The 266,046-nt window shown below is 43.5% G+C and overlaps 5 protein-coding genes, 1 non-coding gene and 2 pseudogenes across 13 annotated transcripts in view; 4 read left to right on the forward strand and 4 right to left on the reverse strand.

The window, feature by feature from the left end:
* The first annotated feature begins 28,431 nt into the window (after positions 1 to 28,431).
* Positions 28,432 to 28,516, forward strand: TRNAR-UCU (transfer RNA arginine (anticodon UCU)). Its single transcript is given in 2 exon segments — positions 28,432 to 28,468; positions 28,481 to 28,516. It is a non-coding gene; the product is annotated as a tRNA-Arg (tRNA).
* Positions 28,517 to 37,202: 8,686 nt separating this feature from the next.
* DNTTIP2 (deoxynucleotidyltransferase terminal interacting protein 2) lies at positions 37,203 to 48,343 on the reverse strand. Its single transcript, XM_066624355.1, has 7 exons — positions 48,235 to 48,343; positions 45,692 to 47,448; positions 44,247 to 44,382; positions 42,776 to 42,871; positions 41,257 to 41,421; positions 39,299 to 39,408; positions 37,203 to 37,816 (listed from the first exon to the last, which is right to left on the reverse strand). Exons 1-7 carry the CDS (start codon positions 48,307 to 48,309, stop codon positions 37,723 to 37,725), a joined length of 2,433 nt encoding a protein of 810 aa, XP_066480452.1. The 5' UTR covers positions 48,310 to 48,343; the 3' UTR covers positions 37,203 to 37,722.
* A 2,523-nt stretch (positions 48,344 to 50,866) lies between these two features.
* Positions 50,867 to 68,682, reverse strand: GCLM (glutamate-cysteine ligase modifier subunit). The gene is made up of 7 exons (XM_066624873.1): positions 68,204 to 68,682; positions 61,387 to 61,452; positions 59,290 to 59,374; positions 58,439 to 58,495; positions 57,121 to 57,323; positions 53,265 to 53,379; positions 50,867 to 53,016 (listed from the first exon to the last, which is right to left on the reverse strand). The coding sequence occupies exons 1-7, from the start codon at positions 68,327 to 68,329 to the stop codon at positions 52,844 to 52,846; spliced, it is 825 nt and encodes a 274-aa protein (XP_066480970.1). The 5' UTR covers positions 68,330 to 68,682; the 3' UTR covers positions 50,867 to 52,843.
* A 7,732-nt stretch (positions 68,683 to 76,414) lies between these two features.
* On the forward strand, positions 76,415 to 114,847 carry LOC136647764 (very-long-chain enoyl-CoA reductase-like). Of its 7 annotated transcripts, XR_010794301.1 has the most exons (14): positions 76,415 to 76,690; positions 89,459 to 89,509; positions 89,753 to 89,804; positions 90,989 to 91,033; positions 92,797 to 92,900; positions 94,495 to 94,610; positions 94,728 to 94,833; positions 101,453 to 101,525; positions 101,622 to 101,665; positions 105,275 to 105,338; positions 106,322 to 106,410; positions 111,573 to 111,706; positions 113,330 to 113,375; positions 113,461 to 113,495. XR_010794301.1 is itself a non-coding variant. In XM_066623522.1 (13 exons), exons 1-13 carry the CDS (start codon positions 76,664 to 76,666, stop codon positions 113,586 to 113,588), a joined length of 945 nt encoding a protein of 314 aa, XP_066479619.1. In that variant the 5' UTR covers positions 76,415 to 76,663; the 3' UTR covers positions 113,589 to 114,847. The 7 variants fall into 7 exon arrangements, 6 of the variants coding, with proteins under 6 accessions (XP_066479619.1, XP_066479620.1, XP_066479622.1 ...); XM_066623522.1 differs by lacking the exon at positions 111,573 to 111,706 and having other exon boundaries at positions 113,461 to 114,847; XM_066623523.1 differs by lacking the exon at positions 111,573 to 111,706 and having other exon boundaries at positions 105,275 to 105,329; positions 113,461 to 114,847.
* Positions 114,848 to 116,589: 1,742 nt separating this feature from the next.
* Positions 116,590 to 243,307, reverse strand: ABCA4 (ATP binding cassette subfamily A member 4). Its single transcript, XM_066624558.1, has 50 exons — positions 243,242 to 243,307; positions 234,915 to 235,008; positions 229,754 to 229,895; positions 227,144 to 227,280; positions 225,118 to 225,245; positions 216,173 to 216,370; positions 209,791 to 209,880; positions 206,797 to 207,037; positions 203,587 to 203,726; positions 202,106 to 202,222; positions 201,375 to 201,572; positions 192,567 to 192,772; positions 191,767 to 191,943; positions 185,186 to 185,408; positions 183,433 to 183,654; positions 181,370 to 181,574; positions 174,543 to 174,645; positions 168,929 to 168,942; positions 167,449 to 167,649; positions 163,629 to 163,806; positions 161,215 to 161,346; positions 160,100 to 160,239; positions 159,421 to 159,558; positions 157,133 to 157,326; positions 156,821 to 156,911; positions 155,374 to 155,579; positions 154,063 to 154,111; positions 153,156 to 153,385; positions 151,723 to 151,847; positions 149,923 to 150,021; positions 147,222 to 147,411; positions 139,600 to 139,694; positions 138,305 to 138,337; positions 136,724 to 136,829; positions 136,524 to 136,598; positions 134,969 to 135,138; positions 132,288 to 132,465; positions 131,211 to 131,326; positions 129,088 to 129,235; positions 127,788 to 127,911; positions 126,635 to 126,764; positions 126,363 to 126,483; positions 125,685 to 125,747; positions 125,484 to 125,590; positions 123,178 to 123,319; positions 121,616 to 121,750; positions 120,749 to 120,852; positions 119,137 to 119,229; positions 117,609 to 117,858; positions 116,590 to 116,712 (listed from the first exon to the last, which is right to left on the reverse strand). Exons 1-50 carry the CDS (start codon positions 243,305 to 243,307, stop codon positions 116,590 to 116,592), a joined length of 6,987 nt encoding a protein of 2,328 aa, XP_066480655.1.
* LOC136647451 (7-alpha-hydroxycholest-4-en-3-one 12-alpha-hydroxylase-like) lies at positions 140,150 to 141,706 on the forward strand (annotated as a pseudogene).
* Positions 217,275 to 217,391, forward strand: LOC136649932 (5S ribosomal RNA; annotated as a pseudogene).
* Positions 243,308 to 258,606: 15,299 nt separating the features above from the next.
* Positions 258,607 to 266,046, reverse strand: part of ARHGAP29 (Rho GTPase activating protein 29) — a 68,855-nt gene continuing 61,415 nt past the window's right edge. For both annotated transcript variants that reach the window (XM_066623648.1, XM_066623649.1), the window contains exons 20-24: positions 265,825 to 266,046; positions 265,201 to 265,504; positions 264,972 to 265,080; positions 264,650 to 264,760; positions 258,607 to 260,476 (exon numbers count right to left, since the gene is read on the reverse strand). The exon at positions 265,825 to 266,046 is cut by the window's right edge and continues 11 nt beyond it. In XM_066623648.1, the coding sequence (XP_066479745.1) occupies positions 259,605 to 260,476; positions 264,650 to 264,760; positions 264,972 to 265,080; positions 265,201 to 265,504; positions 265,825 to 266,046 (1,618 nt within the window). In that variant the 3' untranslated portion in view covers positions 258,607 to 259,604. The remainder of the gene's footprint in view (positions 260,477 to 264,649; positions 264,761 to 264,971; positions 265,081 to 265,200; positions 265,505 to 265,824) is intronic.

A 266,046-nucleotide genomic window follows, 5' to 3' on the forward strand; every position in this document is an offset into this window, starting at 1 on the left:
TACAAGTGGGCTCTCTGCAGTATAAAATATCTGCATAATGTTTATAAATCCTGGACTTAATGCAATAATCAGAGAGGACAGATTCATGAATGATCAAATACTTCTCTCTCATCTTTACATACCATCAATTCATTCCACAGCATCAGCCATCTCAAGTTACCGTGGAATAAATTATTTGAACACCCAGGAATGTGATTCAAAGGCCACTGGAGCATAAAAGGACAACATCCCATTGCCTTCAGGGAGCATTGGACTGGATGGTGGATGACTAAAGGATAGCAAGCATGCTTTTCTTTCATTTCAAATTATATAACTGAATACCCACAGCTACGATATGATCTAGCAACATCAGTGCAGTACAGCTTCTCTTAAGTTTGCAGCAGAATATTTGAATTCACATACAACAAATATTTTCAGACTTTCAAGAAGCCCTTTCAAAGCCACTTGTCTGTCAAGGAATCTTATGCATTGCAGAAGATTGCAGAAAATGATCCAGGGTGTCTGCTAGGTTCACAAAGGGCATTAGCCAGGCATATTGAGCCTCACTGTAGTCCTGCATGATAGTCCACTCTAGAACACCCAACATTTCCAGGGGTGATCAGGAATTGCAGGCAAACAGACCTTCGGGAAAGTGATCTCCCTTGCTGATCTTCCCATTGTGATAGTACTACAATATGTTTCTGAGGTACTCCAGCATTCCCCAGAACACTGTACAGGCACCCCCCCTTATCTACGGGTGCTAAGTGACAGTGTCATGTTGTTTTTAGCCCTCCACCCCACTTCCTATTAGCCCTTCCTATTTTCTGTTAGTGTTTGCAGCAGAACAGAGCACAGAGAGACAGTGGCAGGAGGGCTGCAATCAGACAATGAGAAGTTATTTGCCTGATGGGGGGAATTGGTGAACCGTGGATAAGGGGAACCATACATATGGGAAGTACAGATCCTGGGGGATGCCTGTATTAAAAATGACTGACCTAAAAGAATAAAAATGCCTGAGAAAATGCCCATCTAATAACAACATACCTGCAGTAAAATGGAATGTATTTTAGTTAACCCTTGCATTCAAGTTTGGCCACCTGTGGGCAGGCAAAATAAAAGAATGATCAATGTAGGGCTGTAAAGAGCCCTTGGAATGATCATGTCAATCCCTAGTGCTGCATTTTACTTGCTATTTTTAAACCATCTGTAGCAAACCATTTCTTGTGACAATATAGGCTCCTATGTGCTTTACTTCTTGCATGTGATAAAATGACTTCTATAATCTGATGTGAAAGATAAATGTATCAGGGCAGGTTTCCTGATGTATCAAGTAGAATTTGATGTGTAGGAATTTATAGCAGGAATTTACTACAGGCAAGTAGCAACTGTTACCCTGCACATGCCTGATCTTGTCTGATCTCGGAAGCTAAGCAGGGTCAGGCCTGGTTAGTACTTGGATGGGAGACTGCCTGGGAATACTGGGTGCTGTAGGCTTATACTACAGTCTTTCGAGATTGAAGGTTGCCCACCACCACCACCACCACCATTAAATCTTTTGATTGGGATTTGTTTGAGGATTAATGATTAATGTTTAAGAGTTGAGGGTACAATCCAATGTTAGCAGCCCAATCCTATAGTGGCCTTATACTGACAGAATTCACAGCGTATGGCCTTGCTTGCAGGTGCACGAGCTGCTCCAGCAGTCAGCAGCTTGCTCATGACTGTGCGGGCGCAGGGAAACCCCATGCCAGTGGCAGCGGGTTGTCAGACCTAAACCCATGGAATAGGTAGTGGGGGCAGTTTGGAGAAGGACTGTGGGCATTTCAGGGCAAGAACTGGGCCAGACAAGGAGCTGAAAGGGGGAGGATCTTGGCGGCGGCAGCACACATTGAGATCCTATATCCCTTTTGCCTGCCTGGCATGCCCCATGACTCTTGTCAGACTTATGCCAGATAAACAGTTTGCGCGGGTCTGAGAAGAGCCATCGGAGGCCTGGCAGCCTACAGGGAGGTAATTAAAAAGGATTTTTACTTACCTCTTCCAGGCGTATGGTCTCCTCCACCACCACGGCATGCAGTACGTACTCCGTCAGTGGCCCTTGTGTGATATGGGCTGGCAGGGGTTAGGACTAGGCAGTAAATTAAGTATCATGAAACCCACGCAAATCAATTGCTGAATTCTGTGTTTGACTGTAGCTTTAATGGTCTTTAGTGGCTGAAGCCTTATTAGATGCAGGACCACCTTTAACCCTGGACCCCAACATGAAGCCCACTTTTAATAATATGACTTTTTCTCCTTGTCTTTCTCTTTCCCCATTTGCCTTTAAAATATTTTTTTAAAGACAGAAGTGATTCACCTTTGTTTGGCATGCAACCCAGTTGTTGTTCAGGACCCAGTCCTGGGAGATCAGTGTTATAAAACCTACTGTCTGCCTGGATCCTCTGCTATAATTGTTGTCATGGTCCTCTATTGCCTTAGAAAACATTGGTATAGATTTTATCAGGGCTTTGAGTCAAATGCCTTGAGATTTCTGTGAGGCAATTCTGAAGTAAACACAACTTCTTGGGGGAAGAAGATGCCAAAACGAAGTGCACATTGTGAAATAACCATGAAATTTTATTTAGGAGTATTTCATTTTACATGCTGCTTCAAAATAGGTTTTAACATTCTGTTGTTAACAAAATATTTGTGCAACCCAGAACTTACTTTCTGAACGAGTAGATTTTAATAGATGAAATGTCCCGTTTGAGTGCCCAAATTCCAAATGAAATATGAAAATAAACATGCCGGGGATCTATGTAGCCCTGAATTTATAATACAACACAAAAGAGGTAGGCATGATTTCAGATAAGAAATCCAGAAACCTAGTAACTAATCTCTTGAATCTCTGCAAGGCCTTAGATGGGACAGAGTAATGGCTCTGTTCACAGGGCCTACACTTTATAAACTGGTGACAAGTGAAGGATTTTTATACTGGAGTGTTCTTGCTGCTGCTAGTTTCCTTTGAGCTATGAAAAGATCTCACAAGCTATTCATGATCTCATGCTTCCTGGAATTTTCCTGAAGACATGGGAAAGTACAGAGCAACTGTTGTAATTTTATGGCAAGGAGAAAGAGATGGAACAAAAGAAATGCCCATCTCTGGATGAAGCAGCTTTGCAAAGAAAGACACATTGCTTAGAAGCCCACTTTGCCCACTTTCCACATTGCATTTCTGAGGTGCACACCTAAGTTGCCTTAAACTGACACCTAAAATGGTAAAGTGTGAATGTGTTAAATGTGTTGGCAAGTACTTGTATTATTCAGGTATAGTTGTCAGGAAAATTTGATTTAGTGAGCATATACTCAGTGGCAAAGCCATGTTTGCCTCTGTTAATATGTGAGGGGAAAATTGGCTTATAATATGTTGTGGGGTCAAATAACTTACATACTCATGTTGTTCAATTCCCAAAAAGTCTGTTCCCACACAGGCAGGAACCAAGCAGATGCACCAAAGTTTTGAACAGTAGCCTTTATTCCAAATGCAACATATGCTAGAAGACCACAACTGATGGAGAGATTAGAGCAGTGTACCATGGGAAATTCAGGAGGGACAAGGAACAAGCTTCTTAAAGACATTATCACAAATTGAAATTCTCCTGTCCTTCCAAGGTTGGAGTCTGCTGATCCTATCATCTTCACCAGACCTATCCTAAATAATTACTGTTAATTTCTTTAAATTAATTAAAAGGTGAAGCCATTCTGATTAATTAGCTGCTAAATAAGCTTCAAATCATGTCTTTGCTAGATTGGTCTCTCATCGCTGGTTACTTAAAAGAGATTAGACATATTTAAGAAAGCAGCACTAATCTGATGAGAACCACTTAATGCCTTCAGGTCTCAACTATTTCAAAATTGGCATACATTTTTATTTCTTTTTAAAACTTATTTGTATGGTCTTCTTGCAGAGGTCTGATTCTCAAATGGTTTTTAAGCCTGGCTTTCTCCGATATCTATAATTTTGTGTTCATGTTCACAAGGAACCATTTAGCCCTGAAGGCCTGTTCTGCGGCATCCAATTTTTGGACAAATTTTGTTCAGACTCCTAAGGTCTGCTTCAATGGTTTCTGAAACCACATAGGTTTCTGAAGCCTCCAACATTTCACAAAGACAGGGGCATGCTAGGACCCTATTCTCATGCCAAAGATCACTCTGTGACCCTGAATCGTGCTATGTATTCCTCAAATGCTGAACTCCAGGTTTGGTGCCAATAGGTTGTACCCCAAACCACTCATACAAAAGGAAAGTACCTGAATGTTGATGATTTCTGGAGGTACGCAGAGTTTCAAAACGTTCTTTAAAAAGAAGAAAACACCTCTGAGGGGGCAAAAACAAAAACACCTCAAACCAATTTTGCCTGGATGATATAGGTGATAATAAGCCAGCAATAAGATTCCTAGAGAGGTAAAATAGTTTAGCACAATTAGTTCCTGTCCAGAGTTATGCGAGGTCCATCATGAGAAGGATGCTTATGTTCATAGTCAATAGTGCAATTTATTTGAACTCCTGGGAGGGGAGGGAAAGATGGAGATTGGAAAAAAAGAGCCAGAGGCATAATAAGGGTGGAGCCTGAGAGACACCTGCCCCAGGCACTACACCAAGAGGGGGTGCATAACTGCCCCTCAGGCTCTGCCCTAGTTACGGAGGAGGCACTGGTGGCTTTCCGCTCCCTGTTCCTTCAAGGGTTATTTCTACAGGAGAAGGAATGGGGGCGTGAAGTGATCGCCCCCTCCTCCAGGGAGAACCCAGAATGCTCAAGGCAGTCACTTCCGGGTTCCCCAAAAGGAGGAGGTCCTGGCAGCTTTTGGCTCCCTATTCCTTCTCCTTCAAAGAAGAGCCTCCACAGGAGACAAAAGGGGGGCATGAGCTGTTTTGTCAAATTCCCTGTCCAAGCTTCACCTAGATAACCTATGCCCACTTTAAGCTAATTAGCTCCCGTGTTGAACAATGGCCCTAGTTTTGCACTGCAGGCCCTCACCACTAGAGTAGCTTGCCTGTTCAGCCTACAGAGGTCCTCCTTCTTCCCCTCTCCTGTCGGCAACACCTTGGTCCTCAGCCAGTCTCGGGTGTGGCAGCCACATACCAGTCTCCAGCAATCCTCAGAAGTCCATTAGTCAGTCAACAGGTCCAGTAGTTCCTCAGTCCATTCATCGGTTCCACTCACTCCTTCTCCAAGCTTTCCTCCTTCTACTACCCACACCCCTTTTCCTTCCTGCAGGTGCTGCTTTTAATCCCAAGGGACTTTTTGCCTCCAAGTGGCTGTAGCTGTGCAGCACACTCCCTGTAATCTAAGGCCCTGATGTTGACTTCCTACTTGCATACCAGAGCAAGGGGCCACCACACCCTATCTCCTTGAGGGAATCTTGCGCATTTCCATTACAGAAGCCACCAGCACCCCCTCCTTCAAGGAGAACCCAGAATGTGAAAGATAGTCACTTCCTGGTTCTCTCCAGAGGAGGAGGTGCTGGCAGCTTTAGGCCCCCTGTTCCTTCTTCAAAGAGGAGCCACCACAGGAGAAAGAATGGGAGTGTGAAGCCACCAGCATGCCCTGCTCCAGGGAAAACATGGAAGTGAAGTCACGATGTCATGCAACATCATGATGTCACTGCTCTGTGCGCCAGGGCAGTGAGTTACACCTCTGAGCAGAGCCAAGCCAAGAAGATTGGATATACAGTGGGTGCTGCAGCTGTATGGTGTATTTGGGGCATAATGACTCTGAAGAAAGCTTCACAGAGTCCAGTGGGACTTACTATCAGGAAGATATGGAGAAAAGGCTTAGAAAAGGGTGGGCAAAGAGAGAGAAATGAATGGCTCAAACCAAAGCCCTGCAGCTTTCTCCAGAGAATATTTAGAGTAAACCCCGTGAAGTCCAGTGGGACTAACAACAGAATGCAGTGCACATCTACTCAGAGGTAAGTCCCACTGAGTTCAGTGGAACTTACTCCTGAATAATTGCATATAGGATTGTAGTCTTAGGCCAAAATCCTGTGCACATTTCCTGAGGGTAAACCACATTGAACACAGTGGGAGTTACTTCTAAATAAACACATATAGGATGACAGTTTCAAAACAATGTGGAAAGAAACAAAACACAAAAAAATGAGGGGGGGGGGAGGAGAGAACAGACACCCACTACTACCCAGCAGCCTCTTACTTTGATCCAGAGTATATTTACTCGGAAAAGATGGAGGCAAACAATAAAGAATTTTGGAGATGCATAGAGAAAACAAAACGGGAATGCAAACAGACAAAGAGGTAGCAAGGGTAATGACAGGGAAAACATTATAAACGAGAGAGAGAGAAAAATACAGAAGGAAAAGGATGACTGGAAAAAGAGAGAGAGAGAAAAGAGGCTAAAGCAGTGTTTCTCAAACTTGTGGGTCGGGACACACTAGGTGGGTCACGAGCCAATTTCAGGTGGGTCCCCATTCATGTCAATATTTTATTTATAATATATTAAGACTTGATACTACTACGGTACGTGACCGCATTTGGGAAAATGTTACAGATCTGTACTTTTAACAAGCTACTGTGTATGTTCTTTGAATAATGATAGTAAATGGGACTTACTCTTGGGTAAGTGTGGGTAGGATTGCAGCCTAGGATTGTTCCAAATTCTCCTGCTTGATGATGTCACTTCTGCTTATAACATCACTTCCAGTGGGTCCTGACAGATTCTCATTCTAAAAAATGGGTCCCTGTGCTAACTGTGTGAGAACCACTGGGCTAAAGAATAGAAGAGAAAAAGCAGGGGGCAGACTGAAGAGAGAACAACAGATATAGAAAGGCAGGGCACACAGCAGCTTTGTTCTATATGTTCCATTAATAAAATCAAACAATTCGTTTTAGGAGTGACATTTTGAAGTGGGCCTTGTTATTACATATTGTTGAAGGCTTTGTTCAGTTTGCTCTATGCTGGATTGTTCCAATACTCGGTAATATTGGATTCAAATGTCAGCCGGGGTATGTTTGTTGGGTTAAAGTTACACTAGACACATGTAATTATCTTGCAATATGTTATTAACACTTCAAAATATAGACTTCTGCAGTTGCAGTGTTTAACATGGCAAACATTTCCTTGATGGTGGCTCACAGCCCAATTCTTACTGCCTGTTGTGCTGGCACAAGCCTCCCTGCACTGGCTCAGAGTGCTGCAAACATGCCGGCAGCGCTGACACAATGTGCTGGCCAACACAGGTAGGATTGTGCTGGGGGGCATAGAGGGCGGGAGAGGGTGGCAGGAGGGCATTGCAGAGGCAGGAAGGGCATTTTTGAGCAGGGGAGGGCAGAACGGGGGAGGATCAGGCCTGGGTGGGGAGTGGGATCAGCGGTGTAGCACATATCATATCTTCAACCCCCTTCTTGCTGGCTTGGCATTACACTACACTTCTTGGATTTGCACCAGCTAAATAGCAGATTCGATAGTCCCGTGGGGGTGGCTGGGGCATTACTTGGGGTAAGTGAAAAAATATCACCTTAAGCCAAGGTAAACTCCAGCTGCTTCTTAACCTGCATATGCCACACAGCCTTGCTGTACCAGTGCAGGTTTGGATTGCAGTGTTCATGTGCATGCATTGACAAATATACCATATGTGCTAGAGGGAAGATTCATCTACCAACCCTGTCCAGAGATTCAACTTCTAGAAGCCCTGGAGAAGGACACTACTAGCAGTTCACTTTCACAAAAATTTAGCTGGGCACTCTCAGAAGCAAAAAGAGGGACAAAATAAGAATGGTGACTTATCAGAGAGTCATCTTATCTTCAGAGTACCAGAAGGTCCGCCTTCTCCTGTATAGACTAGCTCGTCCCTAAGATTGTCAGAGGGGGTCATCTTTGTGTGCCCCCCTTTGAATGAAAAAAGGGGGCAGTGGTGAGAGGAAGAGCCTTCTTGGTGATGGCCCCCTAAATGCGGGAGAAGAGTGCAGAAGAGTTCAAACCACACGTAAATACAAACAATAGGCAATATATTAATGAACAACACACACATACAGAGCAAATCAAGAGCCATGGGTTTATGACTGACATGTGGTTTGGTTTTGCTCTTTGGTTTTGTTCTGCTGCTGTTGTTCTAATTGCTGTATTATTGTACACTGTTTGTGCATTTTCTGTAGAAAGTGCTCCAAACCTGTTAAAAATAAAAGAAATACAGTTGGTGCAGTGCCAAAAGGGTGGGGGGAACTTGATTGACTTGAACCCTGAACAAGTGCTTCTATAGTATCGGCTTCCAATATGGAGATAATTAGAACAAGTGTGTATTTTTCCACTCTAATAAAAATAGAGTTACACAGCTTATTGGTCATCTGCGAAATACGGGAGGAACAGAAAGGTGAATTTGAAACCTTGTGGCTCTCCCAAGACAATTAGTCTCTTCCATTATTATTCTAGATCAGAAGAGCTGGGAAACAGTTTGTCATTTTTGAAGTCTACTTACTACAGTTTTTCCATATTTCAAACTCTGCCTTCAAAAATCCCCCACAGCTTTCCTATTGTGTGGCTTATTTCCCAGAAATACTGGCATGGCAGGTTGACTAGGGGTGACAAGCAGCCACTTTCCTACTTCTCATTGAACTGCTTGCAGCAGGCTCTGTGGATCCAATGATTCAGCATTTAATGATCTAGGTTGCATTTTAACATTCAGTATAGCCTCCAAATTTAACATCTACCAACTGTATGAAAGCTGTCTTTAGTGCCTATCAGCTTCATGAAAATGATATGCAATGTGTGTTATCAAAATGCCACACAACCATGCAAATTAGTAGCAGCTTTCTAGTTCTTGGTGTTTCTCTAATGTGGCCTCTAATGCTCAACGCATTGCCCCAGAATTAAGGACAAAAAGTAGAATATTAAAAAAAGGACACTTGCTGAATACTGCCCACCTGGCTTCCCTTGAATCTGTGTTACACTTCAGCACCCCCTTGTGGCATCTAGCACAACTGCCATTCTTAGTGCTTGGCAAAGAAAGGTTAGTGCTCTAAGGAAGCTGCTAACCCAAGGATGATGACCTTTTAAAGGGCAGAATGGTGTTTCCAGGACACCCACATCAACAGATATTAAAGTAATGGAAATAAGAAGTGGAAATAATAAAGACTCTTCTTAGCAGGGGAAAGGACACAGCTCAGTGAAAGAGCACATGATACTTTGGATGCAAGAAGATCTTGAGTTCAGTCCCTACCATCTCCTCCAGCTAAAGGATGTCTAATAGGAAGTTCTAAGGCACAGCCTCTGTTGCCTGATACCTTGGAGAGCCTTTTATCCAGTCAGATCAGTGAGATATAATTTACACATCTATGTTTCAGAATTATCTATGTATTATACCTGTTTCCTTTGGTGACACAAATTTACCAACAGCCCAGTCAGATCCTTTTACCTGCCTAGCATGCAGTGGTGGTGGTGGTGTGATCAGGAGACATGGGAGGGGTAAGGGAAAATATTTTTCCTTACCCCTCCACAAGTCCCTCAACTGCCGGTGGTTCTCCTCGGACCTGCAGCCGCTCTTAGCTGGTGCGAGTCCGAGGAGACAAAGGGGGCATGTTGGCTGGCTCCAGAGGGGATAGCATTCAGCACAAGTTGCTTGCACAGGGTGCCACCCCCTCCTGGCTCCAACACACCCCAACCCACCCACACTCCGCCCCATGCCATCTGTCCCATGCCATCCACCCCCTGACTTACCAACATTGAAGGTGCTCCTCTTCACTGCCGCCACATGTGGGGTCCTCCCTGCCATCTTCATCTGTGGCCTGGAAGTGTGCAGTTCTGCATGCTTTTGGAGTGTTTTAAAGTACCATAAAGTATCAACTGCCACCAAAATGCTATTTCCAGTGGTGGGATGGCCCCCTAGGACTGGGCCATAAGACTGCTCCAATTTTGCAAAGCAAAAAGGTAACGATTCCTAACTTCTGAAATAATTTTAGTTTCATATCTGTATTTTTGTTAGCAGAAACAAAACTCATGTCAGATTTGATCTAAGCCAGTGATTCCCAAACTAGTGGGTGCGACCCACCAGAGGAACAAGAAGCAGGCCATTCCCCCTTAAGGGGAGTGGCCCAGCTCCAATGGCAGCGACAGTGGAGCAGAGATTGCAGCGCTGCTACTGTCAAGGGGCTTATTTCTTACCTTGGGGTCAAAGCTGGCCTCTTGCAAAGTTCTGGAGATTTACACCCCCCTCCGAGGCTTCTGTAAACAGTCCTTATCACTGATCAGCAGCTACTTCCCTTTTTGCACGAAATTGGAAGTAGCTGCTGATCAGAGAGAAGGATTGTTTACAGAAGGCTGGAGGACATCGGAGGGGGCTGCAAGCCTCCAGGAACTTGCAGGAAGCCAGCTCTGACCCGAAGGGAAGAAATAAGCCCCTTGGCAGCGACAGTGCTGCAATCGCTGCGGCTCCCTTGCTGCCCCCCTCTCTGCCCACATAAATACTTACCTGGTTCCCAACTCCTATGCAGGATTTTGGGAACCACTGACCTAAGTCACGCTGCTGTCAAAACAAATTTTAACAGCACTTGCAAAATACAGAAGTTCCTGTTAATGGTTTCTACTCTAATCATATCAGACTGTAGACATTTTCATGTACGGTTGATCCTGTTCCACATTCTGCTTATTATGAAAACATTTATATGTACATATCCTTGAAACTGAATTACCCTTTTTTCAAGACACACTTTGAAAAGTTCTTTCAGCTAACTGGAGATCAGACCTAGATGTCAATAGAACAGATCGTACTATACAGTTTGAATTTTCATTATTACTTCTGTTTTCTTCATTAAGATGGAAGAAGAGAAAAATATGCCCCATTCCAAGAAACATCAAGGATTTGGTTTACAGCTTTTAAGACATAATTTTTACACACAATGTAAAATGTCCCTGGTGTCTTTGCCAATACACTGTTATAAATCAAATAGAGCGTAGTATATCAGGCTGTTTGGACACACTGTACAAGATATTCTTGAAGGGGAAAACCCAAATAGGTTTATCAAACATACATAAGACATAATCCAGGTGTAACTAAGCATGTTTAATAGCCTGTCCTACATATATTTACTCAAAAATAGCTCACGCTGCTGGGAATTTCCCACTTCCTGTTTTCAGTCTTTGTGACTTAAGCTAACACAGCTGAATGGTTGAGCATCATGATCAAAATTCTGTCTGCTTCTTTCTCAGTATTGCCAGATTCATAGCCCAATTTTATGTGGCGAACAGGGCATGCGCTGTATCCTGTGGAGGACTTTCAGGCCTTGAAGGTCTTCTTTGGGTAAGGCAACATTTGGTCCCTTGCCTAGGGGTAGTGATATCTTGCTACCCGAGGGCCCAATCCTATCCAACTTTCCAGCACTGGTGTAGCCATAATGCAGCCCCAAAGTAAGGGAACAAATGTTCCCATACCTTGAGGAGGCCTCTGTGACTGCCTCCCCACCACAGGATGCAGTGCATGGCCCATTGGCACGGCTACACTGGCACTGGAAAATTGGATAGGATTGGGCCCTGAATGGGTCTATGTGGACTTGCACCACCTATAGCTAGTGCAGGTCTGAGTGGACCCAGGATCAAGGTCAGGAAGTGGGTAGGCTATTAGCAGTGCTGCTACCGCCAGTACCAGCATGCCACTGATACTCTTCCCAGCCTCAGTCTCTGCTCCTCCCTGCCCTGGTCTTCACCTCATTCCTCCATCTCCCCTCTTCCCTCCTGCTCCCTGTGCTGACTTACTGGCACTAGTGGACATGGATGGTCCACTGGTGCACAGACCTGGCTGCTCACCACTTGTGGTAGTAGTGGCCAAGCCATGCGAAATGGCATCAAGCCTTGCAACAGTCATAAAGTGCCTTACGCTGCCAGAATGCTAGTTCCAAAAGTGCAAGGTCCTAATAAGATTGCGCCATTTGTCCACTAAAAATCAGAGCCATAGGGTAGCAGCCAGAGTTGCTGGCTCTGGAAGAATCCTTACATAAGAACATAAGAACAGCCCCAGTGGATCAGGCCATAGGCCCATCTAGTCCAGCTTCCTGTATCTCACAGCGGCCCACCAAATGCCCCAGGAAGCACACCAGGTAGTTCTGGAGGAGAACTAACTCTGGATACTACCCATGGAACTGAACCGCTTTATCCAGTGCATATTTACTTCGAAAGAAGTCTGTTTGAGCACATTTACACCCTAGTAAGCGGGCATTGGATTCAAGCCTTGGGCTCCAAAAAATGGTGGAAGGTTGAAAGTGTAGGCCTGAACTTTCCACTGATGTTAGAATTTTTAAAAAGTGTATTTTATCCAGCAGCCTCATGATTCTTCTTTAAGCAAAAACACACTGTTTGAATTTTCCCAATAATAACTACAAGGAAATAAAGATGTACTGCTTGGTTGGTGTAATCTATTCTCTTTCTGAACTGGAGGGTCCTTCATGACACTTCAAAGTCACTAATGGAACGCCAGGGAGGCAAAACCCCACAAATAATATCTTGACAAACATAAAGGTGTATATGTGTATGTGTGGGGAATTATACAGTATATTCCATATGATCAGCCATAGACCATACAGCAAATAATACTTTTGTAAAGCAAAATCAGTATCTTATGTTGAATGTCAGTAGTTGATGACACTGGATATTCACAAGTGAGTGTTGACAGATTCTCAGTTAAATCTTGTGAATGACTGAAAATAACTATATATTCATCAATGGATCTTTGAACTTTTGGACATTCACAAAATCTATCCAGATTGTCAACATTGACCAAACTTGGGGGATTTGCTTTAATGCCCATATTGCAATAAGTACTGCCTTTCACAACATTCTTTTGGTTATTTCATCAACACCCATTGCCTGCTAACATTTTTGAAATTATATCAAATATCCCAATGAAACAATGTGAGACATTATTTCAGTGTAATGTAAGAATATGCCATGCTGTTAGAAAGAGTATAAAAACAAAAATGGCACATTCATTTGACAGAAAGAAGGCATTGTCTGTGTGCCATCTGCACAGCAAAGCCTTTGAAGTTCTGTTTTTGAGCTTTCTTGTCCTGTTTGTGCTGCAGGGTGGCAAGTTGTAGTAAATTATGTGATGGGCCATTCTAGGCAGGAGAATATGATAGCAGGTCTGCATGGCCCAGAGTTCATCATTCACAAGTGCATTGGTTCCAATTTTGAAAACAAGAAGAAGAAGTTGGACTGTCTTTGTTGTAAAACTGACTTTTAAAAGAACATTTTCTGTGACTGATTTTTGGAAGATGTGTTTAAGTTTTCACATTAAAAATCAGGTTTTGCTTCTGGGAAAATTATTTAGGAAATACTTTTGGGGAATATAAATGTTGGTTACTATCACAACCATCACTACTCTAACTGGCTTCATTAAAAGAAGAAACACTCAGTTTTTCAACAGGTGCAGAGAGAACCCTGGGCAGTGTGATGTGCTGTTTCCCTATGACTTCAATTCTTTGGGGGACACATGAATAAACAGAATCATATGGGATGCATGGATTGCACATGGGAGGTTCCCACAGCAGCACCACATCTCCCTGGATTTCTGCCCTTCCCATGAGATTCCATTATGCAAATATTACTTAAGAGCTGTGGGATCAGGCCTTTTGGAAGCAGCAACCACACAGCACCAGGAATGTATAAATTGAGCAGGGCCTTTGTTTCCACCCATCATAGACCCTCTGCGTTTTGTGCTGTGACTGCAGTGGCCTGATGATCGTTGCAAATTAAATTACCTCTTCCATCTTTTCTGATTGCTGCTTGCTGGTTGTGCTACTTCTTTTAAGGGACCAATTAATTATAATTAAGCAGCCATCAACAAACACTTGTTTCATTTATTTATATTAAAACACCTAATTCCCATCCCCTTGATACCTCTGTATTTTCTTAGGTATATTCACATTGCTCTGACATCTGTTTCCCTGGCCTTTCAGCACTCTGTTTACATTACCATCCAGGCAGTCCTGATAACAAAAGTCTATTTTGTTAGGACTGTTTTTTCATGGCACTCAGTGTGCAAAGAGATGTATTGTTTTGTCAGGTGGGAAATAAACTTAATCGCAATTACCTACACAAAAACCAGGCACATTTTGCATATTTTATCTTTGCATTTCGTTGTATATGAGCCAACAGCCTGCTTGATGGGTACAGGGAAGGATTCAACCACAGGCACAGGGAAGGATTGATCACAGTTGACCCACTGAAAGTCCATACAAAAATGTATGGATGAGTGCAGGAGTGGCGGCTTGCATCAGCAGCTGATTGTGGGGGTGCAAGAGGGAGGTGGATTTGGGGTGCCCTTCACCCTGAGCCTGCCAGTTTCACCATCTCACTCCAGTCTGCCATTTATGTTAACTTGTACTGATCTGTTTTTGCCTGCTAAAAGTGTGTAGAAAGTGGATCACCTGTCTCCTTACCTTGCGCCAGGCATTGTTCTTCAAACACAGAAGTGCAGGATTTCTGTTTTGATTTATAGGGACCATGTGAATGAAGGAGCTCCTTCATTTGCACAGCCCCTTTAAATCAAACCAGAAATCCTACACTTCTGCAATTGAAGGAACTGTGTGATGAGTGCAATAAGCAGCAGCTTTTTTAAAACTGTGCAGAGGCAACGGATCTGACATAGCTTTGGACAATGGTCTGGGTTGTGCCACCACTGAACTGAATGGAAATGCTGTTTATATACAAGTAATGGCTTCTGAATGTATGGGAAGATAACAATTTGGCTGGTCCCCTGAAAAATTTGGAATAGATGTAGGTTGTGCCAGTAGCAGGTTAAGTTCTGTAGTGGGAATCAAACTGAAAAGGCATCACTGCCTTTGATTCCTTTCCACCACCTGTATTGGCCACTGTGAGCCCAATGCTCTTGTTTAAGACATTTATCTAATTTTCCAATTTAAAAAAAACCCTAATAACTAGCGTCTCCCATAATTTCATACTCCCATCTCATTATTTGTGAGAGGAATGAACACAGATAACCTCATGAAGGATTGCAACTTCAGGATGAAAGATATGCAGAGAAACCAAAAAGAATATTCTAGTTTTCTGCTTTGCCCCTTTTTGTCCTTTCCTCCATCTCTCTCTCAGCATCTGTGAAAGGCTTTGAGCTCTTGGGAAACAAGCTATATAAATACCGTGTATCGTTGCCATGATTATGCTGAACTGGATGAGTCCTTTGACTGATGAGGGCTCATGTTTGTGAATATTATGGAGCCATGACTTGTAAGTGGCGCTTCTGAGAGAGACGGAGGTTGGAAAAGCGAGGCTGAGAATGCGTTTCATGGGAGGTGGGTGGGTTGGAAGAAAGCCCAAGGACAGAGTGGGTGAGCCACACAAAGGAAGCACTGAGTTCCAGGTTGGCAAACGAAGACAGTGAGGAGGAATACATTATATTTGGATAATGGATAAGGGGATGGACAGAGTGGATAGAGAGATGCTCTTTACACTCTCACATAACACCAGAACCAGGGGACATCCATGAAAATTGAGTGTTGGGAGAGTTAGAACAGACAAAAGAAAATATTTCTTTACTCAGCGTGTGGTTGGTCTGTGGAACTCCTTACCACAGGATGTGGTGATGGCGTCTGGCCTGGATGCCTTTAAAAGGGGGTTGGACAAGTTTCTGGAGGAAAAATCCATTAAGGGTTACAAGCCATGATGTGTACGTGCAACCTCCTGATTTTAGAAATGGGCTATGTCAGAATGCCAGATGCAAGGGAGGGCACCAGGATGCAGGTCTCTTGTTATCTGGTGTGCTCCCTGGGGCATTTGGTGGGCCGCTGTGAGATACAGGAAGCTGGACTAGATGGGCCTATGGCCTGATCCAGTGGGGCTGTTCTTATATGACCAGCTCACCTCAGAAAGCACCATAGACAGATGCTACAGATTTATGTTCCTTTTTCTCCCAGTAGGCCTTGGGTCTGACTTCTCTATTGTCAGCTGCATGTGCTGTGTTAATTTATGCTGTGCTTTGTTTATTTTTGGCTATTTGTTTTTGTTGGATTGTTTTTAAATTCCGGTTGTGAATCAGTTTGGAAGTTCAGATTTTGATATGGAAAGTCTGCATATACAGTTATCTAATAAAGAATAATTAAATAATTTGCCATTATTTGTTGGGATTTAAACATTCCTGCTTATGGGCAAAAGAGCCATACATGGGCAGACTCGTCAAGCTCCCTCTAGTTGTAGCCTTTGAGTTCCCAAAAAGCTTAAGGCCCCCTCCAAACTACTGAAGGTTGAGGACCAGCTGGAAAAAATTTTTGGAAGAAGGCAACTGGGAAAAAATTGGTTCAAGCTTTGCTCAGGACCATTTACATGATTAATCATTAATGATTAATCATTAACACCTAGGACTAGATGTCCTAGATGTTCAAACATTCTCAAGGGCTCCTGTTAGGGAAATTCACAGAGATAGTTGAATGAGCACTGGAAAAATAAATAGGAAGAAATGCCTGAGAATGAAGCAATCACACATTTATCCTGATGTACAGTTTCTTAAAACAGAACCTAATTGTAAAAAATTGAAAAACAAAAAACCTTCAAAAAATTAATATGCAATAGTGGCCAGTCAGATTATACGAGGAGGCCCCAGTATATCACAATATCCTATTGGAGGTGTGGCAACCAGAACTGTACACAGCATTCCAAATGTGACTGTACCATAGATTTGTTTACAGGCAGTATAATACTGTATCAGCAGCTTTTTCGTAATCGTTTCCTAATCACCTGAACATAGAATTTGCTTTCTTCAGAGCTGCCCCCAGGTCGACATTTTCACTGAGGTATCCACCAAGATACCTTTCTTGGTTCATCACCAACAGCTCAGACCCTGTCAGTGTATGTGTGGAGTTGGGATTTTTCACCCCAATGTGCAGCACTACACTTCTTGATACTGAATTGCACTTGCCACTTGATTGCCCATTCTTCCAGTTTGGAGAGAGTCTTTTGGCGCACCTCACGCTCTGCTTGGTTTTAATGACATCAAATGTCATCTTGCTGTTTACCCCCCACTCCAGATCATTAATGAACAAGGTAAAACATACTGATCCCATAGGAGATTTGGGACCCCACTTCTTACTTCCGTACCCTGAGAGAATTGCCCATATACAGGTCCAGCCTTGTTACACACGGATTTTTTATACATGGATTTGACTCAACGTGAATGGCCACCGCAAATGAGAAGAATGTGCTAATCCCTGGAGAAGGGGAAAAATGCATCCCTTTAAGATCAGTTTAAAAAACTCAGTCCTTTAACAATAGCCTCCTTAATGAGAGAGAGAGGGCAGCTGGCTGACAATCCATCAATCCCTCTCTCTCCAGACGACCCCTCCCTTCCCTCTGAGCACCCGAAAGAAACATGATCACTTTGCATTGATGAAGGGAGGGGCTGAGTGAAGCGCCTTTCTAAGCGCTTGGAGGAGGACTGTTTGATGGATTGTCTTCTTAATGACTCTTATCTTGCATCACAAACGTCAGCAAGGCTGTTTTTAAATCACCGGAACAAATAAACGTTGTTTTTTAAATTGATTTGCTATAGTGCGAACCCATGTGAATAATGATGTTCAAACTGTATTCCTATTTTCTGCTTCCTGACCTAGCAGTTACCATTCCATAAAATGATCTGTTCTCTTATTCCATTTATGCAAAAGCCTTTGGTGAGGGACTATGTCAATAGTTTTTTAACAGTCCTAGTACACAGTGTCAGGTGGCTAGCCTGTGTCCCCATGCCTGTTGACACTCATAAGGCACAATCCTAACCCCTTATGTCAGTGCTTTCCAGAATTGACATAAGGGCAATGCAGCTCTGAGGCCTTAAGGGAACAAACATTTCCTTACTTTGAAGAGGCCACCAAGAGTGACATCCAACTGCAGGATGCAGCACATGTCCCATTGGCACCACTATGTCGGTGATGGAAAGCACTGACATAAGGGGTTAGCATTGTGCCCTAAAAGAACTCTAAAAGCTTAGTGAGGCAGAACTTACCTTTGCAGAAACCATGCTGATTTCCTCTCAGCAAAGCTCATTCTTCGATTTGCTTAATGATTTTACTTTAATTATGTTTTCCATCTGTTTATCTTTAACACATGCTAAGCTGACCAGTTTGGAAACCCTTGGATGCCGCTGGATCCCATTTTAACTATTATCACACTGGTTACCTTCCAGTCATCTTCACACAGAGCCTGATTAAGAGGACTAAATATGTCTGTTAAAAGATCAGCTCTTTCACATTTAAATTCCTGAAGAACACTTGAGTGGATGCTATCCAGACCTTGTGATTTGTTAATGTTTAATTTGTCAATACGCTGCTGAGGTGCTGGGAGAGCCCAAATATCATGCAGACTACCCTTTCAGCTGTCTTTCCCGGTATCCAAATTTAGCTTGCATGGTTGCTATATGGTTGCTGAGTCAGTTACATTTTTTTTTTTATGTTATCCTATAAAGCACCATACACATCACTGGCATTAATATACATAGATGTGCACACACACATATATATACACAAAAGAGAAAGTGTCATGTGAACGCCTCACATATTAGCCAAAAACATTCACTTTGTTGATGTGGACCTGTCTTGCCAAGTTCACACACTCTTCTGGAATAAATATTCCAGTCTGCCTTATGCTGCACTCTGTAAAGATGTAACTGAGTGGAGAAAGTAGCCCAGATTGTTTGATCACAGATTGTTCCTTTCTTCCTTGCCTCACATCGCTGATCCAAGTGAGTTCCTTTTGCTCGCTGCACTGCACCACTATCTCCATCACAGTCCTTGTTTAGTATGTGCAAACCGTTCACAGTGCACATGGATGAAAGAGGAAAAGGGAGAAGACTGCATTAGGAAGCCTTTGGGAAAAAAGGTAAGAGTTTCCCTGCTCTGTTTTCAGCAGCAGCCTCCATTGTTGCTATTTTGGGAGCTCTGTTTTCATCCATTCGTGATCAAAGTTTTTTATGTAATAGGTGGGTGAACTTTCATCCAGCACATTTTATGTGTGTGCATTTTTGAAGGACATAGGAAATTATTTTTGCCTTTCCCCACAAATCCTTCAAATCCATTCCCCCTCCCAGTTCTCAATTGTATATCTTCACAGTTTGCTTCCATGCATAATTTTTGGACATCATCATCAAAATAGCAGGTTAAAGAAGATGTGGGAACAATAAAGCAGAGAAAAATTGCAATTTATAGTGAAGATTTACCAGACAAAACAACCTGAACACTGAGAACTAACTCTGAGATATGGGCATATCTACAAGGTGGTTTTTGGGACTGGATGTGCTTATATCCAATTCCTGCTTTCCATGCGTGCCCAAGGGCTCCTGCTGGTCTTTTGTCCCACCTCCACAAAGTTCAGAAGGATGATGGTACAGTGTGCATGAGATGCACAGCAGACTCCCCACTGTGGTACAAGTAGATCCCCAGGGATACCAGATCCCAACCCCTGTTCCCAGGGAGATCGGAGCGGCTTCAAGCCACTCTTCTTGGACTTGTGCCACCTCAAGAGATGGCGCAAGTCCAAGGAGACCCATAGGGGAAAGAGCGCCTCTCCCAGAGGTAAGGGGAAAAGTTTCCCCTTGCCTCTGGCTGAGCCGCTTTTGGCCCCTATCCTGCTCTGGATATAGTGCAAGCCTCCTGGCTTGCCTGTTCCAGCGCAGAATAGGATTGTACCCTAAGTAAGTAAGTAAATAAAGACCCTTGGATCTGGGCATCGATTACATTTCTTTCAGTTACATTCAGTATACTGTATAGTATAAAAGCATGCATATTCAGAAGTACCACTGAGTTCAGTGGATTTATATATTTAGAGTAAAAACATAATATCCCATCTTTCTTGCTAAGCAACTCAATTTAGAACAAACTTTCTCATTGAAGCAAATTACCATGTGTGCTTAGGGTTGCCAACACTGACTGAAACAATTCATTGAGATATTTTCCCCCAACATTACATAAATGTGAAAAAATAAAAAACTGATGCTGGGTGCCAATTGAAAACTTTTGCGTATGTGTGATTTGATGAAAGTTGTAAAATGTGTTGCATCTTCAACTTCCCTTCTGTGGAAACATGTTCAAACTATTGTCCTCTGGGGTGTGTCTAAGAATTAAAAAAGCATACAGTAATCACCTGGATGACAGAAAGCCTAACTACAATGGGAGTGAACTACTGATGACAACTGTGTTTAGAATAAAAATTATTGTGTACAGGAACATAAAAATTGCTTTGCTGGAGCAGACCAGGAGTCCATCTTGCTCAGCATTTTGTTTATAACAGCGGTTATTAACCAGGCACCTTTGGAAATTCTCAAGCAGGACATGATGGAGATAGACATTTCCCTATTTGTCACCGCAAAGAAACAAGGAGGGAGTGTGGGATATGAACATGGGAAGATGTGAGAAACGTCCCATGGATGTGGGAAGATAAAAAAAAAAAAGTTTTAAGAACATAAGAACAGCCCCACTGGATCAGGCCATAGCCCCATCACGTCCAGCTTCCTGTATCTCACAGCGGCCCACCAAATGCCCCAGTTTTGGGGAAACCGACTTGGTTTACTGGTCTTGAAGGAATGGAATAGATCTCAGCTGGGCCTTCATTGATCTTTCATGGGTGCCTGGTGTTACCAAAAGGGCTGTTTTGTTAAGGGTAATTATTACACTACCCTTATTGGAACCTCATGATCACAGGCTGGATAACAAGATGGCGTAATGCAGAGAAATTCCCTTTTGCTTAAAGAGGAGACTGAGAGAAAGATAATTTAAATAAAAGATTATAGTTTTATTACAAAAACACAAAAGTAAACACAATGCACATGGAGAAATGATAAGTGTATGTTTCTTGGTCCTAGTACATGAATCTAGTGTACATAGCTTTCATGGTGGTTGCATGTAAAGAGTATTTGGTGCATCCGAGGAAATTAGAAAAAGGAAAGGTTGTGGGGAAGGTTTTTAGGGGTCCCTGATCTGCCAATCCCAGCTGCTAACTAAAGATGGGGAGAGAAGGGGAGAAAAAGGGGGGGGAGAAGGGAAAGAGTTTCAGGCGCAACACAGTCTCTGACACAACACAGATGCGTTGGTCCTTGGAGGGAGAGCCGGAGAGAGAGCATGTGGGAGGAAGCCCTCTCTTAAAAGGGGGTTTGCTGACTGTCTGAGCTGGATTGTAGCTTGCTTACTACCACACAGCCGGGTACTTGGGAGTAAGTAAAACATTGAAAGGATCAGTTATCAGCAAAATCAATGGGGTCTATGGCTGGCTTCCTAGAAACAATACAATGAATAAGAAGGCAGTTCAAGTTCGCATAAACAGTGATTGGGTTAAAAAAATATAATGAATACAGTAATGTAGGAGACACTTAAGCAATGATTTAAGATGCCAGACTTCCTCCCATAATGTGTGACCATAGGGAGGTGGATTTAAGATGCCAGACTTCTTCCCATAATGTGTGACCATGGGGAAGTGGTTGTTGTGTAACCATGAGCTTGTGACTTGACCTGATTGTTGAATGTATGAGTTTAACCTGCATGATATTTTAGTCCATAGTACATAACCAGATAGAGAGAAAATCACAACTAAAAGGCAAAAAGGGGATTTTCACACACTGGCTAAGTCCATCTTCTGAACCATTGATTTTCAACCCATGTGCTGCAGCACATTGGTGTGCCATGATTGGTCTGCAAGTGCGCTGTGGGAGTTTGGGTGAGGGTCATTTATTAGTAAGGCCATTGGGGGATATGAGCCCCTCTGCCAGCAGTACAATTTGCCTTGTCAATTAAAAACAAAAACAAAAACTGATGGTGTGTTTTGACAATTTCAGAGCCTTGTCAGTGTGTGTGTGAGATGAAAAATGTTAAAAATCACTGTTCTGGACAGACTGAGCAATAAAACCCAAACTGAAGTTTCTCCAGACTGTGACTCCATCACAATTATCTGAGCAGACTTTTAAACATTTCAGGAGAAAGCTGGGATGGCCTAGTCATGAGGCCAGCTGAACCCCTTGCTTCAGGTGGCAGGCTGCAGGAGGTTGCAAGCTGGTGGGGGGCACCCCGTGCATGCCAGCCACCTACCCTTGTCCACCTGCCAGCTGTACCCAGCTAGCCCATCCCTCTGCTTGAGCACTTTCCTTGGAGTGCAAGAGGGTGAGTCTTTACTTCCTTGTCCTCTGCAACTAATGTGATCTTTTCCTGAACACTCTCAGGATAGCGCTCAGGGAAAAAGCTGAAGACTCTGTTTTTCTTCCCCAGCCATTTCTTGTAAAGTGTTTGGGGGAGAGAAGACTGGGAGCAGAGAGGTTCTGCTCCAAAGAGCCTCCTAACTGATCATTTTACAAAAAAGGCAGCTAAGGAAGATGAAGGCGATGAAGTGCATTGCACACTGGTGGGAGCATGAGGGATATGCCAGCAGGGGTGGTGGATTGGCATGAAGCGCATACTGGCAGGGATGGTAGGTCAGCGTTGCTTCAGGCACTGGATTGACTTAGGTTGTCCCCAGGAAAAATTCTACTAATGGGGTAGAAGTTTTGATCTTCTGTGACACTTCTGTGGCTGATTTTTGAAATAACTCAAAACCATAGTTTATGTAAACTATGATTTTGCATTATCCATAAACCCAAGCCTGCACACAAATAATTATTTTGGGGAGGGGGGGGGGTCAGCAAAATAGAATCTGAAACCACAGTTTTAAGTTGGTATTATGTCTGAATTCATAGACCTTTGAGAAACCAGTTCAGGGCATTGCTCTGCTTTCAAGAGGCTGCTGCACCATGGCAACCGCAGTGAATGTACAAAGCTGAATCTTGAGCAGATGGGAAACAAAAACAGCAAGCAGCTCTAACTGTGGCTTGCTTGTTGTGAGACTGGAAACTGAAACCAGGACCAGTGCTGTTTTCTGAGGCTTGGGGCAGGGCAGGGAGCTGGCCCCTTCTCGGTGTATGGGTCCAGGACCCCCATGGAGCTCAGTCCTGGGAGACACTCCCCTTCCCCTACTAACCTCACTTAGCACTGAGATGACAGCAACGGTTAGCTTTTCCTCCCCTCCCACCACCCAATAGCTTTCTCCCAAAGAAAAAGTCTATTGGCTGTTAAGGTGGGTAGCCAGCAAGCTACTGCATGAATCACATACATAAGGAAACGCTGAGCTGCACAGCAAATCTGTTCTCTATGGCTGTGTTCTTTTTTTCAGCTTCTAGCGCTAGAGGCATTAGAGAGCTGTGAGGTTTTTTTCGCTTCCAGCATGCCAGAGTCACGTTCTTTTTTCAGATTCTAGCATGCTAGCCACACTAGAATTTTGAAAAGCAAGTTCAAAGCTAGAAAAGATGACTGCCTCCATGGAGAAGGCTCTTCCACCTATTTTCTATTAAAAAGAATGCAGGAACGTCAGAAACATGCGGCCTCCACAGTGTATGGTAACAACATGGCAATCTCCATACAGTTGATTTCAATGACGGTGCACCATTTTGTTGTTTTTTAATGAGCCACGCTGGAAGTATGCTAGCAGCGTGCTAGAAATATCACTTCCACCTATTCCCCAGCTAAAAAAGAACACAGCCTACATGTGAATTGCACATAGAAATAAGAAAACAGACACCACACAACTTATTTTTTTCTCATATATATTCAACTTTTACAGCAGCTCCAGGACTGGTTCCATGGGTCCATCTGGTTCTATGAGTTCTTGGACCTGTGCCCAATAAGACTTCACCAGTGGTGCTGGCCCTGGATCAAACTATGGTCAAACTCTGATTCTTAACCATGGTTTTACATTACATCTAAACCCTCTTCCTGTGTGACCTTGTATGTGGGCTATAATAACACTATTATAAATTAACATTTTTCACTTTAAAAATGACCTTCTGCCCCTTACGTTTGTGAATAAAATCTTGAACATACAGTTTCAAGAATATGCCTGTGTTTGGGTGCAACTAGATGGAATATATTAGATCTGTGATTAGGATCTCCTGTAGGATTTTTTTTTAAATTAACAACAGATGTTGGGGCCCTCAAATCATTACCAACCACCTTGAATGTCCTATACCAGGGGTGTCAAACATAAGGCCTGGGGCCGGATCTGGCCTGCAGAAGCTTTTTATCTGGCCCTCAGGCTCTCAACTGCTGAGCAATGCTGAGCAATGCTGAGGTCTCACTGCTAAAAAGTGTGGCCCACATGATAATTGGGCTCCCCATATCTTGAAATATGATCAAGATTTGTGTATTTTCTCTTCTGTCAATTGCAGCTAATGAGTTTCTACATAAGAACAATGTGCTTATTTCTGGTTTTGACCTGTTTAATGACATCACTCCCTGCCAAATGACATAATCACTTCTGGCCCTCAGCTGGCATCATGAATTATATTCGGCCCGCTGTATGAAATGAGTTTGACACCCCTGTCCTATACAGTTTAAAAAAGAAACCAAAATTCCCATCTTTTGAGAGTTAGCTAGATTATGTAGCAGCTAGTAGTAAAGGTTGAAGTGCCCATTCAGTGGTGGCCACACATATTGTACTATGGTTTGGTTTCTTATCCTGTCAGCACTTATCTGAGACTGAATTCTTAAAAATAACTCAAAGGGAGCCTTGCTTATATCTCTGAAAGACATGAGGAACAGAAAGAGAGCATTCTTAAAAGGGCTAAAAATGATGTGTTCTCAGGCTGGAAACTGGAACAGAAATCAGTACGAAATTCTTGCATTTCCTAATAGGTCAGTCATGGGGGGGGCGGAAATAGGGAAAACCTCAAAGAAAGCACAGCACCAATAGTGCTTTTTCAGACACAGAAAGGACATAAAGTGAACATATCCAAAGGCTACCAAAACTGAAGTAAAGGAAGACCATCATGTTGGGATGCCCTTGTTGATTTGTTTGACTATGAGCAACAGAAACTAAAGCTACAATCCTATGTATGCTTTCCTTGGATTAATCCCCAATTGAACACAGTGGGACTTACTTCCAAATAAACATGCATATGATTGCAGTTGCATTAGAAAATGCAAAAACAACAACAACAACAACAACAAAAAACAACCCAAAACATTGGACCTGTGGTCTGATTTTATGTCAAATTACAGGTGGACAAACAATGACACGGCATCAATTGTGTTGCATCAGAGCAGGAGAGGAAACTACCAATCCACCTGCTGAGGAAGTTATGGGAAGGTCATGAAAAGGGGAAAAAAATTGCCTTTGGGATGTACTTGGCTACCAGAGCAGCTCAAACAATCAGGATTTTGTTTGTATGCAGACTTTTTTCTTTGTTTGTTTCTCTAGCCTTATTTATTTGGCCTCCAGCAGTGCCATCTACTGGCCAGGCAATAATAAACAGTATATTAATCTTGGAAATACTACTGTACAGTAAAATAATTCACATTTTAAAAAAAATGTAAATCACAGAATTATCCCACCTTAATATCTGACTGTTGATACTGTACATGATCAAGCCTCAGAGGTGGATGCCGGTATTATTTATATTTCAAAAGATTTCTAGGCCTCTGGGACTGGTTCTAGGACATTACTCAGTTTTCAAGGCTATATGGAAACCCCACTCCTTGGCTAGGAAGCTTTTCCTGAAGTCTCAGCCTGGATGCCACATACGTTACACAGTGGAGAGTGAAGAGGCACTTTGCATACACTCAGAGGCATTTTGCTTTTTAAGTGCAAACTGCCCAAAGCAATGCATGATAATCTCTGGAGTGGCATGCTTGGTCCCATCCTTGTAAGGTTTTTGATGGGCTTTATTCCACACCTTTATTCCAGACAGCTTCTGTCTGCTGGTAGTTTTACTCTGCTGTAATGCTGCTTTTGTATTTCTATTTTTACTGTTTTATTAGTTTATGTAATTGTTTTTAAATTAAATTTTCTATTGTTTTTATGTGTTTTCTGTTGGGAATCACCTTGAGTATGACTTTCATAATGGAAAGGTGGAATATAAATTCAACAAACAAACAAACAAACATGAAACTCTTGCAAAGGCTTCACTAGTAGATTTGGAGGATTAAAACACTCCTGTTAAAAGACAGCACTGAAAATGGTGACTGGATTACAAATGCCTAGTTAGAGAATATGTTGCATTTTTCTTCAGGAGAAAGACCTTTCCATTTTGTATTCTCATACATCCCTGAAGAACAGAACAAACATTAGCTGGGAAGCCAATGAAGCTCTATGAGATTTACAGGCTAACTTCTCATAGCATGGGAGATGCATTCCCCAAAAGTTGAGCATTGTGCAAACCAGTGCTATCAGAGGCATGTAAATTAGTGATGATTGATCCCATGAGACCCAGAACGCTCTGCTCCAATTGGCTACAATGGCTGTCAATCACAGCCAAGACACAAAGGCTGCTGTAATGAATCAGGCTAATCAGTATTCTTGGAGATATCACTATACAATACTTCAAAAAAGCGTCAAAAGGGCCATTAGTTTTAATGCGCTATTTGGCACATTAAATTTTTTGCAGTCACATGAACATTTCAACTTGCAGTGAAACTATGGCGGGGAGCCTGATCAGGGTTGGCCCCACCAATGAGACAGAGTAATTAGGCTATCTTTGGTGGTAGGCTAGGGGGTCTCCCCCCCCCCCCAATTAACTATAGCTGCTGGCTCTCTGAATGGTGAGAGCACTCTAGCTCAGGTGCCTTTCTTGGCCCACCATGACCACTTGCTGGCTGTTTAGGCCACTTGGAGAAACTAAGCAGCTCCATGGTGGTGTTTGGCAGTCAGGTGGAGAAGGCAGTGGGATGTGCAGGAGGTACCCTTCCAGTCCGCTGCTCCCCCTAGCCAGCCAGCCACCCAAAGGAGGTCACTTCTCCCTGTCTCATTAGTAGGCTGGCCTTCAATGGAACCACAACAGAGGGAAAAATGAGGCCTGAGGACAGATAAGTTGCTTTGGGAGCCCTCCAGGAAGAAAGGCAGGTTACAAATCAAATGAATGAATGAATGAATGAATGAATGAATGAGAAGTAGGGACAAAGTAGTATACTGTAAATCTTGTGGATTTATTATAATTGCATAATTCTCATTAAATAAGAACCTTGTCCACTATTTGTCTGAGAATTATTCATTTTTGCATTGAAAAGCTCAGTATAACCAAAAAGGCTGCATGTCTTAGACCAAACAAAAGGAGTAGAAAAGGAGTTCAAACAGAAGATAGCATGTTTCTTGTTGTTTTTTTCCACCAGCACATATTTCTATAACAAATAAAGATAAATGGACCAAAGAACTGAGAATGTTCACTTTCAAATTAACAACATGCCTGTCATAAAAAGAAGAATTTTGTAATAGGCAGTAGGTTTGAAATTGTTTAAGCCATTTCTACCCAATGTTGCATATATGCAACAACAGGGACCAAATGTGTTCACCTGTGGGCTGGGCAAAAATGGGTTAACTACAAAAAGCCAAAATATTTTAAATAGAACACAATTTAAAGCCATTATAGCAGTGTTTCACTAACTGTGGTCGGGACTCATGAGGTGGGTCACGAGCCAATTTCAAGTGGGTCTCCATTCATGTCAATATTTTATTTTTAATCTATTTGACTGCAGGCTTCCATGGTATGTGACTGCATTTGAGGAAATGCTACAGCTCTGTACTTACAACAAGCTACCCTGTATATGCTTTTAACGATGATAGTCAAAGGGGCTTACTCCCGAGTACGTGTGGGTAGAATTGCAGTCTAGGATTGTTAAAAATTTTGCTGCTTGATGATGTCACTTCAGGTCATGACATCACCTCCAGTGACAGATTCTTATTCCAAAAAGCAGGTTGTGGTGCTAAAAGCTTGAGAACCATTGGTTTAAGCCATTTCTGCCCAACGTTGCATATACGCAACAACAGGGACCAAATGTGTATGCCTGTGCAAAAATGGGGTTAATTACCAAAAGAAGCCAAAGTATTTTAAAGAGAACACAATTTAAAGCCATTATACTGTATTTAGCTGTTTAAAATTTCACACATATCAAATTGGACCATCCTAGAAACATTAATAACATAGCAAATGTATATCAGTCGTGATTGTAATATACTTACATGTAATATACTGTAAGACAGATACATATATATTACAGTATACAATTACATATATACAATATATATGTAATAGACATACATGTAATATACTTGATGTACATTACAACCACTATATTACACACACACACACACAGTTTTGAAAGCTGTTTCTAAGCACAGGTCATCTTTTTATGACCACCACATAGCTGCACAGCCCCATCTCTGCTTTTGTTAGTGCCCCATTCATTTTATTGGTGCTTCCACCTCCTATAGAAGCGAGCTCCAGGGGCCTTTAAAGATGGATCTGCAAAGACAAATGGGAACCATTCCTGGGGGCTTCCCCCCCCAAATCAAAGCTCAGGACAGTGACCCCCCAGGAAGCCCAGCCCACCAGCCCTCTCCCCCCCGGAAGGGCAGGCAAAAGAGCTGCGTATCGATTCTATGGCCGATGTAGCAGACATCCAACAGGTGGCTCCGTGGCGCAATGGATAGCGCATTGGACTTCTAGAGGGCGAAGGGATTCAAAGGTTCCGGGTTCGAGTCCCGGCGGAGTCGCGCTCAGATTTTTGCCCCCCCTCCTTTTATTCCTCCCCGCGCTCCTCCTACTCCGGCGTAAATGCTGCGGTGGTCCCTGAAGGCCGCAGAGCCCCGCAGGCTGGCCAAGGCGGCGCGACCGGCCTCTCAGAGCGGGGCTGCCCCGGCCAGGTGAGGACTGCGAAGCGGCCCTCCCGGCGACGCCCTCCTCCCCGCCAGGAGCCGCCCCCTCCGCTCTCCTCGCCCACCGCCGCCACACGTCACCGCACGGCTCCTCCGTCCCGTTCACGCCGCAGCCGCCCACGCGACGACACCCGCAGCGCCTGCCTCAGACACGACGTGACCAGGGCCACGCGGGCGCAGCGCTCGCCAGGCAGCGGTCCCGGAGGCGCGCGCCCCGGAGGCGTCCAGGCGCGGACCCCGCCCAGGCTGCAAGCCTCCAGCGCCCTGGCTCGAAGCACACAGCCCACCCTTAGGCACGTCTACTCAGAAGTAACCCCACTGTAGTCAGTGGGCCTTACTCCCAGGAAGGGGTGGCTAGGATCGCAGCCTGAGAGCCCAATCCCATGCACGTCTACTCAGAAGTAAGTCCCGTTATAGTCAGTGGGGCTTACTCCCAGGAAGGGGTGGCTAGGATCGCAGCCTGAGAGCCCAATCCCATGCACGTCTACTCAGAAGTAAGTCCCGTTATAGTCAGTGGGGCTTACTCCCAGGAAGGGGTGGCTAGGATCGCAGCCTGAGAGCCCAATCCCATGCACGTCTACTCAGAAGTAAGTCCCGTTATAGTCAGTGGGGCTTACTCCCAGGAAAGGGTGGCTAGGATCGCAGCATCAGTCCGCAGTAAACCAGCCTGCTCCCCAAAAAATTGTGGGAAGGGGAGCGAACCCGTGAACTACGCACGTCAGAGCAGCCAGCCCGCCAGCCAGCAGTCCCGTGTTCTCGAGAACACCCGCCCGCCAACAACAGCCGGCACCCGGGGGTGAGGGAGGAAGAAGCGCTCCTTCTCGGAGGTGTTGCAGTGGGCAGTGGAGGCAAACATCCCTTCGCCCACCTTGGAGCTCCCAGGGTGGAAGAAGAGCACAGGCTACTCCCGGTCTTGCTCGCTGGATTTGGAGCTGCCAAATCGTCCTGACGTAGAGGCGGAACGAAAAGGGTCCGCGCAAGGGCAGGTTCTTTGTGGCTCCTTTTTGGAACGAGGCTTCCATTCCCGTCCGGCTGGGTATTAGGGAGGCTCAGCCCCAAAGGAAAGCTCTGCCTCACCTTAACCAACCGGAGATTCACACAACCTTTGGCTTCACGTGAAAAGCGCTCTCCCCTTCTCGCAAGCTTGTTGGCTGCGCGAGGACACTGGTGTTGATCTGCTACAGGCATCGCATGAACATTCCGAACATTCCATAGAATGTTCACACAAGTATCAGAACATGTGAACGTTCTAAAGCAGTGGTTCTCCCTCCTTTAGCACCAGGACCCACTTTTTAGAATGAGGACCTGTCAGGACCCACCAGAAGTGATGTCATGACTGGAAGTGACATCACCCAGCAGGAACATTTTTAACAATCCTACACACACCCAGGAGTAAGTCCTATTTGCTATCATTGTTAAAAGCATCTTCATAGTAGCCTGTTAAAAGTACACATCTGTGACATTTCCCCAAATGCAGTCACATACCATGGGAGCATCAAGTCTGAGATATTAAAAATAGAAATGAACAGGGACTCACCTGAAATTGGTTCACAACCCACCTAGTGGGTCCTGACCCACAATTTGAGAAACAGTGTTCGGTAGGCATCTACGGCAGTGTTTTTCAATAATTGTCCGTCGTCCCCCCTATATCACTTTGCATGGTTCACATATTGGAAGTACCGCCAGAAGTAACTGGTGGTGATGTTATTGCCAGTTACATCTGGGTTAGGAGACTAGGGACCAAATCCTATCCAACTTTCCAGCCCTGGTGTAGCCGAGCCAATGGGGTGTGCATTGCATCCTGTGGTGGGCAGGTAGTTATGGAGGCCTCCACAAGATAAGGGAATGTTTGTTTCCTTGCCTCAGGGCTGCATCGCAGCTGCACTGGCTCTGGCAAGTTGGATAGGATTGGGTCCTAGGGCTGCAATCCCAACCACACGTTCCTGAGGGTAAACCCCATTGAACAAAATAGGACTTACTTCTGAATTGACCTAGTTAGGATTGTGCCCTAGCTGTGACATGACAAATATCATCAGTAAGAGGCTTAGGGTGGATGAGAAGGATTTTTTGAGCAAGCATAAACCACACTTTAGACCTCTGCCTGCCAAGCCAAGACTCCTACCACCAGTATCTGGGGGTCCTCTGCATACCACTAGACACCAAGTATCATTCAGTGGTACCTGCCCCTGTACAATGGAATGAGAAACACTGATCTATAGAATGTGTGGTCAAGTTTGAAAGAAGCTTTTTTTCTTCTGACCTTACATACTTTACATACTTTACTTATTCCTGGGTAAATTTGTGTCAGAAAAAGACTGGGTCAATTTGTGTTCTGGTCACGATAAGGAAACCGGATTTCTTGACATGCTAAATGACTGTGGCTTAGAGCAGCTAGTCATGGAGCCCACCAGAGGGCAGGTGACTCTGGATTTAATATTGTGCGGTATGCAGGACCTGGTTAGAGATGTAAATGTTACTGAGCCATTGGGGAACAGTGATCATGCTGTGATCCGTTTTGACATGCACGTTGGGGGAAGAATACCAGGCAAATCTCTTGACTTCCGATGGGCGGACTTCCCTCAAATGAGGAGGCTGGTTAGAAGGAGGTTGAAAGGGAGGGTAAAAAGAGTCCAATCTCTCCAGAGTGCATGGAGGCTGCTTAAAACAACAGTAATAGAGGCCCAGCAGAGGTGTATACTGCAAAGAAAGAAGGGTTCCACTAAATCCAGGAGGGTGCCCGCATGGCTATCCAGCCAAGTTAGAGAGGCTGTGAAGGGCAAGGAAGCTTCCTTCTGTAAATGGAAGTCTTGCCCTAATGAGGAGAATAAAAAGGAACATAAACTTTGGCAAAAGAAATGTAAGAAGGTGATAGGGGAGGCCAAGCGAGACTATGAGGAACGCATGGCCAGCAACATTAAGGGGAATAATAAAAGCTTCTTCAAATATGTTAGAAGCAGGAAACCCGCCAGAGAAGCGGTTGGCCCTCTGGATGGTGAGGGAGGGAAAGGGGAGATAAAAGGAGACTTAGAGATGGCAGAGAAATTAAATGAATTCTTTGCATCTGTCTTCACGGCAGAAGACCTCGGGCAGATACCGCTGCCCGAACGGCCCCTCCTAACCGAGGAGTTAAGTCAGATAGAGGTTAAAAGAGAAGATGTTTCAGACCTCATTGATAAAGATCCATAAGTCACCGGGCCCTGATGGCATCCACCCAAGAGTTATTAAGGAATTGAAGAATGAAGTTGCAGATCTCTTGACTAAGGTATGCAACTTGTCCCTCAAAACGGCCACGGTGCCAGAAGATTGGAGGATAGCAAATGTCACGCCTATCTTTAAAAAGGGAAAGAGGGGGGACCCGGGAAACTATAGGCCGGTCAGCCTAACATCCATACCGGGCAAGATGGTGGAATGCCTCATCAAAGATAGGATCTCAAAACACATAGACGAACAGGCCTTGCTGAGGGAGAGTCAGCATGGCTTCTGTAAGGGTACGTCTTGCCTCACAAACCTTATAGAATTCTTTGAAAAGGTCAACAGGCATGTGGATGTGGGAGAACCCGTGGACATTATCTATCTGGACTTTCAGAAGGCGTTTGACACGGTCCCTCACCAAAGGCTATTGAAAAAACTCCACAGTCAGGGAATTAGAGGAAGGTCCTCTCATGGATTGAGAACTGGTTGGAGGCCAGGAAGCAGAGAGTGGGTGTCAATGGGCAACTTTCACAATGGAGAGAGGTGAAAAGCGGTGTGCCCCAGGGATCTGTCCTGGGACCGGTGCTTTTCAACCTCTTCATAAATGACCTGGAGACAGGGTTGAGCAGTGAGGAGGCTAAGTTTGCAGACGACACCAAACTTTTCCGAGTGGTGAAGACCAGAAGTGATTGTGAAGAGCTCCAGAAAGATATCTCCAGACTGGCAAAATGGGCGGCAAAATGGCAGATGCGCTTCAATGTTAGTAAGTGTAAAGTCATGCACATTGGGGCAAAAAATCAAAACTTTAGATATAGGCTGATGGGTTCTGAGCTGTCTGTGACAGATCAGGAGAGAGATCTTGGGATGGTGGTGGACAGCTCAATGAAAGTGTCGACCCAATGTGCGGCGGCAGTGAAGAAGGCCAATTCTATGCTTGGGATTGTTAGGAAGGGTATTGAGAACAAAACAGCTAATATTATAATGCCGTTGTACAAATCTATGGTAAGGCCACACCTGGAGTATTGTGTCAAGTTCTGGTCGCCACATCTCAAAAAAGACATAGTGGAAATGGAAAAGGTGCAAGAGAGAGCAACTAAGATGATTACGGAGCTGGGGCATTTCCTTATGAGGAAAGGCTACAGCATTTGGGCCTCTTCAGCCTAGAAAAGAGACGCCTGAGGGGGGACATGATTGAGACATACAAAATTATGCAGGGGATGGACAGAGTGGATAGGGAGATGCTCTTTACACTCTCACATAATACCAGAACCAGGGGACATCCACTAAAATTGAGTGTCGGGCGGGTTAGGACAGACAAAAGAAAACATTTCTTTACTCAGCGTGTGGTTGGTCTGTGGAACTCCTTGCCACAGGATGTGGTGCTGGCGTCTAGCCTAGACGCCTTTAAAAGGGGATTGGACAAGTTTCTGGAGGAAAAATCCATTACGGGGTACAAGCCATGATGTGTATGCGCAACCTCCTGATTTTAGAAATGGGTTATGTCAGAATGCCAGATGCAAGGGAGGGCACCAGGATGAGGTCTTTTGTTATCTGGTGTGCTCCCTGGGGCATTTGGTGGGCTGCTGTGAGATACAGGAAGCTGGACTAGATGGGCCTATGGCCTGATCCAGTGGGGCTGTTCTTATGTTCTTACCTAGAGATTCTATAAAATGCCTACCAGAGCTTTCACACCAGCACCTTTACAGCCCAATCCTAACCAATTTTCCAGCACCGATGCAGCCTCAATGCAAAAGTCTGCTAACTATGACGTCTCTATGACTACTCCCTCACTACAGAATGCAGTGCATGCCCTTTTGGAACACCTGCATCAGTGCTGGAAAATTGGTTAGGAAGGGCTTATGTTAAAAGATTGACCATGTCACTTCAGTTTGAGAGGAGATGGGATCATACATGTTTCCATGTGCTTTCCTTAACAACCTTTCTTAACACATAAACCTGATGACATTGGAAAATTTTAAGCTCCCTGTAAGGAGAAAACTAGTAGAACTGAGCTAGAACCTTTCTTCCTGATGTGCTAGTCTTCTGTTCACAGGGAGTTTTTACATAAGGAATGTTCTAAGTAATATGTGCTGACCGGTACAGCCTAATTTTGTATCATTTTCATCTCTTCCTGTTGCATATGTAAGACCAGTCTCAAAGAAAACATTAACAGGAAAATTTTAAATTTGTCATGTAATTAACAGTAGCATCTAGCACAGTGGTTCCCAACCTTTGGGAGTAGGTGTACGACTGAGGCAAAAATTGAATTGCCATGGCCCACAGGCAACCAGGGCCTCCAAGTGGAATTTTATCTGGGGGCACAATGTTTCTGTTGAGCCCCTTCCCAAAGGGGGAGGGGGTGAAAGAGTTTGGGAGGGGAGTGGGCAGAAGAGGGGTGGGGAGGGAGCAAAACAGAGCAAGAGAAGGGTGCAACAGCAAGAAGTCTTTGCAGTCCTGGTCTACTGCGCTTCCCAACATGGAGCCCACGTCTACCTACCCACAGTGTCAGCATCTAGATACAGTAATACAGAAAACAAAATGCACTCCCGAGTCTCTAAATTTTTTTAAATATAAAAAAATCATTTCAGAAAATCAATTATAATTAAGCTTACATTAGAATGGAAAGTGTCCTATGTGTACCAAAATGTATTTCTGCAGCCGCTGTAGTACCAACGAGGTACTGTAGCAGGCCAAATTCCTCCCAGATTTGACAATGTTCAGGAGTGTCATGTATGCATTGCTTGTATTGCCAGTACATATGGCTTGCGGCAGCTGCAGTCACCATGCATACAGCATCCTATATGGGCAGTCCATTGAAAAATATAAGATCACAGGACATTTCTGGGGGCCCCCCCCCATTGGCTTCTGTGCACCCTTTTTGACCCTGGGTCCAGGAACAAATTACTCCCTGTGCCCTCTCTCATGGGCCCTACATGTAACCCCCACTCCTTCACACAAAAAATACAATTAAGTCTGTAATAATTAGAGATTAGATAAACTATTCATAGTGAAGATTTGTGGGTTGCTGATTTTGTTGCTGGCTGCAGGCAGTTCATTCTCTGTCCTCTCTGTTGGGCCATAGGGGAACACACTAGAACTGATCAAAGGCAATTTTTTTCCTGAAACTTCGCGGACCACATGCCAGGATCTCACAGACCACCTGTGGTCCTGGAGCACAGGTTAGAAACCAGTCATCTAGCAGGTAGTGATCTTTAACCAGTGAGCTAGACCAGGGGTGCCCAAACCCCGGCCCGGGGGCCACTTGTGGCCCTCGGGGACTCACAATCCGGCCCGCGGGGAGTCCTCAGTCTCCAATGACCATCTGGCCCTCCGGAGACTTGCTGGAGCCCATGCTGGCCTGAAGCAACTGCTCTCAGTGTGAAGATGACCGTTTGACCTCTTGCATGACCTGTGGGATGAGGGCTCCCTCCAGTACTTGCTGTTTCATGTCTGTGATGCAGCAATGGCAATGGCAGTGAAGGAAAGGCCAGCCTTGCTTTGTGCAAGGACTTTTATAGGCCCTGAGCTATTGCAAGACCTTCATTCATTTATACAAGTTCCATCTCTAATATATTAATTCATGTAAATTTATTCTAATTTGAAATGTAAATTAATTCGGCCCCCAACACAGTGTCAGAGAGATGACGTGGCCCTCTTGCCAAAAAGTTTGGACACCCCTGAGCTAGACATATGCATAACTGAGTACAGAATTACAGCCTTAGATTTTGATTCACTAGAACAAAACAGAATTTTCTCAAAACAAGCCCCAGGAAATGCATCCTGGCTGTTCCACTCTACTACACACAGCTTGAGTTTTTTTTCTGTTTGCTGTGCTGAGCTTGCCACCTACAGAACAGCACTTCAAGTTTTCCTTCTTTTTTGATTCTTTATGGTTCTTTTCTTGAACTATTCCTGTTAAAGCTGAAAAGTCATATAAACTGAAAGTCAGCTTCATTAATTACATTTCCATCACTAACCATTCTTGGAATGAAGTGAACTGCCTTTTAAAAATTAACAATGCTCTTAAGAATTTATTTTAATTTTTACAGAGGCATGTAAAGTATAAAAAATAGAGAATTTGTGCTAACAAAGGAGATTCCTCTGGTACTTTTATGTAAAGTCACATTTCACTATAGTGCAACATCTTTAAAAAGTCTCACAAAGATTTGAGATTTCAATTTATTATCTTTTCATTACATTTTTGCCACTCCTATTTACTCATTTCAATAAAATGAGAGGAATGGATAAAGAACAGAAACTGCTTTAATGTCAGTGTTTTCAGAACAATGTTTAAGCAGCTTAACTTGTATATACACATTTTCAGAGAATGCTTGTTCAATTTAGGCTATGATTGACAGGTGCATTTAGTTTGTCCTACATTTCCTTTTCAGAATTCATGTCTCCCAGCCTCTAAACTACTCTTTAAACTCCCTGCTGTTCAGCTAACCATTTTCAGATAAGCTTCAGGAGCGTTTGACAGAGGAATGTCACTCTTGTACTCATACCATCTCCTCCCCACACTGATTTCCATCTGAACAGTTCTTGTGCCTCATCTTCCAAACTACTTCTAAATAAGTTTGCTTGAACATACAGCTGCAACAATTATGACACGTAGGTAGAAACAAAAAGACCAGAAAAAAAATCACACAAGGGGTCTAGTAACAGTAGGAGAGAGCAACTTGCAAACCTTTAAAACAATCAACAGACTTCCCCTACTGATGGAGGCCACCATTTACACACCCATTCTTATTGTGTAATTCTAGTTCATACGCTGTCACCTCTCCACCACCACGTTACTTGCTTTTATGCCAGAAGCCTGAGTTGATGGGTGGTAGCAGTCGCACATCCTGCTGAGCTTTGCAGAAACTTCTTCTACCTGCTTGAAAATTCAGCTCAGCATGGAAGACTGGGAGAAGGGATCAGTGTGATAGAGCAAGCTGCAATGCATTTGGTCCTGGTGATTTGTGAATGTTCTTAAATCATTGTCCTAATGCAGACATTCTAAATATCCAGGGAAACTCAGTATGTTGTCTAGTTCTAGTATATTTTGCAATGATAATTAGTATAAGTAACACTGAGCAATTTTTTTGTACCAAAATGAGTTGGTATGAATCTACTGTCAAGACATTTCCAAAAACATATGAAATAAAAATCTTAGAACAATCTACTGAAAAGATGCAATTTAGGAAAGATGGAATTTGGGCCCTTTGGGCAGGAATTGTATCTTATAACAGTTTTCAAACTGTTGAACAGCTATGTTATATATGTTTCTGCAGCCATTTTAAAAATATGCAGTGTAATCTTAAAAGAGGACATCTCAAGCATCTAGAAATACATTTACATTCAGGTGTGCAGGATTTATTTTCCTTCACTACATTTTAAATTAATATTTATCCAGAACATACATACCCATATCTGTGGTTTCTCAGGATTTCCATAGCAAAATTAAGTTTCTAAAAGTCACTTATGAATTGTGTACATTATGCTCATCAGCTTTGTGAACTCCTTGTCCTTTTCAATGGGTAAGTATACAAAGGTACAATGTATTTCTAAAGGTTCCAATTTATAAGATCTTTAAATTACATTTTTTAAAATAACCATTTAAATTCCAGATAATTCATACATGTTCAGAACTCTGATTCCATACAGCATCACTTTTCTCCTCTGAAGCTTACATTTCATTTTTAATTGCATACTCAGTACTTTGTGTGCAAAACTTTAATTTCCAAAATACTGCTGGAAAACCAAGGCCTGCCTTGTCCTGATGCAACAAATCATAGCCCATCATTTGCACAATTCAACACACACAATTTCACTACTAAAAAGAGTTCAATGTTATCCATTAGAAAATTTTATTTGCGAAATTTCTTCTTCTTCAGATTTTTCTTGCCTGCTGCAAGGGCTGCCTTTTCAGCCATAATGTCTTGGTACTTCCTTTTATTATATCTATAAGGAAAAAATAATTTCATAAGATATAAGTACAGTAGAAGCAGAATCCAGAAAAAATTGCATGTTCAAAATAATAACTTTTTACAAATTAAGCCTTATTATGATTTTTATATTATTTCTTTCAAAAATTTATAATTGTTTTTCTATTAAAAATATGCAAACCAATATACAGTAAAGTGATAAAATAAAAATGAGTTATAGAATAAAAGCAACAGCAAATTTAAACAACAATAAAAACAATTCAGTGGAAAAGCTGTAGAAGAATACAAATGTCTTTGCCTGGTGCCTAACAGTCAGTAACATATAGATTGAACATACAGCTATTAAATAGAATCAATGACCATTAGCTAAATCAAACTGTACAAACTGGTGGTAGAGTATCCTGGAGTACCAGAAGCAGGAGACAATAATAAAAAGAGACCTGTGGCTTTCATGCCCTTATTGTGAGCCTCCTGAAGGCCTACAGCTGCCCACTCTTTGACACAGGCTGCTAGAGTAAGGTAGATCCTTGATCTAATCCAGCAAGGTCATTGTTATTGAACCCTCAATTTAATGAACTTCAAATCAACAGACTTCAGAAATGACAATTTCTGAGGTCCCAGAGATCTGTTGGCAGATCTGTTGGCAGTGCCAAAGGAGCTCTGTAAGGTAGTTAAGGTACAGAAAGTGCTAGGAACAGGTTTGTCTATCTTCCAGGGTTGGTGCTAGAGCTGCCGCTCTCCATTTTGCACTTGAAGGATGCTCTAGAAACTGAGAAATTTTCATTTCTAGCCACTCTAGGAATGGAAAGCTCCTCAGAAAGTCAGTTCCACTTCTTGAGCAACTCCCCATTCCTAGAGCTACTGTCTACTTTAAAAAGTCAACTTGAGATGAAAATCTATTCCTTAAAATGACAAGATTTTTCAACTAACAATTCCAAAACTACATGCTTTATGCCATATACCCCATAATACCACACATATTTAAAGAGTAAGGTTTAAACACCTTTTCTAAGTGAGATGCTGGTTTTGTGTTAATGTAGGGAGCATTAATGACATCTATGATATAGGTGCCACTTGTTAAAATTGCTAATTTTTACTATATTTATCTATCACAATTCAAATACATTTCTTAGCACTTTTAAAATAAATAGTAAACAAAAGACAAATAATCCAAAGCAACACTGAGCAAGTAAAATCAAAGGCACCACCATGCAGCCCCCAACTAGGCCCCCCCCCCAAGAAATCTCAATACTGTCTCCTTTACTTACACCACAGAACTAGAGAAATTGGGCTATACCTAATGGGAATGCTATAAACTGCTAACTCCTGCTACATTCAAATCAAATCATGAAATATAATTTTTACTAGACCTCTGATTTTTCAGAATTGCCTCCTTTTCCTGTATTAGTGAACATGTTTCTTGGTAACATTTTGCCATATTCTTTTGTGCTACCATATTACCTGTACAAAATTTTCCTGTAAAATTAACTGTAAATACCTTCTAAACTCAGAATCTGCTAGCAGTTCTTCAACTATGTTTTTCTTCCTTTCTTTCTTGGGAATTCGAGCATGGTAGAAGTCTACTGGAGAATCCACAATAGTTCCAACCTGAGAAAAGAAAATTCAAGATAAGTCTTATGGCTGCAATTATTTGAAAGATCATTGCTATAAAAAGGATAGGCTACTGTACAGGATGAACAACAACAAGTGAAGCCTACAATATACCATGATGTCAAACATGATTCCAAAAAGCATGAAACACAGAAGGACTTTTACAATATTTTAATATTAAAAAAACAAAACTGCATTGTAAAGTTGGTTTATTTGTCTGGCATACCATTAAACATGCTTATGAAACAAGTTCAAACAATGTTACACTGAACTCAGTGAAACAGGTGAAGCTTCCAAGATGCTTAACTGTCCTCTGGACTGTAGCCACTGGCACAGTACAGGAGAAAGGTATACATCAGGGGTGCTCATTAAGTAGATTGCGATCTACCAGTAGATCGCGAGGCAAAATGAGTAGATCGCGGAGCCCTGTCTCTCCAAACTGTTAATATGTCAGTTTTGTCTAGTAACTAGACGAAAATGACATATTTAGCTGACACTAAACTGACACTGAAACTGACACTTTAGCTGTTCTTCAGGCATGCAGCAACAAAACTGACAAAACTGACTAGACTCTATTCAGTTTCATCAGTTTCGTGGCACTGCATGCCGGAAGAGCAGGAGCTAAAGTGGGCGGCAGCGGGAGGGGGAGCTGGGCTGCACTGGACTGAGGCGCTTCCTGGGGCTCCGCAGCGGAAGGGGGAGGGGCAGGAGTTCGAGATGGAGTTGCTCTGATGGCGGTTGCCGCGGGAGGCCCTGAGTGACCCTCCCCTTCCCTTCCAGTCAGGTCCGGCCCGGCCCAGCCCAGCCATGCCCAGCCCAGCCGCCCCTGTAGGAGCCCAGAGGTAAGTGCTGCGGCCGCTACCGCTCTCGGTCGGGGCTGACAGGTGAGACGACTCCCCTGGCCCCCCCGCCGCAGCAGGAGGAGGGCTGGTGGGAGCAGTGTCTCCCCTGTCTGCCGCCTGCACATGCAGCCCCTCTCCATGGAAATGGGGAAGCCCCCCGCCCCTTCCGAGGAGGACGTGCAACGCCTCCCTCACCCTGCTGGTCTCGGGGCGCAGTCACAAAGAGTTTGGGGGGTGGGGAGTGGGGAGCTCCTCCCCCCCGTAGTGCAGCAAGGCTGGGCATGTGCCTCTTGGGGGAACCTGTGGCTGCCCCCAGTATGTGGGGTGGGGATAGAGGAGAGGCCTCCCGTGTGCTTCCTGAAGCATCTGGTGGGCTACTGTGGGGCACAGGAAGCTGGACTTGGTGGGCCTCCTCTGACCTGGTCCAGCAGAGGCTCCATACATCAAAGGGGGTGTCTGTCAGATGCTTCCTTCCCCCCTGGTAGATCTCCGGGCCTTGCTGGGTTTCAAAGTAGCTCTCAAGCCAAAAACGTGTGAGCACCCCGGTATACATTGATCTCCCCCCCCCAATGCAGTAAATGAACATAGGAATCAAGCCTTAGGGGTAAACAGTTTTACCCCTTAGGGGTAAACTTACTGAGTTGAAGTAAACAGTTTTACTTCAACTCAGTAAGTAGAAGCATTGCTGGACAAATGGGATGTAGTTGTAAATAACACCGACCTACAAAACTGAGGGTCAGAAAAGTTTTTACCAAACTTTATGGTGGGTTGATAGGAATTTGGGGTGCCGATTCCAAACACGGCGTCAGTTTTGCCCTATCATGTCTAGTTTTGAAGATATAGTATAGCCTCATTAGTGAATGGTTCATCAGCTTCCTCATAGATCTATTTTTGGAATCGGCACCCCAAATGTACCCAGAAATTGGTGTAATGTTTAAGGAAGCAAAATGTGTTTTGGCCTGTGTAATTAAATATCTTCTTTTTTACCTTCTTGCTTTCTTACCTGGAAATATTTGGGAAGACCTTTTCTATCATTCTTTTTATAAAATCTTTTCGGATCCATAGCTGCCCGCATCTTCAGAGCCTGCAGGTCATTTTTCAATTCTTCAGTCATTTCTGGGGCTTTCATACCAAACCAGCCATCTCCTGTTGTTTTCTCTCGTTCTACCTGTGTTGGAAACATCCAGGAACATTTCAATTACATTTAAATAGATATCAAAATACTTTACCAATTAATTGTATAAACCAATATATTTTGTTTCAGGAGTGGTTGCTTTGCAAGGCCTTGATGTGATGTTATTCTGAAAGTCAAAACAAGGCAAAAATCAGATTGCAGAGACTACAGACACAAGAAAAAGCTTCTGATTTTCTCATACAGTTCTTTGGAAATTCTGTTAACTTCATGCACGCCTTCTTTAGCAAAGGGCAGTGAAACAAAATCTGTAGCCTGGAAAGAAATGAGACTCTGAATCCAGCTTTTATCAAAATTTCAATTTTTACTATTTAGAGCCAAACTAACAAACAAACAAACCTAACAAGCTCATTCACAGTATTACTGTTAACTATTTATACCACAGAGCAGTCCTACAAATGGGTTGAACACATTTATATTTCTAATAATAAATATGAAGTAACCCACATTTACAAACTACTATCACATGCCCAATCAATTACTATTCTTTATGTATCCTAGCCCAATGCTTCACCTCCACACAAGGTACATTTTCACAATTCTTCCAGATCTCTTCAAACATCTTCCCCTTCATGGGCTCACCCTCCTACGCTTTACCTGTCTCTCACCCTGTATGCCACTAGTATTTGCATGCAGCGAAGACAGCTGAACACCATGAGGGTTTCTTCCTATGAACACCATCCTGGAATATTTCAGGGTGATGTTCAAACTCTCCCTGTGTTTGGCATTTATCATCACACAAATGCTGCTCACGGGAAAGTTTGCATATGTATGAGTGAGAGAGCGTTAGTGAGACCACATGCACCACTGGCAAGCTCTAGAGAAAGCCCTCATGTATTAGTCTCCATAAGGAGACAAATAACTGAACAAGGCTTCTCTGTCTTCAGCATCCCTGACAGCGTTATCCACATTCTCTAGCATTCCATTCTATTTCCTGACCTTAGAGGGTAATCGTTGCCAAAAATATGCATTTATTTGGTATGTAGTAATCATATACAACCACATGGGCTTTAGTTACGGAACACATCATTGTCCCAATTGTAGGCATTTTCTCCACAAACTCAAAGGGTTGAAGAGTACTTTCTAAAAATAAAATCTAATATCAACCATCAATGTATTTCACTTATATTTTATCCCATTTTTCTTCAACAATTTCAGGAGAGCACATACAGCATCATCCCCCATTAACCTCACAATTACCATGTGAAGCATACTGAGCTAATAAGAGTGCTGTAAGTAGAGATTAAGTATATATCTAGACAATTTATAAAATAGCCCTATGCTTACAGCATTGAACATTATCAGTATTGTTGAGTAATGCTTCACTTACCCTGCGTTGTTTCTTTAATTGGTACGCTGACTCTTTTAGGGGTGGAATACATTCCTTTTTTTCAAAATCTGGAGTTATTATACTCTTCTGCAAGAGCTGCAAAAATATATCTCATTAGACTGATATAATTATTACCAGGCCTGATCCAAAGGTCACACCTGAAACACAAAAAATTCACCACTGCTCCCCCTTGCCACCTCCTCATCCACTTCCACTCTCTTATCTCCAAAGAGGGTGGTGGCAGTGGTAGCTGCTGCCTCCAGTAAGGAAAAAAAACATATACACAAGGCAGCAATTTGCTTCTTTATGCCGTTCCTTGCACAGTCCCTTTAAATAAAAACATGAGGTTTTCCTATTTCAAATTTAAAGGAACCATTTGAGGGAAAAGCAAGGTAAGGGGGTAGGGACCTGGATGGCTACTTCTTGATCTGTGGGGGAATCTGATAGCGGATACTGAAATCTGCAGATAAGCAAATTGGCAGATCAGTCCAATATGATCTCCAGATGCAACTGTTGCATCTGAAAGTGTCTGGAGGCCTGGAGAGGTTGTGCATGGAGTCTCTGGGCCTTAGCCTCTGGGACACAATCAGAGAAGAATGTCTAGGAGCTCAGGTCTGGCTCTCCACTGTGGGTTTGGAACCTACAGTGAATTAAAACCATGTGTTCAAAACACAGGGATAAACAGGGCAGACCTGTAGATGTACATTTAATTAACATTTAATCAGCAAATATTCTATCACAATTCAGTCATAATGGAATATCTGTATAGCTGTAACAACAACCAATATAAAATTTGCTTATCAGAAGCACTGCTGTTGCATTTATCCGTTTCACTCTTAAAGCTTCCAAGGTTGGTTCCAGTTACATCCTTAAAGCAGACTCTACTTTCAAGAATTACTGACTTAACCAGTACTGAGCAAGAACCAACTGAGGATGATTGTGACACACCAGAATGCTGAAGGCTGTGCAACAATTTTCTGGAGGAGTTCATCACAAATGCAAATGGCTTCCAACATGTGTGTAGCTAAGTAGATTTGCAAACTTCAGTCACTCAACCTAATGATGAGCCAGATTACTGCTTATTTCACTCTGAAGTTCATTCATTATATGGTCACCCACATTCTGATATGCCAAAAAAGCAGTAGGAATTGTGCCTAAAGAAAGGGACATGAAGGGTGCAGTTAACGGCACAATGACCAATCACTTTTCAGTTCTGAATATGTAGTTAAATAACAAAAAAAACCAGGCAACAGCAACAGTGTTGCTCTCTGAGTTTTGTACATCAACTATCTTGGTTAGGAAGGAATAGTATGTATATACAGTGTATTTTGGCTTAAATTTAGCTTTCGATCTTAGAAATAATTTTGCTTTTTAAATAGTTCATATATTTATAGTAGATACATAACATACAGTACAATACTGGTATCTGCAACTTCCCATTTTTTCTGCTTTCAATTGAATGGTACATTACCTCATCTTTCTTCTTCTCCTTTAGTGGCACAATTCCATGTGAACCAGACTTCAGTTTTCCTGCATCAAAATCAATATATAAGCCACCAAGTTGTTTAACGTTTAGTCCAGGATCAATGCTGCTTGAAAACGATACACTAGAAGGGAAAGTATTAATTACAAAAGGTAATACAAGCTATATTTGTAATTGAGCAAAAGTCAAGGGCTAGCAGCATTGCTCGCTTGCTCTCTCTCTCTCTCATTCACTCACTCACACCTTTCCATAGGAAAGAAGATGCAAAAGATTCTGTTACTTCTTTCTACACAGTGCTAACCTTCATCTCATCCATTTCAACTGCATACTGCAAGACTGAGGCAAAGGTCTGTTAGAAAACAGCTGAAGTGAATTAGAATTACAGGTCATGTCTTGTTATCTGCTGGGGTTCCGTTCTAAAACCTCTAGTGGATAAAAAAGTGGAAAAATAGATTTAAAGACCCACTTCCATGTTTCTTGCCCCTCTAGTGCTCCTAATAAGATTGTGTCTTGATGTTCACAGGGGTTTGATTCTGGGATTCCCTGCTGATACCATAAAATGTGTCAAATAAAAGAAATTTTTAAAAAATTAAAAAGTGTGTCCCTTTACAATTGTGGTAAATTGACCGCTTGCCTTTGCCTTGCTCAGCTGAAGAATGGAATGATCGCTTACAAAAGGGGTCTCCAAACTTTTTGGCCAGAGGGCCACATCAAATATCTGGCGTGGTGTGGAGGGCAGGAAAAAAAAATTAAAAATAAAATTTAAATAAATTAGAGATGGAACTTAGATGAGTGAATACATGAATGAATGGGCTCATTCATTCAATCTCTCTGGCCCTCAGAACACCTTCCAGACACAATCAGAGCACAGTTCTGGTAATGTTCAGTTAAGTGGGCAACAGGCTTTCAGGGGACAAGAGGTTGGCCACGGGCCGGAAAGAGGCTTGCTGCGGGCCGCATCTGGCCCCTGGGCCGGGGTTTGGAGACCCCTGGCTTACATGACTGTTCCTTTACAACAGTAAGAAAAGCAGTTTTTTAAACTGTGATTTTAAAGAGATGCATTTTCCCCTTCTCCAGGGATCAGCACATTCCTTCTCATTTGCAGTGGCCATTCGTGTTGAGTCAAATCCGTGTATAACAAGGTTGGACCTGTACTATGCATAAGCAGAAGCTCAGATTGAGCCTTCAGTTGCCTACACCCAAAATAGGTTTTCAGAGTCTTGCACAGTTCCTTGTCCCTATGACTAGTGACTGGTTATCCATATTCCTCCTTTGATCTATTCTACCAGGCCTTGCAAAAAATAACAATTCCACCTCCCCCCCAAAAAACCCCTGGTATGTGTAAGAAGAATGACTCAATGGCTAATCCAGAAACATCTCCTCTCTCAGCAAGAGCATATAAACCATAACTAAGTGATCTTAAGACAACTTACATTTTATTATTTGACACCAGTAAATCTTCATCTTCATCCATAAACTCCTCCTCACTGTCTTCCAGCTCTGAGGACTCTTTGCTTTTCTCACTCTCTTTTTCATCCACTAAGTCCTTCTCTAAATAGTATGCTTTGCTGGACTGCAAACCAGGGGTTTTGTCAATTACAAACAATTCTTCCTGGTGTGATTTGTCCAAGGCCAATGCATTTTTATTACTTGTACCCGGAGAACTAGTGATCACTTCCACATCATTAATTTCTCCTAAATCGCTGCTTTCAGACTCATCGCTGTCATCACTGATAAAAAGTGAAGCAATTAAACATTTTTCATTCCCTACTTTCTTTGTTGCATGTGAAGAGGTTTCAGCAACTGGTTCCTCTTGGCTCCCATCACTGTCCTCGCTTGCAATAGAAATCCTACAGTCATCATCACTGCTGTCAATAGTTTGTATCGGGATGCTATCGTTTTGTGGGCTACCTGCAGGGACCTCGTCTACATCTATTACCTCTTCTGTGTGATGGAAACAGCTCTGTGTAGCCCTTCTGGTACCTGTTTTTGGAGGTTCTGTATTGTTTTTTCTTTTATTAGGGGTTGTCTGTCTTGGAGACATATCAGATTGTTCAAGGCTTCTGTGGTTTTGTGGAAATATGTCTGTATTCTTCACAGGGGATGGTTTTTCAGTTACTTTTTGGGTTTTTTCTAAACTTTGATCATACATGTTCTCTGTACTCTCCTCTACTTCATACACATCATCTGATATTTGTTTTGTAATGGATATGCTTGCTCTTTTACTCTTTCCTACCTTTACCACTGTGTTATCCACAGATTCATGAGCTTTATCCTTTGGCCACTCTTTTTTAGGGGATTTTTGGATATATTCCCTCTCTATGTTTTTAGGGCTGCTTGACAGAATCTGTTTTGGATCACTGCTCATAACAGATTCAGAATGGCACTTTATTTTACAAGGGCTAGGATGTTCATTGTTTTGAGCAGAGAAGAAAGAGACCTTTTCTGTTTCTAAATCAGATTTTGTGGGTTGTTCTGAATCAGAGATCACTATTGGTAGGGATTTAATTACACACTCAGGCAATTTTTCATCACCCACCACAACTTCGCTTTTTCTCTCAGACTGCAAAGTTGTTGCTCCTTGTGACTTCACCCCCATGCTCCTTGTTATTCGCTTAACCCGAGCAGATGGTTCTGTGGAAACACTTGAACACCATGATGCTGCATCAGACACTTCTTCAGCTTGGGTTTCACATACTGGCAATATACTAGCCTTGGTTTGTTGGCTTCTAGTCTTCCGTGGAGTATTAAGGGGCCGCACTCCTGAAATTGTGGAAGAACATGATTCTGCTTCAGAGACTTCATCATCTTCTTGACATTTGCTTCCCTCGTTTGGAATAGTTTTCTTGCTTTGTCTGTTTTTAGCTGCAGACTCTGGTTGACAAGGAATCATAATTTTCCGTCTTCTTGTTATTCTGATAAACATAGGTGTCTGAAGACCAGACACAGAGGAACAATTTGATTCAGCTTCAGAAATATCTCCATCTGCCTGCAGTTCTGCAACTGAGTCTGCTAAACTTAAAGTTTTACTCCTAATTAAAGTTTTCTGTGTTTCCAATACAAAACCTGATTTTGTTTCTGACTCCTTCATTTTCTCAGATTGAGAGTCAGGAATGACTTCTGAGTGGGAATTAATTTTTCTTCTGCTCCTGGTTGTCCTCACAGAAGAGCTGCCTTTTGCTGAGGTCAGCTGCAAGGACAAAAAAGATGTCACAGTGAACATAAGAAGAGCCCTGCTGGATCAGACTAAAGGCCCATCGACCTGCCTCCTGTATCTCACAGTGGCCCACCAGGTGCCCCAGGGAGCACACAAGACAACCAGAGGCCTGCATCCTGGTGCCCTCCCTTGCAGCTGACATTCTGAGGTAACCTACTTCTAAAACCAGAAGGTTGCACATTACACATCAGGGTTTGTAACCTGTGATGAGCTTTTCCTCCAGAAATCTGTCTACTCCCCTTTCAAAGGCATCCAAGCCAGATACCATCACTATATCCTGTGGCAAGGAGTTCCACAGATGAATTACAAGACAACATGAGACCTGCATCCTGCTGCCTTGTATCCCCTGCATCTAGCCTCCTTCTAAAGGCAGGTGGTTACACATGCCCATCAGGGATGGACTTTTCCTCCAGGAATCCGCCCAGCCCCCTTTGAAAGGCATCCAGAGCAGCTGCCACCACCACATCCTGTGGCAGGGAGTTCAGCAGGCAACTTTCCATGACAGGGCGGAGTACTGCGCGTGCTCCCTCTTCACTTCCCGCCCCCCAACGGGCCTCCACAGAGAGCAGCTCCGAGGGCGAACCCTGCAGACACAGGCGCCCCCCCCCCGTCCTCGCACCTCCGCAGGTGTCCAGATCGAACGCCAGGGCGGTGATGCTGCGCGCGCTCCCGAGGGAGGGAAACCGCGCGCGACACAGGGGGGAGGCTCGTGCATGTCGAAGCCCAGCCCGCGGGTTCGCGCCCTCCTGCCGCCCTCACCTCAGCCCCGGCAGCGGGCACGTGGCTCTCCGCCTCCGACTCGCTCCGCCGCGCGGGCCGCCTGGTGGCCACCATCTCGCCGGCCTCGGGGAGGGCGGCGCCGGAAGTGAGGTTGGTCCGTCGCTCGCCCGCTTTCCGGTCGCGGCGGTGCGCGTGGGAAACATTCCGGGTGGAAACGTCCCGCCGCCTCTGCGGTTCCCACCGGCTGGGAGGCGCCGCACAAGTCACGTGGTCGCACAATAGGCACAGGGCGGTGGCGGAGCTAGAGGGGGGGCAAAGCGCTAGATCTTGTGGGGAGTCCCCTACAGAGTGCAAGGAGCTCCTCCCCCTGCCACCGCCTCAAATGGCTCCGAAGGGGAGGCGCCCCACAACCCCTAGTGCTTTGCCGCCCTCCAGCTACGCCCCTGCCCTCAGCAGACCTAGTGCTTTGCCCCCCCTAGCTACACCACTGGCTGAGGGGGGGGTTGTCTGAAGGCTGCAGTCATTTCCCTTTCCCCGTCTACTTACATAATGGTTCCTAAATATGTTGGGAGTGAAGGTTGACTTCTTCATGCTTAATCTTTTGTCAGCCCTGAAGCCTCCTCCTGATGATTTCTCCTCTCCCCCCCAATAGAAAAAATAATTTTTTCTATTAGAATCTCCCTGCTTGGTTCCTGGAGATTCCTCAAAACCCTATGATGCTTCACTGCCTTCTCTCACAACCGGTGCAGAGTTTTGTTCCCATTCACTGCGCAATTTCCAAACGTTTTTATCTCAAGGCACACTGCCTAGGCACTAAAATGGTCAAGGCGCACCATCTGTTTTTTGACAATTGACAAGGCACACTGTGCTGTTAGTGGGGGGCTCACACCCCCCCAACAGCCGTTTGAATAAATGACCCTCCCCAAAACTCCCATGGTACACCTGCAGACCATTTGTGGCACACCACTGTGGCCCCCAGCCCTGTGGTTGTTAATTGCTAGTTTACTGTATAAATTACCATGTGAAATAGAGCAAGAGAGATCACAGCAACTTCTTCCACCACTTAAATGGTGTTATGTGTAAAACTTGGGCTCAGTCTGAGGAGGACCAGAGGGAAAACTGCTGCAGGAGAGGAGGCTGCAGTACCAGCAGAGGGAGGGTAGAGGCTGCTGTGTGCAGAGGCCTATAAAAGGGGCTGCACAAGCAAGGAGTGGATAGACCACCAGGGGGAAAAGCTGCTGTGAGGAGCCTTGGAGAGCAAGCTCTGCAGAGGAAGAAAGATCACCAGGCGAGCTGGGAGAGAAGGAGCTGCAGAGCAGAGCTGAAACCTGAGAGCTAAGGCGACCAAGCCAAATCAGGAACTGAGGAGAGAGAGCTGCAGCAAGGAGCCCCTGGGAGAGCCACTGAGAGCCAGGGAGCAACCAGCCAGCCTTTGCCACAAGTCCTGCTGCCTCCTGCCTGCCTAGTGCCTGCCTCAGGTCCTCACTCAATCAGGGAATTTGGAACGAGGGTGTTGTCATTTTGGTTCAGGTTCCATTCCTCACAATAAAAGCCTTGAACTTACGTTGGTTTCAGTGGTCTCTTTTGATCCTGCATAACAGTGGTATTTCACTAATTCGCCTTCTTCACATGAGCAGATTAGTTAGGTGACTTTGCACTTATTAACCAGTTGAGGTAATGTCCTCACCAGCTCTCAAGCAGATGCACACCACCCCCTGGTGCTACTACTCATTCTAGAAAAACTTTGTTGCCAAAATAGCTGGGCAGCACTTCAGCAGGCTGCAAGTTTGTGCTCACCTGACTAAGAGCCAAATCCTATCCAACCTTCAAGCACTGATGCAGCTGTGCCAATAAGGTGTGTGCTGCATTCTGCAGTGGTGGGGTAGTCACAGAGGCCTCCTCAACATAAAAGAACATTTGTTCCCTTACCTTGGGGCTGCATTAGTGCTGGAAAGCTGGATAGGATTGGGCCCTTAATCCTTCTTGCTGTATACAAAACTATTTTAGGGAAAAATCTAGCCTTCTCATTGAAATAAATTCTTCACCTATCCTTTTTTAAAAGATGAAAGTACATAGATGTGAGCCCCCCTTCTGCAGTCTGAAGGTACATAGTCCACAGAGACATCAGAAAAAGACCACACACACAATCTGAACTTTTAAAATTGAAAAATGGCTATTGACTCTTGTTATCTGAACAGATTAGGGCTGCTTTGGATCAAAAACTGTGTATGTCTTGCACAGGAAGTTACAGTGAAAAACTGAGTTTTAGACCAGAAGTGCAAAGAGATTTTTAATTCCCTGCAGGTTTACTAACTCACTGAGAATTACATCACATAATCTTTTGTCTACAAGAAATTGTAGACATGATTGAAATGATTAACAGGTGTGCTTAGATGTTCAACTGTATGAAGACATTAGGGCTGGAAGATTCCTCTCATCCTAAATTTTAAAAAATTTGTTTTCATAGTATGAGTGTGTGTCAAAACAGTACCTCATACATAAATGTTTATGTGAAACACTTCAGTCATAACTACTCACTGAAGAGTAACCATTGTTCAGAGGGAAAACAGACTAAAAGTGCTATTATTCTCCCTCCCCCACAAAAAAATCTGCAACAGAACCTGTGCCATTATTTTGAAGTGTGCATGGATGGAAAATGATTACCACCAGATTTCTGTAAAGCAAGCTCTTTTTTTAATCAACAGTAACAATTTCAAACTTGTAAAAAGCACATTCAGAACAGAAGTTTAAATAAGACCATCAATTCATTCTGAAGCTGACTACATACGACTGCAGCACACAAAAAACTCAGCCCATTTTGTATCCTGACCCCAATTTTGCATAAACAGAACGTTTTCCTGTACATTCAATATACATATACTATTTTTATCAATATCTTCAGAGTTATTTTAAGCAGCAAAATTTACTCAAGAATCCCTGTCAAAGAACTCATATTAAAAGTAAATTCCATTCGTTCTTACTTGGGTTCATGACTTCACATATTACTTGCCAGGAATGATCCACCAATTTCCATGGGACTTCATTCCAAGCAACATTTGAGAACTAGGGTGGCTGCCACATGCTTAAAATATTTTATGACCCAGACGCCACCACATGCTAAATAAACCCTATTGTTCAAAATCTTTATAAACAGAAATTTGAGAAATGTCCCGACTGGAATGGATTGAAGTAGGAGATGTGGTATTACTGATATACAAACGCAATTATTCACTCTGGCTGCCTATGACAAAGTTGTCTTTTGATTAGAACGTAAAAATGTTAAGTTTCACCCCTTATGAAACTTTTTTGGTACATTAATAATTACACAGACCAATTTTTTTAACCTCATGCAAATGACTAAAATGTTCATAAAATGTTTTTGTATAGAAGTGTCACTGAGATTTTTGGGAAATGCTTCAAGTGAAAAACGAGGAGACTGCTTAAGGTATAGCAGTTTTCTTAGGCTAAGCCTTCCAATAGTAATAAATGCACCAAATTAGTTCCAAACAAGATACAAACTTAAAAAATGTAATTTTCTAGCGAGAGCTCTGATAGCACCATTATCTTTCAGTAATCTCAGAGTACAACAAATAGACTGCAATGATAATTGTGCAATGCAGAGGTTTACACAACACATTTCAATCATTTTTTATAGTTCTCAAAATTTCCATGGTGAAAAATGGAAAAGAAAAGTAAAACAAAAATTGAGTTAAATTGAATTCTGTTTTAACTAGTGGTCTCCAGCTCACAGTTCCAACAGAAACTTGTCAAAAGAAATGTGGCACAGAATCAAGTTAATGAACAATACAAGGATTAGCAAAGGCCTCTTGTACCACTGACGTACCTAGTGAGGGGTTCAAGGCAAGCAAATACCCCAGGGTGCCACACCTGCAGAAGTGGTGCTGCCTTCCTCCCCTCTCACTGCTGTCCTTCAGAGGGTCTTTAAAGTGCACTTCTGCTTTTTGCTGGAAAACTGGAAGTGACTGTTAGGCCTTCTGGAGGCCTCAGAAGGCCTTCTGAGGGCCCCCTGGTTGGGGTCATTTAACTTGGAGAGAGAGGCATTCTGCAGTCCCGGCCCAGGGGGGCACAGGGGACACTATCACCACTGTCTTGTTCTATGATGGGGGACGCAATGAGGACTCAAGTATACATTCATGAATATATTACACAATTTGCTTGCCTACACTTAGTATTGTCCCATGAATATAACCAGAGTTGCGATTTCTGCAAGTATTAATAAATCTATTCCACTATCATAGCAGCAATTAGAAAAGGTTTAACAAGTTACATATCTCCTCGCAAATAAAAATATTTCAATCAAAATATAACTAGTCAATTTTTTAGTTTATATTAGTCATTAAAATATCCCAAATATTTTATTTATATATAATCTCTAAATTAGCAAACAGTTTTAATGAATAACAATATTTCACATGTGAGCAAGCTGGTCTCAGCATAAAATACAGGAGAGAAAAGGAAATGGAAAGACCAACTATGCTGTCAGATTGTTATACCACTATATAATCTGGGCTTCACTAACCACCTGATAATAAAACTTTTGGTTTTTACAAATTCCAGTTTGAACCTGGATACAATAACTTGTAGAGAGATCAGGTGTCTCAGAAGCAGGTTATTGTCAAAATCAATTTTAAGACGATGCGATTCTTTTGGCTTGCAGGATGTAGCCTTTGGATTTGATAATTCCTCTGCTCTTAACTATGACTGAATACCGTAGAAGCCACAGCGGAGTCCATTCATGTGCTTGGCAATCTGGAATACTTTCCTGAAGAGCATCTTGGAAACTTGATTCATAAAGCAGTTCTAAAGTTAAAATAGGGACATCAGACAAGGACCGTTACAGTATTTTCCAACAATGGCAGAATACCAATAATTCTTTATCCAAGTGATTGGATCATTCTTCTGAAATATATTCTCAAAATTATAGTAGGTTATCCAAAACAGCGAAATCACCCTGGATAAGAGTGCTAGTTATGAATTTCAAATGCCTTAATGCCCCACATACTGAAACTGGGTCTAGTTCAACAAGGCAATTTGTTAGATGACCTCACCTTTCGGATCATTATGAGTTAAGAGCTGGATATCAAATTCTTTTGCAAATGCAGTCAAATCTGGTGGCATCACACAACAAGAAGCGAGATTCACCTGGTTACTGCTTGGTTTCACCTATTAAGAAAAAGCTTTTGTTCAGAGGTAAGACAGCAGTATAATGTTTGCCTTTCATGTACAAATGTTATGTTTGGAGGTCCTCCTCTAGGTGCATCCACCACAGAAAATGAAGCATGAAGCAACCACAAAGAGGATTTTCTCAGTCACTCTGACCCCCTTTTGAAGCATTCTCACCAGGGAGGCTTGCTTGGTACTCAGTTTTATATCCTTTTAGCACTAAAGCTTTTGCATTTCCTCAAGCTTTTAAGGCATGGCTATTCCGACGGGCGGACTTCCCTCAAATGAGGAGGCTGGTTAGAAGGAGGTTGAAAGGGAGGGTAAAAAGAGTCCAGTCTCTCCAGAGTGCATGGAGGCTGCTTAAAACAACAGTAATAGAGGCCCAGCAGAGGTGTATACCGCAAAGAAAGAAGGGTTCCACTAAATCCAGGAGAGTGCCCGCATGGCTAACCAGCCAAGTTAGAGAGGCTGTGAAGGGCAAGGAAGCTTCCTTCCGTAAATGGAAGTCTTGCCCTAATGAAGAGAATAAAAAGGAACATAAACTGTGGCAAAAGAAATGTAAGAAGGTGATAGGGGAGGCCAAGCGAGACTATGAGGAACGCATGGCCGGCAACATTAAGGGGAATAATAAAAGCTTCTTCAAATATGTTAGAAGCAGGAAACCCGCCAGAGAAGCGGTTGGCCCTCTGGATGGTGAGGGAGGGAAAGGGGAGATAAAAGGAGACTTAGAGATGGCAGAGAAATTAAATGAGTTCTTTGCATCTGTCTTCACGGCAAAAGACCTTGGGCAGATACCGCTGCCCGAACGGCCCCTCCTAACCGAGGAGTTAAGTCAGATAGAGGTTAAAAGAGAAGATGTTTCAGACCTCATTGATAAATTAAAGATCAATAAGTCACCGGGCCCTGATGGCATACACCCAAGGGTTATTAAGGAATTGAAGAATGAAGTTGCAGATCTCTTGACTAAGGTATGCAACTTGTCCCTCAAAACGGCCACGGTACCAGAAGATTGGAGGATAGCAAATGTCACGCCTATTTTTAAAAAGGGAAAGAGGGGGGACCTGGGAAACTATAGGCCGGTCAGCCTAACATCTATACCGGGTAAGATGGTGGAATGCCTCATCAAAGATAGGATGTCAAAACACATAGACGAACAGGCCTTGCTGAGGGAGAGTCAGCATGGCTTCTGTAAGGGTACGTCTTGCCTCACAAACCTTATAGAATTCTTTGAAAAGGTCAACAGGCATGTGGATGCGGGAGAACCCGTGGACATTATATATCTGGACTTTCAGAAGGCGTTTGACACGGTCCCTCACCAAAGGCTACTGAAAAAACTCCACAGTCAGGGAATTAGAGGACAGGTCCTCTCGTGGATTGAGAACTGGTTGGAGGCCAGGAAGCAGAGAGTGGGTGTCAATGGGCAATTTTCACAATGGAGAGAGGTGAAAAGCGGTGTGCCCCAAGGATCTGTCCTGGGACCGGTGCTTTTCAACCTCTTCATAAATGACCTGGAGACAGGGTTGAGCAGTGAAGTGGCTAAGTTTGCAGACGACACCAAACTTTTCCGAGTGGTAAAGACCAGAAGTGATTGTGAGGAGCTCCAGAAGGATCTCTCCAAACTGGCAGAATGGGCAGCAAAATGGCAGATGCGCTTCAATGTCAGTAAGTGTAAAGTCATGCACATTGGGGCAAAAAATCAAAACTTTAGATATAGGCTGATGGGTTCTGAGCTGTCTGTGACAGATCAGGAGAGAGATCTTGGGGTGGTGGTGGACAGGTCGATGAAAGTGTCGACCCAATGTGCGGCAGCAGTGAAGAAGGCCAATTCTATGCTTGGGATCATTAGGAAGGGTATTGAGAACAAAACGGTTAGTATTATAATGCCGTTGTACAAATCTATGGTAAGGCCACACCTGGAGTATTGTGTCCAGTTCTGGTCGCTGCATCTCAAAAAAGACATAGTGGAAATGGAAAAGGTGCAAAAGAGAGCGACTAAGATGATTACGGGGCTGGGGCACCTTCCTTATGAGGAAAGGCTACAGCGTTTGGGCCTCTTCAGCCTAGAAAAGAGACGCTTGAGGGGGGACATGATTGAGACATACAAAATTATGCAGGGGATGGACAGAGTGGATAGGGAGATGCTCTTTACACTCTCACATAATACCAGAACCAGGGGACATCCATTAAAATTGAGTGTTGGGCGGGTTAGGACAGACAAAAGAAAATATTTCTTTACTCAGCACGTGGTCGGTCTGTGGAACTCCTTGCCACAGGATGTGGTGCTGGCGTCTAGCCTAGACGCCTTTAAAAGGGGATTGGATGAGTTTCTGGAGGAAAAATCCATTATGGGGTACAAGCCATGATGTGTATGCGCAACCTCCTGATTTTAGGAATGGGTTAAGTCAGAATGCCAGATGTAGGGGAGAGCACCAGGATGAGGTCTCTTGTTATCTGGTGTGCTCCCTGGGGCATTTGGTGGGCCGCTGTGAGATACAGGAAGCTGGACTAGATGGGCCTATGGCCTGATCCAGTGGGGCTGTTCTTATGTTCTTAAGCTTGACAACCTTTTAGAGTGCTGGTTTTATGTTGTTACAGCGCCTGTCATTTTTCTTGTATTGTTTTTGCTTTATTCAGGGCACAATCCTCGCCCACTTTCCAGCACTGACATAAGCATAATGCAACTTTGAGGTTGGAAACAAACATTGCCCTACCTTGAGCAGGCCTCCGTGACTGCCCCCCAACTGCAGGATACAGCACATGCCCCACTGGCACAGCTATGCCAGTGCTGGAAAGCTGGTTAGGACTGTGCCCTGATAGTTATAACTGTTAGAAGCTACCCTGGAAATATTTGTATATATGGGATATATATTTGTAAAATAATAAATAAATGATTGTACATTCTCTAAAAAGATTTGGAAAGTTCCTCCACAATTTAAAAAAATCTATAATTTTCTTCATGTATCAAACACAGAGGTGAAGTTTGCTAACTTGCTCAAAGTAAGCGGCAGCTGCCACAATTATTCCATCCATAGTGGAAAGATCACTGAAGTATTACTTCAGTCCCTCTGCTTGGCCACAATGGATTAAATCACCCAACCAGCCGTACATGTTCAATGATTTTGCGCTTGTGATGCACACACATCCTGGTCATCCCTCTCACTTCCTGGAGTGTCCAGGGCTTGTCCCTTCATTGTGTGGGGGTGGTACATCTGCAAAAAAATAGGCTTAAAATAGAGGCTTTAAAAATAAAACATCTTAAAAATAGGCTTATCAGTACATGGAGATGGACAGGGTGGATGAACTGTGCCCCCACACACTGAGATGAATTCCCCCCAGACCAGAGGTGCTAGGGCATGTACATACTGGGAGAATGCATACCTTTTAGCATGTAGGCCTTGTTGGGTGATGTAAATATTTTCCAAGCCAGCCTAATACCATGTTTCCTTTTCTAGGCAGGGTTTCTTATTTCTAATACAAAGGTGGAAGGGTCACACTACATCACTGGAAATTTAGCATCAATTATATCAAGAACAGAGCGAAAGAAAACATATTGTATTTCATGATGACTTTCAGCCCTTTTAGTCTGTTAAGAGAGATTACACATAGCTCTCTGGCTTTCCCAGCCTATCAATTCTGTGTTGATAATTAAGCCTGATTTGATAAGCTATGCAGCTAAATATAGCAGCAACAAAAAAAGAAAAGTTGTTTCAGGTTCTCTCTTTTGAACAGCTTGGCTCTTACCTGAGCCCACAAGAACAGCTGCTCCAACAGTGTTTTATCTAGATCAGAAGTTCCTATGGCAACAATCTTTTTGTTTTGAACTAGGTTTTCAAGCTCTGCCCAGTAAGGTTGCAAGTACTCTAAGGAAACATTAATTCCATCTTCAGTTGGAGGCGGAGCAATGATCACTGAATCCAGTTGGTCAACACCAAGGGCAGAACAAGCTGAAAACAGACAAAAAGAGGTTCATGCCTGAGCAGGACAAAAATTGCAAAGGTGGTAAGAACACACAACAATTCACTTGAATTCATGAGCTCTTCCATTTGCTTGCAGTGCAATCCTATGCTACTCAGAAGTAAGTTTCATTGTGTTCAATGGGGCTTCTCCTCAAGAAGTGCATATGGCAGTGGTTCTCAAAATGGTGGGCTGCAACCTACCAGGTGGTGTAAAAGTTCCCCTCTCCCTTTAAGGAGCAGGGGAAGGGGGGAGGCAGCGACACGATCCCCAGGATCGTTTCACTAAGAGAGGGTGAGCAGGGTGCTTTTACTCACACAGGGCTGTAAGAGCCTGCCTTCCGCAGGGCTCCCTGAGGGTTGGAACATTCAAAAAAAACAAGAGCAAAGCACTTCTAGTTTCCAGGAGGTGCTTTGCGAAACTTACTCACCCTGCAAACACTTACTTAGGGAGTAAATTTCCCTAAAAGTTTGAGAAACACTGGCATATGGGATTGCAACCTTGCAAAATGTTGACATCTGCGAATCCATACAGTCAACTTTTAACTTTTCTAAACAATTCTTTATGGGAATGTATCTGTACTTCACCATACAAAAGGTACAGTGGATGGAGACAGTAAATGTCAGAAAGACACAAAGTACTAGCTGAGTTCTTAATAAATTCAATTCTTTCAATCACAGCTGTGGTTACAAATGCCACCTGGTATATTCCGTTTGGCAGGATATCCACAAATCCATTTTTATTTTCAAGGCGTAAGATTGCTTTATTCTGCTCCTAAGACAACTTCCAACATTACTATATAGGGAAACAAAAAAACCCTCATTTTTTCCCCTGTGTAGTGTGCTTGTAAACTCTACTGTTTCACAGCAAAGCAAGTTACAAAGTCTGATTTCCTTCAGTTGCTAACAAGCTTGCATTTGTTTCTGCAGGATACAAGTGCTACAGGTTTCACCATCTGCCAACTTCAGTTCAAAGACAGTAATAAAAAGGTATGAAGGTTGTTAGATTTTGACAAATTCACCTTCAGTGAAAACATCACTGCTTTAGAGTAAGAGCCTTTAGGGAAAAACTGCAAGAGTCACCCAAATTTCAGCCTTGAACTTACTCATGCTGACTGCCTCGCGGATTGATGAAGAGTTTGATCCCGCAATAAACAGTTTTGCTGAAAATGAAAAACCAGAGTTAAAGATAGCACTTTACTGAAGCAAGTGGACTGTTCAATGCAGCATGGTGAATAAGTGAGCCTCTCATGAAGCATCAGATGCTTCAGATACTGGACCTGGACAAATGACCAAACGGGGTGTGCAACCTAATTTTTTTTACAACTTATGGGCACTGACTAAATTTTACCTGTGAGTTTGTATATGGGGATGGGGGGGTCACCCGAGTACCTTGAACTTCCTTTTCCTGGTCCACTGTTGCTTGCCCACAATATTTGTTTTTATTTTACTTCCAGCACTATAACAGTGGTGTCTGTTATTTTCAGAATATACGCTTGCATTGTCTTAAGGCTACGAGATTATCACACATATGACTGAACAATGCATGTAACCAAAGCAGTACCAAACATCTTGCTTCAGGCAGCGCCCTCTTTACGAAGACAAGCCAAACAAAGGCTACAGTCCTAGACATACTTACCTGAAAGTAAGCCTCACTGAAAACAGTGGGCTTACTTCCACGTAAATACACATATGATTGGATTGTCAGCCAACCAGTTGACTAATTAATAAAAATGATTGTCCATTTAGTGAAATTTAATTTTTGTAGGAGGCACAATGCAACCTTTTAGCTGTACCGTTTTGCACAAGTCCTAAATTCTGCTGGACATTTTCTCTTATGCTTTTTCTCACCCAATTCAACACTTTTGACAGAACCACTGTATATTCAAGATGCTTGCTCCTTAGGGCAGAGCCTGCTCTCAGATCTCTCTTATGCCTAGCGTACAACTGAATTTACCTGAGACTTTCAATTCTTCCCTTTCTTCAGAATTGATCTTTTCTATTGCTTGAGCAAGAGTACACTCCAAGATTTCTGGCATCTCCTGCAAACACACGACAGTAAAGGCCAGCATTTCATTTCTTTTCACACATTACAAGCAGCAGAAGAGACATCAGCATAGCCTTTTACCTCTGAAAAGGCACGTTTTCAAATGTTGAAAAAGCAAAATTGTCAAATGTGATATAATTGCCAAATGCAGGAGGGAGCAGCCTATTCAAACGATTAATGCAGCAATTGTTTGATTTTTGAAAACACAGAAAACAAGACATGGGGGCACAACCTAAACAGAACTGCAGGAAAAACTCAGGCTGAAACAGGCACAACACAAAAAGGGGCTGCAATATGCTCTTTGGCTACATAGACAACTGGCTTTTAAAAGTGGACTATTAGGCAAACATATCCGTGAGCTCATCAGTCTTGCCCTCCCTCCTTCACCCAATGTTGCCACTTCCTCTTCATTCTCTACTTAGGGAACTAAACAAAATGCCCTAAAGCCATGCGCTTGAGACCAAAGTCCTGCCACACACTGCCATCTCATTGGTTCATTTTCCCCAGTGAGAGGCAATGCTATTGTGCTAGAGAAGGGGGCAAGGGAAGAGCTGTGAGCTTCTGGTTTTTGGCTTGCTGATACTCATCTGACAGTTCTGTTTTGAAAGTGGACTTGCTACACTGTGAGCATGCAGTAAGAAGACACCTCTGTTTTCTGCCAATCCTATCCCCTTAAGGCAGACCTCTTCCTGTTCTGCAGGAGGGAGCAGGGAAGTTACCATGCATGAGCTTCCTTCCAAATGCACTAGCATTAGGTTACAGTACATTACGCTTGTTTTCAAAGTACAATCTACACATTTATATAATCCATATACTGCAACTAACAAAACAAATGTCTTAAATATTGTGATGGCTGAATTTCATTTCACATATTGGGCCATGCAAACCAGGCAACTTTTTGGCTACAAATTTGTGGTCCAATTTGATGGTATGTGGCTGTAGATAACAACCCAGGAACAGGATTACAGTTTGGACAAGTCTAGCTGCGTTTACTCTCAAGTGAGACACTCCCATCTTTTTTAGAGTCTCAACATGAAGATCAATGCCTTGTACAAACATGGAGTCCTTTTCTTGTCTCACTGTTGGCAAGGGGGAACAGAAAAGCCCTATGCCATGAGCTCCACTTGTGATTCATAGGCTCCAAGTCTTCATTTGTAAGAACCTATGTTTCTAGATGTGAACATGCACGTACGTGAACATGCCCGTACCTTGACCTTGCAATTGTGGCCAGCCCCTTTTCAAGCTAGGACACCCACACCATGGCAGATTTTGGCTGCCATGTGTACAAGCCCACATCACACCACAGGTTCCTACAAATAACACTGCTGTCCACTTACGAGCCCTGATGCCTGGGACGCATGCAGGAGTTATTACCACATGTATGAACCTGCCCCAATGCTGGCAGCATCCAACCCTGCCGACATACATTTAACAGCAGGTGTGACAAGAGACTTGTAAACTCCCAAGACAAACAAGCATAACCAAACATCACATCACCACTGTGTGCTCTTGTGTCAGTAAGATTCTCTGTTATGTACTAGAGCAGCCATTTTCAACCAATGCACCATGACACACCAGTGTGCCATGATTGGTGTGCTGTAGGAGTTTGGGGAGGGTCATTTATTAGTAGGGCCATTGGGGGATGTGAGCCCCTCAACAACAGCATGGTGTGCCTTTTCAACTGTCAAAAAACTGATGTGCCTTGAAAATTTTAGTACCTTGTCAGTATGCCATGAGACAAAAAAAAAGTTAAAAATCACTGCATTAGAGGATCTTAATTTCCTCCAAACAGCCAGCATGGCAAATCAAACTTAAAGACAGAGTATTATGTTGAAGCGAACGTGATCAAAATTCCTATAATTTATGCAAGTTAAATTCCCAGAAGCAACACAAGACTTTCCCATGAATGCTTTCTTTTCTCAACCACAGCCAGGTTATGCAAGAGACAAATGTGTCATTTCATTAAATGAGTCTGTAAGGAAATATGCAAGAGAAGGGACCTCTTACCTGCATTACATCAGGGCTGATCTTTGAACTCCATTCATTTAAAGTTTTCTGAATGCAGTCCCGAAGCTACAAAGCAACATTTTCATTACTGATTTAACACCACTTTACTTGGTATCTGCTACACAATAAAATTCAAGAGATCAGTACAGCACAGTCTTACTTCCCCTTGTTCACCTACCCCTCATTCTTCCCTACCCCCTTCATCACTCTCATCTATATAAAAGTACAAAACAGCATACAGGTGCAGCCTATTTATCCATGGATTTTTTATCTGCAGATTTGTCTCAACGGGAATGGGGGGGTACTGAAAGTCACACACACCTTTGCCTCCTTTGCCCTTTGATGGCACAGGCAGTGAGGTGGAGCTCTCTGTCTCACTCACACACACACAGGGGCAGGTGTGGTAGCAAGAGAGGGGATTGCTTTAAAAAACCCAGGAACTGTTTTCCCAATTCCCACCCCCCCCCCAGATGGTGCAGGCAATCACCTACCCAAGCAGGCCTTCCCACCAAGCAAAGCATGAGATTTAGCCTACAATCCTCTCCACACTTTCCTGGGAGTAAGCCCCATTGACTGGAATGGGGCTTACTTCTGAGTAGAAATGCATAGGGCTGGAAACTTAAAAGCCAGCATTCTAACTGTGAAAGAAGCCAGGCAGCCAGCAACAGGAGCGCTGAGTACAGAGGGGAGGGGATTGAGAACAACTGCCTTAGTTTCCTTCCATCCAGAAGTGTCCAGCTGCAGCCTATTTGTGTAACTCTATGGAATTTAGCACAACGCTGTTTTTGTTAATTGCACCGAGTCACGGAATGGAACTAACGTGGGTAAATAGGCTCCATCTGTACTTTCCCTTGAACAATGATACAGTATAATTTAAAAAAAGCAAGCCCACAACACAAGTTTTTCCATAGCCTGCTTACACAAGCTTTCTCTGCTTATAAGAAAAGTGAGTATCTCACATGACAATACCCTGGGCATCAAAATGGGACTAAAACAAAAGGGACTCTCCAGGTATGTGACAATTCATGGAAGGAGGGAAACACAGCAATTAAATAAAATCATCCAAGTTGTTAATTATTAGCCAGAAGGCACAAAGTAATTGGATTCCAACAACTAGCAATGGTTTGCTGTGCTCAGAGCAAGGAGAAGGAGGACAGCTGAGGAGAAAGGAAGATACACTGTGAAATGTAAGCAAAGCACTCATTTGCTGTCTTATCACACGGCCACCTGTACCAATGGTAGGAATTATTTTCATTTTAGATGTTTCTCTCATTTAGAACATAGAAAGTTGCCCACCTATCACAGGGCCAGTGACTTGGCTTAATGCGTCTCACATTTCCTCTTCTGTCTCAACAATTTTTATCAGGTGACATACATTGCAGAAAGTTAGTGGGGAGCCATGGGCAGAGTGTTGGGCATGGATGGAAAAAGCTCAGGTCCAAACCCCACTCACCGACAAATGTTACATATTGGGTGGCCTTGGGCAGGATACTCTTAACCTAGCCTTCTTCACAGGGTTGTTGTGAGAACAAAGGTGGAAGAAAGGTGCTATACAGTGTAATAAAACTCAGTCACTTTTCAGGGTTCCCAAAAATGCTGCTGTCATTGGAGGCAAGTGAGAACTGATAAAGTCCCAGTGTTGCCATAACAGAATCCTAAAATATAAACACATTCAGGAAGCTTAAAACACTGGAAGTTGGAAGAGAATGACACATTCTTTGGACCTGTTTCTCCAATTCTTTTGGCTCCTTAACCCAGTCTAATGTGATCTACTAGATCTATTATATTCATGCCCATCTCAGAATCTATATGGTTCATCACTATGTTTGAAATTTACAAAGTATACACTTGGAATCTCTTAATACTTAAGGCACTACTAATCTGTGTTTAGTTATCATAAGTATGGATTCTTACTTAAAAACACGAAGCAGTGCTTTGCTGTGTTGATCTAAAACTATTTCACCTAGTTTTGCATTCTGTCTGCACAAATTCCAGCAAATAGCAGGCCATAAGAGGTCTGCTAGAAACTTGCTAGTTGCCCCATAGCAGACCACTATCTTTGTGCTGATCACTTGCTTTTTACATATCCAATAATTCTTCCTTCATGTTCAGTACAGATGGAACCTTGGTATCCACTGGTTTGACTTACCACTGAAACCAAGGTCCACCTTTAAATGCCTTGCAACAAGGGAAAAAAAGCACCAAAATCCAATTTCCTACCTTTGTGCTGTTAAATAATAATTTCATTCCACTAGATTCCATTATTCACCTCATCTAGTGGTCGAATGCGGTATAGTGTCTATACCAATGCATTCTGGGGTGACAACAGAGGAGCAAGAAACCTGCAAGTGGGTCTTTAAAGCTATTTTTCCACTTATTTGGTATCCACTGATTTTTTTTTAATCCACTGGGTTTCTGGAACAGTGGATACCTAAATCAGTGGATACTGAGATTGAACCCCAGTGGATAGCAAGGCAAAATCTATAACAAATTATGTGTCTCTGCGTAGGTTCTCTGTGTTACTGTGGAAAATGAGGATGTAACCTATTTCACTGTTCCTGTTTCACACCACTGCAATCTAAAAATGGGGCAGGTTGAGGTAACTGATAAGATCAATGAACTTTTCTCTTAAAAAAATGTAGAATAGTTTGGGGTTCAGGCCTAAGCAGATGGCAACAACTACTCTAAAAATAAAATGCTCCCTTGCACATTATAGGACAAGACTAGCAGTGGCAAGCAAACTGCCTTCCAGGGGAACGTGTCCACCATTTCTGATTTTCACATTGAGAAACCCCAGACTGAAAAACACCAGGTTACAAACAGTGCAGTGGTTGCATGGATTGTTTTCTTTAAGAATCAGAAAGCAAGAACTGATGCCTCTGGCAAGATATAGGGTGGAGCTGGATGAGCATGTTTTAGTCATGTCATGAGAATGACAATCACTTCTTTCAAAGAAACAACATACAGGCAGTGCAATTAGACAGTTCTTCCTTTATCCTTAACACCTCATTTATTTCATTACAAGTCTGGGTTGGCATTTAAGAACATACAAGTACAAAACAGTCAAATAATGGCTGTAAGGTTGTGAGCAGCATTCTATGCATGCACCATATATCTTAGAAATTCTGGACCAGTTCTGATCTCAGGGCCTCCACTGAGGCAACCACCCAGTGGCAGGGGAGATGGGAAGGGTCAAGGAAGAGAGATGCTGTTGGGGCACTGAAGTCACTAGGGACAGCAAAGGCTTTCTTTTTCATGCCCTTTTTTGAAAAAAAAGTTATTTTGTATGACTAGTCATTTCATGTCAGCCTGTTTTTATGCATTTGCCAGTGCTTGGTTTGGAATGATACATTTGTAAACACCACACAAATGGACAGACAGACTTTCTATCTGTGTGATAGCTTAAAGGGAGAGGAAGAAAAGGGAGATTCATATGTTGATGGCTGGATAAATATTTTTCTTTTTTATGCTCTGTACTGAAAAGTAAAAACATGTCCAAAATTATAGACTCACAAGACAAAATCCCCCCAACATGTCTATTGTAAGGGCACACCCACCTTTCTTTTGAATCAAACTGTTCCTTTCCTTGCTTTTCAAGCAGGCTACTGGATAGCTGCCAAACATAATTTTGTTACTACCCTTGAATGGTATGGAGCCTATAGCTCTCAGAACAAGGGTTTACAATCCCCATAATCTATGTCCTAAAGCTAGGTAGTTGGCTATATACTTTACAAGTCAAAGCTCGTCTCTACAATAATAGTAAAGAGAAGTAAGCGGATTATACAATAGGTTAGCAACATAGTTTTCTAAGAACCACTGTTTTCAAACAACCTGGATTGAACTTCTGCTACATACCCATGGTGACTTTTGACAAGAAAAAACGTCCCTTATGGTTTGTGCATGGGACAATCTTATTATTTGCTTACATCACAGAATTAGTGATACACCTACAAATGCTCTCCGCAAACACCAAGATCTATGGCAGGAATAGTTATTTCTGCCAGGAAAAAGTGTAAAATTGGAAACATCTTAATTCAGGATGAAGAAAGATGAGAACTTTAGCTGCTGCAGGGCATTAAAATATTTTGCCTTGTGGCACACAGCAAGAATCCACCTATTCATTTTCTGGTAATAAGTCACCTGAGATGCACAAGAACATTTGCCTAGCACAAATCTGCTCAAGGAGGATTTAACAGGTTTTGTAAGTCATAAGAAAATTATGAGAATGAAATGCACTTTAGGCAGTTAAAATAAGAACATAAGAACAGCCCCACTGGATCAGGCCACAGGCCCATCTAGTCCAGCTTCCTGTATCTCACAGCAGCCCATCAAATGCCCCAAGGAGCACACCAGATAACAAGAGACCTGCATCCTGGTGCCCTCCCTTGCATCTGGCATTCTGACGTAACCCATTTCTAAAATCAGGAGGTTGCGCACACACATTATGGCTTGTACCCCGTAATGGATTTTTTCTCCAGAAACTTGTCCAATCCCCTTTTAAAGGCGACCAGGCCAGTCGCCATCACCACATCCTGTGGCAAAGAGTTCCACAGACCAACCACACGCTGAATAAAGAAATATTTTCTTTTGTCTGTTCTAACTCTCCCAACACTCAATTTCCGTGGATGTCCCCTGGTTAGAGCACCATAACAGCACTAATTGCCCCTCTGGGCCTTACTGGCAGGCAATCTGATCATATACTGCGATTATAAAAACTAGATTCCATTCTGCAATTACAACCAGGGTGAGGCAAGCAAGTTTTGTAGATACATGCCACAATGTGGTTCAAAGTACTCAGATTTCAGTGCTAAACTGGAATTATATTTAGCTAGGGGGCCGATGAGATAGGTTTTTAAAGGGAATCTTTCATGCTGCAAATATTACTCTGAGCAGTCAAGCAAAACTTGACATCTATGTTTGCCTGTCTGTCCAAATCTTAGGGCCCAATTCTATCCAACTTTCCAGCACCAATGCAGCCAGGCCAACGGGACACACACTGCATTCTGCAATGGAAAGGCAGTCACAGAGGTCACATAACATTTATTCCCTTACCAAGGGGCTGCATTGTAGCTGCAATGGAGCTGGAAAGATGGATAGGACTGAGCCTTTCATATGTCACGCAAACTTTCAAAACTGCTCTCCTAAACTCTATAGTTGCTAATAAGTTGTAAATGCACTTGCAGCTTAACAATTAATGTTGAACAAGCTGTCCTAATACTAACCATTATAAATTAGATATTTGAAATTAAAAACCAAAGTTGTGCATTTGCACAGAATTTGCATAGATCATAAGATAAAACTAATGGAAACAAAGAATGCTCCTGCAAAAAAAACCAGCATTATAGGTAACATTCAGCAATTCACCTCTCAAATTCACATTAAGGCTTTTTAAAAAACAAAAAACAAAAAAACAACAACTAACAACTCCCCTTCCCCCAAATTGGAGGAAAATTTATGCTGACTCCTATAAAGAAGAGTAATGGTTTACAATATTTTTAAAAAGTTCTGGCAGATAATCCTAATTCACTATGGTGTTTGGAGGAGTATAACACAGTAAAGCAAAACAAAATTGCACATTAAGTTTTCTATATTGAGAGTGAAACATGGGGAAACTACTACACATCCATTGAAAGAACTCTTTCATAACATTGAAGCTACTAAAAGGAAATCTCAGAGGAGGTTAGAGAGCCTTGGTCCTAAATCACATGCTCTCCAGCCAAAGAGTGAATATGGAAATCAAGACCGGTAAAGTTTCCTTTCACTTCTACCCCATTTCAAGGGGAAATATTACTACCTGCTCTTGATTTTTGATCTCTTCTCAATGCTGCAAGAAAGTTTTTAGAACAACATTTTGAATTAGAAATATCCTGTTTCTTTTCAACTAACAGATGCCACTTTTTTTTTAATGACTATAAGCCAGTGGTTCCCAAACTGTGAGCATGGCTTCCTGGGAAGCTGCAGAAACCAGCCGGGGAGCCACAGAATCCTTGTGAGAAACCTGCCACCCCATACATTGTATAGGACTGTAGCCCTAACCAGGAGCCACTGCCAATGGTCCAGTAGGTCAAGGGAGCCGTTAGCCCCAAAAGTTTGGGAACCACTGCAGTATGCTATGGAAAAGCAGTTTGTGGATCTTTAAAATAAAATCTATAAACGAAACACCGCAAACTCAAGAGCACTGTGTGTTGTCAATGCAACTGGCATTAGAAGGTTAAGAGAACAAGCCTTCCCCAGTAATTATATTATGGGATAGATCACAGGTTTCTTCCCTACCATCCAGTCAGCTTCGAGAAGGGGGTGACAATTAAAGCACTGGCTTTGACATTGAGAGCCCAATCCTATGCATATCTACTCAGAAGCAAGTCCCATTATAGCCAATGAAGCTTACTCACAGGTAAGTGTGGACAGGATTGTAACCTTAGCGTCCACCCCACCCCAGGCTTTCTCCAGGCACCTCTGAGACCACCAAAAAAATGTCACTTGGTACCAAGTATTTTTCTCACATGTCCCAACAGAGACTGCACCATACTCAGGGTGACCAGATCCAGTGGAGGGCAGAGTGGCTATACCTTTAACCAATGTATAAAAATGTATAACCAATGTACAAAAAAAAAAAAAAAAAAAATATAGAAGAGGGCATTTGGGCAGGTGCAACTCAACATGGAAGGGTTTAAAAAACAGAACATACCCAAATTCCCTCTTCTATACATTGGTTAAAGGTATAGGCACTCTGTCCTCCAGTGGATCTGGTCACCCTGGGAAGGCTGGGTGGACCCCCACCAACCCACCCAGGCTCTGGTGCCTCCTCCAGGCTCACCTCCTCGCTGGGGGTGGCCGGGCACTTCTTCCGCAGGCGGCCCCAGTTGAGCAGGTTGCCCGTCTGCAGGTTGAGCGTGCCCGCTTGGCGCAGCAGCTGCCCGGCGCTGCCTTTCTCGGTCCCCATCCTGCCGCCGTCCGGGTCTCGGTCCTCCTCCGGCTGGGCAGTAGCTGCTGCTGTAGAGGAGGAAGCCCTCGTGCTGGCGAAGGCGGCTGCCTGCTTCGAATGGAGCGGAAGGATGGAGGCGGCTGGCTGGCTGCTCCGGCGGGGAGGATGACTAAGCAGAAAAAGTGCTTCGTCACGGCGCTCGGTCACATGCCGCGGGAGACAATAGGCTGCGGGGGAAGCGATGCCAGGAGGGGAGCTGGGGCCAGAGGCAGGCAGGCAGGCACAGCACGGTGGCTCGCTGACGGTGCAGAGACTGGGACCCCCTCACTCGTACGGATCTCACCGACCGCTCTGCTCCCTGACGCACAGAATTACAGCCCTACAACAGAGAGCAAGGTCTTCCTAGCAGTACGCATGCTCGTGCTGTGACAACACTCACCCGAGCTGTGGGGAAGGCAAAGCTTTTGAACAGCGCTCTCTGCCGGGGGCTTCCCACCTGGCCGATCCCTTCCAGCCCAATCTTGGAAGTAAGCCCCATTGACTCTAATGGAACTTACGTCTGAGTAGACATGGATAGGATTGGGCAGTTCCTCTCCCTCTCTTTCGCAGCCTGCTCAGGCTGCTCTTGGCATCTGGTGGAATAGGCTCTGCGAAAACCCACGCTTTTGTACAAGAAAAGACATGTTTACTACTACTAGTAGTGCTACTATTAGTAGTAGTTACTAGTAATAGTAGTAGTAAACTCTCTGGGAGTTACCCTAATACGGTGACTTTCAACCTTTCAACACTGGCAATGCACTAAGGGCCCAATCCTATCCAACTTTCCATCACCGGTGCAACCATAATGCAGCCCTGAGGCAAGGGAATAAATGTCCCCATACCTTGAGGAGGCCTTGTGAATGCTTCCCCATCAGAGGATGCAGTGCATACCCCATTGGTACAGCAGCACCAGCACTGGAAAATTGGATAGGATTGGGCCCCATTGGTTTTTTGACCATTGACAAAAAAAGACCATTGACAGGCCCCATTGTTCTGTCGATGGGAGGCTCACATCCCCCAGTGGCCCTAATAATAAATACCCTCTCCCAAATTCCCATGGCACACACGTTCACAGCACACCAGTGTGCAACTGTACAGTGGCTGAAAATGACTACCCTAATATAACAGTTTAGGATTCAGGCCAAAGATATAATGCTGTGCACAGTTTCTTGGGAGTAAGTTGCATCAAGCCCAGCGGGATGTATTCCCACAAATAAACAAGCAATAGGGTCAGGCAGCATATGAATTAAGTCTTGGAGGTGCTGTATTTTTCAGGGTGTTGTTTTGTTAACTGCAACAGACTCCCCATGGCTAGAGTTACCAGATATTGTACAAAACGGGACAGAGTATACCTTTAAAGTCATTGCTGCCCAACGTTGCATTATATCCCAACAGGGGTAAAATGTGTACACTTATGGGCTGGGCACTTGTGGGCTGGACAGGTGCAGCTCAACATGGAAGGTTTAAAAAGCTGCAGCTATCAAAATTCTGCCTTCTCTACAGTGGTTAAAGGTATAGGCACTCTGTCCCCTTTTATATCTTTTATTCCCTTTAATATCTGGTGTCCCTACCCACAGCTGCCTATTTGATAAGGCCGGTGCAGCTTGTGACCCAGTAAACCAAATGTGGCCCACAAAGGCCTTCAAATAAGTTCCTATTTTTACTGCTTTCTAGGACTGCAAAAACAGGAATAACGAGGAATTTGTGGATCCAAGTTGGGCTGGCCTGTCCTAAGCCCATATATTGAAATTGGGATTAATCTGAGGGTTTGTTTGACCTGAAATTTCATGATTTTACAGAGCAATCCTAAGAATTTTGACTCAAATATTTCTCAGTTAGGTCAGTAGAGCTTACTCCCTGGTAAATACATTAACAATAGCAGCCTCAATCTTATTCACATAGTTCCAAGGAGTCAAATCTGACTTTTAAACTTGCAGCATATGACAAGAGGCCTGCTAGTACTCAGTGATCAATAAAGGAAAAGAATAACAAGCTGCTCCCATGAATCCAACACATCCATCCACAAAAGAGCTGCACACTGCATTCAGGGCCTAATGGCGCCCTGGTCTGGCCTATTTACAACCTCTACTGGTGATGTGATTCAATCATTCAGTCACCACCAAAGAAGAATGCAGTAATATTACTTGCCCTGCATTTCTGCCCAGCCCACAGGTGGACGCATTTGATCCCTGTTGCATATATGCAATGTTGGGCAGAAATGGCTTAGGGCCAAATCCCATCCAACTTTCTAGCACTGATGCAGCCATGACAATGGGTCATGTACCGCATTCTGTGGTGGAGGGGCAAACATGGAGGCTCCTTCAAGGTAAGGGAACATTTGTTCCCCTACCTCAGGGCTGCATTGCAACTGTATCAGTACTGGAAAGTTGGATAGGATTGGCCCTTTAATCTCAGTTTTATTTGTGCTGAGGGGTGTTTGTTGAACCTCTGCATGAGTCACTGTTTTTGACTTGCCTCCTTCCAGCCTCATACCAAGATCCAGGTCTACAGAGCTTGTGTCCTGAGTACACTTCTGTACTGCAGCGAGTCATGGACTCTTCGCTCACAACAGGAGAGGAAACTGAACGCTTTCCACATGCGCGGCCTCCAACGCATTCTCGGCATCACCTGGCAGGACAAAGTTCCAAACAACACAGTCCTGGAACGTGCTGGAATCCCTAGCATGTATGCACTGCTGAAACAGAGACGCCTGTGTTGGCTCGGTCATGTCGTGAGAATGGATGATGGCCGGATCCCAAAGGATCTCCTCTATGGAGAACTCGTGCAAGGAAAGCGCCCTACAGGTAGACCACATCTGCGATACAAGGACATCTGCAAGAGGGATCTGAAGGCCTTTGGAGTGGACCTCAACAAGTAGGAAAACCTGGCCTCTGAGCAGCCCGCTTGGGGGCAGGCTGTGCAGCATGGCCTTTCCCAGTTTGAAGAGACACTTGGCCAACAGTCTGAGGCAAAGAGGCAAAGAAGGAAGGCCCATAGCCAGGGAGACAGACCAGGGACAGACTACACTTGCTCCCATTGTGGAAGGGATTGTCACTCCCGAATTGGCCTTTTCAGCCACACTAGATGCTGTTCCAGAACCACCTTTCAGAGCGCGATACCATAGTCTTTCGAGACTGAAGGTTGACAACGACAACTGGAAGGACAGCAACCAGTTAGAGAAGATTTTGATATTGAGACTGCATGGCAGGAGAGTGGACAATTTCCACCCCAGACCTGGTTAGTCCAGTGTCTGATCCAGCACAATGTCCCTATGGTTTTGATCTTCCAAGGAGGAACTGGACAGCGCTCGCTCAACCGGATTTGCACTAACAATGGCAGGTGTCAATATTGGAAACACAAATGGGGACAGGTTGATAATTCTAATTGTGACAGTGGGAATGTTCCACAAACTTTACATCATATTGCAATGGAATGCCCCCTTAGAAGATATCCTGGTTCCCTGCAGGAATTTCATAAGGGTAATTTATGAAGGGTAAGTATCCTTGAGGGTACTGCTGTCCAATGGGTAGATAATTTAGAAATTTAACCATAGGCCTAGTCATTTAGTAACTGCTCATATACAACATATAATGTAATTTTATTCATTGCGTGGGTTTTAATAATTTATTGCTTGTGTTTATATTTTATATATTTTGTGTATTGTGAATTTTAAATAATGATGCTGCATCTTGCCATACGATTAAACAAACAAATAAATAAAACTGGAAGGACACAAGCCCAGAACATTGACTCATGCAGAAACACCAGTTGAGCTCCTCTAAGGAGCTATTATTATTTTTGTCATGCTGTGACAGTAAGTTATTTGTAGGGCATAAGAGTAAAGTGAATCCTCAATTTTAATTCAGAAAAAAAATATGCCTCAGGTATAAGTTTGGGCAAGGTTGTTTTAACCTGTTCATGTTTTAACCTGTTCAAAAGCCTACAAGCAGAAATAAACCATGGAGCATCCAGACGTGGCACACAAATATCTATCCTGCCCTTATAGGAGACTTCTGTATAATTCTGAAATTTACCGTATGACTGCACTATAAAGATAACTAGTCCTAAGCAAAGGCTAATGCTTCCTTTCTAGCTTTCTGCTTCTGCGGGACGGTCCCAGGGCCATTTGAAGCAGATGCCTCAGCCAGTAGACTTGCAAGAGGTTTCTGCTTTCATCCACCTTCTCACCAGTGGTGTACCTAGGGAGGCCATGAGTGCAAGTATTCCCTGGTGGCATGGCTGGGGGGCTGGGGACAGTGCACCCCTGCTGTGCCACTTGGTTCCACACAGCTCCCCCCACCAGTCACATTTGGAGATCTTCTGAGGGCCAGAGAGGGCAAGCATGGCCTTTCTGTCCCTCAAAAGGCTTTAGAAAGATACTTCCAGTTTTTCTAGAATAAACAGGGAACTCAGAAAGTCTTATCAGGGCCAAAGAGACCACGCCTGGCCTCTCTGGCCCTCAGAAGGACTTTGGATGCAACGGGGTGGCATTTTCCTTGGTGGGGGGGGGCATTTTGCAGTCCTGGCCCTGGGGCAGCATAGGGGCCAAGACCACCACTGCTGCTCGTCTCCACTGATCTACCTCCTCTCACTTCCAGGACTGGAAAAGGATGAGGGGGACAAAATAGAAGTATGGAGAAGAGGAGAGCAGTGGGCTAGAGTGTCAGGGGAGCAGAGCCTAGCAGATTACTGGCTAAGAGGGGCATCATTTGGCACACTGCCTCAGATGGCAGGAGATCTTGGGCGAGCTCTGAACAGAAACTACAAGTGTAAGCTTCAAGTTCAAGTTCAGAACTTGGAAGAAAGATATAAGTATAATTGAAAAGTGAAAGATGGTTTTAATTTTAATTTTCCTCAACAGCCAGCCCTTTCAAAAATTACATTTTCATAGATATTAAATCATAGTATATTAATAACTATAAGAAAGAAAGAATAACATAAAAATGAAAGAGAAAATTATATAACATCTTGTATCGAATCCAAAACACTGATTTACAAATCAAATCTAATTCGTCTATATCCCAGGCTTGAAACGGCTAATCCCGTTTTGTGTATATCTTTTGCAAAAAATGCTTTCTTGTACTTGGAATTTGCTGCGGTAAGCTTATATTTATCACTGTCTATTGGCCTCCAACAATGGTTAACAAAACCTTGGCAGCATCCCAGAGCATTGTAGCTGGAAGGAAGGATGTTAAAAACAGAGCTTAACATATGTACAGCCTAATCTTATCCATGGGAAATGATGGTACAACATGATCCGCCAGCGCTATGAGATCTGCAAACGGAAGACAGCTTCCGCTAACGGACGCAAACCAAACGCTGGTACAATGGACCTGCAATGGCTCAGACTGGCTGCCAACATAACTCCATCAGTAGGTGTGATGTGGGTAGAGCAGAACAGGTTCAGCAGTGGCAAATCCTATCCCTACACCACAAGCTAGACACCCTTCTTTCTGTAGAAAATTGCTACACCAGCCACAGACCAGGCGTAGATTAGCAGAGTCCTATAGGGGTTCATAAACATTACAAGCACCAAAAAAGCACAAGCGTCTATAAAGCTGAGGAGCCACCAAAGGTGCCAGCCGAGATGCCGCTCCAGATGCTATGAGAGATACCAGTTGAGAAGCCCACCCAGGCAGCTGCAGGTGACTGTCCCCCCTGCTGCCACGTACATGTGGGCCACATCCAACTCAGTAGCTACCTGCTGATGTAGCTGGTCTGTGGGCTCAGATCGAGCAGATGTGGATTGAAGGTGGGCAGCTGTGGGAGCAGGCCACTGAGGCAGGGCATGCAGGCCGGGCCCAGCACGTATGGCTCTGGACAGAGTCGCACAACTACAGGATGACAGGCTGGTGGCCGTGGCAGTGGCCCACCCACGAGGATGCCTTGCATCAGGATTAGTTCCTGGCGGATGTCACTGTCATGCTCTGGGAGCAGAACCACCTAATTCAGGAGAGCAATGGGTTTATACATTTATTTTAAACTATTCAACCCACTCTCAAGAATTTGGGATAAAATGAGCAGTATCTTTAAAAGCAGCACAATGCATTTCAAACTAGAAATGTGGCAGAATGACACACTAATGTGAACATTTAAAGTTGATTATTTTTGTTTTATAATTCTAGGTGGCATGTAGCTCTGGATTGTGTAGGCAGAGACAAGTGTTTCCCACAAGTATCTGAAGAACAGCATCTACCACTAAACCACTGAACGACATCCTCTCTTTTTCCAGCTTTGCCTTCAGCCACCCAGCCACCTACCCACCTTTGCTAAACTTGTTTCAGTACTTCCTCATTCTTTATCGCTTAATCAGTCACCCTTTCATAATTCCCATAATTATGGGACTCGACTCAACAGTTGAGTTTCCACTGAAAAGTGGTTATGTTTGAGTGGATACTGGCTGACGTGAAAGTTGTGTCTGAACTGGTTCACACATACAAGTTGGTCTCTTTTATAACTGTAGCAGCAGCAGCAAATAATGGTTTGCATGTGTGAATGAGCCACCTTGCAACAAGCCCAAATGAGAACACAACAGTTTTGGTCACAGCCTGTTCATAATCATAGCTCAATACTGCAATCGCTTTGTTTGGGTTCAGATTTCATACACCCACGTTATGCCCAAAAGAGTTGTTCATGTATTCAGCTGTGAATCCTGACTGAATTTGGACATTGACCCAGCTGATGACTTACCCATCTAGCAGAAAAGCAGGCACATTTCCCTTCCACTATAGCACACAGATGTCAGCTATGATGCAAACGCTCCGTAGAGATGGTCCATCGTTTGGGTGCCCAACTTGCCAGATCTCCCTCCCTTGCAGCAAATGAATGTGTGAATCAGATAGCCCTGTGCTCAGGCATCAGCGCAGGGCTACTGTGTCATTCATGAGCAGTGTAGGAGCAGTGTGTCATTCATGAGCCACTGTGTCATTATCTGAGCAGTGTAAGGCAGTGATGCAGGTCTGTTCCACCTGCAAAGACTGCAAAGACTGCAAAGAAATGCAAAGACTGTTACCATCTGCATAGATGTCTAAGCTGAGTCCAAGTGCTGAATACTCCAGGCAAGCATAGAAGGTGGAGGGTTGAACAGCAAAGGCTTGTATGCAAATCCCTTCTTTGACATGAAGCTCACTGTCTAATGCTGAGCAGCTTAGCCTACCTCACTGGGTTGTTGTGTGGAGAATATAACATGACAGAAGAGCTCATGTATGCTGTCCTCAGTGCTTTGGGTGGAAGGAAGGATAAAAAATGTAATAAATAATAATGTGATGTAAATGCGTGTGTGAACTGGTCTTGTTTGGTAGATTGGCCCATCCATGAGGCCAACTAAGGTGATCAGGCATCTGACTGGCAGGGGGCATCTCCCTCTGTCTGTCCACTTGTCCTCCATCTACTTCCTCCATTGGAAAAGAAGGAGGAGGACAAGAGGAAGTGTGAAAGGGAAGAGAGTGGTGGACTGGAGTGTCTCCAACCTATGCTGTAGCTCACCACTCTCTTTTCTTCCCACGCTTCTGCTCCACCTCTCCTCTTGGGAACTGGGAGGAGCAGAGCCTGGCCAGGGTGACCAGCCATCCTCTTTTTCCAGGACATGTCCTCTTTTTCAGCCTCATGTCCGGGAAAAGAACTTCAGTGCCCTCCTTTGTGAGTGGCCCCCTGCAGGCAACGCATAGCCTCCTTGTAATTAATAAATTATATGCAATGTAGTTCTAGATTTAATAATAAGTAACAGAGTGTTTAAATTAACCACCAGAACTCAATACACAGGAGTGTTTGTGTTTTCTCAGGTCCTGCATTTTTCTGCGATGTCCTACATTTGGGGGTGCCTGGTCCTCCTTTGCGCTTCTGACATGTGGTCGCCCTGAGTCTGGCGCATCGTCGCCCTTAAGGGGGGCGCCAGAGGTCTGTGTGCCGACACATCCACCGGCGTGCGGACCACCCGTCCCCCAGCAGCGATGCCGCTGAGCACGCATGTGTGAAACGCACAAGGCGTGCAGGCAGGCAGCAGGCGCTTGTCCAGCAGCAGCGCCTCCCGCCCGGCACGGAGCGCTGCGGGGGTGCAGGTGAACTCAGCGCATCCGGGAGGGATGGCTGGGGAAGGGGCTGGCCGAGAGCTGCGGCCCTCCCCGGCCCGTCCGCGCCCCGCTGTTTCCCAGCAGAGTTTCTCCTGGGGGTTGGGATCTCCTGATTGGCCGGAAGGCCGGCCGGGGCCCCCAGTGAAAGTGCAGCCGCGGCGCGGGAGGCAGGAGAAGGAGGCGCCGCCGGTCCCTTCTCCGCACAGGCTGCTGGAGCCGAGCGCGCAGCGCGCCTGCCTGCAGGATGGGCAGCAGGATCACTTTCTTCGAGGTGGGTCTCCCGGAGGGGGCAGGGCTGGGCTGGGGATCGATGGCATCCAGGCTTCCGGAGCTGGCTGGAAGCGGGCACCTCTCCCCGCCTGCCACCGGCAGGGATCCCTCTGCTGCCCACTCCGCCACTCATCTGCATTGGAGCAGCCGGATCACGAGCGTGTTCCTTAGGAAGTCGGGCTCCCTGTGACCATTAGGTCGCACTTCCTGGCAAGAGCGCTTCGGCTGCTAGCCTCGCAACTCGTCCCGAGAGATGGGCTCGGAGGTGGCGGGGTGGAGCCCTGGCACCTTGCCAGCAGGTTTCCCTTCTCTGCTGGAACAGGAAGCGGCCTGAGGCTTGGGGAAGGTTTGCTGCCTTGCTGTGCTGGAGCTCCTGACTTCTTCTGCAGCCTCCAAACTAGTGGAGAAAGTGAGAAATTCACACCCGCCCTGGTCTCCTAGTTGCAGCTTGACATTCCTGGGGCTGTGGCTGGCTTTAAGCCTATGGGCAGGCACACCACTACTGCCATGTACATACAAGATGATATTTTTGGGTGTGCTGCAACAAACAGAGACATTTTGACCGTATGCAGTGCCTTGCAGAAGGCTTGATCGGTTTGTAACAGATGATCAGGTGGAGGAGGAGACAATACGGCCCATCTGGCAGTCAGGCAAATTGGCCCACATGTGTCCAAAGTGTGACCATCCAAATGCAGCAGCATGAGGTCAGTAGGGCCTCCAGCTCATTTCATGTCTGAATCCTGCCCTGGAGTGGCAACTTGCTCCCCACTGGTCACTAGAGATGTGAGATGGAGACTGATTTTCACTTTCGAAAAGTTAAGTTTCTCAAGAACAACTGAGGGCGGCATGCATCCCTTTATATACCACCCTAATTCTGAATGTCCTGACTGACAAGTGAAACCCCCCCCCACACACACACACATGTGAGAGAGAGAGAGAGAGAGAGAGAGAGAGAGAGAGAGAGATTATTTTAATTGACTTCTTCCACTGAGCTGTCCTTGTCTGTCTGCACCCCTTCTTACAAAAAGTATTCAATCTCTTCTCTTCCTGTGTGTTTGTGTCAGCTGCTTGCCTAAGTTGGAATGTGTGTGAATATTCCACAGCTGTCATCACAGCCTCAGGAGGGCTTACACTTAACAGCCACATTTTACATCAGATTTTGTACAGGGGGTGTGTGTGTGTGTGGAACAAGTGACTTTACTTTTTTGCAAATTGGCAAAACAACTGTGTTTGAGCAAACTTTCTAACTTCCTCATGAGTATGGTGGGCAGCGCAATCCTAACTTGTGCTGGAACAGGCAGGTCAGCAGGCCTGCACTGTATCCAGCACAAGTTTGGGGCCAAAAGCAGCGCATCTCGAGGCAAGGGGAATCACTTCCCTGTACCCTGTGTCGTGATGCAGCGGCCCCAATGGATCTACTTGGATCTTAGCCACCGCCGGAGGGGAACGGGTCAGGATCTGGCATAACTGCTGGGTCCTGACCCTACTCCCTGCCCGCCTGCCCTCCCCCGGGAATGCCTGCTGCCCACCCTCCCCTCCACCCAAGCTCAGCCAGCACAACTCACCTGTCCTCTGGGGCCCACGGTGGTGTGGGAAGGCTGGTGCACATTCGTGTGTAGGTCGGTGCACATTCGTGTGTTGGCCTAACTTCCTTCAAAAAAGTGCTTTACGCCATGCCAACTCCCCCTTAGGATTGCTCCCTAAGTGTCCTAAAAGATGTTCATTCTGGGAGTTGCAGCATAGTTGAGTAGCTGTGTGTCTGGGGATTGAAAAAAAGATATAGATCAGGGTGACCAAACCGTGGCTTGTGAGCCACGCGTGGCTCTTTGACATACAGTGTTCAGCTCGCAGAGATATGTTGGCTAAGCTCCTTCTTGCATCACAACTAATATAAAAGGTAAAACATTTATTTTCAACCTTTGTACACTGGATACAGTCCACTGGGTCAAAACGTTTAATGTTCATGGTGAATAAATATATTTAAGAATTTAAATGCTTATTAAATATTGTGCCTCTCAAACGCCTCTCTTTAAGCTTTCAAACATCTAGACTTTATTATATGTGGATCTTACTTTAAGCAAGTTTGGCCACACAGATTATCACACTCCATTCAAGGACTTGCAGAGCATAGATAGTGATATATAAAAAGAGGCACCTACATCCTAACAGATATTGGAGAAGACTTGTCTCTTCAGTTTTGAATCGTTTTAGTCCCTGAGACAACTGAAAGACTAATGGCCCAGTCTTGTTCAGATGCAGTGCCAACATTGCATCCACACTGGTGCAATGTCTGTCATATTCTAATCCCATCCAACAGCGCACTGAATCCAGTGCAACAAAGGCCAAGCCTGTCCTGGCAAAGCAACACTATTCCAGCCCTTCCGAGTAACACCCCCAGCATCCATGAAACGAAGGGTTCAAGTTCCCTCATCCCACCCAGTCTCTTTACTGGACTTTCTGGCCAAGTGGCATTGAGACTTGTCTTAGATGAACTTTTAAAAATATATTAAATCATTAGCTAGCAAATGTAACACTATGAGGAGTTGTGGGAGAAAAGAAATCTTATCAGGATGTATTTTAAGGACGAGTAGAATTTCTGGGTGCTTTGTATTAACTGCTTAGAGATGGCTAGTAAGAGCCCAAGCCTGTCCAGAGCTTACAGTGGTAGTTTGGGGTGGGAAGTGGGCTGGGCAGGGAGTGCAAAGCAGGGATCTTGGCAACAGCAAGATCCCCCTTTCTCTGCCCTGAACTGCCCATAGTCTCCTTGGATTTATGACAGCAAAATAGCTGTCATAAAGTCCAAGGCTCACTGGGGAAAAAATTTCTTACCTCTCCAGTCTGTCTGATTGCTCCTCCATAGTATGCAGTGTGTTATGTGCTCCATTAGCTGTGTGTTATGGTCTGGCAGGGGATAGGATTGGGCCCTAAATGAAACAGTGTCCCCTGGGTGAACAACTTGTTAGACACCTACAACCCAATCCTAACCAACCTTTCAGCACTGATACAGCTGCAGTGCAGCTCTGAGGTAAGGGAACAAGCATTCCCTTACCTTGAGGAGGCCTCTGTGACTGCCCCACCACCATAGAATACAGCACATGCCCCATTGGTAAAGCTACATTGGCACTGGAAAGTTAGTTAGGATTGGGCTGTAATTAGAATCCCATTTGAAATGCTTGTCATTATGGAATCATTTCAGTTATGGAATCATTTCAGTTCATGAAGAGTTACAAAATTTCTTTTTGGAGGCATTTATTAGGGAAAGTTGAGTTGTTAGGTTATTCAGCAAGAATCTGTGGGCTTTGGGGGCTGTTTTGAATTTTCTCCACAGAAGAAATGCATTATTTAGTGAGAATTATAGTTTCTCTCAGCTGAGTAATGCAGACAAGTTCTGTGGTGCATGGCAATTAATCTTAAACTCATCAATAAGGAATCCAAATCAAGAGAAGAACATAGATTGTTGTCGAAGCTGTTACAAGGAGTGGTGCTGAATTTGAGCCGTCTACTGTGTTGTCTGAATCAGAATCTTGAATTCTGCGCATTGGGCCTAAGCAGACCTGCGCAAGCCATATGGCTGGTCTGCATGCACCCATGTCAGCAGATTGGGCCTGGGAAGGGAGGATAGGATGTGGCATGCGCCATTGCTGCAGATCCTGCCCCCTCCTGGGCCCAATCAACCAGCTCCTGTCACTGCCCTCTTCTGCCCCGTTCCAACCCTCCCTACTCTCCCCCCTGCCACAGTGTGGCCCAGTGATGGACTCACCTGCTCCAGTGACCATCTGCTGTGCTAGCACATATGCAATGGAGGTCTCGGCCTTTGCAGTAGTACACCCAGCCTCCATGTCGTCGCAAAGGGCTTATGATGCAAAGCACCATGGCAAAAGCACTGTGCTGGCATGCCAGTTAGGCTGGACCGGGCCTTTAATGACATAGCATCATGTTGGGGGGGGGGGAATTGAGGCATAACTTATGTTGGCAACCCAATTCTCCAGTCACATATTGTGGATTGCCAGACTGATGCTTGATGACTCTCCTGTTTCGGAGGCACAGTCAAACAGTAAAAAGTAGGATTGTTGTGCCCTTGATGGGCTCTTGTACAGAGCTGGAGGGCTGTGTTTAGCAGCTTACTAGGTCACAAGATGTGTCAGGCCGCGTTACAGAATTTAAAGGCAAGTTGTTGGAAGGCCTGTATTAAACAAGTTGAAGTTCACAGGTTGATGTCATTCCTCTTGCACCTCTTCTGGAAACCACCACTCTTCTGGAAGCAGCCGGTCTGTGCTTCTGAGCCTGCAGACTGAAAAATAGGTCACTCTAGTGCACATTATTTCCAAATGAACAAGATTTGTTTTCATGTAAATAAAGTGAGCTCTTATGTTTTGAATAATGTATTTCTTTTTCCCCCAGCTGATGTTAAGAGGGGTTGGTTTTTTGTTTTATGCTTTTTTGCTGAGTGACTTGGAAAACCATTTGCTGTCATTAGTAGGTTGTTACAGTTGGTAGAGGAATAGCAGTTTTAAGAAACGACAAATCTGCTGAGCCATGGACCTTCTGGAACAAATAATATCCTTCAATTCTTACAGAGGGGAGAAGAAGAGTAGCTTTGTCAGATGCACATTTGAAATTCTTGCAGTTTCTGCAAAGTGCAGGATGCTATCTTTGAGTTATGCCTCTGGGGCAAGATGATTGCTTTTAAACCCCCCTCCTTGGCAAAACTGTGCTAATTAAAAAAATAACCTTGGCAACTCTGTGTCCTTGTGTTAATGGGATGTTAACTCCCAGTGTAACCCCTTATGCTAGGAGGAGAAGGGAATTTTGGGAAACTTTGGGGATATGGCAGGGCAGAAGTGGATGATATTTGCTCATTCAGGGATCAGTCCTCTCTCAGCAATGACATGTCTGCAAAAGAGATGGTGTAAGAACCCAGTGACAGGACGACTGTGTCGTGGACAACTTCACGTGGCCCTGGACTCCCTTGCCTTTGGCAAGGCACCTGGAAAAGACAGCATCCCTGCTGAAGTCCTAAAATGCTGCAAAGAGATCATCGTCACTGAGCTGCATGAAATCCTCTGTCTCTGCTGGAGAGAAGGTGGAGTACCTCAAGAACTCGTGCAAGGAAAGCGCCCTACAGGTAGACCACAGCTGCGATACAAGGACATCTGCAAGAGGGATCTGAAGGCCTTAGGGATGGACCTCAACAAGTGGGAAACCCTGGCCTCTGAGCGGCCCGCTTGGAGGCAGGCTGTGCAGCATGGCCTTTCCCAGTTTGAAGAGACACTTGGCCAACAGTCTGAGGCTAAGAGGCAAAGAAGGAAGGCCCATAGCCAGGGAAACAGACCAGGGACAGACTGCACTTGCTCCCGGTGTGGAAGGGATTGTCACTCCCGGATTGGCCTTTTCAGCCACACTAGACGCTGTGCCAGAACCACCTTTCAGAGCGCGATACCATAGTCTTTCGAGACTGAAGGTTGCCAATACTTTGTTTATCACCTGCCTTCTATTTTTATAATTTGATGCAGTTCATTTTCCAAAAGACTTATGTTGCCCAGCTGACTGTGCAGGAAAATCTGCTAACTGTCCAAGTCTCAAACAAGCTGCATAAGCTCCTACAGGTATACCAGCCATGACACTGGTCAAAATATTGCCTTTTTGCTTTCTAGTGTAGCTTTTGTACCTTCCTTGCTGCGCAACAGTTAGAAACTCAAAAAGTGACCAGTTCTTATCACAGTACCTCCATGCTGGGTGAAGTCTAGCTAAATTCTGCTTGTCATTCAGCTGGCATAAAAAGCCCTGTTGGACAAAAGAGATGGCCACCAGGGTTGATGTCTGAGGTTGGCCAGGAGGGGCACTGGCCAAGGCTCATCATATTGTCCAGCTGTTCAGGCTGAGACTTGAAGCCACCATACCAGATGCAGTGGCAGTGTTCAGGGAGAGGGTGTGGGTGCCAGGGAGGGGGACAGAGTATTGGCTTTTCCCCAGGGCCCCTGGCAAACAAGGGCCAGCACCATGGCAGTTCTAGCTGTAAATAGCATAAAAACCTCTGTCTGGTTCACCAGCAAATAAAAATACTGGTGATGGTGAATTATGAAGTGATCGCAGCAACCAAGTCAATGGTCTTGAACATAAACCCCTCCAAGATAGGGGATGGTGTACAATTGGTTATTTCTAACAGTGACATCCAGTCATAGGATATCCTTGGTGGACTCATGTCAAAAGAACTTAACTCTCTTCCTAATGATTCTGAGCCAGCACAGAAAAACATTGTTGGGCATCAGGGATTTGAGACCATCTCTGTGCCTATAAGCCTTCGGCTGTTTTGGGTCCTTGCAGGGAGGAGGGAACACATGGAGGGCAGTTCGTCTGGGTCTCCTGAAACCTGGAGTCTGCCTTGTCAGCCATCCTTGGGTGTAGCGGTTCCTGCCTAACCTTTTTTGGTGTGATGTTGCCTGAGAAAATGATGTTAAAAACACATATGGCAGACTTTTCACGCTGATCAGGGACAATTGATTAAGGCAGTGGTTCCCAAATATTTTCGACTGGTGGCTCTGGGCCATTGGCCGTGGCTCCCCATTAGGGCTGCAATGGTGGGGAAGTGGTTTTTTTTGCAAGGATTCTGCTGCTCCCTGGGTGGTTTCCCAGTTCCCCGGGGAGCCACAGCTCACAATTTGGGAACCACTGGATTAGAAGATCAACCAGGTCCTGAACAGCACTATTTCTTCTGAAGCTTGTGAATCATTTAGAAGAATTGTTCTAAATCCTCCTGGTAGTGAAAGAAATAAAACTTCTCGGATGGGGCTCCATCTTGGGAATGGATAGCTTCCTATAATGAAAAATGAAGTGTGCCGGCTGCATTATAATTTCATGCACTCTTGGGCCCAGTGGAACAAAATGCTAAGTGTAATGCCAGGGGCATTTTCTGGGCTGCAAAGAATGATTAAGCTTCTTTGGCTAGGCTTTTTAAGCCACTTAGCGTAGGCTAGGCTTTTTAAACCTCTCACAGTTCTATTCTGAAGGCAAATATTGTTTGAGGGTATTTTCATATTCTGCATTTGTAAAGCAACTGAGGGTAATGGAACCAACCACAAAGCACGAAAAGGAGAATGTACAGGTAACTTCGTTGAATGTATTCATTTTTGTTATTGATAGTGTAATGTATCGGAAGTGAAGTGTTCCATGTGTGAGTACATAGTGGGCAGTAGTTTTTAAGAACCCCAGCGGAGAAGTGAAATCTAGGGCAGCAGCCATTTTGAGTTCTGTTACAGTAGTATTGCACAGGGATATGTAAAGTTTGTTCCACATTTTAGCCTCCTGTGGCATCATTTTATAAAGTTTGCAGCAGCAAATATTACAGTGTTGACCTGGCACAGGCTGAGGTCAGGGAAAATCTAGCATGGTGAAAGCTCTCTGATGTGACATTTTACAATGAGATGACTCCTGGATACATGCAGGAATGCAAACTGCTCAACTATACCATTAATAGGCCTGCTTTTGAACTAAAACATCAGCATTTACATACAGACCCTAAATACAGTTGATCATATGACCAGAAACAAGAAAATAACCCTTCCACATGAGGTGTGCGCAGGGGCTGATACTTGGATAGGAGAGCTAACTGCCCCCCATGCTCTTCCCTTGTTCTTCTTTGCCACCATGGCAATTGGGGTTGCCAGATCTGCAGGCATGAAAGTCACTGTGGTGTAGGATTTAGGGCACAATCCTATGTATGTCTACTCAGAGGCAAGTCCTGTTGTGTTTGACAGGGCTTACTCTTGAGAAAGTGGGGATAGGATTGCAACCTTGGAAGGTTAGTCCAGGACAGGGTTCAAATGTCCACTCAGCAATAACATTCTCGGGGGACCTGAGTCTCTCTGCTTCAGCCTAACCCATCTCAGAGGGATGTTGTAAGAATATAATGGAGGAGGGGAGAGAACCATGAGTGGGATAAAAATGTAATGAATAAGTTAGCTGTAATTTTAGAGTTTTAGATCTGAAATCTCCTGGAAAGGACTAGAACAGCCTTTTCCAAAGTGTGGTTCGCAACCCAATGGTGGGTCATGAGCCCATGCAAGGTGGGTTGCAGGCTGGGCCCTCCCACTCACCATTGCATCCAAATGGCTTCAAATTGGAGCCTTTCCAGAAGCTTCGGGTAGCCCTGGAGGCAAATTCTGGGTTGCACCAGACCCACTCTACTGGCCTCTGTAGGCCTCAGAATGGCTTGCAGAAGCCTCCGAAAGCTGCTTTTGGTTTTTGGAGACAACTTCTGGTTCACAGAGGCCAGCAGAGTGGGTTGACATCTTAGCGCAACCCAGAAGTGTTACCAAAAAGGCTGTTTTGTTTAGGGGAATTAGTATATTAACCTTTTGGAAACTTTTAGGACCATAGGCTGGATAACAAGACAGCGTAGAGCAAAGAAATCCCTTGTTTAGCTTAAGGAGGAGACTGGAAGAAAGGTAACTTTCAATCAAAGATTATATTTTTATTACAAAACACACAAAGGTAAACATAATACACATTTCTTGGTTCAAGTACTTGAAAAATGTACCTAGTGTTTATGGTGGGTGCATGTGCTATGTATTTGTGTATCCGAAAGGAATTCAGAAACAGATAGGTTGTAGGGAAGTATTTTAGGGGTTTCTTAATCTGCTAAACCCAGTTTGCTAACTAAAGATGGGGGAAGAAGGGAGGAATAGATAGGATGGAAGGGAAAGAGTTTTAGACGCAAGATATATTTACCTGTCCTGGGAGCAGTTGGATGGGAAAGAGTCCTAGGAAGGACCACTCCCGTGGGAGGGCAGCCAGAGAGAGCCATGTGCTCTGAGTTCTCTCTTAAAAGGGTTGTGTTTGACCTGGAAGCTGATCTAGAATGACCGGATCCCAGAGCTGTGCGCATGCTCAGTACACACAACGGTACACATGGAGTATGTGATGAACCGGAAGGAAGTCAGCTTACCAGCCAGGCTGACCTTCTGGGGGAGGGAGGCAATTTGCATAAGGTGCTTAAGAGTGATAAAGCTACAACAAAAGAACAATAGACTTCTTCCTCAGGAGGTGCATGCTTGTTTTGCATAATCAGGAGACATTCCTTGACTGGAGGAGGGGATGTAATCACCCTGAGCCCTGCAAACTTGTGACTTCCACCAGGGCCTTGGACTGGGGGGAAGGGTGCCCTGTATTCTGAGGTTTGACCTGCATGAGTTTTTAGTCCATAATACATACAAAATCACAACTTGGAAGGGAAAAGGGGATTTTCACGTAACAGAAGACACTTCCCCAGTGCTACCAGGAGCATTGTGACCCACTGTGGAGGATGAGGTGGGTCGTGGTGCTGCTATGATTGGGAGCCGCTGGACTAGAATATTCTGGTGAGAGGCTGTAATTAGGGCCACACTGCCATGTCTAAAGGATTCTGATTCAGAGGCACCAGGCACACCTGTCCAATTTCATTTTTGACTAGTTGGTGCCTTTCTCAATGTACCAGGCACTGCCATTTAACTCTCAGCATGGCTGGCCCATCCATGAAACCAACTGTAGTTGTTGCCTCAGGAAGGAGATTGGTAGGGGATGCCTGCCTCTATCTTCAGAAAGTTCCTTCACTGGGAGAAGCAGAAGTTGGCACATCACCTGGCAAGGGTGGAGGTGGAGACAGCATTTGTCACTCTGTCTTAGGCACCTGGTGGTCTCAGACTAGCGCTGACTCCCAGGCTCCTCCAGCACGTTGAGCAGTCTAGTGATTCACAACAGAGCTATTCTCCCTGTTATCATTTTTTTAAACGCAGTGTGTAAATGAATGTGCATAAGTAAAAATGGGAATTTTCAATTCCTGCCCTGTTCATAAACGGTCCCATTGTTGATGCATATGTATGTCGTGTTCAAAGCAGTGGTGATTGGGTCCCCGAGGACAAGGAGGTGGCAGGTAAGAGTAGTGCGGGCAGGTAATCAGGGAACAGTGGCAGTGGGGAAGGGGGAGAGCCATATAGTTAAACCTTCTTTAGCCCATCTTTAAAACAAAATGTTATTGTATTATAAACTTTTCTTCAGTGGGCACTCACATACTGTTTCCACTCAAGCATAAGTTTTTATTGCCTCTTGCCCTGCTGCTTAGCAACAAACAGCAGCATAGTTTGTCTGGAATGGTCTTTTGTCAGCTCTGTCGGGGTGATTTTGATCCCTCTTGTGTCCCTAAGCAGAAAAAGAAGCCTCTTGGATGTGTAGACTACTGTATTAGCAAAAAGGAAAGAGGTTTCCCGTAAAATGCCCAGAGTCACATAAATCTCTAAGTAGAGTGCTCCTCGGGAACAGGAAGAAAAGAAATGAAACCTCTGACTCCTTAATGTAATCAGTGCATTAATTTTTGCATGATTATACCTAAGTAACTGCTTCTCTTGAATCATTCTTGTGCCCTCAAGCCAAATCCTACTATCATTCACACCAGTGGCAACATTTCCCATCTGTCTGGTTCAGATGAAGACCCTTTTCATAGCTTAATGACTTCCGAATGGATGCACATTGGATTGGAATGGAAGCTGGATTGCAATGGCAGGTTCCATTCCCGTCCCATGTGCATCCAACTGGAAAGTCCGAAAGAGCCCATAAGAAGAAGGAACACATGCACTTGCAGGAAGGGCAGGCTCATTCATGACTATCTAAGCCAGTGGTCTCTAAACCAGGAGTCATGAACCAGCAAAGGTTGTGTGGATGTTCTGAGGGTTGCAGGAGGCAGCATTCCTTGTAAACTGCACAACTGGAATTGAAGAACTGTGCAACTTTCCTCTTGGCATTCTGGAGCATTTATTTAGTTAACTTGATTTGTAGTCAAGGCTGTCTCTGTCTCAAAGCCCGGCCTGAAGCCAAATTGAAAGGGATTCAGATAATCTGCTTCATTCAGCACCCTCTGGAGTTGAAATGCCACCACCCGCTTGACCACTTTGCCCAGAAATGGGAGGTTTGAGACTGACCGATAGTTATTCAATACAGTGCGGTCCGGAGAGGACTTTTAAAGAAGGGGGCAAACCACATCCTGCTTTAACACCATTGGTAGCACTTCCTCCCTCAAAGATGAATATACTACTCTCTCTGTCCATTCAGCCTGTCCCTCCCAGAAGATCTAATTCGCATGGCTCTAGTGGGCAGGTACTAGATGATGATGATGATGATGATGATGATTAACTCCTTAGGTCGCTGGCCTATATGTAAGGTCAAAAATGCTTGGGAAATGCTAGTCTAAACTGTGGTTTATGATGATCTAAATTGGATGATAGTATGAACTGGCAAGGGCAGGTGACAGTCAAGCATGAGATTAAGGGCCCAATCCTATGTAACCTCAGCACTGGCGCTGAGCTCCAGCATCGTCACTGGGTGTTGCAAACATGCCATAAGGCACATCTGCAGCACCGGGAAAGGAGGGGCCTCTGGCGCTAAACCTCAGCACCGCATGGAGGGTCAGCCGTCGCCCCAGCAGCACTAGCTGGTGATGAGTATTTTTGGGATGGGGAGAAGCGGGGAGTGGGTAGAGTAGGGTGGGGGGTGGAACCAGGGCAGGAAGGGGGTAGGACCTGTGAAGCTCTGCTCCACTGTATCCTGTCTTCTTTGTCAAACTGCAAAGTCCGAGACTGAGGCTCTCAAGTCTGCACCAGCAAAATAGCTTGAGAGGCCCCACTGTGGAGCCCAGGCCTTTTCCTGGAGACCTCCAGGGGCGCAGCTGGATACAGTGGTAGCCATTTTGGCACCGCTGCACCCAGTGGAGTCTTCAGGAATAGAATTGGGCTGCCCGTGGCACTTATGGCAGGAGTTGCATGTACATTGGAATTTGTATCTATTGTGTGAGTGCACCTTGGACTTACCTGCCTCAGAATCCTCTCCTCCCCCGAACCTTTGTGTCTCCTTTCTCTTATTTTCCCTTGGGGACCTTCTTCATATTTTGAAAACCTTGGTAATAACCACCAGACACTGAAGGGTTGGGTGGAGAAGAAAACATTGCAGAAAATTTTGGAAATATTGATTTGACTGCTACTAAGCAGTAGTCTGAGGGTTGGGGTATGAAAACAAACTGTGTTCCAACCCTAATTAAATCAAAAGGAAGTCCACTTATATAAGCACTTCATAACAGCACAGGCTGAATTAATTCATTTTGTATTGCATTTGCTTTGGCCTGCTTGTGTGTAGATTGTAAAATAAGCATTTTTCTCTTGAGTGGTTTTCTAAAAAAAAAAAAAAAATCAATTTAACATTCCCTTGTAAGTACCAAGCAGAACAGTCTAGAAACAGGAAGGGGCTGTTCCAAGTACAAGTGGCAACAACTATTAATGTGTCGATGTAGTAATTGATCCTCTGATCTTGCAACCCTTAAAAAAAATTACTTGAATATTTGCTAAATCGACTAGTAGTTTATGGGGGAAATGTTTTATACCTTGCTACAAAATGCTATTCAATTAATATGAAATAAAGCAAAAATAGCAGAACAGAAGTGTACTTGACTGTTTCCTGAATGCCCCATCTAATGACAGGTTGAATGGAGTGCCGAAATGCAATAATTGTACATTGAATTACAGTCTTAAGGAAGATGTCTTCCTGTTTTTGCATCGATTTTTTTTTTAACCTTCTACGAAATGCAACAGCTTGTGCACACCAACTGCAGGAGATGCTTTAGCTTAGCAACCCATCCGCTTCCCAACTACTGGCCTGATCCACAGCATTTTGTTTCCTCCTCACACAGGCATCAGTAGCTGTCAGCATGACATTGTCCTAATGGATTTGTCCTCCTGCTGTTATCCTTTAGGTGGAAATCCTGGATTGGAAGACAAAGCAGCAGCTGTGTTTTCTAGAGAAGGTAAATTGGAACAGTTTTAATTAATACATTTACAGTTTATAAGAATTTTGGAGTGTTCTATGTTATTTCCAGTGATCCTTACATCATCTTTGTAAGATGAAATGATGATTACAGACATTTTCTTGTAGATAGGGCGAGTAACTGGTTATTTGGTCTGTTTCCTAAATTAAAGGGGACCTACTCAACTTGGAAAACTTCCTGTGATATTTGCATGCCTATCAAATTATTATTTTTGTTACCTAGGTTGAGCCACATGCTACAATCAGTGATATCAGACTGATGTTCTATAAATTATGTGAGTATGCATATTTCAAAATTATACTTAAAAAAGAAAGGTCACTGTTCAAGGCATATGTAATTGCACAGAGTGCATTGTATCCAGACCATGGTTTGGATCCAGAGATGTGCTTGGGCATGCCCAGGGGAACTGCGGACTTCTTCCTTTCAAGTGACAGAACCACTGGTCATATTACAAACAGCTTTTCAGACTTCCAAGCCCAAGAGCTTCTTTAGATCCAAGCCAATTGAGGAAAATGTACAAGTTAAGGACATAGTATTTTCACCAGGCATAGAATCTGATTTCCAAACATTAAAGTGCCGGTTACCTCAGTGTATCTAACCCCTTCCTTTTCTGTTATAAATCTCACAATGGCTTTAGTGAACTTGTAAACAGAAACAAAGATGTTCCTCAAATCTAACTATAAAATAATTTGTATTTGGTGTGGCAAACTTGCTGGCTTTTGCAAATTCTAGAGAGATCAATATAGATATTATGTTTCTGTTTTTCTGCCCCACCAGACTCAGGGCAAATCCTATCCAATTTTCCAGTGCAGCTGTGTCAATTGGGTGTGTACTGCATCCTGTGGTGGGGAGGCAGTCACAGAGGCCTCCTCCAGGTATGGGAATATTTGTTCTCGTACCTCGGGGCTGCATTGAGGCTGCACCTGTGCTGGAATGCTGGATAGGACTGAGCCCTCACCGACCTTGGGCTTGCAGCTGTGATCCATGATAACAGCAAAGTCATTGGTTAGGATTAAGTGCTCATTTGTAATTCTGGTTTGTAGGGCAGCACATACCAAAGTTTGACCTGTTAGATGCTGAAAGCCCAATACTCCCTAACCCCCCCCCCCCATGGAGATGCAGCAGCACTGGCATGGCCTCCACTGCATCATACAAGACAGTTTGGGCTGCTGGAGGTCTCCTCAGGATAAGGGGCCCCTCATGCCCCCAGATACACCTCCTCTGCTATGTGTCAATTTAGACTTGCACCAGTAATATTGCAGGCACAAGTCCATATTGACCGATGCAAATGAATCAGGCCCAAGAAGAACGGAGTTTGGATTTGACAGGCACCACTGCTGCCAAACCCACCTCCCTCCTGGATCCAATCCACCAATCCCCCCTCCCTATCCCCTCCCCAGGAAGTATGTACATGTGCGCACACATTTTTAAAATTATGTATTTTTGTGTTCCCTACAGATCCCCAGTGGTACCCAGCAAGGCAGTCGATAAGACTTGAACCCAGTAAGTATATGCAGTGTATTATTATTAACTTTATCACTTTTTTACCAGATTCAGAGCAATAAAATACAAATTACAAATATGGTGTCACCATGTCTGGGGTAGTTTTTTCACCTACCCCAGACTGGTGAGGGAGGGATGGTGTGTTCAGTAGGTTTCATGTTTTAAAAATTGGTCATTTGTGTTTAATAAAGTGGCCCAAGTTAAAACCAAGACGCAGTCTGGTGTTTTTGTTGGGGGTGTGTGTGAGGGTAAACAGAATGCCAGAATGCTACCTCATAGTGTCAGATGCAGGGGAGTGGCAGCAAGATACAAGTATCTTGTTGCCTTACATCCCTCCATGAGGCAACTGATGGACCACTGACATACAGGAAGCTGGATTAGATGGGCCTTTGGCCTGATCCAGAGGGACTCTTCTTATCTCACTAAAGGCGCAATCCTACCCTGAGTTGGAACAGGCAAGCCAAGAGACTTGCACTGTATAGGGGCCCAAAGTGGCTCAGCCAGAGGTAAGGGGAAACTTTTCCCCTTACCTGCAGGTAAGGTGCCCTGGGCCCCTATACGTGTGGGTCTCCTCGGACTATGTGGGTACCCAGACTTGCACCACCGCCTGAGGTGGCACAAGTCCAAGGAGAGCGGAGAGGCTTGAAGCCGCTCCGAATTCCCCGGGAATGGGGGTTGGGATCCGGCATAACTGCTGGATCCCAGTTCCACCACCCGCACCCAGCCAGGCTGATGCAAGGCTTGCCAAAGAAACCTCCATGGAGGCTGTATGCATCCTCTGTGTGCCGGCACAGTTCACTCCCAAGGAGGCGCAAATGTGCTTTATGGCACATTTGCGACCCTTCTGGGCCAGCACAAGGGACTTGTGCGGGCCCAAGTAGTTCTCAGGATTGCGCCCTAACAATGTTAAAACTATGTCAGCATTGATAAATGACTACTGAAATGTTAACATTAAACTCTGAGAATGTCAAAGGCTTTCTAAGACAAGTTAGGTCTATGACCATGTACTTATAGGCAGGACAGCTTGGGTCCAAGATCTTAGTGGGGGACGGTTCCTCAGGCGTAGTATCCTCAGTGGGCCCCCCTAATCTGGAAGGTGAGAATTCTCTTATGCTGGCTTTGATCTTCTTAGGTGTTCTATGCAAAGTAAGTGTTATTCAGGCAGTGGGCCCTTTGCTGGATTTGGCCTCCGGGCAAATGCCTACTCTATCGCTTTCTAGTGCCAACCCTGAACAGAGCACTGAAAGAGGTGTGGTGGTACAAATCCATGTATTTAAGTCATTCTTGTTTTAGGCAGGCCATGGACTGCACAACACTTGTTTCTATTATTTCCCTCCCCTGCCCCAAGATCAAACTTTCTATAATGTTTTATAAGTCCCACAAATCCTGCACTATGAGAGAGTCCAAAGAATACATGATTTACATGCATTAGGGAATGATTCAATCCCTGGCATCTTCAGTCAAAGGATCTCAGCTGGGAAGATTGGGAAAGAATTCTGGTTGACAACCTGGGGAGCCCCCACCTCTTGGAATTGACAGAGCTAGATGGGCTGATGGTTTGCTTCAGGGTAAGGCAGGTGTATATGTTCTGATTTTCACAGACCCCTCCCTGCTTGTTCAAATGAATGCAGAGTTTATTTGGAACATGGGCTTTGATTCCAGCCAGTGGAATCTGCTGTTAATGCAAGTGTGTCAGACAGCTGTATCTTTGAGTTCTCCTCCTCATCTGATAAGCATGCTAACTTTTCCTCTCTTCTCCTCAGAAGGAAAATCTCTGAGGGATGAAGAAAGCCTTCAGCTGCTCCCTGTCGGCACAACGGCTACATTCTATTTTAAGGATTTAGGACCCCAAATTGGATGGACTATGGTGAGCTCCAAAGTCTGTGATGTATTAATCAATGAACTGGTTTACCTGAATGAATCCTTGCATCACTTTTGCTTTGTTGTGATATAATATACCCATATTCTCCCTGGTTTTCCAGCCAGCACAGATAATCTTTTTCTTTTCCTGGCAATTATTTTAAGCTTATGAGATGGTGGAAAAGTAGGGTGGGGAGATAATTGCCACAAAAACTTGGCAGGCAAACACATTGCAAAGCAGCAGTGGTTGCTTGGCAACTTGACAAAACAAGCCTTGCAGAAAGCATTGGCTAGTCAGAGATGCAGCAAAAATAAGGCACAAGGAGATGCTACAACCTTCCTAAATTAGGGCAAGAGGGAGGGGATCTGCTGCAGTCTGGCTGAGATATCCAGACCACCACTGTTGGAACCATCAACTGTTGGGGGCCATCACTGTTGGAACAGGAGCCTTGACCCATAGTGTTCCTCTTTCTTTTTTCCTGACTGAGCGCTGTGGTGACACCTGCATGGCAGGCAGAAATTAAGTTTTTTTTTTGGTACAAAAATGTAATGAGATCAAAGTTTACCTCTACCAAATTTTGAATCATATGTGTAAGAATGCCTTTATGTCTCCATTGTTCTTCTGTTCATTCCTACCTGCTCTCCTTGACCCCCATGGGACTTTACATGGCTGATTGTGGGAAATGACTAACCAAATAGGCAGCCATACTCGGAGTCTGAGCTGTGTGCATAGTGCAGCGGTAAAATAACACTAAAAGCCTAAGATTTACTACACTTTGTAGGTTTAAAATATCACAGTGCTGCAGCACAAATCTGAACGCTTAAGATGAGTACAAACAGGAGTTGTTTGAAAACCTGGAGGTGGTATTGACACGTTTTTTTCCTCTGCCTCCTGCATGCTCATTACTTATCTTTCTTCCTTTGCAGCGCTCTTCATTTGCAGCCCTTCCTTTCACAGAATGCTAGAGGAGGAACACAGGAAACAGTCGACCAGAACACTAGAAGAGGGAGTCAACCAGATCAGGAAGCTGTCTGCTTCCTGTTAGTGTTCTGGCTGTTTACCTTCTTTAGCATTCCGGCACACTGCTTCTCGCATTCCTCCTCTGCTTCTCATGTTTCTCTTCCTCCTCCTTATTCTGCAAACAAAGAGTGCTGCAAAGAAAGAGACATGAGAAACAATGCTCAGCACCAACAGTAAGTATAGGTTCTGCTTATAATCGTGGATGCGGAATCTGCAGGTTGGGGGAGAGGGAACATATCCTCTGTGGATACATGGGGACAACTGTACAATGAATGTTCCTTGTGCAAGTTCCCAGCAGGCCCTTTACATCCATGCACCAAGAAAGCTGACCGACCTTTGCAGATATTCTCAACAGCCATGCTGCCTTCCTTAAGCCAGGCCTCATGTGACTAGTGGAGAGAAAATCTGGCAACATATGTGAGACTTGGCAAGTGTAAGTTTAATTATCCATAGAGATTAGGGGGATAGTGTATACTACTGCTAGAGGGAGTTAAGCACAACAAACGAGTCCCTTTGCTGGCAGTCAGTGCAACGGAGAAGTGCCATGGTAGTCTTCTAATAACTTCTCTCTCTTTTGCAGGTCTTTTTGATAGAATATACGGGCCCTTTGCTCATCTATTTTGTGTTTTATTTCCGCATGCCTTTTATCTATGGCCTGGATGACAGGTTAACCACGAGCCGACATCCAGTAGTTAAGTAAGTCGTACTTCAAGGCCCGAGAAGTTAATTCTTGGGTATCATAACTTTATGCCAAATGTCTTACCCTATTTGTCTCTGAAGCTTTCTGAAATGCTTTTATCTTGCTGTTTCTAGCTTGGCATGTATCTGCCATTCTTTCCACTACATCAAAAGGTTGATTGAAACAATATTTGTTCATCGGTTCTCCCATGGGACTATGCCACTGAGGAGTATTGTGAAGGTAAATTGTCACAAAATCTACTTGCAGCCCTTAAATCTAATCTGGCCGCTTTCCACAATACTACACTAGCCCAGGTTTTGGTGCAATTTTGGGGGTGTGGTACCACCATTCATACCCCAAAACCTGGAGTCTGCTTCTATTAGCACCCCACTACTGAAGTTGACTTGCTGCACTACCAGTCTTATGTCTTCTGGTTTTTCTCCACTGCTGTGATGACTTTGGGTCCACTAAACTCCCTTTCTTCTAATCTAGATACACGTGAAAGTTCCTCATCCTGTCTTCAGAGCTTATTCTTCCCCCAGAGCAGGATGAAAATAGAACTAAAGGAGGCATTCAGCAGGGAACATCTGCTGAATACAGCAACCCAACATAGAATGCTTCCCTCTCTTTCTGTAACTTTTATGCAGACAGGCAGCCAAGTCTAACTAGGCCTAGGCTGCCCTTTATGGCAGCAGAACATGGTTCTGCTGTTATAAATGACCATAAGGAGGTGCTCATAGTGGGCTGATGACTCCATTTTGGAACCACTGCCACAAATGACCTCTGGCAGTGAAGGTAAGCAGATGCACACCACCTCTGCAGGGCTCAGAGAAGCCCCCTGAAGCTTAGGGAGCACAGCTCCTCTCAGGTTTGTAGGCTTGAGGGGAGACAGTGACCAGAAGTAGCCCTCACCTATGCAGGCCAGTCACTGGTTGGTGTCACAATTATCACCCAAGAAGTCAGGGAGAAATTAGGGGGAATTCCCAAATCCTGGCAGGATGCAACCCACACCCTCTTCCACCAGCCTCATTCACCTAACCCTTGAGGAAAATATAGTCTGCTTATAATACCATAAGCGCCCAGGTTCTTTTGAAGTACATTCCCTTGGTCAATAAAATGTGTTGCACTTAATCTTCGAAACAGAAGGGTTTTATTATAAAAAGGATTAATCTCTAAGGGAACTCTAGTTGCTCCATAAACATTAGTACATACATTTACAATAGCATACCAAAATAAGAAAGGATAGCAAGGTTACCTAACAGGAAACTAAGAGGTACCAATATTATAGGCCAGTCAGCCACATAGTATTCCTTCTAGCATGTTCCAGCACAAGACCTGCTAACCCATACTTCCTTCCTCCTGCTGTTGTCCTTCTCTGTGAACCCACACCCAGGTTTTATACTCCAAATATTAATGAACTACACCTGGACAATCACAGGTCTTCTAGCAACCAACTTAAAACCTTTTAAAGGAAAAGGCAACTTGCCCAACCCTCTGACAGCTGGAAAGTTGCTAAGCGACATTCACCTGTATATTACATATAATTTATTACATGTAATTTATTAATTACAAGAATGCAGTAGGCCACTCACAGGGAGAAGGAAGACATTTAAGTTCTTTTCCAGGACATGAGGCTAAAAAAGAGAGCATAGCCTTAAAAAAGAGGATATCTGGTGACCCTGCCCGCCCCCTAAAAGGCATGTGAGAGGCTGTTTCTGGGTTTACAATAAAAGAACAATCTTTGTGACAAGTGGCACCTCTCTGTGGGGATTGTTCATGCAGACAATGCCATTTTTGTGAAGGTGAGGCTTGCAGAGGGCTGTTGCCACCACGCAAATCAGAGACTTGAAGGATTGTTAATTAAAATAAGAATTATTATTATTATAAGTATTATTGCTACCACCACCACTACTACTACTACATTTTTATCTGCTCCTCCTTCCAAGGAATTAAAGATGATATATGTGGTTCTTTCCCCTCCTTACAGCAACCCTATAATGCACAGGTTAGGTTGAGAGAGACAGTGCCTGGCAGAAGATTTTTAGGGGAGATTTTAGTTCCCCTTTTTTTATGGTTATAAACTTCTTGGTCCTTATGGTTATAAACCTCTTGGTACTCAGGAGCTTGCGTCCTGAGTACACTTCTGTACTGCAGCGAGTCATGGACTCTTCACTCACAACAGGAGAGGAAACTGAATGCTTTCCACATGCGCTGCCTCCGACGTATTCTCGGCATCACCTGGCAGGACAAAGTTTCAAACAACACAGTCCTGGAACGTGCTGGAATCCCTAGCATGTATGCACTACTGAAACAGAGACGCTTGCGTTGGCTCGGTCATGTTGTGAGAATGGATGATGGCCGGATCCCAAAGGATCTCCTCTATGGAGAACTCGTGCAAGGAAAGCGCCCTACAGGTAGACCACATCTGCGATACAAGGACATCTGCAAGAGGGATCTGAAGGCCTTAGGAGTGGACCTCAACAAGTGGGAAACCCTGGCCTCTGAGCGGCCCGCTTGGAGGCAGGCTGTGCAGCATGGCCTTTCCCAGTTTGAAGAGACACTTGGCCAACAGTCTGAGGCTAAGAGGCAAAGAAGGAAGGCCCATAGCCAGGGAGACAGGCCAGGGACAGACTGCACTTGCTCTCAGTGTGGAAGGGATTGTCACTCCCGAATCGGCCTTTTCAGCCGCACTAGATGCTGTTCCAGAACCACCTTTCAGAGCGCGATACCATAGTCTTTCGAGACTGAAGGTTGCCAACTATATCAAACCTCTTGGATAGAAGACCTCTTGGATGGAAGATGTAATTTCCTTTAATAGCAGTTTAGCACTCTTAGTAAGTCGTGCCCTCATTAAGTCCCACACTTAATGACAGTGCATCTGAAGCATAAGCTATCCAATGGCAGCTGGCCAGTTATCTTAATAGTGCTATTGATCCCAGGGGAAGCAAAGGCCATTTACTATAGAAGCCTTTCAGCCCAATCCTATCCTTCCCCTCCCCCCCCCCACTGGTGCATCTGCACAAAAAAAGGGGGACACTGTATCCAATGGAGGGGAGCAAAGTGGGAGGCATCAGCAGGGAAAGGGAATTTAAATGAAGTCTCCTTGCTTCATTAGCACTAGCATAATCCTGAGGAAAGAAGAAGGCAGGGAGACTGCTACCACAGGGGATAGACTCCAGTGCACGCCGTCATCACCGTATCCCCTCTCCCTACCCCACATTGTGCCCCCTGCCTACCCGGTGTTGCCCCCTCCTGACCCTTTTTCACTTTTCCTCTCTGCCTCTCCTGCCATCTTACCTGCCGCATTTGGTCCTTGACACAAGCTGGAAGGCTCTGGCCTTCCCACCAGTGCCACCAAAATGCGCTTTTGCTGCAGTCACCGCCAGTGGAATGTGTGTTCTGCTGGCAGTGAGGCCCAGTTGGGCCATTAGTTATTCAACCTGAATGGTGTTCTTGGGGTTAAAATAATATATTTTCTATGACTATGGCTGTTCATTAACTACAGCCCTAATTGTTGAAGCTGATCCAACACTTAGAGATGCTTCCTTCAGAATTATTTTTCTGACTCTGAGGACTGGTGAAGACAAATGTGCATGGGCTGTGATGACTTGTCTATCTCTGCTCTGATCACACAGGCTAACACACATTTTGCTTCCTTCCTTCCAACACACCATTTCCTGGGTATATTTGGGGTACTGATTCCAAAAATGGCATCCATTTTGTCTTATCACGTCTAGTTTTGGAGATATTGTATAGCCTCATTAGTGAATGGTTCAAGTAGCTTCCTCATGAGGAAGCCATGGTGTAGGCTTCATTCTTGAACCATTCACTAATTAAACTATTAAAAGGCTGCACAGCTCTTTCCCCCCATAGATATGAAGAGGCTGAATCTCAGCTACCTGTGTAGTTCCTGCAAGTTCTTTCCATGGCAAATGCCCTCTATTCCATGGATAGCTATGAGTGACAAGGCCCTGTTATAGTTGGGAGTTCTGCTAGACCAGTGTAGTCTGGTCTAGGTTTGGAGTTAATTGACTCTTGAGAGAGACTTTTTGTGTCTCCCTCTCATTTTCCATTGTTTCAATCTCCTCATCCATTCAGTGTTATGCAAAGAGATTCCTAATAGGCACACTAATTGCTTAAAGCAGCTGCAGCCTCCTTTTTAAAAAAAATGTGTTTCAGAGCATGACGAATAGTGAAATAAGTGAGAATATTGTAGCTTAAATGAACTGGAATAAGAGACAGACTTGTAAAATAAGTGACATCTAGTAACCTTATTGAGTTTTACTTTACTATGCCATAGCTTATATGTAAGAGGGTGCAATCCAAAGCACCAGTTTGCACAGCTAGTGTTGCAAGTCCCTTGCAAGTCCCTTGCACTGGCCGAAGAGTGTTGCAAAAGTGCTGTAAAGCACTTTCACACAACTCTCTGGGGAGATAGGCCGGTGCACATATAGGCTGGGGCCATTGCGGGCCCCGGGCCAGGTAAGTTTGTGTCGGCTGAACATGGTCAGCACAGGGTTCTGGGGGGTGTGGGGAGGAGGCAGGAGGGAGGCATTTTGGGGTGGAGGAGGGTGGGCGGCAGGCATTCCCGAGGACGGGCAGGAAGTGTGAGGTGGGGCCAGGTTCTGGCACTTATGCCAGATCCTAACCATGTCCCCGGCTGCTCAGATTTGCGCCACCAATTTTGGCCCATTAGGGCTGCTGTGGCTCCCCCTGGGGTAAGGGGAAAAGTTTCCCCTTGCCTTGGGCTGAGCCTCAGACAGCCTGAAACTGCACTGGAAACAGCGCAGGTCCCTCGTCTTTCCTATTCCAGCACAAGTTAGGATCGGGCTACCCGTCTCCGTGAAGTGCCTTGAATAGCACAGCTGTGCAACACTGGAAAAGGGAGGTGAGTACTGAGGACTATGGCTGTAGTTCAAGTTGAACTGGGATCAGATCTCTGTGCTTGTCCAAGGGGCTAACATCCTTTCACATCCCATTCCTTAAGCTGCTGCCTTAATGGACTACCAGGTCATTTTAGTGTTGGACAAGAAAAATGTGGTGCTCGAACCTGCCCTTGGCTACTGTTACATACAGTTGAGCATTAACACAAAAAGCCAATGTGAGTTTAGGTTAGGTTAATGTTTGAAAGGCAGTTGCATTCACTAATGTAAATGAAGATGGAGGGCAAGCTGAGCACCATCTCTACTGGTTAGAGACTGCATCCACACTCTTGCACCCTGCTTCAATCTTCTTAGTAGGTAAACTGAGAATGAAGTGGGAAAAGGTAGCTTTCACTGCCCTCACCCAAAACTGGAGAGCCCAGCCAGGAGGAGACCACCTTGGGGAAACCTCTTTCTCAGGATAAGAGGGACTCCCAAAATCCAAGGAGTCCCCTAATTGCCAAACAGTAATGGAACATGAGGGTCCATCAGATACGACGAACTGCTCCTTCCTGTGTGAAATGAGACCAGGCAAATGAAACTGTGACAGTACCAGAAGTGTATAAAAAGGCTAACAGCAAAACAGATGCGAGGGATCAAAACAAGGTGCTCATAAACTAGCAACAGCAGAGCAAAAGTGGGGCAGCAGTTAAGGTTGGTTAGAAGATCAAAATGTAAATGGCAAATGAAACCAAAAGCTGATGTGATTTCTCTGAGCATGTCCCTCACCCAGCTTACACGGGCTGTTCCAGGGTCAGGGTCCTGCTCCCCCCAGCAAGGTGAATGCACAAACCCTTGCCCTGCCCATGAAGCATTAGATGCTCTTTTTGTTGGTCCTGGGCAAATGCCCATGGTGTGTGAGCCTGACTTTGTTTTATATAGCTTGTGGGAATTAACCCTGCTTTACGTGTGGGATTGGATACTTGGAGTCACCTGAGCCACTTGAATTTCCTGCTCCTGGGAATCAGGTGGCTTGCAGGGTCCAGTGAGCTATCTCAAAGCCAGGTCCTTTGCTAGTAAGTTAGGGCAAAAGAAGATGCTCAAACAATCACCACCACAATAAGGTAAATATGGCTACTGTCTTTGAATGACTCAGCATCCCCTTCAAGATGCAGAAGCATTATTGAAACTTCTGATAGATGAAACATAGGCCCCAAGTAGAAGGAAATCAGGGATTTTCATTGTGACTAGTTGGAAGATTTTGCCAAGTGTGGCTCCCTCAACAGATTCCCCCCCCCCCTTTAATGGAATAACCTCTACTACAGAATGATTGGAAGGTACATTTCTAGGGTGAAACTGTATCAAACTGGGATGTATGTTCATGTTAAGTGAGCCATTACACTGGCAGAGTTAGATCTGGAAGACTTGGCTGGAACCTGGCTGGCTGGAGCGATGACTTGGGAGTTGCACAGACCTCAAAGGTGAAGGAAACATATTGCATTTCCATGCACTCTATTCTGACACACTTTGTTCTCTCTTCCTACCGAGTTGAGTGAATATTGGACTGTCTAAGATAAAAGAAGGTGGAATTTGGTTTCCCGCAACATCTGTGGCACCAAGAGCAGTGTTTTTACTCTTCAATATAGTTGAATGGCAGCCATTCACTTTTATGGGAAAAAGCAAGTGTATACTTGGGCACACTGATGGAGACTAATCTTATGTGTGGTTATCCTAGTTTCTCGGGAACTTTTGCCCTGCCCCAGTTTTCTTGGGGATATGGTTTGTTTACTTGGTTCTCTAGAGCTTAACGGGAGCCACTGAGAACTGAGTCTTTTCCTCCCTGCATTGCACATGCCTAGCTTTTGTTTCTTGGTCACATAAAGACGTGGAACCCAGGAACTGGGATTTTCTATACACACTCAAGGATAAATGCTGGCAAGTAAACCTGTAAAATTTAAACTATTAACATGTACATACATTCCTTTTTATTTTTATAGAATTGTTTCTATTACTGGGGATTTGCTGCTTGGCTTGCCTATTATATCAACCATCCTCTTTATACTCCACCCTGTAAGTAGTGAATCGACATAAACAGTAATTTGAGCATTTCACTGAGAGTGCTGATTGAGCACTAAATAGAATCTTCAAAAACATTTTGTTTTGTAGCCTATGGACAAAAACAGGTCAATATTGCTCTGATCATGTTTCTGGTAAGTACACTGCAGGTTTAAAGTATGATCTTGTACAAAATACCCTTTACTGTAGCATAATTTTTGTTGGTGATGTTAATGAATAAAGAAGTTAGTCATGACCAAGTTCCATTGATTTTTGTGCCTCAGTCCTATCAGTGCCTTACGCTGCTGGAACTAGCAGCCTGGCAGTGCAAGGACCTTTACAATGGCACAAAAGCTGAGCCACTGTTGTGTATTTCCGGGCCACTGCCCAAGGACTGCAGTTATGATGTGTGCAGCAGTGGCTCCTGAAGCCTTTGCCAGTGCTGGTAAGTTACTGGTGGAGGCGTGCATGGGTGGGGAGGGCAGATGGAGTATCATAGAGGGGAGGGTGGAGGGCAGAAGAGGGAGAGGTGGCAGCACCAGAGTGTACCTATCCTATCCAGTCTTTCCCAGGCCACTCCACCCCTTTTCTGTCCTTTAACCTGTGTTAGCAAAATGGCTGGAGTAGGTCTAAGGAGATCCATAGGTTATTGGGCAGCTAACTGGATTAAGTGAAAAATACTTTTCCTTACCTCCTGCTGGCTGTGTAATCACAAATACCGCACCCTTGGATGCAGTGTGCTACATCAGTTCCAATGGTGAGGAATAGGATTTGGCAGTTAGTTGTGTCAAAAAATAGAATACAACCCACTGTATGGAGTAAGCAAACATTTCCTTGCGGCTTTGGAAAAGTACACTAGACATGAAGGAAATAAAGTATATCTTCATAGATTTTGCAGGGGCCAAGGTTTGATTATCTTACAGCACAATCAAATGCATGTGTACTCAGAAGTAAGCCCCATTGTATTCAGTGGGGCTAACTCCCAGAAAATTGTATATAGCAGCTATATTCCATATTTGTATGAAATATTTCCATAGAGCTCAGGGTGGCTTACATTGATATGGGTTACCCCACTGTGTGGATTTCAGGATAGGGGTGGTTGTCTGCATAGATCAAATAAAAAACTGAATGCAGTGACTGAAGAGGGTGCTGAAAACCTCACATGAATTAAAGTACCATAGATACTTGCCTATACGGCGATAAATTTGTGCCCCAAACTCGCGGGAGAATCGGCCCCTCGTCTTATCTCCGCAGTCACCCAGCGGGCGGAGGGGGTGGGGGGTCATTTGCATAGGGGGGGCTTGATAGGAGGATGGGCAGCTGTTCCTGCACCCTGCCTGTTGTGCCTGGAACCTGGAGGAGGCAGGGCATGGGGGTCAACCTGCCTGCTGGCACTCCCCCTCCCCCTCTCGGAGCCCTCCACACCCTGCCACAGTCCTGCCGCCAGCAGGGGCAGGGAGCACAGCGGGAGCGTCCTGGCTGCCGCCGCCACCCCCAGACCAGTGGAGGGCAGGGAGTGCACGGGGATCGTCCTGTGCTGCTCCCTGCCAGGTGCTCCCCGGCACCTCCCTCCCTGCTGACCGCAGCCGTGGGGCAGCGCAGGTCATTCCCCGAGTGCTCCCTGCTCTCCGTTGGTCCAGCGAGCAGCAGCAGTAGCCAGGACGCACCCGCTCCGCTCACTGCCCCCGCAGGCAGCAGGACTGTGGCAGGGAGTGCAGATAGAGGGCTGTGAGAGGTGAGGGAGCATCGCTGGTAGGCTGCCCTCGCATGCCCTGCCCCCTTCGGGCTCCTCCGAGGCTCCAGGCGTAACCTGCCGGGTGCAGGCTGGGGGGAGGCACAGCTGCCCATCCTCCTACGAAGTCCCCCCCTACCCAGGTGCAAATGGCCCCCTCTGCCTGGGTGACTGCCCCGCATGCCCTAGCTCCTCCGGCTCCAGGAACGATGAGGGGAGCGACTGGGTGCAGGCTGGCAGGAGGTGTAGCTGCCAGGAACTCCACATGAGGCCCCGCTGCCCTTCCTCCACAGAGGGTCTACTTCCAAGTACATCAGGTCCAACTATGTGCAGCTGCACTTGCTCAGTCACTCCTTGTTGCTTGTCTCTCTGCTGCCAGCTGAATTGCACACTCCCAGTTGTGTGTTCTACGGAGAGCCTTTGGCTTAAGGCACCAGGCACTTTAAAGGAGGATTTCATTAATGGTTCTACTGGCATGCTGTTTCCAGTGTACTTAGAGCCCAATCCTAGGCTTGTCTACTCAGAAGTAAGTCCCATTAAAGTCAATGAGGCTTACTCCCAGGAAAGTGTGGATGGGATTGTGGCCTTACTCTGATAGTGTTCATAAATGGTTGTTGAGAGTACAATTTTAAAAATTAGTGAATAAAAATGTATCTTATGATCTATGAGATAGATCATCGTTTTTAATAAATTAGACATTATTTTTAATAGTCTATGTGTATGTATGTATACATACTATGTATGTATACTGTGTTTTTAATAAATTAGTGACTGTACAATTCTTAGGTAACAATTACTAGTAGGTTATTTTTCAGGATCTGGCTCGGGTAAAATCAGACAAAATTAGTCAGACTCAGACACCCCCCCCCCTAAGTTTAACCCCCGACTTATCCGAGGGTCATATAAAATCCCATGATTTTTTTTTTTTAATCAAAGCCTACCCTCATCTTATCTGTGGGATTGACTTATAGGCGAGTATCTATGGTGACTGAAGTCACATTAAAGTCATTCACCCCATTCTAGCCGTTTATCATAGGTATACAGCTTCTTTTGTAGAATATGACCTTGTATGGTGTCATGATTTCTTAAATGGAAATCATGACACCTTATATAGGAATCTAGTTGTAAACTTCTTGAACATTTAAATATTACACAGTATAAAGTCTTTTAATAACTCAGTTGGGCAATAAATTCTTGAATATAAGTTTTTCATGTACATGTTGGCTCTCACACATTTGTAGCATTATTTTGTTTACAATCCCCAAATGAGAGTCAGGCCAGTTTCTCTACAGAAGCCCAGAAATTTCACCCTCTGATAAACAATTCTGATTCCCAGCAGTATCACCTAAGAATTTTTGCCCCAAGGCTCATGTGGATGTAGGCTTTTGTGTGTGTCTGCATTTCTTTCTAAGTGGATGAGGCATTATGCAAACAAACAGTGCCTGTGCGCTCAGCTCACCAAGACAGCTGGATATTCTACTACCAATGAGCTGTTTGAAAAGAAGGAGCAACCTCCCAGTCCATTTTTTCCTTGCAAGTAGGCAGTTAACCTTTTTGATTTATATCTGATTGGGTCTCTTACTCATAACCCTGGCTAATATGTGAGCATAACATTAGGTAGTTGTCCGTGAAGGAGATGAAGTTGGGCTGTTGTGTAGGTGAACCAGACTGAATATGTGGTCTTGGAAATGTAGAAAGTAGACCATCAAATTAATAGTTCTTTTGGGACAATGATCCCAATCCAGCCCTAGTCACGGGCAACTAGTTGCATACAACAATTGATGGGCCTAGATGGGAATGTGCACCGCTCCATAAGCGTCAACAGGTGGTTCAATATCACTATGTGAATGGGATACCCTTCTGTATCAGCACTGGTTATTTACCAGACAGAATGTGAAAACATAGGATAGGGTTTATTGAAGTTCATGTGAGAACTGTCTTTATTGGGTTGGGGCAAGCATATTTAGAGCCTCCTCCTATTTAAAGCAGCTTTTGTTTCATGTTGTTTTTTTTCCTCACTATCTTGTTGCAGACATGCGAAGCTGGAAACTTTTCTATTCATCTTGCACTTAACAGTCTAAGAAGAGGTGGTAAAAGCTGAGTTCTTGCTTTCTAATCTTTTTTGAGGTTACTTTGGACTTGAGTAAAGAAATATGTGAGTGAATAGGCCAAGTTTACAACATATACAAGGATTCCTTGAGAGAGTCTGGCTCCTCTCATCTGAGTTCAGAATCCAGTAGTATTGACTGGCATGAGTCCCCTGTCACAATTAAACCTACAGTGATTCTGGTCACTGAATTTAGATCATGAGAGATGAAAGATATACCTCCTAATTTTAACCAGTCACAGCATCAGTTATGTACTATCTTCTGATAGGTCCAAATATAGGCTTTAGGGGAGAAAAGGGGCTTTTGTGAGGGCAGCATTATTCGGCTAAAATATTGGCCTCTTTAACAGTAATCTCCCTGCCACTGCCCCCTCCATTGCCGTCACATTTGGTATATGGGGATTATAATGCCATTCTCCAATGATAACTGACACACAGGAGAAAATAAAAGAGTTATACTGAGGACCATTGTTACAGTGAAGAATAAAACCTTTTGCATACGCTCCAGTGAGGTCAATAATTAAGAATTAAATCTACTCTGTGGATTATCCATTGTGAGTTATCTTTCTGGTCACTGTAGAGTAGGATGCAAAGCTGGTAGATTAAGAGCATTGAACATTTTCTTTGCCTCTGAGCTCTGATAAACTCTTCCCCCTGCAAGACAGTTCCAGAATAACCTAACTGGAAGTAAACAAATGGTCTTTTAGCCAAATTCTTTGATGACAAGATATTGTCATCTTCATCTCAGCCTCTGTAATGGGCACAGATCAGTCCATACAACCCAGATAATGGCACTATATCTCCTTAGTGGCACCAGCAAAGTAGATAGCTCCAGATTGCTTATGCTACCAAGCCAGACCACATTCTATGGATACAATTCTGAATATTTTACTGGCATTATCTTCTGTTTCAAAAACTATGCAATGTACAGAATAATTTGTTTTAAATTTCTTTGTATCTTTTAATTGATAGAATCCAAGACCTGTAAGATCCCTTATCCAACGAAGAATCCTTTCACCTGGCTATTTTATTTTGTGTCCTGCCCTAACTATACCTATGAGGTAAGTATTTTTAATCATCAGAAACCATTGTTATATGTTCTGTTTGATGCATGCTGTGTTTGAGCTTCCTGAAAGCCATTGAAAGCATCACCTTGCGTTTCATAAGGTGATTCTTTGTGTAATATAAAACACCAACACAAGCTGCTCCAATACCAAAATGTCTCGAATTTGTATTGTATTGGCAACCTTCAGTCTCGAAAGACTATGGTATCGCGCTCTGAAAGGTGGTTGTATAACATTTATCTCTCAGGGATACTGAGAGAAAGAAAGAGCAAAATAAAGGTAGTTTAAAATACACACATTTTGCGTGTTGAAAATGCTAAATTAACTATCAGTTTGGTAGTACATGTAGATGGAGAATGTTCCAGTAGAAGGTTTGGAGGATCCTGCAACCATCCAGCCTTATTTTATTTTCACATTCTGTTAAGGCTTCCACTACCTTTGGAGTGCCATCAAAGGAAAGCAAATTATTTAATTGTATTTTTACTGTCATAAGAATGTACCTTTGGCTTTTCTGCCGTTGATATCAAAGTATCTGCATCAATTTGGGTTTGCTGTATTTAAAGATGCATGGATTCATTTCCCATCAGTTTCATAGCTGGGCTTTCATCATTATTTGACATTGGATTGTTGAAACAGAAATTCACTGATGATGATGAACTTACACCATGAAGAGAAACAAAAAGAGAAAAAAATGTGTTGCAGCCTCTAAAATTGAAAACAGATTAAGAGTTGCAGCCCAGAAGGGGGCAGCATGTGTGTACATGTGATTTCCCCCTCTCCAGCATTTAACCTCTCAAAAGCAGCCACCCAGCATTCTAATAATAGCCTCACACTTCCCAGGGTTTCCAAAGCAACTGGGAGAACCTTTTAAAGTGCATAAGAGGGGAGAATACAAAGAAATTAGTGGGCATATAAGTGGTAGCATTCTCTTCGCATTCCAAGCTGCTTTTTGAACTTTTGGCAGTTAAGTAAGGTCTTTGGGATTGTGGCAGTGCAGCTTGTGAGAGGGGAAGCTTGTGAGAGAAGAAAATAATGGTTACAAAGCTAGGGTAGGGCAAGAGGGACAGTTGCCTGTGATGTCATTCTTGGTGGTGGTGAGCTGAGGAAAAAGTATTTGTGTTCTTGACGGATTGTGGGGGGGAACTGACCATGCCATAAGAACAGCCCCACTGGATCAGGCCATAGGCCTATCTAGTCCAGCTTCCTGTATCTCACAGCGGCCCACCAAATGCCCCAGGGAGCACACCAGATAACAAGAGACCTCATCCCGGTGCCCTCCCTTGCATCTGGCATTCTGACATAGCCCATTTCTAAAATCAAGAGGTTGCACATACACATCATGGCTTGTAACCCGTAATGGATTTTTCCTCCAGAAACTTCTCCAATCCCCTTTTAAAGGTGTCCAGGCCAGATGCCATCACCACATCCTGTGGCAAGGAGTTCCACAGACCAACCACACGCTGAGTAAAGAAATACTTTCTTTTGTCTGTTCTAACTCTCCCAACACTCAATTTTAGTGAATGTCCCCTGGTTCTGGTGTTATGTGAGAGTGTAAAGAGCATCTCTCTATCCACTCTGTCCAACCTCTGCATAATTTTGTATGTCTCAATCATGTCCCCCCTCAGGCGCCTCTTTTCTAGGCTGAAGAGGCCCAAATGCCGTAGCCTTTCCTCATAAGGAAGGTGCCCCAGCCCAGTAATAATCTTAGTCGCTCTCTTTTGCACCTTTTCCATTTCCACTATGTCTTTTTTGAGATGTGGCGATCAGAACTGGACACAATAATCCAGGTGTGGCCTTACCATCGATTTGTACAACAGCATTATAATATTAGCTGTTTTGTTCTCAATACCTTTTCTAATGATCCCAAGCATAGAATTGGCCTTCTTCACTGCCGCTGCACATTGGGTCGACACTTTCATCGACCTGTCTACCACCACCCCAAGACCTCTCTCCTGATCTGTCACAGACAGCTCAGAACCCATCAGCCTATATGTGAAGTTTTGATTTTTTGCCCCAGTGTGCATGACTTTACACTTGCTGACACTGAAACGCATCTGCCATTTTGCTGCCCATTCTGCCAGTCTGGAGAGATCCTTCTGGAGCTCCTTACAATCACTTCTGGTCTTCACCACTTGGAAAAAGTTTGGTGTCATCTGCAAACTTAACCACCTCACTGCTCACCACTGTCTCCAGGTCATTTATGAAGAGGTTGAAAAGCACCGGTCCCAGGACAGATCCTTGGGGCACACCGCTTTTCACCTCTCTCCATTGTGAAAATTGCCCATTGACACCCACTCTCTGTTTCCTGGTCTTCATCCATTTCTCAATTCATGAGAGGACCTGTCCTCTATTTCCCTGACTGTGGAGTTTTTTCAGTAGCCTTTGGTGAGGGACCATGTTGAACGCCTTCTGAAAGTCCAGATATATAATGTCCACGGGTTCTCCCGCATTCACATGCCTGTTGACCTTTTCAAAGAATTCTATAAGGTTTGTGAGGCAAGACTTACCCTTACAGAAGCCATGCTGACTCTCCCTCAGCAAGGCCTGTTCGTCTATGTGTTTTGAGATCCTATCTTTGATGAGGCATTCCACCATCTTACCCGGTATAGATGTTAGCCTGACCGGCCTATAGTTTCCCGGGTCCCCCCTCTTTCCCTTTTTAAAGATTGGCGTGACATTTGCTATCCTCCAATCTTCTGGCACTGTGGCCGTTTTGAGGGACAAGTTGCATATTTTAGTCAAGAGATCTGCAACTTCATTCTTCAATTCCTTAATAACTCGTGGGTGGATGCCATCAGGGCCTGGTGGCTTATCGATCTTTAATTTATCAATGAGGTCTGAAACATCTTCTCTTTTAACCTCTATCTGACTTAATTCCTCGGTCAGGAGGGGCCATTTGGGCAGCGGTATCTGCCTGAGGTCTTCTGCCGTGAAGAAAGATGCAAAGAACTCATTTAATTTCTCTGCCGTCTCCTTTTATCTCTCTTTCCCTCCCTCACCATCCAGAGGGCCAACCACTTCTCTGGCGGGTTTCCTGCTTCTAACATATTTGAAGAAGCTTTTATTATTCCCCTTAATGTTGCTGGCCATGCGTTCCTCATAGTCTCTCTTGGCCTCCCGTATCACCTTCTTATATTTCTTTTGCCACAGTTTATGTTCCTTTTTATTCTCCTCATTAGGGCAAGACTTCCATTTACGGAAGGAAGCTTCCTTGCCCTTTACAGCCTGTCTAACTTGGCTCGTTAGCCATGCGGGCACCCTCCTGGATTTAGTGGAGCCCTTCTTTCTTTGTGGTATACACCTCTGCTGGGCCTCTATTACTGTTGTTTTAAGTAGCCTCCGTGCACACTGGAGAGACTGGACTCTTTTTATCTTCCCTTTCAACCTCCTTCTAACCAGCCTCCTCATTTGAGGGAAGTCCACCCATTGGAAGTCAAGGGTTTTTGTGAGAGATTTGCCTGGTATTCTTCCCCCAACGTGCATGTTGAAACGGATCTCAGGATGATCACTGTTCCCCAATGGCTCCATAACATTGATATCTCTAACCAGGTCCTGAGTACCGTACATCGCTCCACAGGCCTGGTAATTTAACCCACAGAGATTCTACAGTGGAGTCTGACCCACCGTCAGTCTCTACTTTGCTGGATTCTATCTCTTCCTGAACATAAATGGCCACCCCACCTCCAACACACCTCCAACACGCCCCTGCCTGTCCCTCCTGTAGAGTTTATAGCCCGGGATTGTGGTATCCCACTGATTCTCCGCATTCCACCAGGTTTCCGTTATGCCCACTATGTCAATGTTTTCCCTTGTCACCAGACTTTCCAGTTCTCCCATCTTTGCTTGGAGACTTTGGGCATTTGCATAAAAGCATTTGTACACGGAATGTCCCAGGATGGGCTGCTTATTCGCTCCTTTGTCTCCGCATTCTCCCATTGTGCCTAACCATCTATCACACTACCATTCCCAATTTCTTCTCCTACTGCCTTTGTCTTGTTGTTCTCTAACCTCCCCATCCTCGTCCCATAGGGATGAGGAGTCCCGAACTGGATGCCCCTCGGCTTCTGTCGGCCTTCGCCCAGGGATCAGTTTAAAAGCTGCTCTGTCACCTTTTTAATGTTATGCACCAGCAGTCTGGTTCCATTCTGGTTCAAGTGAAGCCCATCCCTCTTGTACAGGCCCCGCTTGTCCCAAAACGTTCCCCAGTGCCTAATGAATCTAAACCCCTCCTCCCTACACCACCGTCTCATCCACGCATTGAGACTTCTGATCTCCGCCTGCCTAGCTGGCCCTGCGCGTGGAACAGGTAGCACTTCAGAGAACGCTACCTTTGAGGTCCTGGCTTTCAGCTTCCTACCTAAAAGCCTAAATTTGGCCTCCAGGACCTCCCGGCTACACTTGCCCATGTCGTTGGTGCTGACATGCACCACAACCGCTACCTCCTCCCAGCACTGTCTACCAGCCTGTCTAGACGAGAAGTGATGTCTGCAACCTTCGCACCAGGCAGGCAAGTCGCCATGCGGTCCTCACATCCGTCGCAAACCCCCCCTCTCTGTTTCTAATAATTGAATCCCCCACTATGAGAAGCCCCCTCCCCCCTCCCGCTGAGGAGTATCCTGAGTGCATTCACATACGGGCCCGTCCCCTGGAGAAGGGGTCCCCCCTAGGGAATTGTTTCCCTCCTCTCCAGGATGACGTCCTCCAGTCCTGAGACTTCCCACCCGGGCAGCTGAGGAGCTGCACGCCTGAGGTTGGGACGAAGCCTGATTGTCCCCGGAAGTCTCCCCACGGTCCTCCTCTGCCTGCCTGCGCTTCTCCAGGTCGGCCACCAAGGCTTCAAGGGAGTGGACGCGTTCCCTGAGACCCTGGAGCTCCTTGCACTGAGGACACACCCATGACTTATGCCCCAGAGGCATATAGTCATACATGTTACACTCGATGCAGAACACTGGATAACCCCCGCCCTGCTGCTGGCTGTCTGACTGCATAGCTTTTTTTGTTGTTTTTATTTAGGGGTACTTAAAAAACCCTACACTGGTTTGCTGCCCCCTTCTCAAGGGAAGAGAAGGGCGGTGTCCGGGGCCCTGTCTTCCTCGCCCTGCTGCTGAACTCGCACAGATGCTAAATTCGCGGTGCCTTACCTGCCACTTTGTTTCCAGAGCCACTGGGTGTTCCTGAGGCCACGCGCACTTCTGCAGAGAGGCTCATGCGGTGGCAGACACTAGCTTTATACCCCTAGCTAGCTCCTCCTCCTCCCCTCCTTGCTGATTGAAAGGGGGGCTGGTCTTCCCAGGTGAGATGCCCATCAATGTTTGTCTTCTTAAAGTTCATAGGTGGGGCAGAACCAAAATACAGTGTCCTAGAATTCTAAAACTGCTAAAGTCACCCCCCCCCCATATAAAGGTGTCATGGTCCAAAGGGGACTCCCACAAGAATACAGGCTGACTCAGAGTAGTGCCTAATAGTTAGTTCCCCCTTTCCTGACCCAAACTTTCCCTTTGTTGGCTATGCAGTGGAATGGGGGAAAGCCTCAAAAGAATCCCTGCTGCTACCACCTCAGGCTATAAAACCAGACAGAGGGGCTATCTAGGCAAAACTCCCCCCCAGGAGAACACTTAACCTCAAATTCCTATTAAAATCTCCCCACAGTAGCATCTACAGCAGCAATTTACAACCAGTGTGCTGGGGCACACTGGTGTGCAGGTGTGCTGTGGGAGTTTGGGCAGGGTCGTTTATTAGTAGAGCAATTGGGAGATGTGAGCCCCCTACCAGCAGCCTGGTGTGCCTTGTCAGTGGTCACAAAACTGATGGTGTGCCTTGACCATTTTATCGCCTTGTTAATGTTCCCTGAGATAAGAAAGGTTGAAAATTGCTGATCTACAGCGTAAAGAGGCACAATGATCCACTGAACTTCCCCATAACCAGGGATCAAGCAGAGTAAGGGTTGACTAGAACCAATGTTATCTACATGTTTAAAGAGCAGTCGGAGAATAAAGGGGGCGGGGTCAAAAGTGATAGCAGGTTGAGGGAAAGTGTTGGAGGCCTATTGGAAAGAGTTGCTAAAGGTGCAGTTGCCATGGCTATCCAGCGGATGGAGTCACAACACTACTCAAAACTGCTTGCCTTGCTCAGGAGATGGGATGCTCAGGTGGGAGAACTTTACAAATAGGCTGAAATGAACCAGGAAACAGACATAATCTTGCTAATCATTTTCTCCAGCTAAGTCACCTTCATGCAGGAATCTTCCAGCTCTTTTCACTCACAGTGTGGTGAGTTGGTATTCTTCTCTTACAGCCACAGAGTGGGTTCTCAGGTGGCTGAATGGGAAAGCCTTCCTGTGTGCTGGGAATGTCTACATCCAGCCTGGATCACATCATCATGTTATCTGGTTGGAGGAGTGGAACAAGTCAGACAGGAATGTAACACAGTTTGCAAGTGCATACCAATTTCTGGCAGGAACTCACTAACTCAGGTGGAAGAGAAGCTGGGTTCCTCCTCATGGCTAATGGCAACTGCAAGGCAAAATGACAGAAACTGCCTGTTGGCACATTCCAGCACTGAGTAGCACAGATGCTGCTGATGAGCCAAAATTGCCCCAAATATGGGAGAATAGGCAGAAAATATGCAGGAAACACAGGGCTTCATCACAAAAGGGTATGTGGCTTAAGTCTACGTGGGGTACAGAAATGTCTTATGATCCTGCAAGGAAGTGTGCTCTCTTCGGTTACAGAGATAATACATTGTTTTGCTTTTCTGATTGTGTGCATAATCATAATTCAATTGTTTGTTTTTTTGTTTTGCTTTTTCCAATGGCTATTTGATAGATCTGTTTGTGTGCATTTTTCATTTAAGGGACTAGGTTGTGCTAGCAATTTTCATCATGTGAAATAGTTCTGAATTTTCTTGGCTATTACAGCTGGGGACATGGATTGGTTTCACTATCATGACTCAGTGCGTTCCAGGTGAATAGTATTCTTGGTTTTAAAATTTGAGAGTTTGTTCTCCCCAGAACATGTTATATTGACCTTATTTCTCTGTTTCTTGTAGTGGGATTGTTTACCTTACTTTGTTTCATTCAGATGACGGTCTGGGCAAAGGATAAACACTACACCTATATACGAGAGTTTAAGGATTATCCTAGCCTTAGAGTGTCTATCATTCCTTTCTTATTGTAAAAACAAGACTTTTTTCTACTAAACTGTAAAAGAAGCAAGGCAGATGAGGCCATAGAGACATAACTTCACAGAAAAGAGACATATAATGATATGATCATGTAAATGAAGTGATCCAGGCACATGCTGAACATACTCTGCAGTGAGAAATTCCATGGATTCAAAAAGCCAAATCTCTCTCTGCTTTTGAATTTGCAAGATTCAAGATTGGCTTCTTTTTTTTATTGCCCCTATTGGTCGTAAAAGAACATTCAGGGCTAAAACAGTTGAATTGGTCAAAGTATCTTGAGTTGCTGAGAGGAAGCACTTCCTGTGTATATCTGGTTGGGCCATGGTGGTAAAGAGCATGCATGAGAATTCACTGTGAAAAAATCTGGAATGCAACAAACCAGGAAATTATTACAAGAAAAGTAAAGGAGAATCTGGATTGTATTTTATGCAAAGCCAAGGCAAAGAAATCCATGGACTACCTCAATCAGTTAGAGCTTTGCCAAGTTCTTCACCTTATTGATGAAATATCTTCAGAGAGAACATTAGGACTGAATAAGAGCCAGTCTGTGCAGTCAGCATCGTCATGTGCATTCTGTTGTGACCGTATCCTTTTGGACTGCAACTTGGGAGTTGCACGTATGACTATTTCTAATATAAAACTCCCTGTACATAGAAAACTAGCACACAAGAAAGAAGGGGTTCCAGCCTAGCATTCTCCTCAGTCTGCTAGTTTTCAACACTAAGGAAATATTTTTTGTGGGGGAAGCATTCAAACATGCCCCACCTCACATCTACAGTAAGTCATATACTTCCCAACAGGGCTATATCACAATTACTGTATTTGCATTTCTTATTCTTGGGAAGCATAACCCATTTTATGCTATAATCCTATGCAGACTTACTTGACAGTGAGACTCATAGAACTTCCTGGAACTTACTTCCAGGTAAACATGGATAGGATTGGGCTGCATGTGTACTTTTAAACAAGGGCCCTCAACTGCAGACCTCCAGAGAAGCCTCTTTTTCACATATGTTGGAATCCAAGAAAAATTTGAACTTCCTGTGTTGTATTTCTCCCCACTGTTTTCAGTGTGCTTTAAGAAGGCTCTGTGCAAATCATGTCAAGAAAGGAAGGCAATATTGTCTTGCAGACGTGTAAGAAATTATTTGAAGATTTTAGCAACAAAGGGACTCTGATTGTTTCTTCACAAGATTTATTTCTCTAGAAACAACATATAGAAAATTTTTTTGCAATGTTTGTAAAGAGAGAATATGCAATAAATTCAAAGTTATATTTTGAATCAGTTCCAATCATTATAGCAGCAGATGACTCATTGAAATTGTTGAAGTTTTAGAACATGTTTTTGTTTAATATTTAGCAAAATGGCTTTGTCTGGGTTAAAAAAACTCACCAGAGGGTAAATCTCTCTCTCACTCTCTCACACACACAATCCAGAAGTGTTTGTTGCACAACCAACTGTACCTGACAAAAGATGGTTTTGGCAATATTACCAGATGTAATTACAAACAACAAATCACAACTAATACTTTTTAAGGCCTGATTCAAACTCTGTTTATACATTTATGAGTCATTTTTCTATTCAAATTGTAAGACAGCTTATGAAACACTGTGCTGTTTTTCTTGCTGGGAAAGAGAACCATAATGGAAGCCATTACCGCAGTGGCTTCCCTCTGTGGAAGAGGCTTTAACTATAACTGTGCAGCTACTCAGCAAAAAAAGAGTTGCACTTGTGTAGTTAAAATGTTCCTGAACCACACACAGAGAGCCTGTTATTCAGAAGTGGTTCTTCACCCAAGTGGTTCCCTTTCCAGACAGCAATCATGCCACAAAGGTAAGTGGGGCTCAATCTACCACTTTCTAATACTGTGATTGGAAAACAAAGGTATTTATTCTAAAATGTTTACTGTCACCAGAGCCCTCAAGGTGGCTTAAAGCATTAAGATATACAAAGCAGTAGAAGTTATTGATCTAGACATTAAGGTGAGATGAAACGCCTGCTAAATAAATCTTCAAAATTGTGGTCAAGAGTAAAAGCACTGTTGGGATTTCTTCCATATGTCTCCCATTTGGGAAAAAGTCACTGAGAGTTTTGCCTAATAAGAACTAGGTCTAGGTGAAATCCAAACACACAGATTTTCATAGTGGGGAAAAATGGCACAGATGTAAACACCAGCAATGGTATGTTTAATTAAACTCAATTGGGATTTGAAAAGTATCCAAGCTTTGGAATTTTTAACTCAAATACTGACAAGTTTTAATAAATCATAACTATAAATTGGTGGAAATAAAATCACGAGCACAAAAAGGGCCAGGGGAGTTAAAGTTTCCTGTGCATGCAGGAGTAATGTCATCAGTCAACCAAGCTGGGCACTGCTCATCATCACCTGGCTGGGCCAACCTCTGACACTTCAGTACTACTGATGGTGGCAGCTCCCAATGCACCACTGGAGGCAGGTGGGGTACCACAGGACCTACAGTAACTTGGTAGTGATAGTATGTGAACTGTAGAACTTGACCAATACTATATATTGCAGGGGGATCCCGGAGAGATCTTGTGTTCCTTAGCCATAGCCAGTACATCTGTCATCTGATACATCTGTCATAGCCAATACATCTGAAAATAAGAGTGAAAGCAAAAAGACCAGTGCTTGACTGCTACCAACATACAATTATGCTTTGGACTAAACACCCTAAAAATAGATGCCTTAAATTAACATCTGAGCTGTTCCAGCTTTTTATTCAGAATGAAACTAGGAAGTGATGGATATGCATACTTGGTTTAAAAAAAAAATACAGACGTGCTCACACACATACACACGCGTACGTGGATGGTTGTATATTACAAAAGGTTTTGCATCAGACCAAACCAACTCATTTGACACCAACATAGCCAGTACCCTTCAAGCTCCACATCACTTTGATGATTGCATTTTTGAGCTTTATTCAGTAGTACTCTGCATTGTTGTGGCCTTCAGCCATTGTTGAACAACTCTATGCAGTTGTTTGCCTGGAGAAAGCAGGGGTCACCTTCACCTCTCGATTAGCTCCAGCTGCACGAGGGTGTAGAGGAATTTCCTCATCCTCCATTTGTTGTTTAGCAAAGTTCACAAAAACCTATGGGAGGAAAGCAGATAAACATATAATCATAATTGCCTTCGTCTCAGTTAGCAGAAGATGCTGGAAATCCAGTATAAATCGCAAGTATAATGAGGATTAATAAAGCCACAGTGTTCAGCTTGAACATAAGAACAGCTTGGAAAAATCTTCTCTTGCAGTTCTTCTGGGTAGTGCTGAAAGACTTATCTCCTTGCTAAATCAACACTTACCTTACTTGATTCTATTATTCCAGAGGTTCCAAACTGGGGTATTGCGATGCCCCAGTCAGGGAAGCCCTGTCACTGCCCCCTTAATGGGTGGGGAAGCAGCATCAGTGGACCTCTGTGATCACACTACTGCCAGGGACAAAAGGACTGTTTTTTTTACTTACAGGGGCTTTCGCTGGCCCTCCAGAGGGGGCAGGGACCCCACAGCCACCACTGTGGGTCTCCCTGTGCATCAGAAATGCTAAAAAATATGAGTGTGACCCATTTCTGATTTTTGTTGCTAGACCAGAAGTGGGTGACAATTGCATTTTTTAACATTTCTGAGGTGTGGGGAGGCCCAGCCCACCCTTCAGAGGGCTGGTGCAGTCCCCTGTATGTAGGGAAAAAGCGCTTTCATTCCCACCAACAGTGTGAACGTGGAGGACCCATCAACACAGCCCCCCCCCCCAAGACAGTGGCCCAAACTCTCCCAGAGAGTTATGGAACCACTGTAATGCTATTTAAGATTAATTTTCACTAACTACAAATACATATAATTATATAGCCTTTATAAAATATTGTTAATCTGATCATTGTTACCTGATAATAGGCAACACTTGTAAAATATGGTATTCGTTTCTATATGGAATTTTTGCATTTCTGAAAATACAACTTGTGTTTCTGTATTACCAGTTTGCAAAAACTTACCTGATCAAGGGTAGTTTGCGAGACTGAATATTCTTCAATATTCAAGCTGTCTTTGTTGGAGAGAATCAACCTGAAGATTCTGGCCAGTGAATAGGCGCATATCTGGTACTGTAGCATGTTGTAGTGTTTTTCCCTCTGTATGCTTCCTGGAAAGTTCACTTGTATGAAGTGCTCAGCTAGGCTTGGATCTGGAGGAATTCCAGGTTTAGGAGCTTTGATTTTCATGGTGACAATGTAGCCATCTCCATATCTGTTAAATACCCATAGTTCATAAGTGACGGATTTATTACACACATTGGAATACAGGTCCAGCCTATTTATACATGAATTTTTTATACACAGATTTGACTCAACACGAATGGCCCCTGCAAATGAGAAGGAATGTGCTGATCCCTGGAGAAGGGGAAAAATGCATCCCTTTAAAATCAGTTTAAAAAGCTGAACAGTCCTTTAACAATAGCCTCTTTAATATGAGAGAGAGAGAGAGAGAGAGAGAGAGAGAGAGAGAGAGGGCAGCTGGCTGACAATCCATCAATCCTTCTCTCTCCAGTGGACCCCTCCCTTCCTGGTGAGCACTTAGCATTGGTGAAGGGAGGGGCTGAGTGTAAGCTCTCAGCTCTTTGTAAGCTCTTGGAGGAGGACTGATTGATGGATTGTCTTCTTAATGACTCTTATCTTACATCACAAAGGTCAGCAAGGCTGTTTTTAAATCACCTGAGCAAACAAACTTTGTTTTTTAAATTGATTTGCTATAGTGCGTATTTTGCCATCCAGGTGAGTGCTTGGAATGGAACTCATGTGAATGAGGCTCAACCTGTATCCATCTATCATGTACATTTATTCATGTACATTTGAAATTGGGTATTTTCAGGATTATTTTAAATGTCCAGGATTGGACTTACTGCCAGTGCAAGCTCTGCTGAAGACACCAGCTACAGCCTTGACAAGACTTAACAAGGCTTCATTGCATTCTCAGCCTTGGGCCCTGTGACCCCCCCCCCACCTCACCCAGCAGGGGATAGTGAGATGTAGGGGTGATGGCTGCCTGTGGTGGTGAGCTGTGGTCTTCCCTTGACAAGGCTGCACTTCCAGCCACAGCTGGGAGGCAGCTGAAAGGAGGCCTATGAAGACCTCAGAGCCCACCTTGGAGCATAGGATAAAGGAGGGGTTTATGATGAGAACAGGGGGAGACTTCCCACCAAGGAGGAGGTAGAACTGGGAAACGGTGGAACTGTGTGGAGGTGCGAAGGATCTCCAAAAGAAAATTCTAAGTCTTCTCACCAAACAATTCCTAGTGTTCTTTGAAGGAATGACAATTGAACTGGTATAAAAATTATGTAAGTTTTTAGTGCAGATATGCCCTTAAGTACAGGTTTACCATGTTCTTGCACAGCTTCTATTAATTTAATTGGGGCTTTCATTAACAACTCAGTAGATTGTGTCCCAGGTCTTCAATACCCAGACACAGTTTTCTCCCTATGGAGACCTAATAATTATATTCAACATGAGAAATATATCCTTTGCTTACTTGTATTTGAGATGCTGTATGGAGCCTAGGCATTTGAAGGTCCCCTTAACCATGATGGCCAGGCGCGTACAGAGCGCCTCACATTCTTCCATACTTGTAAAGAGAAAAAGCATGCAACATTTCAGGTTTATAGCAAAAAAAAAAAAAAAAAATAAGACTTACAGCCCCAAGTAGGAATAGTTTATACGGAGCCTTATGATAAATGACAAACCCATAAATAGCATTGTGTCTCAGCTCAGACTTGCCATGAAGACCAAATATTTATTTATCTGAAGGAACAAACTGATACCTTTAGGATCAATGGCTTCAGTTTAGTATCCCCAAACTATAGCATTTTTCTTTGTAATAAATATATAGCTACAGGTGTTCCCCTGTATCTACAGATCTGCTATCCACAAATTCAGTTATCTGCAGATCACGGGGCGTGCCCTTGGGATACTAACAATTGTATAGAAGAGGAATTTCAGCAGGTGCAATTTTAAATTCTCTCTCTTATACAATTGTTAAAGGTCCAGGATCCCTAAAGTTGAAAGCTTGCCCATCCCTGGTTTAGAGGCTTACTGTGGCAAAGTATTTCTTTTAAAGGATACTATAAGCACGCAAGCTTGTAGCATGTGCAGGCAGGCTTCAGGTAGCCTGAATGCTTGGAAAGACCAGATAGAACATTAACAGGAAGTTAACTGGAACTCCAGAGAACTCAGCAAAGTGAGTATGAAAGCTTTAATCTTCACTTCATTAATAAGTAGGTAACTGCTAAGAATTAAATCATAATTATCACTTAATGGCTATGTTTATGATTCAGCCGAGTCTGAAAGACTATTAACATTCAGAAAAAATTATGTCTTGAAGTTCTGGTAGTCTATAATTTGAGCAATAAATGGGAGATCTCACATACGAATTGAAAAGTGCAATTGAAAATTTCAACAACAATTGAAAATGGAAAAAAACAACTACCATGAATCCCTTCAGCTTTAAAAACTTTTGCCCAGACTTGCTAGGTTTCTACCTTTGGGCAATTTTTAATGTATCAAAGCATTTCATTATGCAATATATAATCTGTAGTTTGAATTGTACATTTGTAAGAAGGAATATAGGAAGAAGGAATTAGAAATATACCACATGCTTTCAGGGCGGATGTGACCTTGGATGCCACTGCCTCTGCTGCAGTGCTCTCAGAAAAAAAAAGCCCCTTACTATGCTCCTTATGCACTTTCCTCAAACCCAAAATTCGAGACTTCCCATTTTATCTGCAGGGACCATGCATTCGTTTGCATGGTCCCTGCAAATAAAACCAGAAGTCCCACACTTGTGGGCTGGAGAAAATTATGCAAAAAGCATGGTAAAGAGGCAGATGGTCAACTTCTTCTTTGAGCAAATGAGCAGTGGATCAATGCAGCTTGCTTTTGCAGTGCTGAATGGCACCCCCAAATGCTGAATGCTTTTGCACTGCTGAATGGCCCCCTCACACATCTCACAATCCGCCACTGATTGTAAGCCACTTCAGGTCGCCCCACGGTTGGACTGCCTCTGCTTTCTCTGAGTGTTTGAATCAGCCATATATGGGAACATCTTAGATTTTGGTGATGATTCTATGTGAGCAGGTTTGTATTACCTGTGTGAGGTGAGAACCACCGCTCTTCCGTCTCTGATCACACTGACAATTGAGTTCCATAAGAAGCGTCGGGATTGAGGATCCATTCCGGTAGTTGGCTCATCCTGTAAGAAGAGTTAGAAAGCATCTCTGAGTCAGTAGAACGAGTTGTGATAATTTTTCAAGGGCTTTCCAGGCATGATAATAACTGTCCAAATTAAGTGACTGAATGGAGGCTTCACACTTGGGGATGACAATAGTTTTCAGAGCTGCAATTTTCACCAGGCTCCTACAGCAGCAAGAAAGGATTCAATATCAACATATATCCTGGTCCTGAACATGACCCCCCCCCTTCCTCTATCGCTGCTATGTAGGAGTAAAACAAATAATAAAATCAGGACCAAACCACACATTTAACGTGATATGCAGTTAGGAGTATCTCAGAGATTTTGCCGAGTTTTTGCTCTAGGGCAGTGTTTCTCAATGCTTGTCGCCTCCGTACCACTTTGCATGGTCCACCTATTGGAAGTACCACTGGAAGTAACTGGTGATTGTCATTGCCAGTTCTGGATTGGGATGCCAGATGCAACGCAACAAGCACCAGTAAAAGGCTCAGGGTGGACAGGAGGTCTTTTCTGAACACGTGAAAAGCACACGCTGGAGCCTTGCCCACCAGGCCTCCCACTGCTGCTTGTGTTGTGTTCCTTGCTGCCAGGCAATAAAGGTCTGGGGGACCCACAAGTACCACCGGCTACTGCCTCAAGTACCACTGGTTGTACGAGTTCTGTTGGTTGTGAAATGCTGCTCTAGGATTAGCCATTACCCTGGAGAGTTGCAGTGTTGGCTGTTTTGTCAGTTATCTGGTTCTCTCACTACAAAACAACTTACCAGGAGGATTAAAGGAGGACAGCCTATCAGTGCTATGGCAGTGGAGAGTTTGCGCTTGTTGCCACCACTGTATGTGCCTGCCAGCTGATCTGCATACATTGAGAGACCAAGCTTCTGTATCCCCCATTCTGCTACCTGTGGAAGATATAAAGTTTAAAGGGTTTTACTAGATATTTCAAATACTATGGACTCATTCCAGTCCACTGTGGGTATAGCATTTGAGCAGAAAGGGATCCTCACAGGACATAACAGAGTTCCATTTTCCTCCCTCCTTAGCATCTGTGCAAGGATTACTCAGCACTCCAGATTGTTTTGTAGGATAGAAGTCTCATGTGCCACCTAGATCCCTGTGTAATCCTCAGCTCATGCTTAGCAGAGTGGGTGGTTAAACCTTTGTGGGGGATAGCTCTGTTTTTCTGTGGCCTGTTTTTTCTTCCAAAAGCAAGAGCACACATCTGGTAAAGAACAACCACTTTTTAAAGTAAAAGGTTTACAAAATGTTGTACAAAATGCACTGCTGTTGGAGGAAGTGGAAGAATGTGTGTGCACCTCTTCTTTGGTGTTTAAAGTGTTACAACTGTTCTCCTATGCTTGAATGGTATTCCCCAAGGGCTTGGCTTCTAAAATGGAAGACAGACACAGGCACACACAATTTTGATGATCACAGATACAGACCATAAATGTTCGCTAGTACTGATGTCACAAACGATAGCTACCAGAGTCAGTTCCCTGGTCACACTTGCACACTATGCTCACTGTCTCAGTGGATGCTCTAGAGTTGGAGGAAAATGTATATCTTTCTAACAACAAAATATTGAGACTTAAGCACTGGGAAAATGCTAGCAAAACTCTGTAGCCAGTTGTTTGAAGCACAACTTCAATGAAAGGCATTTGGACCTTGTACAACAAATACATCAATTATTGCACAATAACTGATCTATTAACTGTTCAGAAAGGTGAAGTGAAGCGGATGTATGTAATCTATAAATCTATAAAGGTAAGTCATTGCTTGTTCTTTATCTGCAAGGTGCATTTGGCTTCCTCCCAGCTTTGCAATGTGTGTGACAGACAAACATTCTATCAAGATGAATTCTAAGTGAAGCAAGATGATGATGTTTTTGGTGATGCTGGGTGCTTTTTCCAAATATTTTCCTTTAAAGCACCACATGTTTATGAACAGTAATAGTTCATTCTTTAATAGTTCTTCCTTATTAAAAAAAAATACATGTATCAATTGCCCATAATTTTAGCAGCACAGAGTAGCCCTTTTATATATAGGTATCTTTGGATGAAACCTAAGAAAATATGAACAGCTCCTAATTTATCAGTCTTCATGCCTTTTCCCCCTTTAATTTAAAACAGTAACACAAAAATGTAAAGCAGAATTTTGTTTAGTGCTGCAGAAAATATTATGAGCAAATGGTGTCTGCACAAATGTTAGTTGCTGTTTGGGGTTGGCTAGGAATTGTAACTGGGAATTTGGTTTCTGGATTTTACAGTATGCAGTTGAAAAATCCAATAAAAACTTTAATACAAAAAGAAAGAAAAGAAATTGTCCTTACCCTTTTAACTTCTGCTGCTGGGACACCACGGAGATGGGCATAGAGATGCAAGTGCTCTCTCCCTGTGAGCAGATCATCAATAGCATCGAACTGTGGGCAGTAGCCCATGTTTTGATGAACATTGGAGATATGTTTCAATATACTAGAGGAAGAAAAAAAGGGGGAGAATCTCTTCTGGAACTCTAGTAATGTTCAGTCAAAGACTTTGTCAGAAAAAAAAGTTTCCAGGCATGGAAACACCTGAATGAAATAATACAAACTTGGTAATAGCCATTCCTAAAATGCAGCAAGATCCTATGGAACAGAAGTCAGGAGTACGACCTAAAAAGCAGGCTAGGTACCAAAAGAAAGTTGTAAACTCAAATCTAATCAATTTGTAATCAGCAATAGATTTTTGGGGGGAAAAAAGTAAAAATTCCATTAGCTACATCTTGTTAGTCCAAAAATCCTTCTTATTTAAGCTCTGCCACAGCTGTCTCACACTGTATAACTGAAGAATGTGCATATTAACTAATTATTGAGTCCCCAAGTCTGTTGCCTAACAGGGCAAGGTAACAACATGGTTTTTAAAACTATGGAAAAACACTACAGAGACCCATAATCAGAAATGCTTTCTGATGTGTATTTCTTTGTTATTTGTGTAGTACACAAATAACCGGTACAAGTGTAGCCGGATCCCAAAGGATCTCCTCTATGGAGAACTTGTGCAAGGAAAGCGCCCTACAGGTAGACCACAGCTGCGATACAAGGACATCTGCAAGAGGGATCTGAAGGCCTTAGGGATGGACCTCAACAAGTGGGAAACCCTGGCCTCTGAGTGGTCCGCTTGGAGGCAGGCTGTGCAGCATGGCCTTTCCCAGTTTGAAGAGACACTTTGCCAGCAGTCTGAGGCAAAGAGGCAAAGAAGGAAGGCCCATAGCCAGGGAGACAGACCAGGGACAGATTGCACTTGCTCCTGGTGTGGAAGGGATTGTCACTCCCGGATTGGCCTTTTCAGCCACACTAGACGCTGTGCCAGAACCACCTTTCAGAGCACGATACCATAGTCTTTCGAGACTGAAGATTGCCAATACAATGTGTAGTACATTACTTAAATGTAAACATTAAACACTGATGTTTAAACATGATAACACAGATGTGACCACAGAAGTCCCCTGGTAACCGTGGGGTATACATTCCTGCTCCCCACGGATACCAGAAAGCACAAATAAAATGGAACCCTATCTCCATGCCCCCCGTGCCTTTTAGTCATGTGAACTGTCTCTTGCTTTAATCAAACAAGCAGGCAGGCAGCTTCTTGCAATTACTGCATGTCTATGTGCGGGGAACCACTTATAAGCTGATCGTGGATACCAGGGGACACCTGAAAATGTTAAATTCTTAATGTGGCACTCATTTCCACCATTTTGTGTCAAGGGGCCTTCCAAGTCATTCACATAGCTTTACACCAGCATAACAGGACAGATGTAGATACACTAACTTAATGATCACTCAAATGTTTTTTGGAATGTCTTCCTAACCCATTCAGAGAAAAAAAGTTGTGTACCGCATTTCCCCCCTCCCAAATTAGTGTGGGTTCTTATTTAAGATGGAACATAAATATGATAAAAATTCAAAGAATTATTCAATCATGATTAACTGCGCAGGTCTGTAGCCTCTGAGGGCCCAATCCTACCCAACTTTCCAGCACTGATGCAGCTGTGCCAATGGGGCACATGCTGCATCCTGCGGTGGGAGGGCAGTCATGGAGGCCTCATCAAGGGAAGGGAATATTGATTCTCTTACCATGGAGTTGTATTATGGCTGCATTGGTGCTAGGAAGTTGGATAGGATTGGGCTCTGAGGCACCTATAAGGAGGGCTTTCCCCCATATCAATTGGATCAATAATCCATGTAAAGCTAATGCTTTACTAAAGGTGCTTCCTATGGAGACTTCTGTTCCTAGTTCAGTGGCTTACTACCAAGCTGCAGTTAAAGGAGAACTTGTAACAAGTAGTTACAACATGGTACAAGAAAAATGGTACTGTGAGCTATTCAGACAATTTGGCCTTTGCAATCTCCAATGTTATCCATATCTCTTCTGTAAACAGGGGAAAAGACCAGAACAGGTCAGCTCAGAGTGCATGCATTCAACAGGGCTGTGCCTATTCCACCCCCAACACCAAAAATCACATTCGGATATCTCTTTAGTCCCCACTCTCATCCAAAGGCTAGGATAAGGTTAATACTGGCAGTGCAACACCAATAGTTACTACATATTGAGACTCATCCATTCCTCACTGCTTTGGCATTTCTCAGGAACCTACCTGTGACCAGCCACTATAGCATCTCCAGATGTAACTTCAGTGTCCCCAGTCAGCATTTTGAACATTGTTGTCTTGCCAGCACCATTCACACCCAGGAGGCCAAAGCACTAAATTACAAGTTAGCACACGTTTCAATACTTTCAGAAGATTATGAAATGACAATCACTTTAAAATTGGCTACAAAGATAATGTACAACTTACCTCTCCAGGACGAACGCCAACACAGAGCTGGTCCACCGCTGGAATGCGTCTATCTGCATAAATCTAGAATAAGACGTTTTGCTTTTTAAAAAAAGTCTCCTTGCAAGACATCTATAGCTGAAGCTCCATCTGACCTTAATATCCACTTTCTGGAGGCTAAGACTGCATTGGAACAGGAGATTTGATTATGGATCTCCTAATTCCATAGCTAGTTTACTGTTAAGAGTGATGTCAAGTCAAACTTCTGCAATTGTAACTGCCCTGCTTGCAATTTTAATTTGATGTCTCACAAAATCACAGGATATACAAACAAATAGCTCAAAACAAAGAAATGTTTGGTATTAAACCCATATTTGCCCAGCTCATAGGTGTACACATTTGGTTCCTGTTGCATATATGCAATGTTAGGCAGAAATGGCTTAGGGCCCAATCCTATCCAATTTTCCAGCACTTGTGCAGCTGCATTGCAGCTCTGATGTAAAGGAACAAATGTTTCCAAACATTGAGGAGGCCTCTGTGAATGCCTCCCCATCACAGGATGCAGTGCACACCCCATTGGCACAACTGCACTGGCACTGGAAAATTGGAAAGGACTGGGCCTTTAAGCAGCATATGAATGCTTTTTTTGTCCAAGAGAAAAAGTAAATATATAAAGTATAACTCCTTCTGGAAGATTACTTTGGTCAATTCTTGTAACTTCAAGATATCAGTTTTGCTGCCTCCATTCATGATGCGTTGTCTTTCTTCTGCAACATCCTCATCATCATCAGTAACAGGAACCAGAGCATTCTGGGAAAGCCTGAAGAAAGCAGATTAGGCAAGTTATTCAAGTCTATGACTGAAGAGCAGCCTACATTAAAGACCCACAAAAGTGGTACTTCCCAAGCCAACACATCTGTTGTGACACTTATTAATTGCACACAGCTCTGAAGTTTGTATTTCAAACATACCATCTTGTGGAGATGAAATTATCTTGAATTAGGAGATTCAGAAGAAAATATGCAATACCCTCTACTGCTAGGGCAACCATGTTTTTCCCGGCAAAATCCCAATGAAATGGATTCAAGACATACTCTTCTCCTTTGGAGGAAACCAACCAAAAAGAATACTGAGTTACTGCTCAAATAAAGTCTTACCCAAACAAAAGATATTGAAGTAATATACTTCAGGTGCAAAGATATAATTAGTGTCATACTACCAAATAATAGCTAGGAAATGTCCTAAGATCATAAGGATGCCTAATGATGTTTTCATCAACATTTGGGGAGGAAAGAAAAGCAAGCCTGGCTTGTTGGAAAAACCCCCTCATTTACCCAAATACTCAGCTGCCATTTTGCACTTCAGTGCTGTGGTCAATTGGTATCAGTGTCCCCAAATGTCTACTCTATGAGGTAAAGTTTTGGCATTGTGAATCGATTCTTCAGAAGAAGTGAAAGCCAAAGGAGGTTTCCTCTCTGCCTGGGATGCCTCCTTGCCAGAATGGGCCCTGGAAACAATGTCCTTCTTTGTGGCCAGAGATGACATTCTCTCTATGAGGCATACAGCAGACATGTTGCAGAAGATTCCCTTGTAAGGATCAGATAAACTGACCGGTAAAACTCTGAGCTCCGTGAAAGTTTTGTTGCCTTAAAGTACTGGGGGAGACTCCTACTGGAGGGGACCAAACAGAAAGCCATTTGCATAGCCTTGTGTTTAAAGCAGGTAGGAAAAGTAACCCACTCCTGGGTAACCTCTATCACTGAAGAAGAATTCAATGACAGTCCTAATTTATGCATTTATCTAATCTACATCCCGCTCTTCTCCCGAATAGGCACCCAAAGCAGCTTACAAAATGTAAGAATAGTATCATAAATAATACACACACACACACACACACACACACACTTAAAAGTTTAAAAATATAAAAACAATGTAAGAATAACCAAGGAAAAAAACCCAGCAGCAATGATCTAATAATAAAAAATAAGAAAGCAAACAAAAAATTCGTAGGGTGAATGCTCCTGTGTGTTACTGCTGGGAGATGGCCCAAAGGCCAGCATAGTGCTCAAAAGTCTATTTATATATGGGACACTGAGGAATAATCCTAGGTTCTTTAATACTTACCAAATCGAGCATACACATCAGTCACAGCTTGCTTCATGGCTAAATCGATGAGCCCACGGCCCAGACAAAAATGTGGGAAGACTAGCAAGATATTTTTCAGTGTTTGATTGAATTTCAGGAGAGACTATAATGGACAGAAATATGTGTGCTAGTAAAACTCAGGTTTATCAGGGTTGTTTCTACTGTAAATAAACATTCTGAGGTTAGAGCAAGATCACATAAATTTTGATGCTAATAGCACTAATTCCCATCCCTATGAGGTCATGTAATTGAAAACTGCAAAATAGGGACAGGAAACATAGATGGTAAAGGAGTACAATTTTTCCCAGCAGTTACAAATAGCAGATCTATAAAACAGGCCAGTCCTTCCACAACACCACCTTATAACCTCTTTGAAAAGGTTCTCCCACATTCAAAAGGCATGTGGATGCGGGATAACCTGTGAATATTATATTTACCCAGGCACTCCCCAAGAAGGACACGAGACAGAGGCTTGGGATGACTGTAATTTATTGAATTAATAAAAATAACTTGCAGCAGGGAAAAATTGAGCTAGTAAAAATCCCAAAGCGTGCTGGTCACAAAGAGCTTGGAGGAAAATGGCACTAGCCATTTACCTCCCCCGAGACCCCATGGACATGACATCCTGACTCCAGGTGTCACCCCATCAGAGGCAGGGTTAACCTATCCCAGCCAACCCCAAGGGGTCGAGGCAGCTGGCCAGCACTGACCTGCACAGGCTAAGCCGTGAGCTGGCCCTTGTTTAACCAGCCAGGGTGCTCACCAGCCAGCCTCACTAACCCGGACAAGTGTTGTCAGGGCGGTCCTGGCTCACCCCCTGACCTTGCTTACCTCAGCATGCACTCCACCCCCATTCCTGGCTACCCAACCAGCACGCCACCTGCCCCACCAAGGGAAACCTTTAAAGAACTACATCTATAACACCACGCCCAAATACCAGTCCAGGGTAGGCGAAAAAACCAATAACCACAGCCAATCAGTTACCAGCCAAAAATTCCTACCCGGCCCCTACATAGAGCAACCAGCTACTCTCAGACTGTACACAGGGAAGGCGGGTGCGGCATGCTGAAAAGGCATGGACTGAGGCTGGGGAGACCTTTCTGGTTCCAGCAACAGCCATACCATGCCCCAACTGATCAGCAGCCAATTAGTTGCCTCAATTTTCTGGCCTCTGCCCCAAGCCCAGAGGAGAAGGCTGGGCAAAAGGCACCAGGCTTTAAGTGTCCCTGTGCAAATCTGGATTCTCAGAAGGCATTTGACACAGTCCCAAATTACTTACTGGGTTGTTCTCAAAGAGTTCCAGGATAAATGTAATGGCACTACTGTTGATACCAATGAAGAGGTTAATGCAAGACAAGGCAACATAGGCAGTGCTGGGAATGCTGAAGATGCCAGATGCTGGGTACATCATTGGGATTATGGCCCATCTGCATGCAAAAGATAGGGGGGAAGGGGTGTAATAAACCCAGCAGTGCTCTCCTGTGGTGAAGAAACTGTCACTGATGAAGTTAATTAAGTCAGACTAGCTAACCTTACTACACTGCTTCTTTAAGGAACCAGGGAAGTTGCTAACAAAAAACTGAATTCTTTGGCATAGCTTCTCTCAAGGTCCATTTGCACATGCATGTTTGTCATTAAATGGTGGCCTGCATGTGTGAATGAACTATCACTGATAAAACACTACAGAGAGAATGTCCATATCGCCTCACCACAATGTTTGTCATTGGAGCAAGTTCTATCTGTTCATCAGCAAGATATAAAGATCTCATTCACACAAACAGCAACTGAGTTGTAAAATGGTTCCAAACTGTACCAGATCAGACTGCAGGTGGCGGATCACGTGGTTGATTGCTTATCCATTTCCTGCACACAGAAAACTAGTATCTCATAGAGAAAGGTACACTAGAAATTTCAGGGACAGATGAACTGGATTCATGTCTGGATCCACTACTGCCTCACACCCCAAAAAGTCTCTTTATTGACCATGTTCCTTCTTGTGTGATCCTTTTAGTCAAAACAGGAAGTGTGAGTCATGCTGGGAACTCTCAGTGGGCACGGAACTTTCTGTTGTCTTTAAAGGACTGCAAGGAAGGAGCCAAGTAAACAGCTGTTTCTCCCCCCTCTTAGATTGCACCTTCCTTGAATGCTCCTTTTAAGTTTAAAGGGGCTGTGTGAGGAAACGTGTGAGGTGAGTGGGTAGGAAGTGGATGTTTTGTTTCCCTCTTGATAAAAGTGACCAGGAAGTGAACTGTTGCAGTTTGGTCCATGACAGGCTGGAGGACCATGCAAAGAAGGTAAGATGTGGGGACATTCTCTTATATTTCACAGGGGGAGAGTAACTGTTCCTCTTCATGCCAACACATTTCCCATGGCTGTTTGCTGGTTTTTCTTATGCATCTTTCTAAATTGGGAGTTCCTTTGGGACAGGGAACCATTGATTTATTTGACTTTTCTTCATAAACTGCTTTGTGATTTTTTGTTGTTGCTGAAAAGTGGTATATAAATATTAAACATCATCATCAAGAGTAGCTGCCACAATCCAAATTCAGAGAAGATGCCCACCTTGGGAAAAAGAAAAACCTCTTCCAGGTGAACACAGAATTTTAGAGATTTTAGATATTTTCCTAAGTATTTTCCCTTAAAAACCCAACAGTAAGCAATAGCGGAATGTGGGCAGTCTGAGAGATGTGCTTCCTCTATATTTCTCATGGCAAAACAAAAATGGGAGAGCACAAAATGTTAATGGCAAGGAACAAATAAAACAAATTGAAAATAAACAAATCCGGATGCAGCTAAAATACCGCAGACACAGTTTCAATTTCAGTTTATTCATGTTATCCAGGCTTCCAGACCTCAGAAACCCAAGGCTGCCAAGGAGATGGGCACAACCCAGGTTGAGCATCCAACACTCCAATGCTAGGCTAGGACAATTGAACACAGAGGATTTTCTGTGTTTGTTTTTTTCTCCTGGTTTTTATAACCAGTGGGTTCTGGTTACTTTTTCTGAGGGATTGGATGTTTGGAGTTTGAATTTCCCATTCTTGAATGTCAGATGGGCTTCAGGGTCAAGTTGCTTAAGGTACAGTTTGCTCACATTCCTTTCTCCTTCTGAGAAGAAAAGGACCAACAAAATGGTTCAATAACTGGCACAACGATGCCATAGTTGTCTCCAGTGAAGCGAGACTCGTATTCTTATGGGATCCTCCCCTGTGACAACCAAGTCTATTTGCAGTTTTCAGGAGCATCTGAATGTTTCTAACAACATGCAGTTCCACCTAGACATTCCTCTCATGATCTTCTCATGACAAGCATTTTTCAGAACCTAGGTACCCACTAAAACACAAAACTTTTCAATGCTATGAATATAGGTTCCAGAATTAATGAAGTATCCTGGTTACTTACCCATATAGAAGTAGCAAGGTAATAAGTGCAGGAAGGTTGCTTGGGGAAGTGTATGCTTTCTTCTTGAAACCTATGAATATTGCCACTACCAGGCCAGCACTTACAGTATAATTCATCTAGTACAGAAACAAACAAAGAAAGCCTGATGAAAAACCATAAGTCACTTAGAGCCCTGCTCACAGATCTGTATCAGCTTCCCCAGTATTTTGGTATTTTGTGGAATTCTTGCTCCTTACGCTTACTGCTTCCTCTTAATAAGCCTTCCATAAGGGCCTTAAAACATTTCCCTTTAGACTAGCCTTCTGATTTTATTTTGGTCATTTAATATGGCAGGTTTTTATGGATGTCGTTTTATAGCTGTTCTGTATTTTATTTGCTTTGCACTTTTTATCATGAGGCGATTTGCTGCTAGTTCTTTAAACGTTTACATTTTTGTATTAGATTTATTAGACTTATGTTCTTAATTATTTATGATATTGTTTTATATACTTCTACGTCAGAATGCCAAATTCAAGGAAGTGGCAACAGGATGCAAATATCTTGTTGTCTTGTCTAGCTGGACTAGATGGGCCTTTGGCCTGAATCAGAGGGACTCTTCTTATGTTTGAAAGTAGCTTTGGGTGCTCATTTGGGAGAAAAGCCGGGTATAAATTCAAGAAATAAAATTTTCCAAGACGCACTATGCAAATTTATGTGTATTATGCACTACCCTTGGAACCTGAAAGCTGCCTATAAAGAGAAAGAAGATATAATGGCCAGTTTGCACATGTGATACACACAGTTCTCGCCTACGGAGGAGGACCAACAGATTGGTAATCTTATCAGAGTCTTATAAATATGAATAACATTTACCTTATAGATTCAAAATAGTTAATACTATCAATTAGCAATATGTTTGCAACAAAGCAAAACACAAATGACACAATGCTAAACCAGCTAGCCCCTTTTGGTGACATGACAGTGCCAGGGCTTTGGTTAGCTGCTGCTAATCAAACAGCAGTTGTTGCAAACTTCCCTGTTAAAACTGGAGCTGTGAATCAATACTAGATCACTTCCTGTAGGGTTTAAGTTACTTACTATGTCCCAAAGGAAATTGGTACACCAGTAAACAGAAGGGGTCACACCACTGACAAACTGGAGGTGCTTGGCTTTTGTCACCCGTTCTTGGATCAGATATAGGACAAAGCTTGCTGGGATGAAGGACATGGCAAAAATCACACAGATTGAAACAACAGCATCTACCGAAGTGGTCAACCTGCAACAAAGAAAGTGGAGGGACCAGGAGTAAACAAGAACAAAATAAACACAGATTGTCATAGGAGACTCTCCGTGCCGCGCAATTAGGTCAGAACTAGACACGATGGAAAATGCATGGCTGCCATTGAAAACAGCAGTCTTCCTCTGCCTCTCTTCTCTAGTAATATTTAACACGTGTACACAGGATGTGACTGCTGAATTCCCAAGGGTCCACTTTGTTGGCTACCGTTTGTAGGGGTTGGTCACATCATGGCACACATTTTGTCCATGTAGACATTATTGGCAAAAGGAGGAGGATGCTTTTAGTGGCAATTATGCATCATCTCCCATCATTCATTTATTCACATGCTGCTTTTCAAACATAACAGTTCTCAAAGCAGTTTTCCTGCCTACTTCTAGTCTCAGTCACTAAAAATAAAGATCACCTTGAGATCTAGCTATAACTATGCTATTATACAAATCATTATCAACCATTTTGTGGAACCTGTGGTGCTTTCAAAGTCTAGCTATTAAAAAGTACATAAAAACAAGCAAAAGTTCACTTGAAGTCGTCAGAACAATTATATTTCATAATGGCAGTAAAAAGAAAGTTTAAAAATAAGAATGTTTGAAGAAGGCCAGTCGAAGAGCAAATTTTAATGTTAAAAACACCATTCTGTACAAATTCAAGTGGGACAACATTTCGGGTGATTTCTACGTATAAATCAATCTAGAGAAAATTTCAGGATCTAATCTCCAGAAAGAACCAGTTTACTATGTTTGGTTTGAATTACATACTACCTAATATGAATTAGGTGCTACTTAATATCTCCGGTGAACTGACATGCATTTCCAGAATACAGTACACGGAAACATTTTACAACATTCTCAGTTTTTAGAAGAATTGTACTGTACTTGTTACAACTTATTTTGGAAAACTGTAGCTCAAGTTACAATTTATTTGAAAAATATTTTGCTAGTATTTAATCTTCTCCCTTTTAGAGGTTGACTAATAGGTTTCTCTCAGTACTGCCTCCCTTTCATATAATTTAGGATTGCTTAGGACAAAACTACATGTTAAAAAAACATATATTTTAACCCTGTGTATGTATGTGCATTTTGAATTTAAACAGTAAATGCAAAAGAGACCTGATCAGGATTGGAAGTGTTTAGGAAGAGGGTATTTAACTCTTTCTCACCATCCTGCAGTTCTGACAAAAATATTCCCTTGTGAAGCTGCTGTTCAACCTGATATATTTTCATCTACTCTGTTTTACTCCACTAGAACCACTGGAACCTTCCCTTCTGGGTTAAACAGCAGTATTAGAAGACAATTTTCACTGGGACCACAGCTCAGTGGGAAAGGGTTAACCACTCCACTCTACACACTCTGACCCCCAACCTGATCTCCTTCATGGCTGCTGTTTAACTTGGGGGGGGGACGACGACACACAAGCACCCAGTGGCAAACAGCAATTTAGGGCACAATCCTAACCCACTTTCCAGCACTGACATAAGGGTAATGCAGCTCCGAGGTAAGGGAACAAACATTCATTTATTTTGAGGAGGCCCCCATTATTGCCACCCAACTGCAGGATGCAGCACACGTTCCACTGGCATTGCTATGCCAGTGTTGGAAAGTGGGTTAGGATTTGGGCCTTAATGTAACCTGTAGTTTTGCCCTTGGTGTTTCTTTCACATGAGAAAGGAGAGATAGGATGATGTTGCTAACTGTTTTTCAGACTTTATGTCTTTAAGATTCCATCTGAACCTTCCTCACTTTCCTGAACTGCCACTTCTTGGCCACATTGACAATGCAGAATGGGATTTGTCATCCCACCCCACCCTCCATTTTTTTGAAGATAATCTTTGTCCTAAATGGAAGGATCAGTTCTCATCTCCAAAGGAATTAAGGAAAAACTTTTTTTGTTTTTGCTCTGAGTGTGTTGGCAACCTTCAGTCTCAAAAGACTATGGTATCGCGCTCTGAAAGGTGGTTCTGGAACAGCGTCTAGTGTGGCTGAAAAGGCCAATTCAGAAGTGACAATCCCTTCCATACCGGGAGCAACTGCAGTCTGTCCCTGGTCTGTCTCCCTGGCTATGGGCCTTCCTTCTTTGCCTCTTAGCCTCAGACTGTTGGCCAAGTGTCTCTTCAAACTGGGAAAGGCCATGCTGCACAGCCTGCCTCCAAGCGGGCCGCTCAGAGGCCAGGGTTTCCCACTTGTTGAGGTCCATCCCTAAGGCCTTCAGATCCCTCTTGCAGATGTCCTTGTATCGCTGCTGTGGTCTACCTGTAGGGCGCTTTCCTTGCACGAGTTCTCCATAGAGGAGATCCTTTGGGATCCGGCCATCATCCATTCTCACGACATGACTGAGCCAACGCAGGCGTCTCTGTTTGCTCTACACTCAAACTAAAATATCATACTTTTATTAGCATAACAACTGGTTAGCTTCTCTCTTTCCAAACTATGTCCACCATGGGCAAACAAACAAAAACTAGAATAATAAGTGAATATAGCTTACACAGTGATTTCAGAGAGTTGTTCCTTTGTGAGGTTCAATGGATGGTTGATAGCAGTTATCCCATATTCCTCAGGGTCTTTGGTTTTGTGCAGATTGGCTCTCAGAATTGCATTGTTGGCTATATTGAGAAAACTGACCATGGCATGCCAGCCTTTGTTGTTAAACCACACCTTCAACAGCAAGATAGCCAATTAGCAAATTCAACTAGCCTACGGCAAATAGAATGCCTGCTTCTTGTTTATTTCATCAGTTAAGTATATAAGTGGAAATGTCCTGAGTTGTGTGCACATTGCCATATAGTTTCACGTATCATGAAGTAACTCCAAACAAAGAAGGGAAATCTCACCCACTCAAACTTTCAGGCCAATCCTATTCTTCCCCACCCCCACCAATGCAGCAATATAAAAATGGCTACTGATCCAACTCCTGCGGAGTTGCGGAGGTCCCCTCTGGGTAAGGAAACATTCATTCCCTTACCTGGGGGTAAGCCTCCATAGTATGGAGGAATCTACTCAAACCTGTGCTAGTGAATTTGCTGCTGCAGGTCCACGTGGACCCATACAGTGAGACTGGGTCCAGGAAAAGGGTCCACTACTGCCGCCAAATTCACCCCCTTCCCAGACCCAATCCACCTTTCCCTACCCTGTCACTGCCCTATTCCACTCTCCCTCACCCCTGTTGCCACCTTGTTTCACCCTCCCCCACTCCCACTCCACCATCCCCCCATCCTGTTACACCTCCCCCACCATCCTACCTATCAACACAGCGATACAAAAATGCCTCAGCAGGTTGCTGGCAATTGTTTGGTGGACACAGGAAGGCTCTGGCCTTCCCGCCAGTACTCCTGCAGCATACTAATTTGCACGCTGCTGGAGCTCATTTTACGCCTGCCTCAACAGCAGAACACATGTTCTACTGGTAGCTGGGCCCAAAAGGATGGCCACTTGACATGCAAAACTACAGAGGACTAGGAAGGTCTAAGACTAGGAAGTCTAGTCATTCTGTTTAAAAGGAAAAGGATTTCCACTGTATTTGTCACACAGTATTTATCCTGATGGAAAGCAGGAAATCCAAAAACCTGCACAGCTCTTTGTAGATCTCTCAGGACACAATCCTAACCAACTTTCCAGCACTGACTTAGCCTAAGTGCAGCCCCCAAGGTAAGGTAACAAGCATGCCCTTACCTTGAGGAGACCCCCTTGACTGCCTCCCCACTGCAGGATGCTGTGCACGCCACATTGGCACAGCTATGTCAGTGCTGGAAAGTTGGTTAGGATTGTGCCCTCGGATGTTCTTCACTGTGATAGTTACACCTCCTATTTTCATTTCTTAAATCTATCCCATCCTAACCCAAACAGATGCCTATCCTCCTGTGAATATCTCCCAAACTGCCTTGGAATGGTTTTTTGATGTTATTATGATAGACCCATTGTTGTTTATGGCATACATGCTCATTTTTTCCCCCTGCCCTATCGTTTTTCTCTTCTGAAACAGGTTTTTCAAGATTTTGTATTGCTTCAAACATAAAAATAAAGGTTCTTAAAAATTTGAATACCTTAATATTGTCTTCCGTTTCCAAGTATTTAAGAAAATTTGACATTTCTTTAGCAATGGCCATTGATGCTTTGCCCTAAGTAACAAAAAGCAAGGTGCACCATAAAGCTGTGTCTGACATTTGTATAGATACAAAAAAAAGAAAATGCATAGAGTTTGTCAAAATCAGAAAAAAATGGATTCCAAAGTATTCTCACTTACCCCTGTTATGTTCATCATTTGACCAAGATCTCTCATGACAGATACAATTTGCCCTCCAGTGACACTAAGAACTGGGAGTTTTCCTCCTATAGAAATTCCTCCATATCTAAACACAAGAGCACATGATAATCAACTGGTTACACAGAACAATCTCACTTTTAAAAGACAAGATAAACATCAAGCTCCCTTCAGATTAAGTGTGCCTCTCAAAGAAAGGAAATAGAAGTCTACTACAATTACTGGAATTTCATCCATTTTGAGAATAGTGTATTAAAAAATATAGTTTCCAGAGACCGCAAAATTAGACTTATTTTTGTATAATAGGGGTTCTAACGTAAATAGAAATGAATAGTAACCTGTTTGGAAAACAGTAGGCATTAAGATATGGCTGGAAACATTAAACACAATGGTTTTTTTTTTACATTTAGCCAACACAGGGTCCAATCCTGTCCAACTTTCCAACACTGATGCAGCTGCAGTGCAGCCCCAAGGTAAGGGAACAAATGTTCCCTTACAGTGAGGAGGCCTCCATGACTGTCCCCCCACCACAGGATGCAGCACACTTCCCATTGGCATGGCTGCATTGGCGCTGGAAAGTTGGATAGGATTGGGCCCACAGAGCAGTCAATCAAGGGGAAATGTATAACGCTTGCTGTGGCTGGCTTGGCAGTGTGCTGGCACCTGTGGTTATGGTGTGTGCCAGGGTGCCAATGCCATGCGTTGCCCCCCTGGGGTCACTGGAAAGCTGACCTGCAGTATACAGCTGCTGCAAATGGTACCTTGTGGGTGGAACTGCATGGCCTGAATGGGCTCAGTGGTTTCTGGGCAGGTGGCAGCATGTGTGGGTGCTGCTCTGGCTGCCTACCTGTGGGCATGGCAACCAGGGCCTTCACAGGAGAATGTTTTCCCTGGTGTCCTTGGCCATGTTGGCTTGATCCTACATAGTTCTCCTCAGAGGTAGGCTCTGCTGTATCACAGGAGCTTTCACCTGGGCAAGTGTGCCTGGGATTGTGGCTCATGAGGCATCCTCAGAGATGGTGCAGCTTGGCTGGCTTTGATGGGATATCACGTTTGTTTCTGCGGGAGTGAAGGTGAGGTTGGTGTCTGGATATGAGCTCAGCAGGGAGGTTTGCTGGTCACAAGGGGCATCTGTACAACATCGTTCAGTTGCCGGGTGACTACTGTACGTGTGCTGCTGGGCTGTCGTGGCACCAATGCCATGGCCAGCAATGGTGTCTGTGCAGTGTCATGCCTGCTGGGGACACCAGCAGTGTTGCTGGGCTGATTGCACTGGTGGAACATGGCTCCGGCTCTGCTATTTCCCCTTCCCCCACTCTGGCTTGCTGGGCTTGAACATGACAGACATTGTGACAACATCAGTGTGATGTCAGTACAGTGGCTGAATAGGATTGGGCCCTATGAATGCTGTGTAAGTCATTGATAACTCATCAGGGAGATCTCAGGCAGAATACTACTTGACCTGCTTATCATGCTATGTGCCTTTCATTATTTCTCCATTTGAGAACAAATTTTTAGTCTCCAAATTACAAAGATCAACAGCACATTAGGATAGTTTCCTACCTTTGCTCGTTGACCCAGTATTTACTTTTTAAACTGCAAAGAAAAATGAAAAAAAGATTAACATTATAATATTCTTTACCATTCCAAACCAACTCCAAACAACTCGAAGAGTCAGACAGGTTAATGGGTGGAGGGAAGGACTGAATGCACTCGTGGATAGAAAGTGGACAGAGAGATGCTCTTTACACTCTCGCATAACACCAGAACCAGGGGACATCCACTAAAATTGAATATTGGGAGAGTTAGGACAGACAAAAGAAAATATTTCTTTACTCAGCGTGTGGTCGGTCTGTGGAACTCCTTGCCACAGGATGTGGTGATGGCATCTGGCCTGGATGCCTTTAAAAGGGGATTGGACAAGTTTCTGAAGGAAAAATCCATTACGGGTTACAAGCCATAATGTGTATGTGCAACCTCCTGATTTTAGAAATGGGCTATGTCAGATGCAGGGGAGGGCACTAGGATGCAGGTCTCTTGTTATCAGGTGTGCTCCCTGGAGCATTTGGTGGGGACGCTGTGAGATACAGGAAGCTGGACTAGATGGGCTTATGGCCTGATCCAGTGGGGCTGTTCTTATGTTCGTGCCCTTTCCATGTGATGGGTTAATGTATCCTCCGATCAAGACAAAAGTTAAGGCTATGTCATTGCTGAATCAGCCAAGTGGTGATTTTCTCTTGCTGAGTGCAGGTTCAGCACAATGAATAAGCTCTATTCAGATGACCAGTGAATGCATGGAGGTGGAGGCTGGGATTGTACCTGCTCTCTCCACTTCTGACCTTCCACACAAAATTGACAAGCACATACATTTAATAATGGAACATGTGGAGAGATCTTACAAACATATACTTTCAATACTTTTTTCCATAAAAATGTGGATTATGAAGTCTTCATAGTTATTAAAATAATAATTTCTAAAAAGTAGCCTTGAATGACTGTGATGAGCAGTGGAAGGCCGCTTAACATCACCCCCCAACCCCTTTTCATTTTTAAAAAATTGTAGCTTTTTTACACACTTTTGTACATAATATGTAGCCTGCCTGTCACAAGCCAATTCACTGAAATAAATGGGCTTAGGTGTACTGTTCTTCATTGTGCAAAAATTTTAACGTATTAGTTGGGTTTCTCTTCCACCATCATTTCACTCGCTATGCTAATTAACCAGGAACTAAGTGGTGAACTTGGTAGGAGCTATTTCAAGATTCCTTTCAGAGCATTTCAAAGTCTATGCAAGCTGTCACAGATTTGTACAACACCCTTCTTTAGAAATTTATATTGTACTGTATAAATATCCCAACCTGCTTCTTATGAGATTGGGATAGGTTTTCACCAGGAAATCAGAAATGTTTCGGTGAGTCAGGTCCTGAAGAACTTCTGTGCTATGCTGAACTCTCTGAAAGACAAAGATAACAGATTAAAGCAAAATAACAACAGTCGTAAACTCTTCATAGTTAGGATTTGGCTATTTAGAAAGGAAAGGCAGGAAAAGACTAGACAACAAAAGCTTTTTCATCCTAGGTTTCATTTACTGTAAGTGAGAAATTTCTACTCTGTTGAACCCAAAGACCTCAGCTTAGGAGTTTCAAAAGAAACTGCTGGCCTTTTGCTGTGGCTTGATCTCAAATAGCATAAAATAATAAAAGGTTTGCAACCATAAGCCAGGCCATTTTCACTGAAGGCTGCCAAAAGTTTTGTAAGCTTTGATGTGCTTAACCTTAATAATAGTGATTGCCAGTGACATATGAAACCAAGCTCAGAAATGGAATGAGGCAATCTCAGCCTGGTTTATAAGTAGTGCTCTGGATTCAGGTTGTTTAGGAATCAGTTTTATTCTTCAGCACAGCAGGGATGGATTTCTGGGAGAGCACCAGTTATGTCTTGATAGTAATCCTCATTGCTGCCACACTTACTAGGCTCTATATGTTGGAAATCTTCCGCAAAAGGAGGCCCAATGAACCTCCACTGGACAAAGGCTACGTCCCATGGCTGGGACATGGAATAAATGTCAGGAAAAACCCAGCAGAGTTTGTGGAAGGGATGTAGAAGAAACATGGGAACATCTTCACAGTGCTAGTTGGTGGCAATTATTTTCATTTTGTGATGAAATTTACAGTAGTTATCCACTTCCTCACATTTACAGAAGTGTAATAAAGCAGTCAAAAGACAAGCTGGATTTTGATACATTTGGCTCATTGGTTGTACTTAATGCATTTGGAATTCAGTCGACTGAGTCTCAACATACAATTGTACAAACAGTGAGCAAGAAGTATCTCAGAGGTAAGGGTCTAACTGTTCTGAGTCAGGTCATGATGGAGAAGTTGCAGACAGTGCTGCTTCACCGCTGGAATGCACGTGAGATGGAAAGACCTTGGCAGCAGAATGGAGTCTTCCACTTTTGTTACAACACCACCTTCCAAGCTGCATTTATTACTTTGTTTGGGACGGAGCCAGATCAAGAAGTAGAGAGCGAAGAAAATGCTACAGACAGTAAAATAATACAACTGGACATGTTGTTGGAAAATTTTAAGAAATTTGATCATCTCTTTCCCCCAATGGCTCTTGGCATTCTGGGTCCTTTAGGTAAGAAAAAGACACAGAAGTTGAAAAACTTTTTCTGGGAAGTGCTATCTATAGAAAAGATATGCCGCAGAGATAACATCAGCAGTTGGGTAGCTGAGCCAGATCAGAGCATGACTGAGATTGGAATGACAGAAAAGATGCAATCTCAATTTCACTTACTTCTTCTCTGGGCATCTCAACCTAATACGAGTTCAGCTTCCTTCTGGATTCTTGTGCATCTCTTGAAATATCCAGAAGCAATGAAGGCAGTGGGGGAAGAACTGGACAGAGTACTAAAAGAGACTGGTCAGGAAGTGAAGCCCGGCAGCCCCTTTATCCAAGTGTCCTTGGATATAATCAAGACTCCTCTTCTGGACAGTGCAATAGAAGAAATTCTGCGCTTGAGAGCATCTCCATTTCTGTTCCGAGGTGTGGTGCAGGATATGAACCTTAGAACAGCTGATGGGAGAGAATACGTGCTCTGGAAAGGAGACAACCTGCTTCCTTTCCCTTTCTTAGGACTGCACATGGATCCAGAAATCCACCCTCACACTTTCAAATATGACAGGTTTGTGAAGCCAGATGGCACAAAGAAAGAGTTCTACAAGAATGGGGAAAAAGTTGAAGCATTCCACTCTGCCCTGGGGTGCTGGTCCCTCCATGTGTCCTGGGCGGTTTTTTGCTATTAGTGAAATGAAATTATTTGTAATCATGATGCTCAGTTACTTTGATATGGAACTATTGAATGAGGACTACGAAATACCACCAGTAGATGCCAGATGCTATGGGATTGGAGTCATTCACCCTACTTGTGACATTCAGTTCAGGTACAGGCTGAAATTCTAAAGGAAAATAAATATCCTGACTTTCACAGTCATCAATATATTGGTGCATAGTAATGCTCTCTTCAAAAAAAAAATGAGCGGGATTTGTAAATTATCAGATCATCTTCAAAGAGAGATCTTGCAAATATGGAGGTACAAAAAATGCCATGGTAACCATGTTGTAGTGGGCTAGTTGGCAGTTTTCAAGCACAGGCTGGGATGCTGTAGCAATTGCCTGTGAGTAGGGATTGGACTAGATGACTCCAGATTCCCTTCTGGCTCTAACATTCTATTTTTCTACGTTATTGTGTAGTTGGCATAGAACATAGTGGCACCTCTAGAGAATCTGCTTTATGCAGATTTACATTCTCCTCCTTCACATACCCAAGATGGGAGGTTTAGAGCCATTAGGAGCCCACTTAGGGAGAGGGATGATGGAACTCTTTTAAGTGCTAGGCCTAGGAAAACTGTTACAGAATCTTCTACATATGAAATCTTATGCTACAATAGAGCAAATTACTTTTTGATGCCAACCACACAATAAGATCAATTCTTTAAATCAGTGGTGTGAATCATGACATTTTTAAAAAATTAGTTTTTATTCCTCACAGTATATAAAATAACTTAGCATTTATACAGCATGTCAGATGGTTGAGGTGTGTCATATATATTATCATCTCGCAGTTCTTATGACATCCCTGTAAGACAGATCTGCATTTTGATCTCTGCATTGGAGACTGAGGTAGCAGGGCTGAAGTTCAGCAACAAGTAATGTTTGGCTTCATGGCAGAGATGAGATTTCCTGGTTTGTAGCTCAGACTCTTGACCATGACACTGCATTTGCTCTGGAAAGGTGCTTGACCTTGATATCAAAGCCACCTAACCGTGTTTCAAAAGCATTAAGTCTTGCACATCTCTTTTTGCTATGCCAATAGCAGTAATATTTTTGCCCAGAGAAAATAGTAATTATCATATGTGATAACCATTTAATTGCTCTGATGTACTCTTACTGCTGGTGCCTCTGCAGGGAAGCAATTGGAAGTGATTCTTGTCAAACTGAAAGTTGCATCTTTTCTAACCGGACATTACTTCCAGTTGTTTTCATGGGGCATTCTGGGGACTGTGGAGGCTCATAGAATGAATTGCAGGCCTGGTGCAAATCAAAAACATCTTCCAGGGGCTCCCAAGAAGGCACCTCAAGGAGCATTGTGTTGTGGCCCAGCACATGAGATCGTGACTCACTGCACATGAGGGGGTGCCCCACAGTTTGAGAAATGCTAGATTATCAGACACTTTTCTATTGTAACACATGTAGATGAGTCCTTCGGACTGAATCAGATTTGGAAGTGGTAAACATGTTTTGAAGTACAGTTATAATTACTTACAGGTTGAGACTCATTATTCACCTGGGTTCTGTCCCAAGCACTCACATGGATAACAAAAAATGCACTATAGTAAATCAACTTAAAAAACAAAGTTTCTTTGCTCAGGTGATTTAAAAACAGCCTTACTGACCATTGTGATGTTAAGAAGTCATTAAAATACAATCCATCAGTTCTCCTCCAAGAGCTTACAAAGAGCTTACACTCAGCCCCTCCCTTCACCAATGCAAAAGGATCACCTTTCTTTGACCTCAGGGATAAGGGAGGGGGTCCACTGGGGAGAGAAGGATTGATGGATTGTCAGCCAGCTGCCCTCTCTCTCTCTCTCTCTCTCACACACACACATTAAGGAGGCTATTGTTAAAGGACTGTTCAGTTTTCTAAACTGATTTCAAAAGGGTGCATTTTTCCCCTTCTCCAGGGATCAGCACATTCCTTCTCATTTGCAGTGGCCATTTGTGTTGAGTCAAATCTGTGTACAAAAAATCCATATATAAATAGGCTGGACCTGTATATAGGCAACCTCCATTATGTTCAATTGAATTTCTGTCAGTCTCTTTATGATTCTGGATGTCTGGTCATTTGAAGATTGCTATGCTTTCCTGCATACTCTCCTGCATACAGAGTCACTCTCTATTTTGTATAGAATGTATGGTGCTTGCTTTTCATGTAAAATCTCTTTCTTGGGCCATTTAATAAAGAGATGGATTCCTCATACTGTGTGCCTCGTTAGTGTGTGTTTGAGTTAACCAGGTGGATATGTACTAGAAACTTGTACTCGTCTAAGAACTGTATCCTATGTGCATATGGTGTATTTGGCTATTGAGGCCATGGGACCCAGAAAAACAAATTAAGAACAGTAGCCTCATCTCTCAAGTTGTGCTTTAAGACCATGAGAGGGGAGGTTACCTAAGAGCTAATTGAGAATGTGCATTCCTGATTCACTGAGAGTGTTAAGACAGTGGAACAGGGGTGGGTAAAACTGGTCAGCAAGCCCTGGTAGGCCTGTGACCGTGACAATAAGGCCATAAAATTCTGATGCTGATAGCAGTTTGAATTCTATAATAGTAAATCCTACCATCTGGAAGAACAGGTTCACATCTATCATCCAACAAAAGCCACCGCCAATGGCTAGGAGTAGTAAGCCTGGCAAATACAACCCCAACAACCTGACTGGCATGGCTAGGATGAGTGCACCTGGACAGCATGTTCACAACACTGGCTAGGGTGCAGGACTCCCAGTGCCCAGGGCTTGATCCAGGTAGTGATAGCCTAGAGGCAGATGAGCATCTCCAGGAGGCTAGGCATGGATGTACTGGGGGCAATGGTCAGGCAGACACTGCATAAGAATTAGTACCTCCACAGCCTCTCTCAGTCAATGCAGCTCCTCCTGCATGATCTTCTGTCTGTTGGCTAGGAGTCTGGACCCTCCTGCAGAACAGCCCTGCTCTGCCTAGACCTGGGGTCGACAACCTGCCATTCTGGAGCCGCAAGCGGCTCTTTCAGCCTTTTGCTGTGGCTCCGTGCAGGGCCTACCCGTCTGGGGGGGAGGGGCTCGCCCCTTCCAAGACGCAGCCGCCGCTCACCAGCCCACACGAGCACAGCTCCCACGCCTACTGCAGCTGCGCCCCATAGGAGAGGGCGTGAACGGGCTGGCGGAGCAGCTCCTGCCCAAACAGCCCGCACCGCCTCTGAGGGTGAGCCGCCGCCGCACGTTCCCTCCTGCGCAAAAGCAAGCAATTGAGTGCAGCTGCTCTCCTCCTCCCAAGCTCTGAGCACAATCCTGTGCGTGTCTCCTCAGAAGTAAGTCCCACTGTGCTTCCTTGTTTCCCTCCATGATCATGGCAAAAGCAAGCAATTGAGTGCAGCTGCTCTGTCCTCCTTCCCAGCTTAGAGCACAATCCTGTGCGTGTCTCCTCAGAAGTAAGTCCCATTGTGCTTGCTCCCAGGAAAGTGTGCACAGGATTACAGCCTTCAAGCTCCCCACTCAGCATTCCCCCGTCACTCACTCACTCTCACACTGCTCCATTTCCTTCACTTGGAAACTTGAAAGGGGTTTGGAGACCCCTGCACCAGATGGTATTCTGTATATGTTTGTATACTGTATGTGTAACATACTGTATATGTAGCACCAAAGCATATTTCATGGTTGGGAAGTAATCACTGTTAGTATGCCTTTTATTTTATGCAGTTTTGAACTCTTAGCTTGTTTGTTCAGGAGCACTTTTGTGAACAGTGTTAAGTAGTACTAAGTGGTCTTGTTCAGAAGTAGTATTGTGTGTAAAGGCATTTACAAAAGTACAGAAGTAAATGACTGTAAAGAATGACAGTATCCTTCACAAGCAGTTCACCTGTGCACAATCTAAAACAGTTGTTCTCCAACTGTTGGTCTGGACCTGATTTTTAGTGGAACCTATAAGAGGGGAGTGTATTATATAACTGTGACCTACAAGAGGGGAGTGTATTTAACTGGGACCTATAAGAGGGAAGCGCAAACTATATATGCAGTGTTATCTTCATTTTAGATGTCAAAAGGGTTTTGTGGCTGCCGAGGTTTTCTTTTTTCCGGAAAACGGGTCCAAATGGCTCTTTGAGTGTTTAAGGTTGCTGACCCCTAGCCTAGACTGATTGGCAGTCTGCTGCTACAGACACACACACCCCCCTCCATCATCCTTGTCTGTTCAAGCTAACTCCACAAGGTGCTGATGTGCCTGGGCAGATGTTGAATAAGCAGAGGAACACATGCACATGGCTGCTGGGGGGGGGGAATCTGCTGCAGAAGAAGTTTGCTCCTCAAGTGGTGGCTACTGAAATAGAGGCAGAGGCTGGATGAGTGCAGTTGGGTCTGTAGTGTTGCCAAGAGGTTGAGACAGACCCCACAAGGCCAGCAGAAGCCTTCCAGAGAGCCTGATTTCAGGAGATGGGCATGTCCTGCCACCCATGTCTCTAGGTTTTGTCTCTGACAAGGCCCTTCCCAAATGTGCTTGGCAAAAGAACCAGCCAAGTACCTGTAGGGAGGCAGACACACAAGCAGAGGGTGAGGCATGATTGTGACATCCTGGCTGTGACAGCATGTAGTGAGCGTTGGAGGATCAGCCACTGCTAGGATGTCTGCTCTCTCCTGGATGTTTCAGGCTGGCAGTGTGGCCTGCCAGTTCCACCTGGAGCTGGCCACTGTGGTTTGACTCACAAAAACATCAATGAAAAACTTTCATGTAGTTTGTGAATTTGACCACAGAGTGGCAGCAATATCCACCAATAAAGTGAAAATCATAAATGATGATTTCATGGTAATAGCAGATTGACTGCCAAAGACAAGTTATTCCCCCCCAAAACTGTTCAGAATTAGAATCTGCCTTTAGTTCTCGTGTTCTTTTTCCTAGAAAAGCAAATAATGAAACCATAATGTCTAGTCTAGCAATTGCCAAAATGATTACAGTGTATTACAAATGTATCTTACAGTTTCATTAAGTAAATGACTTCATATATCAGCTCTACACTGTGATCTGTAGCCTTTTCATTGATTTTTACATTGGTTATGTGAGAAAAGTACTCAAATTTAATAGATGGGAAACTGTTTTAGAAGGCTAGTGACATTTTCAAAGGCTCTTCAGCAAGTTCATAAACAGTGAGTAGGGAATTGAATGGAATCTCCAAGTTGTACCTCACTGGAACACTACAAGAATTGATATAAAAAGCAAGTCAAACCATAATAAGCCTGCTGTTCAAAGTAGATCTGAATTCTACATACATTTTCTTTCAGTCCAAATTGTGTCACTTCAAAAATTCAGTAATATTCCCACAGGCCCAGCCATAAACTGTGGCAAATCTGGATTAAATCCATTCATATTTAAATAAATAAATTTTTTTAAAAAGAAAGAACATGACCCATTTCATACTTAATGAACTTTACATCCCCACCTTGACTCACTAGTTTTCAATGGAAATTTTTAAAAAATCTAAAAATAGTGTGCACACACATATGTGCAATTGAGCTTAAAAGTGTGGCAGAGAAAACTATGAAAGCTCCCCTCCCCCATGCAGTTTCACCCTGTTTTGTGGTCCTGCTACTTGCTATTTACTACAGAAACAAAGTTCCTGCCCAGATTCATTATGCAATTAAGCACACATTTCACGAGCCCCTTAATTTAGTACCTGTGGGGGAGGAAGCCCTCCAGCTCCCAAAGGGCACTCAGGTAGCATCGTGAGCTTCTTCTGAGTGCTGCATCTGCAAGAAGGTGAGGGGTTGTCAGGACTCCACTTTTTGTTTCGAAAGAGGGCTGATACATTATAAGGAACAGGCGGTGTCTTCCAAGCAGTTGATGTATTAATGCAAGGATAGTTCCTATACAGGCATACAGAGCACACAGTATTTGTTACCAGTACAAGCATCAAACGAGTCAGGCTGAATTTAAGAAATCTACTGCATTTAAATTTCTAATCTTCATTATGGTGCTAACAGGAGTGCCTCCTAATTATAAATCAACACAAATTAATTAAACCCAGTTGTCTCCATTAGAAATGCTACTATTCACACTTATACTCAGGGTTTAAACTTACAACTGATGCTACAAGTATACATTGGTTTAATACCTGTTTAATTGTAATTACTTCTACTAAAGAATCATGCCACCAGGGCCGGCTCAGCCATGAGGCCAGCTGAAGCAGACACCTTAGGCAGCAGAATGGTGGGGTGGGGGAGCAGCCTATCTCTGACTGCCTATTTGCCTCCAACTGCCCATCCTTCTCCTTCAATTCCCTAAAAGGGAAAAGGAAGCGGGTGACCAAAGAGGAAAAGGATCTGTGGTCTGGGGGAGAGTGCTGAGCTTGAACATTAGAGAGTGAGAGATGAAGAGGCTGGCACATCATCAGGTAAGAGGGGCAGTATTTGGTGTGCTGCCTCAGGTATAAGGAGATGTTGGGCCTGGTCTAGCGTAGACAATAGTGACATAGATGGACCAAAAGTCCAACTTTCTATGGCAGTTTCATATGTTCATATTTATTATTATTTAAAATACTTATATCCCCCCTTTCCCATGCCAAAGCAAATGCCCAAGTAAATGCCAAGTTATGTTCATATGCTAAAACTTGTGTGTCTCAAATCATAGCACTGAATATGTTGCTTTTCGCTCTATATCTCTATAATGATGCAATTTATGCTTAATGTGGCTACACAATCACATCATGTTTAGTGCTTTCATGTTGGAGACACCATGCCTCCTGTAAACCTTGGATCACATATTGTTAGAGATACCCAGAGAACCAAAATGGTCCAACGGTAAGGAAGTGGATAACTACAAAAGACCAGAATACAGTTCCCATTTTGGTCATTGGCTTCCTCAATGATACTGAAAAACTAATTCTGCAAAGTTTTAATTTGTTGGAACACAGCAAACTACCGTACTTGCCCATAAGGCGAGAAATTTCTGCCAATAAATCAAGCTTAAATCTGCCTTATCTGTAGGTCACTCAGGGGTCAGGTCTGTTCAGGCACATTGCGGCAGCCAGGAGAAGCCCAGAGGATAGAAAGAAGACAATGCAGAGAGAATTATAGGGCAATTACTCTCTAGGGAACCAGGCAAACTGCAGCCAAAGTTAAGATTTTCACTCCTCCTGGAAAAAGTAAGCCAGGGCTCAAAGCTGCCATTTAAAGCTTCCATTTAAATCAAGTGCACCTCATTCTCTTTGGCAGTATCACACCCGACCCTTCTGCACCCTCCTTCCATTTTGCAAATGTTTGGCAGCGGTCTGGTTTTTTAAAAACCAGGATGTAACCCTCATTTCCATCTGAAACAAAGTCAGAGTCTATAATTCAGTGCACCATTACTTAAGAATAACACCCAATGAACAGGGCCTAGGAAAAGGGATAAAGGGGGTAAATTGTTTCTGGGCCCAGGGTCAAAAGTGAGGCCCTGGAGCCAAAGAAGGAGACCCAGAAATCTCCTGGGATCTTACATTTTCCAGTCTACTCAGACTTGTTACCTGTACGGGATGCTGAGGACACTACCGGGACTGGGGATGCTGGGGATACTACTGATGCCACATGGATTGGTAGACCTGGGCTCCAAAGACTTTTCCGGCTGTCTCTACCCTCCCCCTATCCTGTTTTGCACCTCCCTGCCCCTATTCTGCTCGCCTGTCACCACCCTCCCCTGCTCTGTTTCACCCCTCCCTCTTTGCAAAGGGGCCCTAAAGGAACTTTGTACCCTCTGATAAAATTCTTCTCAGAGGCCCTGCCATGGAAAGCAATGGGTGCCTTTACTTCTGAGTAAATCAGGTTGTAACTTTGTGTAGCTACACTGGCTCGTGCTCATTCCTTGTTGTTTATCTCTCCGCTGTGAACTGATTTGCACGCTCCCAGCTATGTGTTATATGTTGTATATGTAGAGCCTCTGGCTTGACACACCAGGCACCTTAAAGAAGGATTTGATTAATGGTTCTACCAATATGTTGTTTACAGTGCACTTACTCTGATAATGTTTACAAAAAGGTTGTGAAGACCAGAATTTAAAAAGTTAATGAATACAAATGTATCTTATGATCTTTTACTATATTTTTAATAAATTAGAGACTGTACAATTCTTAGGTAACAATTACTGGTATGTTATTTTTCAGGATCTGGCCTCAGGTGAAATCAGACAAGTTAGACACCCCCTAAGTTTAAACCCCCTCCCACTTATCTGAAGGCTACAGAATATCCCATGATTTTTGGTTCAAATCCTGCCCTTGACTTATCTGTGAGATCAACTTATACTTTAGTAGCTATGGTAGTTCACTCCTGTTTCAAGTACTATTGACACCATCTTGCAATTGAATATATCATTACTCTGTCTACAGAGAGAATCAAGTGACTTACAGAAGGAATTCTTTCTTCAGGCAACGATTTCCAAGTCCTGGTTTATTGAAGAAGGCATCAATAAGAGGAACCATCTGCTCACTCCGAGGTTGCTCATTGCTAATGCGATTAGAAGAGACTTAAGCTTTAATATGTGTTGACTATTCAAGCCACATGGGTGCAAACAAAAACTAATTCATCGCACTGGTAAGGTGGAGTCACAGCAGATACTAATAATCAACTGCCAAAATAGGAAAAGGCAGTGGTTCTCAAACTTTTAGCACCGGGACCCGCTTTTTAGAGTGAAAATCTGTCAGGACCCACCAGAAGTTATGACCAGAAGTGACATCATCAAGCAGGAAAATTTTTAACAATCCTAGACTGCAGTCCTACCCACATTTACCCAGGAGTAATTTCCATTGACTATCATTGTTAAAAGCATATACAGAGTGGCCTGTTCAAAGTACAGATCTGTAATTTCCCCAGTGCTGTCACATGCCATGGAAGCATCAAGTCTAATATATTTAAAATAAAATATTGAAATGAACGTAGACCCACCTGAAATTGGCTCATGACCCACCTAGTGGGTCCCCACTCACAGTTTGAGAAACACTGGGATAAGGCATACAAACTTTGAAAAGATTACATGAAAGGCAGGACAATGAGCTTTTCTGCCAATGACCAAGATCTGATTTCAAAACACAGGAAGATGCAAAGGACACAGATATATATGGGTCCCTTGCCAATCTTTGAAAAATGTTTTGTTTTTTAACCTCAGGCACAGTCACACTGTGGAATTCCCTTTTCTGAAACTTGGCTATTTGTAACTCCTGTGTGTTCAACAGGCCATGTTTTCCCACATAGCTCCACATTAGTCTAATACTATGATCTGGTTCACACAGAAATCCGGAAAGACTATACATGATGCAACCATATGCGTACCTCTCACCATGCAAATAGTGTACTGTGTCATACAAAGATGGGTTGAGTGTATGTACTATGTACCAGATGTATGTGATCCTTCTGACTCTCTTGAGGTACAAAAACTGTGGAAATTGTACATTCACACACCATGGACACACCTATTCACACATGTAGGACATATGTGCGTGCAGGCCAGAAAACAGAGTATTTTATTTTACATTTTAAATAAAGTTTTTCTATCATATAACAAAAAAGAAACATTTTAACAGTTATAATAAAGCAGGATACAAAAGCATGCAGGGCCCAATCTGATGTTTCTTGGATAGGAGACCACTGGGAGCTCTATGTATATAACAATTATTTAGGAAAGAGCTGTGGCTTAGTCTTTAAAACATGGTACAGGTCCAAGCACCAGAATCTCCAAGTACAGTAGATAAAGATTATTGTCTGCAGCTAGTGAACTACTGCCAGTTAGTGCTGACAATGCTGAGCTAGATGGATCAATGAACTAATTCAGGATACTTCAGCTTCCTGTTCCTGTACTGAAGCAAAAAGAACCTGGAGGAAAGCAGACATCTCAATCACATGATGTAAAGGATCAACTCAATGAGCAAGCAAAAACACTTGGCAAATATTTAAGACAATGCTGGCATCGTCTTTAAGCAAATTACACTAGCTAGCCAGGAGGAGGATGCAAAATCTAGGCTGAAGGCAGAAAAAGCTCATAGTATGAAAAAGTTTCAGAACTAATTCAGAACAATTAATTGACCTGAGCCACATTTGATTTATAGGGAAATAAAACAAGAGAGACTTAAAGCCTATTTGACAACACACCATCATAAATTCTAGCTAGGAACACAAGAAAGGAAGTTCTGTGTGGAAAAAGGAGCTTCTGACCTGAAGAAAGTAAACTGGTGTCCATAGATCCAGGGGTGGAGAGTTAAACTGGGATATTCACCAAACGGAGGAACAAGGACTGTGAGTATCAGAGCCAGCAACACAAAGCTAGCAGGTAGAACAGTCTGCAAGCAATACAGAAAAAATCAGTCACCTGCAGAGTGCTAGTAATATCCATGCTTGCCACTCAGGGATACACTACATGTGCATTACGTCAAACACATCACTGGCTCTGAAGAGCTTGTGTTCCCCCCTGCCCAAACAGGTGGGGATAACCAATCTGGGACTGTGGCACTGATAGGAGGAGGTTTTAATTTTCTCCCTCTCTGCAGTTTCCATCCAGAATTGGGCATGAAGACAAATAGTAGGCATTTTAATCAGGATCATAGCGGGGATAAAAGCGGGGCCCATTTTCCCACATGATTGGTCTTGATATGGATTGATATGGTCTTGATATGGATTGGGACCCACATGCTCATTAAGAAAAAAACAACAACCAAGCACACTAAGGCCGATGATGTGCTTGATGGAGTATGTATTACACATGCACAATCCCACACATATAGATTCACAGTTGACAAAAGGGTTGGAAGTACAATTTGATCATGGTTCACACCATATGTCAAAGAATCTGTCTTCTTGTGTTGAATCTGCCATATATTGGAACTCTTTACAACCACAGACTTTTTGTATTTTTAAAAAAGCATTCCCTAAAGTTGTGGAGAAAAATCTAAAAAGGAAGCAACTTCTCAGAAACCAGATGATCTGTGCAGAATTTTTAATGCACAAGATGTTTGTACACTATTTTGTCCTCGTATATGAACTCTATTTCCACCTGAAATGAACTGCAAATTTGAGCTTCTATCCTCACTGCAGAAAGAGCTGTTTCTTCCATTGCATGGATAATAGTCCTTGAAAATAAAGGGTAACAACAACATACCACAAACTTCAGTAAATTGCTCGTAGCTTAATCAAACCTTTACAGATTGACCTTATGCGCATTTGTAATATAACAGAATGCTCTAGATTCATTAGATTGCAGAGACAGATGGGTCTACAGTGTAGGGCAGCCATTTTTGACCACTGTACTGTGGCACATTGGTGTGCCTCAAGTGGTCCACACCAATTGGTGCGCTGCAAGTGATCCACAGGTGTGCCACAGGAATTTGGGGGAAGGTCATTTATTAGTAGGGCCAATGGGGGATGTGAGCCCCCACTGGCAGCATGATGCCTTGTCAATTGTAAAAAACCTGATGGTGTTTCAGACTTGACAATTTTAATGCTTTGTCAGTGCGCCACGAGATGAAAAAAGTTGAAAATCGCTGATGTAGGGAGATGCATTTTGAACAAAACTGTAATTGGTTGTCAGACCCATTAAAAATGCTGTAACCATTAGAACTCCCTATGACAGGAACCTAAGCTGCTGTACATACCTGAGCAAGGAAGTCTTTAAAGCTACGGCTGGTGTGATAGAATCGCTTGATAAGAAGAGCTTTAATCTGCTGAAGGATTAACTGACAACCTTGATTCTGCTTGGATCCTTTGCCTCCATTCGAATCTCCTTTCAGAGGCACAGGTGTCCGAGAAGTGCCATTAGCTTGGTGTGTTCCCTCTTCTTGTCCAGTGGCAATGTTTTGAGGGGTGGGACTGTCCTCCTGTACATCTCCTAGATTTTCAGAACAAATTTGACCATGCCAATTATTCCATTTTCAGGAGTTCAAAATATGCTTTCGGTCTTACCATTTTGGTGATGTGGGTCCGAGAAGAGAAAAGAGGTTAAAATTGGAGGGGATAAGATCTGGTGTCCCCCAGATAACCCCACCCCTGGTTCCTCCCCATCCCCACCCAGCTCTATCTCCAGTTTTCCCCATCCACAGCCTGCCCCCAATGCTGACTCTAGGGGGTCCAGGCAGGCCACTACCACATGGCCAACTTGCATTTCCGATAGTTGCCCAGTCATGAACTATATGGCATTCTATTTTATGATCCCATAGGTCAGGCTGTGCTGCTGGAACACTAATTCCAGCACAGCATCCTAATCATAGGATTGGGCCATCACTCAGTGTGTCACCACCCATCACATGTATTAAGGAGAACTACCCAAAGAAAGCACATTAAGATCATATTAGGCATTATGCTAAATGTGTGGTTACCACTCCAAATGGAATTCACACGCTTAACTTCATCACCCTGGAACTTTGAGAAAAACTTACTTGTGTCCTGACATCACAGCATTCTGTAGTTTCCTACATTGTAACAGTGGCTGTAAATAGTGGCTGTTTTCACATCATAGTTAAGATGTGACAGATATGTTTTGTTTACCCTTCACTGAGTATTTACCTGCTTTCTGCAGCCTCGGATCAGTCTCTGCTGTAACCTTCAAGAAAACCTGCAAAAGACATATTTTAGGACATTTTGTACGTGCAATATGTGTGTGTTGGAAATGTACATTAGAACCTCTATGAAACATCTTCCACTTGCTCCAGTGTGAATTTGGTGATATAAATGAATTTGTCCCTTTTGATTACACCTTATGCCTTGTTATCCACCGATCTGAATCACCACTGATACCATGGATGCCTTATAACAGGAAAAAAGTGCCAAAATCCCATTTCCTACCTTCATGCTGTTAAACCGCCCTGGTTGCAGACTTCTTGGAGTTAAAGATAGCTTTAAAGATCCACTTCCAGGTTTCTTGCGCCTTCATTGTCACCCCAGAATGCATCAGTATAGATGCTATACCGCATTCAACTGTAATTTCATTCCATTTGATTCCATTATTTACCCCATCTAGTGGCTGAATGTGGTATAGTGTCTATTCAATGCATTCTGGGGCAACAATGGAGAAGCAAGAAACCTAGAAGTGGTTTTTTAAGCCATTTTTCCACTGATTTGGTATCCACTGATTTTTTTATTTACTGAGGGTTCCAAAACGGAACCCCAGTAGATAAAGAGGCACAACCTGTAATTTATTTCTATTTATTTTCATGTATTAATCAAATTCCTTACAGAAATAAAACAATACCAGTAGTACAGGATGCAAACATTAGTAATTATATAATATTTTTGTAGTATATAATCTATTGAACTTCCAGTACCTTTAATTAAGCTTGTATACCTTTAATTAAGTCATTTTCTTCCTAAATTTAGGAGAGTTATATCCTGTCTTTTTCTCAAGTCAGTTTGTAACAGAATGTTAGCATACAATAATATGGTATTAATTCCACCCACAACTACACACATAAGCAGATGTTAGTTTGAGCAGTGGTTCTCAAACTTTTTAGAGACTTTTAGAGGCTGTTGCCTGATTTATAAATGCCAATGGATGTGGCTATAATGGTGATTGGCCAGCAGGGCTTCCCTCTCCCATAGCAGCTTGTTTTACCCTTGATGCACATAGCCAACTCTGCCCTGTCAATTTTGTGAACCACCAAAAATTGGGTTTCAACCCACTGGTGGGTCTCAGACCCACAGTTTGAGAACTATTGGTCTAGAGGCCAGAGGGTGCCTTCCTTTAGGTCTGCGGTTCTATGCAATTTTGAATAATAGAATTCAGACACAGGCATAAGTTTCATTAGCAATTATTATACTATCTGGCCATGAATATTCATCTGAAATAAGGACAGGAGTTGGGGGGAGAGAAGAAAGTACCTCTTCAAGTGATGTGTCTGAAATTCCAAAACTGCTGAGTCCCACATCGGCCAGGGTTTCTTCTAACTCTCTGAAGAGACTAGCATAGGCTCGTTGTTTAAAATCCTTACTGGGAAGAAGGTAAATAAGCTCCTGACCAATACTTTCAATTAACTTTGATTCTGGAACATGATGATGGATCAGTTCGTTTAGTTCATCCACATCACCTGCAAAGAGTCAAAGCATTGTGCGGAGAATGAATGGTGACTTGTACATGGAGTGCGTTCAAATGCAATTGCTACTGCAGACATATACAAGAAGATGGGATGGAATGGCTTCTCTTATTCTATAAATTGTGGCGCAACCCAATTCTGTGTGTGTTTATTTGAAAGTAAATTCCCACTGAGTTTAATGGGGCTTACTCTCAAGTATGCATGCATAGGACTGCAGCCTTAATCTTTGTCGCAGTCAGATTTATTGCGACCAGTCATATAAATTCCAAGATGTTTTAAGGAAATCATTAGTGACAAGGAGCTATTTGCTATAAATGCACTGGAATGTATTGGTTACCAATATATTTATCTCCTGCATCTGCTGGACTTCTTTTTTTTTGTTAATAGTGGGTTGACCCAACTATTAGCCTGTTGCAATCAATAAACCACAAGAAGGTCACAAAAAGAAGAAGGGTCCTAATGAATCAGACCTTATAGCTTCTAGTTATTTTCAGCCCAATCCTAACAACCTTCCAGCACCAATGCAATCGCCATGCAGCCCCAAAGTAAGGGAACAAATGTTCAGTTTAAAGAACATGGTTCAATTTAGCTTTAATTGCTAACAGCCATTGATGGGTCTCCATGAATCTAACAGCACAACCCTAACTTGCACTGCAACAGGCAGGCCAGCGGGCCTGCGCAGTGTAAGTTTGGGGCTGGCTGTGATTTGGCCCAAGGCAAGGGGAAATAATTCCTCTTACCCTGGGTATAATTGCAGCAGCCCCAATTGGTCTACTTGGATCTGCACCACCTAAATTGGTGGCGTAAATCTGAGCAGCCCCTGGTTGTTTGGGAATGGGGCTATGGTTTGGCATAAGTGTTGGATCCTGGCCCCACCTCCCACTCCCTGCCCGTTCACCAATGGGCCCACCTGCTGCCTGCCGTCCTCCCGCCCCAAAATGCCTCCTCCCTGCACTCTTCACACACCCCCAGACTCCCGCACCAGCCTGGCAGGGCTGGCACAAACTTACCAAGCCCAGGGACTGTATCAGTGCTAGGAGGCCAGCTCGGATCTTTGTACTGGCCTCCTGACTCAAAAGTTGGCACAAATGTGCCTTACAGCATGTTTGCTACAGTCCCGAGCCGGCACAAGGCACTTGCGCTAGTTCAAGGGCACCTTAGGACTGCGCCCTAAGTGACCTGCTTGTATTTCATAAGACTGTGAAAAGAATTAACAGCACAATCCATATTCTCACCGTCCAATTCCTGTTCAACGGTTTCTGTCTTGTTTGTAGGTGCACAGCTGGAACAGGAGCAGGAACATTTCGATCCCAAGCTACAGGAGGTCTAAGAATAGATAAGCAAATTGAAGGAGAAATGCTGTCAGTTATGATGTGCTCATGACACAGGTATAGTGGCAGAACCATATCAGAAGTTCCATTCTACTTGCCAGAGGTGAAGAATATCACTTCAACCCTTTGCCACTGAAAAAAATCATATATCTGCAGATGGGGGAGGGGTAAATGCTGCTTGCAGATCATTTCTGCAACACGGTGCTAAAAACTTACTACCTCCTTTCCTTCACTATCCTGGATGTTTTTCATCTTGCGGACCAAGGTGAGATAATAGCCTGTCCCAAAGGAGTTCTTTAGGAAAACAGGGGATCCTGAGCAGTGCAGCTTCCCTTGGGAAAGGATGGCAACCCGGTCTCCAAGGATGTCTGCTTCATCCATGTGGTGGGTAGACAGGATAATGGTCTTACCTAAAAGGAAGGAAATGTGGCAAAGAAAATACTGCCTCTTTAATACCACAATGGTAACATACAAGGAATGATGCAACATTCCCTGAAATATAGACCAAAACATTTACTGGGAAACCTTAATTATCCACACTTGTGTCACAAAAGAATTCAGGCTGAAATCAGATCCTGAACCTGTGGCATTGCAGGTATCAGACACACTATGAAACACCCTATGCTCTAATCCGAGAAGATCACTAGCAATTGGAAAGAGATGAGGCAGACTGTAAGAGCCACCCAGATACATCAAAGGCTACAGCTGTTCATGTGACAAGGCCTGATCATAGGAAAGGCCTTCCAGACACCCTGCCTCTTTGGTGTGACCAGAAAAAGGCACTCAGTTTGCTGCTGCATCTTGTCATGGGCTCATCCTAACTTGCCCAGACTTGCCTCATCTCGCTCTTTGGACTTTTGTAACCTAAACTAATAAATTATACAACTGATAAAACAATAACTGCATAGTCCAAGAGAAGACATGGGAACTTTAACAATGCAGCATCCTATGCATTAAATCAGGGGTCTCCAAACTATGGGCTGCAGTGCACCGAGAAAACCATCTTGAGTGTGGTGGCGGCGAGGCCTCACCATTCTGCCCGGATGTCTCCAGTCTTCACGTCCGATCTTTGCAGCAACTTGCACCAGGCAGCCACTTCCGCTGCCGATCATCCCAGAAAGCTCTGTGCCCCAATTTCATGGGGGAAGCAGCTGCCCGATGAGGCTTGCTGCAAAGATTGGGTGTGAAGACTGAAGGCAGAAGGGCAGAATGATAAGGCTTTTCAACTGCCGCACCCAAGATTATTTTCTCAGTGTGCTGGATTCGGCCCACTTACCGTAGTATGGAGGCTCCTGCATTAAATGAAACATGATTATTTATTCATCCAAATTAACTCACGTAAGCAAACCATGATAATTTGATCAGCATGCCTATCTATCCAAACACTTCATTATCAAAATACTTTGTGTTTCTCATGCCATTTGGATACATGCATTTGCAGTGAGTATTGGCAGAACTGAGGGAATCAATCAATCCTACACAAGGCAAAGCTGGGTTTTATTAAGAACTTGACTGCAACAGTGAAGGAACTGCAGCCACTGTTACACAGGCAAACATGAAAGTAAGAAACTGAAATGTCTGGTCAAAGCAGGGGAGAGCAAACCACAAGCCTATAAACTAGGAACTAGCTCTCCCTAGTGGTGGGAATGAACATGCCCATAGTTGTCATACGAATCTAATTTAACCTGCATGCAGCCACTCTTCCAAAAGTGGGTACTGTACATCCATCTCATTTATGTTGCACTGTGCAAGTCTTACCCCAATTGTACATATGTCAGAAAGGAGGTGAGCAGGAGAGAGATGTGAGAGAAAAGAGAAAAGATTGTGAGGGGAAACAGGTGGGTGAGAGAGATGAATTAGAAAGTTAAGGGAGGGAAAGAAAAGGGCAAGAAAGTGGAAAGATGCATCGATGGGAGCAAAAGTGGAGGGAGAGAAAAGGCAGATGCAAGAGACATACGGGAGAAAATGAGAGGCTATAGTTCACTGATAGGATAAGATAGGTAGGTAGGTAGGTGATAGTGAGGAAAGGAGTGAGTGAATTGGCGCTTACTGGCAAAACTACTGGATACAGACTCCTATTCTAGCCTATCATTAGTCATTTTTTAACTTTAGATGGCTTCATATGCTAAAGCTTGACAGCCTATAAAATGGGACAAGCAACATAAACTTGAGTAGCTGGTGAGGTGCTCTCACCCTGGTGGAAAGTGCATCTATCCTTGTCAAGCCTCAGTGTGTCTGGGTGTACATTCATGTAAGCACATGCTCTGCAAAACAGTGCAGAGCCGACAAGTTGTCGAATCTTTGTTGCCATTCCAGCTTAATGGGAAGTTTACTTCATATGCTTTCATTAAGGAAGAATAATTCTTAGCAGGTAGTCAAAGTATACATTGCAGATTTAAACAACAAAGTATCAAACAGAATCTGCTTCATCTGAAACAACAGGCTTTTTTGCATAAACAGCAGGCTCTCTTTACATTATTAAGTTATGGAATAGGTAAAATTACCCAAACGATACTTTAGGATAAGGTCCCAAATAGATCGTCTTGAATATGGATCAACTCCAGAGGTGGGCTCATCCAGGACAACCACTTTTGCTTCGCCTACAAAGGCAATGGCAACAGATAGCTTCCGCTGCATGCCACCTAAGGAATATAGAGGATTAAAACTGCAAGAGATGCATATTTGCAACAGAATGTAGAAGATCAATTAATAGGAAGGTTGTTTCCCTGTAATATGCAACAAAGCCTGCACAAACAACATCTCACAAAACACCCTAAGGACTAACAATTTCACTGCAGGATAGTTTTCCACAGAGCTGAGCCATTTTAGCCAATGTACCTGACAAAGTTGGCTCTTCCCCACAAATGCTTATGCCGCTATACATTTGCTAGACCTTATTAAAGTGTCACAGGACAAACCAATGCAGCCATTTTTCCCTCCCTTAAATTTGCTAGTAAATATATTCTTTGACTCTACTGAGAAGAGTGGCAGGTGCAGCAAGGGTTAAACAACCCACCCACCACTGTTCCTCTGTAGAATGAACCTTCTCCAGCTGTTCTGCAGCTTTGGTAGGCCTTGGGACCCCTGGGCCCGTATCTCCCACTGAACATCTGCCCTCAGAGGCAACAGCAGGAGCTTAACATTTAGGAGCTAAAAGGCTACAGAGAACAAATGTATGGGTACCTGACAAATGTTGAGCCTCTTCATTCCGTTTATGTGGAAGGCCTATGTTTTCCAGCATCATCTCCGTTTCCAGTTCAGCCTCTTCTCTGGACCTCCCTTTTAGCTGAGCATAAAACAGGATGTGTTCTGCAACAGTAAGGCTATAGAAAAGTTCCAGAAAGACACAGTGCTGTGTTAGTTGATCCAAACAGATTAGAATGTTACACCATTATACTGCAGAAACAACAGACAATCTGGTTGTTTTTTTTCCTTTTGGAAAACTTGTTTGAAAGAACAGTCACTGCTCAACTCACTTTTACTTCTAGTTCACAGTTTTAGCATTGTTTCCAAAACCTGCAAAACGTGAGACACAAAAGAAATGTGCGTCTACTGTAAGAAGCAACATTTCTCTACAACCATTTATCTCTCTTAAAACTATTATCTATTTTCATCCTGTGTGAGGGGTGGGGACAGGAGGAGGATTTGTAGTACAACTAAAAAGCCTTTTTGCAAGTTTAAAAAGCACTTACTGTTATGCTACTGCTCCTCGAACCATACACCTAATAACCTCTCCATTTCTTAAAATGGTGGATTGTCATCTTTTCCACAAACTTGACCTTAGAACAATGGTTCCCAAACTTTTTAGAGGCCCTGGAGGCTGCTGCCAGATTTATAAATGCCAAGGAGTGGGTCTATAACAGTGATTGGGCAGCAGTGCTTCCTCCCCCCCCCCCCCGCCCAGTAGCAGTTTGTTTACCCTTGATGAACATAGCCTAATCTGCCCTGTCAGTTTTGCAAACCACCAAAAATTGGTTCACGACCCACTGGTGGGTCCCAGACCCACGGTTTGGGAACTGCTGCTTTAGAATGTTTGTTGAGTGTCCGAACTGAAATTCCGCCTAAGCCATAGCATAACAGACACACACATCTTAACAGCAAATTATTCATTTGCCACAAGTAGTAAGTTTGATCCTAACTGTGGGCCAAAGAGAGTGAAAATACCACCTCTTGCTTCAAAAAATAGCTGTAGTGTTGCCAGTCGTAAGAAAAACAGGCCTGGGACGAGACCTTGAGACAACCGCAGTCTTTGAATTTGGAAACGCCTTACTTCCAGTCAAGTTTTCAATAGCACTTACTGGTTGAACAAAATGTTGTACTGAGGGCACATGCCGATACTCTGTTGGATGGCATCCGTGTGTATCTGAATGTCCTTACCACCAACCAGTATTGTTCCAGATGTAGGTGGGAACAAACCTGTGAGAATTGACCTAGCAAACAAACAAAACATTTAAATATAAATTTAATAAGCACATAAAAATAAGAATACATTCTACTCCACTGTTCTTTTAGGGACTATGTATTTGGTGTACCACATGATGAACACAAGCCAATACAAAGACACAGGAATAACCAAATATCCTAAGCAGTTAAAACAAATCCATGAGCACAGGCAACAATTAATTAAAAACTCAGAAAATGTAGGTGAAAATAGCCAGGGTGTCAATTTCTATGAAAAACTGGCAAGGAGAGAGATAGCCAACTGCATACTTGGTTATTTTTAAAAATTTAAGCAGTTTTCGATGCATTGAAATTAATGTATTCGGGATGCCACTAGGTGGTGCTTGAGGCCTCTGGATGCATTTGGAGAACTGCAGTGCACATTTATAGAACTGTATATAGTCTTCCCTCATTACTGTACTTAATTCGTTCCTGAAAGCAGCCCTTATAGCGAAAGTCTGGATGCGCACAATTATTACATTAATTTAAACTGGAAAAATTCTAACTTGTTCCAAAGCCATTCTAAATTCACCCAAAAATCACCCTAAAAATGCCTAAAGCCATAAGGAAAAAGTTGTGTGGTACAATAATATAAACAATACCATTATAGCTATAAAGTGTTAAACATTGTAACAGTAAAGAGATGCTTTTAGACTGAGCAGGAAGCTGTATTTCATGCCCCTCGTGTGTAAATTTTGTAAGCTTATTGCCACCAACAACATTCAAGCTCTTCCTTTGTATTTTTGATACATAGATTGTGTTCACTGCAGATTTTGATGAACCCAATCTTTTTGTCTTTCATCACTTTCAAAGTGGTTTAGAATCTCAAGCTTTAGTTTCATCCAAACTATGAGCAACTCTCTTATGTTTCACCTGTTGCACTAAGCATAAAGTCTAGCTTGGCCCTGGAAACACAGCCCAACAGGACTGCTTGATTGCTTTTTGTTTCAGGATCCACCAAGTTCATTGAAAGATACAAAAAAACAGAACAGATGGAACAAATCTGCCACATTCATAATTTTTGAAATTTTGATCTGGCAACCTTAGATTAAAAATGACTCAGGAAGAAACCTAAGTGCAGTGGAAGTGGAAAACAAAGGAAATGTTTGTCCAATCCCCTGAAAGACAAGGCACCTGGAACTCTCACAGGCCCAAGGGGCATATCAACATTGCTGACTTCACTGCTTTTTCAGCCATTTCAGACAAAAGACTCATCTCTTGCAGCATATTTAAGACAACCTGATCCCAGGAAAATGCTGCTCTTATAGAGACAACTGCTTTTGTTTTTCCTGGTACTTTCACTTTTATAAGATAGGAATTTCCTTCCCCCAAGGCCTTTCCTGATTTGGAATAATGTCCCCTCCCTCTTTCCCTCCCTCTCCCACAAGTCAATGCAATCACAGATGGGGATGTTCCAAATCATAAAATTTAAGACAGACAGCAACAGTAAATATATGTAGGAAACAGGGGAACAAGACCATTAGCTGCATTAAAACTAAGGCGGAAGTAAGGTGTTTCCAAATTCAAAGAATTTAACTATATGCTATTTCCAGGTCCACTGGCAATATGCTTCTGAATACCAGCAGCAGGGAAGCAATGGTGGATTAGATGGTATGTCCTTCTCTTTTGCTACTGGGCTTCCCAGAGGCAACTGGTGTGCGCCCATGGGAAACACATGCTAGACTGGATGGGCCTTTGGCCCATGTGAGTGTCTGTGTGAGAAAGAGAGAGAGAAAGACCTACTACGATTTTCAGAAGTAAGAAAATAACATGTACGCACATGACACCATCTGTGCATGACCCAAAATTATGAGCCAAGAGGGAACCTCCCAGAAAACAAGCTAGTCTTTTTTGAATGTTCACTAAGAAAGTTTGTAAATAACAAGCTGATTCCTAACTGAGACAATGGAGTTTACCCATTATTAGTATGGTGGTGTAACCCTCCATTTTACCGACTTTGGAAACAGGAATTTTCTGCTGCACTTAGAAATAGCCATATACATTTTGCAAATGCACATCTCCATTGACTTAAATGCATTCAAGTTAAACAGACTTTTGGCATTAACTGGAGTTCTATTAACTCTTTCCTCCTTTTTTATTCTTTTGTTAATGGTCTTAAAACCTAATTTCATTTATCACTATCAATTAAAATCTAAAAAAAACCCAACAACAATGAATGTGTATACACGAAACCATGTACAGTATACACTCTGTATCCTTGCAATTGTTGCATGCATTGGTAGGCACTTAATCTTATCCCAAACTGACTCACATAGTGGTTGTCTTTCCAGCTCCATTGTGGCCAAGGAGAGCCGTGATCTGGCCCTCATAGAAAGTAATATTCATCCCATCCACAGCTGGCTTGGAGCGACTGGGGAAGATCTTCACCAGGTTCTGAATACACACACCTGGGACCAGACCAGAAGGCTCAGCTTCAAAGAAGAGGTTTGCTTGAAATGCAAAAGAAATTAACAATTAAACAACCATAGGGGTGAACTTTTTACTGCAGCTCCCAGATCTCATAACACATTATCTACATGTGAGAAGAAGCAGCTACATTACAAGATACAAGATACAAAAAACCTTTATTGGCATATTTAAAATCCAAGTAGTATAAAACAAAGGATTGGATGGAGGGATACATGAATCAGACAGCTACATTACAAAATGCTCAGAGCTGTATTCCCTCTAACACCATGGCATAAATGGTTCTGGAGTACACCATGAGAAGCATGTAAAGAACTAGCTCTGTAGATGGTTTTATAGAAACAATATGATAAAATGGAATGTATTGCCCATTTGCATTATGTATTCGTTCATATCATCACACTGAAGGTTGGCTTACCCATTACAGATCCCATGGGAAGACTATTTTAAATTGCTCCACCTGATGGGTATATCTCCAAGTTGTACATATACAGCAGCCAAGGTCAGTTCTACCCTTAGGCACTACGAAACTGTCTCAAATGGCAGATTGTTAGCTACAATTAGAGGGGCAAAAAACTGTCAAATATTTTGCTTATTATATATTTACTGCTGGGGTGTTCAAGCATGTTTGTGCATATTTATCCATACGACAAGCAGGCAGGAAAAAAATGTCTGCACAACTAATCTGCATGATTACCAGCTGCTCCCAAACAGCTCAGTCCAACACAGTCTCAGCCACTACATGGCGTAATTTAATATGGCCTCTGTATGCAGCCACAACGCATGCTTGGGTCCTTAGAGATTCCAAGGCCAGATGTGTATTTAAAGCTGTGATGAAATCTGACATGAAAATAATCCAATTGCCCAGATGGACAACTTTTTTTTCTTCAACAAGGGGAACGGAATGTAAACAACCCAGTTTAAAACAACAGCATTTTCTTTTTGTCTTAGTGGGAGAACGTCACCTCTGTGCAGCAGGACAAATCAAGGCCCGGGGTGTCCTTATGCCCCATAGGCTGTACAGAGGAGTGAGATCATAACACTACCATTTTAAATGTCACCACAGGAATTATTTTATTTTCCTTAATTCTGGGCCAAACAAAGACTTTGAAGTAAATGATCTCCATGGGAATTTACGGAGACGTAAATCTAAGGTGCAGAGCCTGTGAAACTTGTGTTTATACAAGTTACCTCAAGATTTGGGAAGAAAGCTTTTCATAATGGTTGTTTATTTAATTTATCAGCACCCAGAAGAATTGTAAGGGAACAGCCAACAGGGGTGTGACCCATTCTGTTGATGACCCCTTGGCTAGAAATGTCTGTGATTCTTCCACTCTAATTTAAAAAAAGGTTCTTTGAAGCAAAGAGTCACAGAGGAAGATGAGCCACAAAACACCACAGTTACACAACTCATCTCACAGCAGTGTAGCTTGAAAAGAGAAGAAACAGCACTAGTGACAGATGACCTCTGTTTTGGTTCTTACACAATAAGGGCCAAATTAAATGTTAAAGCCCCTCAGACCACAAGTATCTAGGCCCAGCAACCTACTGTGTGTTCAAATGCTATAGTGGGAAGGTACTCCCTCCCCCAATCGGTTTCTGAGAAAAGTTCTTATTACAGGCAGGTCAAATAATCTGGAAGTCTCTAACAAACTTAACATTTGTTACAATTATAATTTTATTTCCTTAAAAAATCTGTTTTTAGAACTTGTTGCCTGTGCTTCAGAGGTCTGTACACCGGCTCTGTCATGGGACTGCATCCATTCACATTTCCCCCTGCTACCTGTGCTTCTCTAGTTTTTCTAGTTTCATCATTACAGCCATTCTTTTTTACACATCTTGTATAGGTGTGGTTTAAGGTTGTAGCCTTCCTGACTGTAAGGTTAAGGAAAAACATGATAATATCAGACTTCCAAATTCCTATCAAACCGAACCACCTGCTGACTTACCCATGACAAGTTTGACAGTGCCAAAATCAGATAAATATAGAAGATTTCAGTCTGACGTGTAGAAGTGGAAAAATCTGGCTTTGCCATTTTTTTCTTAGCTACTCATTTCCACTGTCTCATGCATATACATCCAAGGCTCCCCACCTCTTTTGTATAGACCTATACCCCATTCACCCACATCCCCATCTCCCTCTCCTGCCAAATTAATTCTGGGCATCATTTTCTAGGAATTAGGAGTACACAGAGTCTTGCAGCTACACCTAGTTCTCACAAGCAGCGGATGAGTTAGTAAAGGTGCATCTGAATTATACCACTTCTGACTGCAGGTGGGGACTTGCATGACTGACTGTCCACCATGGCACACAGAAAACAAGATGGGAGACAGAAGTTGTAGCCTAGTCTTCTCTCTGACATGCTAATTTTCTGCTTTTTCCCCCCATGGGGGAGCATTCAATCATTTGAGCAATCCGAAGTACTATTCTGCTATTACCACCTCACCAGCTGTTTGTGAGAAATAGGTCCTGAGGAGATTTTTGACAGCATCCTTTAGCCCTCAGGTTTGGTGGGCTGGAGCTGCAAGAACAGGTGAAGTTTGGAAGCTCCCCATTCTTCAATCTCCCAGCTGAAAAATGTTACAGCTCAAGGCTGTTGTCAGAACACCCCTTAAGCTGAATAGTCTTGGCACAGTACTCTTAATTTGTAGTGGTGGAAGAACCCTGAGTCTTCAGTGTGAAAAGACACTCTGACAGGTCTTATTTGATATGTTGCTTATTTGATATTGTTGAATCTGGTCTACTGAGTGAGTATATTTCAAAAACACACCCAATTCACTCATCAGTTGAGCTGCCTAAAGGTCACAGGTTAGACAGGGGAATGTCAGGTATTTACCCTAAGCGAGAGGAAGGCTGGCTTCCACAGTATTTTCAAAGCCTTGAAGAAACTTGGAGTTGAAGAGCGAAATAAGCCAAGATAACAAGGACAGTGAGATTTGGTATATTGACCTTTGCTTCTTCCCAGGCTAGTTCTTTTGAAGGACTGCCCTGCTTTCATTCACTCCAGAGCACACATCATCACAATCTGAGTCATAAAAAGACTCAATGACTCTGGGTTTACTTCAAGTCTTGCAGAGGCTTACTACCAGGTTCTTAACTTGCCCTCAGTGCTGGAATCACCAGCTTGCTGCTAAATGTGGAAACCCCAACTTTGCAGAAAGAAAAAGTGGTACCTGAACTTCAAGTAGGACATAGCATGTTAGAGAGAATGAAATGTTTTCAGTCCAGTTTTCTTTATGACATGCTAATTTTTAAAAGGAAATATGTATCTATTTGTCATGGGTGAGCATTCAGACATGGGATTTCCAGTTTGCATGCTGAAGTCATACAGCCCAAGATAAGCTTTTGCTATGTGATCCTGCTGATTTAGTAAACTGGTCCTCAGGTACAATGTCTGGTGCTCACAAAATGATTTTTTAAAGGATGTATGCATGGAAGACACACATTAGCATGGCCTACCAACAGGAATTCTTATTGTGACCAATTACTACATGAGAATTGGTCCTTGGGCAATAAAGCTACACACCTCTACTTGCTACATCCACCTATATTCTCTCACACAAGACACAGAGAGACAAATTTGACTGACACTGAAAAGCACATTATAGTTCAAATGTAGAACACACACAAGAGCTGCGATTACTCCACTTCTTTCTTTCCTTACTAGAAATGTCATCTTTGTCTTTTGTCTCTGTCTCAGGCTTCCCCTGCTTGTGGCTCTCTCTTTTTCTTTTGTGTTTACATTTGTTTTCTTTACCGTCCTTCTGCCTCTGGATGCTGGTCTTTTCTTCTCCCTTATCAGGCTCATCAGCCATGCTTTTCCTCATCTCTTCTTCAGCCTTTTTGTCAACACTGCCTTCCTTTTCTGAACCTTTGTATAGGTTAATCAAAAGGCAAGTTACTTTCATTGCGACCATCATGATAACCACTACCATTACAAAAGAAAAGACCTATAAAAGGCATCACTTCAGTGGCATCTTCATCTTAAGAACCCAGCAGTTGACAACAGATGAGATATTCAAACAAAAAAACCAGTTTGATTTAAAACGATATTTAAACTGCTTTCATTTGTGTTCCTAAAAATGTGGAAATTGGAATTTAAGGTCATCACCTTAAATTCTGCACTATGTAAGCAGAAAGACTTTGTACAATCTTGTATATTATGTTGGGTTGACAGTTAGGCTCCATGTATCCATATTTTGCCTTGTTCTTTCAGTTTGACATTGAACTAGGGAGGGATTCCCAGGGAGAAATTCAACAGATAGTTTCAATCAGTTGCTAGAGTTGTACCTGATGCATCTCTACAAGGCATTGTGCTTTTCCAAAATGCATGCATCACACACACACACACACACACACACACACACACACACACACACCTCCCCTTTTCCATCTGCTCATATACAATGCTCGTTTTATTTGCTCCATCAGCACCCATTTTTGTTATGGGAAGTTTGTTACAGAGTAGAATCTCCATGCCAGTGTATTGTATTGATTTTATGATGAATATAATATCCAGGGCTTATAAAGGTAGAATGATTTTTTTAAAAACTTCAAATGTACTCCTGCACCTGTGTAATTATCTGCTTCTTAGGGCTTCATCAGGTAGTTCTAACCATTGAAAAAGTTGTAGGGAAGCTGCTAATTTTAAGATTCTTGTAAGCAAATATGCTCTTGCCTTCTGCAAGTTTGGGATAATATCTTATTACCCCTCTAGCTACATGAAGACACTAGCTTTGGCACATCCTTACTTGTCTTTCATATTTTGTTGTGTCAAGAAAAAATTTGTGTTTTTTTAAAAAGAAATGCCTTTCTTCTCTTGGAAAAATAAACACATATTTGAGATAAAACTAGTGTTTCAATTAAACAGCAACATTTCATACATGGTTGTTTAGGGGAAAACAGGTGCGCCAGAAGGCATGCACCTAAATAGCTCAAGGCCTGGAACTGTTTACAATCTCCTGCACTGCTCTCCAAAGTAGACTAGGACTCTAAATTAATCCAAAAGGGTTGTTCCTAAATTTGAATAACTCTAAGAAAGGTATGGAGGACAATATTAAACTGTATGAGGTCTCATCACTGCAACATTGCTTTCTGTTTGGCAGTGTGTTGTATTTATTGTGTACTGCATGCAGAGGCGTCACTAGGGTTTATATCACTCAATGTGAGAACTCATGGCATCACCCCCATGATGGACTTCCTTCCTTACGAGACCAAACAGAATAAATAATATCATACTCATAGCCTAAATGCAGTGGCCTCACCAAGGCCTCACTTTTTCCCTTACTCCCGGGTAAGCCACTGCAGCCCCAATGGATCTGCTCGGACTTATGCCACCTCCTGAGGTGGCGTAAGTCTGAAGAGAGTGGAGCAGCTTGAAGCCGCTCCACTGTGCTTGGGAATGGGGGTTGGGATCTGGCATAAGAGCCAGGTCCCAGTTCCATCTCCTGCTCCCCACCTGCCCTGGGACCACCCTCCACCTGCCCTCCCCTGCCCCAGCACGCCACCCTCTCACCTCCTTCCCGCCTCCTCCCTGCCCATAATAAATTAACATTATGTATTTATTTTAATATATAACAGTACAGGTCATACATCAAATCAGTAACCAACAAAAATCTAGTAGCCAACTTAATGGGCGCAATCCTGATGTGACCTTGGGCTGGTGCAAGTCCCTTGTGCTGACCCAGTAGAGTTGCAAACGGGCCGTAAAACACGTTTGCATCTCCTCATGAGTTGGCTGGGCCAGCAAAGAGATGCGTGCCAGCCTGTAGAGCTTGAATCCAGCCTCCACACCAACTCTGCTGGGGAGCCTTGCATTGGCCGAACTCAACCAACACAAGGCTGTGGGGTGGGCAGGGAGGAGGCGGGAAGGAGGTGAGAGGGTGGCGCGCTGGGGCAGGGGAGGGCAGGTGGAGGGTGGTCCCAGGGCAGGTGGGGAGCAGGAGGTGGAACTGGGACCCGGCTCTTATGCCAGATCCCAACCCCCATTCCCAAGCACAGTGGAGCGGCTTCAAGCTGCTCCACTCTCCTCGGACTTACGCCACCTCAGGAGGTGGCATAAGTCCGAGCAGATCCATTGGGGCTGCAGTGGCTTACCCGGGAGTAAGGGAAAAAGTTTCCCCTTACCTCTGGCTGAGCCATTTCGGGGCCCTATCTTGCGCTGGATACAGCGCAGGCATCCTGGCCTGCCTGTTCCACAAGATAGGATTGTGCCCAATGACACACAGCTGGAGTATACAGTTTTAGGATTAGCTCTGTTACATAGAAAGCATGGAGAGCTGACTCATACCAACACCTTATTGGTTCCCTGTTGTGTCATAACAACACCTTATTGGCTCTCAAAACAATCAGTCTCATTGGTCAGTTTTGAGTTAAGCAAATCCTCTTTTTGTTACATAAGGTAGTTGTGTTTTCTTTTTCTAGTTAACTGGCCATAACTGGCAAACATTAAGATATGGGTTTTTATCTGAAAACCAGAAGTGGGTTGGGATTGCTTTTTGGAGCTGTTCTGAAGTGCGGGTAGGCCCATCAAGGGGTCTACAGACTCCATGCACCTTCCAAAGGTTTTGTGGATTGTGGATAGTGACCCCAGTAAGTGTTAAAAAAGACCCTTTTCACAGTGATCCTGGAAGCACCTTCATCGCCAGTGCAACATCGCCACTCCCCTTAAGGGGGTAGCAACCTTTTCTCCCAGGCTGGGGCGTTGTAACACCCCAATTTGGAACAGCTGATTTACGTGTTCCACTGGTTATCAGCTTATGCAAGGAAAACTCAGGCAGGCCAATAAAAAGCCTACAAATTCCAAGGGACTTTACAAAATTCCTTGTATTCCCACTGCTAAGGACAGGATGACAGCGTGAGAAAGGAACAGCCATTCCAGGTCTACCAATGCAGCTACTGCAGTACTTCAGAGCATGCCATGGAAATGAAGGGGAGAAGAGATGGAGAAAATCTTCCCCTTCCACATACTACTGCTGCCACTCATCCTACTGTTGCAAAAGGAACGGGAAAGCGTTGGTGGGAGAAGCTAATGGGGACAAAGAGCTGGCGTACCATGAGGGATGAGAGAGAGCTGGCAATGGCATTTATTGAGCCTCAAAAGGGCTAGGCAAACTATACAATTTGCCTTTTTTTTTTTTTTTTAAGTTTGGGTCATTTTCAAATCAAGGTAAACCTGATGCACACCTGAGCCAGCTCACCCAACTCTGATTGTACTGGACAAATTTACTGTTAAAGAATGAGAATGTGCAATATGTTGAACTGAACTTTTGAGTTGTTGCTGTTGTTTTTTGCTCTGAATATGAAGCAGCTCTGGGGGTTCAAAAGGTTGCAATACTTCTAGGCAAAGAGTTGATCCAATAGAAGTTATAATGCCATCTACTCTATATTTAGGATCCCATTAGTGCCTTGCAAAATTTCATCTAAGTCCTCGACAGTGGCTGCAGACTTACGATGCCTCTGTGATGGATGGCATTCTGGAAACCAGAAAACAGAAGGGATATCAATAGTAATAACCAGATAACCATATTTCTGAATTCCTCTCACAGTGTGTCCAGTGGGAAAGCTGTCCTTTCAGCTGAGAATGCAACAAAATGTAAATCCCTTTCAAAGGGAACAATGTTGCTGCCTCTTTTTTACTCTGACCCTAGCATGTGTAAAGATTGGGATGGTGCTGGTGGGAGAGGTTTCAGAGCGTTTGCAGAGGGGATTAGCCCCCTACCAGCCTAGAAGTACCTTCATCTGTTGAGAACCAGAGGCAAACAGCCTGTCGTAGCTGATGAAGTATTATGGTGGTGGTGAGCAGAATCGCCATGCAAAGAACAGATTTTCTCTTCCCCTCTCTGTGGTATAGCAACCATTTGTTACTGTGGTTTTGTTGATTGTGGATAAACAGAGTCGTAAAGAACAGTTTGCTTATGCATCTATATTCCAGACACTGGAAACACCAAATTGTTTTAGTCTTTGATGATACAAAAGCGCTAGCTGGCTGGGGTTTTTACTTAATTAAAACTAGTTTTTAAGTTTAGCAACCTTAATGTGTTCACACACCCCAGGCCAGTTTCACATAGTCAAAAGCATCCTTCACATGACCCAGTTATTTATGGAAAATGTAATGTGTGACTAGGGGCATACCTGGATATATTAACAGCTCGAAAAGGTGCTGTCTCAATGGTAGGAAGCTATGACTAAAACTAAATATAACTAAATATGACCATGTTACAGTCCCTATGCGGTTTTGAGCATGGGTGACTGACAATGTTATAGAACTCGAAGGGATCTACAAGATAATTGAGTCAGCATTCCCAATAGAGTGCTATCCAGTCTCTGCTCTTCAATGATGGAGAGCCTACCACTTTCTGAAGCAGATCATTCCATTGCTGAACAGTTCGTACTATCAGGAAGTACTTCCTCATGTTTAATCAAAGTGTCCTTTGCTGTAATTCAAACCCACTTGCCCTTGTTGTATCCCCTCAAGCAATCAAGAACAAATCCATCCCATCTTCTACATGACAGCCCCTCAGATATGCCACCTCTTAACCATCACTTTTCCAAACTAAACATGCCCAACTCTTTAAACCTGTCCTCATAGGACATGGTATCCAGTTCCCTCACCATCCAACAGCTCAGTCCTATCTAAACGCCTCCCGCACTGATGCACCCATGTCACTGGAGTGTGTGATGCATCCTGCAGGGGGGCAATAAGGGAAGTCTCCTCAAGATAAGGCAACATTTCGGTAAGACTTTGCTGTCCCTGATGGATCTATTTGGACTTGCGCCAGCAATTTTGGTCGATTGAGGTTGGGAAGGGAGATAGGGTATGCCAATAACTGACCCCTTTCTGCCCTTCCCCATCTCCCATCCCAGCCCCAGTTCCCACCTTGTGACTTCTGAATAGTCAAAAAGACTTACAGCCCAGTCCTAAGCAAGATTCCAGCACCAATGCAGCCATGCCAATGAAGCATGTGCTCCATCCGGAGATGGATGGGCAGCCATGGACACCTCTTTAAGGTCAAGGAACCTTGAGGCTTCATTGTGGCAGCAATGGTGCTAGGCAATTAGTAGGATGGGGCTGTAACAGTGCAATTCTATGCATATCTACCCTTGAGGCAGGACCTAGAAGAGGGGGGTAAAGGGGTAATTTGTACCCGGGCTCAGGGTCAGAAAGGGGGCCTAGGAGACGAAGAAAGGGGCCCAGAAATTTCCTGGGATCTTACATTTTCCAGTCTCACCCAGACTCATTTCCCACGTAGGATGCTAGGGGCATTACCGTGGGCACATGGTGGCGACTACTGCCACAAGCCATACACACCAGGCCCAAGAATGCATACATTCCTTAACAGTGTCATATCTGGGAGAAAACCGACCTGCTACAGTAGCTCTTAGGCTTGTGGATTCACTAACCATGAAGGAGCATACTTAGGGACACAGCTGTAGGACCGCAGCTGATGCAGAAGTCAGTTTGGTGTAAGCAGGACACTTTCCATTCTAGTGTGAGCCTAAATACAATGATACTAATCTCCTGCAATGATTTTCTATATTTGAAAGATTTTAGAGAGACTGAGGAGTGCGTTTGGTTTTCCGTATCTAGCTGCCAACACCAGGCAGGCAGGCAGAACTCAGCTCTACATTGGGAAGTCTGATAGACCTGGACTCCAAAGACTGTTCCAGCTGTTACCACTTTCCCCCTGCCTGTTTTGCTCCCATTCTGCCCACCCCCATTGCCACCCTCCCCCCACTCTGATTTACCCCCTCCCTCTTTGGGAAGGGGCCCAAAAGAAACTTTGTACCCCCTGATAAAATTTCTCTCAGAGGCCCTGCCTTAAGGTCAATGGGACTTTCTCCCCGATACGTGTATATAAGACTGCAACCTCAGGTGATGATCTATAAACTATTTGTATTTTTTGAATGTACGTACTGTAAATACACACTGTAAGTGCAGCTATCTCTGTGTGGGATGGCATGGGGGCACCTGTATTTTCTTAGCTGTACATAAAGACACACATAAGGCAAACTGGAGGGAGCATATTGTCTCTCAGAACTAGGCCATGGACTAGTGGGAAAGCATACCTCTTTACTTTTTTAGCAGTTTGCTTCCGCCTCAAATTTGAAACAAAATATGGCTACAAAACATAGGAAAGCAGCAAAAGATAGTTGGATAACCCCATGCATTTCCACTGAACATAGGACTAAAGTGGCCATGGCTCACCAATTAGTATCAGGCTTGGGGCAAACACACTACCTGAAGACTCAAAGGCCCCCCCTGTGTGTCCCCATTTAAAGACTGGTTTTAGTTTTAGGATGTTTCCAACCTATGGCTTTCTTCTCAGAAGTTGGGGGAGGGGGGGAATGACAGAATGTTTCCAGAACAGTACAGTATTGTATGTGTCGGTCGTTTCTCTAGTGCCAGTCCAGTGAATATCAGAATGATGCTAATCCATGCAGTGGTATATTGTAACGCTGTCACAATAGCCCTTGTCAATTTTTCTCCAGACATATCAGTACAAAATACGAGATTTTCAGGCCTCCAGCCAACTTAAGCATAATTTGTAAAGATTTCAGATGGAGCACTGACTCACTCTCCTGCCACACTCTAATAATAGTGGGCCACTCAGAGTTCAAAGCCACCTGCTAAGATTCCCACTGTATGTCTGCGCCTAATCTTTTCAGCAGCTGCCATAATGAATGTAAAAGTGCATTCACCTCTAAACGGATCAATGGTTTTAAAGTTATTTCTGAACACCAGTTTTTCCACATAACTCACCATTAACGGTTGCTGTTTTCTCAGCCTCTGAGCCTCCAGGCCCCAGCCAGTAAGACTGCTGCAAAGGGAAATACCAAGGCCGCGGTATCCCATAGTCTCCTGAAACAAAAACAAGTTGGTAGGGTGCATAAGCTTCTTTGTATTTTGCCATGGGGTAGAACCCATCTGTGCAAATCTTACACTGCAATAATTACTTGGCATTTCATTAGCAACAAGCATTGGCGTACATTGGAAGAGCTAACAAAGCAACAACCACCCACCATAGTGCAGTGCTCACAGACCAGACTGAATTGTTTTTTCATTAGAGACAGGAGAAATGAATAATCACATTACATGCGGTCAGTGGCGTCACTAGGGGGTGCGGGGGTGCGGGCTGCACCAGGTGACATGCACAGGGGGGGTGACGTGCACTGGGGGGTGACGCACTAAAATTGCGGTGGTTAGGAGTAACCCCATCATATTACATACCGTCAGATGCAGAATTTCAAGTGGAATGCAATGCAAAAAACCAGAGTGAAATATCTCCTTTCTATCAAAAGTTATGGCCAAAAAACCAGAGTACAAAAAATGCATGAATCCCTATGGAAAGTGAAACTGAGCTGTATCGCATGTTTACTCATGAGTAGGCAAACTTGCCTTAGGCCATTGGAAAGGGCAGGCTGAGAAGAATCCAACAACACCAGAATGGTCCTGATCCAATGAATGTAGCCCCCAAAAATACCTGAGAAAGAAGTCCCTCCCTCCAAGCAGATGAATGTATTGAGCCCTATGGAAAGCGAAACTAAGCCTCATGGTTGTGTTTACTTGTAAGTAAGTAACCATGCCTTGGCTGGTGTGGAAGACCAGGTGAAGGAGAGTGCAAGGCTACCAGAATGATCCTGATCCTATGCACTTGCAGCTAAACAAGTGCTCCAGAAGGCAGCTTCCTCCCACTAAAAAGGATCAAAACAGAGGCTTCAGCTGATAAGGTGATAAGCTGATAAGGTGAACCTTTTTGAGACTTTCAAAGCCAGGTGGATCCTAACAGTGAGCTGTTTAAACAGAAGTTCTTAAAGTGAAGTGGGCACTGGGTAGGGCTGAAAACCTTACTGGTTTTGGAGGGGGGGGGTATTATTGCAGGCAGGCTACAGAGGAAATTCACTTGGTGGACCAGGGCTGGCTTCTGCTTATTTAATTATTTGTTTTACTTTAATTATTTATACTAATTTTAATTTGCCTGATGATGTCACTTCCACCATGACATCACTTCTGGTGGGTCTTGGACAGATGGTCATTCTAAAAAGTGGGTCCCAGTGCTAAAAGTTTGAGAACAGCTGCAATAAGGTGTTAGTAAGTTGACACCCGGGGGGGGGGGTGACACCACTAGTGACCAAAATCACTAAAATCATAATTTGGAAGAATAATACTGTCATGTTATATATCAATCAATGCGTAATTTCATGCAGAATGTGTTCTATCTTTGTTCTATCAAAAGGTACAGCCAAAAAACCAGTGGGGGTAGAGTGATGGTACATCACCATGCCCACCACCTAGGGTGCTGCCCCACCCACTGCATGAGGGGTGATGCGCTGGCATCCCACACCGGGTGACATGAACCCTAGTGACGCCACTGCATGAGGTGATTTTTGTTTTCAAAACTGAAAATTACAGCCCAGGCAGGTTTATGCAGAAGTAAGTCCCGCTGTGTTCAATGGATTATACTCCCAGATAAATGTGCATAGGATTGCACTATCAATATAATTTTTGAAATTAAGCTGTCCCAGCATAGGAGTGTTTGAACTGCTTTGAATTTTGAATTTTTTTTAAATAATTAGGCTGTAAATGCCAAAAATGTTTGCCTGAAATAAGATTTGAACTGGAAGCCTCTCAGTTCACATTCACCATTGGTACAACCGCTACACCACACTCCGTTACAGCAGCAGAGTTTCCCACTGGTGGCCTTAACACAATTACGGGCGCAATCCTAACCCACTTTCCTGCACTGACATAAGAGCTCTGAGAGGAGGGAACAAACATCTCCTTATTCTGAGGAGGCCTCTGGGTGCCACCCAGCTGCAGGATGCAGCACATGTCTCATTGACACAGCTATGCCAATGCTAGAAAATTGGTTAGGATTTGGGCCTAAGTGTTGCATCAACAGCAACATTAACCACAGTTAAAGTTAATCAGGGATCCCAGTTAACAAGGATTTGAAACAAAGGTTCCAAGTTTTAAACCTTAGAGAAGGCTCAGGAATTCTCTGCCATGCACAAAAATTCCTTGGAAAAAGAATCAATATAGAAAGAGTCTCTGAGAGTAGCAACTCCTAATATAATTTATTGTTATGGCTGCTCAGTGACTTTGTTAAAGTGATCACTTGTAAGCAATCAAGGATGAAGTCTCCTCAATAGGAGCTACTGACTATACTTTCCTTAGTGGCTTAGTGGTGTCATCTCCCTAGGTGTGTCACCTGGTGTGGTCTGTACCCCCTAGTGACACCACTGACTGGAAGCAGGCAGGGAGCTATGGGGGTTTAAACAGTTGCTTTCTCAGAATCTGATACAGGATCAACAGTTATACTACTGCTGAAGGAGCCTATTTGCTTCTGTTATGTTCTACTTGTATATTTATAAATAAAATAACCATTTCCAAAATGCTTTTAGTCTCTAGTGCTCTCTTGTTCAAAGGAACCCAAATTCTTCCACCTGTTGCATGTAGATTCTCACTGCTATGGAAGGTAGGGTGGACATCGATACTCACAGATTTTGTAAGCAGTTTTTAAAATGGGCTTTGCATGTTCTTCTCACATATATTTAGTACCTCTACAGTTTGTTGTTTTGTTTGACCCTAATCTTATCTATATTTTGGTCAATTTAAGTCATAAGATATACGAAACTGCTTATTTCTTCCTGGAGGTTTTCTAAACAATATTTTTGGACATTACGAAAGATGAGAACATTTTACAAGCGTTAAATTACTCTATGCCACTTAAGATTAAAAACACAAGAACCAGCCTGTTAAATCAGACCAAGAGTCCATCAGCTCAGCATCCTGTTTCCCACCATGGCTAGGCCAAATATTTCTAGGAAGGTTCCAAGCAGGGTGTGAAGGGAACAGCCCATATCTGATGTTGGCATCCCCCAACACACACCAGCAACTAGCATTCAGAGATAGATTCCCTTAAAATATGAGGGCTCCATTTAGCTGTCTTGAATATCCTCCAAGGATTTGTTTACCTTTCTTAAAGCTATCTGTGGCCATTAGAAAATCTCAAGTCAGCAAATTCTACGTGAGAGTTGTTAGTTATGTTGTCTAAAGAGATATTATGTTCTTTCATCTATCCTGGATTTGTGTGTGAATGGTGGGGGGGGGGGAGTTGATTTGGATGTAAAGCAAAACCATAATTTGGTACAGTTCCTTTTGTGTCCTCCCTGACATCTATTTCACACTAAACCATGTGTAGAGAAGAAATCCAAACCAGGCTAACTATGGTTTGCATAAACCAGTGTTTCTCAAACTGTGGGTCAGGACCCACTAGGTGGGTTGTGAGCCAATTTCAGGTGGGTCTCCATTCATTTCAATGTTTTATTTTTAATATATTAGACCTGATGCTACCATGGCATGTTGACTGCATTTGGGGAAATGTTACAGAGCTGTACTTTTAATTAGCTACTATGTACATTCTTTTAACAATGATAGTAAGTGGGATTTACTCCTAGGTAAGTGTGGGTAGGATTGCAGCCAAGGATTGTGAAAATTTTTCCTGTTTGATGATGTCACTTCTGGTCATGACATCACAGATTCTCATTCTAAAAAAGTGGGTCCTGGTGCTAAATGTGTGAGAGCCACTGGCATAAACCATAGTTTGTCATGTTCAGATGCAATGGCAAAATATGGCTTTCTGGGAAAGGGATTCAGGAGGAGACATATGGCTTAGCTTTAAGCTTACTTGTTACTCTGGTTTGACATTACATCTGAACAAGCCCAATATGGCCAAAGAACAGTAAAAGTGAATTCCAACTTCACACACATACCTCTTGCAATGCAGCAAATGTGTCAAACGTGGATTCTAATCTCCATTAACAATTGTGAATATACAACTGGAGGTTATTCTGGAGTAACTACTCCAAGCATTTTTTCTTGAATATACAACATAAAGATAATTTTGGTAACAACATAATGAGAATGTTGTCTAAAATAAGTCACCTATAGCTCTTTCTATGAATTGTTTGGCCATGGGTAGATACGGAAAAAAAGTGTTTAAATTCCTTGAGCTGGAACAGATCGCAACATTTTTAACACAAGGCTTTTTGTTCAGTACCTAGAAACAATTCAGTATGAAGTACCATCATTGTTGGAAAATTGTCTAAGCTGAAAATCAATGGTAAGGTGTGAACTTTCATTATACAGATAAGATCTTTTGTGGTGCTTTGCTTGGCTTTTGAACACATAATATGTGGTCAGACAAGTTTCTTAAACTACAAGGAAATGCTAGTCTCTTTCTGTCAAGGAGTCAGACTGATTGGTATAAAGTTATTCAATCTTATGCACTTCACAGCAGCAGCAAACAATAAGATATGGTGCTGTAGAGGGAACAGATGGGGACTTCATCACCCTTGATGGGTACTGGAAGTCAGCAGCACTTGCCGCTTTACTACTCACAATATTGTGTCAATACTCCCGTGAATGCCCTATAGCAGAGCTGGGAAGACTTTAGGCTTGCAGGATCTATTTTTTTTCTTAAATTACAAGGATAGGTTGCTTACTTTTAATAGTAGTTAAAGTACTCATCTATGCAGACACATGTAATAGAGTTCTGTGCATGCGCAGAAGCTATGTGTATGCGCAGAAGCTACGTATATATGCAGAAGTTCCATCATAAGCTACCAGAGATTTGTTGAGCATTCTGTTCCTGCACTTGAGTGGAGAGATCTTGTGCACAGGGCCCTGAGACACAGTTGTGTGCCTCAAGCATGGTTACCATGGTCAAGCATGGCTTCAAGCCCAATTCCTGGGGTCTTTTTTATTCAAATGCCCTACTTAAACCATTTTTGGCCCGGCCTACAGGTGTACATATTTGGTTCCTGTTGTGTATATGCAACGTTGGCCAGGAATGGCTTAAGCAGAACTTCAACATTTGGAGCCAGTCCAGTAGACGGGAAGGCTGGGGTATGTGTGTCATTTATATTCACAGATGACCACTTCTGTCACAGGTAAGCAACGTGTCCTCCTTCGTGGTTTTTGTGCAGTTATGTGTAGCAAACACCAATTAGCTTACTACCCTTACCTATCCCACTTCAGAGTGCTGCAGAACAGCAACCTGGTCTGCACCATCAACCTCCAAATGCTCTGCCCTGAACATAAGGTTGAGAACGGATGCCTTATTTGGGCGCACTGTTCTGAAGAATATCTTCTTACGAACAACACAGCGCAATAGCCTTTTGGGGAGTTGTGAGATAATGGACAGGAAGGCAAAGATGCCAGTTGTTCCACATCTCTAGTTTCACCCAATTGCATGTACCTCTGGCAAATAATTGTAGTAAAGGGAGCACTTGAAAACTTTATGTAGTCAAGTAGAGCATCACTGTATAGTTCTACATGGCTTTGGCCTGCTTGACTTGCACAAGATGTAATTAATTTCCCAGCAAAAGCTTCTACATTTGCCATGCTGGCTAAAGCAAAAGCTTTAGAATCAGTCTATTTTATCTAAATGATTGCACCCAAAAATCTTCTTAAAGAGGTTCTTTTCCTACTAGTCTGCGAGAAAAATAAATATCTGCCTAATTTGGAAATTTGCAAATGGTGGTCTGAGACTCTTTTTGGCCTTGCGAAGTAATTCACCAAGTTGCTGATAGTGGGTGCTTGATCAAGACAAAGCATCTTAATGTTTGGGACAGGGACCAAAACATTCTATTGTTGTTAAACTTGGTGTTAGAAATGTTAGACTTATGTCTGTGAACAGTTTTTTAACAGTAGTAGCTTACGGACTCATTGTCCTAGTGTTTGCATTCCGCTTTGAAAAATGCACATTTCGTTCTTTACAGTTTTAGCTTCTTAAAGGGAATTTTCCCTTCTCAGAAAAGAGGTTAAAGCATGTTGGCTTGGATCCAAAAGTGCCATTGTGTGAGACGAAAGGTGTTGTGCTCATGCAAGGAGAGGGTTTCTGATCTTCACACCCCATTCTCATGTTCTTCTTTCCCCATGACACATCCCGTTCTAAAGGGTTCCCGAGTTGTTTGGGGGTAATTCAGGAGGCCACATCAGGAAGAGAAGATGGAGAAGTCCTGTTTGAAGAGCAGAAGCAAGGATTCTAACCTATGATCTAAAAATAGGCAAAATCTCACATTTGATCATTTTAATATTTTTCTTTGATCTCATACCTTTTGTCTTCTCCTTCTAGTAGCAAAAAGACTAGAGGAAAAGATATTAAAATGGAAGCAGATGAAGATAACTTTTTTAAAAATGAAGTTATTGGAAATTTAGAAATATATAAATCAAATTGTCTTTTTTCTCTTTAGGAACAGTTCGGAGATTAGTTTATCTGCATAATTAAATACTTTACCATTGATTTTGATGGGATTTAATCCCAGCTAACCTGCACTGAATTGTGCCTTTGGTTGATAAAATATTTTGAAACTTTTTTTTAATGCACACAAGCTTTAGTATCTTAAATAGGACTCATGAGAGAGAGAGAGAGAGAGAGAGAGAGAGAGAGAGAGAGAGAGAGAGAGATTTAAGTGGTCTTTGTCCTGTTTCTGATAAATTAGTGGAGACAGGATTATACTCGCAATGATGCCTGAGCTGTCCACCATTTAAAATGGACATAGTGGAGAGATAACTGTACCTGGGAAAACACTGTCTATGTACCAAGCAACTAATCCATAGATAAAAGCATCAAAAAGCATCATCTCCATAGAGAATAAGAAACTGTATTTGTCTCCTTCCAGTGGGCTGGTTCGGATGTTACCCCACTGTAGCCCAAGGCCTTGCTCTTCATAGCGTGACAAGTATTCTGTACCAAATCCAAAAGCCACAGGTGAAAGCAAACTCTGAAAGAAAAGGACAAATGAAACAAGGTCAGCAGGGGGAATGCCAAGTTAATTTGATGAATCAGAAAAAAAAATGTCTAGAAATGAACATATACCATAAAAGGGAGGGAGCTATTAATATTAAAACATTTCTACCCCAGCTTTCTCCCTTTGGGGAACTCAAGGCAGGTTATAATATTAAAACACTATTAGTTAATATTCGAAAGTATTCAAAAATACAATGGAAACAAACAGCAGCAAACAAAACAAAATTATGAGGACAGTCAAGTGAGTTCAGGAAACATTTGTTTAAATACGTAGCTAGCTCATCAGCCTCTGGCAGAAAACTATCAATGAAGGAGACAGTTGTATAGTAGAGGACAGAGAATTATCAATTTCAGGGGACTGTCACTGCACATTGCTACCAACCAAAGCTTGGAGGGCAACAGAATGTGCATGAGAGTTAATAGATTTTAACAGAAGGACAGACTCATACAGGGAAAACGTAGTCCTTCAGCTATCTTGGCCACAAGCTATGTAGGGCTTTAAAGGTAACAAACAGCACCCTGATTTGTGACTGGATAACAATAGCTAACTAATGCAGCTGACACAACAGTGGTGAGACACGATCACATTGTCAACTAAAAGCTGTATTTTATATCAGCAACAAACTAACAAAACATAGCCACCTTTCACCACTACGAAGCAGAAATGGAGAGAAGAAAGGGTTAAAGTTAACTTTGATCAAGGCCTTCTACAGCTGCCACCTACTGTCTTTAAAAAACAAACACAGAGAAAATCTTACAGTCTAAGGGCCCAATTCTATGGGCCTTACTACCAGTGGCATGCACATACTGCCAGCTCTGAGTGTTGCAAACATGGGGAGCAATGAACATTGGCGCTGGACCTCAGCGCCAAGTGGACCTGGTGCTGTAAATTTCTCTGCCCGCCAGCTAAGCAGCTTTTTGGGCATGGGGAGGCTATGGGGAAGGCGGGGAGAGAGCTGGGGAAGGTGGAACTGGGTGGGGAGGAGTGGATTGGGCCTGGAAGGGGGCAGAGATGGTCACAGCCTCTGCCGCTGTATCCTGTGCTCTCCCTGCCTAGAAAGCCTGACATGGGCCTCCTCATTTCTCAATAGCAGATGCAGATCCAAGGAGACAGATTGCTGCCAGCTGCTTTCTATCTGGGATAAGTGAGAAAATACTCCCTTGCCCTGAAGAAACTCCAGCGGCTGCCTCAGCACCCATTTCAGTACCACTGTTCCTCTGGGTGCCAGGGCAGATAGGACTGGGCTGTAAGTTTTATAATTTAATTTTGGTTACTGTGACTATAAATTAAGACCAAAGGAATATTCTTATGACAGCAGCCTTCTGCTGCTTTGGGGATACCTAAGAATTGAACTTTTTGCCAGGTTTTTGCATAGGCAAGTTTTTTGGCATTACACTGGCTCCCCAAGTTATGGATGCCCAAGTTACATATGACCACACTGGTGCTTTTGTGCAGGTGCAATCGTGTTGGGCTGGTAAGAACTGGATGTTTCAACTTAAGTACAGACCTCTGGAACCTCGCATGTATTTAAGTAGGGACTTAGTGGAAAGAGAGAGAGAAAGAAAGAATATCTCTTCCTCTGGCATGTTCCAAAAGCACATGATACAGCCACCTTGCTGAAGCTAAGCTGATTCTGGTCAGTGCCTGTATGGGAGAATGGCCTTGTAAATCACTTTGGGCTGATTTAACGTATTTTTTAAAAGCAGGATAGGAATGTAAAAAACAAAAAATAAGCGTGCCTAGAAAACCTCAGGTACTCCACTATGAGTTCCATCATAGATGAAAGGTGGGATAGAAATGTAGTAAAGGTGAACAAATAAATGTGTCTTACTGCAACAGTCTTTAGCTTAACAGTCAGGCGGTCTTGCCAGGCAAAGCAGAGGATATGGGGCAAGTACAGGGTGAAGTAGATGACTCCACTGCAGGCAGCTGCCAGATTAGCCTTTGAGAAAAAGGTGCTGAGCAGGAAACACTGCATGATGCTGGCTGTGCTGAAGGTCAGCAAGAACAGAAAGAGGAGGTGTGGATTGCTGTAGTGAAGCACCTTGCCATACTGGAAAGAAAAGGGGAAGAGGTCCAGTTAACTGCTGTTTCCAATGACAGACAAGCAGAGGTGATGCATCTTCTGCCAGTGGTACCTGCTTGTTTGTGGCAAGCCATTCCCTTTACTTTGGCATTTATGCCACAGGTAACTTAGAGCCCAATCCTATGCATGTCTACTCAGAAGTAAGTCCCATTAGCGTCAATGGGGCTTACTCCCAGGAAAGTGTGGATAGGATTGGGCTGTCAGTACTTAAAAGGAGGGAGGGCAACACAGGAGTCAAATAGATTTAATGCTGTTCTTAAAAAATAAGTAACTTGGATTACATGTGCTTGTGTGCAACATATCCAACCCTTGCAGTCCACATGCTTTGGCATCTTGGGGACAATAAGTCAACTTGCGCTGTCCAGTGTGAGGGTGTCATTTTCCCAGGCCACATCATACCTTTCCGTACCTAGACTCCATACCTATGGAGTCTAGTAATGTCCATTATGAGCAATAAATAATACTTGGCATTATATAGTGCTTTTAGAGTATTCACAGTGCATCATAATCTTGTATAACTCTGTCAGTTGTATTTATCCCTCAAGAGAAACAGCAGTGAAAAGAATTCAGTGTGAAGAACTGGGTAAAACATTATTTTTGCCATCCCTCCAATTACTTCAATCAGGAAGGCGATTCTTCATTTTGCAAAGTTCGACCTGCGTATGGAGGAGTGACTGGGAGACCTGAGCAGGCTGCAGCAAACACAGGATTTTGCAAAAGCAATAGATGAGAATGGAATCGTGGTCTCCAAACCACAGGACCTCTGAGAAACAACAAGATTATGACGCACTGCAAATAGTCTAAAAAACCCACTCCCATTGTGAGCAGTGCTTACCATTCACGCAATCCAAACTCTGCAGCAAGTTGCACTGGGCAGCCATGTGTGCCCAGAAATCCAGGTACAGAGGCTGCTGGGGCAAAGGACAGTGGAAGTGGATGCCTGGAGCGACTTGCCTCAGAGATCAGATGGTATGATAAGATGCGGCCTGGCAGAACCATAAGCGCTGCTCACAATGCAGAGGCTTTTTTTTCTAACGCTGGATCCAGTCCGCAGGCCACTGTTTGGTGAGCCCTGGAACAGATCAAAAAGGAAAACAAACGCTGGCTGGCCCAAAACTGAGGGGCATTTGAGTAATAAGTATTGTGTGGGAAACCACTCCACCCCCACTCTTAGAGGCTCTCTTGAGGCGAATGCAATGTTTAAAACGTGACCTGTCAGCCTAATCCAACCTGAGGCACTTTCAAGAAGACAGTCTTGGGAGCCTCAAAAGAGAATTTATCTATGTCTGTCAAGTGCTGCCTTTGGGGGGCTACTGAAAGGAATGTGCCTGCTGCTACGTGCTCAAAACTGGCCAGACCTCCAGGATGTCTCCTCTTTTTATGTATAGCTCCTATTGTTTGTTTCTAGCAACCTAATACCTGCAGTGCAAGTGTAAAATGGCACGTCTGGGCCTTTTAAAAAAAAAAAAAGCACCACATAGCCTGAGGTGATGTTTACCATAATGAGTGCTGTCAGGAGAAATGTGCTCAGTGCCATCATGATAAAGCTGTCTAGGAACCATGTGAACCAGATCACTCCATTAGTGACTCCCCTGTTCTTCATGGCCTCCTTCAGTCTCGTTTCTTTTTCCAGCACAATGCTCTTTACAATCATAGAGACAGAGTAGATCCAAGCCAGGACCATGAAGATGGGAAAGGAACGGTTCAGAGTAACCATGAAGCTGTCCAGATAAGACATAAGCCAAAGATAAAATAAACCATTATCAAGAGGCAGCATGAAAGGACATATTTATGACAAAGACTGAACTGGTCTATTAGTAATTCCCTCTCTCCAGGGAACTCTGGGAATGGTAATTCTAAGAACAGGAGCTCGAGTTTAACAGAATTCCAAGCACTGCCAAACTGTAGTTTTCAGGATTCTTGAAAACTATTTTTTTAGGATTGTGCAAAGTCATAAAAGTTAAATTGATATAAACCAGGTATACATTATAATCTGATACGAACTAGATCATCAGGTAGCAGCAGTGGCCGGGGGAGCTTTTACCCAGCTTAGGCTGGTGAGCCAACTGCATCCTCATCTGAGAGTCCAATCCTATTCTCACAACCCACCTTCACCCGAGCTGCTCAAATAGTGAGTTCACTGCCAGTGACACAGAAACCAGTGAACCCTGTGCTAGCAGCAGACCAGCTGCTGGAGCGGGTAAGTTCACAGTTGGGTGAGATAAAAATGTTTTAAATTAAAAAAAATAAAATGCTCATAATCAGGAAGGGGGACTGATGTATGAGGAGGTTGTTGCACATTTCAGGGCTAAAAGTTTCAGAAGTGCTCAGAAGAGGGAGGCAACAGTCATGTTGTTCTAGTGTTGCTGGTATAATCATAGTTGTACAGGAGGGATAACAAGGGGAGGATTGCACACTCTCAGCTTTAGAACAGGGCAAACTACTCTGACTGAAGTGATTCCTCAACATTCCCCCCCCACACACACACACAAATGATCTAATGATGGAAATTCCTGAAGATCCTGTTAAAATCTCTAGGATTACTTTTCAGTAGCCATCTGGAGACTGACACTGATGCCTGGAATATTGGGAATCCTACTTTGGAAGCAGAGAGGATATGAATACAGTTATACATTTTTCCTTCCCATCTCTGGAGAAGCCTACAGGAACGTTTTTAAAAGGGTGGGACAAGGGAAAGCAGTATGAACCATTCATGTCTGACACCTCTGAAAGACCGATAAATCAACCTGTGTTTACAGAACAAAAATCTATATGTGCACATTTTCATCCTTCACACAATTACTAGCTTAATCTGTAGATAAGACAGCCACCAGTCATGGGATGGGTCTTTATTTGAAGGCCATGAGGCTAGTTTGGCACGCCAAAGATGACAGATTTTCTCTCACCCCACCAATGCTAGTCCCAAATTATACCACTGCTCACTATTTATTTACAAACAGTAATGGACATTCTTTCACCACTGCCCACAGGTAGCAAACTTATTCTGAGGCCCAGCTTTGCATATACTGCCAGAGCTCTGTGATCCCTGCACAAATACCAGATCTGGAAACAGATTCAGCTCTCTTTGCATGGTCATGTTTTTTATGATGCTATAATCATGTCAGCACATGGAGATGTAGCAATTAAAGGGGACAAAAATAAACCTGCATCATATGTTTATGGGATTATCGCTATCTGTATTGTCTGTCCCAGGCAAGGGAGGAGCATTTGGAGCCAAAGGTAAGATCATGGCAGGATAGCATCAATTGGAGACAAAAACAGCCAGTGAAAAGGGTGCAGAGGTGGAAGATTTCTCACCCTTGTTGCCAAGTAAAATCAAAGAAAAGAGTGTTTTTAAAAATGAACCTGGGCCATGGAGAAAGAAAATATTTTGCAAGTCAAAATGGTGTTGCCAGGCAGGCACTTAAAAAAAAGAAGAAAGACATACAAGGATAACTATTAGAGAAACAAAAATGGAGCCTCTGTGGACTCTGCTGCATGACAGTTTTATGTTGGCCTTATAATACTTCACTTTCAAAGCACTAACCCAGTCTGAGCAGATTTCAAGGTGGTGCCATGCATACTTCCTATAAAGGAGTTAATATCCCTATAGGGAAAATCTGGCAGACCATCAAGTGTTAAAATCATGTGAGCATCTATGTCACTGGCATCGCTAGGGGGGGTGCGGGCCGCACCAGGTGACGTGTCAGGGGGGTGATGCGCCCTGGGGGAGGAGGCACTAACTTCACGGCTTTCGGAGCTACCCCATCTTGTCGTACACTGTTGGATGTGGAATGTCCAGCGGAGTGCAATGCAAAAAACAGAATTGAAATAGCTCCTTTCCTTCAAATGTTATGGCCAAAAAACTGGAAAGAAAAAATGCATGGAGCCCTATGGACAGTGAAAGTGAGCCGTATCGCGCATTTACTCACGAGTAGGCGTACTTGCCATAGTCCATTGGAAAGGGCAGGCTGAGAGGAATCCAACGATACCTGAATGCAGTAGCGTAGCTAATGATTGTGTAGCCCAGTGCCAAGCTCAAAATGTTGCCCCGGAAGTGATGTCACAACCAGAAGTGATGTCATAACCAGGTCTTTTAAAAAGTAAAAATTGGGAGGAACCCACCTCCTCCCCCCAGCAGCTCGCCACCCACTTGCTCTGCTACCTCCCCCCCCCAGTCAGTGGCATAGCTAAGGCACCTATCTGCTACCTGGGGTCAAAGAACATTTGTAGCCCCCCCCCCAACAAAATCAAATTTAATAAATAAAATAAATAAAAAGTGTGCCCCTAGATGAAGAGGGATGGTTATTCTCCCCATGCTAAATATAAGAGGGGCACCACTTGAAAAAGTGCCTTTTTACCCAGTTAGCAGGGGTAACTGTATTATGATACATGGAAATGAGAGCTGATTCATATTAACTCCTTATTGGTTTCATGCTGTATCATGATAATATGTCAATAACATAACAACATGTTATTGGCTCTCAGAATAATCAGTCTCATAGGTCTATTTGGAGTTAAGAAAATCCACTTTTTTTGTTGTGTTTTCATTTTCTGGTTAATTGACCATAACATTTGATAGACTATAGATATTCCAATGCAGTTTCATTCACTGCATTCAGCATTAAAATACATATATAACATGATGGTATTATTCTTACATACCAAGATTTTCACAATTTTGGTCACTAGCTTGTTGCTCCCCTAAAGCTTGATGCCTGGTGAAACTGCTACCCCCTGCACATCCTTAGGTACGCCATTGCCTGAATGGTCCCAATCCAATGAATGCAGCCCCCCAAAACACGAGAAGTTGATTCCTGCCTTCCTCCCAGCTGCAAGTCTATTGAAACAAAGCCACATGGCCATTTTTACTTGTGAGTAGGCGAACTTGCCTTCGTCCCTCGGAAAGGGCAGGCTGAGAGGACTCCAACAACATCAGAATGGTCCTGATCCAATGAATGCAGTCCCCAAAAACACCCGAGAAGGAGGTCCCTGCCTCCCAGCTGCCCTATTGAGCCCTATTGAGCTCTATGGAAAGCAAAGCAGCCTCCTGGTTGTGTTTACTTGTGGGTAGGCAGATGAGCCTTGGCTGGTGATTAGGCCAGGCAAAGGGGAATGTGAGGACACCACAAATGCAACAAATGCTCCAGAAGGCAGGCTCCCCCCCCCCACTAAAAAGGACCAAAAAGAGGCTTCAACTGGTAAGAAGAAATAGAAGTTATCTATTTTGCACTTGCAAAGCCAGGAGGGTCTTTGTATTGATATGCCTGAAATAGAAGAACTTTAAACTGGGCACTGGGGAGGGCTGGAAATCTCACTGATTTTTTTTTTTGGGGGGGGGTTGTTACTGCAGGCAGACTACAGAGTAAGCTCCATTGACCACTATGGGACTTACTTCTGAGTAGACATGCAAAGGCTTGGGCTCACAGGCTGCAATATTACCCACACTTTCCTGAGAGTAAGCCCCATTGACCACTATGGGACTTACTTCAGAGTAGATTCACTTGGTGGAACAGGACTGACTCCCCCTTATTTATTTCTTTTATTTTAATTTTATTTATAATTATTTATTTTAATTTGCTTGATGATGTCACTTCTGGCCATGACATCACTTCCAATGGGTCCTGGACAGATTGTCATTCTAAAAAGTGGGTCCCGGTGCTAAAAGTTTGAGAACTGCTGCAATAAGGTGTTAGTAAGTTGACACGGGGTGTGTGTGTGAGACTCTACAAGTTTTCAAAATCACTAAAATCAGAGTTTGGAGGAATAATCCCATCATGTTATATATCAGTCAATGTGTAATTTCATGCAGAATGCAATGAAACAAACCACATTGAAATATCTGTGTTCTAACAAAAGGTACAGCCAAAAAACTAGTGGGGGCGGGGCAATGTTACAACACCACGCCCACCACCTGGGGGCGTTACCCCACCCACTGTATTGGGTGACACGCAGGCCTCCCACACCGGGTGACGCGAATCCTAGTGATGCCACTGATCTATGTAGCCATAAGTAAACATTTGAATTATTTTTTTTCACAGATGATGGTGCCAAGGAGTATACTTGGCATTTTCTCCAACTGAAGGTTTTGTCTAGTCTAGTCTAATCTGAACAAGACTATAGCTGATGGAGAGTGAGCAGAAATGGCCATGTACCAGGTGATAAGGTATTGAGAGGGGTATACAACTATGTAGGGAGATTTTTGTCACATAGTTGCACCCTATTAGAAACCAGGGGAAGCAGAGGTACAAGAAAATTCTCCTTACCATGTGAGTAGCTATTGCAGATAGCCAACTCCTTAACTGATTTTGTGCTCAATGTGGTAAACCACCACTGAACACATGGTCTGTGTACCCCCCCCCCACATGCCACTATTTGAAAGTGGTGCTAGCATTTTAAAAAATTATGCTATTGGTGTTGACCACCAGAGGGCTCCCTTTCTTCAGAGATGCTACCTTTCTTCAGGAACACAAAAGTGGTGGCATGCGCTTTGGCTACATATTTCACCACAGGATAGTTTAGATGACTACTGTAGCCTTGAAACAACTTTCCACAGTGAAATTAGGAAAGCCAATGCAAATGAGGTCTCATTTTATGTTGGGCCTATGCTACTATCCCTGATCTTATTTTGCTCAAACATTTTTCATTGACACATTCAAGTGAAACCAGCTGAAAGGGCTTAAGAACACTTTTTTTTCTGGTAAAGAAGAAACCTGGGTTTGATGGTGATTGATGATCAAGTCAAAGGAATGTGAAATCTCTGGGAAAAGCTGGACCCCTCCATGGGTCCTACCTCTGTAACCTGAAAAGTTCACTCTGCCTTTAACCTCTGGGTCACTGTACATAGGAGAGCTGGATGGAGAAGTTGCAGAACAGGAAATTGTTAGCTTCAGTTTGGGTCTGATTCACATCTGATTCATATGCATGCCACTTCTTACTGTATTTCCCCTGCCCCTCAGCACAGGCAGCTGAGCCTCAATAAATGCAGTGCAGTGAAGTTGCTGCATGCCTTGGGGCAAAGCCCTGCACTGAGCCCCTCATGGCACCCCTTGTCTGCCCCAGGATTGCACATTAAGAACTACCCCAATGAAAGTTTCAGAAGTCAGTGAGTCCTCTAATAAGCATAGAGGACTTTAGCCACTGCCCCATATGGCTGAATCCCCATATGGCATATTCCCCTGTCAAGAGCCAAATTCTGCAACTGTGGAACTATTTATTACATTTTGACCTCACCCTTTCCACCCAAAGAGCTAAGGAGGCATATCACACACACACACACACAAACATTTTGTCTCAAGTAACCCTGTGAAGTAGGATAAGCTGAAAGAAAGACTTGTCCAAGGTCACCCAGTGAGCTCCATGGCTGAGCCAGGATTCTGGGTCTGAGCCTTCTTGGCTTTAGTCAGACACCTGTGACAATATACAACCTACTGCTGACACTTCAAAATCCCCTGAATAGAAATGGGAAAGGGTAGTGATAGCTCCACAGGTTAAAACATCTGGCTTTTTAGCTTGCATGGGGATTGCTGAGGCTTCGCTACCCACACTGTACAAAAGAGAAATAAAGCAAAATCCTGCAAAGTCTGTCAGTGGGAAATGTTATCCAGAGATGGGCAACACCACTGACAGTGATCCTCTCCTTGGGTTCCTGAAAAAGACCAAACAAGTTATTTTCTAAATCAGTTGGCATTGTGCCCACCCCCATTTGATTCCTGGGAGAGCTCAGGTATAAACGCAACAACTTCTTCCACATTCTCCTGCTGCTAATGAATCAATGATTGGTTGTTTTGCAGTGGAAGTTAGATCAGGCCTTAAATCTCCCTGTTGTCATCTGTTTTAAGTATTAAAATACTACAATGATTTGCTTTTTGTTCCAGTCTCTTTATCTCAGGCCTAATCAGAGCAGCACATCCCTGACTCCTTGGGGGAATTGGTCTAATACTTTCATCCTAGGATTTCTTCAGCTTTTCAACAAGATCAAAGGCAAAGCAGTCAAGCGTCTTGTTAAATCCAATATGCCACCCAGCCAGCCATCCAATTAGTTATCAGAAACAGATCACTGTGGCTGTTCTTACTCACACATCATCCACAAAACAGGGATAGGGCATTTGTTGCAGGTAGATCCCCACAGGCACTTCTACCCTGGTCTGAGTCTTGATAATCCCATGCTCAATCATATCTTGTAGATAGGCAAATCCTCCCCAGATGTAACGTAAATCATCCACTGGGTCAGCTCTTGGGCCAGGATCCCAGTACCTGAGAAGCAAAGAAAATATTCAGCCTGGAAAGTGTGTGTGTGTGTGTGTGTGTGTGTGTGTGTGTGTGTGTGTGTGTGTGTGTGCGTGTGCGCGTGCGTGTGTGTGATTAAGCAACAGTGATGGTTACCAGAGGCTCAGAAATACATTATTTGGGTTTAAAAGGTAGGGATGCTATCCTGATGAGAATTGCAGCCAGAGTACTGTACACTCACCACATCCTTGACTACTTTGTTAACCAAGCATTGCATTCTGCTATCAACTCACAGACACCAGGTTATATGGAAGGGTCTGCATAATTCTCTGCATCAAGATGAGAAGCAACTCTGCTTGCACTTATCTGTTTGAAAGCTGCCATTGATTCAGGGACAACCCAACCATTAAGCAGGATGAGGTGACCACCACAGGTGATACATTTTGCGTTATTATTAAAAGATAGCAAAATGTCAATTATTTTGCCTATTAGTATATTTTCCCCACAGGTGGCAGTATTTGAATATTCTGCCTTAAAGACATCAAGCAGTCTTGGCTGCTCCAGTTTCTCTCACTCTAGGCCAGGTGCCATGCAGCTGGGAAAACTTGGACTGTGCACATACACATTGTGAGATGAGAGGCTGCTATCACCTGTCTTTGATCTTGTTGGTTTTCTCCACTGCATCTATATCCATGCGAATCTTGTATTTCACGTGAGGTGGGAGTTGCTTGGTGGTTGGGTCCAGATCCGGAAATATAACAGCAGCCCAGAACTTGTTTTCTTCCAGAAGATGGAAAGCACGACGAGTAACTTGAGTTTCATCAGCTTGACATTCAAATTTATCGAGAGTCAAACACTACAGACAGTCAAAAAGGTGGATGTAATATTGGAATAAGACAGTAGGGAAGTCACCTTGGTATGATCTGGGCACTAATGAAAATATTTTTTATTAAAATGTATTTATATCCCATTCTGAAAAAAATATGTTTTTAATCACTAGGGCAGCTTACAAAATGCTAACACAACAATACATGTTATATATTCATATCACAGAAATAATCAATGTGGCCCATCTGCAACTTTCACCACTGGGAGAATTCCAGGAAATCTCAGGAAACTGCGGTTTAAGAAGCCAGGAAGTGTTTGATTTGGTTGGGTATGCAAGGAATACAAGGGCTTGTCAGTTCATCCATGATCCAACCAAGGTTTATTGGATTGTCTGAAACAGGCCAGAAAGATTCTCTGTTGAAATAAGCGTGGTATAACCTGCATCAGATATTCCTTGCTCCAGCCATTCAGGATGGAGGGAGAACAGCAGAGATATGTCTCTTATAAGTAACATGTAAATAGGTCCCCAATTCCTAGCCCCATCACAAACCACAGTTCCCAAAGTTCCTTGGCTGGAAGTCACGCAAGTTAAACAGTCTTGAAAACAGATTACAGTAAATGAGCAGTATAGTCATGTTTTAAGATTTCTCCTGATGATCCTTTTTTCATGCTTCAGTGATACATAACACTATGGTAAAAATATATGAAATCAAAAGCGGCATATACTGATTTCGCACCTACGATTTTTAACTAGCATGTTATAATGTAGAGACTGAACAATCTTAGGATAGCGGCTGGGAGACTAGTCATTAAATAAGTGTCTTGTCAACATGATAATAAGCAAAGAACATCAAAGCTTAAACCTTCTCAATAAACACACACAAGGGGAAGAAGATAACGTGAACATACTACTTGGAAAGTATGGCTAGGAGAGCAAACAAACTTATCAGTCTAAGAGCCCAATCCTATCCTCGCCCAAACCCAAAAGCTGCTGCAGCCATGCCCAAAACAGGCATGCTGTATCCAGCAGAGCGCCAGATCAGGAGGCTTCAGAGTCAAAAGAGGATTTAAAGCCCCTTACACCTCTGTAAACCTTCTGCTCCACAATAGGTCTCCTTGGATATGGGCTAGCAATTTCTCTAGCACAAGTCTGAGAAAAGAAAGGGGCAAAGAGGCTTCAGGAATCGGGATAGAATCTGGTGCCAAAAAGAATGAGAAAGACAGCTGAAGTCCCTTTGAAAAATGTTTCTTTAAAGTGAAATATGTTTTTAAAATTAAAACCACATTGTAATGAAGCAAGGTTCCAAAGTAGATTGAAGAAGCTGGGATAACTCCTGAGCTGTTGTCTCCAGGAGAACCTGTTACAATTCTGAAAGTTTTGACTGCAATTGCTGTGTCAACTCCTACAACCGTAAAGAGGAGCAAGAAGAGCTTCATGAACAAGAAGGGCTATCACAGTAGACATCACATAATAGAAGGAAAGCAGAAACTTAGAGATAGAGAAGGGAATAAATACTATCTTTTCTTAACATATAACAACCATAAATAATAATAATAATAACTTTATTTTTACCCCGCCTTCCTCCCCGAAGGGACTCAAGGCGGCTTACAACAGGTTAGAACAGATTAAAAACATAATTTAAAAACAAATAAAAGCATATTAACACATATTATAAAAACAGTAGTCAGATAAAAAGTAGTAAAAAGGTAAAAAGAGCATAGAGCAGCAAATCATAAAAGAGTCAGGCCTGTAAAAAATTAAAAGATGTTGAAAAGATGTTAAAAAGGCCGAAGACTCAGAAGGCTTGTTTAAACCAAAGGGTCTTCAGGCCTCGCCGAAAAGTCTCAAGAGAGGGAGCCATTCTTAAGTCAAGGGGAAGGGAATTCCATAGCGTTGGTGGCACTACTGAGAAGGCCTTATTTCTTGCCGCCGCCCCACGTACCTCGCTAGGTGGCGGCAATTGTAAAAAGGCCTTCTCTGATGACCTAAGAGGATGAGCCGGATTGTACGGAAGTAGGCGATCTCTAAGATGCCCTGGCCCAGAGCAGTATAGGGCTTTAAAGGTCAAAACCAGCACCTTGAATTGGGCCTGGAAGCGAATGGGCAGCCAACGCAGCCGCTGGAGAAGCGGACTGACAGAGTCCAACTGCCTACCTCCGCCTACCTACCACATACGCTCATGTGTTCCTAGGTTTCTAGAGGGCAGTTCTTACATCTGGATAGTGCGAAGTTCACCAGAGGAAGGAGTTCTTGGCCCCCTTCTAGATTTGAAATTCATACAATTCGCTCAGTTTTATCCGCATGAACGTACTGCATAACCAAAGGACAAACTTGTTAATCAACTTAAGAAGACAAACAGACACAGCAAAGATAAGTGAGATACTATCCAAATGGATTCTGCCCACCTCTCACTAGGCCTATGAGAATAAAAACTGCTCACTGCTGGGTGGATATATTGGTCTCTGGATCCTTAAAAAAACAGAAATTTATGGACAGTAACATTCTCTCTCTCAGGTGTCCAAAAGAGTCTTTACAGCTTCCTGTATAAAGAAAGCATCGTTCTTAGGATGGTTTACAACCACTTGGATAACTTTTTTGTTTAAAAGTGATAGATGAATATCCTTAATAGTAGTAACTTAGGGCCCAATCCTATGCAGTGTGTGCCAGCTCCTGGCCAGGGCGCACTGCCACATCTGGTCCAGCGCAAGATCTGCTGGAGCAGCCATTTTCAACCACTGTGCCATGGCACATTGGTGTGCCATGAGTTGTCCACAGGTGTGCCACAGGAATTTGGGAGAAGGTCATTTATTAGTAGGGCCAATGGAGGATGTGAGCCCCCCAGGGGCAACATGGTGTGCTGTCAATTGTCAAAAACCTGATGGTGTGCCTTGACAATTTTAGTGCCCTGTCACAGTGTGCCATGAGATGAAAAAGGTTGAAAATGGCTGGATTGGAGGCTGGCAATCCACTGCCAGCTGCTCCATGTGAAGCGCTTGGAGTTCGGGTGTGGGGGGAGGCAGGGAGGAGGCGTTCTAGGGCAGGCAGAAGGTGGAGAGAAGGTGTGGTGGGGGAGAGAGCGGGGTGGGAGGGGCGGGACCAGAAGAGCTCAGTTCCACCAGATCCAGAGTCCCATGTCAGGCCGCGCTGCCCAACACGAGTCTTCTTGATTCTGCACTGGCTAAAGAGCTGCCGCAGAGTTGAATTGCCCCATTGCAGGGCTACTTCCCTTATTTGGGGAAGTGGACAAATGTCCCCTTCTCCCCAGGAGCCGTCAGGGTCTGCCCAGTTACGCTCAGAATGCCGCAGCCATTTTTAGCACCGCGGTAGCCCCACGTGCTGGGCAGCTCAGGATTGGGCTGTCAGTTAACTGCACTGGAAATATTCATATTGAAGAGCAATTCACAAATCTTAACCAAAAAAATCAAATTGATGTGGGTTCTGAGATCTATTTGATGACTGAATTCGTAGACAAGGATGAAATGGCAGGTTGCCTTCTTCAGTTTTGCATCTGTATGATCTGCAGCTTGGTTGGCCTCATCCCCCCCAACGCTGGAACTGGAAGAACCTGAGTTTCACCTTTATTGGCCTCTGGCCGTGGTGTCTTTTGGTCTCATCTCTGTTAGTGAGATGCTACCTGATTTAAGACTGGAGGATAATTCCACATGACAGGATAGTTGAAAGGCTTGTAGAATCTGCAAAGTGCATGGCTCAGACTAAAAGAACTGGTGTGATTCAGTGCAGAAGCTGGGAGGTCTCTCACTCAATAACAAACCTGATGGGTGGCCTATGCAGCTGCAAATATGATTATTAAACAGAACTATTAGCACTTCAGAGTTTTCATACACTATCTCAGTGATCCTTAGCCCTGTCAGGCTAATTATGTTATCCCCACATTGCTGATAGGCTGAGAAAGAATGATTTGCCTAAGGCCACCTAGTGAGATTAGCATCTAAGTAAGGTTTGAATTAAGGACTTCTCAATCAGAGGTGTCACTACTGCTTGTGTCACCAGCTCGTTGCATTATCCCCATGATGGACCTCCTCCTGTAGCAGACCATACCGAATAAATTACAATACATACATCCTAAATGCAGTGGCATCCCCATTAACTTTAATTATTTTAATATCTAACAATATAGGCCACCCAACAAATCAGTAAGCAACAAAAAAAAAACCAGTTGCCAACTTGATGACACACAACTGAATAAGAGTTCTAGTATTAGCTCTGATACATGGAAATGAGAGCTGATTTACACTAACACCTTATTGATTTCCTGCTGTGTCCTAATAATACCTCAGTGGCTCTCGGAACAATCAGTCTCATTGGTCAGTTTTGAGTTTCAGACATCCACTTTTTGTTACATAAGGCAGTTGTGTTTTCTTTTTCTAGTTATTTGGCTATAACTTTTGATAGAATATAGATACTTCAACATGGTTTGTTTCTTTGCAATCTGCATCAAATTACCCATTGAATGGTATATAACATGACAGTATTATTCAAAAATACCAAAATTTTCACAATTTTGGCCAGTAATTGTGTCACCCCCCTAAGTGCACCAGGTAATGACCTGGTGCAGTCCGCAACCCCTGCACCCCCTACTGACGTCACTGTTCGCAGTTCTTCTCTGCAATGCTACAGAGCATTTTTTCTAAGTTTTCAAAGCTCCTAACATTTATGACCTTAGTAATCCTAACAATCCTGCAAAATAGCTATAACCCACTACAATCCTCCATGTGTTATAAATTTGGAAGGGTCTAAAGGAGGAAAGATAATGGCTTATTCAGTGCCATCTATTGCATTCCTGGTGGAGCTTAGACCTAAATGGAGAGGAACAGATGATCTTAGTACTACTCAAGTTCCTCACAACAGGCCCTTGGAAACTACAATAGTAATCCACTGATATAACAACATGTAACCAAACTCTTGAGTGTCACTACAGAGGAAAAAACAAAAAACAGGGAATTGTATAAATGACATGACCAAGCACTTCGGAAAACATGATCATATATTTGTATGTTTCTTATGCTTATTAACTCCAAAATTAGGTAGTTTGATTACTAAGAAGATTCTCTTCTTAGTAATCTCAGTATAGAATTCAGATCCTAAAGAAGAAATGTTCTTAATTACCTCACTTTACAGAATGCCACAAAACTAACTTGTTTGATCTTATCTTCTTGATGGTCTCTTGCAGTACAACAACCAATAATTACTCAACATCAAAGTGCTCCTGGACAACTTTTTTTTAAACAGGCAGACATCTATGAAATGTAAAGCCCCCTTTGTTTAGAATGTCCTCTAAAAGGCTTGAACCATTTCATCTGAAAAAGAGAAAAAATAGCTCCTCCTGAATTAAAAAAAAAAGGTTCCTTCTCTAACCTAAACTAATGATATTCCAAAGCATGCCTTGACATTTAGAAGCCCATGCAATATTTTAAATGGATGCAATAACAAAGATATTCATTCATTAAAGCTGTACAGAAGCTCCTACCCCAAACTGGGTTCTTCCCCTGAAGGCTCAGGAAATGATACTGCCAGCTACACCTGTTCTGAGGAATGCTCCTGGGTTTGTATTGCTACAGCCATCATGATTGATTTGATCATTGTATTATTCTGCTTTCAGTTTTTAGATAAGGTTTTAAAGATAGTTTTGTAAGCTGTCTTGGCCTTTTGTGTTCGAAAAGGTAGGAAATAAATGTTTTGATTAATAAGAAGGTTGCATGCCTAGATGGTACATGAGGCAGTTTTACAGTTTAAGTTAGAGCTCAAACACCATATGATGATCGGTCACGTGAATGTTTTCCCTGAGAGATGCTTTCTTTACCCAGAGCAGGAGAATGGCATCTAGACTGGAAGTCATGTGTGGATGAGGGCATGCTTATCTGTTTCTCTCTTAAAAGCCATTTTCCAAATGTCTCTCTCCAAGCTAATTTTGATCTTGCAGAGGAAAAGATACAGGTACTTGCACTTTTTCCCATCCCAAGGGGCAAAACAAAACAAAAAGCAACTCAGGGAGCATTTTATGGCATAGTCAATCAAGGAAGTATCCCTTCCTCCCATGTGGATTTTCAGTCCAAATTGCAACTTCCTGCAGCTGCAGATGGTGGTAAAAACCACCATCATAATGGGGAAAATGTGCCATGTTCCATGCAGTTGGATAGAAGTCTAATCATTATGATGTTGTGGCAGCCATCTACATGTTACCCTGCACATGCCCAATCTTGTCTGATCTCGGAAGCTAAGCAGAGTCAGGCCTGGTTAGTACTTGGATGGGAGACTGCTTGGGAATACTGGGTGCTGTAGGCTTATACCATAGTCTTTCAAGACTGAAGGTTGCCAACCAACCATCTACTTTAACTGAGAGTTACAGGGAGACATGAGGGAAAGATGTGGAGCAGCAGGAGTCACACATTTAAGTTGATGTGCAGTTTGGCCCCAAGACTTCTTTGTTCAGACTTCTTTTCAGATTTACTCACATGTGCATGCATGCACATGCACACACACAGTTCATATTTTGTGATATTTTCTGTATCTCTTTTCTAAGTTTTAAGAAAATGAATCACCTTTTGCACACTGTCATGATCTAATAGAACTGGCGATACAGAAATCCAATAAAATCCAGGGGTTGGCTCTATCAGATTGAACAATGGGTAGAAGTTTATAAGTAACAGCTTTCATTTTCTGTTATTCATGTAATGTCTATCCCACCCATAGCCATCGGTTGAAAAATATGGGGCTATCATTAATGTCTGAGAACACCATTCCTTATACCCCCCCCTAGGGTCACTGACCTATTCAATTTCACATCCTGTCCCATACAAAAAATTCACCTTCACACCACACTTTGTGCCAGTTAATGCAACTCCCAAGCCTAAGCAAGAACAACGATAAGTTGTAAATATTTCTCTGCAAGTGCTGTGACCTTAATCACACCTTTATCTCTCATAATGTTTCACACTGTTTCTGAGGAAGTGTGAAAAATTACACACTTCCAAATGCTGCAAGGAAGACAGAAGATTATTCCTAGAATTAAACTTGCAAACTCTTCCCAGGGTGCCTCAGGCTCAAATGACACGTGATGCCAGTCAGGTTCCTGCAGGGCAATTGTTCCTAAGGGGCAATTTCCAGCAGGAGATCAGTGGGGGGAAGGAAGGGGCATCTTAACTTACCTTTATTTCACCTGTCCAAATTGCCCCTTTTGGACTCATCATGGGAAGAGCCATATGGATACCTGTTCCCTTTCCCCAGCAGGAAAAGACGAATAAAATAAAATAATCTGGACTGCACCGCTTCAGACTGGAAGCGGAAGAATTGCCTGACTAAATATGACTCCGCAGAAAAAGAAATTTCCCTGCACAAAAATTCAGATTCAGGGGAAAGGGTCTAACCTAGCCTTCTTGCTAATATGCTAGTTTTCAGATGTTTATTTCCCCACAACAACGTTTCTCAAAATTAGCTGAAAACACCTTTGTTCTGAATCAAAACTGACAGGGCTCCACAAACAGAGATCTCTCTCAGTACTTCCTGGAGTGCCAGGATTTGAATCTGAGACAGCAGCATATCAGTGACAAAGTTCTTGCATGCAGAAGTCAACCGCTGGTATTTCCAGGTACTGCTGGGATAGACCCCTAGCTGAAATCCCGAAGAACTGCTGTCAATCAGAGTCAAAAATATTTATTCACAACAAGTTTTATATATTGCCTTTCTGCCTTCAAAAAAGCGATCACAGTAATTTACAATAACTACGGACCGACAGTCAGTGCAGACAATCCAGAACGGTCTGATTCAATATGGCAGATTAATGCTTTCTTTATATGCTGGATATACACTGTTATCCAGATCCAGAGAAGTCATCATACACACAAATTGACTTCAACCATTTTACTGGGTTGTGCCTAAACTGTGATAATCCAAATCGCCATATCTGGTGAGTGGAAAGAAAATGACCAAACATAATCCAAAAAAGAAGAAAAAAAGAAGTCCATGCTGGGATCCTTATTTCCTTTTGATTCAAGCACTGATATTGTAATAGTATGGTGCCCATGACGCATTCTCGGCATCACCTGGCAGGACAAAGTTCCAAACAACACAGTCCTGGAACGTGCTGGAATCCCTAGCATGTATTCACTGCTGAAACAAAGACGCCTGCGTTGGCTCGATCATGTCGTGAGAATGGATGATGGGCGGATCCCAAAGGATCTCCTCTATGGAGAACTCGTGCAAGGAAAGCGCCCTACAAGTAGACCACAGCTGCGATACAAGGACATCTGCAAGAGGGATCTGAAGGCCTTAGGAATGGACCTCAACAAGTGGGAAACCCTGGCCTCTGAGCGGCCCGCTTGGAGGCAGGCTGTGCAGCATGGCCTTTCCCAGTTTGAAGAGACACTTTGCCAACAGTCTGAGGCAAAGAAGGAAGGCCCATAGCCAGGGAGACAGACCAGGGACAGACTGCACTTGCTCCCGGTGTGGAAGGGATTGTCACTCCCGGATTGGCCTTTTCAGCCACACTAGACGCTGTGCCAGAACCACCTTTCAGAGCGCGATACCATAGTCTTTCGAGACTGAAGGTGCCCGTGAAGACAACAGTAATGAGAAGTACATCCATACTCACACAATAAAGTTCCAATCTTACCTCCAGGTACTGGTGAGTTATCTGTAGAGCCTGGTCGATGATACTGAAGATATTCCTCCAATCAAAGTCCACCATGCCTTTTCTTGTTCTCTCCCGCGGTCCATTATGGAGAAAATTGATCACATCTTCTACAGTGAAACCTTCAGAACTCAGATGCTCATTTAAGAAACCTTTCACTGTAGGATTCTGCAGAGTGTCCTATGGGGAAACGGCAAGTCCTATTGCACATATAATGTTTTTACATGCTATTTCCATATTACAACAGATCAACAGTGAAATAGGTGGATTTGAACTTTGATGATATTTAGGAAAGAATTATATGCCACCTGGCAAATGTGAGTTCTCAAACTCACAGTTGCCACAGTAACATGAACATGGGGGGTGTGTGATTAGCATAAGAGAATCAGTAGGTGAGAAGAAAATGTGCTTAAACTTTTCCACGTCCATCAATTCTCTGCTACAATGCACCCCCAGGAGCCATTCCCCCCAGCTGCCCTTACTGTCAGTTTCAGATTGCAGCTAATGAAAAATCAGTGGCAGTAGTCATTTCCAGAAAATTGGTGGGTAAGAGACAAATTAAGCCTCTCCTTTCTCCCGAGTGACCATGGCAAACCATTTAATATATTTCAGTAATATTCCAAAGTTGTATTTTCATCTACACTTGACTACTGCCTTCCCATATTATATTAGTCTGTTTTACAGCCCACAATAAATATGGCATCTGCACCTACCCGGATCATATTCATTTGCACACTGTCTTGAAAGAAGTTCCACACTTGAGGTCCCACTTCTTTCCAGGCTTGAGTCAACAGTCTGAGGCGCTCAAGTTCCTCAAATGTGGAATTTGCCTGAGGCACCAAGAAGTTGCAGATTGAGAAAAGAACGTAAGTGTCCGCCTTATTAATCACAACCAGAAATATTGACAATGAAGGATACTTTGGAATTTGAGGATTTTTCTATGGGCAACTCACATTTGGTGGGCAGGTCAATGAAATGTTATGGGTGGATTTGCTAGGCTGTTAGCAGCATGTGCAGGGTAAATTACAGAATGCCATGCAAAAAGGTGGGTTTCCTTGGGCCTAGACTTTCTTCACGTCCTGTGACGGGGCAGGAAGAATCAGGCTTTCAGGATCCTGTTCTACCCACTGGATCCAGGTGCAGAACAGTGACTCAGAGGACAACCCCATCAGTCATATACTGGCATGGTTTATGAACACATTTACACCTGAGTTATGATAGGGATTCCAATGCAAAATCTAAAGCTGCGTGGCACACCTGCACAAATACCTAGAGCAGTATTCTTCAATTTGTGCTCCCCTGGGGCTATCTGAGACTCCTTCAGGGGCTCCATAAGCACACCATAAGTGGCCACCATCTGCTTAATGCTGCACCCACTCCATGCATATGCTGGCAATCTGGGGATCCCTGAGACTCTGCACATGGCCTGGTAGGGTCCCTGAGACCCCATTAGAGTGTAAAGGACTCCAGACACTGAAAGGTTTGAGAACCACTGACCTAGACGAGCCAGTTAACACACTTATTTTTCTGGTAAGTAGGTGAGAATGAAATGTGCTTAACTTTTTTTTTTTAAATTCTCCACTACTATGCATCTCCCACACCCTGCAGCTACACTTCCAGTTTCAGACTCCAGTTGATGAAAAATCAGTGGTGGTAGGCATTTCCAAAAAATTGGTGGGTAAGAGGAGCATTAAGCATCTCCATTCTCCTGAGTGACCACAGCAAACCATTTATTTCTGCAATGTTCTTATTCTAAAGTTGCATTTTCATCCATGCTGGACTACTACCTTCCCATATTATATTAGTCTACTTTACAGTCTATAGCCCATTGCTGAAAAATGATTAGCATAAAGTCAGGTATGACAGGTCGTTTTTTTTAAACTTGCAGTTTTGCTTGCTATTGTCAAACTATTGGCAAATACCCTGTTCTACAGCAAATCACCCACAGATCTCAAGTACATCCCCATCTCCCTTCTGCTTATCCCTGTTCTATGTCTTCTATCCAGAAGACTATCCCGTATCAGGAGAGCTATTCCTCTAATACAAAAATGATAAGGGATATCTAGCAACCTTACCATAAACCTGCAATTCACAATGTCTGGTTCTTGCTTGTTCAAGGGCCCCCTCTTGTAAAGTGCTTAATTAAAGTGGTGTACTGTATAGGTGTACCAGAGAGAGAGAGAGAATCCCTTACATTCTTCAATACCTCCCGCACAGCAGGTGAATCAGGAGCAAAGAGAATTTTTCCCATCAGTAATGGTTTCACAGCACTCCAGGCAATCTTTGTTAAAGGGTTTGATTCCATGGTTTGGATCAATTTGTTACAAAAGGGTGCTGTTGGGAGAGGGGAAAGAGGAGAAAAGAGGACATAGGTTATATAACATTCACTCAGTTTCACAGTTTGGAACATAACGTATTCTAGCATCTCATATTACTAATAAAACACTGCACCAGCTTCTAGAAGCCAAACAAGCTGAGCAAAAAGATTAATTGTGTAGCTATGCAGCAATTCCCAGTAGTTGCTATTGGATTTTAATCTAGAAGGGAGAAGGTTTTTAGCATGCAATTTACAGCTATACAACCGCCTTAAACAGCCGTTAGCAAGTTGAGACAACAGGCAGTTAAAAGATTCTTCCAGTAATCGGACATTCATGGGGGCAGGAAATGAGACCGCATATGCAGCTCTAAGATGTATTTTTTTCCTCTACAAATCTCCAGTACCAGCATAGGAAAAAGGGAACCAAAGAAGTGATAGGATATATTCTGCATTTAAACAAAATCTCAAATTACCATTTTGATTATTTAATCTTACAGCCCAAAAATGGTTGCCACTGCATCCTATACATTCAGCGGGCAGTGCCGGCAGTTTCTCAGAAGAAGAGCACTTTCTTCCCCAGGTAAGGCGAGTAGCCCCACAATGGGGCCACTTGATTCTATGGCAACCCAAGGGTTGGCGTAGAATTAAAAGCTTCCATGTTGGGCTGGTTCAGAATCCGGTGGAGCAAAGCTCCACCAGTCCTGCCTCCCTCCTGCCCCATTCCCTCCCCCAGCATGCCTCCTGCCCTACTTCACTCTGCCTCCCCCCACCCCGAAATGCCTCCTCCCCACCTCCCCCCACGCCCCACCTACCTCTCCACTGCCTGGCAGTTTGCGCAACTGCCAAGTGGCAGAGCACCAGTGCTCCACTGGTGTTAGCCCAGAGCCGGCTGGCACTGAGCTAGCACTGGTGCTCCACGGGTGCTGAGGGCTGCCAGCACTTTTGCGACAATGTGCACTGGCAGTGAGCCAATGCACACCCCATAGGATTGGGCCCATAGTCTCTAGATGCTGATAAAAAAGATCCAATCTTTTTTTTAAAAAAAGAAGGCAACTTCAGAAGCAGAATTACACTCAATTCCATTCCAAAATAGAACTTGCCTCTGGCTACACCTGATTTTATACCTGTTTAACTCCTATATTCAGCACAACATGATTGGTGTAGTTTTTCTTTCTAAAAACCCAGTATTTCCTAAAATCTACATGCATTGGGGTACTGTTTGGTTCTGAAAGCATTAGGGTGCTGAGAAAGTACAAAAAAATACATATTGTAAGAGTAATATATCTTTTAAAGAAATATGTTTGAAGACTGGATCATGAATCTGAAATGTAAGTTTAATATAATTTAACATTTGGAGCAAAAGGCAAAATTGAAAAACAAAAATTGAGGCAAAATTGAAACAACCAATTCAGATCATAGTGTGCCCAAGTTAAGTGTGCTAACTTTCAAGATCCTAAACAAATCTATATGAAGAACCCACCAGAACACAATTCCTCATACAGCACTGAGGATAAAAGTTGTGCAGAAATATAGCACATTCAGATGCTGATAATTATTAAAAACAAATGATCAAACAATGAAGAAAAAAATGCATCTTGCTTCATAGGTATAATAGGGTTTTAAAAAACCATGAAATGCAGAAACTAACATAAAAATTAGGTGGTAAATTATTATTATTATTAACAGTATTTATATACCGCTTTTCAACTGAAAGTTCACAAAGCCGTTTACAGAGAAAATCAAACAACTAATGGCTCCCTGTCCCAAAAGGGCTCACAATCTAAAATAACATTCTGCTGTTTATCCTTTCAAAACATCAGGGTAAAAAGTAGCTTAGGGACATTTCAGCTGTTACAAAGAGGTTGGATTCCTATGTGTCCCCTGCAGGTTGATCACATTTTTCTAGAACATTTGAAGGATATTTGCAGTCCCCAAGAGAGATGGATTTCAGCACGGCTCAAACACTAGATTAGTGACTGGAGAAAAAGACATAGAGCCCAATCCTAAACTATGCACGTTGGCTCACCAGCCCTAGTGCCTGTGCTCCTCCAGTGCTAGCCCGCGCTGGCTGTCGCTGGGTTAGCGCCAGGCGAGTGCTGGAGCTCCACCACTCGGCGGTCGCGTGGACTGCCAAGCAGCAGAAAGGTAGGTGGAGTGGACGTGTGGGGGGGCAGGAAGGAGGCATTGCAGGGCTATTCACTTTACACAGGAGAAGGGGACAAAAGTGACCTTCTCCTGAGGAGCCGCTGGCAACTACCTGGAGCGCGTAGGATACGGTCGCATCCATTTTTGGCACCACTGCAGCCCCGTGCACTGGGCAGCTCAGGATTGGGCTGATAGTCAACCATGGTGGAGTTGTAGGGATAATTCATCTTTTCCACAATATGTGACTATATATTGTTTTAATTGCTGTGAGCTATCTTGAGAATTATTTCTTAACATAAAGATGGGATATCTTTAGTGTACATTCCTAAGAGAAACAAATGGGAAGTAGTATTAAGTAAAATTAAAGTAAAATTAAAGAAACGGTTTAATTTAAACTGATATAAAACATACATTTTAATACAAAATGTATTCAGCTCAGGGAATGTTCTGTCACATTATACTGCTGAAATTAGGCACTTGGCAAAAGCATATTGTATGATACATTCCTAATGACTACTACAAATCAGGGCTCTGTTGAAAGAACCCATTTTAACAATCTTCTAACTTCATTTAAATAACTTTAATACTACTTAATATCATTAAATAACTTTAAAAAATTTACTTTGCAGAGTTTTTCTCCAAATGGACAAAGTACTCAGCACTGCCCACTCTGAGTCATCTTGTAGCTCATCTTGAAACATCTGGTTCTTGTCAATAGAGTCAAGATACCACAACCAGCAAACTGATGGACCAATCTTAAATGGCAGCCTGGCAGCGACCATATACATCTACCAGATTCCTACCCCTAATGGCTCCAAGCTGCCTTGTGTCTTAGCATAGACAAAACACAAATCGTTTAGGTCAAATACCACAGATGTCTGATTATGTAAACAGTAGCGTTATCAATCTCCACAAAACTCTATAGATCCTAAAGTCACTTACTGGTGGTGTTGTCATAAAAATAAACTGATTGCTTCTTTGTAGAGTCAACTCCAAGGAAGGCTTTGTAATTATTATCTTCATACCAGTTGAGAGAGAGTATTCTGGAACCACCTCCTTCTGGGTAACCACATATAAGATCAGATAAAGCACTCATCAGCTGCCCCAAGGATGCTAGCTCTCCATCTTGCAGAAATGGTTGCAGAACTGACAAAAGGTCTTGAATGCTTGGCCTATGCGCCAGCTGTAGTGAACAAACCATCTGTATGAATGCCTATGCTAAGGACGAAAGGTATCAAATTCACCTATGCACACTTACATTAGAACCCACTGGTGAAACACAGTTAAAGAAACCTGCCTTCTTCTGGGCCTTCAGTGCTGATGGGAACAATCTTGCTCTTATGGTCTCCTGCTCTGAAAATGTTCATACAATGTGTTTGCAGCACCCTTGCTACATGCAGAAGGTGCCCACCTGATGCCTGGTGTTTAAAAACAATTGTCAAACTGTAATGATGCAAGGCATGCTTGTAGTTGGGTAGGAATGTGATCAAAAAATCTGGAGAATCAAACCTGAGAGCAGCCTGATGATGGCCAAGTTATAGATTATGTTAACCACTTTGATTGACCCTACATTATTTAAAAATAAAATAAATTAGCAGTTGTGTGGGATGCAGTCACTCTTGACATGCAGGGAGGGGAAGAGTAACCCTTTCCCTATGCAGCACTTCCAATGAAATGATTAGCCCTGAGAGGGAAAGCTTATCTGTCAGAGTGGCATACTGAGATAGGTAAAGAGATTCTGAAAATACATAAGGTAGCAGGAAGTCTCAAACACAGATCATGAGACCAGGCAAGATGGAAGGGCAGAGAATGAATAATGGTAGAGCAGTACTCTTGCCATAGCTCTGGACAAGAATTTGTGAAATCAACTCAGAAAGGTGACTTCTTTAGACTCTGAAAAGCAGTCAGATCAGAGATTATAGCTAATCTGAGGATGGATTTATACAAACAAATAGAAAGCTAGTATACAGGAAGAGAACTCAGGGCCTGATTCAGAACCCTGCAGTTGGCTCACCGCCAGCGCACACTGCTGCAAACATGCCGTAAGGCTCAGCGCCATATCCTGGGCTCAGCGCCAGAGCTAACCCAACGCGAGCCTGCACTGGGCCAGCTCTGGTACTGGGCCTGCATTCCAACGCCCAGCAGTTGCCCAGACCACCTGGTGGCAGAGAGGTGAGTGGGGGGAGACAGGGAGGAAGTGTTCCAGGACATGTGGAGGGCGCGGAGGAAGTGTGGCGGGACTGGCGAAGCTTTGCTCCACCAGATCCTGAATCCCATGTGGGACTGCGCAGTCTGATATGGGACTCTCCAATTCTGCAGCAGCTCCAAAGATTCTGAAGAATCTAGCAGCCCCATTGAGCGGGTGAGGGGATAAAAGTCCTCTTCCCCAAGGAGCCACTGGCGGTTGTCTGGTTGCATGCTGGATACCGTGGCAGCCTCATGCACCAGGCAGCTCAGGATTGGGCTGTAAGCCCTCTCCCAGCTGTGCAAGTTTTCTACTTTCTAATTTTTGTCTTTTGAGAACCACCACCAAAAAGTGATTCCCCTATTTGAAGTCTGAAATAGAACACTCCGTGTTACCTCATTCTGCAGCATGTACTGCTGCAACCTAAACTGAATAATAACAAGCAACCTGCAATGGGTACATATGGACAGCCTAGAGTAGTGGCAGTACTATCACAGGTGAGTGGTACAAAAATACAACGTTACAAATCATGGCAATAAGATGAAGTCGCTAACTTGATAAGACATACACAACTACAGCAATATTTACTATCTGAAATCATGAAAGGGGTCCAAGCAGCTGTGTGTTCAATGCTCTCTAAAGATGACCATGTGAAAACTGTGCTGCAGCCTAGTTCTTTTCAGATATCAGCAGAAAAACAATTTTTATTAAAATTTGGCATTTAGAAAGAGTGGTTGGTTTCTCATTTATGTTTGTGTGACAGTATATGGACATTTTTTTAAAATGCCATTTTATTATGCTACTATGATGGCTTCTCTCTGATGTGTGCCACTTTGAGACTTGGAGAGGGCTACAAAAGTAGTTGAGAAAGTTAAAATAAAACAGAAGGATTGTGAAACCCAATGTTATTTTGTGACATCTGAAAGGAGTAAGGTACACAACTCCCAAGTCGCTTATGTTCATATCAATTTGTTAGAAGCATGGCAACTGCCTGCAGATGCATTCTCTGAGCCAATCAACTTTCCTGCCTACTACAAAAAGACAACATTTGCTTTCCTCACAATGTGCTTTTTGCCTGCTCTGGGATTCAAATTGTTTACGTACTGCAATCTACATGTGGAGGATGTTTTAACTCACTTTCAGTGCAATCCTATCTTGCGCTAGAACAGGCAGGCCAGAAGGCCTGCGCTGTATCCAGCACAAGATACGGCCCCAATGTAGCTCAGCCAGAGGTAAGTAAAATTTCTCCCCTTACCCCCAGGTAATCTCCTTGGACTTGCGCCATCTCCTGAGGTGGCATAAGTCCGATGAGAGCAGAGCAGCTTGAAGCCACTCCATGCTGCTCGGGAACAGGGGTTAGGATCTGGCAGCCTTGCCTCCTGCTCCCTGCCCGCCCACCAAGCTCAACTGATGCAAGCCTCCCCAGCAGAATTGGCACGGAGGCTGGATTCAATCTCTGCAGGCCGGCACGATTCCCTGCACTGGCCCAGCTGACTGACGAGGAGGCACAAACATGCTTTATGGCACATTTGCAACCCTCCTGGGCAGGCGTAAGGGACTTGCGCCGGCCCAAGGGTTCCTCAGGATTGTGCCCTTTGTCTCCCCCAACCCACATGACTGATGGGACCATTTATAAAAAACAATGTGCTGGGGTTTATTTTAAAAAGTGGAAGAAAGAATGGGATAACTCTGCTTAATCTACACAGCTTCAAGTTCTTATAACGCTTGCATTATGCCTACTTGACACTTACCGCTTGCACTGCATAGGACATATTAGAAAGTATTCGTCCCCACATTCGTAGATCAATGCCTTGGGCATTACTGTCTAAGACAGTAGGAAGCTGTGAATGAAGAAAAATGAAGGTTCATGAGTTAAAATAAACTTTAAAAAGTTATGGCCGGTATCCAATAACTCTCTAAAATTTAGAAACTACCATTAAAGCTGGTGAAACATTGTGGTTAAGAGACTGAGATATGAACCAGAAAACCTCAGTTTGAATTTTACCTGGGTCATTTAGGTAGCCCTAGGCAAGCCACTCTGCTTTAGTCCCCCATCTGCTACAGGCTCAACCAGGGCAGGCCTTTGGAGTTGCAGGACCCAATACCAAACATTTCTGTTGGGGACCCATCCCCACGGGCCCCCCACACTCACCATCACAAGCAGCAGCAGCGAGCTCACCACCAACTGCTTCCAGGGGGCCAGTTCCAACCCAAACAGATCCAGGGGCAGGCAGGCCACATAAGAGCTCCACTTGCCACGCCAGCCTCTGCATGGAGGCTTACCTCCAGGCAAAGTGCTGGCTGTGACTGTGGGCAACTAGCTCTTTGCTGCAATACAGGGAGCCCTGATGAACAGAGCCCAATTGCAATGAATGGATGCAACTGGGCTAAAGCCAGCCCTTGGCCCAAAGCACAGGGTTGTAGTAAAGATTACAAGGCAACAGATTGCCAGGAACTGTAAAGATAAAAATGACTTCAACATTTATAGCACAGCATTTTAATTAAAAGAATATAAGCCAATGGGACATAGCAACATGTTTAAGGCTGCATCCTTAATAGACTGAAGTCTACCCCTCCCCCACATCTGCCACTGAATTTGCTTTAAAAATAGCTAATTATTTACATAATGTACAAATTAAACTGCCTGGATTTGGTGCAGTAGAATACAGGAATCCTAGATCGAGAGTCCCATAATCAGGGCACGGTCACCACAAAGACTCTTTCCCTCACCCGCTCCCAGTCAGTGGAATGTGGAGAAGGATCTCTTGGAACACTTTAACAAAAAGACAGGTTCGTATGCTAGAAAGTGGTCCTTCAGGTATCTTTTGTATCTGTATAAACTGGAGTCGTTTCCTAGTGTCAATCTCTAAGTTTGACCCTAGAGGGCCCTGATAGAAAAGGAGAGGGTGGAGAAGGAGCAGGGGAGAAGATGAGTGGAGGAAAGAAAAATGTAGGCAAAAGATGTGACACTATAAATAACCTGGCATCGAAATCTTGTGTGTTCCTTCTTGCTAGAAATAAGATACAAAAATGTTCCAGTCCCAAGCTATCATTCATTGTTGGCAACCTTCAGTCTCAAAAGACTATGGTATCGTGCTCTGAATGGTGGTTCTGGAACAGTGTCTAGTGTGGCTGAAAAGGCCGATTCGGGAGTGACAATCCCTTCCACACTGGGAGCAAGTGCAGTCTGTCCCTGGTCTGTCTCCCTGGCTATGGGCCTTAAAGATCAGAACTAGCAAAGTTGAATTGGAACCAGAAACAAATTGGCAATCAATAAAGTTGTTTCAATAGGCGAGTTGCATGCAGGGCCAGTTCCTGCCTCCTGAGGCACGATGCCAAATGCTGCCCCCTTACCCAATGATATGCTAGACTCAGTGGTGTAGCTAAGGGGGTGCAGGGGGTAGCAGTTGCACCAAGCTTTAGGGGGGCAGTAAGCTGAGCTTGACACTAGTGACCAAAATTGGGAAAATCTTGGCATGCATGAGTAATACCAACATGTCATATGTCATTGGAAAGGTAATTTTATGCTGAATGCAATGAAACAAACTGCACTGGAATATCTATATTCTATCAAACGTTATGGCCAATTAACCATAAAATGAAAACACAACTGCCTTATGGAACAAAAAGTGGATTGTCTTAACTCAAAACTGACCTATGAAACTGATTGTTCTGAGAGGCAATGACATGTTGCAATGACATGTTATCATGATACAGCATGAAACCAATAAAGTGTTAATATGAGTCAGCTCTCATTTCCATGTATCATAATACATTTACCCCTGCTAACTGCATAAAAAGGCACTTTTTCAAGTGGTGCCCCTCTTATATTTAGCAAGGGGAGAATAACCATCCCTCTTCACCCCAGCACAGTGTCTCTGACTGATAAGGGGCATACGTTGTATTTATTCACTTAATTAAATTTGATTTTGTTGGGGGGGGGCCTACAAATCTTGTTTGACCGCAGGTAGTGGCCTTAGCTATGCCACTGACAGAGGGGAGGCAGCAGAGCAAGTGGGTGGCGAGCTGCTGGGGAGAGGTGGTGGGTTCCTCCCAATTTTCACATTTTTTAAAACCCTGGTGTGATGTCACTTCCTGTTGTGACATCACTTCCGGGGCAACATTTTGAGCTTGGCACTGGGGTACACGATCATTAGCTATGCCACTGGCTAGACTCTGCTCCTCCTGCTCTCCAATGTCTTGCTCAGCACGTTCCCCCCCCCCCACATCTGCTTTTCCTCTCTGTTCCTCTCATCCTTCTCCATTCCAGGAAGTGGAAGGAGAAGAAGGGGCAACAGAAGGAAGTAGTCAGAGATAGGCACACTCCCACCTATCTTCTGCCTGAAACAACTGCTTCAGTTGGCCTCATGGATGCGCTGGCCCTGCTTGCACACTCCCCTAACCATCTATGACCAGAAATCTGTCTGAAGCAATTATATTTCCACAGAGCATGTGATTAGGGCAGCAGGGATCTTCTTATGTGTGGGAAAATTTTGAAATGATGAATTGGATTTTTTCACTCACATAAATCCAATTCACCATTTCAAAATGTCTTTCAGACACGTGGTCAGTGTAGTTGAGGAGATGGGCAACTTAGCACAATCGTATGCATGTCTACTCAGAAGTAAGTACCACTGTGTTCAATGGGGCTTACCCAAGGAAAATGTGTATAGGATTACAGCCTTAGGTGCTTGTTCTGGGGCCTACACCCATTGAGTACAAGTTCTTCAAAACAGTTAAATAATATCCTTTCCTGCAATACGTCAGCAGCAAGGACGGGAAATTAATGCAGAGTTGTTTTAGACAAACTCTGCCAGGCTTGTAAAATATGAATTTCCCACTATATTGAAGCAATTGTTCATTAGAATGTGGGTAGGAGCAAGCTCTTGTTTCAGAGTATTTCTCTTTCTCTTCCCAGCAGGCTTCCTCTTTGAGTTTAGATTTCATACCCTAAGGCAGAGTTGTAAAATGAAGCAGCCCTCAATCAGATTGTGGGTTAAAAGGTTCCTAACTGAATCTAACTACAGTACTCAGGCTAAAGGCACCATTCCATCCAGGCAGCAAACTGACAGAGAAACCAGAGAAAAGCTTCTGATGCAAATATAACTCACAAGCTGTCATAAACCTGTCATAAACCAACTGAGAGTTTTATGGAAAGCACACGTGGGTATTTATAACCTGCCTTGTACGGTGAACAGGAACGCCTGCAACCCAAACAGCCCCGAGTTATTGTTGATGCTTTCTCTGAAGCTTCCAAAGGCGCAAGATACAGAGAGATTGTGAGACTGTCTTATTCCAGAGAGCAGCCTTTTCCTCACCTTAAAAGTGCTGTAGCATGGAACACTATTCAACATAAATACAATATTATGTGCACACTTGATCTGCAATCCTCACTTTCCAACTAACTCTGCGCACTGCAACGTCAGATGATTCCCACTGCCTATTTTTTCCACCCCAGTACTTGTCTGTTGAACACTTCTGGAGGAAATATAAGGAATGTGCTGATTCAAACAATTATAAATTCACTCTTTCCACCTTCATCCTTACTCCTTTCCTTGCCAGACAAGACTCCCCTATCCTCTCTCCGATTTTGTAGCTTTTGTAGCCCAGTCATTTCTTTTACGTTTGGATTCACATCACAATCTTCCCCTCCACTCCTTTTTCACCACCAAAATACCTTGCAATATTTTTCCAAGGAAACAAACTGATATGACTTTCCATCTCCCCTATTGTGCTTTTTAGATTCCAAACTGGTTTGTCTTTTTACATCCCTTGACCACAAATATTTATGAAGTCTTTCTTTCATTTACCCACCTCTCATTCCTTTCCTGTCATTTTCAGTCTTGTTGCTCTTGCCCTGTTCCTCTACTCCCTTACTTGTGTGTTTAAAAAAGTCTCAGCTCTCTTGCAAACTCTCTGTTAACCTAACACAAATCTTTAATTCGTGACTCCACTAACCTTTCTTAGATTTATTGTATGGAAGAAGGGGGGGAAAAAACTCACAAACTTTGGCATATGGACCTAAAGGACACAATAGACCTGATGATGGTCAGCACTTTTTCTTCACTTGTTCACCCATTCACATATAAAATGTGTGTGTGGGAGGGGGGTCTTACTGCAACAGTAAAAGCAGCACATGAGACAGGAGTGCTGAACCCTCTCTCTTCCCATACCTTACCCCTCCTCTGTTTATTTGCTCAGCCTCTTTCCTCTGTTCCTGGCTCGCTTGACCTGGAAGGAGTCAAGGAAGAAGCCTGGACGGGAGAAAAGGTCTTGAGCACCTGATTATAAGGTATTTACATAAGTTACGTGGGTGGGTTTAGCACCCTCTCCTGTGTGCACCTTTTACTGCTACAGAAGGCGCCCTCCATCTTATATGTAAAGAGGCAGACATGTGAATGATGGCCTTGTCAAATCTGTTTGGCCATGTACAAAGACAGTGGAAAAGAAAGGAGCAGGACTTTTGCAGTGGTGATGGTAGCCCTATGATATCTACCTTGCTCCCCAGATCTGCTGGTCTTTAAGAAAGCATGTGAAGGTGGTTTTGTTGAGAGGAGCTTTCAATCCTCCAAGGGGTCTGAAATGTTTAAAACACCCCACTATTTTACTAATTAGGCTGCAGTTTCAACTACTGTATAACTTTGGTATTGGCTTGCTAAAAAAGCTAAACAGAGTGCTTTTTAACTTTGTCTGGATTATATTGATTCTACATATTATGTTTTAAATGTGGGAGGTTGCCCTGATTTTATAAAGAAAGACAGAAGAAAGGTCGACTGATATGATGTATCTCATATGAGATATGAGATACGAGATGATATGTGAGATGAAATAATCTCTTTTTCAAATGAATTGCGTTTCATAAGTTCAGATTAGTCAATAGGAGCAAAATCCTGCCATGCAACCACAAGTGTTATGAAACCGTCCTGACTGTAGTAGAAAATAAGCTTGGCAGCTCACAGGATCAAAGTATATGGAGTGATACTGAAGAGGGTAAACTATGGCAAAATCTCTGGTGCTGTATAAGATGCAGCTCTGAAAGATCATGGCAAGCCAGACATTTTTGATGGGACAGAGCTGGTCTTAAGGCAGTGGTTTTCAAACTCTCATGGAGAGTTTGAGCCACTGTTGCTTGCGGGGGGGACGCAGCAGGGGCAGGTGGAAGGCAGCAGCGCGACCCCCAGGATTGAGCCGCTCAGGGGACTGCAGGGGCTTGGGTGCACTTACCCAAGCCTCCTCCAGCCTCCCCAGGGTGCGGGGAGTCTGGTGTGAACCTTTGGCAGGGCTCCCCGCAGCAGTGAATGTAAAAGCAGAGCGATCGTGTGTTGCCTCCGCTAAAGCGGAAGTGGAGTGTGATCACTTTCACTGCTGCGGGGAGCCCAGCCAAAGGTTCATACCTGGCTCCCTGCACCCTGGGGAGGCTATAGGAAGCTTGGGTAAGTGCACCCAAGCCCCTGCAGCACCCTGAGCGGCGCAATCCTGGGGATCGTGCCGCTGCCTCCTCCCTGCCTCCAGGCTGGCCCTGCCCCTTAAGGGGGCAGAGGCCAGGGCCCACAGGCTGGGTCGTCGTGATGCCCCAGTTTGAAAAGCCCTGGCTTAAGGGACAAGACGATTTAATGTAAAATAGCAGCAACCTAAATACAAGCAGTTTTATGAATATTAAACTTAAAACATTACATAATTTTACTGTTGGCAGGAAGAAAAGCCAAGTACTCAAGCATATCAGTCATTCCAGTAACTTGTCACTCATTGGAGAGAGCACTAGAAGTTGAGAGGATATTTGCTTCTTACAGAGTAATTGGACAGAATGCTGCCAGTGAGTCTCCATGACAAAAAAGATTACTGTTTTCTCAAATGAAAGCAGAAGATCATTTTAGGAAGGGTCCATGAATATCTCTGAAGGGCCCAGTATTCACATGGCCCCTAATATGGTTATGGCCCTGGATCAGAGACATAACATAGTCTCTTAATTGTTCTTAATCTCTGGAACCAGCCACACAATAACCAACTATACAAAAATGTTTAGTTCTTCAACTGGGATAATGCAACAGTAGCACTAAGCAGTAAAGGGTTTTTTTTGTTCTGTTTTGTTTTTACACAATATCTGTAAGACAAACTACCTTTGTTAGTACTCACCAGATGGAAAAGTTTAAAGAAGTCTGCATTTGCATACAAAGAGTCTTCAACACTCTGCAATTTCTGCTGGGAAAGGGCACACATTGTGCTATGCACAGCTTGAAAGCCCTTTGGGCTGCTGAAGATAATGAAGCGATTCAGTAGGGTCTTGCTGCAAGCAATATCTTTCAAAGTCAAGTCTGGGACTCCAAAGGCAAACTGCAGTCAAAAGATAAATTGCACTTTTGAACATGATGGATCATTTTCAAATTTCACAATAATACATGAGAAACACACACACACACACACCCGTAACATTTAACAATGGCAATTATGTTGACTTTCTTAACCATTTCTGTGAAACAACAGAGGCAGCAGACACCTGAAACAAGTGTAAGAACATAAAAAGCACCTCCTGAATGAGACAAAAGATCTATGTTGTCCAGTGTCCCGCATTTAATAGTAGTCACCAGTGGCGTATCTGGGGAGCCTACAAGTAGCATAATCTTTGCAATTTCTGTCTGACATTTGGATTACTTTCAAATTGTGTTGTGTTCTGAAACTTGGCTATACTGGGTTCGCCAAGTTATGGACACAGATGGATGCATAGGCACTTTTGCCCAGGCACATTCCATCTGTTGTGGTGCTTTTGTGGGGAGGATTGGGGCAGATGAGGGAGAGGAGTGGACCAGGCAGGGAGGAGGATCTTGCACACCAGAATCCTTTCCCCCATTCTTGGCCTAGGCCCATCGTCAACACCCTAAAGAGCTGACTTAGGTCTGAGGAGACCTATTTGGGACCAGGGAACCTACACGGAGGTAAGTAAAAAACGCTTTGTGAACTACTCCTGTTGAAAAGTGATATATAAATATTCTTAATAATAATAAAAATATTCTTTGTTTACTTCTCCTGGGCTGTCTATCTCCTGCTGGCCCATAGCATACAGTGCATGATCTGTTGACAGCACCGCACACTCTGGGCCAGTAGTGGATAGGATTGGGCTGTGAATCAAGTTGTTCGAACTTCAGCTTCCATAGAACATGATACTGAATAATGGCCTTGGTTGATCTGGTAACAGAATAATATTTCAGAATTTCATCTTTCTGCTTCCTTATGTCGTAGTGTAGATGACTGTTACCCTGCACATGCCCGATCTCGTCTGATCTTGGAAGCTAAGCAGGGTCAGGCCTGGTTAGTACTTGGATGGGAGACCGCCTTGGAATACCGGGTGCTGTAGGCTTATACCATAGTCTTTCGAGACTGAAGGTTGCCAACCATAGATGATCTGATAGTGTTCCATTACTTGTTAGACTTTTCTCCACACTGAAGTAAATTACAAATGTCTATTTTGTCCTTTATGGTTAACACCTTTATGATAAACACTGTCTTATGTTGCCTTGCACGTTAGACAACAAGGTTAAAGATTAGCGAAGTAGTATTCTCAACATAGGAGGTAAGAAAAATATGGCCCATGTGAATCAAAGAGATATCAGATGGAGACAGACAGAAGGGCCAACAATGACAAATCCCATTAGTTAGAAGGAAAATCAAATAGGAATTGATTACCTTACAGTAGGTGTGAGGAATGTACTTGTACTAAGTCCTGCGTAAATAAACTCCATGACTGATTTTCGGCACCTGACCCTGGGAGCCATGAATGAACTTTCAAACACAATATCAGACAGCAGGACTAGGATACTGTTCCACCTCAACCCCCACCAAACACTGATTGCTAGAGTCTCATTTACAGGAGCGCAACACAGTGATGTCACTAGGTTGAGGCAATAGGAAGACCTACACAGAGTACAATATGGACAAGGGATGCAAAATGCATGAAATATATTATTGAGATCTATTAAATGATTCTAAATAATGCACTATGATTTTGCTCAGAGGCTTAAAGATGGCAGCAGGCCAGGCCGAGTTGGGTTTCATGCAGCCATTGGCTCTGTACATGTTGGCCCCAATCCTAACCAACTTTCTAAAACCAATGCAGCCCCAAGGTAAGGAAATAAACATTTCCTTATCTTGAAAAGGCCACCCCCCACCACAGGATGCAGTGCACATCCCATTGGCACAGCTGCGTCAGTGCTAGAAAGTTGGATAGGATTGGAGCCTTTGAATATTGCTAGTAAGAGACTCCAGGATGAGAAAAATCAAAGATGTAATCTTGGACAGGAGCAGTCAGCAAGTTTTTGTTTTCTTTGACACAGCAGTATTATTGAGCAGGAACAATGTATCTGAGCAGTCAGAAATTTGAATATCATTTGCTCTACTTTTAAAATTTCATAACTACTGTATTCTTAACTTGCCTCCATGCAACTTCCTAGGCAAGAGGAGAAATGTGGAATTAGGAGTCCCAGGTATGGAAATAATTCATTATACCAGCAGCAGTGCTGTAATTGATACTTTCCCTAGGGTAATTTGAAAAAATAGGAAACATATATTGCATCTGAGAACCAGTAGAGAACAGTGGACAGAGGAGTTCACTGAAGGCTTTGGATATATATACTTTAGAGCAGTGCTGCTCAAACTATCTGATGTGGTGAACCACCATTTTTTTTCCAGTGTACTATGAACTGGTACCATATACTTGCCATATTACTGGTGAATTAACCAATGGTATGATGAGTTCCATACAAAGAAAATGTATGGAAACTGTAAATGGTAATCATAATACAAAATGAGCTTCCTCCTTCACAGTGGCCACAGCTACACCAACAGCCCTATGAGGTGGAGGAGGAGGAATGGCAAGGAGTAAAGTGAAGATCCACCATCATCATTTCCAGTTGCTGCTGCCTCCTTAAGTGTGGACTGTGCCCACCCCCTCACAGGGGCCACAGAAACACCAGTGGCCCTGTGAGATGATGGAGGAGAATTAACAGCATTTTTTTTGAGTTCATTTGCCCTCTTTTAATTTTCCACCCATTAAAAAAAATATATGTTTGTGAGCCTCTTGAGGACCAGATTATTATTCCTACTAATATATAACTACCTTGTAAGCCTGCCTTGGGTCTTCCCAATTGGGAGAAGAAAGGTAGGATACAAATATTTTAAATAAAATCAATATTCAAGAGTTATTGCAGCTGCAATGTACCGGGAACAAATGCAAGTTTGGATGTGTCCAAATTACTAGCAGAGCACTGAAACAGCTAAATTATATCATAGTCACAGAACTGGATATAAATTGACAAGCAGATTGTTGCTGGGGTGGGGGGGGGGGAGAGAAGACATCTAAACTCTTCATTATGGATGGGATTTAAACCTTCCAGCAACGGAATTCAGACAATCTTGTGTTAAAACAGAGCAAGAAAACAAGACATGCACATCACTTAATGAAATGAATCGCTAATCCATAAGATGCAATTTATATGCAGAACTTTCATAAACAGAACCCCAACTCAGAGAAAATTCCTGAAGAGCGAGGGGTTAAGAAAAACAGTAAACCTCCCTGTTTTCTTTCCCCTGCTGTTTTGGTTGCAGCCAATCTTCCTTGAGCTTGAGCTGTGAGTCAGCCACATGGCTGGTTATCTGTCATGCAACCTGAAAGCAGAAGTTGAGAAATACATTCCAGTAATTTTATCAGCGTGCTATTGTTCAGTGGGAACTTTCGAGATGAGGAACAAAATATTTTCTCAGTTACGTGGCCTCTAGATTAGTTTTAACTTTCATGTGTGGATGTGTGTGTCATTTCCTTCACTCCCAGGGTGCTATGAGGTCAGAGCTTCAGCTTTGTGCAGCTATTTGCAAAATATCTAAATGCATTTAAAGAGGTCTTTCAGTGCCTGGCATCCTCCTTTTATTCTTACTTCAGACTGGCATTGAAAGTGAAAACAGGATATATTATTAACAGTGGCAAAAGAGCAGTAAAGCATCCCATGATGTTTCAGTAGGGACGTTCATTCACATATAGTAGCTGCTAAGCATACTCTTTGTCAACTAGCAACAGGATGTTGCTTTGCAACTAAAGATGTTTACACAGACATATACATTCCCAAATGACATCCCAACATACACTGGGCAGTCCAAAAATTGTACACTGAAACTGTTCATATTTACCACTTCAGTGTGAAGGTGGAAAAAAAGAATGATTGCAGGCTGCCTCTTACAGGAAATGCTGGATGTCACCTGAGTTATGTCTCTGACATGCTAATTTTCTGTCTTGGGGGGGGCGTCCCTGTGGGAACATTCAAACATGAGACACTGTAGCAGGGCCTAGGAGAGGGAGGTAAAGGGGATAATTTGTACCCAGGGCCCAGGGTCAAAAAGGGGGCCCAGGAGCCAGAGGGGGCCCAGAAATTTCCTGGGATCTTACATTTTCTTTTCTACTCAGACTTGTTGCCTGCACGGGATGCTGGGGACGCTACCACATGCTTGTGGCTGCAGCTACTGCAGCTGTTGGCAAGCCATATATGCTGGGCCAAGGAATGCATACATGACACTCCTTAACACTGGGTTAAATCTGGGAGGAAACTGACCTGCGACAGTAACTCCTTGGCTTGTGGATCTGCTTACCATGAAGGAGTGTATAGGAGCTCAGGGACGCAGCTGTGGGGCTACAACTGTTGCAGAAGCAAATTTTGGTATGCACAGGACACTTTTCATTCTAGTGTGACCCTAAATACAATGTTGCTAATTTTTTTTGGCAATGATTTTATATATTTAAAAGATTTTAAAGAGACTTAGGAGTGTGTTTTGTTTTCCATATCACTGTATCAAATTGCTGATGCCACATGGGCAGATAGACCTGGGCTCTGCATCAGGAAGTCCAGTAGATCAGGACTCCAAGGATTATTCCAGCTGTTGCCACCCTCTCCCCTGTTTTGCCCTCCCACCTTTGGGAAGGGGCCCAAAAGAAACTTTGTACCCCCTGATAAAATTCCTCTCAGAGGCCCTGCACTGTAGATTAAAGTGGTTCACACGAGGGTGGGCCAAGACTTGAATGATTCTGACTTGAGTTGCGAAAATATGCTCTTTTCGTGACTCATACAGAGTCAAGTCACGTGTATTAAAAACTTGGGCACTTTACCCTAAAAATGAAAATTCAAATAGACTTGAATCAGGGCTCACCTTTGGGGGGACTTTCAACTCTCTTTTGTATGTGTGCTTGCTTTTATTTTTGTTTGTTTGTTTGTTTTTTAATCACTTCCAGGGCTTGACTCACTTTTCAAGAAGACTTGAATCAAAATGACATGAAAATTGGCTCTGGATGAGTTGTGATGGTGTCATTATGATTCATGAGCAATTTGACACAAGGGGAGACTCAGAACTTGACTTGAGTCTTGGCACTATGGCTCCAGCACATCCCTGGTTCACACTTTTAACAATTATGACCAAAATACTTTGCCACCCTCACTTTTCAGTTGCCTAAACCTGTTCAGGTTTTTTTTTTTTTTAACCAAAGCAACAACCAAATTTAATTAGACACCCTTACAAACATACATATTCAACATAAAGTAAATAGGATTCAGCTGTGGTTTATTTACAGGGATGTTGAAACTGTCTTGTTGTTGGACCCATGGACAGCTCAGTCGTTTTTAACACCTAACATGCTGCCTAACAGGTCTCTGTGTTTGCTACAAAGAGAAATAAAATCCAGAATGATTCAGATAATTGGGCTTGACTGGAACAATGTTTGCTGATAAAGGTTGCTTGCTTTTAAGTTGCAGAGAACTTTTTTCAGGCTGGAGAAAAGCTTTCTTTTTCGCTTAATTCAGAAAACTGCCAGAATGCTTCCTACAGCTCTGGTTAGAACCCAGTCAGCTGAACAATCCAGCAATGATCACACAAACCACCTACAATTTGCAAGAAAAACAGAAAAAGAAAACAAAAAGACCCGTCTCAAAAGAGTGAAAAGCAAGCTCATTAATTCCATCTCCTGCTGGCCACAAGCAACCACACACATTTCCCACATTTGAGTATTACATAGCAAAAGAAAAAATGCACAAGGAATTGTGCCATTCAGTCCATGTTCTTCTCCCAAACACTCTCACGCAGTCAGAAAGGTTTTAGTTCCAGAGATCTGATTCAGCAGACCTCATTCATAATCACAGCATTCCTCTCACAGTAACTCAGACACAAGGACAGAGGGGGCCATGACAGCCTGGACTGAGTCACATCCATGAGGGGGAAGATGCTTTAATCTGGATTACAAACTCCACCAAAGTCTTTTTAAAAAGCTCTACTATTTGGTAAGAATGCAAAACAGAAGATCTGTCTTTCAGCATTCCCATCTGTTAACCTGAAACAATGCTCCAACCATGTCTTCTGCTGCTGACATCAGGAGTGGTGAACAGACATTCCTCCTACACAGCATTTTCATCCCATTGGCATTTCTTTTGATACACCATTATGCATAGCAATCTGTAGAAGAAACCCAAGCCAGGTCTAGCCTTGAATGAGAGTTCCTTTCTGGGCAGATCCAGTATGCAGCATTAGGCTCAGCAGAACTCTGCAAAGAAAACTTCTGATAGCACTTCAGGATTATGCAAATATCATGATCAATCATGGTTTGTTTATTAATCATGGTTAAGTGTTAGATTTTAATACCTAACCCATTGTTAAGGACTGGCCACATACCAAGATGTGAGACCATTGCTTGATGTTAGCTTAATTAACTATGACTGCATTACACTTGCACTGATCAATTCAGAGTTAAGTCAGTTTCACTCCAGTCTCTCTCCTTGCAAGGTGATAAGCAAGTTTTTCCAGTATCCCTCTATACACAATATCTAGGAGCAGAACTTAGCTCAGCAAGTTAAGCCCTGTTATATATCTGGGGTCATAATCAAGGTTCATGAATCCAATATTAGCACTACCATGGTTAAGCCTTATATTTTACAGATATCTTGCACTGTGAGCTAAGGACAAAAACATTAGGTACCTACAATGTTCACTTCATAGTGGGACTTTTTATTCTTGAGGCAATCCATGAAGTAAGACAGTCCCTACAATGGTCTGGGTTCTCTGTAACTTAGAAAATACAGAATCTCATATGGCCCCTTTCAACCCCTTTGAAGTCTTCAGGGAAGGCTCTGTTCCATGTATAAACTTAAGACCTAGGTGAAGTCACTGATGGTTAGGAGAAGGGTCATTTCCATTATGGCACCCACCAAGTGGTCCACATGATGGTCCACTTGGACTCCTCCTTGATTAACTTTTGTGGGCTGGTGAAGATGGTATATTCCAAAAGGCTTCTCTTGCCTAGCATGATCCAGACACATCCCCATGACACTTTTCTTGGGCTGATGAATGTTTGTTGCCTGAAGACATATTGGTTGGTTCCTGTAGGACTGCTTCCAGAAAAAAACAGCATATGCAGCTTCTGTTTTTATCATGGGGCTCTCTTGCTCCATTAGTTGGGCACATCTTTCACATGTTTCATATGCTTGATGCAGCAACTGTTACCCTGCACATCCCTGATCTTGTCTGATCTTGGAAGCTAAGCAGGGTCAGGCCTGGTTAGTACTTGGATGGGAGACTTCTTGGGAATACCGAGTGCTGTAGGCTTATACCATTGTCTTTCGAGACTGAAGGTTGCCAACCACGAGCAGAGTCCAGTTTTTTTATGAAGATCATTTGAGACCCTTGTAAGATTTTCCCCCTTTGTTTGGCTGTGGGACATCCTTGTATCATTTGTGCCGCTCATGCTCCATATTTACAAATTCACATGATCATCTCAGGTGATATAAGCAGGTGTGATATTCATCAGTACTTGCTCCTTCCTTTTGCTGTGCTTGCTGAAAAGTATATTGTTCAAAGTCTACATTTCTGTATGGTATGAAGCACTTGATAAGTGCTAACTTTGTCATAATTATCGCTGCCTCCTGTGTCAGTAAAGCCTTAAAAAAATTAGTGTACTTTACTGCCTGCAAAATATAGTAGTATGGCTTGTTTGATTGTGCAGCCATCCTTCATTGCAAGAAATAAATTTTCCAACCTTTCAAGCCAGTTTTCCCACCTGGTCCCAGTGTATTCTGAGACTCATGTACAGGAAATTCAGGAAATGCAGGAAACAAGTTGAAGGCAAAATCACAACTTGGCAGAAGTGAGGGGAAAAAATATCTTTTAAATTAACTCTTGTGAGAGTTTCAGATGGAGTTAGAACAGAAAGTTTTTCAAAATGTAACTCAAAATGGCTGCTGCTACACCTCTTCATATAGGATTAAGGTTACACACTGTGTAAAATCGCTGCTGTAGTTGGAGTACTTGATCAGCCTAATAGGTGAGCATAATGAGTAGAAGGTACAGATATCCTAACTGAAAGGCATTTTGTTTGTTAACAAACTGAGGTTGCAGTCCTAACCACACTTTCCTGAGAGTAAGCCCCATTGAACAAAACAGGACTTACTGAGTAGACCTGGTTAGGATTGTGCCCTGAGTGCAAGATCCCTTTATCCAGCACTTATTGTGATTCTGTTGCTAGCGGGGCAAATGAAATGAATTTTATTCTTGTTGCTCTTTCACAGAATTGTGACCTTTTGGGGGAAAGATGTTGAATTCCATTAGATATGTAAAAGAAAAAGTACCTGATTATGTGAGTTTCTCCTGTCTTTTTTGCCCTTTTTTGTGGTCTTCTGTCTGGAGTTCTTTACCCCTTTGTTGCCAGTTTAGAACAGTGCCAGGAATTCTTGAAAAAGAGATTATGTATGCAGAATTGTCACCAAAAAATGCAGAGGTTAATGCTGAGGTTCTTTCTCTGCAAAAGGCTATATATAGGTCACTATCCACTCCATGGATGGTTTATTCTTCCTGACCAGGGCTGGCCCAAGACCTCCCGATGGCTGTGGCAGCATGCAATGTGTTGCCCCATTATCTGATGAAGTGCCAGCCTCTGTTCCTTCCATTCTCCAGTGTTCTAGCTCAGCACATTCCCCTCTCCATTCCTATTTCATTCATCTCTTTACACACACACACACACACACACACACACACACAGAGAAAGATGCAATATTTCATCAACCGACCTGTTCAGGTCGCACTTGTGCATTAATTAGATGGTAAACCACCATATCTGGAAGGCCTGCATCTTCAAGCAGAAATTTTGTTAGATTTTCCCCATCCTTTAAGATATCCTGGATTCGTATGCCTCTCCCTGGGTGAAAACAAAATCAACAAGGCAGTGATCAAAAGCTTATACAGCATGGTGACATCCAGCAATATGTTATGGTGATCTAGAACAATAGGTCTAGAACAATAAATTCATTTGGTTTTAAGCAAGCCACTGTTCCTCTGACCCTCAGTCCTCACCCCAGCCCTTCTGTAAGATGAGCCTATTAATATCCTCCTACCACACAAGATTGTGAGGACTGTAAGATAATATGTGCCAAGGGCTTTCATCACTATTGAAAAGGGCACCATACAAACCATAAAATGATAAATATACTACAACAGTATTTAAAAATGTACAATTGAAGAATGGAAGTGTATATAGAATAAAAGGAGATGCTAGAGAAGAATGAATTTTTCAGGCTATTCCACTATAGCCTGAAAAATTGTAATTGTATAATTATTTCCACTATACTTTACACTGAGTGTATATCTGAAGGGTGGTATCCAAAGGAAACTTGGGGTGGGGGTGTAGAATCCATGGAAAAGCAGAACACCATTTTAGGGAGAATAGGAACCTGAGGCAGGTGGATCCTCCCCAGTCAGAATATGGGTTAGCTGAATATTGTCTTGCAGAAAATCTTGCATTCATACTGGATTTGTGGGTCTGATGGCTCACCAGTTGCCTATCATCCCAACTCGTTATAGGAAGAGGTGTTGCTGTGTTCTAATTATGTTTCCCTATGTGTGGTTTTAGGAGGAATCAGATGTCCTGTTGTATTCCTCTTTCTAATACCAATGTTGGATTATGGCCCAATCACATAATGGTCTTTAAACAGGGTCAGGAGGCTGTTATGCACACTGTGCACACAAGGTTTCTGTGTTATAAAACAGCACTGAGTTGGGAGGAAACAGAAAATAAAATAAGTTTAGAAGGAAGGGCCAGACTCAAGAAGTTTAAGAAAACCTGGCCTAAAGGCTATGGACTCATTTAAAAATAAAAAAAAAACATCGTTTAAGTCTTAAGGGGGAAGAGTACCTTACTATGAAACAACTGTTGTATTGCACATTACATAACAGGCTTGGCATCTGGACAACACTTGTTTATTTTTCTGAATGTTGAATAGTGTTGGCATGTTCCTTAAATTCAGACCTGGGATTTCAAAGGATAAGGATGAATTCCAGAGGCCTGGAGAGTGTCCCCAGCCCTGAGAGCTTCAAAGCTCCTGTGTGTGTGTTTTCAGCACAAGCACAAATAGTTTGGCATTTTTTCTTCAGTTCATATCCCAAAGACAGACACGTAGAGCAGGATTATTCATCATGCTAAATAAACTACAGAGTAGAACTCCCCTTCCCCAATCAAACTGGAGCAAGTGCTATTCAAATTTCTTTCTGTTCAGAACTGGTAGTTCAGAGCTGGTATTGGTAGCAGTCACAAGTTGTGTAGGCATCACCTCACATAATTGGCACTGTGCTATGTAAATCAGCAAACAGTTTCCACACTGATGTGCAACTGACCCACAGAATCCAAATGACCCACTAAAACTATTGCTGCAGATCATAGCTCAGCTGCAATCTGGCCCTGAGCTTGTGTCTTGGATCATGCCATGTGCTGACATATGGTTTGTATGGCAGCCAAGCAGATGGGGAGCTGAATCATGAATTCTAGCAGGATCAGGACCAAAAGATGGGGTGCTGAGGCAGAGGGTAGAGGGTCATGCAGAACAGTGAAAGATGGACCAGAATCTCAGCCAAGAAGTCTTGGGGTGAGAGGTTGGAATGAGAATGCCTGCAGACCACTACAGGAGAAGTAGAGGGGAAAGTTGACAAGTAAAAAGGGGGCAGGGAGGGTGGCAGACTAGCAAAGCAGAATCTGACTGTTGCATAGGAGAGGCTCTTCACATGCAGGTAATGTATTGTCACTGCTTATATTCTGAATATTACCTGAAATCCTTTCAGGATCAGTCCTCATTGTTTCCATAAACTGGGTCATGGTGCGCAGATCTTCCCAGAGTCTGCCCAGTTCAATCACAGGAGCTTCAAGTAAGAGTTCTTGGGCATCCTTGTACACTCTTGCTAAACTAAAGGGTAGAAAATATTCCACAGCATTTATTGCTATATTTTTCAAAGGAGGTCCTGTGGTGCAATCACAGACTGCTGGGAACAAGCGCACATATTGCTAAAACAATCAGATGGGCTAATGGTGTGGGTCTTTCACACTTAACTGTTGCCCTCTGTCCTCAGACAGGGCTGAATGCCTGCTATGTCTCCATACATATGCTCAGAAACAGGGGTATGCAAAAAATTTACATGCCAGTATGAGGCTTCTGTGAATGTCTTTAATGCCTGGGGTTGTACACTGAAGCAAAAGACCTCAACAAATGTGACAGGAATATTTCAATTGTTTACAACCTTTGTTCCTTCTTGGCTAACCAAAATTAGCTTTAACATTAAACTTGAAACTAGGACTTGAAGTTGGTTTCCGATTCCTGTTCGAGAAATAACAATGATTAGCATCAAGTCTTACTGCAGTGCAGTGCTACATTATGATTAAAAGAGGAAGGGACTGAAGTGTGGGGGGGGGGGAAGGAAGGAAGAGGGAAGGAGCACACAAGCTTGCTCCTTACTATGGTGAAGAGATCAGGAGTGTCTGGCAAATCACCATGGTTAAGATCAAGGTATGTTGCATAGGCATCAAGTAAAACTGTTGTGCTAAATTGCATGGAGTTATGCAAATACACTGCAACCTGACATTAGGGGATGGAAGGAAACTAAGACAGCTGTTATCAATCACCTCCCCTCCTCCTTCCCCCTCTGTACTCAGCCCTCCCCATTGCCAGCTGTCCCTGCTTCTTTCACAGATGGGGTGCTGAGCTTTTAAGAGTCCAGTCCTATGCATTTCTACTTAGAAGTAAGGAAATTACTCCCAGGAAATTGTGGATTGGATTGTAGCCTGAGAGCCCAGTCCTGTGCCTGCCTACTCAGAAGTAAGTCCCATTCTAGTCAATGGGGCTTACACCCAGGAAAGTGTGAATTGGATTGTAGTCTAAATCTCATGCTTTGCTTGCTGGGAAGACTTGCTTGCTGGGCTGTTTTGTTTGTGTAGGCTGGAGCATGGAGATCCTGCACCATCTCAGTCTGAAGGGGGGAGGGAATTAAGCAAACACTCCCTGGGTTTTTTTTAAAGCAATCCCCTCTGTTACTACCAAACCTGTGTGTGTGTGTGTGTGTGTGAGCTCCACCTTGCTGCACGTGTTCTGGCACCTTCCCCTCTTCAGCCTTTTTGCTGCCTCAGGGGCTCCAGGAGTGTTACTGTTCCTTCCCAAGGAGAACCTCTTCCATGGCTCCAGGGCTATTTCTGGAGCCTTTTTGCAGTGTTTTGGGCTGTCTTGAAAAGGAGCAAGATACCTAGGCAAAGGTGTGTTCAACTTTCAGTTTCCCCCTACCACATTGAGACAAATCCACAGATAAAAAATCCATGGATAAATAGGTTACACCTGTAGTTTCATTGCAGCTAAAGAGCTGCTGCAGAATTGAGTAGCCCCATTGCAGGGCTTCTTCCCTTACTGGGGGAAAGGGGATGAATGTCCCCTTCTCCCAAGGAGTTGCCAGCGGCTGCCTGGCAGCTCAGGGTTGGGCTATTCGTCTGCCTTACTTATATACGAAGTGGGGTTGGAAGAGGCTATTTAAACAACTGAGGGGACAGGCAAGTCTGTTCCCCCACTGTTGTTCTTCCATCCAGACTCTGATACTGGAAGTAAGCTCAAGATGGAAGAAAAGTGTCTGGCACTGAAGGACTGCAGAAAGGAAAAGCTGTGGGTGTGGGAAGACTTAATTCCAGAGGGGCCACATTGAAAATGATATCTCAGGCATCCAACTTTTATTCTAAGACCATTTTTGGTATTTAAAAGTTGATATTGGGAACAGAAATGTAGCTTCATTGTAGAACAGGTAATAATGGAAAGGTAGACGGGTAATGGTGAGAGGGCACACAGTCACCAATCATAATTATAAACCACCTGAGAAAATATCATTTAAATTGCTTGGGCTTTTTTTCAGTAATTCTTGGAGCTTTCCTTTGTAACTACAGCACATTCCTTTCAAGTGTGAACTAATCTGAATCCAGTTGCAATGGAAGCTCCAAAATTCACTGAAAACAAGCAGTATAAAACTTGGGAGAACACCTGAGGAAAAAATTGGAACACAATGCTTTAGAAGAAACTTCATCTGGATTCTTAGGGATAAAAATGAATGAGCATATGGTGTCAGTGCTAAAGAAAAAGGCTAGTGTGGAATCAAGGAAGGAGGACAGATGGATGACAAAATTTGAATTAGTAAAATTATGAATACCTTTAGATACTCTTATGTACCACATAACTTCTACGTTTTCTGTAACTACCAGATTTACCAACCACATCAATAGCCTATGGGTAGGGTTCTTCTTTAGATTTCCTCATGCTGTTATATATTAGAAACAACACTTCCAATTTCAGGGGAACCTATACTATGGATGTCCCTGTTCCCCCCAAGAAGTAAGAGGCTCTATTTACTTACATGGAATTATTGTAGTTGGACACAATGCCAGGAGACTCTCCACGGGTAGGAGTGCTAAAACAAGGATTGTTCATGTTACAGAAAATGCCCTGTAACCATGGCAGAGTTCCTGCTGAGGGCATTGCCTTATTTGGGAAGTGACCTTCCGACCAGAAACAAAAAGCAGAAAATGAATTGTTAGCATTAGTGGTTCAAAACTGAGATACAGACATATCACTTCTATTACAGCAGGGGTGCCCAAACCCCGGCCCTGGGGCCACTTGCGGCCCTCTGGGCCTCTCAATGCAGCCCTCAGGGAGCCCCCAGTCTCCAATGAGCCTCTGGCCCTCTGGAGATTTGTTGAAGCCCGCACTGGCCCAACGCAACTTCTCTCAGCGTGAGGGCGACTGTTTGACCTCGTGCGTGAGCTGTGGGATGACAGCTAACTCCACTGCTTGCTCTTTCACATCTGTGATGCAGCAGCGGCAGCAAAGGAAAGGCCAGCCTTGCTTTGTGCAAGGCCTATTATAGGCATTGAGCTATTGCAAGACCTTCATTCGTTCATATAAGTTCATATTTAATATATTCATTTATGTAAACTTATGTAAATTTATTCAAATTTTAAATGTAAATTAATTCTCCCCCCCCCCCTGCCCCGGACACAGTGTCAGAGAGCTGATGTGGCCCTCCTGCCAAAAACTTTAGACACCCCTATATTACAGGAACAGCTTAGCATTGAGATCTCTACTAGCTCTCTAGGCCAGGTTTCTAAATTAAGACCAATTCACACTATTGTGAATGATGGGGGGGGGGAGTCCTCTTTACTTAAAAAAATTAGCATGGCAGGGGAAAATGCCATGCATTAGCATGGCACCTCTGGAGGGTGAGGGAGGGAAAGGGGAGATAAAAGGAGACTTACAGATGGCAGAGAAATTAAATGAGTTCTTTGCATCTGTCTTCACGGCAGAAGACCTTGGGCAGATACCGCTGCCCAAACGGCCCCTCCTGACTGAGGAGGTAAGTCAGAAAGAGGTTAAAAGAGAAGATGTTTCAGACCTCATTGATAAATTAAAGATCAATAAGTCACCGGGCCCTGATGGCATCCACCCAAGAGTTATTAAGGAATTGAAGAATGAAGTTGCAGATCTCTTGACTAAGGTATGCAACTTGTCCCTCAAAACGGCCACAGTGCCAGAAGATTGGAGGATAGCAAATGTCACGCCTATTTTTAAAAAGGGAAAGAGGGGGGACCCGGGAAACTATAGGCCGGTCAGCCTAACATCCATACCGGGTAAGATGGTGGAATGCCTCATCAAAGATAGGATCTCAAAACACATAGATGAACAGCCCTTGCTGAGGGAGAGTCAGCATGGCTTCTGTAAGGGTAAGTCTTGCCTCACGAACCTTATAGAATTCTTTGAAAAGGTCAATAGGCATGTGGATTTGGGAGAACCCATGGACATTATATATCTGGACTTTCAGAAGGCGTTTGACACGGTCCCTCACCAAAGGCTACTGAAAAAACTCCACAGTCAGGGAATTAGAGGACAGGTCCTCTCATGGATTGAGAACTGGTTGGAGGCCAGGAAGCAGAGAGTGGGTGTCAATGGGCAATTTTCACAATGGAGAGAGGTGAAAAGCGGTGTGCCCCAAGGATCTGTCCTGGGACCGGTGCTTTTCAACCTCTTCATAAATGACCTGGAGACAGGGTTGAGCAGTGAAGTGGCTAAGTTTGCAGACGACACCAAACTTTTCCGAGTGGTGAAGACCAGAAGTGATTGTGAGGAGCTCCAGAAGGATCTCTCCAGACTGGCAGAATGGGCAGCAAAATGGCAGATGCGCTTCAATGTCAGTAAGTGTAAAGTCATGCACATTGGGGCAAAAAATCAAAACTTTAGATATAGGCTGATGGGTTCTGAGCTGTCTGTGACAGATCAGGAGAGAGATCTTGGGGTGGTGGTGGACAGGTCGATGAAAGTGTCGACCCAATGTGCGGCGGCAGTGAAGAAGGCCAATTCTATACTTGGGATCATTAGGAAGGGTATTGAGAACAAAACGGCTAGTATTATAATGCCATTGTACAAATCTATGGTAAGGCCACACCTGGAGTATTGTGTCCAGTTCTGGTCGCCACATCTCAAAAAAGACATAGTGGAAATGGAAAAGGTGCAAAAGAGAGCGACTAAGATGATTACGGGGCTGGGGCACCTTCCTTATGAGGAAAGGCTACGGCGTTTGGGCCGCTTCAGCCTAAAAAAGAGACGCCTGAGGGGGGACGTGATTGAGACATACAAAATTATGCAGGGGATGGACAGAGTGGATAGGGAGATGCTCTTTACACTCTCACATAATACCAGAACCAGGAGACATCCACTAAAATTGAGTGTTGGGCGGGTTAGGACAGACAAAAGGAAATATTTCTTTACTCAGCGTGTGGTCGGTCTGTGGAACTCCTTGCCTCAGGATGTGGTGCTGGCGTGTACCCTAGATGCCTTTAAAAGGGGATTGGACAAGTTTCTGGAGGAAAAATTCATTACGGGGTACAAGCCATGATGTGTATGCGCAACCTCCTGATTTTAGAAATGGGTTATGTCAGAATGCCAGATGCAAGGGAGGGCACCAGGATGAGGTCTCTTGTTATCTGGTGTGCTCCCTGGGGCATTTGGTGGGCCGCTGTGAGATACAGGAAGCTGGACTAGATGGGCCTATGGCCTGATCCAGTGGGGCTGTTCTTGTGTTCTTATGTTCTTATGAAAAGATGTTTAGCATAGATTTCTCTCTAACATGCTAGCTTTTAAGAAACAGAGGCATTCATTTGCTTCTTTTGCATGGGGATCAGTCAACATTTGATTCTACATCTGTACGCTGAAGTGGTTCTGAGCAGGAAGCATTCTACCATGTGCTTTTCCTACATATTGGAATCAATTCTAACTGAAACCCCTCAGCTACATCAGTAGTGAGTACATTTTTAACTTCTGTGGGGGAATACTGGATGATTCTCCAAGCTGAAATGAGTATGGAGAAGGAAGAAAATCATTCCAAGCAAGTTCTTCTAACTTGCATTTGCATGCAAACATTTATATTTATATTCTCCTTTATTTGAATATTTTACTGATTATAGATGCTGTTAATTTAGGAACTTTAAACATAAGGTATAAAACTACTAATCTGGGAGGCTGTGTAAATCTCACACCCTTTCACATAATGAGCTGGATTGGGAAACAGATATTATCTGATGTGGCCCCATGACAACACTATTGTTAGGGATTTAAGTAGGAAGAGCATTTGTACCAAGTAGAATATAGAAAGAAACTCTCACTATTAGGAGGAAAGAAGTATGTTGACAATGGTAGACACACAAAAGTAGTGAAAATGAGCAGGAATAGACAGGTATAGAGTAAGGACAAGAACTTCATCCATATTAAGTACTAAGCCTAATGCTATGGAAACTCCAGCCAAGAATGTACTCCACTTTCATCCTCAAAGAATACAATAACCCTAGGTCAGGGGTTTCCAAACTTTTTGGCAGGAGGGCCACATCTTCTCTCTCACACTGTGTTGGGGCGGGGGGGGGGGGGGGAAGAATTAATTTACATTTCAAATTTGAATAAATTTACATATAAATTAATACATTGGAGATGGAAGTCATATGAATGAATGAAGGTCTTGCAATAGCTCAAGGCCTATAAAAAGGCTTTGCACAAAGTAAGGCTGGCCTTTCCTTTGCTGCTGCTACTGCATCACACGTGGAACAGCAAGCAGTGGAGGGAGCCCTCAGTCCACAGCTCACGCAAGAGGTCGAACAATTGCCCTCACACTCAGAGCAGTTGTGTTGGGCCAGAGCAGGCTTCAGCAAGTATCAGGAGGGCCAGAGGCTCGTTGGAGACTGGGGGCTCCCCACGAACTGGATTGGGAATTCTGGAGGGCCGCAAGTGGCCCCTGGGCCAGGGTTTGTGCACCCATGCACTAGGCCAGGGGTGCCCAAACCCCGACCCTGGGGCCACTTGCAGCCCTCGAGGCCTCTCAATGCGGCCCTCAGGGAGCCCCCAGTCTCCAATGAGCCTCTGGCCCTCCAGAGATTTGTTGGAGCCCACACTGACCCGACGCAACAGTGTGAGGGCGACTGTTTGACCTCTTGCGTGAGCTGTGGGATGAGGGCTCCATCCACTGCTTGCTGTTTCACGTGTGATGCAGTAGCAGCAGCAAAGGAAAGGCCAGCCTTACTTTTTGCAAAGCCTTTTTATAGGCCTTGAGCTATTGCAAGACCTGCATTCATTCATATAAGTTCATCTTTAATATATTCATTTATGTAAACTTATGTAAATTTATTCAAATTTTAAATGCAAATTAATTCTTTTTTCCCTGACACAATGTCAGAGAGCTGATGTGGCCCTCCTGCCAAAAACTTTGGACACCTCTGCACTAGGCCATCCATCCTAGACAGGATACATTTGTCATTGAGACCCAATCTACAAGTTATAAGGATATACGTACACACATCAGTCAATGGTTGGCAACCTTCAGTCTCGAAAGACTATGGTATAAACCTACAGCACCTGGTATTCCCAAGCGGTCTCCTATCCAAATATGAACCAGGCCTAACCCTGCTTAGCTTCCGAGATCAGACGAGATCAGGCATGTGCAGTCAATGTCTCCCCATAACAGGAGTAGAAAAAACATGTGATATCAGCTCATCAATAATTCATGAAACAGCAAAAATATTTTGCAGTCGTGAAGGATTAGGGTTGCCAACTTGGCAAAAATGACCCCATTCCTTCTGCTTTTTCTCAGAAGTTGGACAGCAAAGGTTAACCTTAAGCCATTTCTGGGTTATTGCTTGGCTCCACCCAGATACCAGATTTGTCCCCTTTCTGTTGCTCAAGGATTGTCAGTCTTGTGACATCACCAGACGCTTGCTTAGAAATCTCAGGCAGGGAATGCACTCAGTCTGTCAACCGTAAATGATATATCACATGTTTTTCAGCTACATGTTACTGGAGTACCTACACATATTTCTGTAACTTGATGTCTGAACAAGGAAAAAAAAAACTGGTTTGTCTGCTGTCGTTCAAATTAGTAAAGGAAGATCTAAAAAGCCCCAGAGTTTTTTGTTTGTTTACTTAAAACCTAAGCTTGGAGGATTGTAGTCTTAAATTGCTTCAGTCAGAGATGATAGTCTTACATTCATGCTGCCGATAGAGTGGGTTAGCCCTCCGCAGCCAAACAAGCACAAGAAATAAGGACAAAGGCCATAGGAGCTCAACCAGAAGACGAAGCTGAAAAAAAGAAACAATCAGATGCATTAATTGTACACACAACCTGGAAATTGTTTTGACTTCCACCTAATATAAAATGCATTTTTCTAAAGCATGAGCTTGTCATCCCAGTATGCAAAAATGCATCAAAAACCTACAGACAATCAATTACACAAAACTTAGTCACAAATAATGAATGTGACTAACTATACTGTATATGAACACTGATGTGCTATACAAGGACACTTTCGAGACAACCATGATTCTGTGCACAACCTGCCTCAGCAGCAAATCTGGGACAAGGTGTTCAATTTGTCATCTCAACACAGTGGAAATGGCAGCGTGACTGTTACAAGAGAAATAGTTAACCTCCTGCCCAGAAGTAGAGTTGTATGAAGTCAGCAGAGGGGAACAGTCTTGTTTTGTGAGTTCACTGCAATAAAGCACTTGGAAAACTTCATCCTGCCTCAGTTCTGTTAATAATAGAGGTGAAGAAAAGGGGTGTGTACTTCAGCTCCAGCACTCACTGGGGGATTATTATCCTCAGTGATTCAGGCCCCAACTACACATTACCCTAAATGCATTGGTGCCATCACCTCACACTGCCTTGCTGCATCACTCAATAATGTTTAGTTAAAGCACATTCAGGATATGATGCTATCATGCTGGTTATTTTCCCACCCATCTCTACTTAATGGTTTCCTTGCAGAAGGTGGGGAAACACTGAGCAGGATGACATCATGCTATATTTAAACCTTACCAGGGATGGGAAATTAAGGAAAAAGGCAAGAATTCCTTCTTCATTCATTTTGAATGAATATAGTAAGCTTTCAAGTCACACAGGAAGATGAAGCATCCTGCATTTTAAATACCACTTTGTCTTATTTAGTCCCTGTATTTCACTAATACTATGTTACTTAGGATTAGTTGTTTTGTCTCAGCATATAAATGGCATGATTTTTGCTGTCTCACTTTTGTTAAGGATGTTGATTTTTAAACCTTTATGTTAGGTTATGGTGTTGGTCATAAGTTGGTCATCTAACCAACTTCTACTCACAATCTGGAGTATGTAAAAAGGAAGACTATTGGTTTTTGGCTCATTCAGGTTTAGAAAGTAAAAACTATTTTTTCCCTCCACAAAACCAATTCAATGTCTGCGAAGAGGCAGAATACATGCAATATTTAAAGCATTAGCAACCCTGATAGGTTTAGCTTTAGTCAATAGTAACTAGATTGGGGCTTCACAAACCCAGACCATGGCAGGGGTGTGGGCTTCCCAATCCAGTGACTATTTACTCCAGGAAAAAAACAACACCCATTGACACCCATGGGAGTTTGTTTTTTTTCTGGACTAAATAGTAAGATTGGGCCATGGGGAGAGGACCAATGTTCAGGCCCCCTACACAACCCTCACCAACACCATGATCTGCAAGTACCCCAACCTAGCTGTTATTGACTAAAGTAAAACAATGCTCATTGAGGCGATCAGTGCTTTAAACATCAGATTTGGTTTGACCCTTTGTCATGGAATGTGGGGATTCAGCTAGGAACTGGCCTGAAATTCAAGTTAACAGGCGACTGAAAGGTGCAGGCCTTAGAGCCTGCATGAGTCTTCACAATTATCAGGCAATATGAAGCTTCTGGTTTGACCAAGTCTGGTATAAATACTGGAAACCCTGCCGTGCCTGGTCCACAAATTCTGTCTGCTTCACTTCAGGCCCCAGGGCTACTTAAAGAGCTCACCCATCTCCCCAGGGCTACTTAAAAAGCTATGTGGTCTGAGGGGAAGCCCAAGCCAGATTGTTTTTGGCTGAAGAGTGAAGACTATGCCTTTATTTTGGAATTTTGTCTTTTGCCACTTTTGGGGGTGTGTGTGTGTGGTTTGCTTTATTACATGTAAACTATCTTGCATGCTTTAGCAGAAAGACAATGCATGAACAAAGTAAATAAAAGCAACACGCAGCTTTGGGATTATCAGGTTGCAACCTCTGATTTCAAGAATTCCGGCCTGTTGGACAGGAGCAGCATGCTGAGGCAGAACGGAATGTAACAGTTCAGGGACGGAGCCTAGAGAATGTGGTGGGTGGAGGGCAGAGCTAGGGAACTTTGGGTAGAGCTTGGCAGAATCTGGGGCTTGTCTTCTCATCCCCCAGTTATGGTTACGTGACAGAATATGCTTATAGTTTTTGCAAGTGATGTACTGACTAGTTGGCAACACTACAAAGATAGCACGCAGCCTGATTCGATGTATGTTTCCTAAGAAGTAAGTTCCATTAAATCTGCAGTCTGATGCACGTACCAGAATGGAGAGAACTGTTGCAGCGAGAGTTAAGAGCTTAAGCTATGAACCAGGAAGTCTTTGGGTTCAACACTCATCACTAGGTGACCTTAGGCAAGCCACCGCCTGTCAGCATCAGCATCCCCGTCTACAATAATGGCGGGTCACAATTTATATAGAGTTTTAAGCTTTCCAGAAATTCCCTGGGTATTTATTTATGAGGAAGTGCAATGCCCATAAGTGTAGCTGCCAAAGGATATGAAGAACAAAATAATACATGCGAAGCACTTTGAAGGTTCAACAGCACTATAGAAAACTTTAAAATGATGATAAAGTACCATTTAACTCATTCCTTATATCCACTCTGTCACCAAATCATGTTGCTTCTCCCTTTATAATAATGCAAAACTACATACTGTACTTCCTCCCTGCTCTGTTGGCACAAACTCTGGTTCATGCCCTGGCAATCTCTTACATTGACCAAGGTAGCCTCCTCCTTGCTAGTTTAACAGTGGCTCACCTCTTCCCAGCACTCTGCTGCCATAATTACATCTCTCTCTCCTTACCCTGACCATGTCATGCTCCTTCTTAAATACCTACACTGACTTCCTGCCCACTGTAGGAGCCAGCAGAAACACTTTGTTCTTACTTCCAAAGCCTTCTGTGGCCTTGCCTCTTCCTTCTGCTCATATCCCACCATACCTCTGCCCAAGACTTTCAGTCCCCCAGCTCTAGCACCCTCAAATGTCCAAGATTTCCTTCTCCCTCAAATACATCTGCTCTTTCACCTTGGCTGCTTCTTATCCTTGGAATTGCCTTCTTATGCATGGAACTGCATCCTTTGTAACATTCTTCAAATTCTTTCTTAAATCCCACATTTTTCATATGAAGCCTTTGGCACAATGCTTTGACCTTCTGCCTCTGCTACAACTGAGCTATAAACACAGCTGGGCCAGCTATGAGGTGACCTAAAATGGCTTGCATCAGTGGCATATTGGGGGGCAGGAGGCAAGGGGATGGCAGTAGCCGATTTGGGGTGGCCTTTATCCCAAATCTGCCACCACCTCCCTTCAGCCTGCTGCAGATGCAAGCCACATTCCTATTCACTTGAGTTGGGTGCTTCCTCATCTGCTTCCTTACCGTGCTCCATCACACTGTTTTCACAGGCCAGAAGTGCAGGTCTCCTGGATTTATTTACAAGGGGCACATGAATGAAGGAGCTCTGGGTCTCTGTGGCAGACCAGTAAGCAAGCAGATGATCTGCTACCTGCTAAAGCGGCTTCTTTTTCCAGCATGTGGCAGCAGGGGCAATCCCTGGTCAAGGCACTCCTGGTTATAATGACATTTTATTTCCTCTTATACTCCCACATCCTTCCCTTTCCTTTTGTGTTTCCCTTGAGTCAATATCTTCATGGTAAGGCCCTCAGGGTAGAGCCCTATCCTCTCTTTCTGTGTAAAATGCAGAGTGCATCGATAGGTCCAGCCTTGTTATACACAGATTTTTTATACATGGATTTGACTCAACACGAATGGCCCCTGGAAATGAGAAGGAATGTGCTGATCCCTGGAGAAGGGGAAAAATGCACCCCTTTAAAATCACAGTTTCAAAAACTGCTTTTACTGTTGCAGAGAAACAGTCATGCAAGTGATTACAGGTATAACCTAAGTATCCACAGATTCTTCTGTCTCAAAGCTGATGAGAAGGGCCCTTTAAATTAAAGGAAAACAGTCGATTAATAATGCTAAAGAGGGCAGCTGGCTGACAATCCATCAATCATTCTCTCTCCAACTTCACTCCTTCCTTCCCCCAGCATGTGAAAGAAGGCTAAATGGCAGTGATTATCACCTTCTCCATTCTTTCTTCCTTGCTGGGGCTCCTAGTGAAGGGAGGGATTGCTGCCTCCTAGTGAAGCTTAAGCTCCTGGAGAGAGACTGATTGACTCTGTGTGCACTACAAAGGTCAGCAAGGCTGTTTTTAAATCACCAGGGCAAAGAAACTTTGGGCGCAATCCTAACCCCTTATGTCAGTGCTTTCCAGCACTGACATAAGGGAACAAACATTCCCTTACTTTGAGGAGGCCTCCAGCACACGTCCCATTGGCACTGCTATGCCAGTGCTGGAAAGCACTGACATAAGGGGTTGGGATTGCACCCTTTGTTTTTTAAATTGATTTGCTATAGTGCGTTTTTTGCCATCCAAGTGAGTTCTTGGAACAGAACCCTTGCAAATAATGAGACTCAACCTGTACTATATAAATTTTTTAAAAACCACTTATTGGGATGTGCTTCCAAGCAGGCATGAATAAGATCAAGCTATACACTCAATATGACTTACTCCTGAATAAATATGCACAAAGATGTTACTCATAAGCCACTCATAAGAATGAATCCATGTCTGCTGTCATCCTCAGGATATCAGTACTCAAGACAACAATTTAGACCCTTGGTCTGCACTCCAAAGTATGATCACCCATTCAGGACCAACATAAATCAGTCCTTTAAAAAAGCATGAGTGTTGACACCAGTTCTTCCACCACTCCCCCCCCCCCGCCCGCCCCTGCCTTGGAAATGCCTTTGCTAAACTGCTTTTAGTTTTTGAATTTTGATTGAAAGGACCCAGATGTTCAACTGGAGACAAATATTTTCTCCTGATGCCTCAGGATGAAAAACAAAAGAGCAGTGTTTCAAACTGCCCCATTGAGAAGCTTGCTCCTCACTGGGTTTCTCACGAACAATAATTAGAGTCCCCCAGTATAAACCCAATGACTCTGTAGGGGTTCAGTACTATTAAAGGTGCTGAGCATTCTAGCCTGATTGAACAAAATGCATAAGCGTAGAGTTCAGTGTTTTGCTGGATCAGATCCAGAGTCTTAGAACCTTTCAAGACAAAAAAGGTCATTCTGATTCAAAATAAGGTCAAGGCCAGGAATTTCAAATGTTCTTTTGGGAGGTGGGAAAAAATTTCCAACAGCTTGAGGCTGGTTTCCTAAACTGTGTGTTGTGGCCTGAGGCCTACCAGAGATTCCAGGGTAAGGGAATGAAGCTGAGGAGTTCAAAGGTCAGTTGGACCTCTTTCTTCAAACTTCTTTTTTCTTTCACTTTGCAAATTTCTCTTTTAATTCATTTATTTCTCAAATATCTGACCTGAACCTACCAAGTCTGAAATGACTTACCACACCATAAAAGAACATACAAAAAGTCCACAACATTTTTTGTACCTTGCCTTGTTCCAGATTGTATCCAGGAGGTTTTTGAAGCAGGGCTCCCCTCCTCTCTCTTCAAAGGGTACGTGAATAACTACAGTGAGATCTCATATAAGTGTGTGGGGGATAGGCAAGGGAACCATTTTTCCACTTGACTATGTATGTAGTTCAAGCACATACAACTGAATTGCTGAACCAAGGCATACACAATTTGGGGGCCGCACACGTTCATTGTCATTGGGTAGTTTAGGCCACAATTCCTCAAACACATCTTTTGTTGCTTTTGACATGAGACACTTGTGTTACAAGTACAGTATTTGTCCTTTGAAGAATTTAATCACACAAACAGATTTCAAGTACAAGTACTTCTTGTTTTATATGTGTTTGATTTAGGCATTTTTAGGCTAACACGCTTATTAATTAGTACCAAAACCTAATGTATGTTTGCAACTTTTTGGAGTAATGTGGTCAAACTTCTTGCACACTCCTGCATGTTCAAGGGAAGACATGGCTTAAGGCTCAAGCATCAAGGAGAAGTCCAAGAAAAGCAGACTAACCAAACAGGCTAAGAGAGAGACAGAACAGAGGTCAGAGGACTTCATTGGGTGCAAATGGCTGTGGCTTGGCTCTGTTGGGGTGGGGGGAGCCACAAGGCCAGCTCTGTGGGGAAGAGACAGAAACAAGGCAAAGAGAAGAGTGACTGGGACACCTGTCTGTTCTGCTGGCTTTGGGGCAGTGACAGGAGTGAAAGAGCCAGAAGCAAGCAGCTGCTGCCGCAACCCAAGATGAGGAAGCAGGGAATAGTAGCCAGAGAAGAGGAGGCTTCTTCACTCTCCCCCATCTGGTTAGAAAGAGGACTGGGAAGAGGGCAGCTTCTAGCTAGCCAGCATGCAGCCAGCCAGCTTTACTTTCCTGATTTGGACTCTGAGAAAGGCTTCGTCCCCTTTCCCCCTACATTGCAGGAATACCACTGCAAAAATAGCATTGATATGGTAAAACTATACTAAGTTTACATGTTTTTGAGATACATGCTGCTTTTCAAAAACGTTACCCCAGTGTAAAATGAGAGATCTCTGTATTCTGGACAGTTGCTTCCTATTCCAGAAGTCTCACGTTTATTTTGGTCTATGTTCTTTTGGAGTCACATCTAAGTATCGCTGGATCTTAAAGACAAGTGAATTTTATCCACAGTTTCCTGCTTTGGAGGAATGGGAGTAGGTTTGCCAAGTCTTCTTTGTCACAGAAACTTTAAGGACACAATAGTCCAGTGCAGTGAGCTGTTTGTTAATTCTACAATTTTGTAGCCCTATCCGATCCCCCCCCCCCCACCAGCATCGATGAAGCCATGCCAAAAAGGCTCACGCTGCATCCTATGGTCGGGGACACTGATGACTAGACAGCCTGCAGGAGGCGTTTTGAAGCAGGTGGAAGGCGGGCAGCGAGTGTTCCGGTGGGGGGGGGCAGGCAGGGAGCTGGAAGCAGGGTCAGGATCTGGCAGTTATGTTCCTTGTTCCTAGGTGGCCCAGAGCAGTCCCAGGCTGCATGGATTTGCACCACCTCATCAGGTGGCACAGATCCAAGTAGATCCATTGGGGGTGCTGCAGCTCTCCCTCGAGGTAAGGGGGAAAGTTTCATCTTGCCTGGGGCTAAGCCTCAGACAGCCCCAAATTTGCACTGGATACAGCACAGGCCTTCCGGCCTGCCTGTTCCAGTGCAAGTTAGGATTACACTGCCTGTCTATCAAAAATATCCTCTAATGGAACATTTTAAACTATCAGAATGGATTAAACCAGTGTTCTTCAACCTGTAGGTGGTGAATCAATGAGGTTGTGAAGCCTCATTTGGGGGGTTGCGGCAACCTCTCAAAGCCAGTGCAAGAGAGGGCTTGGATCCAACTCAATAATGGTACTGCCTTATCAAAACTGAGTTCTTGATATAATCCTGTACGGCAGGGCTTTTCAAACTGGGGCGTAGTGAAGCCCCAGCCTGTGGGCCCTGGCCTGTTTCCCCTTAAGGGGCGGGGGCAGCCTGGAGGAAGGGAGGAGGCAGTGGCACTATCCCCAGGATTGCGCTGCTCAGGGGGGCTGCAGGGGCTTGGGTCCACTTACCCAAACCTCCTGGATCTTCCTGGGGGTGCGGGGAGCCTGCACAACCTTCTGCAGAGCTTCCCGCAGCTTTGAAAGCGAAAGCGGAGCGATCACGCCCCACCTCCACTAAAGCGAAAGTGGAGCGTGCTAGCTCCATTTTCACTTCTGAAGCTGTGGGGAGCCCTGCAGAAGGTCGCACAGGGCTCCCCACACCCCCGGGAGGCTGTAGGAGGCTCGGTTAAGTGGACCCAAGCCCCTGCAGTGCCTCTGCCTCCCCCCCCCCCCGCAAGAACCTAGAGCGGCTGAAACTCTCCCTGAAATTTTGAAAACCACTGCTATACAGCCTCAGTGTTTTGCCCAGCAGCTCCTAAGGGTGGCCCTGCTCAGCCTGCTACCTCACGGAGGTTGTGGAGACATAAGAAATAGGGGGAAATGGGGTGAAGGTGGGCAGGGACGGGGGTGTGGTGGATGGATTGGGTCCTGGGAGGGGAGCAGGATCAGCAGTGGCTCCCCAGTCTCATACTTTATTTATTGGGGTTGTGGCATGAAAAAGTTTGAAGACCACTGGATGAAACAATGCACCATATTTCGGTATGTATTTCACACATTTTAAATACATAGCTTATTTAAGGAAATGAAGTATATTTGTCAGTGTGAATTTCAGCACAAACACAGTAATGGTTTACCTTCTGCCGTTTCCTAAGTATCCAGTTTTTCCACAGCAGAAGTCTGACCTGTCTGAGGAAACGCATTCTTCTTATGCACTGGCAGCATCCCAGACTTGGAGAATAGAAACCTTAGTGCTGTTATCTTCTTGCAGCCATCTGAATCCTGAAAAGAAATGAACTTATCAGCAGATATTCCTGTATGGGCACAAAACTGCAAGTGGAGTTGGACTCTGTGTGTTTGATGTATGACTATGAACTAAAGTCTAATCGAACCAACACTCGTCTATAAATGCAGATTTGGTTGGCTACATGCCGACATGCTATTAAACAGCTGCCTGGAATTGCAATCTCTGCTTTTATCAAAATGGTTCCTGCAGCCTCCTCTTTAGAGAGAATATAAGAATTGCTTGACAGAACCATCAAGTCCAGTGTTTCTCAATGTTTGCCTTCACGTGGTCCACCTATTTGAAGTACCATCAGAAGTAACTGGCAATGACATAATCACCAGTTACTTCTGGGTTGGGAGGCCAGATGCAGTGCAACAGCAACAGCAACAGCAAGAGGGTCAGTGTAGACAGGAGGCCTTTTTCGAGTGCGGAAAAGCATACTTTGGAGCCCAACCCATCAAGCCAAGCCTCCTACTACTGTTTGTTGTGTTGCACTCCTGGTCTCGCTGCCAGGTGTCCAGGGGTACCATGAGTACTGTAAGACACCACCCCAAGTACTACTGGTGGTACCCTTACCACTGGTTGAGAAACACCGATCTAGTCCTACATTCTTTTTCTTTTTCTGAAGCCCACCCAATGCCTCTGGGTGCTCAGAAGCAGGATATGATGACGGAGGCATTCCCCTGTTGCTTGTTCTCAGAACTTGATATTCAGTAATACACAGTTCCTTACACAAAGGTTCCATTTAGCTATCGTGGCTAATCACCACTGATAGACTTATCCTTCACAAAATCGTTTAAACGTGTTTAAAAGCAGCAGTCTAATATAATGGCCACTTCCATGTCTTACAGTAGTAAATTCTGTAAAGTACAAATTAAAGCCAGACCTGGCTATGGTTACCTATGCATGTATGTAATCAATGCATAGGTCACCATAGCCAAGTCTGATTGAGATGGTAAAGGATGAAGCTCGTACACCAGGTTAAGCTGGGCACAAATGTCCCAAACCACTGCTGTGACCTGGACGTCCAGGAGCACCTCCAAACTGTGAACCTGACCTTCAGGGGGAGTACAATGTCATCCAGAACAGACTAATAATTTATAACCTGGATTTCAGGTCTCCTGACTAACAGCACCTCTGTCTTTTCTGGTTTTAATTTCTACTTTACAGAATTTATTACTGTAAGATGTGGAAATGGTCATTATATTAGTTTTCCTATAGCCTTTAAAGGCAGTTCCATCAAGAGTAAAATTGGTACAGGTTGCTGCCATATGATTCATGAAAGGTGCCAGGTGGTTTGATCATGCCATTCTATGACTACATCGACTTCATTAGCTGCCAGTCCATTTCTGAATGCCATTCAAGGTGTTTGTCCTTGCCTTTAAAGCAGGGGTGTCCAAACATATTGGCAGGAGGGCCACCTCATCTCTTTGACACTGTGTCCGGGGCCAGGAAAAAAAAGAATTAATTTACATTTAGAATTTGAATAAATTTACATAAATTAATTTATTAGAGATGGAACTTATATGAATGAATGAGGGTCTTGCATTAGCTCAAGGCCTATAAAATGCCTTGCACAAAGCAAGGCCAGCCTTTCCTTTGCTGCATCATGACATGAAACAGCAAGTAGTGGAGGGAGCCCTCGTCCCACAGCTTAAGCGAGAGGTCGAACAGTCATCCTCATGCTGAGAGCAGTTGCATTGGGCCAGCATGGGCTGCAGCAAGTCTCCAGAGGGCCAGAGGCTCATGGGAGACTGGGGGCTCCCCATGGGCCGGATTGGGAGCCCCCAAGGGCCGCAAGTGTCCCCCAAGGGCCAGGGTTTGGGCACCCCTGCTTTAAAGGATCATCTCTCCTTCTGTGAAACAATACGTTCCTTGAGGTCTTTTGGAGGTGACCTCCTCCGAAATCAGTTGGCACCTTGAATATGAAACTCCCTAGCAGTGAATATCAGGATGGCTCTCTCTGCCTCATGTTGTAAGCAGCTGAAAACTCACTTTTGCATTTGGAACTTAGGGCCCAATTCTGTTCAACTTTCCAGTGCCAGTCCAGCTGCAATGCAGCCCTATGGAAAGGAAACAAATGTTCGCTTAACCTGGAGGAGGCCTTCGTGACTGCTTCCCTACTGGAAGATGCAGCATGTGCCTCAATGGCACAGTTGCACCAGCATTGGAAAATTGGATAGGACTTGGTCCCCAGTTAATTGGTCTCCTAACAGTCCAATTGCAAACTCTATTATACATACAGTATATTCACTGTATAACCATGGTAAATTTGTAAAATTAGAGATTTGCACTGGGGTGCATAGAGCCCTGGCACCCTTTGCATGGCTCCCTCAAAGGGCAAAGATAGGGAAATCCCAGGAGCCCTTTGGCCCCTAGGTGACAGGTGGGCGTGGCACGGCTGTTGTAGGGGCCGTTTTGGGTGCCCAGCTGCAGTCTGTGCCTATATCTTCAAGCCCATCTGCCCTCTCTGTGCACAGTCTGAGATTAGCTGACTGATGTTTTCAAGTCCAGGTAGGAATTTTTTTGCTGTTAACCTGACTGGCCTTTGGTTAGCAGTTTTTTTCACCTACCCCAAACTGGCATCTGGGCTGGTCAGGAAATGTTAGCTGATGTAGCTGTCCTGGGTTAGGGCAGGTTAGGCGTGTTGGCAGGGTAGCCAGGAATGGGGGTGGTGTGCCTGCTGAGGTTAGTAAGGTCTAGGGGTGAGCCAGGACTGCTCTGACAACACTTGTCCGGGTTGGAAAGGCTGGCTGGCTAGCCCCTTGGCTGGTTTGAGCAAAGACCAACTCAAGACTTTGCCTGTGTGGGTTGCTGCTAGCCAGCTGCCTCGACCCTTCAGGGTTGGCTGGGATAAGGTAACACAGTCTATTGGGTGACACTTTGAGTCAGTATGTCACATCTGTGAGGTCTGGGGAGGCAGACAGCCAGGCTGTTTCCTCCTAATGACTAGCAGCCAGAACACTTGTAGGGGGTCCCTCTTAGCTAAGCTTTCACCACTGCAGGTTACTGTTGTTTTAATTTAATAAGTTATCAGTCCAAGCCTCTGTCTTGTGTGCTCATTGGGGGGTGCCTGTGTAAACTATTTTGGTATTCTTCTCTGTATGTTTTGATGCTTTTTATGTTGCTTTCTTTCAGTTGAGGAAACTGAACGCTTTCCACATGCGCTGCCTCCGACACATTCTCAGCATCACCTGGCAGGACAAAGTTCCAAACAACACAGTCCTGGAACGAGCTGGAATCCCTAGCATGTATGCACTGCTGAAACAGAGACGCCTGCGTTGGCTCGGTCATGTCGTGAGAATAGATGATGGCCAGATCCCAAAGGATCTCCTCTATGGAGAACTCGTGCAAGGAAAGCGCCCTACAGGTAGACTACAGCTGCGATACAAGGACATCTGCAAGAGGGATCTGAAGGCCTTAGGAGTGGACCTCAACAGGTGGGAAACCCTGGCCTCTGAGCGGCCCGCGTGGAGGCAGGCTGTGCAGCATGGCCTTTCCCAGTTTGAAGAGACACTTGGCCAACGGACTGAGGCAAAGAGGCAAAGAAGGAAGGCCCATAGACAGGGAGACAGACCAGGGACAGACTGCACTTGCTCCCAGTGTTGGCCTTTTCAGCCACACTAGACGCTGTTCCAGAACCACCTTTCAGAGCGCGATACCATAGTCTTTCGAGACTGAAGGTTGCCAACACACACACACACACACACACACAATGTTGCTTTCTATTTATTTAAAGTGACTATATGCCACCTTGTTAGGAGTGCTGACTGTTAGGAGAGAAGTGACAAGATAGAAATACTTTAATGAAATAAAGCAATTGCACAAGGCATAAAAAAGTATTTTGTGGCTTCTGAACCTGTTTGTCATGAAGAGAAGGGAGGGGTAAACAATGCACCCTATTACTCTTCTTTTTTAGGTGCTATACCCTATTACTCAGACCTTTTTTAGGTCTGCAGTTTTTATGGTATAGCAGCCAGTTACCCAAGTAGCAGCAGAAATCTCATGGGGGTACTTATTTTTGTGGTTGGTCAGAATGGAATTTTTTGGTGGCTGGGCAGGGCAAACTTACAGGCATGTGGTAGACGAAAAATTGGCTCATATGAATTGGAATGTTTATTTCAGCTATGTGTAAGATTCTGCACCAGCTCTTAAAAACATGAAATATTTGTTCGGCCATGGTATGTACAGTAGTTATTTCTTGCCTCTACTAATAATTGCATAAATGCTGCTCAACCTTTTTAGATTTATATTTTTATCTGATACCCTATTAACAGATAATCATCCTTTGCAGTGCTTGTGGGAGACTTACACAGATATGATAAAAACAGAAGCAGCAAAATAAATACAGATTTTATTAGATGCCTTAAAACAAGCCACTGGATATTGCAGAGATTGGGAAAGTTGAATTAATGATTTTTGTTTTCAGCCTAAAGAGGTGTTGCTGAAAGAGGCCCTCATGATAATTTGGATCTCCCAGTGCCACCCTTTCACCAGTACCGCTTCTGCTGAAGTGTCACCACCTCAGCAGCTGTGATCAGCTTATGGTGCTGCTGGGAGAGTCCAGTTACCATGAGGGCAAGATAAAGAGCTTGTGCAGGCCAAATATGGTCCACAGCTTTATGTTAGACACCCATTATAGAGATTTCATTGATCTGCAGTCAAGTAAGTTTAATTGCCCTCCCATCTCCAGCATTAACACATGCATAGCTTGACTTTGTTATGGGAGGCAAATTGGTTTCATCCACCCATTTCTCCAAACACAGAACTTCCTACTCAATCATAGCCATCCATTTCTCTGAAGAAAAAGTGTTAGGATGACCAGATGCAAATGAAAGTGGCTCAAACAAGGACATAGGCCATTTCAGCAGATACAACTTTTCTCTGCATGACAATCTGCAGCTGCAATCCCATTTCAATCTGAAATGGGATTGCACATTGCACATTTGCCTAGAAAAGAGGCGCCTGAGGGGGAACATGATTGAGACATACAAAATTATGCAGGGGATGGACAGAGTGGATAGAGAGATGCTCTTTACACTCTCACATAACACCAGAACCAGGGGACATCCACTAAAATTGAGTGTTGGGTGAGTTAGGACAGACAAAAGAAAATATTTCTTTACTCAGCGTGTGGTTGGTCTGTGGAACTCCTAACCGTAGGATGTGATGATGGCATCTGGCCTGGATGCCTTTAAAAGGGGATTGGACAAGTTTTTGGAGGAAAAATCCATTACAGGTTACAAGCCATGATGTGTATGTGCAACCTCCTGATTTTGGAAATGGGCTATGTCAGAATGCCAGATGCAAGGGAGGGCACCAGGATGCAGGTCTCTTGTTATCTGGTGTGCGCCCTGGGGCATTTGGTGGGCCACTGTAAGATACAGGAAGCTGGACTAGATGGGCCTATGGCTGATCCAGTGGGGCTGTTCTTATGTTCAGCAAGACATTTAAAGGTACAGGAATCTTATCTTCATCAGCTCAGCCTTAATAAGGAGAAGTGCTAGTTTCCTGTGAGTAAGATAGGGTTACAGCCTAAGTCTTACAGAACACAATGAAATTACTTCTGAGTAAAATGAACACCACCACTTCCATACACCTCTGTAAGATATCAGCTGCTCACATTTGGCCACGAATTTGGTCAGATGCCAGATCATCCACTTCTGTGGGGGCAGATCTACCTCAAGATCTGAATGCTACAGAATGTGAGTAGTGTCCGAGCAACAGTCTGAGATTGCAGCACCCCAGATAACTGGCTCCCCCAACTGTATGTTCGATATAAAGATACTGTACATACAGCATTCACTATAAGCACTGCTAACTTATTCCTCACTTTTTCACTGTAAGACAGCCGTTCAGTGGGGAAAAAATGGGGTTGGTGGCCTATGTTCATCCATCCAACTTCTTATCTTCATAAGCACCTTTTCTGGCTATTTTAGATTAGACAATGACAAGAGATATCACTGTCCCTCTGTGTTACAGGGATGCATTAACCCCACAAAAAACAAATGCTGGGCTTGAAATATGCCAGTCAAAACAAACTGAAATGTAAAGTAGTAACTGAACTGGAATGATCGGTTTCTCTGCCATCTCTGTCAACAGACTGTGGCAACATCTGATTTATGGATTAGAATGAACAAAGACCGTCTCTAATTAAATTGCAAATCCCATTTGGAGAACCAGCAATTAGCTTCTTGGTATTCTCACCTATGTTAGGTTGTGTCTGTGACCTACTTCTGCTCTAGTCTAGATGAAGAGAGTGGGATCTCTAAGTTTAGCAGGACATGGGTTTTTTAAAATTGTGATATAAGCAAAAACAAAACAAACAAAAACAACCACCAAGAACAGGCTCTAGAATTTAATTTTTGACAGATTCTGCTATAGTAGGCATCTCTGCATTTTAAGTTAAGCACACATTTAGATGTGGATAAAGTGTTCCTTCTAAACATCTCCCGAAGTCTTTATTTTCTAATGTATATGCCAGTTCCCAAGAATGACACTGTAATATGGCCAAAAACTGGATAAGGGAAGTTCCAAATGTTCTTTACTCAGTTCCATAAGACAAAATACTCAGTGCTAACCTTTCTGCGCACAGACTGCACCTTGTATAGAGATGTTCTGTAACACACCGCCATCCATCATAACAATGGACATTCTGCCAATATACATGTTTATTTAGCGCTTTTAGAGAGAGTATCAATTCATGCTAAACACAAGATTTGAAACAGGGACTTTCTGGTTCAAAGCTTCCTTTCCTACTTTATACTGTGGTTTATGCGGGTCTATATTACCTTCCTTACTTGCTGCATGACACGTTGTTAGTCTTTAAAAAGTTAGACTTTCCTTCTACCTGGGAATACACCTGAATCAAAGAGCCCCATCCTATGTGTAGGTGAGGCCTGGTAGTATGGTACCCCTATTTATTTCTTTAAACCATCTGCTGGTACAAAGAACCACAGAGAGAAAACTCATGAATAGGTATCCTACAATAGCTCAATGTAGGAAACTCAATCTCAGTTTCTCTATGGGGTCAGTTCACTCATATGACTGGTTCTCATAGTGCTGCTTGCTGGTATTTCTTCTGCATCTTTTTAGATTGTGAATTGTGGGTTTTTTTGGCTCACATTTAATTTCTCTGTAAACTGCTTTGTGAACTTTTTTGAAAAGCAGTACTGTATATGTTTTAATAATATTTAAAATGATCAATTTAAAACACTTTGTGTGTCAGTTCCATTAAAAGGACCACCAAGGCACAGTACAACATCAAATTATAGAATTGAAACAATTTATCGAACACAAGATTGAAATGCAAAAGTAGAGCTTTCAGCCGTATATATTGGAAAGCATACTGTCCATGACAACAAATAGTAGTCACACTTGCTAGAACAGAACTGTTCTGAGTTCTGCATTATATTTCTGTAGAGGTCTACAATATACGGCATTTTACACAATTGTAGGTCAACCTCATTGGGCAATGACTTTACATGTTGCCAGATCATCTGAAGTTGCTGAAAAAGGCCCAGGCAAAAGGTACAATGCTAATGCTTGCCTTGATAGGTGTGTCTTTGTGGAGGGAGAATTATCTTTGCCAAAATTTGTCCAAGTACAATACTTCTGTTATTGGATGTTACAATACTTCTGTAAAAGGATGACTTTTCACTCTATCCCAACTAGCATCTTACAGGTGACTTTCCATGATGCACAAGTCCCAACACATCTAGCCTCCTCTCTAATGTGCTGGCTTGTACATAAGAAAAACACCCAGAAAACAGGCAGATCTGAGTTGGAGATGTCCCTTCCCAAGCATATAACTCAACACTGTCAGCAAAATCAGGGAATGATGCCCTCAGGCAGTTGTTATCAAACTTTTCTGTCCTTCTGCTACCCTGATCCTTGCGGCCATTGGCCACAGCTCCCCATTACATCACCTCACCTCAGTTACCCCCAAAATGGGGATGAAGGTGTTTATAATTATATACTAGAAACAAAAAACAGCTGCCAGCACTGACGCTGCAATCCTAATCACACTAACCTGAGAGTAAGTCCCATTGAACAAAATAGGACTTACTTCTGAGTAGACCTGGTTAGGATTGTGCCCTGAGTTTGTTTGCAGCACACCTAGAGGGTTTTGGAAAGGGACTTTTTCTTTCTTTGGGGGGGGGGGGGAAGTGATGAAATTTGCTGGGGGATGGGAAGACTTTGTTTTGTTTGTATCTGCTAATTGCAAACTGATGTGAAACTGAGACTTTGACTGTTTGGCTGCAATCCTAACCTCACTTTCCTGGGAGTAAGTTCCATTGAACACCTATTTTGTGTTTGTCCTTACTGCTGAGTAGATCTAGCTAGGACTTACTTCTGAGTAGACCTAGCTAGGATTGTGCCCTTTGTCTTACAATAGCAGCCAACTTGGGAATTCTCCCCCCCCCCCCAAAAGGAGGCAGGAGGAAAAAGGGGGGTGGCGGAAAAGGAATGGGGATTTTTATTTTTTAATCCATTTTTGGAGACAAAGCTTGGCTGATCAAGAGTGGCTTTTTTCCCTTTTCTGAAGGAGGAGGAAAAAGAGAAAGGTGAAGATCCCTGGTTAAGCTGACACAGAGCCCAAGCCTATGTAGTTCTACTCAGAAGTAAGTTCCATTTGAGTCAATGGGGCTTACTCCCAGGAAAGTGTGGAAAGGATTGCAGCCACACAGAGCAAGATTACAACTCACCCCCAAAGTAGATGGGGACTGCTCACACACATACAGATGCCATCCCTATTCGCCCCAGGCAAGACAGAGGAATGCAGCCTGTGGCATTTGGACACTCCCTTCCCCACTTACTGGTGGAGCACTCATTGGTCAGGCTTCCCTCCCAGTTTGAAGCCTGCCAGGAGCATGCCCTGGGCTGATGAGATGCAGCACCTCTATGGCTGCCCGAGCCTAGAGAAGGCTGACTGGCAACAAGGTTCAGCGGTGCTGTGTGCTTTCAAGGCGAGCCTTCTCTAGTGCCAGGGGATGCTAGAGGGGGCTCAGCTGGGAAGCACACAGGGAGCCTGGGACAGCAGTCACACTCTGCACAGTGCTCACTGCAATTGCTGGCAATCCTCCAGCTGGGGAGGGAAGCCCCAGTGCACCCAGCACAGGAAGCTGGAATGGCCCAGCTGGTGACCTCAATCACTGGAGGTAAATCTGATGCCAGGGAGGCTCCCCCACCATGTTTCACATGCCCTCCCCACCACACACTGTCCCACCCACATTGTTCACAGCTGCAGAAAAGCAGCAAGTAGGGAGGCAGCATGTGCAGCTGAGCTGAAGTTAGCAGCTATCACCACCTCTCTGCCCAAGATGGCTCCTGACGCCCCTGGGGGCTATCCTCGCTTCTCAAGGGAGTCCCAATGCACAGATTGAATACCTCAGCCCTCAGGTATAATTTGAGGTACCTTACTGTCAAATTACATAGATGGATGGGATGGCTTAGTTTACCAGATGTGCATGGCAGTGACTGCCTTTGTGGGTAAAGATGTGGGAGTCAATACCTATATTAAGATGGTTGCCAGCTGATACTACTACAATCACAGACAAAACCTTGTAAGTTAGAGAAATGATTGATAGAGCTTGAGTATTTGCATCTTTAACTCTGATGGTACTTTTCTGGAAAAATGGTGAACTTCATAAGAGGCAGGATGAAGAGCTCTGAGAAAGTCTAAAACGGCACCAATTAATGCTACTACTGAATGATTTGGAGTTGGTTATGGTTTCGTTTCACCAATCATCCCCACAGTGGTTAGAAGGTGCAGTGGTAAAACTAATAAAAATATTAATTATTATTATTATTATTATTAATAATAATACAGGTATTTATATACCACCTTTCTTGGTCATCAGATTTCTCCTCAAACTTTAATTCAAGGCAGTTTACATAGGCAGGCTATACTAAATCCCAATAGGGATTTTTACAATTGAAGAAGGTTCTGTCTTTCAAGAACCACAACATTTCAGATGGATCTTTTGTGATCTGGTATCACATTATGGCCTCCAGTTTCCTCCCACACAGGCTGACAGCGGCCAAAGAGCAGGTGGAATAACTCAGCATAACTCGACTAGGCTTGTCAGCTGCTTCAAGGTCTCGCTGTTCACAGTGCTGGTGGCCTTGAACTGGCAACCTTCAGATGTTATCTTCAGGCAAAAGGAGGCTCTGCCCTCTAGACCAGACCTCCTGCCCATAAAACTATGTGCCTGGTTAGTGCAAGCCTTTTAAGAGAGGGGGAGAAAAACCCCCAAGGCCTGAACAGACTGCTCTTGATACTGCTGGCTAGAAGTTGAGGTAGCATCAGATTGGGACAGCTGAAGCAACACCTGCAGCAAACATGACATTCATCAAATGGAACTTAAAGAATTCTCATTTTTGTGACCTAGAGGCACTGCTTTCTAACAATTCTGAACTACATTATTTGATAATACTCAGGCATCATCAAGGTGTAGCTAACCAGCCAAATATGCCTGAGGATGTGTGTGCTTTAAGCCCAGTTTGCATTCCTCTTTCAAACACAGAAACTGTCCTAAACTTTTCAACCATCTGCAGGCATGAGTGACATAGCTCAGAGGGTAAGGCTGCACGCCCGTACACACCTGAAAGCTCAGGTTGTGTATTATGCATTAAGCTCAAGGGGGCTAATGTATCAGTAGGCATGCACAGGTTTGCACTGTAAGTTATATTGTTACAGGACAGATGCCACCCCTACCCTAGAACCGACGCTTCTACAGTATGACAGAATGGTTAGGCAGATTTTCCAGCATGGAGGCTCTTTTGCCCCTTTTAAGCAGATCAATGATTTTAACAGATTTTTACTACTGAAATTTTTCTGATCTCTCCAACACAATATTGGCCAATTGCAGTTGCTGAGATCTCTTCTACAGATGTAGGAATTCGAGCACTGAAAGGCTGACAACCTAGGTTTAAACTGTAACTCAGTCCTAGATGCACTAGTAGGTTTGAGACAATCTCAACCTCAACCCAAACCCTCCATATGTTGTAGGGATCATTATGGACCTACTTCATTGGCACCATGCTGGAATCACTGCATAATGGAGGGAGACAAAAATAGAAATAATTTGAAGGAAACCAGTCATGTCCCCGTCCCGTCCCCCCCCCCCCCCCGCATTCGAAGACACACTTCCTGGGAAACTGCTAGCCTAATAAGCAAGTCAGGCTCAGGTGCAATATTGCTTTTAGGATTCAATCCAATGAAATGTTTAACTAGCTTCATGCATGCAGGGTGCCTGTGGACTTGTTCTGCAAACAGCATCCCAGTTCTGTACCACACAAATCACTTTCAAACTCTTTGGCCTCAAAAATAGTTTGCAGTACTGGAGTGCATCCGCACCCATTCTTTGGAGTTTTGCATTTATATTGAACACATCAGCAGTTTTGTCTACTTGACTTTTTCCTACTACTTCAGCAAGGCGACTCCTACAAATTCATTTTTAAACTTTATTTTTTGCAAGAGTAGCAATCAACGGCATCACTACCACAAGACTCTAGCACTATCTTCAGTGTCAGCATTCAAGCCAATTCCATTTGGTATTTGCCAGATTACAGAAACTACAGAATTATATATCCTTTTTTGTAAAGCCAAAACCACATTGGTTAATAAGACTAGAAACATCTTCAGCTTACCTCATTTGTGCAGAGATCCCCATCAAAGGCACTGCACCATTAGAACTGAAATGGTTTTTGAAAGGAAGTCCAGCATGTCAGCAGAGAAATGCATCTCAGGAACAGTGAACACTTACAACATAATGCAGCTCAGTTGTAAGAAGATTGCTTTAATCCCCAGCTTGATGTGGGGCACCTCTGTTTCCCGAGTTTAAGCACCATTGGTTTAAAAGCAAATGTTGCATGGTGCATATACAGTATTGAAAAAGGTACTTCTCAAAATTTATTTGAAGATCTGAACTAGTGTGCTTGAAACAAAATTATGCAGGGCTATGGCTTCTGGAGCTCTATAAACCCCCTGTAACAAACAAACAAACAATTTTCATGACTAATTAGGTCAGGAAGTTATGGAAGCCTGCATTCTGCCAAAGCCTCACAGGCACTTGGTGAGTTCAATGTAAGTACATAGAGTGTAATTACCATGCAAATCTGACAGCAATGGCTTATTGTGCCAGCAGGACTGCACACAGGGTATTAACTCAAATTGGCACCCATGTTCCCTAACAGTTAGCAGGCTTGTGGCAACATTAAAATGGCAGGTCAATTACGATAACATCTCAGGTTTGTTGAGGGTTGTCTACATTACTGGAATTGCAGCAGCAGAGACTCAGAGAAGTTGGAAACTTAATACACTTGCAGCCGGAGGCTGTGAAGTGATTTCTAAGCCTACCTAATTTTGGAGGATGGGAAGAAAGAGGAATGACAAAGGAAAAATGTTATATATAAGAAGGCAGAAGATAAAAGAATGAGGGGGAAACATACTTTAGAAACTCTTATAGGTGATCTCCTTCCCAAAAGCCTGTTTGGAGAAACAGGACACTTCCTCATAGGATAAAGCCCCTTTTCATCTTGTCATTAAACCCAGTTGCAGACTTTCTGTACACGTAACAAATGAAGATTGTTAAGTGGCTCAAACAGTACACTAGATGTGAAGAGAATGGCCTTCTAGCCTGGTCTCATATCTTCACTGACCTTGCCTTGTTTACTGTTTCAGCTGTTAACACAAAAAATGAACTGAATGGTAATAGTGAGTTGTAACAAACAGTACGTTTTATTTGACAAATTGATTTTAATGGCAAATGCTGGTGCTGTGCAACTCAGTGATGCAACTCTAGAATACATGCTTTATGTGTACTGCTTCACAATAACTGCTGCCATGTAGTCCATACCCTGCTTCTAGCTACCTCTTATTTAAACATAATAAAAAGCCCTTTTCATCTACCAAAGGAGTTATTTGGTGTTCCTACTTTGTCAAATTACTTATATGGTTAATACACACTGCAGAACAGCCCAATCTCCTGCCAAAGTATGGGAATCTGTACCAGCGGTGTAGCTAAGGAGTACCATGCTTTGAGGGGGTGCCAACCCGCATCCCTGACGGTAGATTCAAGGGCAGACAGCGTGCTCAGAGGTATGCCCAGGAAGCGTTCTAAGGCGCAAGGAGGCTGAGAGCTGCCTTAGGCCTTCAAAAGGCATTCTGGTATTTGCACCTCAGACCTGAATGCCTTTGGGGGGGGTGCGAGCATTGGCACCCCAGGGAGTTTTAAAAATTTTTGTGCCCTTGGCTGCCTGATCCCTTAGCTATGCCTCTGACCTGTAGTAATCTAGCCTATTGCATGGTACACAGCGAAACCTTGAGAGATATTAATGTTGGTACAACATCCTTCATCTCAGTTGTCTGCATACTAAATGGTGTTTTGCTCCCTACATTGAGGCTTTCCTCTGCAGTGCAGTCATTGTCCTGGATGCCCAGCTCTTGCACTTTCCAAGCTTCCACAGACAGCTGCAAAACATGCCTCAGGATGTTATCCATTTCTTGCCTCCACACTGCTCTTTGAGTTTCAGTCATTGAATAACATTTGTAAAAACCCATTTGGAAAAAGAAATGTGGCTATGGTCTGACTGTCTATGTAAACTGCCTTGAGTCTGTGAGATTGAAGTCTGAGAAAGGCAGTATAGAAATACTGTAATAAGTACAGGCATGCCTCCTTATCCGCAGGTGTTCCATTCTGTAATCCCCCACAGACAGCTGAAACAGGACCTGTCCCACAGTCCCAGGGGACCACCACTTCCCCGGAGATGAGAGGAACTCCACTCCCCTCGCCTCCAGAGGGGGCGCACGCACAGGGGGGCCCAGATTGATCCAAGGATACAGGCCCCCCCCCATATGGCATACACTCTACTAATGTGTAGTAAATAATATTCTATATACAACAGATCTTAATAAAAAGGTATTACTTACCTATAACTAACTACATATAAATATGCACAGGTGCATCATATGGATGTGGCTGTAGGACACTGATTGAAGTCTTGTTAAAGAATAAATTTTATCCTAATCCACAACAAAGTATAAGCACATCCAAAGGCACGAACATTTGTCTGAGCAAATCCTGCAAATTAATCAGCAATGCACATTTTGGCGATTTAATCAAAGTGTAGCAAAGTTCGCCATGTTTGTTGTATGAGACATAGAATACCATCTGTTCTAACTGTAAGCAGTATTCAAGAATTGCATGCATTATAAGGAACATGTTTTAAATAGGCATTCGCTCTACACTGTTATCACAAATATGTTAATCTGTGTTGCAGCAATACATGGAAGAATTGGATCACTATTTATTATAGGGGAAATTCCAAATTTGGACCACTACCTTCCTGAACATACAGTGAAGGAGACAATTTAGGACCAAACACTAGCAGTGTGTGTACTCCCCTAAAGCCACATTTGTCTTGACCATGCTGGCTTTGAAATTGCAAAGTAATTCATAGCTGATATGGGCATGCAATGCAGTACTCCACTTGCTTACAGATACTATCAGCACAAGTCACCACATTACATAACATAGCTACAGCTAAGTCAATAAGCACAACCAGACCAATATATTAATAGCCCTTTCTTTAGACTGGAGACTTCACTCAGCATGTAAAAGAACCTTGCAGTCTTAGCCTGACTGCCTACTGGTGCCAAAATAAGGTTATCAAGTTTTTGTATTTACAGCCTTGCTACTGGTATATTGGTACCATTTGAAAGATCAAGCAATTGGGGATGGAACTACAGCTCAGTGGTAGATCATACAGCATGCAGAAGGTGTCAAGGTTCAATCCCTGGCACATGCAAGTATCAAATGACCCCTAATTCGAACCCTAGGCAACTACTGCTAGTTCATGTAAAGACAATCCTGAGCTAGTAGACCAACAGTCTGCCTCAGCATAAGGCAGCTTCACATATTTCTATATTTAAGAATGTGGACCTTTAATTGTCCATTATGGCTTTTACAAGTACTCAGTGTTCCTGAAGTTACCACCACACAACAAAAAATTTATGCAGTGAGATGTCACTATGCAACAAACTGATGACGAGAATATTTTTTCCCCTACATTAACTTCTGTTCTTTAAACATGGAAATATATTATGAGGAATTTTTAATGTGGAAAAATATATTCTTCTGTACAGAATTTTCAAGAAACACAAGTGTATTAATACATGTTATTTTATATTAACACATAAAAAGTTCTATATTCAATCAGATGCACATTGTAGAATACAAAGAGTCAGTGAAATGTTAACACATTAATGTATATTTTTAAAGCAAATAGTGTACATATAAAAACAAATTAATACAAAGTGAAAAACCATTTAATGTACTTACTAAATGGTGGCTTTTTGGTTATTTTTACCTATTTCACCATACCTTAGACTTACATTCTTCATTTCATCTACACCAAGCAATAAAATTAGCTATCAACAGCAAGGGAGAAAGGCTAGCTTATGAGTAACTAGGTATGGCAGCACCACTTGCATATTTTTTTTTTAAACTGAAGGGCAATAGCTAGTTTTTATACATTTAGCCCACTCAATAACTGGATGCAAAAGCCTTTTAAATTTTTTTTTTTAATAGTAAAGCTCAGTAATGCATCTTTTCTGCACAAATAAGCTTTCAACTGACAAAACCATTAGCAGATGAACATACATCAACACAAGGGCCAATTTTGCCAGTATGCAGACTATTCAGGAGTAAAGTATTTCATTGCACAGTCTAGGGAAAAAACTGAATACAGACACTTAGAGTAATGCTTTAAGCTTTGGTTTATTCTTTAAATTAAAAGTTGGTGTATTTCATACCCTGCAAGTCTTAATAAATCATTTATTCTGAAAGAAGCGGCACCTTTCATTCATTGCTCCACCAAGCCTAAGTGGCTCCTTTCATTGCTGCATGAATCCCAAGTTGCTTTCCAGAAGCAACAAAACAGTTCCATGTGTAGAATTAGGATACAGGGCTTTCTGAGTGCACCTCTTAGCTGCTTCTATATTTTGAATGCATTTAAATACTCTTGAGAAAAACGTAATGCATTTAAAAAACTCAACTTCATTATTTCTTCACAGCTTTTTTAAATCCCATATTTTAAAAATTCTGTACATGTATATATAAAAATAAGTCCAATATGGCACAAAGTTGAAATCTCTAGGAAAAAGTCCCTCTTGAAGAACAGTATAATGCCAGAAAAGTTTTCTTGCCCTATACAAAGTGAGCTTCCCTGTGTTCCAGTTCTTGCATCCGCTTTGGCCTTAATCTCTGATAAGTGGGCTTCAAGTCTGTAGGGGAAAGGGCTTCAGAACTGACGTTTTGTTGCTTTGCATGCTGGCAAGAGGGACTCAAGGGACTTGTCACTAGTCTTGGAGTCTCATCTAGGAAACTTGCTGCACAGGGTTTTGTGATGGAACTCTCACCATTTTGTTTGACGTTATTGTTGATGGGTGGTTTATAAAATGTCCCTGGTGGTGGTTGCAAAGTTCTTGGTGTTCTGAAAGCAGCAAGGAGATTCAAGTCTGTGGTGTGTCCTTCTACTGTTGTTCGTCCAGCCCTGACAGATACTGTATATGGCTTATTGGGAAGTATGGCATTTATGGAATTGCTAGCAAGATTGGTAGGCGTAGGTAAGGCACATGTGTTGACAGACTCTTGTGTTCGGTTTTCCTGAGATATATTGGTCACAATCATTGCTGTCCTTGCAGTCATATCATATTGCTTATACTGCTTGTCCCAGCTTTTTTTCAGAGTCTGTGTGTCATAACAAGAAAGCCTACAGCCTGCATTAACAGCTGGAAGCAACTGTGTTTCAGAAACCTCTTCAATAACAGGACTTTTGCCAAGTTTATCTGGACTTAGCCCTACATTTCGGGAATTTCTTTCATTCAACACACAGGGAGGAAGGATCTGACCTAGAGGTAAACTCACAGGACGAACAACTGGTTTTGTCCTTTGTGCACGTAGCTGAACTTTGGTTATTTGACGATTAGGTCTTAATAAGTGACTGACTTTAACACCATCCTCAATTTGAGGGAGAGATTGTTCTTTGTCTTGATCCGAAACTGGAGCCACAGCATTGCCTAGAAAAGAACACAGGTTGGTTTGACATTTATTGGTCACCAGTAAGCATGAGCTTTGAGTAATATTAGTTAGACAGCAAGGTGATCTCTAAATACTAGCTAAAGGAAGCAAAGTATGCTTAGAAGGCTATGCTTCCCAGAGGGCTGCCAGGCTGCTTTATTTTCAACGATGACACTAAACCTTTCCAGTACCACATCCATTCTAGGCCATCTGAACAGCATTAACATCAAATGTGAACTGAAATTCACCTTTCATCAGGATGCTCAGAGTAAAATTATTTTGCAGAACATGGTATACAACACCACAGTCATTCACAGGTGTATATAAATATCACTAGAGATGGTAAAACTATTAATTTCTTATCCAGTTAACAGTGAATTTACAAATGTTAGGTGCTGGCAGATGAATCAAATCAAGTCCTAGGTTCAATCCTTGGCATCTTTAAGCAGGGCTGGGAGAAAGATTCCTGCCTGAAAGCTGGAAAGCCACTGACAGTCTGCATAGACAGTGCAGAACCAGATGAATCACTGGTTTGACTCAATATAATGCAGCTTCCTGTGTTCCTAATCCAGTCTATCCAATCCAAGTCATACCAACTCCTTGATTTGTATTATTTTATTCTTTGCTATAGAAAGAATTAGTATGCTTTCAGATGAAATATTGTGTGTGTTTTTTTTGGCTTTTTTTAATGTCCTTACAGCTGCAGAACAGAAAGTATTTCCATTCATCCTCATGGTGACTATCACTGGACCCAAAACAGACCAGAGACATAAAGAACTGGCATAGCTCAAGAGAATGTCACATCCCATTGTAGCACTAAATTACATATCAACCATTATGGAAGCTGCAATCTAAATAGTCTTAGATACCAATAAAAGATCATCCTCTAGGGCTTGGACAATTCCCTCATAAGAACAGCCCCACTGGATCAGGCCATAGGCCCATCTAGTCCAGCTTCCTGTATCTCACAGCAGCCCACCAAATGCCCCAGGGAGCACACCAGATAACAAGGGACCTCATTCTGGTACCCTTCCTTGCATCTGGCATTCTGACATAGCCTATTTCTAAAATCAGGAGGTTACACATACACATAATGGCTTGTAACCCATAATGGATTTTTCCTCCAGAAACTTGTCCCCTTTTAAATGCATCCAGGCCAGACGCCATCACCACATCCTGTGGCAAGGAGTTCCACAGATCAACCACACGCCGAGTAAAGAAATATTTTCTTTTGTCTGCCCTAACTCTCCCAACACTCAATTTTAGTGGATGTCCCCTGGTTCTGGTGTTATGTGAGAGTGTAAAGACCATTTCTCTATCCACTCTGTTCATCCCCTGCATAATTTTGTATGCCTCAATCATGTCCCTCCTCAGGCGCCTCTTTTCTAGGCTGAAGAGGCCCAAACGCCGTAGGCTTTCCTCATAAGGAAGGTGCCCCAGCCTAGTAATCATCTTAGTCACTCTCTTTTGCACCTTTTCCATCTCCACTATGTCTTTTTTGAGATGTGGCGACCAGAACTGGACACAATACTCCAGGTGTGGCCTTACCATTGATTTGTACAACGGCATTATAATATTAGCCGTTTTGTTCTCAATACCTTTTCTAATGATCCCAAGCATAGAATTGGCCTTCTTTATTGCCGCCGCACATTGAGTTGACACTTTCATCGACCTGTCCACCACCACCCCAAGATCTCTCTCCGGATCTGTCACACACATCTCAGAACCCATCAGCCTATATGTAAAGTTTTGATTTTTTGCCCCAATGTGCATGACTTTACATGACATTGAAGCGCATCTGCCATTTTGCTGCCCATTCTGCCAGTCTGGAGAGATCCTTCTGGAGCTCCTCACAATCATGTCTGGTCTTCACTCGGAAAAGTTTGGTGTTGTCTGCAAACTTAGCCACCTCACTGCTCACCCCTGTCTCCAGGTCATTTATGAAGAGGTTGAAAAGCAGGACAGATCCTTGGTCCCAGGACAGATCCTTGGGGCACACCGCTTTTCACCTCTCTCCATTGTGAAAATTGCCCACTGAGACCTACTCTCTGTTTCCTGGTCTTCAACCAGTTCTCAATCCATGAGAGGACCTGTCCTCTAATTCCCTGACTGTGGAGTTTTTCTAGTAACCTTTGGTGAGGAACCATGTTGAATACCTTCTTAAAGTCCAGACATATAATGTCTACGGGTTCTCCCGCATTCACATGCCTGTTGACCTTTTCAAAGAATTCTATAAGGTTTGTGAGGCAAGACTTACCCTTACAGAAGCCATGCTGACTCTCCCTCAGCAAGGCCTGTTCGTCTATGTGCTTTGAGATCCTATCTTTGATGAGGCATTCCACCATCTTACCCAGTACGGATGTTAGGCTGACCGGCCTATAGTTTCCCAGGTCCCCCCCCCCCCTTCCCTTTTTAAAGATCAGCGTGACATTTGCTATTCTCCAAACTTCTGGCACCGTGGCCGTTTCGAGGGACAAGTTGCATATCTTAGTCAAGAGATCTGCAACTTCATTCTTCAATTCCTTAATAACTCTTGGGTGGATGCCATCAGGGCCTGGTGACTTATTGATCTTTAATTTATCAATGAGGTCTGAAACATCTTCTCTTTTAACCTCTATCTGACTTAACTCCTCGGTCAGGAGGGGCCGTTCGGGCAGCAGTATCTGCCCGAGGTCTTCTGCCGTGAAGACAGATGCAAAGAACTCATTTAATTTCTCTGCCATCTCTAAGTCTCCTTTTATCTCCCCTTTCCCTCCCTCACCATCCAAAGGGCCAACCGCTTCTCTGGCGTGTTTCTTGCTTCTAACATATTTGAAGCAGCTTTTATTATTCCCCTTAATGTTGCTGGCCATGCGTTCCTCATAGTCTCGCTTGGCCTCCCGTATCACCTTCTACATTTCTTTTGCCACAGTTTATGTTCCTTTTTATTCTTCTCATTAGGGCAAGACTTCCATTTATGGAAGGAAGCTTCCTTGCCCTTTTCAGCCTCTCTAACTTGGCTTGTTAGGCATGCGGGCACCCTCCTGGATTTATAGTGGAGCCCTTCTTTCTTTGTGGTATACACCTCTGCTGGGCCTCTATTACTGTAGTTTTAAGGAGCCTCCATGCACTCTGGAGAGATTGGACTCTTTTTACCTTCCCTTTCAACCTCCTTCTAACCGGCCTCCTCATTTGAGGGAAGTCCGTCCATCGGAAGTCAAGGGTTTTTGTGAGAACCCTTGTGAGAACCCTCCAGTCTCATCAGCATGAACAATGACCCAGTTATTAGAAGATAGCTTCGGAAGAATCAAAACAATGTCTGACAATGTAAAGGGGCTTCTGTCTTGCCTTCTTTAAGAACGCAAGTCTCCCTGGCCATAGTTGGAACAATGTTCATTGCTCAAAGCAGTTATTGTGGCGTTCTCTGCCATTCTCTTTCAAATGGATGAAATTTTAATGGGATAAAAAATGGGCTGTGTCAGATGCAAGGGAGGGCACCAGGATGCAGGTCTCCTGTTATCTAGTGTGCTCCCTGGGGCATTTGGTGGGCTGCTGTGAGATACAGGAAGCTGGACTAGATGGGCCTATGGCCTGATCCAGTGGGGCTGTTATGTTCTTATCAAGCTATGCCTGTTCATACACAAAATTTCGTTATATTTCTAAGCGATTTACCGTAACAAATGGGGGGAAGGCAATACTCAACAAATTTCAGTAGGTGTATTCATTGTATACAAGCTTTGGAGGCGACATTCTTGAAAACATCGATCAGATTTATATATATTAAAAATTATCTACAACTTTCAATTACTTGAAACAAACTCTTTCACTAAAATAAGGAGTTTCAGATACTGGACTTACACAGGATGAGCACAGGTCACCCCTTGCCAGTTTACTGTCTGTTGACTGGTTGCTCACCCCCCAATCTGACAGAGCTGGCAGAAGCAGCAGCCACCACCTTCTCTTACTCTCCATACATCTGGGAAATGAATGCAAAAACAGCAGATAACAGACATCATTCCTGACAACCCTAGTCTACTCTCCATACACTGTTCTTTTCTTACAAGGACACGTGAAGAAGGAGCTGGCAACCCGTCCCCATCACCCCCCAAAAAAAACAGGCAGGAAGGCGATACACCACCTCATCCTCTACAAACAGGATCAACTGTACATATTCTGTAATTAAGGAAACTCACCTGATTCTTTTGCAGGGGGAATGTGATTTTCCAGAACTGAGGCAGACAAGGGCTCTGAGGGAGAATTTTTCCTGACAACACTTTGATTAGTTCCAAACTGCAAGCTGCATTCTAGGAAAGCAAAAAGTCAACAATGTAATGGTGCAGATCTCAACAAGGAAACTTATGAAGTAATTCTAGGCCAGAGGCGTTCTGACACTGCTTTATGGATTCCACAGACAATGTCAATCATTCCCATGAACTGAATATTAGTATAAGAACTTGTGCCTCATTTGTTCATCCATCAACTGTGACTTGCAGACAAATACACACCAACACTAACCTGTCACTAACACATCAGAACTCCTGTGTCTTTCTTTGCTACCATCTGGTTCTTCAAGTGATGCAACCGTTTCTGAATCTTTGCTATCATTTTGGACTAACTGGATGCTCTGTCAAAAGCCAGATTAGAGTGAAAATGAAAATTGGGATGAGAAAAAATGCCAGAATGCAATTATGATTGACTATAATGTGGTCAATTAAAAAACTGCAGTTCCACAACAGATACTCACTTCCTTTATCGCATGTGGTACTTTCTTCTGCTGTTGTGATTCCTTATCTTCTACTGATAAAAGTGTTTTAGTACAAGGATTTTCTTCTGAACGAGATGCAGTCGATAGAGGCTGAAATGAGATGTCAAAAATCTTCTCATAATAGGTTATGAGGAGCTCCACCACCCTGGCTTGATACGGATAGTCTACGAGCGAAGAGAGAGAGACTGTAGCATCTGTCTGACGGGGCCTGATCAAAGTTGGGCCAAATATAATGCCAAGATTGCTGGCAGACATTTTATTTTCATCAGACTGTTCTGTAACCCTGTATAAACAACAAAAGGCAGAATTATTAATAATTATATACCCCTTTTCAATGAAAACATTCACAAGGTGGTTGCTCAACAACTATTGTTACAGAGGGAACACCTAAAAGCAAACATTATTACCACCTACAAGCGAACATCACACCTCTATTTTGATCTTAGAATAAGTGATAACATGCTCAGTGTAAGCAGAGAGGCCAGAGCTTTCAACACCAGCTAAAACAGAAAACTAATAGTGTTCACTACAAGAAATTTCAGCCCAACTTGCTTAAAAATAACACACTTGAGCATGTATGTAGGCTGACCTGAATTCCCTTACCTGAGTAGATGACCAATAAGAAACTGGAGAGTGTTATAATTTGGTGCAGGCAGCAATTTGAGTAGATCTTTGATTTTGAGAATGATTCTATTCAGTTCAATACATACTGACTGCCTTTTTTTTGATCTGGGACTCATCTGTTTTGCATCCAGTTCCTCATTAATATTCTGGCTTTCTTTCGCAAGTCCAATGAATTCAGTATAAAGCCGAAACAAAATCAAA

Source organism: Tiliqua scincoides, chromosome 4, assembly GCF_035046505.1.
Source record: "Tiliqua scincoides isolate rTilSci1 chromosome 4, rTilSci1.hap2, whole genome shotgun sequence".
NCBI lineage: Eukaryota > Metazoa > Chordata > Lepidosauria > Squamata > Scincidae > Tiliqua > Tiliqua scincoides.

Bases quoted from the DNA above. Each gene is read 5' to 3' on its own strand.
- LOC136647764 (XM_066623522.1), top strand. From the start codon at position 76,664: ATGGGCAGCAGGATCACTTTCTTCGAG. The intron at 89,805-90,988 runs GTGAGTATGCAT...TGTTCCCTACAG, and splicing joins ACTGATGTTCTATAAATTAT to ATCCCCAGTGGTACCCAGCA. The intron at 105,339-106,321 runs GCTGAGTTCTTG...TTTAATTGATAG, and splicing joins TCTAAGAAGAGGTGGTAAAA to AATCCAAGACCTGTAAGATC.
- ABCA4 (XM_066624558.1), bottom strand. From the start codon at position 243,307: ATGCGTTTCCTCAGACAGGTCAGACTTCTGCTGTGGAAAAACTGGATA. The intron at 125,748-126,362 runs GTAATCTTCCAG...GTCTTATTCTAG, and splicing joins AGTTACAAGAATTGACCAAA to ATTTATGCAGATAGACGCAT. The intron at 120,853-121,615 runs GTAAGTTGTTTT...CTCTTCTTACAG, and splicing joins GTCCTCCTTTAATCCTCCTG to GATGAGCCAACTACCGGAAT.
- GCLM (XM_066624873.1), bottom strand. From the start codon at position 68,329: ATGGGGACCGAGAAAGGCAGCGCCGGGCAGCTGCTGCGCCAAGCGGGC. The intron at 57,324-58,438 runs GTAAGTTCAAGG...GTCTGTTTTCAG, and splicing joins CCGCGAGGCAGTCAGCATGA to CTTGTTCTGCCCTTGGTGTT. The intron at 53,380-57,120 runs GTAAGAGCCAAG...TTTTCTTAATAG, and splicing joins AGCTGTTCTTGTGGGCTCAG to GTGAAACCAAGCAGTAACCA.
- DNTTIP2 (XM_066624355.1), bottom strand. From the start codon at position 48,309: ATGGTGGCCACCAGGCGGCCCGCGCGGCGGAGCGAGTCGGAGGCGGAG. The intron at 47,449-48,234 runs GTGAGGGCGGCA...TTGTCCTTGCAG, and splicing joins TGCCCGCTGCCGGGGCTGAG to CTGACCTCAGCAAAAGGCAG. The intron at 41,422-42,775 runs GTAAGTGAAGCA...TTTCCAACACAG, and splicing joins AATTAAAGAAACAACGCAGG to GTAGAACGAGAGAAAACAAC.